A 288,358-nucleotide genomic window follows, 5' to 3' on the forward strand; every position below is an offset into this window, starting at 1 on the left:
GATGCAAAGATGCACATTTAAAAGCATTTTCAGAAAAACAGAGTCCCGCTCGAGCGCAAGTTTTCCCCGCTCGAGCGGTCATGCAACAAAGGTACACGCTCGAGCGTAAACTTTCCCGCTCGAGCGTACTGTAAAAGTACTGGATGGGTGAAATCTCCGCTCGACGCCCGCTCGAGCTTGAGACATGACTCCGCTCGAGCGCCCAGTCCTCCGCTCGAGCGGACTGTAAAACAGTGCAGAGAGATGCTGGATGCTCGGATTCCACGCTCGAGCGCCCAGTACTCCGCTCGAGCGGGAGTGCAAAATCTGGAAAACCCAGATTGCACCTCCAAGCTCGAACTCAAGTTCAAATGCATCAAAACCAATCCTCTTGGGCCCATTTTCTGGAAAACATTTATAAACACATAGAATAACATGGTTCAAAGCTCAATTTGAGAAATCAAAGCCCAAGGGTGTTTAATTCAACTCCAATTTCAAACCAATTTCAAGAACCATATGAACATGCAAACATGCATGAATTCAAATCATTTAATTTGATGCTCTAGGGAGCCAATTGATCCAAAAACAAGTTGAAAACATGGACCATTACAAAATTATGAACATGCATGTGAGGAATTATGAACTACAACCTCAAAACTTCAATATGTGTACATCCATACAACAATTAAGCTTCAATTCAACAACAATGAACCAATTCATGACTTAGTTCTACCATGAAGCATGAATTATGCAAGAACAACTCAAGGACACCATTAAGATGATGAATGTTCTACCTTAGGTGTATTCAAGGTTTAGGAGCTCAAATTAGTAATCAACCTTCAATTCTTCAAGCAATTCTAGCCAATTCACCATGAAACAAGTTGAACTCAACTCTTCTAGCTCCTCTCTCTCTCTAAGGTCGGCAAGAACAAGAAGAAGGCTGAGGACAATGTTTTTAGCTCAAGTATAGTGAGCTCAAGGTGTAGAGGTAGTGGCCCACTCAAGGGCAAAACGGTAATTAAGTCCAACTCTTTAATTAGCTTGTTTTAATCCAATTTAATCATACCTAATCAGTTTTCAGGTAATTACACCATAAACCCACATTGACTATGACGATCATAAAACATTAATCCATTCCCAGTTCGGCCGCCGATAAGGCCTTCAATTAGCAGTTTAAACATTAAAATACGAACAGATCAAATAATTAATCGAACAGATAGAATGCAATTCAAACAGATGTATTCATTCAATTCAGTTTCAGTTTTGGTCAGGCAGTTTAGTACTTTTAATCAGTCCAATTATCAGTCATAATCAATTCAGTTTAACGGTGATCGATGGTTATCGGTAATCAATCAGTCATTAATCGGTAAACAGTATGAGGGTTGTTACAGAATCAGATTCCGGTTCTTCTAAGTCTGAGTCTAGTATTCCTAGGGGTGATAAACCAGATGTCAAGGTCTTGTCCAGGTCCTCTTTTTCTTTTTCTTTTGAGTCAGTTGTAACCGAAGAGTTGGATGAGCTGGACTTTATGAATGAGAATGACGCTGCTGATTCTAAGTATTTCTCTGTGCCACTTGTTTATTACATTGATCAAGATTTTCAGAATTTTAATGAAAACGATAAGGAAGAAATTCCTTTGGTTTTGAAAATTTTGATTAATCGAGAGGATGAGAGGTTTGCAAAACCCCTTGTTGATGAAATTATTGCTTTTAATGTGGGTACTAAGAAGGATCCGTATCTGGTCCAGATCGGGTCCAAGTTGTTTTCGGAGGAGCGTGAATGCTTAGTCGCTTTATTAAAAGAGTTCAAAGACGTTTTCATGTGGTCCTACGAAGACATGTCTGGAATCGATCCTGAGATTGTACAGCATCGGATCCCTCTTGACCTCGAGGCCCAACCCGTCAAGCAAAAATTGCGAAGAATCTGTCCAGATTGGGCTTTAAAAATTAAGAAGGAGGTTACCAAACAGATTGAAGTAGGGTTCTTGCTTGTGTCTAAGTATCTAACGTGGTTGGCCAACATTATTCCAGTCCCAAAGAAGGATGACAGAATCAGAGTCAGTGTCGACTTCAGGGATCTGAATAAGGCTAGTCCGAATGGTGATTTTCCCCTACCACATATTGATGAATTAGTGGATTTCACTGTGGGTCATGCGTTACTCTTCTTCATGGATGGATTCTCCGGGTATAACCAAATTCTGATGGCACCCGAGGACAGAGAGAAAATTGCATTTACTACGCCATGGGGTGTCTACTGCTATCGAGTGATGCCGTTTGGGCTGAAGAATATCGAGGCTACATATCAAAGGGTTACAACCACAATCCTGCATGATATGGTCCATAAAGAGGTTGAGGTGTACGTGGACGACATGATTGTCAAGTCTAAAGAAAGAGAGGGCCACTATACTGCCTTGGAAAAATTCTTTCAACGGATCAGAGAATATAGACTAAGGTTGAATCTACAGAAGTGTACTTTCGATGTGATAGTGGGAAAAATACTGGGCTTCTTGATCACACAGAGGGGCATCGAAGTAGATCCTTCCAAAACCAAGGCCACCCTAGAAATGCCCCCACTGAGGACTGAAAAGGAGATGCGAGGCTTTCTAGGTAAAATACAATTCATAAGATGGTTTATTTCCAAGTTAACCTTGACTTATGAACCACTATTTGATCTCCTAAAGAAAGAAAAGAAATTTCAATGGGATGATCGATGTCAATTCGTTTTCGAGCAGATTAAGCAGTACCTTCAGAATCCGCCCGTGTTGTCGCCACCAGAGCCGGGGAAGCCTTTGATTTTGTATCTGTCAGTCATAGACACCACAATAGGATGCATGCTTGCTCAGGAATCTGAGGATAGGATGGAGAAAGCCATCTACTATTTAAGCAAGAAAATGCTGGATTATGAGACCCACTACACTTCTTCGGAGAAAGCTTGCCTAGCCTTGGTATGGGCTACTAGGAAGTTGAGACTGTCAAGACCCAAACCCGCCCCTACAGGTTTAGCACCGTAATCGGCCAGTAATCCTTGGCTTACCGAAGGCCTCTTAACATAATGACATATAGTTAGGGGCTGTGGAAGCAAATATACAAAATATACGAAGTCCATTGAGTTGTGAAGATATACATAGAACTGAAAATCTTAATTTATATACATACAAGTGACATCATAGGTACAGTATTTACACGTCACTATCAAGTACATACAAAAAGGGAAACTATTCATAAAACAAAAGAAACGGTCTTACACATCCATATTGACACAGCCACAAAACATGACTTGATCTGGAACCTCCTCGTGAGGCGCAAAAGGTGGCTGACCAACACAAAATACCCCAAGCATCATCTTAAGCCTGATCACGAGCCTGCTCACCTACATACATAATAAATAACCAGTGAGCGAAGGCCCAGTGAATACTAACAAAGTAAAGGGGTAAATGAATGATGTCCCATAACTGTGGCTGAAACTGAAATTCACATTCGTATTCTCATTCTAAGCATATATAGAATTCAAAGTTCATGCTTAGTCTTGCATAGTACATCCATTAGCACTGACTGATCACGCACAGAATGTCTTAAATCATACTTGTCAGTTCTATATAAGAACCTCCGGCCGAGTAAGAATAACTTGTCAGTCCCATAAAGGAACCTCTGGGCTGGGAACTTATAAACTTGTCAGTTCCACTTAGGAACCTCCAGCCAGGTATGGATAGCTTGTCAATCCCATAAGGAACCTCCGGTACTGGGAACTTGCATATACTTGAAACATGGCATTACTTGAATCATAGCATAATGTCATAAGTGCTTGTTAGACTTGGACAATCATTTATAGCATAAAACATAGAACAGTTCTTAATCCGTGAGCAGAAAATAATTTACTTGAACATAGCTTTACTAAGTTATTACTCACGGATAATAGATGCTCCAAGTAAACAAACTGAGCAGCCAATTCAGCTTCCTTGAGGCGCGTGACCTAAACAGCACGGCAGATACATACATTGAAACACACGTTTGGATTATACTTAACTTATTTCATTTGTTCTTAGTGTGTTTCTACCCCTTTATCCTCATTACAGTGTCTTATCATGGCCTAGGAATGCCTAGGATGGAATGAGGATACAAAAATGCACTTGAAATCATTTTTCAAAACTTGTTGAAAACAGGGTCCACGCTCGAGCGTGGCTTTCTTCGCTCGAGCGGACATGCAAGCAGTGAGGGTTTGCTTGAGCGTGATTTCTACACTCGAGCAGACTATAAAATTAGAAAAAGTACTGGTTTCTTGCTTTTCACGCTCGACAGACGCTTGATTCCCGCTCGAGCGTGAGGCTCAGACCGTTGCTCGAGCGTGACTTCTGCCACTCGAGCGTGCTACAAAACACAAGGACTCCTGAGGGCTTGCATTTCACACTCGAGCGTGCTTCAAGTCGCTCGAGTGGAAGTACACGCACTCTGAGTGGTCGCTTGAGCATGAACTCATACGCTCGAGCGTAGATGCAAATTCTGGAATTTCCAGATTGATCTTCAAGCTCAAAACTCAAACTTTAAAGCACCAAACTCAATTTTTCTGGGCCAAAACTTGGAGAAATACTTAGAAACTCATAAAACATCTTGAATTAAGGATCATTTCAAGAAATCAAGGCCCAAAAACATGTCAATTGTACACAATTCCAACTTAAACTTTATGGATGTCCCAAAAACATGACATGCATGAAATAATTAAGCTTCAAATCTCCAAATCATGATCAAATGAAATTAAAGGATGTAAAACATGATGAATTCTCAAAATATAGGTGAGATGAACACATGCATGAAAGAATTCTTTGAAATCATGCTCAATTTGTGAAGAAAAGAACATGCATGCATGGTATGGCTCAATTCTCCTCAATTCTAGTGCAATTCCCTCATGAATTCCCCTAATTCACTTGAAGTCTTGTAGAGTCTAACTCAATTACACAATTAAGAGTTTGATTCCGTACTAGAGACTTGAATTCACAAGAGTTGAAGTTGAAACTCTCAAATCTTCTTCAAATGTCAACAATTCCTAGCAATTCCTTAGTTTGAGTTCAATTTTTCTTTCCTCTCACTCTCTCCCTCATGTTTGGTGCTTGAAGGTGGGGAAGTAAGAGTGTCAAAAACATGTAATAAGGTGTAGAAGTGGTCTTGCATAAGCCCACTTAGTGGCATTTAAGTAATTGACTTAACCTAAGTTAAGTAGCATTAATTATTCTAATTTAATCGTTCCAAATCAAATTTTAATTAAACTTACCATAAAATCCTATAAATCCTAATCAACATATAAATCAAGTCAATTTCTGAATCGGATGCCGATAAGGCCTTTAATTCGCAAATCGAAACTAAAACATGAACAGATCTTTCTACGTCAAACAGATATAAACACAAAATGATGCAATGCACATATAATTAGCTCAGGATTTCTTCTTAATTACTTATTTGGCATACTTAAACATGAATTAGCGTTAATCATGGGTCGAGGTTGTTACAGAGATACTACTTGTTAGCTCACTCTGTAATTCTAGTTTCGAGATTAGATCCCATCAAATATTTCTTTGAGAAACCAGTGCTTACAGGTATACTAGCCAGTTGGTTGCTTCTCCTCTCCAAATTTGATTTTATGTATGTTACCCGCAAGTCGGTCAAGGGGAGAGTTGTAGCAGAGTTCCTAGAAGATAACCTAGTAGAAGGAGATAAAGCAGTGAAATACCTGTTCCCAGATGAAGCTATTATGTAAGTCGAGGAGAAGACTTGGACAATGTACTTTGACAGAGTATCCAATCAGTATGGTTATGGGATAGGCGTGTTGCTGATAGGACTCCCATATACCTTTGGCCTTCAAGCTTCGATTCAAGGTATCCAATAACGAAGCAGAATATGAAGCGTGTATCGTCGGTTTGGAAGCTACCCTAGAACTAGGGGAAAAAAGGTTGGACATTATCGGGGACTCGAACCTAGTTGTTTCTCAAGCAAATGGAGACTGGAAGGTCAAAGAAGAAAAGACAAAGATTTATCACCAGACCTTGGATATTCTGATTCCTAGGTTTGAAAAGCTGACTTTCACACACTTACTGAGAGAGAATAATAGGTTCGCTGATGCCTTATCAACTCTATCTTCTATGATAGACATCCTGCTTGGAGTTCGGATGCGTTCAATCATCATTGAGCAAAGGTATACGCTGACCTACAAGACTATTGCCGCAATAAATGAAGCGCAAGATTAAAACCCTTGATACTACGATATCTGGAACTTCTTCGAAAATGAGATTTATCCACCAGGGGCAAATGCCAAGGACAAAAGGGCAATACGGCGGATAGCCATTTAATTTATCATCTGCAGAGGTAAATTATATAAGAGAGGTCATCTGGGAATGCACAAATTGTGTGTCGAAGAAGATGAGTCAAAGCGCCTAATGGGGAGGCCATTCATGGAGGAGAGTGCGGAGCGCACATGAACGAAGTAATGTTGGCCCGAAAGATTCTCAAGTAAGGTTACTACTGGTCCACTATGGAGGAGGATTATATTGGTTTTGTTCGGCGATGTTACAAATGCCAAATTCATGCTAATCACATGAACATCCCACTGTCAAAAACATCCCACTGTCAAAACTGTATAACATGGCTTCACCATGGCCTTTTTCAGTCTGGGGAATCGACATCATCGGCCCAGTCACACCAAAAGGGTCAAATAGGCATGAATATATTTTGGTGGCAATTGACTACTTTACAAAGTGGGTGGAAGCTCAGTCCTACACAGTGTTGAAAGCAGCACATGTGGCTAAATTCATTAAAAACAACATCATTTGTCGATATGGAGTCCCAAACGAGATCATTTCAGATAATGACTTCTACTTCAAGAAATAAGTGATCGACTTGTTGGAGAAATATAATGTGGCTTTCCATAAGTCATCTATATATAGGCCTCAAATCAATGGAGCCATTGAGGCCGCCAACAAGAACATCAAGCATATTCTACAGAAGATGGTTGAGACCTACAGAGACTGGCCACATAAATTACCATTTACACTCTCGGGCTACAAAACTTCAATCCGGACGTCTACAGGGGCAACTCCTTATTCTCTTGTCTATGGGATAAAAGTTGTTCTGCCAATTGAAATAGAAGTCCCGTCGTTGCGAGTCATGGCTGAGTGTCAGATAGCAGAGGTGGACTGCCAACAGAGTAGGTTTGAGAAACTGATGTTATTTGATGGGAGAAGGCTGAAAGCATTGTACCATGTTTAGGGTTATCAACGCAGGATTGCCAGGGCTTTTAACAAGAAGGTTAAGTCTTGGAATCTCAAAGAGGGAGATATAGTGCTAAAAGACAACCGAGTTCCCATCCATGACCCTAGGGGCAAGTTCAGACCCAATTAGACTGGTCCTTACATCATCAAAACTATCTAGTTGGGTGGGGCTGTTATTCTCATGGACTTGGATGGCCTAGAATTTTCCTATCCGATCAACATGGAAAAGTTGAAGAAATATTATCCTTGAGAGGCTCGCTAGGCCGAAAACCCGAAAGGGCGACCTAGGCAAAAGTTAGAGCACAAAAAATTAGAAATAAAGAAAAATTGAGCTCGCAAGGTTGAAAACCCTAAAGGGCGACTTTGGCAAAAGTTAGAGTGCAAAAGGAGAGAGTTAATACTTGAGTGAACTTGAACCGAACTACGTAAAGCCTGATTCCCATCTTTGGGATACGTAGGCAGCTTCACCCTAAAGTTCGGTCGTAAACATCTCCAAATCAACTGTTCTGTCCATGTGTCTGATTAGGTCATCTTTGTCTGTTCTTTACCTGAGAGTTTAGTTATGATCTTCACTCTGAGAGAAGAGTTGGTTACAGTACAGAGCAGTGGCGTTCAAATAAGGGGCAATTTGTGACATTTTGATTTGGGGTTGTACATCTTGAGGATAGATTCCGTGTGTGTCAAGTGGTGATCCTTTTTTAAAGTGGTTTTGGAAAGTTTTAATAAAAGTTGATTTTGTTCAAATTTTGCCTTTTACAACTTCGACCAATTTTGGACTAAAAGGGAAAAAAATTCAGTGCTTATAACTCTAATTTCATTGATTTTAATACAAAGTTCTCAATATCTCTCGATACAAAACAAATTTGTTTTTATTACATTCAAAAAACTTGAAAAAAAAGATCAAAGCAATAAATTAAAGGCATAGACGAGTCAGGTGCTCTTCCGTCCCCCGCTCATGCTTATGGAAGCGTTTGATGCCAAAGTGGGCCTGGTTTGTGCCTTATCCTCAAGCCAAGCCAAACACTCACCAGAAAGGGCGCAACTGAAATTAGGGGTAGGGGCCAGAAGCTCTCTTGTCCTGCAAGTAATGAGGTACTTAGCTAAATGTGAGCCTCGAATGGGGAATGAAATTGAGTACTCTACCCCCTCCTCTAGGCAGGTTTGATCATGCCCAAACTGACGCCTGAACCTGAATAGGAAGTATAACACAGTGAGTTAGGCTGATCAACTGAATACCGGACTGCTGAGCCATGTTGTAGCTCATCTCGATCAAATTAAGCCAAGGGCAGCGCGAAGCTATGTTAGCAGCAGACCTGTTGCACATCCATTTGCACCACTATCACTCACTCGGGAAATCCACTAGTTGGTGGTGGAAGAAATAGCCACAAGCTGAGTATTTAGGACAAGAGTCCACACCCTTCAGCTTATCCATAAGCCACACATGGGAAGGGATGAAAGAAAAGAGAGATTAAAGAATAGAAAGATGTATGTTGAGAGAAAAGTAAAAAAAGGGCTTTGAGAGAAAAACAAAGCATGAGTGCCAAACGATGTGAAAAACACATATGAGAAAGGGTGGGAAACATTACCTAAAGAAGTAGTGGACTTCCTGCGAATCTGGTAGTCTCTCGTCGATGGAAGGCGTCTACGCTCATCAAAGTCTCGACCAGCACCAAGCCAATGTAATTCTTACCTTCTTTCAGGCCTTACGGCACTTTAATCAATCGAATGCTAGACTTGCCAAAACTAGGGGCAAGAAGGAAATGAGCTAACATACATAAGCAAAGCGCATATTGTCGAAAACCCGCCAAAGGCAGTCGTCGCGGTCGCCAACGTCGGAAATTTGATTAATCAAACTAGGAATGTCCAGTTTTCCATTGTGGACCAAAGATCGAGCCTTGTGCAAAGTGAGCCCACACATTTGTCCCAAAGCTTGGGCGTGGCCAAAATGAGGCTGAGGCATGATTTCCTCATCGCGCTAGGATTCCATTAGTGCTTGAAATTCTTCAATTGTCGGGCACATTTCTTGTCCCCCGAAGTTAAAGACGTGTGTAATCGAGTTCTAGCATCTAGCCGCGGCATGAAGAACGAAAAACAAAGTGGAGTTCGACTCAACAGAAAAAAGTGCATTTATGCCAAAACCCTAAAAAGCCACATTTTTCCAGCTGTCCAAAGTCACAATCTAATCTGCGAGGTTTTGGGCAAGAAATGGCTCTATTTGTGGCAAAAAACAACAGCTAAAATGAGTTCTGGAGAAGAAATGACGAAGGTGAAGTTTTTGTAGAAGATAAGGCATTAAGTGGAAGCTAGTTGTCAACAATCTGGAGGTTCTGTACATTGGTGCCCGACTGGCCACTGTTGATGGCCAGTAGGCCACTTTTATGGCCGGTAAGCCACTGTTGGTGGCCGGCAAAGTTCATGCATGGCCGGTAGCCTTTCTCATCCGGCCAGCAGCCTCCCTTGTTGGCCTACTATCCACTTGTGTGTTGGAAAGTGTGGGCAGCTTGTTTTGTCTTGTTTTTTGGTGTTTTAGGTGGTCTTGTTTTGAGTCTTTTGTCCTTTTGTTTTAGTCTTTGTTTGTATTTGTATTTGAATTATTGTTATTTTATGTATCGAGATCGTGGTTGTTTTGTTTATTGAGTTGTATATTGCATTTTGTATTTTGGTTGTTAGTCGGTTCATTGCCTGATTAAGTATTTTGCTTTAATCAAGTGCTCTTGGCCAAGTCAATTCCATGTCAATTTCATGCAAGTGTGTTGCTCGTAATGCAAAAATAATAGCAACACTCTTTATAAAACTGCACGGTTTTATTCCGATCATGGCTTTTTACAAAAGAGGAGTACAAGTTTTAAAAAAACAGGTAAAACTAGGCTGAAGTTACATGTGTTGAACTGCACAAACAATAAGAAACTAAACAAAAATACAAGTAAATTAGAGCCAGTCATCTCAGGCTCGAGAGGCCCTCTTCGTCCTCTTCTTGGGTGGGGACTCAGCGTTGTCTCCATCAGCGCTGCTGTCTGAATCAAATGCCGAGCTAGAACCGGAATCATCGTCGCTCTCTGCCTCAGAGCTTGACTCAACATCACATCCGCTCTCAGATCTCGAGCCACCATCATCTCCACTCTCGGAGCACTCAGACTGTGGACTCACTGCCTCCCCGGAGTCACTGGTCTTAACATCATCATCACTTAACGCTAGCTCCAAGGGGCTCCTCCGGCCTCGACCATGACACTCCTCTCAGCTATGTACTGGGGCCCGTCTCTCCCTTCTCTCTGTTGCTGGAGAAGGTGGTGATGGTGCAAGTACAGTCGCCGTTACTGGTGCTCTCGGTACAGTTGGAACCTAAAAAGATGCAGTATGGGCATATCAGATATAATGTATGGTTGCACATGTAGTATGATGAAAGTGTTGGAATGCAATGAGCCAGATACAGTATAAGTATAGTACAGTGTGTCAGTGCAACATATTAGTGTAATGTAACAAGGGGCAAAATGCATACCGTGATATGAGTATCAGTGCTTAAATGAGAATGATGTGCACAATAGTGTGGAAAATACTGAAATACGAGCAGAAAATAAAAGGGAATACCTGGATGCCGTGAAGACTGAGTAGTGCCTCCCTCCTCAGTATCATGCCCTCGAACGAAGCCAGTAGCTCGAGCAGTCCCTCAGTGTACTCTGGGGGTGCCTGCAAATGCATTGGGAATGTTCAGTATCCGGAAGGAACAAATATCAGAAAGAAAATGGAAAGCTAGAGAAAATGTGATATATACCGGAGGTGCGTCGCGAGCTCTAACGTATCTATGCCCGGTCTTCGCTGGCTCGATCGGAATCTGGTAGGTCATCCCGATCAGCCTCCAGCATGTCAGCATGGTTGGGATGTCTGGCCAACCGGTAACCTATCCAGCGGGAGGAGCCCCTACAGTCTTAGCTCTTGCCCCTCAAGTCCTACCTGCCATGGGGGCACCTACAGCTCTGCCTACACGAGCACCTATCAAGGAAGGCATGAGATGTGTCTGGATAAATGTCGAGTAATCTCCCTCATCGCGGAAGTAGTCAGCGTCCAAGCCCACATTGAACAGGATCATCTCCTAGAAAGAGAGGCTCTCTATAGCCCTCATAGATACTGGAGGCGGCATGGGAACTACTGGCTCAAGCAAACCTATAGTCTGGCGCACGAACTGCTCGCTCAGAAACCAGACTCGGCAAACTAGGCCCTCTAGCAAAATTCAGAATAGAGATGTGGCCTAAGCCCCGGCGTACTGGTCCCTTACCCCAATTGGCATCGTCGATTAAGGCTATCAGGTGATCTACAAACAGGGAATATACAGATTGTTAGTCTTTGTCAGTTGTTGATAAAGAAAAAATACCTGTGAATTTTGGGTTACCTCCTCTGCAGTCACTGTGTCAAAGTACCAGCGGAAGAATGAGAAGGTCTCCCGGGTCTTATGCAGGCATATGTCATCATATCGATGAGAATACAGCACAACGGGAGAAATCTCCTTCGCCGGCTCCGAAGCAAGGGTCAGAAAATACGCATATACCCAGAGCTGCAAGGAAAAGGCAACAGTGAGTATACAGTGTATAGATACAGAAAATGCGGAATACAAAATGCAGAATACAAAAAGCAGAATGTATAGTACAGTGTACAAAAAGTACAGATACAAAGAATACAGAGTGCAGAATGCAGAAATAAAGTGTATAGATACAAAGACTACAGAATGTGCGATGCAGAAAGCACAGTTTATAGATGTAAAGAATGCAGTATATAGTGTACAGAAAGTGCAAAGTGGAAAGCACAGAAATAGAAGATGGAAAATGTAAAGAATACCTTCCAGGCTCGCCAATAGTCTCCAACCCTGTCTCTCCTCCTGCGGGATGTCGAGCTCATGTAGCCATATGGTGTGGCGAGGCCAACTCCTCTCTAGTCATAGAGCCGAACCTGAGGTAGGGACACCAGGGCGTTCAGTAGATACAGTCCTACGATGTTCCACCTGTTTGCAAACAAGGTGGTACCGAGGAGGAACATCAAAAAGCCCAGGGCACAATGCTCAGTCTCTTCTAGGGTCTGTGGCTCTCTCCTATGGAAGTGCTCTGTGAACTAACTGTATCGGACCATGGTCGGTCTGAAGAGAGGGGACGTGCTCCCAGCAAGTGTAGCCAGGTGGCCTCCTACTTGCCCATATCCATGTCATAAGGGATTGGATCACCTCCTACTCCTACGTCTGTGAGCATGGAGAAGTCATAGGGAGTCATCGTCATCTCTCCAGTAGTGGAGAAGTGGAAGGAGTTGGTGGTATCCCACCACCGCTCCACCAGTACACCAAGAAGTGGTTGGCTCGCGATGTGGTGTGATAGCCCAGTGCAGAACAGTCCGAAGCCAGCCTCATCAATGATGTCTCGTACGCCAACATGGAGCTCCAGATACCAGTCCCTCGCTGTCGTGGCTCCGTAGCCCCTAATGGAGCAAGAGTCCTCCTGTGATCAGAACAGTGATATACAGTGATATGAGAACAAACAAATGAAAGGCAGTGTGAGAAATACAGTGCAAGAGTGTGATTAAGGTAGAAAATGCAGCAAGAGGCAAGAAATGCAGTGTAACCATATAGTTGAAGCAAGGAACACAGTTAAAGCAAGAAATGCAATGTAAAGTGAAGAAAGCATGAGAATACAGTGTGTACCTCGGTGGCGCCATGAGACAAATGGAAGTCTGGCTCCCACAGCAAGAGGTCCTCCGGCGCGTGTTGCACGAACTCTTTGAAATGCCTAATACCCCCGGGTGGCAGTACATGTGTCTGGGGACGGTATGTCGCCGGATCGAAGGGGCGTACTCCTAGCGGTAATATCTCGGGCTCAAGCTCAAGAGCGAAATCTCGAGGAGAGCTTTGTCATGGGATAGATCGTTTGCCATCTGAAAAAAAGAAGAGAAAGTGGTTGAAAATGAAGAAAAATGGAGAAAAAATGGCAAACTAAGAAGAAGTCAACCCTAGAAGAGAGAGAATAGAAGGAAAAGTCAAAGCCCGGGAAAAGGCACAAAATCCGAGAGAAACTCGAGGGGAACAAGCCTCAAGTGGTGAAACTCCAAGAAAAAACACCAAAATCAAATTTCATTCGGTTTAAAACGGAGGAAACAAAGAGGGTTTAGCGACTAAACTTCACGTGGGGCATTGGAAAACGCGTAGAAAGTCCGGATCTAGAGAGAAAAAGCACCAAAAGAAAGAGAAAATGAGGAATTTCGGATATGTAGTTGTGTGGAAATCAGGCCCCAAGCCCTATACTTAAAGATCCGTGGTAACATGTCCAAAAAGCCCTCAATCTGCCATGGGTGGCCAGCAATAGTAATTCAAGGCTGGCAGGTGTTCGGCAACCCCCTCCAGTGGCCGGCAATTGGCTGGTGGCCCTCTTTGGTGTCCTGGTGCTATTTTGTGCCTCTGTTTCCTGAGTGGTATATGAAAGGTTCTTGATTTGGAAACTTACAACTACGTTTCGGCACGTGACTGTGTCCCCTTTGCCGCTGTGCACGAGGTATATCCTTTTGTTGTTGCAAAGTCTCTGAGAGGTCAATCAGAGGTTGCGTCAAGTATTGTTTTTTTTCTAGTTTAATCGAAATAGCATCTTTGTCATCTTTCTTTTTTCTGTTACATCGAATATGTATTTCTCATATACGTATGTTACATGCGTCCCTTGCATCTTTTTTGAATTGTGCATAGAACATGCTCATGTCACTCATGCATAGAATATGCTTTTCATTCTTGCATGGAACATGCCATTGTTTATCTCGGATCGAACATGCATTCTTACTTTATTCACTTTGTGCATCTATTGCACTCATTCACTTTATGCATCTATCGCACTCATTCACTTTGTGTATCTATTGCACCCATTCACTTTGTGTATCTATTGCACCCATTCACTTTGTGCATCCATCGCACTTGCTCACTTTGTGCATCTATCGCATAACCAGCAAACGATATTGTATGTACGGTTCATTCGGAAGAGTTCCGGATAAATTCATTTGTATCTTGGTAGGAGAACCTACACCTTCATTTTATGCATCTATCGTACTTGTTTACCTTCATGCATTTATCGCACACCATTTCCTTTTTTCTTGGGATGTGTGAAACACGGCCCCGAGTGGTTGTTTATCTCAGGACACGAGAAACGCGGCCCTGGGCAGGTTTCATCTCGGGACGTGTGAAGCACGGCCCCAAGCGGTTGGTTCTTAGGACGTGTGAAATGCGACCGTAGATGGGTTTCATCTTGGGACATATGAAACACGGTCCTAAGCGGTTGTTTATCTCAGGACGCGTGAAACGCGGCCTTGGGCGGGTTTTACCTTGGGACATGTGAAACACGGCCTCGAGCGGTTTTTTGTTCTCAGGACGCGTGAAACACGGCCCTGGGTGGGTTTCACCTTGGGACGTGCAAAGCACAGCCCCGAGCAATTGGTTCTCAGGACGCGTGAAACGCGGCCTTGGGCCGGTTTTACCAAGGGATGTGTGAAACACGGCCCCGAGCGATTTTTGTTTCTCAGGACGCGTGACGCGCGGCCCTAGACAGGTTTCATCTCGGGACATGTGAAGCGCGAGCCGAAGTGGTTTTATCTCAGGACGCGTGACGCGCGACCCTGGACGTGTTGTATCTCGGGGCGTGTGAAACGCGAGCCCGAGCAATTTTTTTTCTCTTATCTCGGGACGTGTGAAACACGGCCTCGAGCGGTTTTTCTCTTATCTCGGGATGCGTGAAACGTGAGCCTGAGTGAATTTTTCTTATCTCGAGATGCGTAAAATGCAGACCCGAGTGGTTTTTCTCTTATCTTGGGACGCATGAAATGCGACCCCAAGTGGTTTTTGTTGTTTAGTTTCTCGGGATGTGTGAAACACAACCCCGATCGATTTTCGTTGTTCCGTTTCTCAGGGTGTGTAAAACACAACCCTGAGCGGTTCTGTTCTCCCTTCTCACGCTTTGGTGTGATTGTTTGTGTTTTTTTTCACTCATTCATGTGTTTACCATGTCGAGTTCATTGCGTATCGCATCTCTTATTTCCTATTGCATCATCTCGCATGATCATGAGTTTTCAAAATAGCCGGCTTCGCGAAACGTGTTAGTCGAGTTTTCAAAGTTGTATTATACATATCATTTTGCATTTTGCCCTAGAACTACGCTGGTTTGATTCTTTGCAAAGGGATACGTAGGCAGCCTGTGGGCGTAACTTTTCTTTGTCTTGTTTGTTTGTCAAGTCTTCGGCCTTGTCAAAATGGGTCGTCTTCGTTCTTTGGCATTCACTCACGTCATTTCATGACATTCGAGTTCTGTCAAAGAGGGGCAATTGTAGACACCCAATTTTTAACCGTCCTCAAGACTTGGACGTCATCGCTTGTGCACTCGATGATTATGACTGTATGTGCTCGTTTTAATGCCCGAAGTCCTCGGTGGAATGTCCTGTCTTTGAGCCTTTATACCCTGTACATTATATTCCTTGTTTTGGACCAAAACCTTCAAGCCTGTAACCCCTGATGGCTAACTGACCACTGTTTGAAACTGCCAGCCACCAATTGTGCTTTGCCGGCCATCCAAGTGGGATAACTATTATGGTGAAATTATTTTCTGGTACCTTGTTTCGTCCCTCATTTTCAGTCTTTTTTTTTTGTTGATTGTTTTGGTATACAATGTTGTACTCCTTAGAAGAGTATCCCGAGAATTATGGGCAGTTCACTCAAATGTGTATAGATCGTTTTTTGACGTGGCAAATAGGATTGTGGGAAGAGAGGCGGCGGTCAGCTCCGGTGAAGTTTGTTCGTGGATACGAGGAGCAGAGGGAAAAAATATCAAAGCTAAGGTGTCTGAACATAAGGGTTAGCAGAGGTAAGAGAATCTGCAGAATTTGTAGGATAAAAGATTTGGAGTGTTTTATAAAAAATAGAAGAATGTATGAGCAGCCAATATCGGACTCCCCTTACATACCGCCGGTCAAGGACACCGGCAGCTAGTGGTTATAAGCGTAGTTACCGTGGTCGTGCTCATTTTAAGGCGGTGTACATTCGCAGATGGTATGTTCAGAATATTCCCCGATATATTAAGAAGACTAAGAGGGGAGTAAGGAAGTTACAACTGTACGATGAAGAATTAAGCGACGTTAAATTTGATAATAAAGGTATGACGAGATTACTTAATGGTATTGAGTTGGGTAATAAGAGATGTGACTGTCAATCAAACATGATCGTGGTTAAAGATATAAAATTAATTGGGAATGTTCAATTGGGACAAGATGCTAAAGATGAAGTTGTGGTCCACTGCATATTGTTTTTCACCATAAGTGATAATAGTCCGTCATATTCCGTCCTCACACCTGACAAGATATTTATTGGAGTTGGCGAGGGTAATCCTGAGACCTGGATTGTTGATCTTGACCAGTCCGACCGGTTTCGGATGCTAAAGAAAATGAGATTCAAGCTCGTTGGTGGCAAGGACAAAGAGTACGTTCATCACGAGATAGAAGTTGTGGATCGGTTCTTCCTAGTTGATGTTTGGACAAACTACAAAGATATGCTGTTGGGAAATGTTGGAAGTATTCAGAAAGGTGCCATATATTTAGTGGTTGCTACTGTTAGTGGAAAAGAATGCAAAATTACGTTAAGGAGTCAAATGTACTTTAAGACTGTTTGGAATTATAATTTATGTATTTTTATTTGTAATGTTCAGGTTTTGAATGGAGGTAGACGATATAATAACTGGTGTTGTTGAAGGTGTTTCAGTAAGTGATTTCAGTTGTATTGAACTTGCGTTGCCTAATTTATTTTCTCAGTTGAGGTTAAGATACAAATAAAAGAGTATTAAAGTTGATAAAATATTGATAAAATATTCCCCCTTTGCGCACCCAATGCCAGTGGGTTGGTCAAAGTAAATGTGTATGATCAGAGGTTAGATGGTAATGACAGTCTGCAGGCGTGGTTCTTTTCCCTGTGGATTGTCAATGCGAGTTAGTCTATTATGGGAATGGTTATTGTTCAATTAACGACAAACAAGTGCCATGGATGGTGAAGTATCGACTTGAAAATTTGAATATTAAAAGGGGGATTACGTTTTGTAAAATGAAAGGGTATCTCAAGTATTCTACAAGTGACATGCCAGAAGATTCACAAATGAAGGCCCCCTCTACTAATCCTTATACTCAAACACCTTATCTTTGATATTTTTTCCCTCTGCTTCTCGTACACACGAACAAACTTCGCCAGAGCTGACCGCCGCCTCTCTTCCCACAGTCCTATTTATCACGTCAAAAAACGATCTACACACATTTGAGTGAACTGCCCGTAATTCTCGGGATACTCTTTTAAGGAGTGTAACATTGTATACCAAAACAATTAACAACAAAAAAAATTTGAAAATGAAGTACGAAACAAGTCACCAGAACAGTAGCCCATCCGCTCAATCTTCCTTTACCTCAAAGGACCCTTAAGAACAGGAAAAATCGCCTGGGCCAGAAGTCTCGGATGACATAATTACTTCTCTGGCAGAATAAGCTTCAAAGAGGGACGTTAAGGAAAGGGAATGATGGATTGAGGGTGGAGAGTTGAAGGGAGGAGGGGTCACAAGTAGGTGGCTTGAGAAGGGAGATGACATTGGAGTAGAGGATAATAAGAGAAGATAGTGGGAAGTGGAGCTCGTAGTTGTAGAGGATGGTAGGGAAAGGGTTAGAGAATGAATTGAAGGAGTAATTGGTTGTTGGTGGCGATTGTTGAATTTGTAGGGAAGAAAAAGAAAAGAAATGATGAGAATGAAAGGAAGAGAAAATGAGCAAAATTGTCCTAAAAATTGAAGATTCAATATATTTGTAATTATTTTTCATGTTCCTATTAACGTTGTGATTATAAAAAAATATCAAATGATTTATAAATTTTTTACCATAAATTCCATTTCAAATTATTATTTTTTGGGAGGTTTTGGTGAGTTTTTCTCTGTTTCTTATTCATGTCTCTTAAACTCTCATTCTAGGATCTCTCTTACACCCTTCCAACGATTGTCTTTCCAATGTATATAACATATGCTAAAATTCCGTTCCAACTGTTTTCCACATATATCTTTGGGTCCAACTATTATTAGATGTGTTGAATTGTCACGTGTTGATTATATCGAGCAATTTGATTATAATTGCCAACATATTTTTTTTGTGACACTTCAGAAAAATATCGAGTTATGGTTGTAAATTTTGGAATGTTGGATTTTCTGAAAAGTGAAATTGGACTTTCGAGCATTATGTTCAATTGGAACACCAAAATGAGAAAATTGGATTTTAAAAGAAGTTCAAAAACCTTGAAATGGTTTTAAAACAAGTAAACCTTGAAATATTTTTGGAAATTGGTAAACTTTGAAATGATTTTGAATTAAGTATTGGAGATAGGTTCGAGATTGGTGTATAGTGAGCAAGTTTGGTTGGATTCATTTATTGAAAAAAGTTCAAAAAATCATGAAATTTAAGTAGCATATATCTGGTAGCCCAAGAAGTGGAACTTTTTGGTTCGTATGAGAGCCATTAGTTTAACTCACAACCCAAGAGTCATTAAAATTAATAATGATTCATGTGTTATAAATAGAGCTTTGGGTTCATTTTTATGTAGAGTGAACAATGAAATAAAAGTTGATAAATATGTGAGTTGTAGCCTTGAATTGGCTTGAGATGGAAAATTGCATTAAAAAAATGTTTTCATTATATGTATTTGTATCCCATCATGATCACATGTCACGCATTTAGTTGTGTATCCCTAAATACTATATGCTCACCTTATTGAATCTTGTATGCATGCATGGATCCAAATTCGTGATGAAGTTTGAGGATATTTTGTTGTGGTTATGTGTTGAGGACATTGAAGCCCATGTTTTTGTTGTAAGGCCATGAGGCAATGTACTTATTTTGAAGGCCAAATAATGGCATAACTAGTTGATTCTATGTAATGAAATTCATATGTAAATTCATTTTGATACAATGATTGGAATTGGAACTATGATTACGAGTCAAATAAGAAACAATGAAAATGATAGGATTGCTTGCTAAATTTTTTTGAGCATGGTTGAGTTGGTTATGGGTCGGTGTGATTCCTTTGAGGCATTTTGGACAAGGAGAAGACTGATCAACTACTTGGGGTTGATTACTATTTGAGACCGCTCGAGCAACTCTTGAGTAGTCATCAAGTGCTCAAACTCTCAATTTTTTCTTGTTTAAGCAGAAATCCTTTGAGTTTACTTTCAAAGCTTAAGTAGTCTTTTATTCGCCGAAGTGTTTATTTCTATTTTATATATATGTTTGTTTGCTTATGTTTGGATTGAGTGATTTGGAAAGAAAAAAATAAAATAAAATGAAGAGATATATATTTTTCTTACTTTTTTAAACAATAGTGAAGAGAAACTGAGAGAAACTCATTTCTCTTATAACCCTCATTTTCAATCTTTTCAGAAATAGAGAGATTGGAAGAGAAAAGAAACCATATTTTCATAATACCAATTTTGTCCCTGTAAAAATAAAAGAAATAAAATGATTGAAAATATAAAAAGGTTATTTTGGTAATATAACAAAAAATAATTTCTTTTTCTTTCTCTTATGAAATCTAACCAAATAAGAAGAAGAAAAATCATAATCATTTCTTTTCTTTTATTTCTTACTTATCCAAACAAGAAAAAGAGAAATCATAATCATTTCTCTTTTTTTTCTTCTTATAACTTAAGTAATTTTTTTTTTTTTTTTTTTTTTTTTTTTTTTTTTTTCAGTCCTAAATTCCTAAACATAGTGAGTTCTTCTTCACGACTCAAGCAGTTGGCTTCCTTTGAGGTACCACGTTGACTTTTCTTCCATTTGACCTAGATCAATCTCTTTAAAGACTACCTAATGCTTTCTTAACTCATTTAGCTTTTAACCCATCCCATTTCTTTTAACCCCATTCATGATCTGGAGTTACAGGATTTGGGCATGTAACGCTACAAATATTTGAAAACATTAATTAGAAATCAATAATCTGAAAATCCTAATTTTAAAGCCCTAATTTGAAGCTATAATTTGAAACTGCTATTTAAAAAAGGGTGAGGGGTGCCTGCTGTATAGCAGGCACTGCTGTGCCATTTCAACCCATGATTTTTCTTTCTTTCTTTTTTTTAATATAATTTTTCTTTTGTTTTTTTTTTTATTGGTGTGTGTTGCATGCACAGCACATCCTGCTGTGCTTAAGCACAGCAGGCACCCCTTGTCCATTTAAAAAACCCTAATTTTGTTTGTTGTTAGACTATTCGTTATTAGTCAATATCCCAATTTAATTTTTTTTGTTAGATTGATTATGTTGTTTATAACTAGTTAATTTTACTCGATGATTTTGATTTTACTTGATTATTGATTTTGATTGTTTCATTTTGATTTGTTAGATTGTTACTTCCCTTACTTGGGTAAATAAGTCAGTCTTATCTGATGAAATGAAACTCCAAGGGGTAATTCTATTTTCACACACTAAATTCTTTCATGGCACACACTTAATGAATACTTTCTCAGAACACACATCAAAAATAAAAATTAGTGTGTTTGGTTTGAGTTTTCTGGATTAAGTTTTTTGAAAACTGAGTTTTTTGGTTTTCGTGTTTTTTTGTTTTTAGTGAATATTTTTAAAATTTTAAACATTTTTTTTATTTTTTTAGATGCACCTTCCTTAAATGTATCTAAAAAGTAAAAAATTTGTGAAAAAAATATTTTAAAATATTAATAAATACATAGAAATACAAAAAATATACTGAATTCTAGTATTTTTTTTTTTGTATTTTTGATATTTAGTGAATTTTTAAAAGATTTTTTTTATAATTTTTTTACTTTATAGATGTATTTTGTTAGGTGTGTCTAAAAAGTAAAAAAAATTACTTAAAATATTAAAAAAATTCAGTAAAAATAAAAAAATATTGAAAATAAGAAAGTAAAATTTTCTGAAAAGTGTTTTTGGAAAATTGGAACCAAGCAAGCTGATTCATTCTCAGTACATATCTCTTCATTCCAACAATGAGCTTATCTTTTATTTCAAAATCCTAATTTATTTTTCATCCACCTATTCTTCTTCTTTCGAAAAATTTGGAATGTCTTCATCCATCACCACTCTTAGCCCATCCCCGCTTTTGCCTAAACCACCCTAATATACCCTTGCTACCCACTATTTCCTCAAAACCCTAACCTCTACAACCTTCTCCGCCATGATCTCAACCTCTACAAATCTTTTTGTTGCTGTGAACCCAACATTTACAAGCCCTAGATCCGTTCGAAGGTTGATATCCAACCAAACCCTATATGTTCGGATGTGTATTGGGAAAATAAAAAAAGATAAAGATTTGTCATAAATGATAATTTAATTAAAGGATAAAAATGTGATTTTGAAAAAATTCATCAAGTATGTGCTCTGAGGGGATTAGTGTGTGGAAATATAATGACTCAATACCAAGTCCTGTATATTTTTTTAATACACCAATAAATCTTAAAATATTTATTTTGCCCTAATATTTTTGAAAATATTAATAGATAAATAAACACAATTTATAGACAAATAAATTTGATCAATAAGATTGGGCGTAAGTCCCTTCCTTATCCCCAAGTTTCAAAATTTTTAGATTTAAATCATTTGAAGACTTGGGTCCAAAGAAATGTGTTTGTCACTGGAAAATAGGTCCAAATCTAGAGGCCCAACTCGAATTTATCGAATTGAATCGAACCGCCCGAATTCATTGGTTCAGTGCTCTCGGTCCACAGAAGTATAGAAAACTGAACCGGTCGGTTCGTTAAAAAAACCGGTTCCACCTACCCCGACCGTACCGACCCATTCATCCCCTTGCCTCCACCGTTTCTAGGTCTCGAGCAGCTGCTCTCTCTCTCTTCTCTCTCATTTATGTGGTTTTTGATAGTTTTGTGAGAGAGAGAGAGAGGATTGTGGATCGTCAGACGAAGAAAAACGCAGAAGCAAAGATGGCGGCCCCTGAAGCTCCTCTTTGCTACGTCGGAGTCGCCAGAAAGTCCGCCGCTTTTCGCCTCATGAAGCAAATGGTTAGTATCAAAGATTCAATCTTCAGCTTTATGCATGTATGTATATTGCTAGGGTTTTTTTTCTTTTTTTTTTTGAGTTGATTCAGCTTAATTCTCAATCTGTGTATAATATATATAGATACATACATGTAATTGATGTAGGGGTGGGAAGAAGGCGAAGGGCTTGGGAAAGACAATCAAGGGATCAAAGGGCACGTCAGGGTCAAGAACAAACAGGACACTGCAGGTTCTCATTTTTTTTTTCTTTTTATTTATATTTATCAAATTTATGCTCTGTTTGGTTGCCTGGAACAGATGAGAAAGTCTGAAGAAGAAAAAAAATCTGAATAAAAACTGGTAATAAGGTTGAATTTCTTGGAAGAAATCAGAACAGCCTAAAACACAGATTCAAAATTTGGTGTTTGTTTTGTTTTGTTCTACTATTTTTTGTAGAAACCAAATTGTGTGTGTGCGTGTGTGTGGTTTTTTTTTAAATCAATTTTTTGATGGTATATGTTAATTTATGGTGGTGCACAATTTTTCAAAATTACAATAGGCATTGGTGTGGATGAGGCCAAAAAGAATTGGGCATTCGATACAACGCAGTTTGACAACATCCTTAAGAGATTGAAAGTGGTAATTGTCACATTTCTCCGTCTTATAAGAACACGTAGGCTTTGAAGACATCATTTCTAGGCTTCTCAATCTCTCACTCATTCTCTATATGTTTTTGCAGCAATCAACAGAAATCAATGATGAAGGTACAACTTGATGAAAGTAAATTTATATTACACTCAATAGCATAATAGAGTTTGATGAGGATCATATTTACATGCATCTCACAGCTGTTCAAAAGGATGACGGTCAAGAGGATGACACTGACATAGGCACACAATCTAATGTATCTAAAGACAGTAAGGAGGATACAGTTGTGAAGGCTACTCGGCCCCAAGGAAGGTCAAATATAGTTTCCCCTTTTTTTGTTCTTCTATATATCATAAGTTCATTATCAAATTTTTATCAATTCTAGATCTGTTTTGAGAGTTCTTTGTTTCCTCCCTAAATAATCACCAGGTACAAGAAAAGGGAGAGAGGGAAATTTGTTCGGACATATTCTTCTAAGGATCTTGAAGGAATACTTGTGAGTTGCCATCCTCAACATTTTTTTCCGTACAAATTTAGGCCTTCATGTTTCTTGTATAGAGTTGTTTGAAGTTGGTTCTTTGAAGTAGTAGTTATTTTGTGGTGGCTCACATTTTCAGTGGTGATTTTATAATTTGGGTCACTATCTTGTCTGAAAGTGCCAAGTTGTTTTTGAAGATGGACCTTGGAGTTTTTCTTTCTGTTTTTATTTTCTAAATTTGTTTTTGAACAGTTTTCAAATTGTTGATCTCTTTTCTTTTCGTTTTTGGACGTAATTTTTAATGGATTTGGTGCCCAATGTTGTAATCTTATCTAGAAAATCATAGTTAGATTGATTGCTTGAGATGTTATGAGACAGTTCATGGAATGAAGTAATTTTTGAAGATTGTGTATTACTTCTATTATTATACTGATGCTTTAATAGTCTTAGTTTGTAATCCCATTTTTTTTGGAAATGAAATTTTTCTGGAGTTGTGGATATGAAGTTACCGTGGTAAATTTTTTGATGATGAAGACAAAATGAGGCTTATTTGTGAATGGAATATGTTGTGTTCTGTTTAGTTGAATTATGTCACTGAGGGAAGGTTCCATCTAGTTTCTTCAATACTTAGAGCTTGCAGAAATGCAATTTGACCTAATGATCATAAGGTTTTGAGGTCTAGTAATTTGAAGAAGACATGAATTAAGGAGGGGCTCTTTATTGAAATATAAAACTCTGTAACTGAACTTACTATTGCACCCTTCTATATTTTATCATAATGCTAAGTGTTGCGGATAATGGAAAGTAGAAATTCGATGGTTTTATTTGGAGGATGTTGTTGTTGGGTGCTTGTTGACTATTGTTGGGTTATACCTCATGTGTGCATGTGTCTAAAATTAGGAGTTAAGCTTGGGGAAAATGTGACATAATAGATAAGTGCCATTGTGTGGAATCATTAATGTTGTAAGGTGCTGGAAATTTGTGTTAATGCATATAATAAGATAGTGGCATATGATAGTGGTGTTGGTGGTAGATAGTGGCATGTATAGAATATGATAGTGGTGTTGGTGGTAGATAGTGGCATGTATAGAATATGATAGTGGTGTTGGTGGTAGATAGTGGCATGTATATAATATGATAGTGGTAGATAGTGGTAATATATAATATGTAAGTGGCATATAATGGGTTATAATGATGTTTGTAATATCTCCTATATAAGGAGTGTCATTTGGTCTTGTAAAATAAGAAGTTTTGAATATAATAGAAATATATTCCTTCTTCCTCATATTTTCGGAGTTCTTCTTCCTCATATTTTCTAAGTTGGTATCAGAGTTACAAAAAACACAGTAGCCCTAAAACCGTCATAGTCATGTCGGAAGTCACGTCCGAAACCACTTCAACCCCTGCCGCTGCCATTCCGTTGAAAACATCAAACTCTCACTCTGTCCAAATCACCACCATCCGCCTAAATGGTGATAATTTTCTCCGCTGGTCACAATCTGTCCGGATGTATATCCGTGGGCAAGGAAAGATCGGTTACATCACTGGTGACAAGAAGGCTCCTGCTGTTAATGATCCGCTGTTCGACAGTTGGGACGCTGAAAACTCCATGGTTATGACATGGTTGGTCAATTCCATGGAGGAGGATATAAGCTCTAATTACATGTGCTATCCTACTGCACAAGAATTGTGGGATAATGTTAGTCAGATGTATTCTGACTTAGGAAATCAATCTCAAGTTTTCGAATTAACTTTGAAGTTGGGAGAGATTCGTCAAGGAGATGATTCCGTCACCAAATATTTTAATTCGTTGAAAAGGTTGTGGCAGGATCTTGACATCTTCAACACATACGAATGGAAATCGGTTGACGACTGCAACCACCACAAGAAAACTGTGGAAGACAGCCGTATTTACAAGTTTCTTGCCGGCCTCAACATTGAGTTCGATGAAGTGCGAGGAAGAATTATTGGCAGACCTCCTCTCCCATCCATTGGCGAAGTATTTGCCGAAGTCAGAAGGGAAGAGAGCCGAAGGAGCGTCATGCTTAAGAAAAAAGGTACTGGTGAATCAATTGAAATTTCTGCTTTAATTAGCGATGCTGCGGCCAACAAGGCTGCAAATTACCAGCGCAGGTTTGATGATAAGCCACGGGTCTGGTGTGATTTTTGCAACAAGCCTCGCCATACACGTGAAACGTGTTGGAAGATCCATGGCAAACCTGTCAACTGGAAAAGCAGCAAACAAGGAGAGAAGAATCGTGGCTTTCCTACCGCTAATGAAGCCGATTCAGGTCCCTTCAACAAAGAGCAGATTGATCAACTCTTAAAGCTGATAAAATCCAACTCCTCATCCGGTACTCCTAGTGTTTTGTTGGCACAAACAGGTAGAAATCCTAAAGCCTTCTCTTGCCTAAACTTCTCTCCGTGGATCATAGATTCCGGTGCCTCCGATCACATGACTAGTTTTTCCCATTTATTTAGTACCTATTTCCCTTGTTCCGGTCATGACAAAATCAGAATAGCCGATGGTAGTTTTTCACCTATTGCAGGAAAAGGATTTATTAAACTAACTGAGAAAATTAATCTCAATGCTGTTCTTCACGTCCCCAACTTAGCCTGTAACCTTTTGTCTGTCAGTAAACTATCTAAGGATTCTAATTGTCGTGTTACATTTTTTGAATCCCATTGTGAATTTCAGGACCAGAACTCGGGGATGATGATTGGGCGTGCTAGGATGCTTGAAGGTCTTTACTACTTTGATGAAGTACCTGTTAGTAATAAAAAAGCTCAGAGCTTTAATAGTACTAGTTCAATCTCTGTTCGAGAAAAAATAATGCTATGGCACTATAGGCTAGGACATCCTAGTTTTCTTTATCTGAAACATTTATTTCCAGAATTATTTAAAGGGATTGATTGTTCTTCTTTTCATTGTGAAAGTTGCATTTTTGCAAAATTTCATCGCTCTACTTATTTGCCAAAACCTTACCAGGCTTCCAAACCTTTTTATTTGATTCATAGTGATGTTTGGGGCCCTTCTAAAATCACTACTCTTTCTGGTAAAAGATGGTTTGTTACATTTATTGATGACCATACCCGCTTATGTTGGATTTATTTGATGAATAAAAAATCTGACGTGAAAAATTTATTCACAAATTTTTACAATATGATTGAAAACCAATTTCAAACCAAAATTGGTATTTTACATTCTGATAATGGAACAGAATATTTCAATGAGCAGTTGGGTGAGTTTTTGGAAAAAAAGGGAATTTTTCATCAATCTACATGTCGGGATACCCCTCAACAAAATGGCATTGCAGAACGAAAAAATAAACATCTACTTGAAGTAGCACGTGCTATAATGTTTTACATGCATGTTCCTAAATATTTATGGGGTGAAGCAATTTTAACAGCCTCTTATTTGATAAACAGGATGCCTACAAAGGTGTTAACATACAAAACGCCTTTCGATTGTCTCAAAACTTTTTTTCCTGACACGAGGTTGTTTTCTGATTTACCCGCCAAAGTTTTTGGATGTACTGCCTATGTTCATGTTCCTAGTCAGTTTCGTTCAAAACTTGACCTCCGTGCTATAAAATGTGTTTTTTTGGGTTATTCCTCAAACAAAAAGGGGTATAAGTGTTTCGACCCTCAAACCAAGAAATTTCATGTGAGTATGGATGTGTCATTTGTGGAAACAAAATCCTATTTCCCCAACACTTCTCTTCAGGGGGAGACAAGTGGAGTAGAAGACCGTTTTGGGGATATTTCTATCCCGCTCCCCAATGTCATTTATCCTACACAAAAACTACATCTATCTGATAATGATCACTTAGGAGAACCAAGTTCTATGGTGCCTAGTCAAGAAGATTCTTGTTTAGGGGGAGAAGTACTACAAAATGATCTAAATCCTGAGCTTCAGGTTTATACTAGGAAGCGATTTCATCTGAGGAATAATGACCCGAATGTCCATCCTAATGACCCGAATGTCCACCCGAGTTCTGGCATCGAAATTTTAGGTAATCCTATTCCTTCTATTTCCGACCTTGATGTTCCTATAGCAATTAGGAAAGGTGTCCGAAATTGCATTAAACATCCTATTGCAAATTACCTCTCCTATCAAAGACTGTCTAAAAACCATAGAGCTTTCACATCTAGGATTTCACACTTGTTTGTTCCAAGGAATATACAGGAAGCATTGGATGATCCGAATTGGAAATTAGCAGTCATGGAGGAGATGAATGCTTTAAGGAGAAGTGGTACTTGGGAGATAGTTGATCTACCCAAAGACAAGAAAACAGTTGGGTGTAAATGGGTGTTTACGATAAAATGTAACGCAGATGGAAGCGTTGAGAGATACAAGGCGAGACTGGTGGCTAAAGGCTTCACTCAAACTTATGGGATCGACTATCAGGAGACGTTTGCTCCTGTTGCTAAAATAAATTCCATCAGAGTACTGTTATCTCTTGCAGTAAATTCAGATTGGCCTCTACATCAACTTGACATTAAAAATGCATTTCTCAATGGTGATCTTGAAGAGGAGGTGTTCATGAGCCTACCGCCGGGATTTGAGCAGAGACTTGGAAGCGACAGAGTATGCAGATTGAACAAGTCATTATACGGACTCAAACAATCACCAAGAGCATGGTTTGAACGCTTTGGGAAGGCAGTTATCAGTTGTGGCTTCTCGCAGAGTCAAGCAGATCACACAATATTTTATAAACATTCAAAAAACAGTAAAATTGCAATTTTGATTGTTTATGTTGATGACATCATTTTAACTGGTAATGATGAAGCAGAGTTAGCAGCCCTCAAAGAGAAACTCGCAAAAGAATTTCACATTAAGGATCTGGGAGCCCTCAAGTATTTCCTCGGAATGGAATTTGCAAGATCCAAGGAAGGTATATTCGTTAATCAGAGAAAATATGTTCTTGATCTCCTTGGAGAAACATGTATGCTTGGTTGTAAGATGGTGGAGACTCCGATCGAGCCTAACTTGAAGTTACAAGCTGCTAAGGCTGAAGAAGTCAAAGAGAGGGAACAATATCAGCGACTTGTCGGGAAATTGATTTACTTGTCTCATACGCGGCCTGATATTGCCTTTGCAGTCAGCATGGTAAGTCAGTTCATGCACTCACCAGGGGCAGAGCACTTTGAGGCCGTTTATAAGATCTTAAGATATTTGAAAGGAACTCCAGGGAGAGGCTTACTGTTCAAGAAACATGGACATCTTCAAGTTGAAGTATACACAGATGCAGACTGGGCAGGAAGTGTTACAGACAGGAGATCAACATCCGGATACTGCTCCTTTGTAGGTGGGAACCTAGTTACATGGCGGAGTAAAAAACAGAATGTGGTAGCTAGAAGTAGTGCAGAAGCAGAGTTCAGAGCTGTTGCCCATGGAATCTGTGAAGTAATGTGGATTAAAAGAATTCTTGAAGAATTAAAGCTTTCTCACCCGACACCTATGAAGGTCTATTGTGACAACAAAGCAGCTATATCTATAGCTCATAATCCAGTTCTACATGATCGCACAAAACATATAGAAGTGGATAAACATTTCATCAAGGAGAAAATCAATGCTGGCATAATCTGTATGACCTACCTTCCAACAGGTGAACAATTAGCTGATGTGCTAACGAAGGGACTACACAAGAAGCAATTTGATAAGCTGACTAGCAAGCTGGCTATGGAAGATATCTTCAAACCAGCTTGAGGGGGAGTGCCGGAAATTTGTGTTAATGCATATAATAAGATAGTGGCATATGATAGTGGTGTTGGTGGTAGATAGTGGCATGTATAGAATATGATAGTGGTGTTGGTGGTAGATAGTGGCATGTATAGAATATGATAGTGGTGTTGGTGGTAGATAGTGGCATGTATAGAATATGATAGTGGTGTTGGTGGTAGATAGTGGCATGTATATAATATGATAGTGGTAGATAGTGGTAATATATAATATGTAAGTGGCATATAATGGGTTATAATGATGTTTGTAATATCTCCTATATAAGGAGTGTCATTTGGTCTTGTAAAATAAGAAGTTTTGAATATAATAGAAATATATTCCTTCTTCCTCATATTTTCGGAGTTCTTCTTCCTCATATTTTCTAAGTTAAGGTTTGCTAGAATTCACTTCGCAATAGGGGAAATTAGAGGTGAAAGAGATTCATCATGAGGTTCCATGTTCGTTAAAAAAGACTATTTGCTAGATAGGTGCCGTGTGTGGAAGCCTTAATAATCAGAATTTTCTATGAAGTATGTGAGAATTTGAAGTGTAAGATATTCATAGAAGAGGGTCCAAGTCATTTAAAATGGATTTTCTGATAAGATTACTACTTAAAGAGTAAGAAGACAATTAAATTCTGTTGAAATTTATTTATTGTGAGTTCCACCATTAGACATTAAATTAGTAACGGTTTAATGATTTCTTGACAAGTATTGACAGTGGGTTGAATTTTTCCATTGAACTACACAAACAATTATGAAATTATTGGATAGGTGGACTCCTGGATAAAGTTATCAAATGTCCTTCACTTCAACCAAAATGGTTTGAGGTGTTTTGTTACTGGAACAACTATCGAACTAATCATACTTTGTATAGGACCAAATTTGGCAATAATATCCATAGTGAATGTAGTGGTTTTGTATTTCCTATTTTTGAAATTTGAATTCTTGGTTGATGTGGTTGCTGTTTGAATTCTCACATATGAATTTTTAGTCCTTTAAGACCTTTACCCTTACTACAGCATTTCAAATTAGCATATTTGTTAATTCATTGAGCAAGAGAAAATGATTATGTTTGAATTCATCAAATGTTCTCTAATCTCCATACATAAGTTCATTTTGATTAACACACAATGAAATTGTAAGAATTTAATGTATAAAGAGAAATAGAGAATTGTATTATTGATTGATGTATTGTTATATTTATTACAATGATTCATGATTCCTATATATAGAAGAGGGTGAGTGTGTAGTAGGTAAGGAGTAGCTGAAGTGGAGGTGGTAGTGGTGTAGTGGGTTAGGTTTAGTGGAGTAGGTGAGGTGGTAGTAGTGTAGTGGGTTAGGTTTAGTGGAGTAGGTTTAAGTGGGTGAAGTAGGTGATAGGTTTTAACAGCCCCCCGCAAACTCAAGGGGGATAGGAACTAGCCAACTTGAGTTTGGAGAGAGTAACAAAAACAAGAAAATAGACGAATACATAAAAGAAAAGAGGATAGGAGACACTGTATGGTCGTGTCAGACCGATGGTGAAGACACTGTATGGTGGTGTTATAACGTTGTAGAGGACACTGGTTGGTTGTGTCAGACCGAGGTAGAAGACAGTTTATGGGGTCATGTCGGACCGTTGTAGCAGACAATGTTGTGATAGTTGTTGTGACAGTTTACGGAGTCTTGCTGGACCCTTGTAGAAACTAACCGAAATCAATGTCGGGACAGTTTACAGAGTCTTGTCGGACCCTTAAAAAGTCGCACCCTCAAAAGGTGTGCCCAATCTTTCAAAAGGCGTGCCCAATCCATAAAAAGGCGTGCCAGATATGATGGCGAGGCACGTGAGTGCCTTGGCTGGCGCGCCCGTTTGTCGTCTGGCGTCAAGTGGCGCGCGATACGCGTGGCTGCCTCGGCTATTTAACCAAGACGGAGGCTGAGGCTGAGGCTGAGGCAGAAGCTGAGACAGAAAAATTGAGAGAAACCTCTGAAAAATTCTTCCTTTGCTGAGAGAGACTCTGTAATACGCTGTAACACTCTGTTGCCCAGAAAATGGCTTCGTCTTCCCGTGGGCTGCTCACTCTCTTTCCCGACCTCAATGAGTCAACAAGAGAGATAACTGGTGCGGTGGCACTGGAACCTCAACCAAGCACCCCGGAGTTTGCTCCGTTGAACTTTTCTATGCGGTCTGTGGAGCAAAGAATGGCAGTGCAAATTGATATTGAGGCCAATCAGTATACTCTGAAGTCATGTGTGGAAACCATGACTGCGGTCACAAACTTGTCGCACCGGCTGCAGAGCAGGACAAATGAGGTGCAACAGTTAAACTCCCAGCTGACTCTGCTCCAATGCATGTATAAGGATGCGCGAGCAGAGATAAGTGTGCTAAAGACAGAAAACAAGGAGCTGAAGCGGAAGGCCACCGTGATGTTCCGATTTGGAGGTCCACCATATGCTGTAGTGGAGGAGCAGGGAGGAGGAAACTTGCTTGGTGGTTTGGGAAATACGGAGGCAGCACCGGCAAGGGCCGCCCAGGACGGAGGCAAGAAGAAAAGACCGGCGGAATAGGCGAAGAAGTGAGGTCGGTTGATGGCCGGCTGCAGAAAAGAAAACAAAGCTGTTGGTGTTTTTTTTTTTTTTGTGTAAAATTGTGATCGGGGTGGATCCCTGAGATGAATAAAATATGGTTTGGTGTGCAAAGCTATATGGTATGAATGGAATTAGAAAAAGATTAAAAATAATGTGAAAGAAAATTAAAGAAAAAAGAATAAAAATATATTTGAAATCAAAAATGAAAGATGGGGGAAATAAGGAAAATGGTTTGGAGAAAATAAAGAAAAATAATGGAGTTGGAAATCAAACGGAGGAGAGATGATAATTTTTTTTTTTTTTAATATAATATAATAAAAAGAGATATATATATATATAATAAAGAAAGTGGGGAACAAGAGTAATGAAAAGAGGGGGACAAAAGTTGGTGTGGTGTGATGATAAATAAATAAGAAAAGAAGAGAAGCACGTGGCCCAACTTTTAACATAAAAGAAAGAAAAGAAAGAAAAGATGGTGTGGATGGATGTCTCTTAAAATAGGTGTGTGTATGGCCCTCTCCCTCCCTAACCCGAGAGAGAGAGAGAGTGAGGTGGCAGTTTTTTTTTTTTTTTTTTTCGAGAAAATAAATAAAAATAATAGATTTTGAAATTAAACGGAGAAGAGAGAGGGGACAAGCCCATGTGATAAAGTGGCTGTTGGGGACTCCAGAAATAATATATTTGCAACTTTGTTCCAGGCATGCTTTCTTGGATAAAGGGTTTTACAGTCTGAATTTACACAAAAAAGTCCAATCTCTACCATGGCTGATTTCTGATTTCTGTGGGTCAGTGGCTCCAATGAGCTTCCTGCCATATTTTATCACTCCTTCGCCTTCCCAGACCATTGCAATGACAGAGGAAGTTGCACAGGCCATTAAAGAAAGGTCTTTCCTTGATATCATGATAATGCTTTTGGGCAAAAGCCTTTGAAGGAACCACTATTTTAATCGCCACAAGCTTAAAACCTTTTCGTTCAAAACGCGATATGATTTCTGCAATCAGCCCTCTCTGAACACCATCGGGCTTGATAGCAATGAAAGTGCGCTCCATCTCTGCAGCATGCCTCCTGCTCCTGAAGCATGTAGGCTACAGCAGGAAGGGCAAGCGCCCCAGACATCCATCCTCGGGACGTATTTCCAGAATCGGTCCTCCCGTATGAAGCTAAATAAGGCACCTTTCCTCTTAATAAAACTGTCGCAGCACTAGCTACAGCTCGACTTTCAGAAAAGACATGAGAGGTCTGCTTAGACGCAGAGAGTAGAGACCTGGCAGCTCGAGAAGCAGATCTGCATACCTGAGAGCTCATCGTTGCAGACATGGTGTTCGACGAATTGTCCCAGAGGGATTTTGGGTTTGCTTCGGCGAGGTGGTGAAGAAGAGTGAAGGTATGTGTAGAAAATTCTAGCAGACTAGGTTGAGGTCCGGCGGACGGCCAAGGTGAGGTTGCCGCCCGCCGGTGAAGCGAAAAATACAAAGTTCTTAACCTTGCTCTGATACCATGTAAGAATTTAATGTATAAAGAGAAATAGAGAATTGTATTATTGATTGATGTATTGTTATATTTATTACAATGATTCATGATTCCTATATATAGAAGAGGGTGAGTGTGTAGTAGGTAAGGAGTATGTGAAGTGGAGGTGGTAGTGGTGTAGTGGGTTAGGTTTATTACAATGATTCATGATTCCTATATATAGAAGAGGGTGAGTGTGTAGTAGGTAAGGAGTAGGTGAAGTGGAGGTGGTAGTGGTGTAGTGGGTTAGGTTTAGTGGAGTAGGTGAGGTGGTAGTGGTGTAGTGGGTTAGGTTTAGTGGAGTAGGTTTAAGTGGGTGAAGTAGGTGATAGGTTTTAACAGAAATAGAAGAATTGTTCAGTGTTTTGGCCCCGTTTGCTTTCAGAGGTAGAATGGAGGGGATTGATAGTGAGGGGATTAAGTAAAATTGTGTTTGTTTTGATGATAAGTTTTAGTGTAGGAATTATTAAATTATTTTTATATAAAATAATAAACAAATAAAAAAATATAAAAAATTAAACATTAATGTTTTAAAAAAAATTCCCAATATATAGAAAATAAAAAAAAATAAAAAAATTCTAATCCCCTCACTATTTTTCTAATACCACCTCCACCTCTTCCATCCTAATCTCTCTTCCAACCTCCATCTTAATCCCCTCTTCCATCCTAATCCTTTTCCCAACTCTACAAACAAACACAACGCTAAATAACCCCACCTCCATCATAATCCCCTCTCATCCATTACACCCCAAAACAAACGGGATATTTGTACCTTTCTAGTGAGTAAATGGAAGTTCCTATGGCGTTCATTTGCATGAGGTCAACATTTCTACATCCAAGTTCATTTTTTTTTTTTTATAATTTTTAAATTTTTTTATTTATTATTATTATTATTATTATTTGTAGTCTCAAAGGATATAACAATGTTGGTTTTGTAAAGATATCCTATTATTTGATTATTTATTTATTTTTATATTAAAGAGCAGAACCTTATCTTTTTTGGTTATTGGAATTTGGACGAAGTTGATCCATCTTTGAACCAATGTCTGGACTTTGCAGAGGCTTTTGATGTATAGTTGATTTAGATATTTTGCTTTCTTTCGTAGTGTATATGTGTGGCATCCCCTTGGTGGATGGCGCAGCCCTTGACTAGTTAGATGCCGTTATCAGATCTGGAAGCCTAGGGTGAAACCCATGGGTTCAAAGACTTTTTGGTCTCACAAATGTCATTGGTAGATTATTATTATTATTATTTGGTTAGATTTAATTACATAAATATGTGACGTGGTTTCCGAATAATATTATGCTAGTTTCCTAATTTAATTAGGGTTATTAGCCTATAAATAGAAGGCTTCTCCTTGTAATATTCAGCTTTTGGTTTAATAATATTGAAAGTGATTTTAGGGTTATGGCTGCTTGTGAGATCTTCTCCCTCTTTCTCTACTGTTTGCTACATCACTTGGTGCCTCTTTTTGTGAAATATTTACTAATTGAAAAAATCTGATAATGTCATGTTAGTATGGGTAAATTAGGTAAATGGATGGGTCTAGGTTAAGATGAATGTAGGAATATAATCTTAATGTTTGTTTTGCAAAGATCTTGGGAAGATTGTTTTGGAGACTTAAAAAATTGGTGCAATTAATGCCATGAACCTTTATTGTATTGTTACAAAATGATTGTTCATCTAAAAGTGAAAAAAAAAAGAAAAAAGTTTTCATTTAGTTTTTTTAAAGCAAACTCAGCTGTATCTGTATTTGTAATTCTTAATTATTGAATTGTAGTTTCGTTTACAAGTTTATAATTGGCTTATACGACCTCTTGCAATGCAACCATAAATCCCATTATATGCTTATTTATGGGTGCTATAATTGACACATTCTTGTAGAATTATTATTCAGGCAAGTTCGGGTGATAGATTGAAGGGTTTTTTTTTTTTTTCCCCCCCTCTACTTTGATTGTTCACTGCTTAGTTTCTCTTGGCATTACAACTGTAGGTCAAAAAAGTCGAGGAATGCCCACAGACAAACTATAATGAGGACAGTGTATTGGAGTTGGTGGAAGAATCTGCAAATCACGTTTTTGATGTTGAAGGTAACTTCTGGAATACAACTAGATGGAAGGCACTATTCTTAAAATGAAATCACGGGTGGGATTTTTTTACTCTGTTTCATGTTGGAAGGAAGAACTTGCAAATCATGTTTTTGATGTTGAAGGTAACTTCTGGACATAGTTGTCAAATAGAGAATCATATCACGAATTGAGAATCGTTAAGATTTAATACAAACTATAAAAAATGATGTTGAAGAATCGGTATATATGAAAAAAAGAAGAGAGGGAATAAATTGATTTCAGAACATGTTATAAAATAGTTTTTATATATGGACATAATTACACCGTCTAATTGGGAAGACATTGTTTTCATAGCAAGAGATGTGAGTCCAAATTTCACCAACCATAAAATTATTAAAAAACAATAGTATAATCTCCTTGAACATTTAAAAAATATACCTAGGAACCCTATATAGAGTGAAATCTTTTATTTTAAAACCTAAAATATTTTAAAAGATGTGTATGCAATTGTTCAAAACAAGTTAAACAAAAGAAAGTTATGAAACTATTGGGTCTGACTAATATGACCGATGTAATATTAAACCATATTTATTTAACTAATATGACAATAGATAATTCATAGGTACAAGATCTATGAACTTGTCTATTTTGGAGTAAAATAAAAGAATAGCTTTAGTATGCATTTCAAAGGATTAGGAAAAGCCAGGATATTATAACCTTAAACATACATTTTGGGTTTGACTGGATCCAATTGGATCCTATTAAAGACCCTCTAATCACCAAAATACTAACAAATCATGCATAGGTGGTGATATTTTTTATACCAAACACTCTTAGGAGTTGTATTATGTCATTTTCAGTAGAAGAGGGGTGAAATATGTTGGGCATCATATTTTCAAGAATTTCATAAATCATTAAAACGTAAATCGAATCATGAATCGTTCACCTAAAATAGATTCACCCATAGATTCCTATATATGCATGGATCACAAATCAATTCGTGAATGATGAGATTCTAACAACAGAACTTCAGAATGCAACTAGATGGAAGGCAGTACTTTTCTTCTCAAAATGAAATCATGGGTGAGATTTTTTACTATGTTTTCTGTTGGATGACATCTATATATATGTTCTTGCTAAAGCTTGCTCAAGTCTTCAACTTTATGCTACTGCTGATATCAATGCCGGTTTGCAATGTTATATGTATCTTTTTGTCCCTTCCTCTATTTTCTTTTTTCTTTTTTTTAGTGTTCTTTCTATGCTTTGCACTTGGGCATTTTTCTTTTGTTTGGCATTTGAAAGCTAGAAATCCATTAAAAACAACACTTATTGTAATATGTGAAGTATTTGCACTTATTATCATTTGATGGAGCAAAGGATAGTACTCGAATCATGTTTTATCCTGCATACTTTTTTGGTATCCAGATTTTATGGGAAAGAGTGAAAGATAATTTTTCTTTCTTACTTCTTTTTATTTTTTTTGTAAAGATAAGCAAAAATATTTTAATCAAAAAGGTTCCACACTGCCCAATCTCATATACGAAACATAGAAATGAATATAAAAGAGAATAGAATGACCTTTATATCACTCATGACTCTGCAGTTCACAAAATCCAAAAAAATAAAAATAAAAAAGAATCAAAAGATGTATTTCATGCCATCTATACCCAACTAGGCAAGAGATATAAAAATTTTCTGCGCTATATGCACTTAAAGTCGACTCTGTCAAACACATCATCAGATTTCTTTCTCCCCACAAGCATGTCAGTTGTAAGGAGGCTCATTCTCGTGGTCAGCCACGCGAAGGCAGGCACCTTTGAAGATGCTTTCGTCTTTCAAACTCTTCCATGAGAACGCCATTTCATTCTCCCCTATAAGTTGCTTGCAATATGATTTAACCTCAAATATCCTGGATTTAGAGGCAGCCCCATCCTTTCACACCTGTGCATAATTTGATCTTCCCCTCCCCTTCTTCCCCATTCTCCACTCTGTAGAAGACCTAAAATGTTCAATCAATGTCCCAGTCACAAATAGGACTCCTAAAATCATGTTCCATGTCAATGAGTTCTCCGTTCCTTACAAAGAATGTACAACCATTTCAAGCTTGTTATCAAGTGACCTTAGGGCACTTCTTAACAGGACCCTTCAATTTATTTATTTTATTGTTCATAAAGGTGTTATTCTCAGGCCCAGTATGAAATGAGCAAACTGCATTCGTTCTTGTGATGTTTTATGTTAAAAATACAAAGTTGATACCTTTCTTGAACAGCTTTATGTCAACTATGATTTGGTTTTAGTGTTTCTGAAGGTAGAAGAAACCTTTGGTGTTCTGTTTTTATAGTGCTCCTTGCTATGCATATCTATTCTCTTTATCATACCCGACCACAGTACCTATTCATCACAACTTGATTTTCACAGCGATTGCACGTGATGTTGCCATCTCTAGTTGCTACGTGGAGATCATGTATGTATATATTGTTTTTTCAATGAACACCTACCTGATCAATGTGGCAGGAAATGAAAGCAAAGATGTTTCACCAAACTGGTGGGGCTATAAATCTGGGTTTGTGTCAGGAGGTTATCTTGGAGCCGAATCCAGGAGAAAGAAATCCCTCCCAACTGAAAATGGTCAAAATTCTTGGAACAGGGTTGCTTTTCATGAAGAAGATCAAGAAAATCTTTACAAACTCGTCCAAGTATGTATCCTTATTGTTTATTTACTGTTTGTGAACTATTCTGGTGCTTTTTTAAATTCTTCTTCTCCCTATTTTGTTGTTCGTCAAATGATCACCCACATTATTATTTATCATCCATAAGAAAATTTTTGGAAGTCTGTAATGAAATAAATTAAAATACACATAATAAGGTTTGCCCTATTTCAAGACAACATATTGATGCAAGTCTTTATCTACAGGATAAAGCGACATCTGGAAAACAAGGACTTGGCATAAAGGACCGGCCAAGGAAAATAGCTGGTTGCCACTATCAGGGGAAAAAGACATCATTTGATGACAGTGCTGATGAGGGTTCTGCTGATTCTTCAAAGAAACAAAAATATGGTGACATTTCAGAGATGGAAAACAAAGATGAATCAAAGGTTAAGCTAAAAAAGCTGTGTAGGAAGCTTCTTCGTCAGGTGCGTCTTCTTGAGTTGCGCATTTATTTGCAATAATATTCTTGCCACTGATATTGACATTTTGTTACAGGTACCTGGTGAGTCATTAAAGCTTAAACAGCTCAAAGTTCTCATTGATGAACACTTCTCTGTTTTTTCCAATTTCTCCTCCAAAAGAGATGCGCTCGCATTCTTGAAAAGAAAGGTATGATCATGGTTACTGTGGTGCAATTTTTGGGCTTATGCCAAATGGTTTTGGTCACTGTTTTGTGGTTTTTATTTCATGAATATTCAGCTTTGTTGATTTCTTTTTCCTATTCTAGTCAGTCATGACTTGTTTTGTTTGTTTTTGCAGCTAGAAGGCAGTGACAAGTTTTCTGTGGAGGGAAAGAGAGTTTGTCTTTCATCAAAGAGAGGCAATTAGGTTTTTTGCTAGGATTTTTAGATGCCTGTAACAGTCTGTACATTGCAGCTGAGACTAGTTAAATTCGGCTTTTATTTATTTTTAATTGGGTTTCTTGAAGAGGTTAGAAGCATTCATTTCACTTCTGATTCATTTGGTTCAGCCAAGTTTTGAATCTGGTGCAGTTAAGCGGGACAAAATAAATTAATGGGTATGGAATATAGTGTTGTTTGGATGTGGGGATTGTATTGCTGGTGGCTGTACTTGTGATAGGTCTTTTTCATTACAGTAATATATGTGATGGGATGAATGGGTCATTAGGTCTCTTAAGACATGTTTAAGAAGTGCTTTTTCAATGTTGTGTTTGGATTATATTATGTTTTGATTTATGGATTTGAAATGAAAGGATTTGACTTTTTATTTATTCTAGGCGAATAGATCAAATTTATAGTCGATAGTTTGGATGTAGATTTCAAAATTGAGGCCTTGTTTGGCATAAATTAAAAAATCAAAAAGTCACTATCCTATTTAAGTCACATCATCTTATTTAAATTACATCATCTCTCTATCACATCATTTCAAACCTAATTTATATTTTATAAAAAATCAAAAAGTACATTTATTTAGGACATTTCAAACCATTTCTGAATTTGAGAGTTGTTTTAATGGTTTTAAAATAACAATGTAAAAATATCCACCCGCATTCTTCCTGTGGATACTCTTAGCACACAAGCCAAAGCACTCAAAGCCGCAACACAAGCACCCTGTTCTAACAGTGGCAGATCTAACAAGATTTGATGAGTGAAATCAGCTGATGGAATAAAAGTGCAGTCTTTTCAATTCTATAACACTCTTGTCACCTTCATTCTTTTGTTGAGGGTCTGGCATTTAGATTTTAAGTGGGCGAAAGAGTTAAATTACATGCTCTTCTCCTATATTGTAAAGGAGCTTGGAGATTTTTGCATGGCTGATTAGCAAGCATCACATCTGCATTTGAATTTTTTTAATACTATAGGACAATGTCGAAGTCATTTTTGGTTCAGTTAAAGAATTATCTATAGGAAAATGATAAAATTAAATATTAGGGTCCATTTATTATTTTTATTTTTACTTTTTGATGATTTAAAAATGTAAGATTACTACAGGAGTGTAAAGAACTGCTTAATATGAGATGCTAGAGACACTGACTAGTGAATATAACTAGAAGTTGGCATATATTTTTCTTCCCACAACCAGGCTCACATAATATTGGTCACAAGGTAATTTTATTTCCTTTATTTTATTTTTTTTCCCTATATGTAATTCGCTTGTACAATTTTCTTTGCTAAATACTTCCCTAAGAAGTCGTATCCATGGAAGTAGAGTGCTTCAATCTCTGCTCTCTTACCACTCTGCACCATCACAGCCAACTCTTCCTTGTAATTGTCCTACCAAACACACAATGCAATTAGATTTAATTATTAGTTTACAGGTAAAATGAAAGTAAGGCATTAAACCTTCTATCTTGCGCTCCCCTTTAGTGAGAATCTCGTGCACTGAGTTGCACTTTTTCATTTGAATTTAAGGTTTTCAGAGACGCAATAGGTTTCTTTGGTGCTTGGCCAATTTACCTGTAAAATTTCTGAGGATGCCAAGCTTTTGGCTATTTGAACGTCCTTTGGTTTCAATGGCATGAAAGATTGTTCAGGTATGAGTCCTAGATCATCTCTTCGCAGTCCCAGCCACTTGACATTGCAAGCTAGATATGGCAACAAAAAACATAAAAAGGTATTGAATAGATTTCATTCTCACTAAAAGAAGAAAAGGAAATAAGGGTAGAATTCTTTATCATGGTGGAAGAAAGCACCATATCTGTATGCCTCAAGCCCCATTCCTATGCTTCCAAACTTGAAGGTGCACAGTATAGCTAACCCTGCTGGGTTCCTTGAAAAATTCCGTAGTGTAAAAAAGAAAAGAAAAAAAACGAATGTGATACAGTAAATCTATTCTGGAGACAATGTGAAGGCCATCCATACCAGTCAACCAGGCCGAATATAGGCAAATCAGGAAAAGTTTTGCTTATTCGATGAAGGAGAAACCTGTTTGTAATTCAGAACTTGGGTTATGGTCATGGTCATAATTATCTCATGCAAATGAAGGACTATGAAGGACCAAAAAGTTGAAGGGAAAGATGCAAGATGCTTTGAGTGAGCATCAGAGCAAAAGTTTTGAGGTGTGAACAACTTAGAAGTTACCTTGTGGCAATATCTGGGTATCCTTTGGCAGTGATGAGAATGCTTGGAATTTGATTATAAACACAGTCCTCAGCTAGCCGCTGGAATATGGCATGCTGAACAAATCCAATGTTTTCCCACACATTTTACATCAATACTGGCAAAACTTTCTTAAGTTTTTCACGGGGAATTCGAAGAAGCAGATTACCTTCTCTACCACAATAATGTAACGTGCATCAGTCTTCATGACCAATTTCTCTAACAAATTCAGGTCACCAGAAATAGCATAACCAGAAGTTCCACAAGCAGAACAGTCCACAACCTCTTGGTTTGGTTCCTGTTTCATAATATGGAAGTAGAGTAGTTAGTGCATGGAAGATCAATTGAGTGCAATTGATGTCTAATTTCAGGAACATGAGAGCATCTACGAATGTCTGAGCATACACAACAGGATTCTGGTTCAGTGAAGTGAAACTTTAAAACTCATGAATCATTTGGCTTGACCAAAAGTAGAAAGCAGAAGCTAGTGAGACAGAACATCATCAAATTGAAAACCACTTCTGATTTTATGGAGCTAGCATGATTACAGAAGACTAACCAATCTAGTCATTATCATTGACGCCAATTCCTTGTCTATTTTGATTCAGATTGAGAAATGCAGATTGATTTGATTAAGAGTACAAAGTCCTAAGATTAATAATGTAGGTGTATCATATACTGATCCACTCAATTTCTCATACTCGTCCGTATCATCTCCATTTGCATTCAGATAGAGCTAAGAATATAAAGATGGTATACCTGCAGCAACAGGCGGCCAGCAATGGCTCCTCTACTAGATGCCAAGATTCCAAGACTGTAACGACTGCAACGAAGCAATGCCACCACATCTGTTAGGATATCATAGAGTTAATTATCATAGATTAGGCGCTTCAAAGATTAGACATCTCACTATCTTGGTATGATGTAAATGTCTAAGAAACAAAGGGAGTATGCTGTATGTAACCTTGGATTGTCCTGTTGACCTGTAATTGGGAAGTGAAATAGTCTGGTGAATCACAAAGCAATTTGTAGAATAGCTCTCTCTGAGTCAGTCTCTTTTCCTGAACCAGAACCTGGTAGCACATCTCCATCACCTTCCAAACTGTATTGTGGAAGAGACAAATAGAAGAAGAGTGAGGGATTAGAGAAGATGCTACATACATGCATGCATATAGGCCCATTTTGTTATACCAATTGAATATTCTCATTTATAATAAGAGAAATGCTACAATGTGCACCCATAAAAAGGTGCACATTGCAAGAAAATTTTACGATTTTTGTGGTGAAAGTTATGAATGTCGAAGTTATAGTGTAAATCCTTGAAGTTAATAATCGTAAAGTTATGTTTTTTGTGATAGAAGTTATATTTTTATGACGAGGAAAAGGCTATACTTTTTGTATAAGATGCATACCATGGTAGCCTTTCCCCAATAATAATTAACAAAATTTCTGTGAACCTTAAAAAATGTATAAATAAATAAACAAACAAACAAACTCCCAATTTTAGATTAGGAAACTGTGTTTTGAAGATATATATATATTTTTTTCTTTTCTATTTATTTGCAAAGAAAGTAAGTTTACATATTTTTGAGGTGTTCATATTTAGAAAAAATCACATCTAATTTTACATATTTTTGAGGTGTTCATATTTAGAAAAAATCACATCTAACAACTTAATTTGCGAATCAGTCAATTTAAGCAGCTCAATCCACAACTGTATCTGTTGCAAATTTTTAACAAAGATAAGAAATGAGAAAGGGGAAATGCTCCGGTGTTCAATGCAACCCTTCCACAAAATAAGGTAAGTTTTCACGAATTTACATATACAAATTCATGTAAGTTGGTGGAAATTTATGGCTTACGTGAATTTGTGTTCAACTTATGTAATTTTGTAATAAGATTGTATACGGTGTGCATTACACACCGGAGAATTTTCCATGACAAAGAGATGATGATGATGATCGTACTATTACCTCTGATGAAGGCTTGAGCAGTGTTAACTCTCATCAAAGACCTCGTGCAAAACGAGTGAGAGAGAAAAATCCACGAAACATCAGTCAACAAACCCCTACTCACTCTGCTATTACTCCATCTTCTATCGATCTGTATGTAACACTCTCAAAATTCCCCAAATTCATCTACTTGTTAAAATCAACAATGACTCGAGGCTAAACACATGCACATATATACACAATTCGAGTAGAGATTTGAAACAAAATTTGCAAACCAGAGAGAGATCAGAAATTGCCGGAGTGGGAGAGTTCAAGATCTTGAGGAAGTTGAGGACGGCTACTTCGATTCTTGCTCGGACCTCAACAGAAGAAATTCAATTTCAAGCATTGATACTCACATATAATATATATATATATATATAGGTGTGTTTACCTGAGGAGGAGGAAGAATATCGGCATAGCAGAGGTGCTGATCTGAGAAGAACATCAATGAGGATTTGCTCAGATCTTCCATAATTGTTTAGTTTGTTTTTGTTTGCTGTTACTGTGTGCAGTTCAGAAAGCACTCAACTGACTCATTACTAGTCATTGGCGCCCCCACCAAATTATTTGAACTTCCAGGAGATGATTATCTGTTTAGTTTGATTTTTTAAAAATTATTTTTAGATAATTTATTTTTATAATTTTTTTTAATATTTTCATAAATTTTTTTGTACTTTTTAGATGTACTTAATCAAGATATATTTAAAACAAATGAAAATTTGAATAAAAATCTCTGTGCATTTTTATTTAAATTTTTGTTTATTTTTAGTGAATTTTTTTTTTATATATATTTTTTGTATTTTAGTTTGAATTTTTTTTTTTTTAGATGCATCTAATCTTGATATAGCTAAAAAATAAAATAAATAAAAAATTAGTGAAACATCTTTTTCTAATTTTGTGTAGTAGGAGATGTCCAAAATCTTTATTTTTATTAGTAAGGTCCTTCAATAAAATTTCTCTATGATCATACCAGAGAAACTTCTCTATGTAGGGGCCGAAATTTCTTTGAATAGAATTTTCTTCGTGAAAATATTAAAGGGCCTTAATTACTATGAAAATATTGTATTTTCTTTATCTTAAAAAATTTTAATATCAAGGATTTTAAAAGAAAAATTCCAAAACAAAAATGGCTAAAATATGGGGGGGCGGGGAAATAGTAAAAACAAACGAAAACTCATTTAAAAATAATTTCTGAAAAATTATATTAAACAAGGATAAATTACAAACACATTCCTTGAGATTTACTTAAATTACAAATTATCTCCCGTGGTTTTAGAAATTACATTATCTCTCCTAAGGTTTCTAATTTCATAACAAATAGGTTCTTTTATTAATAAATCATCAAGTTAATTAACAATTTTTAATAATGTTAAAATTTTATTTCAATTAATAATTCAGATAATTTTATTATTGTATAGGTGAACGGTTAGAAATTTCAATTTTTTAATTAATTCTGTTAAATAAAAAATTCTAATAGGGAGGTATTTGTAATTTTTCAAACCACAAAGAATAATTTATATTTTAAACAAATCTCAAGAAGTGTATTTATAATTTACCCATTAAACAAAGTCTTGTTTATTTTTTTAGCTCCATAAAAAAGGGACAGGATTGCCTTGTGTACTTTATATAATTATAGAGTTTTACTTTTTTAGTAGATCTAATATGTAAAATGTCAAATAAATTACAAGAATTTAGCCACGTTATTATCTTAAGTTTGTTATTAAAAAATTGATTAACGAGTTCGATTTTTGAAATATATCTGTCATTATTTAAAAAATAAGTACAATCTAATAATATCATTATGATTATTCAATCATAATGATATGATTGAACAACAGCCGTTAGAATTATTGTGACAAGTTTCTAAGTGGGTTCATCAAGACCCACAGCACAACAGTAATGATACGTATTTCGAAATTTTCAAATTCGAATTTATTTCGAATCTAAAATGATATCGTTTTAAATAGTAATTTCGTTTTATGAGAGAGTTATTTAATGAAAATTATCTTATTGGTAAAAGAATTTTAATATATCCTACTGATAAGAGAATTCAAAACGATGTTATTTTTGATAATCGAAATATTCGGAGAAGAAAGATTCGGAAAACAAAACATTTTCCTACAACACAATCCAACTGACAAGCTAGCACAATCCAATTGACAAGCTAGCTGAAGAAAATTTGCATCCCACAAAGAGGGGGGGGGGGCTAAGAACTAGTAATAATCCTTCTTCAATGGTTTTTTTTTTTTTTTTTTTTGAACAATTACTATTCAGTGTATGTTTTTAAAGATAATTTTAAATTAATGGTAAAGTTTATGTATATTAATAATTAAACTCATAATGTTTGCCATGAATTTGTATCTATTTTGCAAAATAATCAGTGTGTTGTAATTTCTTTCTTTCATTCTTTCTTCATTTTTAAATGTCATGTTAAAAGCCTTTATATGCTAGAAGCAACATAATAAGAGTTTCTTAAGATTGTTTTAGGCATGGTTTATTTTTTGACTTTTTTTATTTATTTATTATGAAAAGATGTGTAAAAAAATAAAAATGTAATGTTACAAAAATATGCCAATAAGTAATTTAGAGTGTCTCCAAAAGAGACCTTGGACAAACTTGTAATTATAGAGAGATTATAGAAATTTAGCCTTGGTTTAGTTTTTGACTTGAGACTAAATAAGAACATAAGGACAAAAAAAAATTACAAAATTACAAAATGACAAAACACTTAACTTTTGATGCAAAATTACTAAATTGACCCATATATAAACAAAAAGTCAAAAAAGTATCATTTCAAGTGAAGGGCAATTTTGTCATTCCAATGTAAAAAAGTCAAAAAAGCTAAACAAGAAAACCAAACGAACAAAAAAATCACAGGCTAAAAAAGTCAAAAAAACGAAAAAGCCAAGTTTGCCAATCAATATAGATTATAGATTTTCTCTCAAAACACATTGAGTTAAATTTTGAAGAATAATGTTATATGTACAAATTAATGTACTAACTAGTGTATTAACAAATGAGGTGACATAATTTTAGAGGTTTTCGGCATTTGTAATTTGTATGATAGGTAGAGTCAGTAATAATGACATAATACTAATTAATACAATAATATATATATATATATATATTAATTGATACATGTAGCACCATCGAATTTTGAATCTTATTTTATCATGTGCATGATGACAAGGATTAATGGTCCATATTTAATGAACATGAGTCTCTCATCTTTAACAACTGAATAATGTTATATGTATCAATTGGTGTGCAAATTAATATACCAATTGATGATATGGCATAATTTAAGAGATTTTTTATATTTGTAATATGATTAATAAATGAGATCGATAATAATATCATAAATATTAATACACTAATTAATATATGTAATACCATCGCTAACAACTACCGGTGAGACTCAAACTCAGACTTTTAGGTGTCGTTTGGTAACACTTACGTTTTCAGTTTTCTATTTATATTTACAAAAATTTTAAAAACTCAAATAAAAACTTGTTTGGTAAATTTTTTATTTATAAATCAATGGTCTCAGTTTATAAATTTGGCCAAAAAATGAAAACACAAAAAATGAGTTTACGTTTTGAGTTTTGAGTTTTTTTTTTTTTACCACCCAACACTAGCTACCACCCGCCACCATTTTCCACCACCGTCTTCCGCCACCACCACCCACCCCCCACCACCACCTGCCACCACCACCCACCTATCCGCCACCACCACCCACCTATCCGCTACTACCACCCACCCCTCGCCACCACCACCACCACCCACTTGCCACCCACTCGCCACCACCACCCACCTGCCACCCATCGGCCAGCACCCACCTCCCGCCACTACCATCCACCGCCGCCACCACCACTCACCACTACCATCCACCGCCCGCCACCACCACTCACCACCCTCCTGCCACTACCATCCACCACCACTCACCCGCCAGCCACCCGCCACCACCACCACCACCACCACCACCACCAGCTACCACCCACCTGCCACCACTACCACCACCGCCACCACCACCACCACCACCCACCACCCACTCGCTACCACCCACCACCCGCCACCACCTATCATCTGCCACCCACTTGCCACCACCACCCACCACCCGTCACCACCGCCACCACCACCCACTCGCTACCACCCGCCACCGTCACCTACCCGCCCACCACCACCACCCGCCACCTACCCGTCATCCGCCACCCACCTTCTACCACCACCCACCACCCGTCATCCGCCACTCACCACCCGTCACCACCACCACCACCCACTCGCTACCACCCATCACTCGCCACCGTCACCCACTCACCTACCACCACCACCTGCCACCACTTACCATTTCTCACTCTTTTTTATATTTTTAAATTTTTTTAAACATTTTGTCTAAACCAAACACGTTTGTAGTTTATGTTTTTCTAAAAATAAACAAAAACTAGTTTATAAATTTTTGTAAATATAAATTGAAAACGTAAACGTTACCAAAGAGGCCCTTAACTTCATCAAACCAAACCTTGGCCACCAGAGCACAAGTTAAAATGAATGCATAGTTACTAGACCAATAATTGTAACCAAGCAACAGAAATTGGTAGGGTAAATTATAAATATATGCTTCAACATTTGTTTAAAATATGAATTATCTTTTATGATTTTGAAAAGGAGTTGGCTCCTCTCCCGACTGTTATTAGACTGGAATGTACTGTTGGGTCATTTTGGGCCCTAATTTGGGCCTATCTTGATAATTCAAACCGTTCAATGTGTAGAGCCCATTGATTACATCATCCCTGTAAAAAATTAAGGTGATCAAATATCGATAGCCACTTAATCAGATCATATTTCTATCACAATTTATTTTGAAAATTATGCACCCCATTGACGAAAATGTGATCTAATAAAATGTCTATCGATATCCAATCAACGTGATTTTTTTAAGGGATAATGTACTCGATGAGCTTTATAGATTTAACGGTTTGGATTATAAAGATGGGCCTAGATCAAAGCCCACAACAACTGAATAGTGCCCTCCAATCTAATAATAGATTGGAGAATAGTTAATTCATTTAGAAAATTACAAATACTTCCTTGCCAGAGCTTTTTTTTATTTAACAGAATTAATTGAAAAAATAAAATTACTAACCGCTCTCTTATACTATAGCGACCCCGGTCTTTTCCCATTTGATTATTGTATCCGGACTTAGGTTCCGTAGATTCTGTTATTGTATAATTGTTATTGTCATTCTTTATTTTCTTATTTGGAGTTATAGGATGTGTTGGGCAGGTTTGTTTCAGGTTGGTTGGGTTCGGAAACCTAGTGTTGCTGTCCAGTTTTTGGGTTGGTCGCTCGAGCGAGTACTTGGTCGCTCGAGCGAGGGTTGTATTTTGTGTTTGGTGGCTCGAGCCAGATTTTCTTAGCTCGAGCGAGCGTTTGCGTCCAGTATGGACCTGTAGCATTGCATTCTTGGCTCGAGCGAGCTTTTCTTTGCTCGAGCGAGGATTTCTTGTGTCTGGTCGCTCGAGCGACCAAGTCTTCGCTCGAGCGAGCCTGTCCAGTTTAATTAGACAGCAGCGGGTTTTTAATCAGTTTTCATCCTCTTTTTAGATTCCAAACCCTAAGGTCCGACTTCTCTCTCACCCTTCTCACCTTCTCTCTTAGATTTGATCCACTTAGGGTGTGTTTCTACCCTAGATCCTTCATTAAAAAGAGTGTGTGAGTCGAGGGCTTCGTTTTAATCTGAATTGTTGGTAGTTTGGGGCACTTTGGAGTTTGGGTCTTCATCTCCATCTTCTCTTTTGGGGCTATTTCTTCGAGGTAGGGATTTCCTACTCCATTCCATAAGTTTTGTTCTAAGTTTTGGTATATTGATATGTTGGGGTTACTTTGATAATTTTGGGAAAAAAACCCTAGTTGTATTAATTAATTAATTTGTATAATTAATTTAAGGGAATTTGGGAATTTGGTTAAATTCATGAAATTGGGAAATTTATTGATTAAATGGTGTAGTTGGATAATGTAAATCACTCGCCTATTGAATTGTTGGTATATTTATTTCCAAGTCTAGAAATAACTGTTTTGGGCTATCGGTGGAGGATAGTCGTGCTTGTTGTAGACACTACATGTGGATTAGGGATAACTGAAACTAATCATTGATTAAGTCATCAATTTTGACTGCTGAATTAGTACAGACATTATGTGTTGATTCTGTGTTGTATATGTTATGTGTTTGCATACATTGTTTTGTGTGGGAGGAGATAGGGGATGTACTCCACGGTTTATGGGAAGATAGGGGATGAACCTCTAAACCGGATTTTGTTTGGGAGGAGATAGGGAATGGACTCCATTAGCATCACTTTTATGTGTGCTTATTTATACTGAAGTGTTTTATTGATACAGCACTAAAATGTGTATCAAACTGGAAGTATGAAGTGCTTTGATTTGAGCCTGAGTCTCAATTGTTTGTTGACATTGGAAGAATGTGAATATGATATATATATAGTTCACTATTGTAAGTTTGGCCAGGGTTTGAGCCATATTGATAATGTTGGAAAGTAAAACGTGTTTTAGACATTAGTGTCATGAGACTGTATAATGATGTTATTGATTATCTTGGTTAACCATCTATTAAATACTAATGCTTTATTCAATGCTTATATTTGGTTTAGTATATTTCTACTGGGCTGTGGCTCACCCTTTATGGGAACATCATTTTCAGGTCCAGGTGATAAGCTACCTCCCAGGACTTAGCTTTGAAGGATTTGGATTTTGAAGACTATCTTTAGTTGTTTGTTTTAATTTGATTAATAATCAAGCCTAGGGCTTTATTTGTATTTGAGTTAGAACTCATATTTTGTATCCAAGTGTTGGCTTGGAAAGATGTAAGCCCATAGGGCATTTAATTTGATGTTACATGTAATGTTTTTTATTTAGTAATACTCTGATGAATGAATTAATAAATTATTTTCTTTAAGTAATGCATGTTGATGATATACATATAATGGGTTTATTATGAGGGCGTTACATATACAGTGATAAGATTACTTAAATTATTAATTGAAATAAATTTTTGACATAATTAAAAATTGTTAATTAACTTGATAATTTAATAAAATAGACAATATATTATGAAATTAGAAATTTCAAAGGACATGATGTAATTTTAAAAACTAAAAATGTAAATCATATTTTAAACAAATCTTAAAAAATATAATTATAATTTATCCCATATTTAATAGTCAAAGAGTCATAAACCGGTGAGACTCGAACCCATACCCATAGTCTATCAAACCAAGCCTTGACGACTATTGTAAATCAAAGTATAAAACGCAGTAGATGAAAAATTTCATAGTCATACCTTTTAGTAGAGCCTGAAGCAGAGAATCTCGTGGGAAAATCACGTGTTTCTAGGATGTGAACAACCAACCCAGTAGTGGAGTGATACTACAAAATGAGTATCACCCACACAAGTCACAGTGCAGAAGCTGAATCGTTCTCATATGGGAGAGAGTTAGAGAGAGAGTATGGAAAAAAAGGTTATGGGTAAAAACCACATAACGTATTATCTCACAACATATCTGATGCATATTATTAAATATATATCAACCAATTTCTATCTATCCATCTATCCATATCTATTGATATGATAGATATAGATATCCTGAATGATTATCCAAATAAGTTTTGAATTCAAATTCAAACTTATATAGATAAGGTTCAAAAGGTTCAGGTTCAAAGGGTCATGCCACATGGGCGCCCAATTTCTAGCATCTCTCACTCGCACATGAGTTAGCATGACACTGCCACATCTCTATCTCAATCTCCCAAAAAATGAACAACCTCATACTAGCCAATGCACCGTGCGACTGCTGAGAACACTTGCATGTGGGAGCTCTATACTAGAAACTCAAAATGAGCCAGCATAGAGACATCAACCCAAAAAGAACAGAAATAGTGTCTCGTATACCCCAGACCCATCTAATTACACCGGTCCAATAAAACATCTCTAATCCCTAAAAAAAAAAAAAAACATGTTTGACCCTTTCAATTCTTGCAATATATTCACACTCAATCCGCCTCTCATACAGAGTGATGTGAGTTACCGGCAATGAATATACAACAGTGGTATAATACTAGATGATCTTCATTTTGCCCTTATGCCATTTAGTTTAGGATTGACCGCTTTGCCAGTGATGTCCCTTAAGACCGAATCATACATGATCGCAGGCAACATACCAAAGTAGCAGAACATCTGCCCCTTACCTTATGACATAGTCAAAAGTCACAAAATGGTACATAAATGAAAGTCATATCAATAATAACACGTAAGACTGACATGGTGAGGAAACAGGGATCCATTCTCTCACCTCATTACTCGGTCGCCAAGCACATGTAGTATGAATACATGTTACGGTGGAGTAACTCTTCCAAAAGAGTGACGTCATACTCGATAAACCGTACAGATCTTAGTCTAGTCGCTTTCTAGCGCCTAACCCGAATTCTCTATTTGCTCGCCTTCCAAGCGCCAAATAAGATCTCATATCGGGCTAATCATAACAGGCACAACATGGAAAGTAGGTACTAACATCCACGTTTGGTCCTTAACACAACCTCATCTTGGTTGTAACCAAGGCGACATACATAGTGGATAATTTAAGCCTTTCTTGGCTCTAAAAAATAAACCACTAGTCTCATCCTTGCTCCCTCCCAAGCGCCAAGGGCGATTGCTCGTGTGAGTGAGTCAATCTTGCTTGCTGACATCATCATCTGCTAATCATTATGACACAAACCATAATAGTGTCAACATCCCATCATGTAATAACAAATAAGTGATCGATTTTTAAAAAAAAATGACCACAGCTTGCGCAATTTTAGATTCCAAACATAAGCCTTATCAGCACCTCTTGCGATAAGTATATACAATGAAATCCACCATGTGCGCCTCACATGAAGTGATTCAAGATCATTACCTCTTGCGTAATAACCTCTCTAAAGATATTTTGGTGACCAATTTGCGTTCATTCTGGATGCGCCCAACTAGCGCAGATACTCCCAACTAGCGCATTGAATCTTACAAGGAGAAAATTAATATACCACTAGTAAAGCATTTTATCCACAATCTAATGAGCATGGTCAATGTCTAAACAACTCAGTTGACCATTTACCAAAGATAACACTTATTGTGCCGAATACGCCCACATAGCGTGCTTCAGGCTCCCACAACAAAAAAGATCAAGGAATATAGGTCATCTGTTTCTCCCAAAGACAATCTAAGGATTCACTCAATAGCTAAGGCTCTGGCTTTTATCGATAGATAAGTCAATGGGTTTGCAATTTTGCATCTAGAATCGTTCTAGGATATTCCTTATGTAAGCCATCGAAAACAAAATAGGAATTCTCACAAAACAATCCCTAAGGATCGTACATCCGAGCATATAAATTACATCACACATGTCCATCATATCTAAAACAGAGGATTGCCCACCCTAGGTGGCGACAACCCTATAAATTCCTGGCTCATAATGACTAAGTAAGGAAAAACTTCTTTTGGACTATTGATCATGCCTCAGTGGTCTCCATCGATCATAGTTGGCCTATCATGGCTTGACGAAATCTAAGAACCACTATTTGGATAACTGTTTTAGGCTGTAAAAGATTTATTGGAACTAGCAACCTTTTTGTTCTCCTAACTTTTCACCATAAAAGCAGAAGGTAAATCCCTACGGATCTACTTATCCAATTCTCTAACGAGAAAGTTGGGTCACAATGTCCACAAATCAATGTTCCGAACTTATGTCAATCATAGCCTAAGTCAAAATAACCTCACTCCCCAGGAGGAAGCTTTCTCATGGTCTACACTTTCCCTAATGGTGCGACTTTTCGGTATCTAGCGAGCCTTATGCCTCAACAATGACTATTCAAATTACGCATAACTTTAAAATAGTTTCGCGTCATAATGGAAAGTCAAGCAAATTATAGAAATGGTTAATCCTCAAAGACTTTGTCTTAAACTGCGCAACATTGATCCACTTTCTAAAAACAGGGAACTAGAGCCTTTGGCATTATCCTAGGCTCTTTATCATCTTGCGGAGCAATCATGAATGTTTCCTTCTCAATCACCCAGTGATAACGTGAAAAATTTTCACATTTACTATCACGCAACTAAGAATGTAGAGTATTCTTCTCTAATGGAGTAATCCATTAGTAGGCACATCGCTCCCATTGTCCCTAGGATATTAGAAATTTCTTTCCATTCTCAACTAGGCTACATAAAAGCGCTATGCTTAGAATTCTCTATCTTATAGAGTTCCAAAACTCTATTCATGTTACCTTTACTAAGAAAACTTTATGTGACTTAGTTACACTACCATAAAGCTGTTTACCTATATGCACATGACCCGGAGGGTTTACATGACCGCATACAATAATGCGCCACACGACCCTATGTGTTTATAAGACAGTATACAATAATGCGCTATAGAACCGTAGGTCTTAACTTCGCAACCTTATGAGAAGTAAAATAAAGATAAGCTGCTTAACGGTTATAGATCGCCCATAGATGGCTCTCCGCTAACCCATTACTCAAATGGAGTGTAAAATCTGATATGGAGGGCACTTAGTTAGGGATATAGGCAACAAACTAGTGCAATTCCCAATTGGGAAACATTTTGCGCCATTATCCACCTAACATTAATAATATTTAATTCATTATCTCTACTACACCATTGTGTTGTTGAGTACTAAGAATAATCAACTTTCTAAGCATCCATTTCTCTTCACAGAGCTTTCTAAAAAAAAAAAAACTCAAATAGATACTCGCCACCTTAGTCAAAACTAAAAGCACAAAAGCTCTTATCTAATTGATCTCGACCTCATATGTGCAATGTCAAAAATCATCTCAAAACTTTTGACTTATGGGAGATCAAATAGTCTTGACTCAGATGCGTATCGTAATCTATAAATGTGACGACATTGAGGCTTAGCTATCATACCCTTACACATATCTAGTCACAAATATCATAGTGGACTAAATGCGCCAAAATAAATGACCTTCTACGGCTTTCCTACTTACTTGTGCGCACCCATTGCGAACAAAGTTACACATTCACATGAGAGCAGGATGTCATAAGCGAGTGGGCCCGAGAAGGCCTACTCAAACCATCGTGTCATCATCTCATTAGTGTGATTAAGTATAATAAGCCACCGGTTCATGACCAATGTCATAAACTTATTCCAATCGTCTTAATGTGTGACTTCTCGAAGACAAGTTTTAAAGGTTTAAGCCAAACTAGGTAATGACTCACGACTAATTCATATTCACTAGATCATAAAAGGATGTCATGGAGATATCAAGTGCGCCTAAGTTGCAAATTTAACTAGTAAGTGCTAATCCCCTGCATCTTCAAGTCAATTTTATTCTCCACACACTTTACTGCATCTAGTTGAAAGATGACGATACTTATTTTGCCATTTCTATTTCTCGCTTCATAGTTATTTGCAATTAATTCTACTATCCACAAGAAGGAGAGAATAAGCTATCAATCTATGATAGCTCCTGAAGTAACTTAAGCGCGAATTAGGCTAAAGAGTCTTATTCAACACAATGCTCTCACAAGCAATGCGTCAAATTTTTAGAGTCATAACAACCTTGTCGGCCTTGAACTTTTCATTACTATGCTGCAACGTTTGCACTTAGTGATAAACGTTATTCAAAAAAAAAAAAAAGCGTTGGCCTAGATAAGGAATCATACAAAGAAGCACCTCAACATGTCTCACACTCAAGTGTGGAAACAGTAAGTGTCTAGACTTAGACAAGTTGGTAATGCTAATAGATTTTGCAGCCACTTGGCGCTAATCTTTTCACTTAGTGTTAATAGATTTTGCTGCTACTAAGCACTAATCTTTCAACTTCAAGTGATACTTCAATGCACACTATTATAGTGCGTGAAATTTTGCTCCATCCACTCCCAATAATTGGGCAGAGAGCAAAACACTGCTCATACTGGCTACTTGTCTTACACATAATGACTAATTTATTTAAGCTCGCATTTCTTGGATGATGTGACTCTTGAATGTTACTTCATCCAATGATGTAACATTATTTACAAGTCAAATTACAAAGTCAATCCGCGCAGCTCAATAGTCAAGATCATATACAGATCTATTGAGAGCTTACTAATTTCATAATTCCAAAACTCGCCAACCACAATTACGTAGCGTGTCGCTAACCATAGCGCACACATTAGTTTTTATTGTGCTAAACAAGGCAACAAAACCACGACGACTTTGAGTCATGTGTTCCTTACTATGACTCAATTAAGGTCTGACCTAAAGTCTCCAAGAATTTTGCTTATCTAAAAAATAGGATTACATTGTTCACATTTGAACATCTCTACTAAGTCTAGGTCAACCAAATTAACTTCCATAAGCGAAGTCAATTTAGAGAGAAATTCGCATTGGGATTAATTTAATTAGCATAATATAATTTTGCCACAAAAATCTAAATTAAATAGTGACAATATTACACAAGTCGCAAGATTGAAAATCCGCTATGCTCGTAATCATCTCTTACGCCACATGTGACAATTATCCATAATTTAATTTAATTTATGCGCAAAATATTGATTTTCGGGAGTTAATCTACAAAGATTTCTCTCAACCGAATAACCTCCCACTGACTATGGCATGTCTAAAATCATGATAAAAAATTCTAATTCCATACAATAACATCATAATGTAGATTCGCAACCAACTCATGCTATGTCACAATTAATAATGAAATTTAAACAAATAACAATTAATCATGCTATTCTAATTACAACATATTAGAAACTCTAGGAAAAAATACAAAATGTTGTATTTAATATTCAAATTATGCCATAACAGAAAGTATATCACTTCTGAAATTTTCTGGTATTTTCTGAAATTTTAAATAACTAATAAACACACATAAAATTAGAAATAAATATTCCAGAATCTGGTAAAATGACATAACCATACCAGTAAATAGTAAACCACAACAGTAGTTTACAATAAAAAATTCAGCCCCAGAAACTTAATCAGGCAACACCGGATGCATTTTAAAGCAGAAATAATGAATTATTGTTTCAGAAAAAATATTTTTTATTTTCATAAAATTTTTTAAATTTTACATAAGATATAAAATTTAATTCTAAGTCTAACGGTACCAACCACGCTTAAAACAAAGCTATAACGAATTAATTATGACCATTTAACGCGATTCAGAATTTAAAACAAAACAAACAGCGCCTTAGTACCAGCAGCCAAGCCAGCCAAGCCGCGAAGGAAAAACGGCGTGGCTCATATGACGGCGCAGCACGCGGTGCATGGCGCGCTTGTGGCTGCGCACGTAGTGCAGCTCAAAGCGGCGCGGTTTAACGCGCGCGTGTGGAAGGGCGCGGACAGTGCACGCATGGCAGCGCGTGGTAAGCGCGCCTGGAACGTGGCCGCCACTGACGATGTCATCAGGCGCGTGCGGTTCACGCACCGCCTTCCAAGGTGTTTTCTGGTTCGATTTTGGTACTGTCGGACTCCATTTTTCAAAATAAAAATATTTATAGCATTAAAAATGACGTTTAATAAACATAAAAATGAGGTATTTTTTACACTCTCAAATCTAATGAGAGTGGAAGTGCAGAAACCATGCACTTCATCTTCTTCCTTCATTAATTTTCATGCATCTAATGTGTATATATTTATATAAAATTATACACCTATTTTAATGTATAAAAATAAGCACGAAAATACTTATATTGGCTCTGTTATCAATGTAAATCAAAGTATAAAGCGCAGCGGATGAAAAATTTCATAGTCATACCTTTTAGTAGAGCCTGAAGCAAAGAATCTCGTGGGTAAATCACGTACTTTTAGGATGTGAACAACCAACCCAGCAGTGGAGTGATACTACAAAATGAATATCACCCACACAAGTCACAGTGCAGAAGCTGGATCGTTCTCATATGGGAGAGAGTTAGAGAGAGAGTATGGGAAAAAAGGTTATGGGTAAAAACCACATAACGTATCTGACATACGTATCTCACAACATATCAGATGCATATTATTAAATATATATCAACCAATATCTATCTATCCATCTATCCATATCTATTGATATGATAGATATAGATATTCTGAATGATTATCCAAATAAGTTTTGAATTCAAATTCAAATTTGCATGAATAAGGTTCAAAAGGTTCAAGTTCAAAAGGTTCAAAGGGTCATGCCACATAGGCGTCCAATTTCTAACAACTACAATACAAATAAGCCATGATTAGGCAATAGCTGTGACCTTTTATATTAGGATAATGATGCAATACACACTTTTTAAAAAGGGGGAAAATCATACAATAGTTTCAGAATATTACAAGATTATACTCTTTTATTAATTATTATTTATTATGTCATTTTATGTTCATTAATCATTCAATATAAATAATTAATACTCCATTTTTTTTACCAATCATACTATCATGAAATATCACATGCTTGTATTCTCAAACTACTGAATAGTCACCAGAAAAAGATATGTATCTTCTTAAAAAGTGATGCATTATATGTAAATTATAACACTTTGTGGTGTTCATAACCAAATTACTTCCAATAACTTAACAGATCATAATAGGACACTTTTGAGGTATAACAAAATATCTCTTTGATTATAATTAAAATTAAAATCACAATAAGTCATAACTAAATTATAACCAACAATTATAACCAAATATGAGATATAACTAAATCAAAATAGCAACCACACAATATGTCATAACTAGTCATAATCAAATCACAATCAATATAATAATATGTTATAATTAAGGAAAATGTTTGAGGGCTATAATTTTTGTGGCCACAATGGCTCAAAACTGCCAAAACGACGTCGTTTTAGCAGTTTTGAGCTATTGTGGCCACAAAAATTGTAGCCCTCTAGCATTGTTGTATAATTAAATACTACAAAAGTCATAACTGTAGATGTATGATACATATATTTTTCGAGGCATGTATTATAGAATTTTTCTATATATATAAAAGTTCTTTAATATAATCGGGATAGGGATGAGAAAAACGGAACGAGAAAAGTAGATACCATTTTCTTGTTGGGGGTAGGGCACACGAACCGAGGCGATGAATGAGGTAGCGAGGCAGAGCAAAATTGCTATCCCCGCTAAGACCATCTCCAACGGTTCATCAAAGTTGACATCAAATTTAAAATTTGGTGAAAAAGTTACTGTTTGATGCTCCAACGGTTGCACCAAATCGATATCAAAATGAGATTTCACCAAACAATTCATCAAACTGAGGACAGAATACTGATTTCATCAAAACACTGTCTTATGACCGTTGGGGGAGACCAACCGGTCAACCAGCCGGTTGCCCGGCCGGTTTACCAACCGGTCGACCACCAAAAGGTTCAAACAGTTCCAAGAAAAGGTTCAAACAGTAAAAAAAAAAAAAAAAAAAATTTTGCCTTACCGGTCGACCAGCCGGTCAACCACTAAAAGGTTCAAAAAGTTCATAAAAAAAAAAAAATTCCGCCTAACCGGTCGACCAACCGGTCAACCGGCCGGTCGACCAACCGGTTGTCCTGGCGCAAATTTGATGAAAGTTCACCGTTGGAGCGAGTGATATCAGATTTGGTAAAATGGGTCATTTTTTACTCAGATTTGATAAAAAAGAAATGCACCGTTGAAGATGCTCTAAATTCGTCTAGAATGACATAGGGGTGTTTTGAAAAGTTAGTTAAAAATTAAATTTTTGATTTTATTTTTGTGTGTAAAAAATATAAGAGGTGATGTAATAAAAAATGAGTTAAAAAATAAAATCTGGCTTTTAATAAACTTACCAAATGAGCCCATAATAAGGGCATTGTGATAAACAAAACTTGATATATAACCTATTATGTTATTATGAGTCATAAGAAAGATCTTTGTAATGTGGTATATTAGTATACTTTTTATCTTTTTTAGGTTAAATTATCTCTCTATTTTTTTGCACATCGTTTCATAAAAAGTCAAAAAGTACATTTATTTAAATCATCTCAAACCAGTCGAAATGATAAAAAGATATTTCCAAATAGAGGTGATCGTGGATAGGGGTAGGGTCGGGTGGTATTCCATCTGCCATTTGTCTAAAATTAGGCAGATTGAAAAAAATAATCCGCATCCATCCACCGATTTGGTAGATGCGGATTAAACAGGACGTGCAAATTAACAGACGGATGCGATTGGTTTCACAGTTTACACATTACAAATTTTGAATTTTTTTTCGAATTATAATTCATTACTTTTACAATCTCCAATAACCAATAATTTGAAACAATATGTATTATTTCTCTATAATAGGCCGTGGCACCACATGCATATTTTTAAAGTATAATTTTCTATTTTCATAAAAATATATATTTTATTATTCTTACTCTATATTATCACTTGTTATCAATTCTTTTTTTATTTTTGTTTTGTATTTCATCTACGAGCGAATCATATTTACGAGAGTATGAGAAAAGTGATTCACCATCTGAATCGTATTAGCAGATTTTGAAATATTTTATCTGTATTTGTCCACCAAAAAACATGCATCCATTCAAAATCAATCAATTTAGATTGAATCGGTTATATTGAGCGAATTAGACTAATTCATGATCACTCCTACTTCAAAAAAAAAAAAAAATGTAACACTTTAAATTGCATCTAATTATTTCAAATCCGATTGTTTGTGACCATCTAAAAAAAAATCCAATTGTTTACCTTTAACACACTAACTGCAATATTGTAAAATAAAAAAAATTAAAAAGAAGATAATGAGAGCAGGGTCAAACCATAAGGCCTCGTTTGACAAGTAACTATTTTAATTTAAAAGTCAAAAAGTTACTAAATAATTCAAAAAGTCTATAACTTATACAAAAAAGTCAAATATTCTATTTTCTCTCTATTTTTTGCACATCTTTTTATAAAAAGTTAAAAAATTATTCCAAACATATTAATTTTTTTATTTTATATTTTAACCAAAAAATTAAAAAATTACTAAAATAATCTCTTCTCAAACAAGGCCTTAGAGTTGCCCTTAGCAACCACCACCAGTACCGGAATCCGGAAAACAGCCCCCAAATACGGAAAAGACGAAAAATGTAACCAAAATTATTTTGGGAGAATAACAGTACAGTTATGATAATAAAAAAAAATTATAAAATAATAAAAAAATATAACATTTTAATTATTAAAGTGTATAAAGTTTTTCACTTATTTGTAAATTTTTTATCTGTTACATTGTACTATTAGTTCCACAATTATTTTTACGGATAAATTACAAATACACTTTGTGAGGTTTGATTAAAATATAAATTATCTTATGTGATTCTAGAAATTACATTTCACTCCCTGAGATTTCTAATTTCATAACAAATCGCTCCATCATCAAGTCAATTAACAGTTTTTAATAATATTAAAAATATGTTTCAATTAATAATTTAGATAATTTTATTCACATAGAGGAGAACAATTATAAATTTTACTTTTTTTAGTTAATTCTGTTAAATAAAAAATTTTAATAAGAAAATATTTGTAATTTTTTAAACTATAGAGATCAATCTATAATTTAGGAAAATCTTAAAAAGTGTATTCATAATCTATCCTATTTTTACTTTTATGTCATTCAAATATTATTTTCTCCCATAACCAAAATCACATAAATCATAACTGAAACACCACTTTTCTTTTCTAGCCAATTGAATAGTGTAATGGGGCAAGAGCACGAAGGTAATGGTTTAATGGAGATTAAAAAAATAATAATTTGTTTGGTATAACTTATATGAGATGTTTATAGTGATTTAATTTTTTTTTTCTTTTTAGTCTTAAATTGTTTGGTATAACTTACAATCTATTAAGTAAAAATAGTATTAACAAAGTTAATATATATATATATATATATTTTAGTTTTTACCATCTAATTATTAATTTTTAATTAATAAAAAGGTGCACCAAACAAATTAAAAGAAAAGTATACATAATTAGGGTATGGTAGTGACCATATCTGTACTATATTATATTATATAAAGTGAATAGATTTTTTAATGTCTTGAACCCTTATTCTCTCTCTCTCTCTTTATGTGAAATGTTAATTTCTCTATTCAAAAATAAAAAATTAATTAAATAAAGAAGAGAGTGAAATTTCAACATAAGATCCTAGAATCAATTAAAAACGTTTTTAATACTTAAGTAATATATAATATATAATTAATATTTTATTTTATTTTTATTTATTTAAATTACACAGGGCAATCACTAGTCTATATATACTTATATATGTATATGGTGATGATATTTAATAAACAGTTTTATTGTTTAATAAAAAATTTAGTTTACGTGATTTTTGATATCCGATTAATTTGATTTTTTATAGATATGATATACATGACAAATTTTAAAATGTGAACTGTTCGAATCATTAAAATTAGACCTAAAAGTCGACCCAATTGGCCATCACGTAAGAAATTAAGTAGGAGAGAAGGAGGGATCCTTGCTCCTTCCAAAAGTCCATTCCCTATGTAGCTAGGTAGTAGTAGCTAGGCCTAGTTCCCTATATATTTGTTCACAAGATGCCATGTTCTTCTTCATCATTTTTCAATGGTCGTGATTTCCAGCATTTTCATGGGTATTGCTATGTTTCTATTTTCAAACTGTAAAATCACTGGAAATGGGGCTAACCCCACATGTGCAACTTGCAAGCATGGTTGTCAAAAACAATCACGTTAACAAATTTATATTTTAATTTTAAAACATAAAATAAAATGTAACCACTTATAGCACCAAAAAACGAAACAGGAGGAATACCAAAGGTTAGTATACAGGCAAGTTTGAAACCATAATCTCATACATCATCAATGCAGTGCCAGTGATATATAAAACAGACATGAAATGTGAAATATAGTAATTCATTCAAATAATTTTTACAGTGGTCATGTTTATATATCAATTTTAGTTATCATCTGATGTGTTATCAATATATTGATAACAGACTTGAATGGTATGAGTGGTGAGACATATTATTTATTTATTTATTGATAAAATAATAAAATATGCAGATAGATTACTTCACCTACTTACTTAAAGAGTATTGTCTCTTAATCCCACACAGCGATGTGTAATACACCTCGCAACACCTATGTTGCGACGAAGTTATGGTCCCATCACAAGCTTTGAGTGTTGAAGGGTAAGTTTAACCCCATCAAACATCTATAATAACTCAAAACCAAACATTAAATGAGAAAATCTGAATACTTATTCACTAAACCAACCACTCAATGGTTGGGAGACCTATTCAACATTTATAATTATGATATGATAAATCCAATTTAATTTAACACTACTTTTAACTGAATATATTGATTACGCATCAAACAGTATTTAAAATTCAACGTGTAAATTTAGAGACAGTAACATTTTTTTATAAATTGGAATCGGGTATTTATTGTTGGATCCAAATTGCCAATGAATTTTGCTAAAAGGACACACCGACTCAACCAAAACTCTGTTCTTTTTTCTTGGTTCAAAAAAGCCTATTGTCTGGTTCAAAAAAAAAAAAAAAAAGCCTTTTGTCAACAAATGAGAAGCGAGTTCATTCAATCCATAGTTTATTGAATGCGTGTAACGTGTTGGCTTTTCCCATTTTGTCCACTTTTGACATTTTCACACTAGTCAACTCAATCCAATGGAAAATGCAAATCTGGTTCTACTCAGGGAGGCTGCTAGCTAGAGGATCTCTCAACCCATCTGTTCTCTCTCTCTCTCTCTCTCTCTCTCTCTCTAATATATAAACGAGCTTGCCTTGCAGTTAATTGATCACAAAGCTCCTTTTCCATGTCTTCTCTTCCTGTCCAAATCTCTAACCCTCTGCTTGACAATCATTTCTCAATGAGTGAGTACTTCACCGGGATCGCTGACTGGGATTCGCAAGCTGTAGCTAGAAGTTGCACCAATGCCTTTTCTACTTCTACCTTCATGAACAATAACCCACAAACATACTTGGCTCCTATGACTATACAACAAGATCATGACTTTCTTTTGAATACTTTTCCTGATTTGTTTGAAACACCAACAGTTTTAGATGAATTAGATCAACTTTTCTACCCCATGTTCAATCCCCTGGCCCAACAAACCATCCTCTCATCATCATCCTCATCCGTTTCTTTTTCCAAAGGAGAGACAGAGCAAGAAAAGGAGGCTTTCACTCGGTCTCCTCGTGTTGTTGCCGCTGCTACCACTGCTCATCACGAGGTTAAATATAAAAGGAGGTTAGCTGGTTCAAAGGGCTTCCTGTTTTTTGAAGTATTTGCAGTACTAACTATATAAGTTCGCTAAAATTTATACTTTTAGTGACAATTTTTACTTGTTTGTTATCAGGAAGAATCAGCACAAAAGAGTGGTACTCCAAGTTACAGAAGGTGTTTCCTCTGATACGTGGGCTTGGCGTAAATATGGTCAGAAACCCATCAAGGGATCTCCCTATCCAAGGTTCATCTCTCTCTCTCTCTCTCACACACACACACACACACATATAATGTTACATATCATTTTTTTAAAATATAATTATTAAGAAAATAATGAATGCGATGCTAAAGTTCTTCTGTCTTCTGATTTTTATTTTTTTTCATCTTTTGTCTCAATACACATTCTCAATCATTGAAACAATTTAAAGATGTGAGAATCTCAAACATGATTCAATAATTGATTAGTGTCCTTTGACACTAAGAAAAAAGAATTTTAGACGGAGGATCCAATTCCTGAATGCGGATTGTCACGAGTTTCAATGATAAAAAAATCCAATGATATGTATGTTGGTTCAGTCACTCATAAATGGTTGGTGAAAGAGCAGGAGCTATTACAGATGCAGCAGCTCAAAGGGATGTCTAGCAAGGAAGCAAGTCGAACGGAGCCTCTCGGATCCAGAAATGTTTGTAATAACCTACACTGCTGAGCACTGCCACGACCACCCAACTCGCAGGAATTCCCTTGCAGGCACTACCCGCCACAAGTTCTCTACCTCTACCCCTAAAATCTCCTCAACCACCGCTGCTGCCAATCACAACACGCCATCTCCACCGAGCCCTTCATTGGCATTGGCAACCATGGAAGAAGAGTTGTCACGACAAAGGATCCTCAAGAAAGAGAACAGAGAAGAAGAAGAAGAAGAAGATGAGCACAACGGACTTGACATATATGATATGATATTGAATGATGACTTTCTCATGGGCTTTGATGAACTGGATAGACTGACCTTTGGTCTACAAGAAGCCTACAATGGTAATTTGTGAGAGTAGTGTCCCATCCCATGACCTTTCCTAGCATTGCTGACTGAATGACAGAGTTTTTACTCACCCAAAAAATGAGAGATAGTTTCACCAGTAATTATTTAGTATATTCGGACATTTGATACGGTTATTTATTGATATATCTACAGATACTGTCCAATATTTAACCGTATCACTGATAAATCAATACTATCATTTACATGACCTGAAAACTGTTTGTTTTGTATTGTTATCTTGATAGTGTATACACAGTGCCTTTTAATGTATGAATAATTATAATTATTAATTGTTGATTAGCAACTCCAACCACACTCTCTACTTTTCACTAGCTAAAATACAAAAAAAGTACATTCTTTATTTTACCATATTACTTTAACTATTGTGTTCTCCAATCGCGCTCTTTATTTTAGCTAATCATTTAAACTAACTTAATTAATTTTTAAAATAAAAAAATACTAATTGTTGATATTTTACTAATATAAATTTGCAATAATAATAAATTTGCCCATACGTTTAAAACCTGTAGAATGAGGAGAAAAAAAATACCAAATACAAAATAAGTTATTCCGTAATTCATCAAATAGAATTGAAAGAACATATAAAATTGCTACATACACACACACATATATATATATATATATATAAAATATATAAAATCCCAAATCCAAGACATAAATATACAAAAATCTAAAATATATACATACATAATTGTTTGGAGAGCTTCTGGGCTCTTCAATTGTAGCCACCAAAAAAATAGAATGAAAAAGTAACTAGCCCATTGAAGCTCAAAATTAGACTTATATTGACTAAAATACCTAACAAGCCTTGTTTAACTATCCCTTTGGAGATACTCTTAGACTGAGCTCAGATTATATATTGAATGTCAAGGAACTGATTTTTCAAACATTAAAGAGAGGATATGATTAGATCACTAGGATTTTCATGAGAAAGATGGTTCATTTTATCTTATCTTTTGCAGTATTATTGGTGCAATAATACAATCAGCTTGGGATTTTAGGAAACTTTAATATGCTAATGACCTCAACCCACTACGTTTTCCGTATTTATTTTATTTTATTTTATTTTTGGATATTTGGTACAAATAAAAATCAATAGAAAATATTTTTTTATAGTTTATGGAAAACAAACTTATTTGAGCAAAAAAATGTTTTCTATTTTTAAAATATGAAAACGTTTTCTGGATTCAATGGGCACATCTGGATTGTGCTTATGTGCAAGTCTTTTAAGCAGAAGACGACTCTCTACATCCTAGCTGCTGCATGCACAATTGCATTCAGCACAGAAGCATTACAAATACACAACCCGAAAACCAAAAACTCACATGTCATCAAAATATACAATCCAAAATCCAAAAGCAAGATTGTCTATATCCATATATTAACAGGTCATTATAAGATCCAAGGTATTAATTATAGCAATTCAAATCCAAAAAAAAAAAAACCCCCATAGCAATTCAAATCCCAAAAAAAAAAAAAAAAAAACCCCATAGCAATTCAAATCCCAAAAGAACAATCCCCATAAAACCAATTATGCGATAAACTTAAAACTATAATCACTAACTGCCCTATGAAAACAATCTACATGAACTTTACGGCTGACCATGGAGTACAAAATTGGTCACACCATACCATATACAGCCCCATCCACGTCCCTTCCTGTTTACATTAGTGCATCCCCGAAGACTGCTCAGGTACAACACCTGAGCTTCCCGCCATACTGGGTTGATCTGTTGGATGATTCACCACTTGAGGAGGAGCATAGGCATTCCTGCTATTTTGCATGAGCACTTGCAGTGGGGTTGGCATGCCAGGTGGGGGCGAGGTCATACTCAGTGGTGGCCTAATAGCAGCTTGAACAGGTTGGGTTGGCTGAATAATGAACTGGTTAAGAGCATCAGAATAAGCTCGCCCCGACAGACTTCCACGCATTCGGCCTGTGGGCCGCCAGTTCTGCTCTGAAGGCAAATCTGCCAAACCATCAGTCCTTGTGGCTGGTTGTTGCAACGTTGCTCCTGTATTTCCTCTCTGATCTCCAACCGATGCTCTAAACCCATCAGCATTTGTAGGGAATGATGACGATGCTCTGGTTGTTGGAATGTGAACTGGCACCGATGGTGGCTGTCTTGCCACCTGGGCTGCTCGCAGAGCAGAAGCCATAAGCCGTTGGCTACTTCCAGGTAGTGATGTCTGACCAACCCCACTTTGATTCCGAACAAAATGAGAAGATGTCTGAGCAGGGGACCGAATCAGGCTTGGAGACTGACTCATGTGCTGGGGGACCCTAAGGTTCAAAGGTTGCTGCTGGCGTGCACTGGCGAGTTGACTTGGAGCTGCAAGGCCAACTATCTGTTGAGCTGGTTGACTTGAAATGAATGAACGATTTTGATGATCCCAGTTCTGCAACGAAAATTTTGGGTAACAAGAAATGACAACATTAAAAGCCTACCAAAGTATGCAGAACAAGAAACCGTTTAGTATAGACAACCAAGTCCAAGCGCAATATAATTGGACAAATATGAATCCCAATATCCTTTTTTATCCCTCCTGGGATTTTCCAATGACAAACCCTTGGCGAAAAAAGTCAAAAAACAACTCAACTTTTTCACTCGCCTTGAAAAAAAAAAAAAAAAAAAAACACTTTCTTTAGCAACTTCTCAAAAGCATTAGTCTTTTAGCTTCTCAAAAAGCCACTAGAAAAGCTAATGTCAAACTCACTCAAAGACGGAGTTTAGGTGACAATGAAAGTGAACCTAACCTGTGCTGTTGATTGCTGCTGCTGCAATGAAGAGGAGGTTATCTGAGATACATGAAGTGGATTCAAATGTGATCTAGAAAATTGCTGTTGCCTTTCCAATGTACTGGAGACTGTATTGAAGCCATCTGAAATAGATGGCAGGACAGAAGTCTGAGAAGCAAGGGAAGGCCCTTGGGGAATTAAGTTGTTAAAACTATTTCTTGATCTTTGTTGCGGACCTGATGTCAAAGTCTGAGCTGGAAGGGCCTGGACTGCAATTGGTGTTCTGTTTATATGTCTTGGTATAGATGGGGCCCTCCCATATTCATTGCTGACAATAGAATTCCCAAATTGTGATTGTTGTAACTGCATATTACTGGGACCAGAAATTTGACTTTGTGGTACAGAGGTTGCAACAAGAGCAGACCCATGAAAAGCCTCAGGTTCTCGATTAAGAGCAGGAGAAACAGCATCAGTTAACACAGGAGACAGCATATAATTGGAGGGAGAAGATACAGAAAAACCACCAACCATTTGGGCATCTGATCCACCACTTGATGTCCCAGTTCCATATGTGGGCAAGAAAATGCCTGACCAAAAGTCATCCTCTATGTGAGCAGCATTTTGGTCGCTTGTATTGGTCATACTTTGGGGAATAGATTGGCTTTGGAGATTACCAAGAACAGGTTTTTTGTCTTGAGTTACACATGTACGCTCCACATCCATCTCATCATACCCCTCAGTGAGGTCCAAGATATCTGGAGGAGCATTTGAGGAGCTACTAGCTTTCTGCTGAACCAACCCATCTTGCTGGCAATTGGACATCTTATCATGTGGCTGGTCTTTATTGTCATTGCTTTCCTCAACAGCCTTCCATGATCCATCTGCTGAGATAATCACATCAGCAACATTTTCACCAACCTCTTTCAAGACCTGTAATAAGTAGCAATAGGTTTTAACAAAGCAAATAAGTAAAATAATCCATGCAAAAAAGCAAACAGAAAGCGACTTGCCTTAACCATATTTTGATCGACACGGATGTCAACGTAGCAGACACACTGGTTACAATGCGGGCAGCGCCATGATGGCCTTCTTGAGTTTATGTCCACAAAGTTGTCAAAATCAAAACACTAAAACCAAAAGATTGAAATTGAAACTAAAGAATTAGAAGGGAGAGCAATTTAAAATGAGAAGAGCATTAGCTGTGCAGAAAGAAAATAAATATATATATATATATATGTAGGTATCTAGAGGGCAGGAAAAGCAGCACTGCTTTTGGGTTCTTTCAAGAAAAATGCATAGATTTTTAAGGGATTTTTTCCCGACTTTGAGCAGGCTAATATTAAATCAAATTACTGAAAATTGAAAAATTAATGCATGTCATACAGAAAACTCTGCATATGTTACTATTCCTCCCCATTTTTTAGGAAATGAAAATTAAACCGAAATAATTATCTGACAGCAAGGATATAGTGCTACTGGCAGCAAGGCAGCAAAGTAATAATGCACACAGAGACATGGCCAATCATCATATAAGATGAACCTCAGAGAAATTATTGGGCAACAAATCATACCAACTGCAGATCCAAGGGTTCACAATATTGCATTAATGTGACAACAGAGGCACAACCCTTAATGGCCACTTCCCTGAGCACAGATGGGACTCAGCAACTAATCGAACAGACAATACAGAATGAACATGCTTATTTGTACCATATCAGAGCACTTTTAATTCTAACGTACTTCTGTGCAGGGCATAGCATAAGCTATAAACTCAATGATCCTAGTATCTGTGAAACAAATCACAATTTTCTATGTTGGTTGATAGCACAGAGCACTCACCTGAAGATGTTTGCACGAATGTCCTTTGACAGGGGTCTTAATACGCCTGAAACTGTTTGAGATGGAAAATAAATAAACAAATAAATAATAATAATCAAGAGAATATTAACATGGTTCAATTTTGTAACAGGATAAATGAAATAATTATTTGATTATAATTATGTATCAAGTTATTCATTGGGATAAAAATGATAAAGCAAACTGGGAAAAAATTCAACATCTTGCATAGAAAATGCCAACAGTTGACTCCACAACCAATCATCAATATTTCCTAGACCCATAAAAGGAAAAAAAAGAAGTGCCTACATTGTTTTTGAGGTTGTCATATATGGCAATTACCATTTCATTCATGTGTTTCAAACTATTCCATGAAATCTGGAACCCTATGAATAAGTAGTACGGGGATTACATACACCAAATTCCTTTGATTTCAAATAATTGTATAGGAATGTATGTAGCAAAGGTCATTTCTTAGTTGCAACAAGCCCAGAGATAGCTCCGTTATCTCTAGCCTAAGAAGCACGGGCACGGGCATGCCGAAACCAAAATTTTCAAAAATGTAGAACAAGATATGTGGGGGATACACAAAATATATATTTTCATATATGTACTATATGGCACATATAAATATAAATAATTCCAAAAAATATATATATCTAAACGAGAAGAATAGCAATAAATTTACTTTGTTTTTCATTTATCATTTGATTATAAGCTATTTTATTCAAGCTTATAATGTGTTTCATGTGTGTCAATGTAATACACACATGTTTTCCAAATGTTTGAAGCGTGTTCTAGTCTAGAATTTTTTTTATAAATAGGACATGTTTGGACGTTTGTCCGACTAGTGTTGGGAGTTGTCCAAAAGTGTCTTGTCATGTCATGTCAGTATCCAACCTGGAGTCCAACACGACACGACACACCACCTCCTTAGAAGAGTCCATGCTCTTTAGCCTCTAGCCTACTGCTGCCTACCTATTCTATCACTACAGTGACCAAGTCAGCTGAGGTTGACAATGTAATCAACCCACCCAGATAACTGGCTCAGCATCCACAATGAAACATCAATTGATTTACTCATGACTAGGTTTTCTCTCTCTTAGAACTGTGGAAGAAAGGCTCTTTGACTTGGACTGGGTAATGGCTGCGTCAAAATATTGTCACTGAAATCAGATCCGACCTAATTGGAGGACTCAAAGAGCAGTTAAATATTTGGATGAAGAAGTAGATTGATGTTGCTAATTGGTATTGTAAAATAACGAAGAAAAACATAATAGGTGACACAATCTGATGGGGCCAAATCAAAAAAGAGATTTCATTAGATAACTCCCAAATTGGGATACAAGAGCTCTCAAGCTAATATCAACATATCCTAAGCTGAATACTAGCGGGGCCTAACCACCTATTTATAGAATAAAAGACACAACTCTGATAGTACTAAAACATAAAAACCGTACTAATTCTAACTACATCACAATCTTGTTGAAGTATATCAACTAGCGTGTTAACAAAGGAGATTTCTCAGTGACAAGCGGGCCTCCAAGAACTTCCACTCGGAGAGATTTGCAGGATAAAAATAGCACTCAAGGAAGCAATCAAACTGATGTTTCCAAATGAAGTATGTTAGACAACCAAGCTAATAGGAAGTGCCCAACAATTTATATCAATATCTCGCATCCTCCTCGATGAGATGTAGAGAAATATACTACACCAACAAACTAAGCTGAATATGGTGTGCACAAATGCACACAAAAGGGCAGATTAACAAACATAATGGGAGAATAAAATATGACAATACTTGAACTCGTGACTTCCAAAAACCAAAGCTCTAAAACTGTGTCAGACAACCAATTGCCCCAATAACTTAAGTTATTAGGGTAATGAACCAACAATGTACTATCAAACTCTCACAGAGAAGACAGATTGAAAAGGATAGAAAAGACCATGTAGATCATATTATAAAAGGGAGGATATTTGCAATTTGATCATAAGAGATACTTCAAAGATTTAAAAGCTTCTAGATAAAAGCCAATCAAAGAGAGAAGAAAACATAACAAAACTACATTGTTAAGTAATCAAGCTGTGTGGTGGAGGGGTCATGTGTGTAAATTCAAAATCACATTGTTTAATCAGTCTTGGGACACGCGTGCACACACACACACAAGAGGGCTGTGTTATATAAAATAGGTCAAATTTCTGTTTACTCCCTTGTGGTTTGGTCCAGTGTTGATGACCCCCTTGTCATTTGAAAATAACCACACAACCCCCATATGGTTTGTGGACCACAATGCACATCTAACTCTGTTAACAGCAGTTACAAAAAGTATATAAGACCCCCACACATATATACACTGCACTTCCTCTTCATCTTCTCCACCGAAAGTCCACCAACCACACTCTACCAGAAACCACTAACCACCCTGCCACCTCTCCCTGCCTCTTTTCACCTCCCCCAACAGCTTCCGATAGCCATTCCCATCCACCTCGCTTGTAACAAAGATTAAAAAAAAAAAAAAAAAGAAAACGAAAACAAGTCCTGCTCATCCACGGCATGTTATTGCAACTATTGCTATTATGTTGCTACTATCATACAATATAAATGTGCTTATAAATATCTTCACCAAATTGAGACCAATGACCCCAAGGGAAAGAAAGATCGGGGTGGTAAACAAGTTAACTACCATCATGAAGTGCTTCAATTTGATGAGTAATGTAGGTGTGCTGAGTCATGGCATTGTGGGTGTGCTGGATCAGTGGCCATTGTTGGTTGTAAGAGTGTGTTGGACAAAGTATGTGTATGTGTTATGCATAATATGTGCGCGCGTGTGTGTATTTTTGGGTGAGATTGAAAGGGTTAGTTGTAGAGGATGTTGTGTTGGTTGTTATGAGTTTGAGCGGCATGATGCCTGAAGAATGTTGGAGGTGGGAATGGTGGTTGCCGTGAGTTTGTATGGTGTAGTGAAAATGGGGGAAGCTGGGTTACAGGTAAAGGAGGTAGGAGGAACAAGATGATGGTAGTTTGTAATTTTGAAGGTTTATGAGGGTATTTCAGTTTCAAAAACATGGTTCAGTCACAACAGAGGTGTGTGAAGTACACCTCCGGTTAATTTAGACAGAAACTCTAACAGTGCATTTTAGTCCATAAACCACATAGGAGTTATGTGGTAATTTCGAGATGACAAGGGTGTCATCCGCACATGACCTGAACTTAATAATGACATAGCAATATGCTAAAGTGGCGTTACAAAAAACTGCATGTAAGATTAATACAACTAGGGAGGGGAAGTAAGGAGCAATTTACAGTCAACCTCGGAAGATAAATGAACAGCAAAGTTTGTCGGCAACACATATAATGGCATACCTTATTGGACAATTTAGTGAAATTCGTGATGGCCCTTCAATAATCTCAGAATCTAATATGACAAAGAGAGAAAAAAACAACAGTTATTCAACGCATCACAAAGATATATAATCATCAAAAAACCAAAACAAAATCACTTGGCATAATTTATTTTTTTGTCTCATTCCTTTCCATGAGCATACCTGAATCCAGTGCAGCAACAGCAGGCTGAACACAATCTTGTAGGACAGGACGATCAAGGTTTGAAATCACGACCATATAGGCAACCACTATGATATAGTTTCCTTTACAAAGACAATAGACTGGGTCAGAGGGCAGATGAATTGCAAGCAACAAAAACAAGAAAGTAAGAGAAAACCTATGTTCAAGCATACCACTAAACTGACCCACAACTTGAAGAAGATTTGTTCCATATTTAAGCATATGCATCACGACAGTTGGAAGCTGTGGACCAGTGTCCTAATGGGGGTGGGGGAAAACACAAAATGTTTGTTACAATTTGCATTCATTGTGCATAATGTTGTCACATAAAATAACTTCCCCAAAACTAAACAAGCACAAACCATGAACACATTAGTCCTTTTATCCACTCCTTTTCCATTTAACAGAAAGCTACAGAAGTTAAACAACAAAAAGCTGGTCAGAATGAAAATGTAATAATTCAACTTAGCCAAAAACAAGGGAGAAAAAAGGTCATACTTCACTTGTGGGGGTGTTGTGATACATGAAGATGTCTCAATATTATCTGTTTGAGCCACAAATAACCGCTGCAGGAAAAACAAAGGCAAACTAACTAAGCAAGCAACCCACTGAGTGCTTTCAATAAATATTTTTTACCATTTAATAGATAGGAAAAATAACAAGATGAGGAATCAAAAAAATTGAATCAGAAAACACTGATATATCCCTGTCACTTCCCAGAGGGCTCCACAGCCTACTGATCCCCTTACCACCCACAATGGACGGGTATTATGGTCTCAATCCATCTGATCATACCGATTATTTGCACAACAGTGTTCATGACAATGCCATTGGAAAAATAAATAAACAAACAAAAACTGAGAAATTATTGATAGCCCTGATTGCTTGTAAAAAAACAAATATTGCTCCAATCTACAGATTGCTTCTTGGAACATAAGCAAGACTTATGACATATATATTAAATTAATTACATTAATACATCGAGTACGAAGAAAAGCTACAAATCAGGTGAAAAAGAAAACTGAACTTGGATAATTATGTTTAACAAAAATGGTCCCATGAATTAAGCTAGGCAATAAAAAGTGGTGTGGAAGGAAAGCTGGAAAGTGATCCTAAAAGTCAAATGGAGTGGACTTTCAAGGAAAGGTACATAATATTAATTAAGAAGTAGCTTAAGAAGAGAATATTTATAACTTCTTGAAAGATAGAGCCACTGTTTGGTGCAGAAGTAAAAGTTCAAACTGTCAAGCATGTCAGCCATTTCACATGATTTAAGCTAGTTCCACATCCATTATAACCCTCAGCCCTTCCAATACCTCAAATATATGGGACGACAGCTACATGATGTCCTTATTTTAAATAATTTCAAGAAAGTAGTAGCATGCATTTCAGCAACACAAGTTTGGTGGGTTTGTCACATAGCAGAATGTTTCCCAATTAAATTAGGTCGAGCAAAGAGGATTATAAATATAGGAACCTTGGTAAAACATTTCCACTGAAATCAAATATATCTCATAAATCACAAAGACTTTGCCTGAGCATATAGAACTTTATTTGTGTTATCCAAAATGGTTTAAACAATACTTACTACTTTATCTTCTGCAGAAGGTTTTGCATTCTTCAAAATATGGAAATCATATGCAAATGTCCCATAGCCAGGCTACAATATAGAACAGAATTATTACCAACTTCTGTTCTTCAAAATAAATGAATAATTAGGTATGAGAGGAAAAGGAAAAACAACCTTAACTTCAAGAAAAGCAAGTATCTGGCCCATTTTCATTCTTGGATAGAATCTGCGCGCAGAGAGACAATTCTAAGCATATAATTCAGTAATGAATGTAATTAATCATTGGCCAACGATTTAACATCTGTCCATGTGGAAATATTCTTAAAGCATATTGTGTAAAAGAAAACACAATAAGCTACAAAACCAGGTTTAATTAGACGCCTAGTTGTAAACTCGATCACTTCGAACCTAAGATGCACGGACACGTGACACGATACGGATACGACACGGACACGCCGACACATTAATTTTCAAAAAATGCAGGACACGACACATGGGGGACACGCATGAAATATATAATTTGATATATTTATTATATATTATATACATAAATATATCATTCAAAGATAATAAAAAATACAATATGACACTAATTCCTATAAATTTATATGGGTTTTGTTTTATAATTGTATCTTAAGTTGTTTTGTTCAAATTTATAATTAGTTTCACATGTGTTTAATCGATAGACATGTGTGTTTAAGTGATTTACACTTGTGTCATCCGAGTGTCCAAAGAGTGTCTGGATTTTAAAAAAAAAAATTTAAAAATAGAACACGTTTTGAAGAGTGTCGGACACGTGTCCTAAGAGTGTCCAAAGACTGTCGGTGTCCGACACGGACATGACACGGATACGTCACCTTCTTAGAAGTGTCCGTGCTTTCGAACCATTTTAATCACACTGCCTGATAAACAGTCACCGAACTGACCAAGAAAAATGCCAAAATAAACATAATAATTGCTCACTCACTAACAAAGGCTATCATAAAATGTTATTTGTAAAAAGTAAAAAAATAAAATAAAATGCAACAAATTTATCCCCTCCCTTAGTTCACATAAGTTGGTCTCTGTACAATGTGTTAAAATTTACCATCACCTACCACCAATTTACCATCACCTACCACCACCTACTCCTCACCTACTCCTCACCTACTACACTCACCCTCTCCTATATAATGAGCCACTCACCATTTGTAATAAAGAACAAAATATCAATATAAATCAATCAATAATACAATTCTCTATTTCTCTTTATACATTAAATTTCTACATGGTATCAGAGCAAGGTTAAGCACTTAGTATTTTTCGTTTCACCGGCGGGCGGCAACCTCGCCTTGGCCGCCCGCCGGACCTCAACCTATTCCGCTTTTCTACACATACCTTCCCATCACTGCCTAAATCCTCTCTCTTGAGGCCAATGTGAATTCCTCTTCTTCATAATCTGCACTAACTGTGGCATCTTTTCCTGGGGCAAACTCTGCAACCCAACACTCAATCTATGCTTCTCCTCCATGCTCATTTGCCTCTTGTTAGGATCATTCGCCTTCGGCTTGGTTTGGGCTTCGCCACAGTCTTGAGCTTCACTGCAGCTTTCAGCTTCACGGCAGCCTTCGGTTTCACAGCAGCTTTTGGCTTCGCAGCTGGCTTGGCCTTTGCCGCTGGCTTGGGCTTCACAGCGGCTTTAGTTTTTGGCGCAGCAGCTTTTGTCTTAGCCGGAGCCTTCTTTTCCTTTTTCGCTTTTACAGCCTTCGGCTTTGCAGCAGCCTTCGGCTTTGCTTCCCTCTGGTGGCTCCCCAGGTTCCACCTGAGCTGCATGATTCATTTATAGCTGCAATTGATAAGGGAAGTATTAGAACAATGCCCAATAGAAGTATGCCAGCTGCTCCTTACCCTACTCCTAGAGCACTATTAATAGGTGATGCTTTCAACATGCGTCATCCTTTAACTGGTGGAGGAATGACTGGAGCCCTGTATAAGGTGTTTTGTGCATCTCCTGATCAAGCAAGGAAGGAAATGCGTGAAGCATGTTTTGATTATTTGAGCCTTGGAGGTGTGTGTTCAACAGGACCAGTGGCTTTACTCTCTGGTCTAAATCCTAGCCCATTGAGCTTGATACTCCATTTCTTTGCTATAGCCATATATGGTGTTGGCCGTCTCTTGCTACCATTTCCTTCCCCTAAGCGCCTGTGGATAGCAGCTAGATTATTTTTGGGTGCATCGGCTATCATTTTTCCCCTCTTTCTCTCACATGGGCTTGTCCCCTCTCTCTCCTCCGTTTGATTTCAAAATCCATTATTTTTATTTATTTTCTCCAAACCACTTTCCTTATTTCCCCCATCTTTCATTTTGATTTCAAATATATTTTTATTATTTCTTTCTTTATTTTTCTTTCACATTATTTTTTAATCTTTTTCAAATTCCATTCATACCATATAACTTTGCACACCAAACCATCTTTTATTCATCTCAGGGATCAACCCCGATCACAATTTTAACAAAAAAAAAAAAAAAAAAAAAAAAAAAAAAAAACAAACCACAACACCACAAGATTTGTTTTCTTTTCTGCAGACGGCCACCCACCGACCTCACTTTTTCGCCTATTCCGCCGGTCTTTTCTTCTTGCCTCCGTCCTGGGCGGCCCTTGACGGTGTTGCCTCCGTGTTTCCCACTCCACTGGGCACGATCACTCCACCCTGCTCCTCCACTACAACATATGGCGGACCTCCAAATCGGAACATCACGGTGGCCTTCCGCTTCAGCTCCTTATTTTCCGCCTTTAGCACACTTATCTCTGCTCGCGCATCCTTATACATGCGTTGGAGCAGAGCCAGCTGGGCGTTTAACTGATGTACCTCATTTGCCCTACTCTGCAGCCGGTTCGACAAGTTTGTAACCGCAGTCATGGTTTCCACACATGACTTTAATGTATACTGATTGGCTTCAATATCCGTTTGCACTGCCATTTTTTGCTCCACCGACCGCATCGGAAAGTTCAATGGAGCAAAACCAGGGGTGTTTGGTTGAGGTTCACGGGCCTCCGCACCAGTTATCTCTCTTGTTGACTCGTTGAGGTCGGGAAAGAGAGTGAGTAGACCACGGGAAGAAGAGGCCATGTTTTTTGGGTTGCTGAGTGTTTCAGCGAAATAGCAATTTCAGACTGATAATGTTCGGAAGGGGAGTGTTTCAAGATTTGCAGCTCTTAGAGGCAATCTCTCAGAAAATGAAGAGTTTTTCAAAAGTTTTTCCCAGGTTTTTTTGTCTTCGCTTCTGCCTCAAGCACAGCCTCCGCATTGGTTTATATCGACACTGACGACGCGGCCGACACGCCACTCTGTCGCTCACGTGCCTCGCCGCGTCTCCGGCTCACCTTTTGATGGCTCGACGCTTTCTGTCGGGCACGCCTTTTGATGAAGTGAGCGCGCCTTTTGAGGGCGCGACTTTTGAGGGCTCACTATATATATCCATATATATATATATTTGGGCAGCCTATATACACCATCATACAGTGTATTTTTAAGGGTCCGACAAGACTCTGTAAACTGTCCCGACATTGATTCCGGTTAGCTCCTTTATGGGTCCGACAAGACTTTGTAAACTGTCCCGACATTGATTCCGGTTAGCTCCTTCATGGGTCCGACAAGACTCTGTAAACTGTCCCGACATTGATTTCGGTTCGTTTCTACAAGGGTCCAGCAAGACTCCGTAAACTGTCACAACCACTCTTATAACATTGTCTGCTACAACGGTCCGACATGACCCCATAAACTGTCTTCTACATCGGTCTGACACAACCATCCAGTGTCCTCTACAACGTTATGACACCACCATACAGTGTCTTCACCAATGGTCTGACACGACCATACAGTGTCTCCTATCCTCTTTTATTTTTATGTATTTTCTTGTTTTGTTACTCTCTCCAAACTCAAGTTGGTTAGTTTCTATCCTCCTTGAGTTTGCGGGGGGCTGTTAAAATTTACCATCACCTACCACCAATTTACCATCACCTACCACCACCTACTCCTCACCTACTCCTCACCTACTACACTCACCCTCTCCTATATAATGAGCCACTCACCATTTGTAATAAAGAACAAAATATCAATATAAATCAATCAATAATACAATTCTCTATTTCTCTTTATACATTAAATTTCTACACAATGCATAACAACATAATACAAAAACTCGATCTGACAATTGGTCAACTTTTGACCACTATGGAAAATAATATATTATAGAAGAGACACAGAACTCAAACAAGACGAGTGTCATTGAACACTAAGTTTGCTTATATCAACATAAATAGGCTATGCAGGTCAGAAGCTTGGTTTTTTTAGATTGGGTAGGTATATGATTTTGTATGTCTGCACAATACCCTTGGCCTTTCCAATAATATGGCCTCAACTACAAATTTTTCTCATCAATTTTGGGGGAAAAAGAGGCCTGCCATCACACAGGTTGCACCCCTGGTCCAAAAGGGGTGAAGTGGAATAAGAGATTCACATTACTAGGCCTATCATGCTGGTGTTTGGAACATTGGAAGACAAATACTCATATTTCATGAACATGACATGGTTAAATATTGCATCCTTGCAACTAGAAAAAGGTGAACTAGTCAGGAGATGCAGCATACATCTTGTCTTCCACCGACCTAGCTCATACAATGGATAAAAATAACCAAAGAAAGATAATTGATCCCCTATAATAGCAGTCAACTTTGGTACATATAGAGCCTTGAGCAAGACTCCGCCTATAATTGGCTTTTAAAAAACTAGGAAGATTAAGAAGAAATGTCTGATTGAAACAACCAAGCCAATGAGAGACTTTTCCAACCATCAATGTAGGTAGACTGTAATAAAACATGTAAATCCATAAACACTATGATACACACAGTATTGCATGGAAAAATTGAACTAAAAGAAAATTAGTATTCTATTAATCTCATATTAGTTAAACTAAAATAAAAGATATATGTACAACAGAATATAACTTACACCCAAAGAGGAAGGGGATGGGAGGCAGAGGACAAAAAAGTTTCTACCTTGACATAATTGTTGAGATAGTTTGGAGATAATTGTTCGCTTCAGTGTTCATATCTCTTACACTGCAGAAGCTGCTCCCTATCTAAATATGCAGAAAGAAAACTTATAAGATATAAGTAGGAAAAGAATTGCACAAAAAGGTCAAGCAGACTCAATAGACTGCAAAACCTCATCTGCAAGAGTAAGAAGTTCTTCGGAATCCTTGTCGGCAAACCATCCATTCTTACAAGCATTCTGCCAAATAAAAGACTAGGTAAGTACGTAACTATGGGAGATATAGAATGAAAGAGAGATTTAAAGGGCATAAACTCAATAAAACACATGCACAAACTAATGAAATCAGGATATCAAAACTTTCAAGTTAAATAAATAGATAGATAAATAAAAACAAAAAATTGAGGAGAGGTCTCCATGCATGCTATACATAGCATGACAAGTTCGGACTTCAGACCTGCCCCTAAGCATCAATAGTGGCATTGAACAGGAGATGTTGCCATGATCAGCATCCAAAACATGTCCTAATTTATTGTATATAATTAACAACTAATTAATTCATAATCTTCAAAGGGAGGAAAAAAAAAACACTAAATTTAAAGCCCTTTTCTTCTCTATATATCAAATGCCACTAAAGAAAACACTTATTGTTTGGGCAATGCATGCTCGAGCAAGGCAGGCGACGATTCAACAATGCAGAGAGAGATCCTGAGAGCTTCACCCAAAGTACACTTGAGTGGGCCATAAAATTTCAAAATCATTACACGACCTGGTCTGGAAAATATAAATAGGGTATTTATTTGCTTTTCAATTTGATACACACAAAAAACACACAGATTTATAATTTAGCCCTAGCCTCCCTAGAGCCCTTGAATCCGTAGAAAGAAGGCTTTGCCTGCATATTTTTTGAGAAGAATATTGTGTTGATGGACATTGATTTGTGAAATCTTCTTAACTGTTTTGATAAAAAACCACATATACACTTCATCACTCATTGCGCATTGGTTATTCCTACCATATGACCAATTAAGATGGAGCCACTAGTGGAGATCTAGACAAAAGAAGACTACCAGCGAAGTCAGAGTCACTTGCAACTTGCCAGTGGGGTTTGAGCTAGCAAGCTTGAAGGTGAAGATGGCAAGGCTAACGCATTCAGAGTTGGGTCATAAGTTGTTACTTTGGATCTTTATATTAAATTCTTGATCTAGTGGATTTTGAAGGGCAGAAATCATTCTGATTGTTCACCCCATGGGATGGATTATTATTCCCATGAGTTTTCCACATCAATCATTGTGTCTCTTATTCTTGATTTATTTATTACTGTGATTTTGTGTGGGGGAAATCTGCTAGGTTTCAAGAAAAATAATTGAATTGATTAATCCACGGTTTGAAATTTTCAATTAGCACTTAGTTCACAAGCCGAGTTCAGCACAAACGTACCTGCCTCAGCCTTCTCATTTGGTAACAGAGCTTCTTGGCCTGTTTGGTGTAAAACCTGAATAGATCCTGCTAACCATGTTTATGGAGACAGATATGCCTAGAGAAGGTGACTTTATATTTGTTGGAAAGTTCACATAAGAGCCCCTTATTGAAGTCTATTAATGCTCATGTTTGGTTATCTGTTGAAAATGGATAAAGACCAATAGTGTCAAACCTTAGTGGTGAACAAAAACCAAAAACTGCTACTGAACGGGATAAAACTAACATTAATAATTCTAATTGGAAGGAATTGAATGCAACTTTTGTGCCATCACACGTTGTGAGTTTAGAAGGAACTCTAATTGTTAAATTGCTCATGAAGCTTGGGACATTCTTAAGGTTACTATTGAATATAGGAATTAGAGTATACAGAATCTTTTTATTTTTAGTATTATGTATATAATTTGTGATTGTGTCAATCACCGATTTAGTGCCTTGTTTATATCATTTCCTAAATTATATCATGAATCCATTATATATACATGGCCTCTACCTTATTCATTGGTAAGCCAAATCATTCTTTTCATCCTTTTTGGTATCAGAGCCAAAGTGCAAAAACCCTAGTCCTTTGCCCAGCCACTGTCGACACCTCTATTGCATTGCCCAACCATTGTTTCATCTTCTTCCTTCCTCCTTGAGTGCCGACAGCCCCCTTCCAACCTTCTACTTCACCCGACAACCCCACCTAGCCAACCTAGACCCCTCGAAACCACCTATCCATCCCTCTACACCCCTCAGCAAGCTGTCCCCTAGTGCTGCCGAAGGTCTTGTTGGCTGCCGACCAGGGTGTTTTCCGGCCATAGATGTTTCGGCAGCTCTTCTAGGGCAATTCAGTCCCTATTTTTCCCTTTCTAGGGTGTGGTGCTGATGTGTTAAGCACTTTTTTGGCCTTTTTTTTATTTAGTGGACTATCAGATTTGTTCAATAGCATTTATTTGGAAGCCGTTGAGTTTTTCCCGATTTCTCGTATTTTTCTGGATTGTGTGGCTATGATTTTGTGTTTTCCAGCCCTTATTAATCCACCATGACTAACTCATCCCTTCTTGTTGCTTTCGAAATGCCCACCAAACCTGTCCCAGTAACTTATGATTTTTCTCTTTCCCATTACACTCCTGTTCATCGCATTACGAGTGTGGTGTTGAATGGGAAAAGTTTTGCTGCTTAAGGCCGCTCCCTTAAACTCTATTTAGGGGGAACGGAAAAGGCCCATTGGCTCTCATCTTCTATTCAACTTGCAGCGACTGATCCTACACATGCCCAGTAGGATCTAAATAATTGCACTATTCTAGGATGGATGTTCAACTCCAAGGAGGACCATATTTACCACGTGTTTTTATTGCGACACGATTTCAAATCTTTGGCGTTGTTTGTCTCAGATGTATGTCCATGCTCATAATGATGCTTACATCTTTGGGCTCTATCAGGACATTGTTAGTGCCTCCCAGTCTGCTTTAGGTCTCTTTGTGTCAGAGTTCTTTGGATACCTTCAGGCCTGTTAGGAGGCATTGGCTCAATATGAACCCTCAACTGAGTTACCAGTAGACTCCGCTGCTCTTGTGTCCAGCCGCCTTGTCCGCCAGCACACTTCCTGGTTTCTGCTGGATTTAAACTCTAAATTTGAATCTCTTCGAACTCAGATTTTATACACATCGCTCATGCCATCCCTCTATGAGGCCTTCGCCACCATTGATAGTGATGAGCATCGTCGGCATTTGGTTCAATCCACCACTACTCCAGTGACTCTTGTCTTATATAACCAGATGGCCCTTGCCACAAACTCTGGTTCTCGGGGTTCTACTAGTTCAGTTACCTGTCATCATTGTGGGGCTCCTAGTCATATCAAGGGTCGCTACTTCAAATTTCATCCTGAGTTAAGGCAACGATCTTCTCGCCCTCGTGGTTCTAGCACACCTCACACTACTGCTTTAGTGGAAGCCTCTCATGCTTCTAGGTCTCCGAGTATTCCTCTTTTACAGCAGTTACAGACTCAGATTGGCCAGTTTCAGACTCCGCTTGGGACTTTGACCACTAGTTCTTCTGGCCCATCATCCTCCACTAATGCTACTCTCATTACAAGTACTTCTACTTCTTTTCATGTTCGGTTTGCTGTTTACTCATGGGTTTTGAATTCTGGGACTAATGATCATATGACGGGTGAGTTTTCCCTTCTTTCATCTCCAGTCCTACTACAATAGACCAATCTGTTCGTCTTGCTGATGGGTCTTTATCCTCAGTTCATTATAAGGGTCAAGTGTCTTTATCTCCTGATATTACTCTATTTTCTGTTTTGTATATTCCTAATTTCGTATATAACGTACTATCCGTTAGTCGGCTTGCCAAGTCCTTCAATTGTGCTGTTATTTTCTTACCTTCTTCGTGTCTGTTACAGGACCTGAGTTCGAAGAGAATTTTTGGCAGGGGATATGAGTGCGATGGACTTTACTACTTTGGGGATCCATCGGACCAACCTCCTTCTACTTCAACTAGTTTTCAAGCGTCTGTTTTGCCTACTTCTACATCTTGTGTTTTTAATGTTTAAGCTTTAGAATTGTGATATGCGCATATGAGTCATGTCAATTTTCAATACTTATGTCAACTTTTTCCTTTATTAAATAAAGCTTGCAAAGATTCTAAGTTTCATTGTGTGGCTTGCGAATTATCTAAACATACTCGTACCGGTTACATACCTCATATGACTCGTGCTCCTAGTGCTTTTGACCTTATACATTCCAATATTTGGAGTCCATCTCTTATTCTTGCTTTTTCTGGCCATAGATATTATGTCACTTTTATTGATGACCACATTAGATGCACTTGGATATATTTGCTTCGTCGCAAGTCTAATGTGTTTCCTATTTTTGTTCAGTTTTTGCAAATGGTTAAGACTCAATTTCGTACAATTGTTAGGAATATCCATTCTAATAATGGTGGAGAATATATTTCCAATGCTTTTCGTTTTCATCTTAATCAGATTGGTATTCTTCAACAATTTACGTGTCCACGGACTCCTGAGCAAAATAGTGTTGTTGAATGTAAAAACCGTCATATTATGTTTGTTATAAGGTGTCTCCTTCGTGGTATGAGTGTCCCTAAGTCCTATTGGCATATGGTTGTCCTCACCGCTGTCTATCTTATTAATAGGACCCCTAGTCGTGCGTTGCAGGGTCTTACCCCGTTTCATATTCTTATGCCCCACACTACTCTATTTCTTCTCCTACCCCGTGTTTGTGGGTGTACCTATTTTGTTCAGGATCGAGTCTCGCTCATACAAAGTTAGATGAAACGTCTATTCGTTGTGTCTTTTTGGGGTATTCTTCTATGTCAAAAGGGTATAGGTGTTTTGATCCTGTATTTCGTCACTTCCACCACACTTTGGATGTTACAAATTTGTGAGGATCCCCTATTTTTTGGTACTAACCCTCCTTTGTAGGCTTTCCTATTCCTATTTTGGACGAGGTTACGGATGAGGTTGTCCCCCCTTCTCATTCTTCACCTTCACCTCCTTCACACGCCCCTCCCCCAATTGCAAGTATACTCTCGTCGCCCTCGCTCTCAGTTCCCCCCTGCCGCCTCTTCGGTCTTTAGGTCAAGTACTTCTTCTCCTTTACATATATTCCCTCCACCTCCTCGTCATAATCCCCCTCGGGATTGACATCCTCCAAATCGTAGGAGTTATTTGAGTAGTACTAATCATCCCATTTTCCAGTATCTTTCATTTGATAGGGTCTCCCCTATCTATCGCTCTTTTCTTAGCAAGCTTGAATCAGAGGCCGTTCCTCATTTTGTGTTAGAGGCCATTTAGAATCCAAAACAGGTGGAGGCTATGCAGGCTAAGATAACAACTTTAGAATAAAATCATACTTGGGGTCTGGTTCCTTTACCTTTTGGCGAGAGTACTGTGGGTTGCAAATGGGTATTCACTATTAAGTATCTAGTCGATGACTCCATTGACCGTTACAAAGCCTGCTTGGTGGCCAAGGGCTTCACCTAAGTTCCTAGCAAGAATTTTGGAGTCATTTTTGCACTTGTTGCCAAGCTTACCTCGGTTCATCTTCTCATCTCTCTTGCAGCATCCCATTATTAGCCTCTTCATCAGCTTGATGTCAAGAATGTCTTTCTTCATAGGGATCTTCTTGAGATGATTTATATGACACCTCCTCCTAGTTTTCGGGCTAAGGGGGAGTATTCGGAAAAAGTGTGTCGATTGCGTAAGTCTTTATATCACTTAAAACCTATGAAGCACAGATATTTTAAATAAGGTGACGTATATGTATCGTATTCGTATTGGATACCGATACTCCTTGGATACTCGCAAATATGTATCGGATACTTATTAAAAGTATCATATACTTCTTAATTATTTTTTCATTAATTTTGGAGTATCGGATACTTAATTTTGAAGTATCGAATACTCCAAATCATGTTTACTTGTTTTATGAAATTAGAATTATAGCATTTCTTGCATAGTAATATAATATAATATAATTGTAAGGGTAAATATAAGAATATTTTCCTAATACTTTGTTAAGTTTTTCGACAAAAAGAGCATAGTGAGTTAAATAATAGAATTTGTCAAATTGATGTATCCTAATTATTTCATGCATGTCCCCTATAACTACATAAAAAGTAAGAATTAAAAAGAGAATATAGCAATCGTAAAATTAAATATCAATAAATAAATAAGCAAGTAAACTTGAATATAATATTTTTCACTAGTGTAAAAGGAAAACGCATAGTGACAAGTTGTGAATTGTTCTATTATTGTAATATAAACATATCAAACTTGATATTGAAATAAAATATTTGCAAGACCTATTAAAAATTTAAAAAGTAAACAAGCTACTAGCTTAAATTAATACATAATTCTTAAAGGTTAATATTTTGCATTATAAAATTACATTGTGATTATGCGTAACTTACTATTAATAATTTAAAAAAAAATATTTTTCACAAACTTATTTTAACCGCACCGGTATCCTATTTTTTTAGGTTTTGTCGTATCGCTGTATCCGTATCCGTATCGTGTCGTATCCATATTTCGTATCCGTATCTATGCTTCCTAACTTGAAATAGTCTCCACGAGTTTGGTTTGGTCGTTTCAGTTCTGTCATCATCTCTATGGGGTTTGTTCAGTGCCACTCAGACCATACTTGCTTCTTCCGTCGTAATTCAGGCAGTCCGTGTATAGTCTTGTTGATTTATGTGGATGATATTATTCTCACAGGTGATGATTCTGTAGGCATTGATCAAGTAAAAAGGGATTTGAGATACACCTTTGATATTAAGGATTTGGAGAGTCAAGTATTTTCTTGGAATTGAGGTAGCTCGCTTACGGCAAGGAATTTCCTTATCTCAGAGAAAGTACACTCTTGACCTATTGGTATGTTAGGATGTAAACATGCTTTTACTCATATGGATCCTAATGTCAAGCTCACATCAGAGTCAAGCAAGTTGCTAGACTTGCCAGAATCCAACATGTCCATGACGTGTCCCATAGGGTAGGGGTTTTGCAATAGGGTATGGTTTCTGTCTCCAACGTGTACATAAAGTGTCCAAGAGTGTCTGACTGCAAAAAAAAAAAAAAAAAAAAAAGGGAACACGTTAGGTAAAGTGTCCGACGACACGTGTCCACCACATGTCTAACGCGTGTCCGTATCTGACACAAGGTCTACATTTTGAGAAGAATAAGGCTACAACTAGTAAACCTAAGCCTGGTTTTGTCAAAGGCACATGTCAAAACTTCTTCATCTCCTCCTCCTCCTAGTGTAGTGCAAAAACCCATTCCTACTTTGCTTGTTAGTCAGACACACTCAAGCTTCTACTCCTCCTTTTAGAGTAATGGAAAACCCATTCCCATTAGCTTCTTGGTCAGCTAAACACGAAGACATTAATATTCTAGCCCTAACCTTCTAAGAGCCCTAACCTACTTCAAGCCCTTGATACCTATGAGACATTGCCTACATATCTTCATAGAAAAATCTTGGTTCGATGAACTTTAATTTCTGCAAACCTTCTCTGAGTGTTTTGATAAAAATTACATGCACTTTAACAACTCACAGGCCATTGATTATTCAAGTCATCTAGCCAATTGCTATTTGTGTTGCGAAGGATATTCTAGATAACAGAGGCTGACAACAAAGTTAGTGCCGTTTGCGAATGGAGTTCAAGCTTACGGGCTTGGAGGTGCAGATGTCATGGCCAACACATCTACACTTGGATTGTAGATCGTCTACTTGTATTAAACTCTTGAGCTAGTAGATTTAACAGTAGGAGTGCATGTGATTTTTCAACCCATGGGGATTGTTGTTCCCAAGCATTGTTGTCAAATTGCAAATGGAATCATGAATTGTTTTGCTAAAATAGTGGGCATACACAGCATATGTTCCCAAGACTTTTCCACATATATCGTTGTGTCTCTTAAATCAAACCAAACCTAAGCCTTAAATCCCATCAAATGGAGTCGGCTACATGAATCCTTCTTCTCCATTCAACTCTATCCAAGGCCATATCGTTAGTCAAATTAAGGAGATTCATATCTCTATTTACTGCACTAACCCACTTCAATCTAGGTATGCCCTTCCCCTAACACTTCCATCTACCGTCACTGTATTGCATCTCTTCACTACTGCCTCTGTTGGTCTCTATTGTATATGACCAAACCATTTCAATCTATTCTCACTCAACTTATCTTCTATCAGTACTACTCCTACCCATTCTCGAATATACTCATTCCTAATTCTGTCTTTTCTAATATTACCATACATTCACCTTAGCATCCTCATCTCAACAACACTCATCTTATCTACATGTTGTTTCTTAGTTGCCCAACATTCCGTCCCATACAACATTATTGGTCTAATAGCCGTTCTATAGAACTTTCCCTTTAGTCTAGTGGGTACTCGTTTAATTAATGTATTACTGCAATTTTGTGCGAATGGAATATGCATGATTGATATAATGGGTTGAAAAATTGAATTGATTAATTCATGTCTTGGTAATTTTTTTCTTTAATTAGTTTTAAGAGTTGCATATTCACCCCATCTATGCACAAACATGTCCGCGTTGGTTTTTCATAGTTATTTCTCCATTTTTTAAGTAATGCGTCACACTTGCCCAATAACTAGTATGTCTAAAAAAAGAACGGAAGCAGCATAATTCTTGCCAGCAAATTAACCTGCAACCAAACTGACATCACCGTGGCATAAAAAACAAAAGCAAAAGCATGAACCATCAAACAACAATTTTAAAAATAATATTTACAAGCAGTAGATAAATTCACTTCATTGGAAACAACGGTGATGGGAAAAGGCAGTACACTGCAAATACCTTCACAGATATCATCAGCACCATAATAGCTGCCTGTAGTAAGGAATCATTTTTGCGTTGACATACCTGCAAACCATATTGCGGTATAATGATTGGGAGCTCCAGATAACATCTCCATTAAAAAGTGAACATATTGATCTAGATTGTGAACAAAATCCTATGAAGTAATGCACAGAATACATAATAACAGAGGTATGAACATTTCAGACAGAAGTATAGAACTATGTATTAAGAAAAGGAGTCCTCATTCGAGAATAGATGGCATATAATGCATAAAAAGGAATGCAGGGCCCAAAGCACTTTTGCAGAGAGACAATACACTGTAGCAACAGAAATCTACAAAGCAATGGAGTGAAAATTGAAGACACAGATAACCAAAAGCAACAACTCGTACAACACTGAATGCACTATCTAGAAGAACAAGAAAACTGATAACACTGCAGGTAGATTACACCAATAGGGACAAAAGGGAACATTGCTGCTGCTGGATCACTTTGTGATTGTAAAAGAGAGATTTTCAAGACTATTACAATGCCAGGTATGCTCTATCATACCAATGTTGGCAGTTATGAAACATCAGACTCAACAAATGGCTTCCATCAAAATCAGGATGTTAAGATGAACAGGTAAAAATTAAGAAAATAACAGAAAATGAGTGCATTCATAAGTTTAAGATGCCACACATTGAAGACAAAGGAAACTGTCTAACATAGAGTGGTCATGTGCAACTATGACTTAAATGTGGCTAAGAAGAAGTGAGTAGCTTCAAGTTTTAAGGGTGCCCAAAAAATAAAGGAGGTGAAAAATGTAGAATGTGCATCAAGGCTATGTGGATAAAATTATTAAAATGATTTACAAAAGATCAACCAAAATACAGCTGATTAAAGGAAAGAAATTCATGTGTTGCAATCCTAGTAACTTGGGGTACAAATAAATATGCTCAAAGAGTAAATAAGCATTTCGAAGATTAACAAAAAGTAAACAATAATAAGGGTTGCAATCAAAGAAGGGGAAAAGTGTGCACACAATCATGTTCACCACATTGGCTTTCCCCTCTATGTATCAACAAATGGCCAAAAGGAAAATACAAGGATCAGAAAATATTTCAGTGATTCCCCTGTCCTAACACAAACTGATGGGGGTACCATGACAGCTAAGAAGATGTGTAAGAGCTAAGTCAATAGTTTGTGCCCATAACTTCTTCCTTAGAAATTCATCCATCTAGCGAACTAAAAGGCATGGACACTTCTACGAAGGTGACGTGTCCGTGTCGGATCCCAACACTCCTCGGACAGTGTCGGGCACATGTCCAATACTATTTTTTGTCCATAATTAAAAAATAAAAATCATAATATTGGACATGTGTCCAACACTCATTTTGCGACGTTCTGTTACTTCTTAGCCATGTCTATCACTAAAATATAAACACAAGACCAACAGCATTTGGTAACGTTTACATTTTTAGTTTATGTTTACAAAAATTTTGTAAACTGATTTTTGTTTATTTTTAGAAAAACATAAACTACAAACGCGTTTGGTTTGAACAAAATGTTTGAAAATTTTAAAAATATAAACTAAAAAATATGTTCGTTTAGGCCTAAAATATTTATATTTATTTTTTTATTATTTATGACAATGGGATCATACACATTGTAATTGAAAAAATTATTTGAAAAAACTAATAATTGAAAAAAAAAATTGTTAGTCATATTTTTAAATTTCTGTTCAAAAATCAACGTAAACTCATTTTTTGAGTTTACACTTTTTTCTCAAATTTACAAACTGAGACAACTATTTATAAACCAAAAAAATTATCAAACAAGTTTTTATGACAGTTTTTAAAATTTTTGTAAATATAAAGTGAAAACTGAAAATGAAATCGTTACCAAACAGGCACATTTGCTAAACAAATGATTTTCAAAGCTTGAGAATTTGACATAAATATCTTAGGCTAAGTTTGGGAACCGCCTAAAATAGTCAAAAAGTCCCTACCTAAAAGTCACCTCTTCTCTCTACTTTTCTGCACGTGTTTTCATAAAAAATCAAAAAGTAAACTAAAATAGCTAGTTCCCAAAACAACCCTTATACTCTTAAAAATGTATAATTATGAAGAATAATTCTATAAAAGTTTCACAAAGACTTGAATAAAAATTGAAAAAGATACATAAATTCTAGCAGAGGACTTAGGAGGATGAGGGAAATATTACAATTATATATGTTTGCTACAGTTTTTCAAATGTCCCACCATCATTAGTGGCTAATAACTATATGCCTAGTTGATCGAACCAAGTATCAAGTAAGTTTTACTTTGTTTAATAAGTGAATAATCCATCCCTAACTTATCCAAACGCCATTTCCATGGTGTTCAGATGTCATTAATTTAGACATCCTATGCACCGCAGGTGTTTGACACAATAGTAAAAAAGTAAAAATAGAGAAGAGGAGGAGGACAACTTGGGCAAGAAATGTACTTTGTTACGTGACCATGTTATTTAGTGTCCAAAAATGTATAGATTAGTATAAAGTAATTTGATTTTGTATAGATTATGCACATATATAACTATAAAAATAAAAAATAAAAAATTAATCCTATCCGTGCCCTTTTTCGAATTTGAAGAGTCAACATGTACATGTCGTGTTGTATCCGTGTCTCGTGTCCGTGCCTATGCTTCATAGCTAGCTACCAATGCAAAGTGAAGAACAGAACTTTCTGGTCAAATGAACTTCAGAACTTGCAACCTAGATTTGTCATTCCACAAAAAGTTATTTATGCCTAGTAGCAATACTAGAGAAGAGTAATAAAATTTCGTCTCTTTTCCATCAAAACGGCCAAAATATTTCCATTTCCCAAGAAACCGAAATGAAACATGTGGGAAATACCAAAATTTCATTGTTTCCATTGAAACAGACTGAAACAATGAGTTGTTTTGACAACTATCAAGAATATTTAGCTATGCTCATATCTATTTGCCTCTTTTTGTCAAGCAAAATGTGACAATAAAGAAAAGTATTGAATTTATTTGAATATTAAACTACATAGGAGAAGAGGAGAGATAGGGAGGAGATGATAAAACAAAAATGGTTCAGTCAGTATAGGTGTGTTTGGTTTGTGTTTTGTGATAAATTTTTTTAAAAAAATTTGAGAAGAGAGTTTAGAAATTTTTTTTGTTTGTTTGGTTTTGTATTTTGAAAATAGTTTTGAAATTTGGGAGTTTGGGATGATTTGATATTTTGTTGTACTTAAGTAGATGTGTGTGAGAGAAAAAGTGATTGAGAGAAGGAGAGATGAGAGAGAAAACGTGATTGATTGATGTATAATAGAGAGAGAAGTAATTTTGGAATTTTTTTGAGAAAATTTGTAACCAAACATGTTTTTAGAAATTTTCTTCCAAAAATATGTTTCAAAACACAAACCAAACACACCCATATTTTTCATCATTACTACTACTGGAATTTCACATTTTTAAATGTGTCTCTTACAATGACAAACTTCTTCCCCAACTAGCACTATGTTTGGATATTTAGGGGAGAGAGGAAAAAAAAGAAAAAAAAAAGAAAAGAAAAAGGAATGATTTGTTAAGTTAGGAGACAAAAGAAAATAAAAGAAATGATAGTGATTTCTCTCCCTCTTGTTTGGTTAAGTTGAAAAGAAAAGAAAAGATAGTGATTTCTCTCCAATCTTCCAATCTTGTTTGGATAGATTACATAAAAGAAAAGAAAATTAAACTCATATAGGTTATTTTACCAAAATAACCTTTCATGTTTTTATTTCTTTTGTAGGTAGATGGCAATTTTGGTAATATACAAAATTAATGAACTTTCCATTTCTTTTCTCTCCCAATCTCTCCAACTTTGGAGAGAATCAAAAGGTGACTTCTGAGAGATATATTTCTCTCCATTTCTTTCCTGTTTAATAATCCAAACAAGTGATTAAGAATAAGAGAATTTGAATTTTTTTCTTTTCTCTCCAAATCACTCAGGTGTAAGGGCCTATTTCGTGCAGCTTAAGTTGATAAAAGTTGATAATCACAAAGCATAAAAGCACCCATCCCCGAACTTCCACATAATCATTTTTTTAAAACTAATTTAAGCTATTTTTGTCTAATAAGTTGTAAACAGAAGCAAAGGCACCAAGGGATGGGGTGCACAACCTGAATACAAAGGACGACCTACGTCCTCTATCCATAAAAGACGAACCTATTCCAAAACCTCTACAAAATTGAAAAATAGGACCAACAATGGATTAACTAGGACGCACGGATGCGGGTATAGATGCTGGTATGAGCATGTCAATACCAAAAAAAACCGAAAAAAGGTATGATACAAGCACAGCTGGGAACGTCCATAAGAAAATATATTTTCTAATTTGTAAATAATACATAATATATAACAATTAAAAATCAAATGCAAAAAAATAAATAAATTAATTAATTAAATTAAATTAATTTGTAATGGTTAAAAAAATAACCCTTATTATTTTTTATAATTGTAAAAAAATACCATACATTTTTAAAATTTATAAAAACATACACAATATATATTTCAGCGTCCTTATATTTAAAACAAATACATGAATAGCCCAACGAACCCACAACAGTACTCATTCCATACCTGAAATGCACCCATCCCCCCATCCCCGTACCCATGCTGTAACAAATATTTTTGAGTACCAGATATGTACTTTGTGTACCTAGTACGTGTGCAGCCAGACCAATATGTGTACCCTTACCGAGTAAGTACCTAGTACTCGTCTGGCAATATTTTCAAAGTACCCATGTTTGATAGCAGATTAACCATCCTGGAATACCAACCATATAAACTAGACAAAAAGGGTCTTATATTTCCCAAAACCAGCATCCCAATGCCAACTATGCAGCACTATTTTCATTATACGCGCCCATTAAAGCAAATTCATACAAGTTTAACTCAGTTAACACTTCAATCTGCACTGCAAATTCAGAGAAAGAATTTAACAAAAAGACCCCACTGCTGTTAGCAATTACCGCATAGGTAGGAAGGAGCTCCTCTAGAATTGCAATGCCTACAGAAAACTCAATTATACAGTGAGTAGCAGAGATGGCTGTAAATTTGAATACACAATCCTCCACCAAACAGGATTCACTTTAAGAAAAAGCAAAAAGCAACACAACTAGACTTGTTGACACCAATTTGTCCACTTATCATGATAACAATCTTATAAATTTGTAGCCACAAAAAGAAACAAAACAAACTTGAGTTATCAATACAGTCCACCCAAGCATAGTTATAACATGTTTGCTTGTAAATGGGAACATTCAACGCAATGAGACAAGATCCTTAGGATAAACAAGTCGCATTTGCCAACATCTAAATCCCATCACAAGTAGCCCCACTATGGACAAGTGACTTCCAGAATCCTGCCATATCCGCATCCAAACAGGAACAGATCCCATTATCTGGTACCCATTCGTTTTAGAACTGTTATCTAGATCATAATATGTGGAAGGTTTCTAACCACATGATTTTCAAAAAAAGGATGTAACTCAAAATTTATTTAAGTTAATGACGTTAAAGTTGATACAGATTGTGACCCAGAGTGATAACTAGTGCTATATGTTCCCAGTTTCGAGTCACAAGAATCAGCCTTTCCACCACAAAAAAAAAAAAAGGGTGGGGAAGGTTGCTTACCTACTACTCTCGCAGACCCTTCTTTAACAACGAGCCTTGTACATTGGATATGACTTCTAATGATGTTAAAGTTGAACCAATAATGAGACCTTTTCCAAAACTGAAGGGAACAATGGTTTGCAGGACAACAGCTAGATTTTGCAGTTGCCATGGACAACTGCTATATACTCTTGGCACATTTCATGATGAGGAGCTTCTTTTTTCCTTTCCTTTTTTTGCCTCAATTAGAGCAAAGAAATTAAAAGAAATCTAACGAAATGGAAAAGGCTGAAGAAAAAAAGTCACAAGAAGCATCCATTTAAGCAACCTATCTCTTCTTTATCATAGTTTTGCTACAATGAATCACAGATGAGATACTTCAAGTGCCACTCTTCAAGAAAGAAAGAAAGAAAAAATATATTTTTTTTTTTTGGTCATCCTCTTGCCAAATAATTAACAAATTTCATATGCAAAAGCCAGAAAACACATTAAATCTCTTAAAGAAAAACCCTAACCCTTTGAGGAAACTAAATGAACTCTGTAAAATTTATTTTCAAGGTGACAGGATGTTTCCCGAACAATACAATATATCCAAACATGTTTGTTAATATAGAAAGGGAGCATAAACCAAACAAAATTAAGCAAGCTCCAACAAATCACAAGAAGATCAAATATCAAAATATTCCAACTAAAAACGGCAAAAATAATAAAGGATGCTAAGATATAAAATAAGATTAATATGAAGTATTTGGGGCACAACTTGAGGGCCATGACAGCAGGTTACTTGAAGTCAATTGATTCTAATAACATTTACCACTGCATTAGCAAATCACATTACCAAAGTTAGCAGTGTTATGTTGGGGGGAGAAAAAAAAAATTAAGATAACAAATTTTACATTTTTAACCCAAAAGGACATACTAACACATAAGTTATGCAAAACTAATAAAACGATTCATCATAGATTTGCCCGTCAAACTAAGACAAGAATCTTGCAATCAGACAAGCTTACATGCACTAGTAATGGCGGAAAGCTGTTTCAGGGTAGATGCATAATGCAAATATTTAAATGCAAAAAAATAAAAATAAATAAATAAATAAATAAAAGGAGCCTATTTTTCCATAATTTTATTACATAATGTAGACAAAACACCGTAGCCAAATCATAACCTTTTATAGGAGAGTGATGCAACTAGAAGCTAAAAAGAATCCAAGATTAGTATACACAACATATGTCACAGCTCACCAGTCTTAACAACATAGGTAAATCTTGAGCTCTGCTTGGAACCTCATTGTTTGTAACAGCATAGTCAATACCTCTGCATTTGTCAAAGTACATCTAGTCAACTAAAGAGAATATGAATACAAAAAAAAAATACAATCAGTTCAATTTATGGCCCTATAGGATCAGAAACATGGGATAAGGTAACACGTACAAGAACAAAGAACTAGTCAAAATGAGACAACCACCTCGCAATAAGATAATACAAGGCACAAGTACAACGACAAAAGAAACTAATCTAAAAGCAGATCAAAACAATCAATGATGACAAACCAGGTATTAAAACAAATGAGCCCAACCACCAGAAGAAGCAGGAAATAGGAGAATGCACATTCCTTCTGTGTTGAAATGAAGATTTAACAGGTCACACCATACTCTGGGGAATTACACTAATCAAATATGCCCAGAGATTCTAAAATGATTTTAGATAACTAAAGGGCCTCTTCTACAGTAAAAACATAACAAAACAAAACAAAAAATGACACAAAACCTTGTTGTTCTCAAAGTCAAGTTTTCATGGAATTCATCTCTTCTTGCACTAGCGTATAAATAGTAGACACTCCATGTAACTTATCCAAGTAGTAAGGACTTAATAAAAAAAAAAATATTAGGCTCTGTTTGGAACGATTTTAGAAATATAATTCTACCCACATATTCTAACTTCATGTTTGGTTCCTACTCTCAAATTGTATTTCCACAATCAAGAGAAAACTCTGTAGAAAACTCCTCTCTTAGGTGCGATTTTCAAAAAACAAAAAAATTCAAATTTGGCCTAACCGGTCGTCCGGCTGGTTGACCGGAACAGTGCAAATTTTTTTTTTTTTTTTTTTTGCAATTGACATATGTTAATTTTTATATATTTGAAAAAAATATTTTTCGAATTTTTAAATTTTTTTATGTGCTTTAATAGAATTTTGAGTTGTATGTTTGGTTATGAGTTGTAAGTTTTTGTATCAAATATCATATGTCACATTAAAAAGTCCCCACTCAATTCAAAACGCTTTTCAAAACTATTTCACCAAACAAATTTTCCACACTCAAATCATAATTCCAAAACTCAGAAACTCAAAATACAACTCATACTCTCAAATCATATTTACAAAACTCTACCAAACGCAATCTTAATTTTTTTTTTTTTTTAGATTGGCACCGGGGTGTCCAGATCAAAGTCGGACTAATCCCTAGGAATGCACAGGCGCTCAGCAAAGAGTTTTCTGCAAGTGCACCACGGTACGGTTAATTCAAGGGTTTTCCCCCAGTTCGATGGCCCCAAGGAATTGTTAGCACCTAACATGTTTTGATCTCTAAACCTTGGAGGGAGCACACCCCCAAGACCCAAAGCCTTGCCACTAGGCCAACCCCATGGGGTTAAAGAAAACTTTTTATCAACAACATATAAAATTTATTAAAAAAATGAAGAGAAAAATATACAAAATGCTTAAGGGAAGACAAGAAGTCCTCCAAAGGAAGAAAATTTTAAAAAAATATAAAAAAAAACTAAAAAAAAAAAACAAAGAAACAACCCTCCAATCTCTAGAAATTAAAAATAAAAGCACATCTTTGAAAAGAGATGCAATTGAGACCCAAACAAATGACAGATAACAAATCTTCTCCCTTAAATCTTCAACATCTTCAATCTTATCATCAAAACATTATCGCACTCCGAATAACCCAAAGCAAGGCACAAATCATACTATTCCCAAGGTTTTAAGTAACAGTGGTGGCTACCGCAACGGTAAGAGTAGCGTTGATGTTGTTGCGGAGTGTAACGAACCAGCCATGAAGTTTTTAGTTCTTCACGCATCTTAAAAATGAAAAAAACCATAATGTCAAAGCAACAAGACAATGTAAAAATAAATGATCAATACATTCTGAGCTCCTTACATATTAATATATTATACACCATTGTGGATGCAAGTAGCAATTAGATCTCTTTTAAAACATTTCATTGGCAGTGAGCTTCCTATGAGCCAAAGACCATAAGTAGATTTTAACTCTTAGGGGCACACATGCATTTCATATCATCAAATGAGAGGGAAAAAAAGAAACATTAAAATCATCAATAATCATATCAAAGTAAGACTTACAAAGAAAACACTGCTGATGAATTAATAAACGATGATCTACAATCCACAGAATCAAGATTCAAATAGGTTCCCTAAAGAAGTCAAATCATTTATGTCACAATCATTAAGATTCCGAAATAAATTAAAATTCCAAGAGGTCAGAGTCACATCAGAAAACGCCATAGAAGTTCCAGAAACATTGTGGGATCAAGAAAGACGATACAAATGAGGGAATATGCACTCAAAACCAAATTCTCTCCCATTCCCTACCTTAAATCAGATGGACCAAGAAAACAAATGAATACTATGAGAAATGAATTTCCACATTAATCAAGAATTCCACCTAGTAACCACATGATAATCCCACCCATTAGCTTGAACTCCATGTTTACTTTTAATGATTGCATGCCATAAAGTGATGCAGGACAGCACTGTGAGAACTGCAACGCTGAATTTCTATGGGTTTTTATTGTGGTTTCAAGCTGAAAGGTAATGGAAAATTTAGGGCTTCTACTAGTGTATGAATGAATTAGGGTCAAGGCTTAATGTAACAAGAAGGAAGACTAATCTTTGGGGCTGTTCTGGGTACTGTGAAAATGTTTTGGCTGTTAAAGTGCTGAAATTTAAGAAAGAAAGAAGAAGAAAAAAAAGTCTACACATCACACCTAGAATTAGAGTTGCATCCCACAAACCCAAGAGAGGCTTCAAAGCTCTAAAAAGTTTATGAAATATCAACTCTATTGAATTAAAAGTATTACATGACTTTATATAGATTTTAGAGTCTGACTTAACTAACTAGGACTTCAAAATAGAAAATTACTAAACTTTTGTCTTTCAAAACCTATCTAAGACCAAATAAAACCAAAAATTAAATTAATTTAATAACTTGACTTACAAGACAAGACAACTCATAGGTGACCCACACAACCTATATCAAAATTTATCACCAAAACCATTTACCTAACAATGCATTATTCTTTGAAACAATATTTCCTAAGGCAAGATCCCCTGATGTAGGATGAGTAAGGACAGTAGCAACAGTGTGCTTTTGGGGCTGACTTTAATTTGGTTTTATGGCTGAAATTGCAATGATAATCGTATAGGGGTTTAAAGGGTTTGTTTAGGGTAATAAAGGGGTAAGAGTTTGAGTATAAAGAGATGAATTGTGGCACTGTTTTAGGGGTTGTTATTAGGCTGTGAGCATTCGTGAACAGTATTTGGGCTGTGAAAGTGCTGAAATTTAAGAAAAGAAAAAAAGATAGTTCTAAGAATCACTCCTAGAGGCCTTAGGCATCACACCTACGGTAAGGTTGCATCACACAAACGCAAAAGAGGCTTCAAAGCTCTGAAAATTTTATAAAATATCAACTCTATTATATTATAAGCATTACATAGCTTTATATAAAACTAAGAGACATCCTAAACTAACTAAAATAAAAATAAAAAAAAAGAAAGGAAACTACTAAAACTACTTTGAATTTCAAAATCAATTTAAGACCAAATAAGAAACATAAATAAAATCAATTAAATAAACTTCACCCACAAGACAACCTATGGGTGACTCCTACAGCCCATTTCAGCAAATATAAAAATTACCAAAATACCCCTACCCTAAAAATCCTAGAAAACATAAAAATAATCATAAAATAAGATTTTAATAATATTAGAAACATAATTATATGAGATTCCTATCAGTTTCTCTTTGAAATCATGCTAATGTCCAAATATCATCGCTTTTTTGAATTTAGCCTTCCTTTAACTTTTTATATTCTGCATCGTCCCCTTTCCACTTGGGGAGACAAACCACTTCCCAATTAATCAAATGGTTTTTCTTCCCCTCATCCAAACCTTCCCATAGAAAAATCATTCATCATCTTTTCAATTTTATTGGCCAACAACCCCACCAGAATTTTGAACAAAGATAAATAGTAAGTAGGTTCATTGGTACATAGGATAAGACCAATTGGACTCAAGTGTATCTACCCCTTTTAGAAATCAAGGCCATTTTCCACCCATCTAATCTTTTCCAATCTTTTCAATTACTGGATCTCAAAAACTAATACTCCTGCAATTACTTCCTAAAGAAAGACCAAAATAATTCAATGGTAGACATTCAATGGCACAATCTAAAATCCTAACAATCTGGCTCAATCTCTTATGTTCGCAATTGACTCCCTCCACAACACTCTTATTCAAATTTACCTTGAGACAAGAAACCATTTCACAAATTCTCAATATAGAAAGCAAATTAACCAATTTATCCTCACCACCAGACGAGAAGAAGATTGTATCATCTGCATACTATAAATGAGAAACGAAAATATTATCCCTCCCAATTATAACATTGAGAAAAACACAAAACCACAACATCTTACACAATCAAGACCCATTCATGCTCCAATAAGTAATTCCAAATTTATTATTGAATTCACTAACATGCCAACAATTTGCAACTCCATCAAGAAATTTTTTACGCATCATTCACATTTACAATCTATCAAATAAGTTAACCAAGTCATAACATCTTAACAAATATTTGGTTAAATTCAAATTCCAAACCTAAATAAGGGGTAACAGAGAAACCACTTCAATCATGATTCTATACAAAAAAAATATACAAATGTAAAGTTTGATCTAGAACCTGGCAAGGTGAAGGCATCGATTGCAAAAAACAGGGGCATCGATTTCTCGTGCAACAAGAACATACACAGCTAATCGATAAATGATGGCAATAATTGGATCTACATCTAAAAAAATATAACCTTGGCCTACACCTACCAATGATGTCCTCTCTCTCTCTCTGTGTGTTTGATCTAGAACCTGGCAAGGTGAAGGCATCAATTGTAAAATACAGGGACATCGATTTCTCGGGCAACAAGAACATGCATAGCTAATCGATAAATGATGGCAGTAATTGGATCTACATCTAAAAAAAACATGACCTTGGCCTACACCTACCAATGATGTCCTCTCTCTCTCTCTCTCTGTTTGATCTAGAACCTGGCAAGGTGAAGGCATCGATTGCAAAAAAAGGGGCATCGATTTCTCGCGCAACAAGAACATGCATAGCTAATCAATAAATGATGGCAGTAATTGGATCTACATCTAAAAAAATATGACCTTGGCCTACACCTACCAATGATGTCCTCTCTCTCTCTCTCTCTCTCTCTCTCTCTCTCTCTCTCTCTCTCTCTCTCTCTCTCTATATATATATATATATAAACACAAGTGTGCGGACCACAAGATTTTCAGATTTTGATCTTAAATTTCAAAAATTGATAACTTTTTCAGTTTTCTTTCTCCTTCAATTTCATACACACCGTCTAGTTTCATAATAAACAATCCCACTGAACAACACAACTATACCTAAAATATAGACTCAACCCATCATCAAAGATGTTCAAAGCTAATCAAATATATATATATTTAAAAATGGAATAAATGTAGAGATTTGTGTATGAATATATGAGGAATTGAAGAAGGAAGACCTGGCAAGGGACAGGCATAGGTTGAAGAACTCCATGGTATCGTTTTTGGAGGGATTGCGAACGTGCAAAGCTAGGCGCTCAGCTACGGTGGCGATGCGAAACGAGTTCACGAACGACGGAGTCAGCGCAGAGCCTGCGGCAATATCAATTCCGGTCGCCGCCGCCGTATAAGTTAACGCCGTTCCGGCCATTCATACACGCTCCCCTTTTTCTCTCTCTCTCTCTCCCTCTGTCACTCTGGAATGCACATTTTAGAAGTCCGAAAACAGGAGAAGTTATTGGCTGGTGTTGGGCACGGTCCTGTGGTGTATGGTGTATTGTGATTGGTGAAAATAACAGGAGTTATGAATTTATATTAGATGATTTGGTATAAGATATGATTACTTGGTGTAAAGATTAATCGATAATTTTTCAAAAAAGTGAGTTTTTAGGGGAAAATAAAATTGTAAGCGTCCAACTTGTCTCATGTTTGAATCAAGATTCGACTATCTAATTTGATTTATGAGTTTATTTTTAGGCTCTATTTTGATAAATATAATTGTTTAATATGTGTAACTCGTCGAGTATTATATCTTTGTAAAAAATTATATTGATCGGATATCGATAGTTATTTGATTGGAACAAATTTTGTCACCATCTATTTATTTTATGCAAATCTAATTTGATCAAATAGTATCAATATCCGATCAACATGATTTTTCATAGGGATATAATATTTGACGAGTTCTACACATTTAGCCGTTTGAATTATTAAAACGGAATCCAAAAATGGGTCCATTGGCTGGACTAGACGGTCCAGCCTTGATCTCAAACATGAGAGAAGCTAGACCCAAATTGTAAATTATATTTTTAAGGAAAATGCTATGAATCCTAAATAATCTATCAAATTTTCTACTAAACCTCTCATGTGGGTGTGTATGGGTCCCATTGATAGATTATTTGGGGTTCACAACCTGACTCTATTTTTAATCTTTTTAAAAATCTAAAGAGTTGTGTTTGAATAAACTATTTAAATTTTTATTTTTTATAAAAAGATGCGTAAAAAAATAGAGAGATAATATAGTTTAAATAAGACGAAAAAACAATAAGCATGCTAAAATAGATTTTTCCCAAACAATCCTTAAATTTCACTTTTAACTCAATTTTAGAATTATTTTAAGGAGTAACTATTTTAATTGGTTGTAAATTTTAATGAAAAGACGTGCAAAAATAAGTGTACTTTTTGACCTTTTTTGTATTATGTGTAGAAAAAGTAGAGAGAAGATGTTGATTGATGTGACCCAAAAAAAATAAAAAGATTAAATAAGTGCACTTTTTTTGTTAGCCAAACTTGGCCTTAACGAGAAGAGTAAACATTAAAAATTTTATTAAATATTTAATTAAATGTCTTATATAGGTGTAAGATTAACATGATTTTAAAACCCATTCTCATGTAAAATATTTGGTCAAATATTTTGTAAAAATTTTGAGATCTATAACATTTTTCTTTTTATAATGACTTTTTAATTTTTAATTAAAATAACATATATTCAAAACACTCCTTAATTCATATTTTCCATTCAGTTTTTTATTAATTATTTTTCTGTATAAATGTCTCAAAATCATACTAATTTTAATTTTTAACTTGAACAAAATGATTAAACTATAAAGGTTAAATTGTTCAATTTAGAATAATAGACACCAAAATAAGATTGGGTCAAACTATAAGAATTAAACTTGTAATTAGGGTTATAAACGAACAGAGTCAAGCCAAATATTAAGTTGTTTAAACTTGACTTAAGAATTTGACGATGTTAGTTTATTTACATAAAAAGTCAATTTCGGACAAGTTTTAATAAGTTAAACACATATCAAGCTTTAGTGGTTTGATTTTCATAATGTATATTATCGAGTTAAGTAATTGGTTGTTTAAACTTAATTTGAAAACTTAACAAACTTTTAAAAAATGTTCAAACTTGAATTATTTATTAATAAAATTAATCTTAAACGAGCTTTTAACAAATTGAATTTGAATAGGTTAATTCATTTAATAACTCTACTCTATATATAATTTATCAACATAAAATTACTAATAACTTGAGGGATCTCAGACTTCTATGGGAAAGAAGAGGGGGTTTTGATACATAACTTGAAGAAATAAGGGGAGCCCTGCAAAATTGCTTACATGTGAATAAAAAGAAAACTATAGAGGTGAAAGAAAAAATTGGTAAACCGATTGAACCGACCGAACTAGACTGAACATGTCGGTTTTGGTTTGTTTTTATTATTATTTCGGTCTGTTCAATTATTTTGAAACAAAAAATCAAAATTTGGTTCGGTTTTCAGTAATCATAATTTGAAAATCGTAATCACCAAACCGCATTGATATAGAGATTGTTTGGGATGTTCTAAATAAATGTATTTTTTTACTTTTTATGAAAAGATGTGTAGAAAAATAAAGAGAATATATTGATTGATGTGACCTAAAAAAGATAAAAAATATGGACTTATTTAGGGCTGGTTTGACAAGTCATCTATCTTTTTTAAAGATAAAAAGTAAAGAGAAGATGTTGATTGATGTGAGCCAAATTTTTAGACTATTTTTTATTTTTCTTTTCGTGCAGGTCATCTATCTAACTCAATTCCAATAATCAAACACACTTTCACATTGCCCAATGTTTCACATTGCTCAAAATAAAAAAATAAAAAAACTTTCTCCCCCTATCTAATTATCACACTGTTCAAGAATGAATCTCATGGTCTTGGATGTTTCTGAGAGTGATTGCAACTCTACAAAACAAAAGGTGATGATTGAGACCCCCTCCAATCACCACTCCCACCACCCTACACACACGTGGCGTGTGGTGATTGGAGGAGAAGGAAAAAAAGGAAAAAAAGAAAAAGAAAAAGGGACCAATCATGGGAAGAGGGGGTCAAGGGGTGAGTAAAAAAAGGGGTCCAAGTCATTATTCCAAAACAAATGCTCTGTCTCTTCTCTCTTTCTCTCTATCTTTTTGTGTGTGTTCATCAATGGAAGGTTTATATGCTTCGTCTTCTTCCTACGAAATATTTTGTGGGTCTTCCATCTTCCATCTTCATCGTCTTCATGTAAAGGTTGGATCTCTCTCTCTCTCTCTCTCAAAACCCTCTTATCGTCTTCCATCTTTCATCTTCTATCTTCATCTTCTTCATGTGTTCACCAATGGTCTTTCACCTTCAAGCAAAGATTTTGATGAAGATCGAAGAACTGATATACACCGACCGAACCACATCGCCCCAACGTAAAACCACTTGGTGTGGTTCTTACTAGTAATTTGGTCTATTCAGTGCAGATCCATGGAAAACTGAAGCATGTGGTTCGGCGCAAAAATATCTTAAAACCAGACCGCACCGCATCGATTTCACCCCTAGAAAATTGCTTGTGTGGCTATTGATTGAAATGTGTTCAAAAACATAAATGACAGACTGTAAGAGGGGCTAATTTGAGCCCACTAAATTATTTAGGCCCAATAGCCCAAGATTAGTGGGCCCGAATTTATTGCAAGTCCAAGAATCGGTGGGCCCAGATTTATCGCCATCAAACGGATTGAATCGCTGTAAGCCTCGAAAGGGTTCGGATCCACGAACCTAGAGACTTACTCAGGCCCGGAACTCGAAAGGGTATTAAGCAAGCCTAGAGATCCGAGGCACTCGGACTCGAAAGGGTTCGGATCCACGAACCTAGAGGTCCGAAATACTTGGCTTCGAACGGATTCAGACGCAATCTAGAAGTCGCTCCGTTAATGAGTCCCAGAACACTTGCGGGCTCGGAGCTTTCCGGGATCTACGCACCAGAACCATGGGCGTAATGGAGTTCGAACAAAGGACCCGATCCCGAGGACGGTGAGTGGAGACAAATTCACTCTTCGGTTAAACTAGCCTATACCCGGGTCGAGGTGGCACGATCCCGGGGGGTCCATGAGACTCGGCAATATTTTGCGGCAGGACGTCCTCTGGGACTACCCCTGACCCTTTGGGATGATTGGGGATCATTGGTTAGGTGTGGCTAAGAAGAAGGGTTCGCCGAGGGAGTGATCTCCTCTTCGGGGTTTTCTCATCCTCGGAGAAGTCACCTCCTCGGAGAGGTCACCTCCTCGGACAAGGTGGTTAGAGAGAATATCCCCCATGTGCCTTGCACATGGGCTCCATCCTACATCATGAGGTGCCTATAAATAGCACCCACCCATAGCTTTACAAGGGATGGATTTTGGAGATTTTTAACTCTTGGGAAAGAACTAATTTCCCTTCTCCATTATCAACCTTGAGAGTGAAAGTGGGAGATCAATGGGAGAGCCTTGCCATTATTCTATTCTCTAGCCATTTTGCCTTCTTCTTCACCCAATCTCTTATCTCCATCATCTCCTTTGTTGTTGTGTTCCTAAGTTGAGATTATTGAAGAATCTAAGCCTCTCATCATATTCTAGAGAATTCGATCTTCGAATTTTTCAACTCCTTTCTTGAACCCTCTCCTACATTTTGGCGACTCTGCTGGGGAGGCGGATTGGTTAATGGTCTCAACAAGATCTGGAATCCACACAACTCCAACAAGAATGGCGGGAGAAGATGAAGTTCACCAACAAGGATCCTCTAATGGTGGTGATGACAGAACCATGACTCCAGATCAACCACTTTTGCTTGAAGCCATTCAAGGACTTCAGAATACTCAGCAAGAGATTCTTACCACTCTTCAGAATCTCACTCACACCATGTTGGTGATGAGTTCTAACTTTGCACCGGCGCCAAACGGGAATCAAACTGGTGGTGGAGTTATTCTCGCCGGAGCGCAAAATCAAATCCAAGGAGAAGTAGGCCCCTGTAGGAGAGGGTTCAAGAAAGGAGTTAGAAAATTCGAAAATCGAATTCTCTAGAATATGATGAGAGGCTTAGATTCTTCAATAATCTCAACTTAGGAACACAACAACAAAGGAGATGATGGAGATAAGAGATTGGGTGAAGAAGAAGGCAAAATGGCTAGAGAATAGAATAATGGCAAGGCTCTCCCATTGATCTCCCACTTTCACTCTCAAGGTTGATAATGGAGAAGGGAAATTAGTTCTTTCCCAAGAGTTCAAAAATCTCCAAAATCCATCCCTTGTAAAGCTATGGGTGGGTGCTATTTATAGGCACCTCATGATGTAGGATGGAGCCCATGTGCAAGGCACATGGGGGATATTCTCTCTAACCACCTTGTCCGAGGAGGTGACCTCTCCGAGGAGGTGACTTCTCCGAGGAGGTGACTTCTCCGAGGATGAGAAAACCCCGAAGAGGAGATCACTCCCTCGGCGAACCCTTCTTCTTAGCCACACCTAACCAATGATCCCCAATCATCCCAGAGGGTCAGGGGTAGTCCCAGAGGACGTCCTACCGCAAAATATTGCCGAGTCTCATGGACCCCCCGGGGTCGTGCCACCTCGACCCGGGTATAGGCTAGTTTAACCGAAGAGTGAATTTGTCTCCACTCACCGTCCTCGGGATCGGGTCCTTTGTTCGAACTCCATTACGCCCATGGTTCTGGTGCGTAGATCCCGGAAAGCTCCGAGCCCGCAAGTGTTCTGGGACTCATTAACGGAGCGACTTCTAGATTGCGTCTGAATCCGTTCGAAGCCAAGTACTTCGGATCTCTAGATTCGTGGGTCCGAATCCTTTCGAGTCCGAGTGCCTCGGATCTCTAGGCTTGCTTAATACCCTTTCGAGTCCGGGCCCGAGTAAGTCTCTAGGTTCATGGATCCGAACCCTTTCGAGGCTTAGAGCCATTCAGCCCGTTTGACGGCGATAAATCCAAGCCTACCAATCTTGGACTTGCGATAAATTCGGACCCACTAATCTTGGGCTATTGGGCCTAAATAATTTAGTGGGCTTAAATTAGCTCCTCTTACATTTGCCCCTTGCGTGTGCGAGAAATTGTAATTTTCTCGGACATGCATACTGTCATTTCTTCGACCCTGCTTCGCGTCACGTTTACCAAAAAAAAAAAAAATATGTTGTCACGACAGAGTCTATGGATAAAGTTGATGACGCACTTCAATTTACAGAAAAAATTGACAAGCAAAAATTTTATTTTTTTGTACTTTTTTTTTTTTTTTTTTTTTTTTTTTTTTTTTTTTTTTTTTTTTACGAGATAACGGCTACAAACATTTTTTTTTCTTTCTCAAATATTTGAAACCACTAAAATCAATCAGGTTCTTTATTTATATATACATATATATGGAAGCTAAAGACAAAATCCACCATTCTTATCCTTTTTTTGCAAATGTGAGCTCACTTTTTTGAAATGTGCTCAGCAAAATAAATAAATAAATAAATAAATAAAATAAATAAATGAAATTTATTTTGTGGAGTCCAATCATCCAAACCCACTTTTGCTTCTCCCTCTAAAAAAGTGAAACCCACCGTTCTTTCTTTAAATTTAAAACTCGTATTTGAGAGGACATTCCATCATACCCCTTTTTTTATTCTATTCAAAGATAAGGATAGCAACCCTAATCAATAGCCACTCACCTTTTCTATAGCTCATTTCTTTTATTTGTTGCACAGAGGCGCCTCTCTCTCTAGATCGAGAGACCAACCCAGCTCTTCTTCAATCGGCGCTCCGTAGCTACCAAACCAAAGGCCACCGTGACCAGCTTGCACACTGGCCATCGTCGCATCCCCAAGCACCATCACCATCTTTGTCCGCCTTGCTCCGGTCTAAGCCGCTGCCACTGACCACCATCACTCCGACGTCATCATTTTCCGACCTCGCCAAAACAGCGTCGCTGTTGGTTTGGCTGCACATCGTTCGCGTCGTGGCCCTGCCTTGCTTCCACAGTGCTTACTCTACCCATTTCTTTTATTTCTTCTACACTACTTCGGGTCTGTAAACTAATTTCTGCTGAAAACGTCTTCTCCTTCCTATATTTTCGAATCTGTGGGTAAGCTTTTATGAAGACTCATTTCTGTACTTCACAAAACACATTTATGAACTTCTTGCAATGGATCTTCAAATGCTAATCTTCTTTTGTGAGTTTGGAATTTCTGATTGTTGCTCATTTTTTTTTTTTTTTTTTTTTTTTTTTTTGCGCAGCCGCCACAGGCACAGACCCAACTCCTTTCTTCCTCTCCAAGAAGGCTTCATTCTGGACTGCTTTCAGTAGGCATTTCGAATATATATATATAAATATATATGGCTTATGATGTATATATATATTATATATTTTATCTTATTATATATATATATATATATATTTTTTTTTTTTTTTAGCTTCGAATCTGCTGGTGCTTGTTTTAGATTGAATCTGCTGGTGCTCCATTTTTTTTTTTTTTTTTTTCACTTTGCTGCTTGACAAACTTTGGGCAAATATATATATATATATATATATATACTGATTATCATATATATATATTTTTTTGTTTAGAGCTCGGATTAACCACATTAGCCTTGGCTTGTGCACAATCAATCGCTGCTTCCGGCTTCAGTTTATCCGACGTCGACCACGCACGTTCGCCCTCTCAACGCAACGTGTGTGGTCTTGCCCAACCTAGCTCCACATCGCTGCTTCCGGCTTCAGCTTATCCGATGTTGACCACGCACGTTCGCCCTCTCAACGCAACGTGTGTGGTCTTGCCCAAGCCTAGCCCAGTCTTGTTGATTACAGTCTGTAAAGCCTCTCTGATTTCAGCTTAAATTTCCAGTATCGGCTTCGGACTTCACCTCTCTAACTGCCCAAATTTGTAAGTATGACATTCGACCCCCTCTTCCGAATATAAATATATTTAAATATATATAAATATATTTTTGTGGCAATGTAGAGGGCTCAAGCAATCTGATGAAAATAAAAATAAAATAAATAAATAAAAACTGAATCTGAATATGGACTCAATTTTTGTGGCAATCCCAATGATATTTTTTTTTAGCTCAAACACCGTGATTTTGGCCATATGGAAACATGCACTAGCACTTGAAACCTTATTGAGGTGCTTGGCTTGAACATAATTTGTTGAACTTTATCACCGAGGAAAGGCCGAATATAACTTGTTGACTAGTATTTGAGCTCCATTTTTGACATGGAGAGGGAAAACCCTGGACTTATGAATATGGACTTTGGAAAGGACATTCTTGTAATTTGCATAATGATCCATTGAATCTTGCTACTGATAAGCAATGTAATATACTTCGGATCTCGGGCCTGAAATTTACTATTGAACTTCACTCTGTCCAAATTTTGAACCCCGTATAAATTGGACCTTTAATATAGAACATAGTGACTTTAAGAAATTGACCCAATGGAACTTCATCATGAAGCGACCTATGACATTGCACCTCTTATTGATGATAGAAGACGAAAATCTATATGTTGATGATGCACCCATTGGTATTAAAATTTGTTGAGCTTGAAGAATATCCAAGAAAATGAATTGTTGATGACGTCCGAAGTTGAATTTGTTGATAAACCCATCATGTTGCATGTAACAATATTCTGAATTTTAATACGGTCAACTCTTTAATATTTATACAGGTTATTTCAGCCATATGTCTTCTCGAAAGAAACCCGTTGTCCCGGGGTCATCGGAACCGGCTCTCATGAAAGAGAGGGATGTACCTCCGGTATCTGAGTGGAGGAAATCTCCTTATTTTGGTCGGAAGGACCCCTTCTGGCGGGCGGCTACCTCTACCACTTCTCTTCTATCTCCGAAGGGGGCTCCATTATGTCTCACTGAGGACACTAACTCTGGCCAGGAGGCCCTCATTTCTCCTTCCTCGGTGCTACGCTTTCGGATTGAGCGGGGGGACTTTCCATACTGTTATCCTCAGTTCAAGGCCTTCTCAAACCCTCCTTTCGGTTGGCAAGAGTGGGTCGATGATGTCCTCTCGGACAAGAGCCTCTGTCAACGGCTTCAGGAGGCTCGGCTATTGATCCCGGTGAAAATATCTAGATCTCTATCCATCCGTCGCAACAATGCTAGCCTGGAAGCCATGGCTCTTCGGTGGAGCACCGAGACACACACCTTTATACTTGGCCAGCACGAGATGGGGCCCACCCTTGAGGATGTGTTCATGTTGCTGCGTCTGGAAGTGACCGGCCCTGATGCCTTCGACCCTGAGCAGACACCCCCCGAAGATGATTCTTTGATCCAATCTCTGAAGCTAAATCTTCAAACTTGTGGTCGGTGGAGTTCTGTTTTTGATGGTTCAGCGAGGAGGACTAGTCGAGTAAGGACGGACCGTGCCTCCTATACTGCATGGATCCGTCACTTCTTCAAGGATCTTCAGCCCTTGGCCAGAGATGCTGACCCTGACTCTCGGGAGTATGAAGCCGGTCCGATGTATGGCTCCAGGCTCTATTTCTTGGGATTTCTGGCTTGCTTCCTTTCATTCTTCATTCTTCCGAGCACACCTCCGGATTCTCTCAATCCTTTCGTCTTCCCCTTGGCAGTCCGGCTCTTTAGAGGAGATCGGATCCCTTTAGCTCCCCTATTTCTTGGGAATCTCTACTATCGGCTGGATCTACTACATCGAGACATGGTTCGCTCCGTGGGTCGATATGAGCCTGTCTCCTTTATTCACAGCCAGTTCCTGCTATGTTTCTTCTTCGAGAGGTTCCCAAAATTTGCCCCTGCTCCGACTGTATTTGAGGCGGAAGTTCTTCGGGAGATAGTGGATAAAGATGGCATCCCCGTGCTCAATACTGATGGGTCTCGGACATTTGAGAAAGCGAAGTCTTGCCAGCCGTTGATTACACGGTGGTCACGTACCATTTCCACCTTATCCTTGAATACTCTGGTGGATGATCCCCGACGCTTTGTGGCACAGCCGTATGTATGCCCACCTGTGGGTGTGGCCACACCGCTTATCTATCATGGTTCCTCCCGCTCGGTGTCCTTTCCTTTGCCGAAGAACATCCCTGCACCCTTTGTTGATATGCTGATTATGATCCGTCCGAGTTCATTACCGGTGTGGCATGAGGAAGGCGTTGATAGTGCCGTTTATAGGCCTGACCGTGTAGCATGTCAATTCGGGTTTGATCAATGTGCCCCGGGGCCAGCACCTCATTTATTATCATTTTCAGAGAGCTACGGGCGCTTCAGTCGCCGGCTTATACACACCGTGCTTCCCATATCCGGCTCTTTGACGATGCCAGGCTTGAGCCGAGTAGGGGGTTTCACCCCCTCTTTCAGGCGGTATTGGCAGAAGAATATCGATGCGTTTATTGCATTTGTCCAGAGCAGACCGACCGTATGTTTGCCTCCGCCGATTTATAAGAAGGATTCTTCTCTTCGGCTACCCGAGAGCCGAAAATCTGACCACATGTACGAGGGTTTCTTCACTTCATCTGCTTCAACTGACCCTTCTGCTCGGGCATCTGCTTCTAGCTTGGCAATTACTTCTCCAGAGCCAGTCCCTTTGAATAAGGCCTCTGGTCCTCGGACGACCCGCCTTAAGAAGATGGCTCACAAGAGGACTTCTGATGCCAGTCCTTCCGCTCCTCGCCTTTCCAAAAGGCTTCGTGAGGTACCCGAAATTCTTGATTTGAAGCTACTTTCCTTCTTGCGACTATACCTTCTAAAATGAAAACTTTTATTTGCCCATGTTATGTAGGATCCTGCGGTTGTTGACGTTCTCGGTACCGTGGCTCCTGGCCATGCTGCCTCCCCCAGGCCGGACTCAGACTTGGACGACACCCTCCCTTTGTCTGCAAGACTTGTGAAGATGTGCACCCCTCGTATAGCAGTTATAGATGACGATGATGATGAGGCTGAGTCCTCCGATCATTTTTGTGACCTTATTCCACGCACGCGTCGTCATCGCCCTACCGTAGCTGAGGAGGAGCACTACCTTGGTGACGAGTTTGTTGGGGCTCACCGTTCCGATGTTGAGATTGCTGGAGGGACTGATGCCACAGAAATTGATGTCGCGGGCCATGCTTCTAGAGGCGATGTAGAGATGAGGTGCGCCTCTGGGAATGGTGTGGAGGTGGATGTGCTAGAGATCTCTGAGACTCGCTCTGGCACTTATGGTGATTCTCATCCTCCGGCCCTCCTTCCTTCTTCAGGGATGACTACTACTGTTCAGGCTTCATCAGACATTGAGATCGATCAGGTGGTCTCTACACGACCAAGTGACTTTGTTGATGCTAGGAGTCCTTCAGTTGCCCCTGCTTTGCATATTGATTCTCCCTCTGGTAATCTTTCTTTCTGAAGTTTGTCATTTACTTATATCTGTGAGAAATCTTTACTTAAATGACTTTCCTGTTCCCTACCTCTAATAAGGCCTTCTTATCTTTTCTTCAGTGTTAGCTGCTAACGGGGTCTTGCCTTCACCTACCTCAGACTCTGCTCCAGTGTTAGCTGCTACCGGGGTCCTGCCTTCACCTGCCTCGGACTCTGCTCCAGTGTTAGCTGCTACCGGGGTCCTGCCTTCACCGGCCTCGGACTCTGCTCCAGTGTTAGCTGCTACCGGGGTCCTGCCTTCACCTGCCTCGGACTCTGCTCCAGTGTTAGCTGCTACCGGGGTCCCGTCTTCACCTGCCCCGGACTCTACTCCGACTCTCTTTGTAACTCCTCACGGTTCTCCTTCTCAAGGGGGAACACCTGCCTTTGAGACGACTGCTAGAGGTTCTTCATCGCCAGTGCCTTCAAATATTTTGGATTTGAATCTCAGTGATTTCCACATTGATAGTGATGCTTTTGGTCTTTCCCCTTATCGTTCGGCATTCTCAGGCTCGGGACCTCTGCCGGGAGTTACCCCTCCGGGTGGTTCATCTAACCCGATAGACATTGGGGAGATTCCTGAGACTAGCAGCTTTCCGGCCCCAATTCCTCCTTCAGCTTCTGGCAAAGTATCATTTCTCCATTATTGGGTAGCTCCTGAGTTTGCTTCAGTTCTACAGCTTGTGCATTCAAGTTACCCGGAGACCTTTGCTTCATTTGCTTGCCAGTGTCCACTCATTCAGACTGCTCTTCTCGAGTCTTTTGCCACTATCTTATATAGCTTGGACACGCAACGGTTGTGTGACCTTAATGGAAAAGTAGTCGAGACGGCGTATCAGGGGATCTCTGACATGGAGCGTCACCAAGTGGACTTATCATGGCTTCGGAAGCGCCTGGATATAGCTTCGAACGCCAGTCATCGGCTGGAACTTATGTCTGTGCTTGCCTCTTATCGCACCTCTATAGATGAGACAAAGGTAACTCTTCGTGAACTTGAGTCGGGTTATGCTCGGGCCTTGGAGACTTTAGAGGCACACTCTACTGTTTGTCCTCCAGATGTAGATGTGACGGGCAGCTTCTTCGAAGGTGTCTTTAGGAAAGATTGAGTTTTTTTTTTTTTTTATCATTACTTTCTTGCCCCTTTCGATAAAAATGTTTTATCTAGGACAATGCAATGTAATGACAAAATTTTTGTTGTTTGGATATTTTCGCATTGTTTTCTCATTCTACTTGATAAAATATTTATTTCGAATGATAGAACAATCATATGCACATGTTTATAAAAGCTGAAATATTCTCATTAGTTCTTCAACTTTCTTGACAAAAGCATAATAGATTCACTGTAAGTGATGGGATAAAACATACACCATAGAGAAAACCAGCTTCTTCATAACGCAAGGGAAATACAAACTTTAGACAAAGTAAGAAAGTGAAAATGAATTTCAACATAGATGAGTCCAACTATGGGTAGTAATGCTTGATAAACTTTGCATTGAGCGGGCCAGTTCGGAAGCCGTCTTCAACCCTTACAAGTTTGTAGTACCCGCTTGAGCTTGCCTGAACCACCTTGTAGGGCCCTTCCCATTTTGGAGAAAACTTGGGTAAAGGCTGTCCTCGCATGATTGGGTCTACAATCTTCCATACTAGATCACCTTCTTCAAACTTCCTTGGTACCACAGTCTGGTTATAGGCTCGGGCGATGGACTCATGATACCTTTCCATGACTTTTGCAGCTCTGTCATGCTTTTCCTCTAATGCTTCCAATCTGGTGGTTCGAGGCTCCAATACCATTCCCGAGGCGAGAGCCATTCGAGCAGATGGCGTTTCCAACTCTATAGGTAACACTGCCTCGGACCCATACACAAGGGAGTAAGGAGTTGCTTGAGTTGGCTTTCTCTTCGAAGTGCGATACGCCCATAGGGCTACTATCAACTGTTCGGACCAAGTCCCCCCAAACTCATCCATCATCTTGCTCAGAATCCTTATCAGTGTCTTGTTTGTGGCTTCCGCCTGCCCGTTCCCTTTTGGATAGTATGGTGTGGATTTGTGATGCTTCACTTGGTAAGTCTCTAGGAGGCTCTTCACATCTTTGTTTATGAAGGGAGTGCCGTTATCCGAGAGGATGGTGTTTGGTACTCCAAATCGGCAAATGATATTCTCCTTGATGAAGTTCGCAACTGCAGGCCCCGTAGCGTTCTTCAGAGGAATTGCTTCGACCCACTTTGTACTCAATTCTGTGGCTGCGAGAATCCACTTGTACCCCTTAGAAGATGTGGAGATGGGCCCTATCAGATCAAAAGCCCAGGTATGGAACGGCCATGGCGTTCGGATACTATGCAGGTCTACAGCTGGAGCATGGATCAAATTTCCGTGTTTCTGACAAGTCTGGCACCTCTTCACGTGATGGGATGCATCTGACTCCATGGTCGGCCAGTAATACCCAAGGTGTATAAGTTGCTCGAACAGCCGAGCCCCTCCTTGATGTTCAATCTCGTGGGCTCTTCCGAGGACTAGATCTGACTCCTCCTTGGAGAGACATCTCAGGGGAGTGCCCTCAATACTTCTTCTATACAGCTTGTCCTGGTCAAGAAAGTACCGCCTCGCTCTCCTCTTGAGGTGTGCAATGTCCCTCGGGCTCTCAGGTAGTGTTCCCTCTTTGAGATAGTCAATGTAGACTTGCCTCCAGTCAGGGGTATCAATTTCAAAGCAACTCTCATCCTCCCGGATGTATGACTGACACTTGGGGCATTCCTTCTGTAATTGATTCGAGTCCTTCTCCATCTCGGGCCAATAATAACCTTGTCTTTGGATTCTTCTATACAGACTGATATCCCCATCCTCGCAAGACTTTTCATGGATCTGTTGTAGTCGGAAGCTTGCTTCTTGTTGGCCAATACACCGGGCTAGGAATCCGGTACCTCCTCGGAAGTAAAGTTCACCTTGAATAATTGTGAATTGGGCAAGCTTGGCCATAGTCAGTTTTCCAACTTTGCTTCTGAGTTGCTCGAGGACTTCTCCTCTCCAGTCCTCCGGAAGGCCTTTGTCTTCGGGTATTATTGAAGGTTCTGTTCTCTTCTTGATAACAATTGTTGCCTCTTCCTCTGGAATGTCAACTCTTGCCCCTAATGTTGCGAGGGCATCTGAAAACTTGTTGTCGGAGCGAGGCACATGCTCTATTTCGACCTTCTGAAATTTGTCAAGAAGCCTTTGGACTGTTGTTCGATATGTGGCCAAGGCAGGCTCCTTTAAGACGAACTGTCCTGAAACTTGCTTCACTATCAGCTTTGAGTCCCCCCGGATCTGAATCTTCTTAATACTGTGCTTCTCAGCTGCTATCAAGCCTAAAATAAGAGCCTCATACTCGGCTTCGTTATTCGAACAATGGAAATCCAGTTTATAAGACAAATATAACTTTTCCCCACTTTTGCTTGTAAGGACTATCCCGGTTCCTCCCTTCCCTCCGGCTGCTGCTCCGTCAAAGCTCAATGTCCAGAAGCTTTCCTCGGAAGCCATAGCTGCGTGCACCTCTCCTCTTAATTCTTCATTCACTGGTTCATAGTCACCACTTGGAAATTGGGCAAGGAGATCAGCTAAGGCTTGACTTTTGATCGCCTTGGGGGCTACACATGTGATCTCGAATTCACCCAATGCTAACAACCATCTTGCCACCTTCCCGGTTAGAGCAGGCTTGCTGAGGAGGTATCGGATTGGATCGCTTCTAGTAACAATCTGAATCTGATGTGCTAGGAAGTAATGTCTGAGCTTTTGGGCAGTGAATACCAAAGCTAAACAATGTCTCTCTACTGGAGTATATCGGACTTCTGCTCCTCGAATCTTCCGACTGATGTAATACACCGGGCGTTCTACTCCATCTACATCTTGGACCAATAATGCCCCTATGGACTTGGGGGTTGAAGTTAGGTACAACATTAGAGGCACCCCGGGCTGCGGGGCTATCATGGTCTGAGGCGAGGTCAAGGCCGCCTTGATTCTCTCAAAGGCCTTTTGGTGCTCTTGGTTCCACTCGAACTTGGCATCTCCTTTTAACAAAGAGCCGAAAGGCGCAGAGATCTCTGCCAGTGCTGGGATAAACCTCCGAATATAAGACACCTTCCCGAGGAACTTCTTTAACTCCTTCTGAGAATGCGGGGGAGGCATTGCTCTGATAGATTTGACCTTGTCTTCATCTGCCTCGATACCATGCCTATGTACAAGAAACCCGAGGAACTTCCCGGCCGTCACCCCGAAAGCACATTTGAGAGGATTCATCCTCATTTTGAATTTCTGGCACCTCTTGAATACCTTCTCAAGGTCTCGGAGATGGTCTTCTTCTTTCTTGGATTTCACCACTAGATCATCAACATAATCTTCCACCTCATGATGGATCATGTCATGAAAGATTGCAGTCATAGCCCTTTGGTAAGTTGCACCGGCATTCTTGAGTCCGAAAGGCATGACTGTATAGAAGAAGTTTCCGAGAGGTGTTCTAAAAGCAGTCTTTTCTGCGTCCTCTTCAGCCATCTTAATCTGATTGTATCCACTGAATCCATCCATGAATGAGAACATCTGGTGTCCCGAGGTAGTATCCACGAGGGTGTCGATGTGAGGAAGAGGGAATTCATCCTTCGGGCAAGATTTGTTCAAATCTCGAAAGTCTACACATACTCTGATTTGGCCATTCTTCTTCTTTACTGGCACGATGTTTGCTAACCACGTGGGGTACTGTATTGGCCGGATGAAACCAGCCTGTTGAAGTTTTTCAATCTCCTCCTTAATCTTCTCTTCGAGATCTGGATGATATTTTCGAGCAGCTTGCTTAATTGGCTTGGAGTTTGGGAATACATCAAGATAGTGGGAGACTAGGTCAGGATCTAGTCCGGGCATTTCCTTATATGACCAAGCAAACACATCTGAGTATCGGCTTATCAACTTTAACAACTGTTCCCGCTTCTCTGGGCTAAGGCTCGAACTTACGAATACCGGCCTCGGTGCATCTTGTCCATCACTCAGATCTATTTCAATAAGTTGTTCGGGCTGAGGCTTCGGCCCATCTTGCATACATTCTGGAGCCACTTCAGGCTTTATTACTATATCATTGTCAGGAGGCTCTTCTTTTGACTCGGAGTCGGTGACTGAAGAAACCGACTCCCCGCACCTTCATAAATAGTACACCATCTTGCCTCCTTCTCGAACTTTCATCACCTTTCGAGGAATAGGCAGACTTTCTGTTCTAGACATTGCCCGCTTACTTGACTCTGCCATCGGCTCCTTGTCATCTTTGATATCCTCCCAACGAGGAATTTTGACCCCTCGAGGCTTAGAGGTGGTGGGAACTTCTTCGACAGCCAGTTCGGTGAAGTAGATGGCATCAGAATAATGAGCTTCATGGATCTCGAAAGGCCTTTCTGTAGCCTGAATTGTCACCGTCTTCTTTCCCCATTTAGCCTTAACACACTGATGATAACTCGATGGTACAGCCCCATATCTATGCATCCAGGTCCTCCCTAGAATGATGTGATAATTTGCCTCAGAATCGATAATATGGAACTTGGTGGCCGAGCGAATCTCTCCAACAGCTAAATCAACTGTTACGCATCCGATAGTAACTCTCCTTTCTCCACCAAAGCCAGTGATGACTATCGGCTGCTTCACAATGCGTTCTTCAGAGATTCCGGCCTTTTCTAGAGTAGCGCGAGTCATAATGTTGATAGAGGCTCCACTATCTAGAAAGGCCCTTTTGAACTCAACCCCGTTAATAAAAGCAGTCACATAAAGCGGGCGATTGTGTGAAAAAGGATACTTTCGATCAACCTCGGAGAAAGTAATGGCACTAGATTGCTCTTTTGCCTTCCTCGGGATAGATCCCTCAGTCGACATGCATTCCTCATGGTGTGCCTCGGCTATATTAATGATAGACCTGGTGATTTCTGTTCTTGCCACCTTGGAAAGTCCAAGCTGGTCAAAGAACTGCTTGAACTTTACACAGTCTTGCAAGGTTTTGGCATAGTGATCCGGATCTTTTTCCACTCTTGGAGGCTCGTAGTTAATCATCTCCTCGGTCTCCTCAAAATAAGATGCCACATAAACATGGTGTCCTCCTCTTCCATAGTATTCTTCTCCTCCTTCTGGATCAAAGGGATCTTCGCCATGAGTCATAAATGTTCTGCCCTCTGGATCGAGAGCACTTCCATAGTAAACTTGCTCACCCTCTGGCTCGAGGATGTCGTCCAGATAACAGTCATCGTCATCGAGATTAGCGATAGCCTCGATCATTGGGCCTTCATAAGCTATCATAGCAACATTCTTGCCCTTGTCTCGGTGTTGAGGATATGGTTGTTCTCGGATGTCTTGAGTCCCTCGCTTTTTGAACCTCAATTCGTCTGCCTCGACTTTATCTCTGAAGATTTTCCTGAGAGTCCAACACTTCTCTGTCGGATGTTTCAATGTACGATGGTAGACACAAAATTCAGGGCTCTCACGGTCCTTTTTTGATGGCATTTCTTCAACATAAGGCAATTTTAGCTCTCCGTCAGCCACCCATTCCTTAACTAGAGCTTTCACTTCCTCGATTCCACATGGATAAGAAACATTCCCCTTTTCACCATTATATTGCTTTCTTTTCTGGCCTCTATGACCTCCTCCTTGTGAATTTCGGGTATCCGGGGCAGAGGCGGCAGCAACGATAGGTCCACGAGATGACTTGAAACTAGTCTTGTAACTGGCTTTAAATCCGGACTCCTGAGCCTGAGGAATGCTAATGTTCCGAGCTGCTTCTATTAATGCCGAGAAGGTGGGTAGCTTGTGGTTAACTAGAAACATTTTGTACCTGCTCAATGCCCCTTCTAGACAAATTTGAACCAGATAACTCTCCTCAACTGCTTCATGACAATCCACGGCCTTGTCCTGAAACCTTTTGACGTAGTCAAGGATGTCTTCACTTTCTTGTTGCTTCTCTTTACACAATGTAAGTGTGGTCACCTTCTCCGCCACTTGAAAGAACTTGGAGTGGAATTTGTTAACCATTTCCTCCCAACTTCGGACAGAGTTTGGGGCCAAATTAACATACCAACTATATGCTCGGTCGGTGAGGGACTTAGAGAATTCTCTCAGTCGGAGGACGTGGTTTGAACCATGAATACCTAGAGTCTCGATGAATCGCACAACATGTTCTCGGGCATTTCCTTGTTTGCCGTCGAACTTGATGAACTTCGGCACTGTATACCCCTCAGGGTATGGATAGCTCAGCATCTCAATGGGGTAAGGCGGCTTGACGTCTGGATCAGGCAAAGAGGGTAAGGTCCTCTTGCCCCGTTCGAGATCGAACATGGCTTGCACATCGGCGAGAGTGAGAAACTGTTGAGGGAGAGAGTTTGATGGTGGTATTCCCGGGACTTGGCTTATGAACCCGAAGACTGAGCTAGGGGCGTCTTGGCCATTCTGGTGCTGCGAATTCATCATTGGTGAGGACATTTGACGATACTGGCCATCAGCGCCTATAGACAAGCCAGTTGGTGATGGGATATTGAATTGAGGCCCATAGAGTCCACCGCACGGCGCCGCTATACCGGGTTGTGCTTGCAGATTTGTTGTCGGCACCAAAGGAGGCCCGCTTGGTGCTTGGGTAACATTCACTGGTGGCGTAACAAGATTAGGTACGGGCAGAGCTCCCTTTTGCGCCATCACGCTCCTTATGTTTTCCTGGACACCAACAGTCGCCGGAGCACCATTCATTACACTAGAAACTCCCCTAGTCACCATTGGATCTTGGCTTGGCACGCCATGGAGCCCGGGCATGGGCAAACTGCCGCCGCCTACTGTGGTTTGAGCATGTGTTACTGTAGCCGTGTTGCCATGAGCCATAGGCTGATTGGGGCTGTAAGAGGGGCTAATTTGAGCCCACTAAATTATTTAGGCCCAATAGCCCAAGATTAGTGGGCCCGAATTTATTGCAAGTCCAAGAATCGGTGGGCCCAGATTTATCGCCATCAAACGGATTGAATCGCTGTAAGCCTCGAAAGGGTTCGGATCCACGAACCTAGAGACTTACTCAGGCCCGGAACTCGAAAGGGTATTAAGCAAGCCTAGAGATCCGAGGCACTCGGACTCGAAAGGGTTCGGATCCACGAACCTAGAGGTCCGAAATACTTGGCTTCGAACGGATTCAGACGCAATCTAGAAGTCGCTCCGTTAATGAGTCCCAGAACACTTGCGGGCTCGGAGCTTTCCGGGATCTACGCACCAGAACCATGGGCGTAATGGAGTTCGAACAAAGGACCCGATCCCGAGGACGGTGAGTGGAGACAAATTCACTCTTCGGTTAAACTAGCCTATACCCGGGTCGAGGTGGCACGATCCCGGGGGGTCCATGAGACTCGGCAATATTTTGCGGCAGGACGTCCTCTGGGACTACCCCTGACCCTTTGGGATGATTGGGGATCATTGGTTAGGTGTGGCTAAGAAGAAGGGTTCGCCGAGGGAGTGATCTCCTCTTCGGGGTTTTCTCATCCTCGGAGAAGTCACCTCCTCGGAGAGGTCACCTCCTCGGACAAGGTGGTTAGAGAGAATATCCCCCATGTGCCTTGCACATGGGCTCCATCCTACATCATGAGGTGCCTATAAATAGCACCCACCCATAGCTTTACAAGGGATGGATTTTGGAGATTTTTAACTCTTGGGAAAGAACTAATTTCCCTTCTCCATTATCAACCTTGAGAGTGAAAGTGGGAGATCAATGGGAGAGCCTTGCCATTATTCTATTCTCTAGCCATTTTGCCTTCTTCTTCACCCAATCTCTTATCTCCATCATCTCCTTTGTTGTTGTGTTCCTAAGTTGAGATTATTGAAGAATCTAAGCCTCTCATCATATTCTAGAGAATTCGATCTTCGAATTTTTCAACTCCTTTCTTGAACCCTCTCCTACATTTTGGCGACTCTGCTGGGGAGGCGGATTGGTTAATGGTCTCAACAAGATCTGGAATCCACACAACTCCAACAAGAATGGCGGGAGAAGATGAAGTTCACCAACAAGGATCCTCTAATGGTGGTGATGACAGAACCATGACTCCAGATCAACCACTTTTGCTTGAAGCCATTCAAGGACTTCAGAATACTCAGCAAGAGATTCTTACCACTCTTCAGAATCTCACTCACACCATGTTGGTGATGAGTTCTAACTTTGCACCGGCGCCAAACGGGAATCAAACTGGTGGTGGAGTTATTCTCGCCGGAGCGCAAAATCAAATCCAAGGAGAAGTAGGCCCCTGTAGGAGAGGGTTCAAGAAAGGAGTTAGAAAATTCGAAAATCGAATTCTCTAGAATATGATGAGAGGCTTAGATTCTTCAATAATCTCAACTTAGGAACACAACAACAAAGGAGATGATGGAGATAAGAGATTGGGTGAAGAAGAAGGCAAAATGGCTAGAGAATAGAATAATGGCAAGGCTCTCCCATTGATCTCCCACTTTCACTCTCAAGGTTGATAATGGAGAAGGGAAATTAGTTCTTTCCCAAGAGTTCAAAAATCTCCAAAATCCATCCCTTGTAAAGCTATGGGTGGGTGCTATTTATAGGCACCTCATGATGTAGGATGGAGCCCATGTGCAAGGCACATGGGGGATATTCTCTCTAACCACCTTGTCCGAGGAGGTGACCTCTCCGAGGAGGTGACTTCTCCGAGGAGGTGACTTCTCCGAGGATGAGAAAACCCCGAAGAGGAGATCACTCCCTCGGCGAACCCTTCTTCTTAGCCACACCTAACCAATGATCCCCAATCATCCCAGAGGGTCAGGGGTAGTCCCAGAGGACGTCCTACCGCAAAATATTGCCGAGTCTCATGGACCCCCCGGGGTCGTGCCACCTCGACCCGGGTATAGGCTAGTTTAACCGAAGAGTGAATTTGTCTCCACTCACCGTCCTCGGGATCGGGTCCTTTGTTCGAACTCCATTACGCCCATGGTTCTGGTGCGTAGATCCCGGAAAGCTCCGAGCCCGCAAGTGTTCTGGGACTCATTAACGGAGCGACTTCTAGATTGCGTCTGAATCCGTTCGAAGCCAAGTACTTCGGATCTCTAGATTCGTGGGTCCGAATCCTTTCGAGTCCGAGTGCCTCGGATCTCTAGGCTTGCTTAATACCCTTTCGAGTCCGGGCCCGAGTAAGTCTCTAGGTTCATGGATCCGAACCCTTTCGAGGCTTAGAGCCATTCAGCCCGTTTGACGGCGATAAATCCAAGCCTACCAATCTTGGACTTGCGATAAATTCGGACCCACTAATCTTGGGCTATTGGGCCTAAATAATTTAGTGGGCTTAAATTAGCTCCTCTTACATTTGCCCCTTGCGTGTGCGAGAAATTGTAATTTTCTCGGACATGCATACTGTCATTTCTTCGACCCTGCTTCGCGTCACGTTTACCAAAAAAAAAAAAAATATGTTGTCACGACAGAGTCTATGGATAAAGTTGATGACGCACTTCAATTTACAGAAAAAATTGACAAGCAAAAATTTTATTTTTTTGTACTTTTTTTTTTTTTTTTTTTTTTTTTTTTTTTTTTTTTTTTTTTTTTTACGAGATAACGGCTACAAACATTTTTTTTTCTTTCTCAAATATTTGAAACCACTAAAATCAATCAGGTTCTTTATTTATATATACATATATATGGAAGCTAAAGACAAAATCCACCATTCTTATCCTTTTTTTGCAAATGTGAGCTCACTTTTTTGAAATGTGCTCAGCAAAATAAATAAATAAATAAATAAATAAAATAAATAAATGAAATTTATTTTGTGGAGTCCAATCATCCAAACCCACTTTTGCTTCTCCCTCTAAAAAAGTGAAACCCACCGTTCTTTCTTTAAATTTAAAACTCGTATTTGAGAGGACATTCCATCATACCCCTTTTTTTATTCTATTCAAAGATAAGGATAGCAACCCTAATCAATAGCCACTCACCTTTTCTATAGCTCATTTCTTTTATTTGTTGCACAGAGGCGCCTCTCTCTCTAGATCGAGAGACCAACCCAGCTCTTCTTCAATCGGCGCTCCGTAGCTACCAAACCAAAGGCCACCGTGACCAGCTTGCACACTGGCCATCGTCGCATCCCCAAGCACCATCACCATCTTTGTCCGCCTTGCTCCGGTCTAAGCCGCTGCCACTGACCACCATCACTCCGACGTCATCATTTTCCGACCTCGCCAAAACAGCGTCGCTGTTGGTTTGGCTGCACATCGTTCGCGTCGTGGCCCTGCCTTGCTTCCACAGTGCTTACTCTACCCATTTCTTTTATTTCTTCTACACTACTTCGGGTCTGTAAACTAATTTCTGCTGAAAACGTCTTCTCCTTCCTATATTTTCGAATCTGTGGGTAAGCTTTTATGAAGACTCATTTCTGTACTTCACAAAACACATTTATGAACTTCTTGCAATGGATCTTCAAATGCTAATCTTCTTTTGTGAGTTTGGAATTTCTGATTGTTGCTCATTTTTTTTTTTTTTTTTTTTTTTTTTTTGCGCAGCCGCCACAGGCACAGACCCAACTCCTTTCTTCCTCTCCAAGAAGGCTTCATTCTGGACTGCTTTCAGTAGGCATTTCGAATATATATATATAAATATATATGGCTTATGATGTATATATATATTATATATTTTATCTTATTATATATATATATATATATATTTTTTTTTTTTTTTAGCTTCGAATCTGCTGGTGCTTGTTTTAGATTGAATCTGCTGGTGCTCCATTTTTTTTTTTTTTTTTTTCACTTTGCTGCTTGACAAACTTTGGGCAAATATATATATATATATATATATATACTGATTATCATATATATATATTTTTTTGTTTAGAGCTCGGATTAACCACATTAGCCTTGGCTTGTGCACAATCAATCGCTGCTTCCGGCTTCAGTTTATCCGACGTCGACCACGCACGTTCGCCCTCTCAACGCAACGTGTGTGGTCTTGCCCAACCTAGCTCCACATCGCTGCTTCCGGCTTCAGCTTATCCGATGTTGACCACGCACGTTCGCCCTCTCAACGCAACGTGTGTGGTCTTGCCCAAGCCTAGCCCAGTCTTGTTGATTACAGTCTGTAAAGCCTCTCTGATTTCAGCTTAAATTTCCAGTATCGGCTTCGGACTTCACCTCTCTAACTGCCCAAATTTGTAAGTATGACATTCGACCCCCTCTTCCGAATATAAATATATTTAAATATATATAAATATATTTTTGTGGCAATGTAGAGGGCTCAAGCAATCTGATGAAAATAAAAATAAAATAAATAAATAAAAACTGAATCTGAATATGGACTCAATTTTTGTGGCAATCCCAATGATATTTTTTTTTAGCTCAAACACCGTGATTTTGGCCATATGGAAACATGCACTAGCACTTGAAACCTTATTGAGGTGCTTGGCTTGAACATAATTTGTTGAACTTTATCACCGAGGAAAGGCCGAATATAACTTGTTGACTAGTATTTGAGCTCCATTTTTGACATGGAGAGGGAAAACCCTGGACTTATGAATATGGACTTTGGAAAGGACATTCTTGTAATTTGCATAATGATCCATTGAATCTTGCTACTGATAAGCAATGTAATATACTTCGGATCTCGGGCCTGAAATTTACTATTGAACTTCACTCTGTCCAAATTTTGAACCCCGTATAAATTGGACCTTTAATATAGAACATAGTGACTTTAAGAAATTGACCCAATGGAACTTCATCATGAAGCGACCTATGACATTGCACCTCTTATTGATGATAGAAGACGAAAATCTATATGTTGATGATGCACCCATTGGTATTAAAATTTGTTGAGCTTGAAGAATATCCAAGAAAATGAATTGTTGATGACGTCCGAAGTTGAATTTGTTGATAAACCCATCATGTTGCATGTAACAATATTCTGAATTTTAATACGGTCAACTCTTTAATATTTATACAGGTTATTTCAGCCATATGTCTTCTCGAAAGAAACCCGTTGTCCCGGGGTCATCGGAACCGGCTCTCATGAAAGAGAGGGATGTACCTCCGGTATCTGAGTGGAGGAAATCTCCTTATTTTGGTCGGAAGGACCCCTTCTGGCGGGCGGCTACCTCTACCACTTCTCTTCTATCTCCGAAGGGGGCTCCATTATGTCTCACTGAGGACACTAACTCTGGCCAGGAGGCCCTCATTTCTCCTTCCTCGGTGCTACGCTTTCGGATTGAGCGGGGGGACTTTCCATACTGTTATCCTCAGTTCAAGGCCTTCTCAAACCCTCCTTTCGGTTGGCAAGAGTGGGTCGATGATGTCCTCTCGGACAAGAGCCTCTGTCAACGGCTTCAGGAGGCTCGGCTATTGATCCCGGTGAAAATATCTAGATCTCTATCCATCCGTCGCAACAATGCTAGCCTGGAAGCCATGGCTCTTCGGTGGAGCACCGAGACACACACCTTTATACTTGGCCAGCACGAGATGGGGCCCACCCTTGAGGATGTGTTCATGTTGCTGCGTCTGGAAGTGACCGGCCCTGATGCCTTCGACCCTGAGCAGACACCCCCCGAAGATGATTCTTTGATCCAATCTCTGAAGCTAAATCTTCAAACTTGTGGTCGGTGGAGTTCTGTTTTTGATGGTTCAGCGAGGAGGACTAGTCGAGTAAGGACGGACCGTGCCTCCTATACTGCATGGATCCGTCACTTCTTCAAGGATCTTCAGCCCTTGGCCAGAGATGCTGACCCTGACTCTCGGGAGTATGAAGCCGGTCCGATGTATGGCTCCAGGCTCTATTTCTTGGGATTTCTGGCTTGCTTCCTTTCATTCTTCATTCTTCCGAGCACACCTCCGGATTCTCTCAATCCTTTCGTCTTCCCCTTGGCAGTCCGGCTCTTTAGAGGAGATCGGATCCCTTTAGCTCCCCTATTTCTTGGGAATCTCTACTATCGACTGGATCTACTACATCGAGACATGGTTCGCTCCGTGGGTCGATATGAGCCTGTCTCCTTTATTCACAGCCAGTTCCTGCTATGTTTCTTCTTCGAGAGGTTCCCAAAATTTGCCCCTGCTCCGACTGTATTTGAGGCGGAAGTTCTTCGGGAGATAGTGGATAAAGATGGCATCCCCGTGCTCAATACTGATGGGTCTCGGACATTTGAGAAAGCGAAGTCTTGCCAGCCGTTGATTACACGGTGGTCACGTACCATTTCCACCTTATCCTTGAATACTCTGGTGGATGATCCCCGACGCTTTGTGGCACAGCCGTATGTATGCCCACCTGTGGGTGTGGCCACACCGCTTATCTATCATGGTTCCTCCCGCTCGGTGTCCTTTCCTTTGCCGAAGAACATCCCTGCACCCTTTGTTGATATGCTGATTATGATCCGTCCGAGTTCATTACCGGTGTGGCATGAGGAAGGCGTTGATAGTGCCGTTTATAGGCCTGACCGTGTAGCATGTCAATTCGGGTTTGATCAATGTGCCCCGGGGCCAGCACCTCATTTATTATCATTTTCAGAGAGCTACGGGCGCTTCAGTCGCCGGCTTATACACACCGTGCTTCCCATATCCGGCTCTTTGACGATGCCAGGCTTGAGCCGAGTAGGGGGTTTCACCCCCTCTTTCAGGCGGTATTGGCAGAAGAATATCGATGCGTTTATTGCATTTGTCCAGAGCAGACCGACCGTATGTTTGCCTCCGCCGATTTATAAGAAGGATTCTTCTCTTCGGCTACCCGAGAGCCGAAAATCTGACCACATGTACGAGGGTTTCTTCACTTCATCTGCTTCAACTGACCCTTCTGCTCGGGCATCTGCTTCTAGCTTGGCAATTACTTCTCCAGAGCCAGTCCCTTTGAATAAGGCCTCTGGTCCTCGGACGACCCGCCTTAAGAAGATGGCTCACAAGAGGACTTCTGATGCCAGTCCTTCCGCTCCTCGCCTTTCCAAAAGGCTTCGTGAGGTACCCGAAATTCTTGATTTGAAGCTACTTTCCTTCTTGCGACTATACCTTCTAAAATGAAAACTTTTATTTGCCCATGTTATGTAGGATCCTGCGGTTGTTGACGTTCTCGGTACCGTGGCTCCTGGCCATGCTGCCTCCCCCAGGCCGGACTCAGACTTGGACGACACCCTCCCTTTGTCTGCAAGACTTGTGAAGATGTGCACCCCTCGTATAGCAGTTATAGATGACGATGATGATGAGGCTGAGTCCTCCGATCATTTTTGTGACCTTATTCCACGCACGCGTCGTCATCGCCCTACCGTAGCTGAGGAGGAGCACTACCTTGGTGACGAGTTTGTTGGGGCTCACCGTTCCGATGTTGAGATTGCTGGAGGGACTGATGCCACAGAAATTGATGTCGCGGGCCATGCTTCTAGAGGCGATGTAGAGATGAGGTGCGCCTCTGGGAATGGTGTGGAGGTGGATGTGCTAGAGATCTCTGAGACTCGCTCTGGCACTTATGGTGATTCTCATCCTCCGGCCCTCCTTCCTTCTTCAGGGATGACTACTACTGTTCAGGCTTCATCAGACATTGAGATCGATCAGGTGGTCTCTACACGACCAAGTGACTTTGTTGATGCTAGGAGTCCTTCAGTTGCCCCTGCTTTGCATATTGATTCTCCCTCTGGTAATCTTTCTTTCTGAAGTTTGTCATTTACTTATATCTGTGAGAAATCTTTACTTAAATGACTTTCCTGTTCCCTACCTCTAATAAGGCCTTCTTATCTTTTCTTCAGTGTTAGCTGCTAACGGGGTCTTGCCTTCACCTACCTCAGACTCTGCTCCAGTGTTAGCTGCTACCGGGGTCCTGCCTTCACCTGCCTCGGACTCTGCTCCAGTGTTAGCTGCTACCGGGGTCCTGCCTTCACCGGCCTCGGACTCTGCTCCAGTGTTAGCTGCTACCGGGGTCCTGCCTTCACCTGCCTCGGACTCTGCTCCAGTGTTAGCTGCTACCGGGGTCCCGTCTTCACCTGCCCCGGACTCTACTCCGACTCTCTTTGTAACTCCTCACGGTTCTCCTTCTCAAGGGGGAACACCTGCCTTTGAGACGACTGCTAGAGGTTCTTCATCGCCAGTGCCTTCAAATATTTTGGATTTGAATCTCAGTGATTTCCACATTGATAGTGATGCTTTTGGTCTTTCCCCTTATCGTTCGGCATTCTCAGGCTCGGGACCTCTGCCGGGAGTTACCCCTCCGGGTGGTTCATCTAACCCGATAGACATTGGGGAGATTCCTGAGACTAGCAGCTTTCCGGCCCCAATTCCTCCTTCAGCTTCTGGCAAAGTATCATTTCTCCATTATTGGGTAGCTCCTGAGTTTGCTTCAGTTCTACAGCTTGTGCATTCAAGTTACCCGGAGACCTTTGCTTCATTTGCTTGCCAGTGTCCACTCATTCAGACTGCTCTTCTCGAGTCTTTTGCCACTATCTTATATAGCTTGGACACGCAACGGTTGTGTGACCTTAATGGAAAAGTAGTCGAGACGGCGTATCAGGGGATCTCTGACATGGAGCGTCACCAAGTGGACTTATCATGGCTTCGGAAGCGCCTGGATATAGCTTCGAACGCCAGTCATCGGCTGGAACTTATGTCTGTGCTTGCCTCTTATCGCACCTCTATAGATGAGACAAAGGTAACTCTTCGTGAACTTGAGTCGGGTTATGCTCGGGCCTTGGAGACTTTAGAGGCACACTCTACTGTTTGTCCTCCAGATGTAGATGTGACGGGCAGCTTCTTCGAAGGTGTCTTTAGGAAAGATTGAGTTTTTTTTTTTTTTTATCATTACTTTCTTGCCCCTTTCGATAAAAATGTTTTATCTAGGACAATGCAATGTAATGACAAAATTTTTGTTGTTTGGATATTTTCGCATTGTTTTCTCATTCTACTTGATAAAATATTTATTTCGAATGATAGAACAATCATATGCACATGTTTATAAAAGCTGAAATATTCTCATTAGTTCTTCAACTTTCTTGACAAAAGCATAATAGATTCACTGTAAGTGATGGGATAAAACATACACCATAGAGAAAACCAGCTTCTTCATAACGCAAGGGAAATACAAACTTTAGACAAAGTAAGAAAGTGAAAATGAATTTCAACATAGATGAGTCCAACTATGGGTAGTAATGCTTGATAAACTTTGCATTGAGCGGGCCAGTTCGGAAGCCGTCTTCAACCCTTACAAGTTTGTAGTACCCGCTTGAGCTTGCCTGAACCACCTTGTAGGGCCCTTCCCATTTTGGAGAAAACTTGGGTAAAGGCTGTCCTCGCATGATTGGGTCTACAATCTTCCATACTAGATCACCTTCTTCAAACTTCCTTGGTACCACAGTCTGGTTATAGGCTCGGGCGATGGACTCATGATACCTTTCCATGACTTTTGCAGCTCTGTCATGCTTTTCCTCTAATGCTTCCAATCTGGTGGTTCGAGGCTCCAATACCATTCCCGAGGCGAGAGCCATTCGAGCAGATGGCGTTTCCAACTCTATAGGTAACACTGCCTCGGACCCATACACAAGGGAGTAAGGAGTTGCTTGAGTTGGCTTTCTCTTCGAAGTGCGATACGCCCATAGGGCTACTATCAACTGTTCGGACCAAGTCCCCCCAAACTCATCCATCATCTTGCTCAGAATCCTTATCAGTGTCTTGTTTGTGGCTTCCGCCTGCCCGTTCCCTTTTGGATAGTATGGTGTGGATTTGTGATGCTTCACTTGGTAAGTCTCTAGGAGGCTCTTCACATCTTTGTTTATGAAGGGAGTGCCGTTATCCGAGAGGATGGTGTTTGGTACTCCAAATCGGCAAATGATATTCTCCTTGATGAAGTTCGCAACTGCAGGCCCCGTAGCGTTCTTCAGAGGAATTGCTTCGACCCACTTTGTACTCAATTCTGTGGCTGCGAGAATCCACTTGTACCCCTTAGAAGATGTGGAGATGGGCCCTATCAGATCAAAAGCCCAGGTATGGAACGGCCATGGCGTTCGGATACTATGCAGGTCTACAGCTGGAGCATGGATCAAATTTCCGTGTTTCTGACAAGTCTGGCACCTCTTCACGTGATGGGATGCATCTGACTCCATGGTCGGCCAGTAATACCCAAGGTGTATAAGTTGCTCGAACAGCCGAGCCCCTCCTTGATGTTCAATCTCGTGGGCTCTTCCGAGGACTAGATCTGACTCCTCCTTGGAGAGACATCTCAGGGGAGTGCCCTCAATACTTCTTCTATACAGCTTGTCCTGGTCAAGAAAGTACCGCCTCGCTCTCCTCTTGAGGTGTGCAATGTCCCTCGGGCTCTCAGGTAGTGTTCCCTCTTTGAGATAGTCAATGTAGACTTGCCTCCAGTCAGGGGTATCAATTTCAAAGCAACTCTCATCCTCCCGGATGTATGACTGACACTTGGGGCATTCCTTCTGTAATTGATTCGAGTCCTTCTCCATCTCGGGCCAATAATAACCTTGTCTTTGGATTCTTCTATACAGACTGATATCCCCATCCTCGCAAGACTTTTCATGGATCTGTTGTAGTCGGAAGCTTGCTTCTTGTTGGCCAATACACCGGGCTAGGAATCCGGTACCTCCTCGGAAGTAAAGTTCACCTTGAATAATTGTGAATTGGGCAAGCTTGGCCATAGTCAGTTTTCCAACTTTGCTTCTGAGTTGCTCGAGGACTTCTCCTCTCCAGTCCTCCGGAAGGCCTTTGTCTTCGGGTATTATTGAAGGTTCTGTTCTCTTCTTGATAACAATTGTTGCCTCTTCCTCTGGAATGTCAACTCTTGCCCCTAATGTTGCGAGGGCATCTGAAAACTTGTTGTCGGAGCGAGGCACATGCTCTATTTCGACCTTCTGAAATTTGTCAAGAAGCCTTTGGACTGTTGTTCGATATGTGGCCAAGGCAGGCTCCTTTAAGACGAACTGTCCTGAAACTTGCTTCACTATCAGCTTTGAGTCCCCCCGGATCTGAATCTTCTTAATACTGTGCTTCTCAGCTGCTATCAAGCCTAAAATAAGAGCCTCATACTCGGCTTCGTTATTCGAACAATGGAAATCCAGTTTATAAGACAAATATAACTTTTCCCCACTTTTGCTTGTAAGGACTATCCCGGTTCCTCCCTTCCCTCCGGCTGCTGCTCCGTCAAAGCTCAATGTCCAGAAGCTTTCCTCGGAAGCCATAGCTGCGTGCACCTCTCCTCTTAATTCTTCATTCACTGGTTCATAGTCACCACTTGGAAATTGGGCAAGGAGATCAGCTAAGGCTTGACTTTTGATCGCCTTGGGGGCTACACATGTGATCTCGAATTCACCCAATGCTAACAACCATCTTGCCACCTTCCCGGTTAGAGCAGGCTTGCTGAGGAGGTATCGGATTGGATCGCTTCTAGTAACAATCTGAATCTGATGTGCTAGGAAGTAATGTCTGAGCTTTTGGGCAGTGAATACCAAAGCTAAACAATGTCTCTCTACTGGAGTATATCGGACTTCTGCTCCTCGAATCTTCCGACTGATGTAATACACCGGGCGTTCTACTCCATCTACATCTTGGACCAATAATGCCCCTATGGACTTGGGGGTTGAAGTTAGGTACAACATTAGAGGCACCCCGGGCTGCGGGGCTATCATGGTCTGAGGCGAGGTCAAGGCCGCCTTGATTCTCTCAAAGGCCTTTTGGTGCTCTTGGTTCCACTCGAACTTGGCATCTCCTTTTAACAAAGAGCCGAAAGGCGCAGAGATCTCTGCCAGTGCTGGGATAAACCTCCGAATATAAGACACCTTCCCGAGGAACTTCTTTAACTCCTTCTGAGAATGCGGGGGAGGCATTGCTCTGATAGATTTGACCTTGTCTTCATCTGCCTCGATACCATGCCTATGTACAAGAAACCCGAGGAACTTCCCGGCCGTCACCCCGAAAGCACATTTGAGAGGATTCATCCTCATTTTGAATTTCTGGTACCTCTTGAATACCTTCTCAAGGTCTCGGAGATGGTCTTCTTCTTTCTTGGATTTCACCACTAGATCATCAACATAATCTTCCACCTCATGATGGATCATGTCATGAAAGATTGCAGTCATAGCCCTTTGGTAAGTTGCACCGGCATTCTTGAGTCCGAAAGGCATGACTGTATAGAAGAAGTTTCCGAGAGGTGTTCTAAAAGCAGTCTTTTCTGCGTCCTCTTCAGCCATCTTAATCTGATTGTATCCACTGAATCCATCCATGAATGAGAACATCTGGTGTCCCGAGGTAGTATCCACGAGGGTGTCGATGTGAGGAAGAGGGAATTCATCCTTCGGGCAAGATTTGTTCAAATCTCGAAAGTCTACACATACTCTGATTTGGCCATTCTTCTTCTTTACTGGCACGATGTTTGCTAACCACGTGGGGTACTGTATTGGCCGGATGAAACCAGCCTGTTGAAGTTTTTCAATCTCCTCCTTAATCTTCTCTTCGAGATCTGGATGATATTTTCGAGCAGCTTGCTTAATTGGCTTGGAGTTTGGGAATACATCAAGATAGTGGGAGACTAGGTCAGGATCTAGTCCGGGCATTTCCTTATATGACCAAGCAAACACATCTGAGTATCGGCTTATCAACTTTAACAACTGTTCCCGCTTCTCTGGGCTAAGGCTCGAACTTACGAATACCGGCCTCGGTGCATCTTGTCCATCACTCAGATCTATTTCAATAAGTTGTTCGGGCTGAGGCTTCGGCCCATCTTGCATACATTCTGGAGCCACTTCAGGCTTTATTACTATATCATTGTCAGGAGGCTCTTCTTTTGACTCGGAGTCGGTGACTGAAGAAACCGACTCCCCGCACCTTCATAAATAGTACACCATCTTGCCTCCTTCTCGAACTTTCATCACCTTTCGAGGAATAGGCAGACTTTCTGTTCTAGACATTGCCCGCTTACTTGACTCTGCCATCGGCTCCTTGTCATCTTTGATATCCTCCCAACGAGGAATTTTGACCCCTCGAGGCTTAGAGGTGGTGGGAACTTCTTCGACAGCCAGTTCGGTGAAGTAGATGGCATCAGAATAATGAGCTTCATGGATCTCGAAAGGCCTTTCTGTAGCCTGAATTGTCACCGTCTTCTTTCCCCATTTAGCCTTAACACACTGATGATAACTCGATGGTACAGCCCCATATCTATGCATCCAGGTCCTCCCTAGAATGATGTGATAATTTGCCTCAGAATCGATAATATGGAACTTGGTGGCCGAGCGAATCTCTCCAACAGCTAAATCAACTGTTACGCATCCGATAGTAACTCTCCTTTCTCCACCAAAGCCAGTGATGACTATCGGCTGCTTCACAATGCGTTCTTCAGAGATTCCGGCCTTTTCTAGAGTAGCGCGAGTCATAATGTTGATAGAGGCTCCACTATCTAGAAAGGCCCTTTTGAACTCAACCCCGTTAATAAAAGCAGTCACATAAAGCGGGCGATTGTGTGAAAAAGGATACTTTCGATCAACCTCGGAGAAAGTAATGGCACTAGATTGCTCTTTTGCCTTCCTCGGGATAGATCCCTCAGTCGACATGCATTCCTCATGGTGTGCCTCGGCTATATTAATGATAGACCTGGTGATTTCTGTTCTTGCCACCTTGGAAAGTCCAAGCTGGTCAAAGAACTGCTTGAACTTTACACAGTCTTGCAAGGTTTTGGCATAGTGATCCGGATCTTTTTCCACTCTTGGAGGCTCGTAGTTAATCATCTCCTCGGTCTCCTCAAAATAAGATGCCACATAAACATGGTGTCCTCCTCTTCCATAGTATTCTTCTCCTCCTTCTGGATCAAAGGGATCTTCGCCATGAGTCATAAATGTTCTGCCCTCTGGATCGAGAGCACTTCCATAGTAAACTTGCTCACCCTCTGGCTCGAGGATGTCGTCCAGATAACAGTCATCGTCATCGAGATTAGCGATAGCCTCGATCATTGGGCCTTCATAAGCTATCATAGCAACATTCTTGCCCTTGTCTCGGTGTTGAGGATATGGTTGTTCTCGGATGTCTTGAGTCCCTCGCTTTTTGAACCTCAATTCGTCTGCCTCGACTTTATCTCTGAAGATTTTCCTGAGAGTCCAACACTTCTCTGTCGGATGTTTCAATGTACGATGGTAGACACAAAATTCAGGGCTCTCACGGTCCTTTTTTGATGGCATTTCTTCAACATAAGGCAATTTTAGCTCTCCGTCAGCCACCCATTCCTTAACTAGAGCTTTCACTTCCTCGATTCCACATGGATAAGAAACATTCCCCTTTTCACCATTATATTGCTTTCTTTTCTGGCCTCTATGACCTCCTCCTTGTGAATTTCGGGTATCCGGGGCAGAGGCGGCAGCAACGATAGGTCCACGAGATGACTTGAAACTAGTCTTGTAACTGGCTTTAAATCCGGACTCCTGAGCCTGAGGAATGCTAATGTTCCGAGCTGCTTCTATTAATGCCGAGAAGGTGGGTAGCTTGTGGTTAACTAGAAACATTTTGTACCTGCTCAATGCCCCTTCTAGACAAATTTGAACCAGATAACTCTCCTCAACTGCTTCATGACAATCCACGGCCTTGTCCTGAAACCTTTTGACGTAGTCAAGGATGTCTTCACTTTCTTGTTGCTTCTCTTTACACAATGTAAGTGTGGTCACCTTCTCCGCCACTTGAAAGAACTTGGAGTGGAATTTGTTAACCATTTCCTCCCAACTTCGGACAGAGTTTGGGGCCAAATTAACATACCAACTATATGCTCGGTCGGTGAGGGACTTAGAGAATTCTCTCAGTCGGAGGACGTGGTTTGAACCATGAATACCTAGAGTCTCGATGAATCGCACAACATGTTCTCGGGCATTTCCTTGTTTGCCGTCGAACTTGATGAACTTCGGCACTGTATACCCCTCAGGGTATGGATAGCTCAGCATCTCAATGGGGTAAGGCGGCTTGACGTCTGGATCAGGCAAAGAGGGTAAGGTCCTCTTGCCCCGTTCGAGATCGAACATGGCTTGCACATCGGCGAGAGTGAGAAACTGTTGAGGGAGAGAGTTTGATGGTGGTATTCCCGGGACTTGGCTTATGAACCCGAAGACTGAGCTAGGGGCGTCTTGGCCATTCTGGTGCTGCGAATTCATCATTGGTGAGGACATTTGACGATACTGGCCATCAGCGCCTATAGACAAGCCAGTTGGTGATGGGATATTGAATTGAGGCCCATAGAGTCCACCGCACGGCGCCGCTATACCGGGTTGTGCTTGCAGATTTGTTGTCGGCACCAAAGGAGGCCCGCTTGGTGCTTGGGTAACATTCACTGGTGGCGTAACAAGATTAGGTACGGGCAGAGCTCCCTTTTGCGCCATCACGCTCCTTATGTTTTCCTGGACACCAACAGTCGCCGGAGCACCATTCATTACACTAGAAACTCCCCTAGTCACCATTGGATCTTGGCTTGGCACGCCATGGAGCCCGGGCATGGGCAAACTGCCGCCGCCTACTGTGGTTTGAGCATGTGTTACTGTAGCCGTGTTGCCATGAGCCATAGGCTGATTGGGGCTGTAAGAGGGGCTAATTTGAGCCCACTAAATTATTTAGGCCCAATAGCCCAAGATTAGTGGGCCCGAATTTATTGCAAGTCCAAGAATCGGTGGGCCCAGATTTATCGCCATCAAACGGATTGAATCGCTGTAAGCCTCGAAAGGGTTCGGATCCACGAACCTAGAGACTTACTCAGGCCCGGAACTCGAAAGGGTATTAAGCAAGCCTAGAGATCCGAGGCACTCGGACTCGAAAGGGTTCGGATCCACGAACCTAGAGGTCCGAAATACTTGGCTTCGAACGGATTCAGACGCAATCTAGAAGTCGCTCCGTTAATGAGTCCCAGAACACTTGCGGGCTCGGAGCTTTCCGGGATCTACGCACCAGAACCATGGGCGTAATGGAGTTCGAACAAAGGACCCGATCCCGAGGACGGTGAGTGGAGACAAATTCACTCTTCGGTTAAACTAGCCTATACCCGGGTCGAGGTGGCACGATCCCGGGGGGTCCATGAGACTCGGCAATATTTTGCGGCAGGACGTCCTCTGGGACTACCCCTGACCCTTTGGGATGATTGGGGATCATTGGTTAGGTGTGGCTAAGAAGAAGGGTTCGCCGAGGGAGTGATCTCCTCTTCGGGGTTTTCTCATCCTCGGAGAAGTCACCTCCTCGGAGAGGTCACCTCCTCGGACAAGGTGGTTAGAGAGAATATCCCCCATGTGCCTTGCACATGGGCTCCATCCTACATCATGAGGTGCCTATAAATAGCACCCACCCATAGCTTTACAAGGGATGGATTTTGGAGATTTTTAACTCTTGGGAAAGAACTAATTTCCCTTCTCCATTATCAACCTTGAGAGTGAAAGTGGGAGATCAATGGGAGAGCCTTGCCATTATTCTATTCTCTAGCCATTTTGCCTTCTTCTTCACCCAATCTCTTATCTCCATCATCTCCTTTGTTGTTGTGTTCCTAAGTTGAGATTATTGAAGAATCTAAGCCTCTCATCATATTCTAGAGAATTCGATCTTCGAATTTTTCAACTCCTTTCTTGAACCCTCTCCTACACAGACCAAACCCATTCGGCCCAATCTGAAAATTGGCAAAATAGACAGTTTTGCAACACTAGCAAGTTAGTTGCAGATGTAAGTTTATGAAATTTCTGGTTGACCAGTTGGTTACCAGGTTTGTGAAAAATTCACTTGCTTGACCTGGACCGACACTCTCTCTCATAAAATCAATTTTTTTTTTTCCATACAATATTATATCTTATTTTTTTCCATGTATAATATTATATCTTATTTTTATCATCACGTCTCTACACTCTCTCTCATAAAATCAAGAATTAATTACGTCAATATAAAAAATTTGCTTGAATTTTATTTGTATTATATATGTCTCTATACTCTCTGTCATAAATCATGTAGACCCCTAACTTTTATAAAATTCTATTAAAGACCCTAACTTTTAAGCTTTTATAATAAAGTCTTAAGTTCCTCTTTTACTTGCAAACTAAACCCCAGTTTTCAGTTTCGCTGTATTCTCCTAATTATTTGCCTTTCATTTCAAAGCATTATTATATTTTCCATCTCTATTTTAATTAATTTTATATTTGAAATGAGTATTTAAATTAATAAATTTAATCCATACCCTCTTACTTCATTATTTTTGCATTTTAACCCTAATTTTAATACTTTCATATACATATTTGTGCATCCTGTTATTATATCATTTGTTCACAAGTGTCTAAAATATTTAAGGATATATTTGTTATAAAAATAAATAAATAAATAAAGTGAAAATTCACTTGGTCAAAGAGAATGATGGCAAGCCACCCTTGGAGTAATTTGTGCTTTACTTTCGGAGCACAAATCATGAATTCAAAGAAAAAGTAAGTCAAGAACCCTAATTCATAGAGATTTGTCTAGTACCAACTCATCAATCTAGTTCCATTCCAATCAAATAAAGGTTATATTATAAGTAAAACCATATTTAAACCTCTTAATCAATTTCCATTCCATTTCATTCCAACCAAATACAAATCTATTCCATTCAATTCCAACCATGAGTAATAAAGACATTCCACTTTTTGCCTGTTAATAGAACTATCCCTCAAGCTTATTTTTCACACTACAAACACACCACCACAGACCAAGGTTTTGAGAGGAAAGAGGAAGAGTAATAATGGGCCTAGCAGGAGAAAAGAGAAAAAGGGAGGAGACCTTGCTCAAAGTCCTAACAACACCTAGCAAAGAAATAAGCCACACAACACCTTATTCTTTTGTTTTCCTCTTCTAAATCCATATATTCATGTGGATAAATTGTGGATTTTGTGTGCTCATATAAATGTGATTGAGTGTTGATGATTGTCTTTGCTTGGTTTCAACTCATGTTATGGTAATTCATCAAATCTACTCTCTTTAGTACCCTTTCTTCAAAACATTTCTTCAAATCTGAAAATCTAAGTTTATGGGATGTTACTTTGCACATTTAATGTATGAGAAGTATAGAAATGCTCAGAGTTACCATTTTTCCTCTAACCCCTTTTATTTTAAAGATATGAGCACAAACAACCGGTAACTACAGCCATCTTTCAAAAATTCTAAAAAAATGCGGAAAAATCCTCTTAAGTCTATTTTTAGTCAAAAACTTCCTTTAAGTACATTAGCTTTCAAATAACAATTTTTTTTAATGAAAATGAATGAGTAGTTTGAGAAAAAGAAAAAAAAACGCCGATTTTTGTAACAGTCAACGAATTTGGACAGTTCTGTAGTATTTTCTTAATATCTAAAAATCTAGAAAGGTTATCCTACTTTTGTAAATTGATTTTGAAACTAGAAAAAGTTCTCCACAATCCTTATAAAGGCCAATCTTCGGAACCATTAAAAGTGCCCCTTTTATAAGTATTTTGAAATCAAATCAAAGCTGGAAATGTATTGAAATTGATATTTTTATGTTGTTAGTTGATTTCATGTTGCTCTTATTAAATGAACAAGCCTTGTTATATCATCTATGCATATTTGTGCTTGTATTTCTTGGATTTTATATCATCATATGCTTATGCTTGTATAATGGTTGTTGTTTTCACTAGCTTGATCTAACCAAAGCATAATACACCTAATTTAACAGGAAAATTAATAAGGGTAGTATTTGCGTTTCAGTCATGGTAATGAGTTTTATGAGTTAGAATATGTTGATTTCAAGTATTAAATGGTGGGATGCGTTCCCTATGAAGAGATGAAGTCTTGATCTAACCAAAGCTTGATCTATGCATATTTGTGCTTGTATTTCTTGGATTTTATATCATCATATATGCTTATGCTTGTATAATGGTTGTTATTTTCAATAGCTTGATCTAACCAAAGCATAATACACCTAATTTAACGGGAAAATTAATAAGGGTAGTATTTGGGTTTCAGTCATGGTAATGTTTTATGAGTTAGAATATGTTGATTTCAAGTATTAAATGGTGGAATGCGTTCCCTATTAAGAGATAAAGCCTTGCGCAAGTGGCATGTTTCGGAACCTTGAATGGATCAATTGTATTCAAATCCTAGGTTGTCATTAATATTTCGTGTTATAAGGTTGAAAAGGTTCTGGGTGTTGACCTGTGTTTAACCGTCTTTTTTGAGATCCTCGGTTGGCACTACGCGGTAAATAACCATTGTAGGTATCTGTGATAAGGTCTGCAAACCAACAAAAGAGGGGGTACCCAATAATCCGAGTTCAATTCTTGATGTTGGGAGAATAAAATATTTATGGAGGATTTTTAATTTACTAATAACATTGTAATCCATTTTATTTCTAAACTTGACATCGTAGCTTGTTGTTTATCTTAATTATGATTGTGTATTGGATTGTGAAAAATGGACGAGATATGTGTCAGTTTACTAGGCATTCCAAACTCATGACATTTCATGTTAGATATGAAAAAGTACTATATATCCAAAAGACAGTATATTTGAGACCTCTGAAGACGTATGGCTTCCTTAAAAGAATTAAAAGACTTGTTTTGGGTACAAGCCTATTTTGTAATTTCATTTGGATTGTAATATTGTTGAAACTCCTTGTTTTGTGACTAAGGCTTGACAATGTAATTATCAAATATTTTTGCTTGTCAACTTATGTTTTTCTTGTGTTAATCCTTGAAAAAATCTATCAAAATGGTAATTCTACTATCTAAGGAGATTGAACTTTGAAATAATGCTATTTTGACTCCTTCGATATTTTTTGAAATTCTTACTTGATTATTAACCAAAAAACTCATAAATGACATTTCATTAACCTTTTACCTAGAGTAAAATTCGGAGCGTTGCAAATCAAGATTTGATTATATGAATAGCAAAGAAAAGTCTACATCCATCTTATCTATGTCATTATGGCTTTACATACTCTCAAAAAATCAAGGTTTGATTATGTGAATATCAAAGAAAAAGTCTGCTTGCATCTTTATCTATAGAGTTTTGTTACAAATACGGATATAGTATATAGAATCAGTCCACGACTAATTTTGTACACCATTTCTGTGCACTTAGTTTTTATTTATTTATTTATTTTATTTTTATCTATACTATTATGGCTTTACATTCTCTCCCACAAAATCAAGATCTGATTATGTTAAATTTGATTAGCTTGGGAACCACTTAAAATATATAGTCAAAAATTCAAAAAGTTATTACTAAAAAAATCAACTATTCTCTTTATTTTATTACACATCTTTTTATAAAAAATAAAAAAATAATTAAAATAGTTAGTTCTCAGAACAATTCTTAAATCCCACCAAAGTTTACTATTTCTGGTTTATAATTAGAAATTTTAATACTATGAAACAATTTATACAGATTACAAAAACTAAAGTATGCTAAGAATTATATAATTACAAAGTTAAATTACCTCAAGAATCACAATTTATATATTTAGAAAAAATAAGAAATTAAAAAATTTAAAACTTCATACTCATTTAGATTAGCTCCCAAATGAGAGAGAAAGCGTTCGATTGATCTAATAAGAAACTTACTTGTACTGAAATGACAAGTTATCATTAGTGTGATAAAATCAAAATATAACTTTTTAAGCTCTACCAAGTCAAGAATAATTTTGACAAAGTTATACTGTCATTAAAAAAAACAAAATAACACTCAATTAATATATATTAATATGTGTTTAGAAGGAAAAAAATTGAGTGGATACCTAATCTTTGGCATAATACATAAAGTGATGGCCATAACCTCAAGATTATTAGGTCAAATCTTTAACCTTTGAACTAATGATCACCCTTATACTATCATTGAACATTAAAATTGCTCCAAGCTATTTAAACCTATTTTAGCGTTTGCTTGAACACCATTGCTGAAATCCTGTGTGTGATGTCTCAATTTAATTTTGATTGATATAAATTGTAAGATGTATCACATTTATGCTGATTTTTAAGAGAAAACTAATAATTAAATATGAATGATGTGGAACATTATTACCAAAGGAAAAATTGCAAATAAGTGATATTTTTATAAAATATTTACCAATTAATGAAAAAAACTTATAAATTTAATTATTAAAATTGATAAAATTTTCCACTTATTTATAAATATTTTTGAAATTTTGCATCGAAGTGCAATTTCCCCATTGCCGTACGTCCAATAACTTTTCAAAATTTTGTTATTACATATCATGTCAATCTATGATAAAATTTTTGGGAAAATGCTCCGATGTGCACTCTTAAGGAAAGCATACAAAATATATAATTTTATCATAAAATTTTATTATATCAATTACAAAATGTGTAATATCGTCATAAAGTGATGTAACAAAAGATATCGTAATCAAGTTACAATTTTTTTGCAACATCAATCACAAAATTTTTGACATTTTATTATGCCAATTTATAATAAAGTTACGCATTTAATAATTGATGTTATGAAACTTTATAGTAAAATACATTTTTGTGGTGGGATATATGGCATACAATAAGATTTCCCTAAAAGCTTTATAAAAATTTAGGATAAATTACAAATACATATCTTGAAATTTGCTTAAAATACAATTTGTTCTTGTTATTTTGGAAATTACATATTATCACTTGAAATTTATAATTTCATAACAAATACATATTTCATTAATAAATTATCAAGTCAATTAACAGTTTTTAATGAAGTCAAAATTTTATTTCAATTAATAATTCAAGTAATTTAATCATTGCATAGGAGAGGAATTAAAAATTTTATTTTTTCAATTAGTTTTGCTAAATAAAAAATTCAGACAAAAGAATATTTTTAATTTTCTAAACCACAAAGAACAATTTATATTTTAAACAAACTTTACATATTGTAGTTGTAATTTACCCTAAAATTTGTTAGAAAATGCTATTGACCCCAAACTTTCTACTAAATAAATGACTAAATGTCTGACATTGGTGTGGGGTTTACAAAATTACAGATCTCATATTCATGTGAGACATTTGGTCATTTGTTTGATAGAAGATTTAGTATCCCTAGCATTACTCTAGTCCGTTATTTGATTGAGCTCCGACTTCAAGTTTGGCTGGCCCAATCAATTAACAACAAATAAATAGATGAGTTAAGCCCAATATGTTCATATCAAAGTCAATCCATTTTTCAAGTTGGCTGGAGAAGTTTGTGTTCTGGTTGGAATTTGGATCTATTTCATTTATGGCTCTAGCTTCGAACTTGATATAAAAGACGAGTAAAAATTCAATTTATTACACCATCATTTATACTCGGTGTTATTAATTGTTATTAATTAATAATAAACTGAACAAAGATAGTAAATCTTATATACATAGTCAGATATACATATTTATATTATAATTTATTATTGAAAAATGAATGATATTATATACCGAAAATCACATAACATTATTATTGTTTTAAATGTTTTTCTTTTTATTAAAAGACATTGTAAAATGGAACGGTGACAAGTGATATCGATCCAATCTTGTGGTGCTAATATGAATAATTTGAAATAAACTCTTCACAGGAACAAAGAAAAAAAGAAAAAAGAAAAAAAGAAAATATGTAGCCTATGTACTATTTCTACCAAATGCGAAACTTTGTACACTTGATTTTCCTAGGGGTGAGCATGGTTCGGATTGGACCGGATTGGGATAAAACCAGGACCAATCCGTTATCTACGGTTCCTGAAAAATTGGAACCAATCCAATCCGTTTAAATCATGGAACCAATCCGAACCAATCCATTTAAATACGGATTGGATCGGTTTAGGACCACGGATTCACATAATTAAATAACAAAAAAATATATATAACACTTTAATTTCATAAAAACATAAACATAGCGTTATATTAGTTCCACAATAGCAACATCTATTTCTATAATAGCGACATACTGTGCTAGAATTTAAACAACCATAAGAAAACTGGTTTCACCATAAGTATTTAGACCATTACAAATTAAAACTAAAAACTAACAAACAAAAGTAATAAAAGAAGATATTAAACGGTTTTAAGTTTGAGTTTAGATTTTATATAGAATAAGAGAAGATACTATGGGGGAGGATATATAATAAAAATATATACTATTTGTATATGGTCCGGATCGGTTCCAATCCGGAACCGTGGGGTTGAATCCGGAACCAATCCGTGTACTACGGATTTTTAATTTTTCAATCCGGAACCGAACCACGGATTCAAAAAACCAATCCAAACCTATCGGATTGGACTGGACTGGATCGGATTACGGATTTCACGGATTCCTTGCTCAGCCCTAGATTTTCCTATTATTATAGCTTGCTTGTTTTGAGTTTTCAGAAACACTTTTCAGAAAATTCTACATTTTTATTTTCCGTGTTTTTTTGTTTTTACTGAATTTTTTTAATATTTTAAACAATTTTTTTACTTTTTAGACACACCTAACATAAATATACCTAAAAAGTAAAAAAATTATAAAAAAAATCTTTTAAAAATTCACTAAATACCAAAAATACAAAAAAAAATACAAGAATTCAGTATATTTTTTATATTTTTATGTATTTATTATTTTTTTAAAATATTTTTTTACAAATTTTTTACTTTTTAGATACATCTAACTAAGATGCATCTAAAAAAGTAAAAGAAATTGTTTAAAATTTAAAAAATATTCACTAAAAACAAAAAAATATGAAAACAAAAAAACTCAGTTTTTAAAAAATTTAATCCAAAAAACTCAAACCAAACACACTTAAACATAAAAGCATCATTTTCTCGTGTATTTATTAATGTGGCCTTAATTATTTAAAAAGTGAGTTCAATTTAAGATGCATAGTATTTAATAATTGAAAAAAAATATTCAAGATAATTTTGTATAAAAAGGAATCGTCAGTTATAATGTTGAAAAAATTTCAAAAAAATATTCATAATGTTAGAGATTGCATCATTTCAGTCAATTGCCACACAAGCAATTTTCTTTTTATTCATACGTAAATAAGAAATTTTGCAGGACTCGTGTTATTTCTTCAAGTTATGAAACAGAATCTCCTCTTCTTTTCCATAATGCTGTGTTTGGTTAGGAGATTTGAGCAAGAATTTGAAAAGGAAAATGAAAAAGGTAGGTGAAATATAAATAAAACATGTCTATATTTCACCTAATTTCACACACCTTTTTTTTTCCTTTTCAAATTCTTCTCAAAATCTCTCAACCAAACACAATATAAAAGTCCCAAAGCTCCCAAATTATCAGTAATTTTATTTTGATAAATTATACGTAGAGTAGAGTTGTTAAATGAATCAAGCTATTCAAATAGCTCGTTTAAGTTTAACTTATTACATAAATGAAAGTACAGCTCAAAAGAAAAAGATGGCCATTGGCCAAATAGCCTGTCTCCTCACTGACCTCAAAACCCAGTAAAAAAGAACACATAGAACTTGAGGTCAAAAGCAGCCACAAAATCTCCACCCAGACTTTCAAGGAAACACCCATTTGTTGATCTTTCTTCCTTCATTTCTCATCTCCTCCTTCTTCTCTCACCATTGACAAACCACTATATATAAGTATTGCCATGGTGTTAAAATACTACAACTCAACCCAACTCAACCATCTAACAAAAACCCACAACACAGATAAACAAAATTATCACTTCCCTCTCTCACAATCTTCACTTTCAGGCAGCAAACCCAGCATTTCAAGGCACAAAATCAAATGGGTTTCAATTCAAACAACAATCAGAACTTGTTGTCTAAGATAGCAACAAACAACGGGCATGGGGAAAACTCTCCCTATTTTGATGGTTGGAAGGCGTACGATAGCAATCCATACCATCCTACCCAGAACCCAACTGGGGTTATTCAGATGGGTCTTGCAGAAAACGAGGTAACAGAAAAATCAATGGGTGACCCAGAATAATTCAAGGTGCGATCAATTGTTCTATGCACACGTCTGTGAATCTTTTTTTCTGTGCACCTAGTATTTTTTTTTTTCTTTTTTGATAACTCAGATATTCTCAACCCCTCTGATTTAAAGAAAGTCAGGACTAATCCTGAGGGGTATGTAGCCGGTGGGAAGCCGGATACCCTTTTGCAAACTACTACAGGCACTCACCTAGTAGGAAATCGAACCTGGGCCGTGCGCCCTACCCACACAACCCAAGCAACGCTCTAACCATTGGGTCAACCTGCCCCACCTTCTGTGCACGCAGTATTATTGATATTATATTCGATATTCACAATAATCCGGAAAAATTAAGAGGAAATGAGGAGTTAAAATGATGTATTACCCTGCATAATATGGTGTCGGTACCAAGAATGCTTCACCAGGATCAGCTAAACAGAAGGCCAACATTTCATGAGCTCCAGTAGCTCCACCGCTCATGACAATGCGATCTAGGTCAAATGTCACTCTATCTCCTCTCACTTTTCCCATAAACTTGGCCACACCCTGTTCATGATTAACCATCCGTCATATTCACAAGGTAGAACACAATTCAATTATTGAGTAATATCATTAGAGAGAGAGAGAGAGAGAAAGAGAAGGTTTTGATGATTTTAGTACCTTTCTGAACTCTGGCAAGCCATGATAATCCTGATAAATAGCAATGCCTTTGAATTCATTTGCCCCTTCAGCAGTGAAAATAGAGGCTTTGGGGTTATTCACAACCCATTCTTTAATCAAATCAAAGCAAAGCTGCAAAAACCCATAAAGCAGACAGCTTTAATCAAATGTTCCAAGATAATATTATAATAACTTTGTCAATTTCATATGATGTTGCAATCTCTGTTACCTCGTTTTCTGCAAGACCCATCTGAACAACCCCAGTTGGGTTCTGGGTAGGATGGTATGGATTGCTATCGTACGCCTTCCAACCATCAAAATAGGGAGAGCTTTCACCATGCCCATTGTTTGTTGCTATCTTAGACAACAAGTTCTGATTGTTGTTTGAATTGAAACCCATTTGATTTTGTGCCTTGAAATGCTGGATTTGCTGCCTGAAAGTGAAGATTGTGAGAGAGGGAAGTGATAATTTTGTTTATCTGTGTTGTGGGTTTTTGTTAGATGGTTGAGTTGTAGTATTTTAACACCATGGCAATACTTATATATAGTGGTTTGTCAATGGTGAGAGAAGAAGGAGGGGTGAGAGAAGGAGGAGGAGATGAGAAATGAAGGAAGAAAGATCAACAAATGGGTGTTTCCTTGAAAGTCTGGGTGGAGATTTTGTGGCTGCTTTTGAGGCATCAAGATCTCCTCCTTGAGTTTCTCTTTGATTTCATACTTGCTGGGTTATTGAGCCTACTTTTAGGTTCAATTTCGATGATCCGAATAGTTGACATTTTAAGATTTGTTGAATATATTATATCTGTAAAAAATTAAGTTGATCGGATATCAGAAAATATATGTTCGAAAAACTGTTTATTAAATTTAAAAAAAAAATAGTTTTTAGTTCGATGATCCAAACACATGCTTTCTGATATTCGATCAACTCGATTTTTTACAGATATGATATACTCAATAAATCTTAAAATATGAACAATTCGAATTCTCAAAATTAAGTCTAAAAATGGGCTCAATAGCGTAACAAGTAAAAAAATCAAGCAGAAAACTCAAAGGCGGGAATCTTGATTCGCTTTTCACCTCAAGTTTTACGTATTCTTTTTTACTGGGTTTTTAGGATAGTGAGGAGCCAGGCTATTTGGCCAATGGCCATCTTTTTTCTTTTGAGCTATACAATGAACCAAATTAGGTAATAATTAATCAATTTTTATTAATAAAATAATTTTTTTAAAATTTGAAGGGAAGAAAATGATAAAATTATAATTTTTATATTCATAAGGGTAAAAATGATAATTACAAAGTAAAAAGTTATTTTATAACTTATTTACCAAATACTATTCTACTGCTTAAATCTACAATCTTACAGTTACACCAAATAGGTTACCAGTTTATGCTCACAGCTAATAAGTTATAATTTGTTAAATTATAATTTCTAATCACTTTCTTACAACTCTACCAAATAGGGCCTAAATCAAGTTTGAACACTTTTTAAAATTTATTAAGTTTTAAATCAAGTTTGAATAACCTACTATTTAACCTGATAAAATACATTATAAAAATTAAACTACTAAAACGTAATACGTGTTCAACTCAAATAATTAATAAAAATTTGAATGGAAAACATCAAATTAGATTAAATTATAGAGGTTAAAAATATAATTTACAATTTTATTTTTCTCTAAAAAACAGGTTTTGACTTCTGAAAGGTGCATTCTAAATTAAGCGAGCGAGGTAGAGTGAGACAGAGAGAAGGAGGAGTGAGAGGAAGAGTGTACAAATAGCCAGAATATGTACTGAGCTAGTTTAGTTATTTGGGCTCCTCTTTTTTCTTTTATGCTCTCTTTTGGAAATATTAATTTGTTGCCGTAAAAGAGACACGGATTAGTGTCTTTTTTTTTTTTTCCAAAGGAAATACAGAAACAATGAAGAGAAATACAACAAAATAAGGAGAATAGAGAATTACTCCCTTTCATATCTAACCCCTATCATATCAGCAATGAGGAGGGTCCTAAAACTGACAGGGGGATCCTCAAGGATTACAACATGGTCTTCTTGTTCTACCCCTAAGTTGGCTAGCTTGTCAGCACACTGGTTCCCTTATCTGAGTATGTGAGTTAGGGAGCTCTTACACCTAGTCAAGAGGAATTTAGCATCTTCAATCAAAACTTTATAAGGAAAGTTGGTGTTGGCTCCATGAAGAATATGATTGATAGCCAGTTTTGAATCACTTTCCATCTCAACTTCCATGATGCCTTTTTGAAAAAGGATTGTCAAGCCTCTGTAGATTGCCCACAGCTCAGCTTCCAAACTGGTGCAGTTCCCTAATTTGCCATAATAGCCCCAAACCCATTGGCCAGTTTCATCTCTTAGCAATCCTCCATAGCCAGACTGTACAGGGTCGCCTTTGGAGCATCCATCTGTGTTAAGCTTGAGTTTACCTGCAAAGGGGAAGCACCAACCAATTAATTTGGATTGGTTATAACAAGGGTGGAGGGGAAACTGAAAAGCCTCCTGGATTTCAGTAGCATAATCCAGAATTCTTTTATGACTCTCATGAATGGATATGGTAACATTGTCAAAAACCATTCTATTTCTATCCTTCCAAATCTGCCAAAGAATAATGGTGAAAACAATATTCCATTTTATGTTTGAAAACATTTTTCCTTTTAGTTTCAGATTGGAAGTTATCCATTCATTGAGGGGAGTAGTAGTTCCCTCCACTCACCAGTGTTCATCTTGGAAATTAATCCAAACTTCCTTGGCTTTAGTACACCCTCTCAAGAGGTGATTCATGTCTTCACTGGAAGTATCACACCTGGGGCATAAATCATTAGTGTCAATATTTCTAATACATCTCATTTGGTTAGTCAGAAGTCTGCTGTGAAGAACAAGCCAAAGGAAGCTTCTTAGTTTTTGAGGGTCTTTGATTTTCCAGATCCAACTCCAATCAGTACCAGGCTCACCTGATTGGGTGATAAGATTGTAGGCAGCTGCAGTGGAGAATTGTCCATTACAAGAACCATTCCACTGTGGAGTATCAGTATAGGTAACATATCTGGGCCTGTAAATTTGCAAAATTTCCTCCCTGTCCTGGGGGTGTATCTAGTTTTCCATAGCTCTAGGATCCTAATTTCCCTCATCATCTAGAATATTGCTAACAGTGGCTTGTTCATCCATGTGGTGATTGTTAGGACAGATTAAGGAGTGGTTTCCACACCACCAATCTCTCCAAAGTGAAACTTTTCCCCATTCCCTATAGTCCATTTGACACCTTTTCTAAGGGTGTCCTTTTGATTCACAATGTTTCTCCAAACATGAGATGCTTTCCTTGTGCCAGTCCAACCTTGGAAGGTGTTTTTAGTAAGATATTTACCTTGAAGCACCTTACACCAGAGTTTATCGTTATCATTAATGATTGTCCAACCAAGTTTAGTAAGCAAGGCAGCATTCTGGTGTCGAGCTTTTCTGATTCCCAAACCCCCCGCTTTCTTACTTCTACAAACCATATCCTAGTTGACTAAATGAACCTTTTTCCTATTCTCAGTATCTCCCTACAGAAAATTTCTATTGATTTTATCCATCTCATCACAAAGAGATCTGGGAAGTTCCATGGTTTGCATGTTATAGCTAGGCAACGCTGAAATGGCATATTTCACAAGGGTAGTTCTAGCTACAAGAGAGAGACGCTTGGCTTTCCAACCTAATAGCTTGTTTTTAAGCTTTTTAATAAGTTCATTGAAAGTATTCTTGGAAATTGTGTTATGAAGAAGAAGGGGTCCCAAGTATTTACCAAGGTTAGATGTGAGAGGAATGCCACACTGGGTACTAAGAGCCAAAGCAGTCCTCCTAGTGATGTTGGGAGAGATGAATTTTTGGATTTTTGCAGGTTGACTCTAAGGCCAGAGATACTACTGAAATCATCAAGAATGTTCATAATGGTAGCATAGTTTTCCTGATTAGCCGTAGCAAAGAGAATCAGGTCATCAACAAAAAATAGGTGGGATAAGGAGGGGCTATTTTTAGAGGCCTTAATTCCTTTCCAACCTTCCTCTCTCACTTAATGCTAATCATGTTAGACAATCGCTCCATGCATAGGACAACTATGTAGGGGGACAAGGGGTCTTCTTGTCTTAGCCCCCTCCCATTAGTGATACCCTCAAGCATTTCTCTATTCCAGAGAACATAAGATCTTTCATTAGTAATACAATTCATGATCAATTTAATCCAATCCATGTTAAGGCCAAATTCAATAAGGTTTTCATAAACAAATTTCCAAGAAAGTCTATTATAAGTTTTTTCTAGATCAATTTTGAAAATTATGCCATATGTTTTCCCTTTCCTATGCCTAAGAGTATGGATAATTTCCTCGGTGATGATGATGTTATTAGTTGTACTGCGACTAGGGATGAAACTACTTTGATTAGAGCTAATGATATTATCCAAAAGAGGCCTGATTCTATTGACAACTAATTTAGTGATGATCTTGCAAGTAACATTACAAAGACTAATAGGGCAGAATTGTGTGATACTAGTGGGATTATTAACTTTAGGAATAAGAACAATAAGGGTTTCGTTGATCTCTTTGGGAATTTGTTGGTTGGAAAAACAAGTTCTTACAAAGTCACAGATAGATTTGCCTACAATTGTTCAATATTTAGGATAAAAGACAGCTTGAATCTCATCCTTCCCTGGGGCTTTATAAGCCCCAATGGCCTTAGTAGCTCTCCATATTTCAAAGTTGGTGAGGGGTTTTAGCAAACCATCGTTGTCCTTCTTGGTGAATTTATTCTTGGTAATGTTACTCTAGTTGGCCAAATGGGTAGTGTTTACCCAATTAAAAAGGTCCTGGAAGTAGTGAACAATGATCTGTTTAATACCTTAAGTATTGGAAATCCAACTACCCTCCTCATTTTTTAGGACATTTATCTTGAGCTTCCTCCTTTTGGTGATGGTGGATATGTGGAAGAACCTAGTATTTCTATCCCCCAAAGTAATATGTTTGCTTCTAGATTTTTGGAACCAGTGGACCTCTGTGAGAACCCGAATATAAAAAAAAATTAAGTAAATAATTAAATAATAATAATAATAATTTTACAATTTCAAATATTTTGATGGTAAATCCTAAAGTGCAAATTAAATATTTGGGGGATCTTTAATTAATTTTTAAACTATAAATAATTTTTTATGGAAGTCCACAATTTTTAAGACTATTGATAATAATCTTAATGATAATAACAATGATAACAATAATAATAAACTAGTTAGTAAGGGGTCATTTTGAAAATTTATTATAGGTGGATAAAATCCTAATGGTGAGATATCAATCCTTTTCTTAACTACCCTAGTAGCAGCCGTGAGTTATAGAGAAACGGGAGAGGGAAAGAGACAGCTTGTTTCAGTTTTGTGGTGTCTTTAGCAAGGTAATCTTCCTCACTATGTTCCTTTTTGTTCTTATTCTCTTTATTTAATTCCTTGTGCCGTTGTGAGGGTTGTGTGGCTGGTTTGTTTTGGGATTATTCTATATAGATATACCTGCATACATACTTATACTAATGTAACAATAGAGTTAATTGGGTAGTGAAATATATCACATGTGTATCTCGGTTGGTTTGTGCGTAAGAGTGGTCATCTGTGGCAAAGAAATTGTTGGGTATGCAGGTGTGTGTTTTATTATTTCTTTATATTTAATTGGTGGTTTGGTTATGCTGTGAAGGAGTTAAAGAGAGAGGTATTAGTATTTAATAATGGATTTTCTTGTGTAAATGGGTTGCTGGGAAGTTTTGGGTTGCAATGGTGGATGGAAATTCTTGATCCTAAAAACATAAACTTTAAATTTTGAGGAATCATATCAAACGGAGGAATTTTGAATTGAAATTTTTACAGTAGATCAATTACATATTGAATTGCATATTTGATTTTTTTTCATAATTTTTGGGAGTCGAAATCCATATAAATTGAGGTATTCAAATCTGTCTAGGAAACCAGTCCGAAACAGTAAATTCGGGAGTGTTGTTCTCTTTGGGTATAAATCCAAAAATTATCAAATTAGTGTCATTAGAACCGGTTACGAGTCTAGTTTCGTACGTTTTTGGCCTTGCATTGATTGATCGTGTATATTAAGAGAACCGTCAATTTCTTTAAAGTGCTGCAGAAAACAACCTGTTTGGATATAATAAATTGTAGATAATTATTTTGATAAGAAAATCAAGTGAAACCAATTGGGTTTGAAACTTAGGATATATTAGTTGATATCTGGAGGTTTTTGGAATTTTTCGAATAGCGTGGAGTGGGTTTTGTAATTTTCAAAGTTAGCGAATAGATTGGGAAAATTTGTTTAAAACTCTGTTTTATCTCAAAGTCACATTTAATTAAGTTTCAGCCGGAACCCATGTCTTGGGTGATTTTAAACCTTGAAGAACATGAGCTTAGATAATATTTAAGAGTAACGGTGAGTTGGGTTGAGCCGTGTTAGTGCGCTTTAGTTTGGGGTTACTTAGTTCGTATTCTTTAGTATTTTTAAATTAGTTGTGATGTGTAGTTTTTATACTTGGTTCAGGGTACTAGTTGGACTTTTACACTCTATTCGAGGATTATATTATTTCGGTTTCAGGTGAGTAGTTTCATGCTACGTATTTTTATAAATGTTCCCCTACCCTGAACTGTTGGAAAATTAAATTGTTGTTTCAAGACTAAACTATTTTGATAAATTATTATATTATCAATTGAATCAAATTATTTTTGAAACATGTGTGAACTGGGCATACTGTAAACTATTTGTTTTGGTCTCATGTTTATAATGATGAACTACCATGTTTTGTGAAACTGATGTGTATTGATTATTGGGACCATGTGTGTATTTAGTCCAGGGAAATTATTCCACTATGTGTGGTGACTCTGGCCACTAGGGAACAGATCTGGGTTAGGCCGTGATGACTCTAGTGCTCAACGATTGTAAGGAAAAGACCTTTAAAAACAACTAGGTGACCTTCAATCGGATCGTCTTTGAGAAAAGGCCCAGGTGCCACCCTGAGGATGACTCTTAGTTCGGTATTGGATCCAACGGGGCTTATAGCCTTGAGAATTGTGTGGCGGATTATTTATTTTTATTGGTACCCAAAAAATTATTGGTGTTCATGTTATAATCTGTTTTAAGTGGAAAATGTTGTTTATCATGTTCTTGCGAGACATGCGTATTTTAAGTGTTGAACTGTAGAACTTTCTTTTTGAAACAGATTGTATTTACCAAACTGTATGCCAATCTAGTTTCTGTGATATATATTTTATTTTGGAATTGAACCCTGTTTTCAAAATTGTATTTACCATCCATGTTGCTACTCACTGAGCTATCAGCTGACTTAGTTGTTTACCAATTCCAGGTGTTAGAAGGACTTAGAGTGGACTCATGGCGTAGCAGGGACTCAATTGCATGGACCTCTAGGGCATTTATTTAATTTGTTTTAGGTTGCTTTGTCAAGTTTGTGCATATTTATATTTATTCTTATCGAAGTTCATTTAGGATTATTTTTGATATGTAGGTTGTTTATATCCCATAAGTTTGGATGGTTTTTTTATTACGGTTGATTTTGCCGTTTATAATTGTGACATGTCTGGATTGAGTTTTGGTTATTTATTATTGGACTATTGTTCAATTGTTCAATGTGATTGGATTCGTGTTTAGGCTTACGTGTGCCTTGGGCTAAGTCCCTGTGGGCCACGGCCAGTCACGTCTGGATTTGGGGTGTGACAACCTCTTCCTGAAACAAAGTATAGTTATATTGACTGACCAGGTCTCTTTCAAGGTGATGAAGATTATGGTTAAAGTTCACGGCTTGGGATCTCTGAACGCCCTCAATTCTAGCTAAGAGTCTCCTTTTTCTTTTAAAGATGTTACCAAAAACTTCATGATTCTAGATTTTAACTTTTTGAGTGAATTCATTCATGGAGTCAATAAGATTGTGGTTCATAGTAGTCCAAGCAAATTCGATAATATCAGGAAGGCTAGGATAAGACATCCAAGCAGCCTCAAATCTAAAAGGCCTAAGTGGAGGGGTTAAAGAGTGCATACCTTGCGTGTACAGCACAAGGGGAGAATGATCTGAATATGTTTTGGGAAGAACTCTGACAGTAGCTTCAGGAAACATAGCTCTCCAGTCTGAATTTCACATGGTTCGATCTAGTCTCTCCATTGTGTTGGCCATGCCTTGCCTATTATTAGTCCATATCATACTGGGTCCAGAACTGCCCAAGTCGATAAGATTGCATTTATCAATCCTATCCAAAAATTTCTGAGATTTGGTAGTAATGTGTCTTGTAGAGAAGCTTCTTCGTTCGCCGAGGTTTCCATAATCGTTAAAGTCTCCTGTAACAAGCCAGGGTTTATCCATACTTTCTGCAGTTTCCTCCAAATTATCCCACAGGATGTTCCTCTGAGTGGGGTTGGGATTGGCATAGACAACAGCTAAAACCCATTATTCATAATCTGCTTTGTGAACAGTAGCATGTATAAATTGAGAATTAATTTGGGAGGCTCTAACATTTACACGGTTAGAATCCCAAATCAGCTAGATGCCTCCCGCTCTTCCCACTGGATCTACAATCGTCGAGGATGTGAATCCTATGCTGTTGAAGAAATTACCAATTCTACTAAAGGTGACCTTCGTCTCTAGGAGCACCAGAATCTCAGGTTTGTGGGTATTAATGATCTCCACCAAGTTTCTCTTAAAATTTTTATTACCGGCTCCGCGACAATTCCAAAACAATAGATTGATAGAATCCATAGAAAGAAAATGAGAGAGGGAACTGAGTTCAAGATCCATAAGTATACTACGGATTCGGTGATGGTCGTCCTCCACCGATCTCATTGAAGCCATCTGGATCGAATGATGTTTAGCTCCTACTATGTTGGCCCAGCTTGGCTCGATTCTCAGCTGTATCCATTCTATCCACCATATGAAGGCGATGAGGTGAAGTGCTTCTTTCTCTGGTTCGAGCAACAAACTCACCAGATGGTTCTGTTTCAGATGCTCTGCCACTGTTATCTTCGAATCCTCTGCTATCTCCATTTGCAATACCTGGATTTGGAGGTTCTCCTTCCTTAGCTAAGGTAGCTTTAGGTAAAGTGGGAAAGAAAGATGAGGGAAGAACTCTAACTCCCTAGACAGAGGTTGTAGGGGCTTTACTCATGATTATCTCCGCAGACTGAGCATCGAGTTTCAATGCCCTGACCTCTTCTGATTGCTTCTGGCAGGGGCCATCCTCAGAAGGACAGATAGGATTACGATCTTGTGCAGCACCCTTTGGATTTGGACTCACATCTCTAGGGAGAGAGACTGAGCTTGCCCCTTTGGATACCTCATGAATACCATTGTTTCTAGGCTCTGAGGGCTTATCCTGTGTGTGCCCCACAATGGCTTTACCTTTTGGGTCATTGCTCTAGAGATTGGCATCTGTAATTGTTGGATTCATTTGGGCCTTTTCCTGGCCTATTCTATACATTTTCCGACCTCTTGGATGATCCCCATTTTCCTTTTGGGTTTGCTCTAGGTATTTAAATCTATTGGGCCTAGGGGCAACATTTAGGTTCCCTGTTTTCTTGATGTGGACCGGCCTACAATTTTTCTTGGTAAAAAGCACCCAAGGCCCATACTTTTCATCTTGGTTTAGACCGGATTGTTGAGGGTGATCGATTTCTTTGTCAGTAACCGTTGAAGGACTGGCTTCGCTGGAAACGGCTAGTTGCTTTGGTTCCAGTCCAGGTTTGGGCTGCTTGAATCAATAACTCTCTTTCCAATGGTCTACCCTGCCACAGAAAAAACAAAATGCATGTAAGGATTCGTATTCTATGGTATAGTATTTACCTTCCAAGAAAAATATGGGACATAATGGTTTCCTTAGGTCCAGTTCCACGCAGACGTAAGCAAATTTACCCCTAGTAGCCATTGCGGTTGTCATATCTAGTTTGAGGGGTTTTCCAATTGTTTTTGCTATAGCAAACAAGACTTTGTTTTGGTAATACTCAATCAGAAGCTTCGGAAACCTCACCCAGACAGTGGTTATGGTTTCAAAAGCTTCTGAAGCTTTAAAGTTTGGTTCCCATTTGTGGACCGTGAGGTAGTGGTCCATTATCACCCATGGGCTCCCTATATATACTTTCGTGTAGTCCTCCTGCATAGTGAAATTAAAGAGGTAAAAATTACTGCCCAAGTCAATCGCATTAAATTTCCCTTGTAGCCCCCAGATGTTTTTGACTCTGGTCCATAACATTCTGTACCTAATTGTTTTCCCTAACAGTTGGATGATTAAAGCTTTTTCCCATGGCTTCCTGATTTTCTGGAGTAATTTTTGGGGTAAGAGGACTTTGGGTGTCCCCAAGGAATCTACTACTTCTCTGTCTTCCATAGATACTTCTTGTGGACTATCATGTTCCTCATCAGAGGATAGGATGTCCATTCTACTGTCGAAAAGGTAGTCCATGTGCTTTGGCTTAGCCAATGCTTCTTTGAACAATCGTATGGGAGGGATCTCTGTTTTTTCTGGTACCCCTTGGGTCGCTGAACTGGGTTCTACTACGGCGGCCATAGTTTCATCCATGTCCTCTCTTACAAGAAGACTAGAGCTTTTGATCTTCTTAGTACTTCGGATCAGAGGGTCTTCTTCCTCTGTGGAGAGTAGCAAGTTGTTGTGCAGATGGTCATCTTTTGCCATTCTTGAACCGATTATGAAGAAAGACTTTCAATATTCTCCTGATTAGTGTCTTTGTGATGAGTTGTTGCGCATGGAGTTCCATAAAATCTAAGACGCATAGATATATGATTCGATATGAATATGAGACACGGATATATAAATTTGTAAATTTAAAAAAAAAAAAAAAAGGATATTATACATTGAGATGCATGCAAAAAATATATATAATTTTATATATTTATTATGTTATTTTTTAAAATATTTAAAAAATAATTTATGTTGCATATTTAATTTTATCAAATTTATCAGCATTATGTATCTTATTTTAGTAAAAAATTAAAAATTTTAATTATTTTTGAAAAAAATAGTCCTCAAAGTGCCTTTAATGTGTCCTCAGCGTGTTCCTAGTGTTGAACAATCTTCACTGTATTATGAATAAATTATGTTTGTGTACTTAATAACAAACAGAAGAAATAAAGAAAATGAGAGAAATTGTTTGATTACAAAAATCAAACCAGAATATAAAATAAATAAATAAAAACAGATTTTTATTTTGTTACAAAAACAAAATCAAAATCTGAAATAGAAAAAATAATAAAATAGAAAGTAAATTAATTTCTAACCTTATGTATTTATTGAACAAAATTCTGATCAAGCCCAGTGTTTAATACTGTGTCCTTAAGACAGATTCGTCCTCTCCACGGTGCTTTCAGATTATGGACATCTATCTCTTAGGATAAAATGATCAACTACGAATAATTGCAGCACTACAAATTATTCGCACAACGAACACACTTTGTGTATATACTCTTTCTCACTGGAAAATTAAATGCAGCAAAATGTAGAGAGTAATTACAGAGGGAAGAATGAATTTTCTGAATGACAAAACTTAATAGAGAGTCTGTCTATTTATAGAAGAAAATGTGGCTGTTTGGTTTAAATTAAACAAGTGCAAACCTGCTGGAACAGGTATTAAACTTGTTCAGTTTGAATGAACAGGTAAGGAACCTGTTGGGTTTAAATTTCAAATAGATATGAATCTATTTGGTTTAAATTCAAACAAATATTCATCTGTTTGGGTGGGGAAAAAAACGGAGCCAATTTTGAAATTAATTTCTGAAATTTAAATTCCAAAAAATTAGAATTTAATTTTAGAAAAATAAAATTCAAATGTTTTTGGCTCAAAAAATAATTAGTTTGGCCTGGACAAGCCCAACCCAATCTCACATCCACGTCCAGCCCGCCCGATTGGCAACGCGCGTGAGTTTATTTTTGGGTCTAATAATGGGCCTAGCTCACTTTGCCCATAATCTACCATTTTACAAAACTTGGGTACTCCTTGGGGCTCTTCCCAAGTTACAAACCCAAACTTTATAAACCCACCAAAGTTTGCCTACCAAACCAATGTGGGACAAGCTTTAAACCAAACCTTAAGAAATTTCCACCAAAAACTCCATTTCTATGGAGCTCACTTTGACTTCAATTTCCTATTCACCCGATAATGGTTTTGAACAACCAAATATACTACGTGAATCACGACGCAGCATAGAACGTGTTACCACTTAGACTCGCCAACTTTGGCGTATGGGTCCCACTTAATAAATAGACCACAAAGTTGAGAAAAAATCTATTTTTTCAAAACTTCCAAAATCCATTTCTAACACCTAGTGTGCCCTTAACTTGTTGAACTCTTTCCAGTGTATTCAACTCATGTTAAACACTCATCCGTAACCTCCAGAGAGGTGTCCGTATTTCATAAAATAAAATATCTCTAGAGAGGTGTCCGTATTTCATAACATAAAATTTTGAGAGTAAAAAGAAGAATTCATTATTTACGAATTAGAAACCTCAATTTTTACTGGATCGTGAATAGAGTAATCGGTAATAAGCCATTAATTATGCTTTATTGTGCAAAATGGTGGCTTACTAAAAAATGAATGGGGAACTTACTGATAAGTCCCATGTACCAAGTTCAAGATCCAGCTAATCCCAAAACAAAACACTTGCACCAATTAGTCCAATACATTTTTAATTGTTACCAAAAAATCCTTTTTTTTTTTTAATTTACAGACACTGTTCACATCTTACTACCGTCGGACTTCCATTTAACGGTCGCCGAAGACTCATCGGAATGTCTAGAATATTGCCGGAAAAAAAAAAATTAAAAAACATGTTATGAAACTGTAAAATTTTACAGTTCTAAAGAATGTTATAAAACTGCAAAATTTTATAGTTTTAAACCATGATTCATTCCAGCACCAAAAAAAATTTTTGAAACTGTAAAATTTTATAGTTTTCACCGCTTGTAACTAAAACTCGAAAACTACTTGTTCAGAATTCGAAAATTTTCTCTATTAGAACAGAAAAACAGAAGTGTATAGCAGAGAAAAAAAAAAGAGATCGAAGGAGAAAGGCGGATGTAGAGAGAGGATTATACTCCGACAACTATTTTTTGTTTAGATCTAGCCAAATCTGATGTAGATCTACTCAGATTTGAGTAGATCTACATCAGATCTAAGTAGATCCACTCATCTTCTTCGTCGGAAATATATATCTTCGCCGTCGGTGAGAGTGAAATCACGAGTTGATTTCGATGGTTGGCGGTTATCAGTGAACCCCGATCAATGGAGAAAGACATGAACACTTGCACCATCGTCTATGATGAAGACGATGAGAGAAAAATGTAGAAAAAAAGAGAAAGAAGAAAACGTAAAAAGGGAGGAAAAAACCAGAGAGATGGAGGAAAGGACTTTTGGGTGTACCCAAAAAGTTATGGGATTAAATGGTATCTACATGTTCCACATGAGACCTGTGGGTAATTTCCCCAAAATGAATTGATTTTTCTTCTTGCTGCACCTCTAACATTTTGAAGGAGGAGGGGGTATTAGCCAATCAATAAATTTTGAATGAATGATACCTCGCCATCATTCATTAAATTCAATACAACGACATTTTTGTTGAGTGCACACCAATGAATTCATCTTCTTTTAAAATCACAATAATGTCTATTTCTGTACAAGAAAATTCTACATGCCTGTAGAATGGAAAAAGACAAATTATAACGGTAGTCTTTTTATTTTGATTCTTATGTCATTTTAGTTTTTATAATTTTACTTGACTCAATTTTAACTTTGAATTAATGATTTTGTCTCAATTCGGCCCAATTGATTATAATGCTTAATTTTTTTATATAAAAAATACGTATATACGTGTCATGTGGCATATTTTAAGGACAAATTTATAAATTTACTCAATTCAGTGAGTTAATCACAATCAATTTAATGATATTTTTTCTTAAAAAAATACTAATAATATTATCAATTGGATCAAATGGATACAAAATCTAAAATTAATGGTCAAAATTAAGTCAATTAAAAATATAGAGACCAAAATGATATAAGAAGTAAAATATAAAAATTACCAATATAATTTGCTCGAGGAAAAATTAGAAAAGTGATTTCTCACTAAAATACTTTAGATACGAGGAAAAATTAGAAAAGTGATTTCTCACTAAAACATTTTAGATGTGAAAACCTTGTGCTCCCAAAATGTCCACATATATATAGTATTTGAGGGATTCTATTTACACCGAAAAAACATTAGGTACTCCCAATTTTAAATATATTTTATTTAATTATTTAAAATTTTATTTTACTCTCATTACACCCTCTTATTTTTTTCAAATTACCCTCAAGGTAAACCCAAATAATAAAAAATAAACAAACTAAAAAACTTAATTTATTTCAAAAACTTTTTAATACAAAAAATAAATCAAATTTATAAGCACATAAACATTATAAATACAGAAAAAAAATCAAATTTTTACATAAATATTATAAAACTTTTCAACACAGGAAAAAATCTTTTACATTATAAATTATCCACAAGAATACTCGTGGAAAAGTAAAAACCGAACTTATAAGCACATAAACATCATTCACTAACAAGAAAGAGTAGTTCTCAAATAATGTACTATTTAAATGACAAAATAAAAACAGCTGCAATAATATATTATTGTTAGTCTAACAATTGGGTCCTTTAATTTTTGTCAAAAAAATGATATGGAAAATAATTGATGATGCTCTACAAAAATTGTGAAACTCCTTTATATGAATACTTACCTCTTTTTTAATGGGTTGCTTCAAAAAATTATTTTGATTATTACTATCATTCATTATTTGATTTTGTTCAAACTTTTTCCTGGGGTTTAGGGTTTCAAAATAATAATAATAAAAAAATAATGTTGATAATAATGGTAAGTTTTGGTAGGATGGATTGGAGTTTTGGATGAAGGGAGGAAGAAGAAGAAAAAGAAATAACTTTCATCTCTTAAGGAAGAAAATACAGAGATTTGAATAAGAATAACTGATTAGGGTATACCATGAGAAAAAAAAAATTTATTTTAGAGTTTAATATGTGTTTTCCTTATTAGTAAATTTATATTAAGATATAATAGGAATTTAAATTTATGAATTTAAATTAGGCGTACTAAGATATATTTTGGATTTAAATATAATCCCCCATAGTATTTGTGCACACACTTGTGTGTATATATATATATATACAGAGAGAGAGAGAGAGAGAGAGAGAGAGAGAGAGAGAGAGAGAGAGACAGAGAGAGAGAGAGAGCGAGCACGCAAACCGCTAAACATCAAGAACTTCAACTCTGGTTGTGGTAGTGCACATTGGTAGGTGTGGTGACATATTTTTGTGGATGACAACACGTGGCCAAGGTGGCACCGAAGTGCCAGCCGAGGTGCCACGTGACTAGGTTATGACGTCGGGGTGATCTCGGCTAGGCTGAGGTTACCTGGGAAGATACCAGAATCTGAGATGAACAGATAAGCTATAAGAGTTCTAGAATAGGGGAGGACCTCAGCCTGGATAAGGATAAAACTCTTAGGGAGTTTATCTTTATCTATTGGAGAGTAAAGGATGAGCATTGAACCAGAGTCCGAGAGAAGTTAGGCTTCTACAGGGATCAGGTTTGTGCTTGCTATAAAAGCAGGGCACCATCGTGGGTCTAAGGTACGTTTTTTGGTATCCTAGTTAGTGAGTTAAGCACTGTTTGCTATCTTTGATAGATAATTGAGTACTGACTTGATCGTTAGAGTCCTCCCGGGTGGACGAACTACCACTGGAGTCTTATCTTTCTGTGACAGGTTGTTCGGGCGCAATCTATTCTGCCAGTGTTCTCCAGCTGAGTACCTGTTTGGTAGTGTGGTCAGAAATCAGCACCCACAATTTGGCGCCGTCTGTGGGAATCGAAGGAGAATAGATGGCCAACAATGGATAGAAAGAGAAGATTGGGGACGACATCCTTACTAGAAGTGGTAAACACATTAACCCTAACGAAGAGGAGGATAATTGCAACGAAGAACCCTGAGATAAGAATCCCGGAGAGAAAAGCATCGAAACATGAGAAGAGAAACGGCTCGCCGAAGCGAGGCCGAGGTAATACTGGATACAACAAGCAAGAGACAGGACTGAGGGCTACACAGGCAGTCACTACCGTATTCCGAATTCCGGTTTACAAAGTCTCCGAAAGAATCCGGAATCAGCCCTATTATAGAGCACTAGAGAAAATTCCTGGCGAATTTATGGGGAGAAGTTTGGGGACACTCTGTGCCTACCACAATGAGGATGGGCATCTGACTCAAGGGTACAGAGCCTTAAAAGCATATCTGGAAGACCTGGTAAGACAAGGTCATTTAAGGGACCTAGTAGATGAGGCCAGCACAAAAGAAGAACAAACGAGACTGCCTCAGGCACCAGGAGCGCCACCTCCACCGGCACCACAACCGCAGGCAGGCGGACCTCGAGTGATCAATGTGATTCACTTGAAGGTCAATAAGAACGAGATACGTGGGAAAACTCAGAAGGTGAAACAGTTATAGCATGCGTATTAGGTCTGGAAGAAGAGACCTAGGCAGACGAGTGCTAGGGACCAATGGTGTCTTTTACTAAAGACGACCTAGAGATGGTGCAACATCCACACAACGATGCCTTGGTAATATCCCTCAAGGTTAGAGAGTGCCAGATAAAGCGCATTCTAATCGACCAGGGCAGCTCTTGTGACATCATGTATGTCAGATGTTACAAGGAGCTTGGCCTTCACCAAGATGACATGGAGCAGTCCAATGGTCCAATGGTTGGGTTCAATGGAATGCCGACATGGCTCATCGGAGCAATAAGTTTGGAGGTACAGGCTGGCACCAAGAAGGTAAACACATAATTCACAATAATTAACACCCCCTCTCCTTACAATATTATCCTAGGAAGGCCATGGCTGCATTCAATAGGGGTTGTTCCCTTAACACTGCACCAGCTGTTGCGGTTCCCAATAGAGCATGGAATTGAGGAGGTCAGAGGGGATCAGGTGCAGGCAAAGAATTGCTCCATGACAGCAATGAAATCCACTTGTAGCGTGTGAGAAGCACAATCAACAGAAATCGAGGACGAGTACATGGAGGTCCTGGATGACGTCGGCAAAGAACCAGCCGACAAAAGTGAGGAAGCCCTAAAAAAGATCCTTGTCCAGCAAGGGAATGAAGAGCGATTCTTCCTTCTTGGCTCAGGCTTGGTTGTGGAAAAGAAAAAGGAGTTAGAGGCGTTCTTGAGAGCAAACATTGAGGTGTTTGCCTGGACACCATACGAGATGCCTGACATTGACCCCGAGGTCACTTGCCATAGACTGAATGTGGACATGATGGCCAAACCTGTCATCTAGCGAGCAAAGAGGCCTACGTTGATGCATGTTGAGGCAGTAGAAGAGGAAGTGGATAAACTTCTGGAGACCAGAGCCATTCGAGAGATAAACTACTCAACATGGTTATCAAACATAGTTGTTGTGAAGAAGAAGAATGGGAAGTGGAGGGTCTACGTGGACTTCACCAACCTGAACAAGGCTTGCCCCAAAGACAGTTTCCTACTCCTCAAGATTGACCAATTGGTGGATGCCACTTCAAGGCATGGAAGGATGAGCTTCCTGGACACTTACAGGGGATACCATCAGATAACTATGTACCCCCCCAATGAGGAGAAGACAGCATTGATCACCCCAAAAGGGCTGTATTGCTACAAAGTGATGTCTTTCGAGTTGAAAAATACAAGAGCAACTTACCAGAAATTGGTGACTAAGATGTTCAGACATCTAATAGGCAAAACAGTGGAGGTATACATTGATGACATGGTTGTGAAGACCAAAGAGCCTGAGGATCATCTGGTTGACCTTAAAGTAGTATTTGATATCCTAAAGACATTTCGGCTCCAACTCAATGCGCCAAAATGCATATTTGGAGTTGGGTCAGGAAAGTTCCTAGGATACCTGGTTACCAGAAAGGGCATTAAGGCGAGCCCAGATCAGATCAAGGTCATCTTGGACTTGAAGAGCTCAACATCGGCAAAACAAGTGCAGATGTTGACTGGAAGGATTGCAGCCCTGAATAGGTTCATAAGTAGAAGTTCTGACAAATGCAAACCTTTTTTTAGTTTAGTGAAGAAGGTCACAGATTTTTTATGGACAGAAGAGTGCGAAGTCACATTGGCCGACTTAAAGAAATATCTGACCACAGCTCCAGTGCTCTCAAATCCAGTACCTGGAGAGGAGCTGTTCTTATACATGGCCGTTTCAGAGCATGCCAACGAGTGTAGTGGTAGTTAGAGAAGAAAAGGGAGAATAAAGGGCAATTTACTATGTGAATAAAACTCTAGCAAATGCAGAGACCAGATACTTACCCTTAGAAAAACTGACACTGGCCTTAGTAATGGCTTCCAAGAAACTGAATCATTACTTTCAAGCCCACAAGATTGTGGAATTAACTGAGCATCCTTTGAAGTCCCTGTTGCAGCAAGGAGATCTGACAGGTAGGATAGCCAGATGGGCAGTGGTATTGGGCCAATATGACCTGGAAATCAGATCCAGAACAGCAATCAAAGGCCAGGTATTGGTCGACTTCATGGCCGAGTTCACACCTGGCGCCATCCCACATCAGGCTTCGTTGAGTCGTGGTTTAGGATGTCCAGGTGAATAGGAAGAAACCCAGCTGGGGATAGAAAAACAGGAGAAAGAAGAGAAACTCAGGCCCTGCGATATTTACATTGGCGACTCTTTCCACCTGTTTGTTGATAGGAGTTCAAATCGTCAGGAAGTGGGGACATGAGTAGTGCTAGTATCGCCAGATGGACGGATGCTAGAACAATTTATTCATTTGGGGTTTAAAGTTTCAAACAACAAAGCAGAATATGAAGCACTAATCGCAAGATTAAAGTTGGCAGCTGTAAACGCGCCCGCGTGGGGCCCTCGCTACAGTTCGGACTCGATTTGTGTTGCGGTTCTTAATTTGAACCAAAGAGTCCAAATCTGGCAAATCGTTTTGAGAAATAGATTTTTAGAAAAAGGAGTGCCAAACATGGACTGCTTTGCCAGATACAGAGTCGCCACCTAAATATTTTAAAATGGGGAAATTTAGGAAACCCTGACTCGGTGCCAAAGGCCACGTGTCCGTCATCACCAAAGTTGCCTCGACTCGGGAGCCTGGGTACGATTGGGGAAGGTCAGCTATGAGCACCCCCTCTCGCCTGGTCCGAAGACCGGCCTTTACTAACCGTGATATCCGATTTTGAAAACGTTATGTGTTCTTATCCCGATTATTAGCCTAGAATTACTACGTTATGCGCACAACAAACAAGTATAGACTAGATTGCCTAATTTGGAAATAAGCATTGCATATCCGTTTGTCTTGAAAAACACTTTGGAATTTGCTACTCGCAAGTAGGCTAAAATACGGATTTCAACGAGTTTTTCCAACTCAGACAATCCAACCTTCACCCACAGGCATTCAAACAGTTTATCACATAAGCATCTAGCCACATGGTAAACATGCTGTTATGATGGCATTCACACGCATGTGATATGCTAAAACATGAAAATACTTACATCGTACTCCATGCCAAAACAATAAACTCGTTAGTAAACAATGCATGATCCAAGTCCATGTTTGAATGTCTAATGCAACACATATAGGATGCAATTAGAGTAGGCTTGGCTAACCTAAACATGGTATGTGGAATGCAATCAGTTGATGCACGTATTCAATTTGGAATTGAAATACAAATGCAGTTAGCATGATGTACCGAGCCCGGTGCATGCAAGAAAAATGTATGGATGCACGCATGCATAGCATAAGGTATGCTAATTTAAATATGCCCTAGTCTACCATTATAAGCAGGTAAATAAAAGGGAAGAAAGAAGTGGGGATTGGAAGACATGCACACACTCACCCACACTTATTACAAATTTACCCTTGCTCGGAGGGACCGAAAGAATAGTACAAATAATTAACCTACAAGCTAATTAATTATTACAAATCACCTAATTAGTTAACAAATTAATTAAGCTAGGAAAGAAAAACAGATAAGCCGCCTCGGGAAAAGAGCCCAATGCGATGCATGCTCGGTCCTGCTCGGAAGTACACTGCCACACATGAGCTGCCTCTGTTTTCCCTGCTATACTCCTCTGAAGACTGTCAAAGTCTCAGAGTTGCTTCCCTGGACACTGGGAGACACCACCGGCTGAGTAGAATATCCACCGGCAGTGGTATATGGTCACCGGCCGTGAATGAATCCATCGGCCATCACTGGGTTGCCGGTCGGTACTGAACAATGCCGGTCGGCAGAGAATGCCTGCAGAACCTGCAATCGACAGCAGCAGAGGACAAGGCAGAGTATGGCAATGCAATTCAAACAATGTGTGCACCAATCATGTCCCTTATCATGCTGGTGACTCAAAGGGATACGCTTCTTGGTTCTCGGACCATCAACCGCGCATTTCCATGCGTGATGGCCCAAGGGGCCAAGTGTGCACATTTTGATGTCAAATGCAATGCAAACCAACAAACCAATGGGACTCAACCTCTATCACAAGCACTTCAAGAGGCCAAGCATGCATGCAAATGGGATACAATCCTAGGCATGTGAGCTAAGGATGCAACATGGCAATGCAATGCCTTCATGCAATTATGCGAGGTAAACATGCAAGCAAACAAAGGGTGGACCTAAGCATGGTTTAGGCAGCCCTCACTAAGCCCAAAAACAGTGGCCAAAGTGCCCAAAATGAAGGACTAATGGCATGCAAGCATGCATGTATACAAGGACCAATACTCAAGCACAAAAGGGCGACTCTCAAGCACACTTGAAAGAGGCATAACATGGACTAATGGCATGCAAGGTAAGCATTGAAAATCATGTTACAAAAGGTGCTAAGCCAATTTAAACAAGACAAACATTAGCATGCAAACAAAGCCAAAATCCAAGACAAGCCAAGAGGCTTAAACCAAGTCCAAATCAACCAAGCCTCACAAGGCTAAGAGGACTTAAAATAGATCTAAGGTAGGCCTAAACAACACCCAAGGGACACCTAGATGGCATCTAAGTGGCTCAAATTCAAAGGCATGCACATTGACCAAAACATGGAGCATGCAAGATAAGCTTTCAAAGCTTCAAAGAGGCATCCAAGGCAAGCATACGAGCGTGTTAAAGGGACTGAAATAACATGGCAAATGGTCCCAAATTACTAAATTAAGGCAAGGATGCATGCTACACATTCACACACTTAAGGCTAACAAACCAAAAATGCAAAAGGGCTATACAATGCATGCCATGGTCGATCCAAACAACTATGGACAGACCTTAAACATGGCAAAATAAGCATGAAAGCTTCACAAAACTAGACCTAAAACATGCTAGGACAAAGGCTCACAACCTAAGGCATGTTAAGGCCTAAACATGGCATTACAAGGTAGGTATGCTAAGCATGCATGGTGTACCAAAACCAATTAAAAACAGAAGCATATTATGACATAATAAGCACAAAAAACAGCCAAGGCATGGTCAACAAGAAGCTTAGCTAGGTGGTCCCTCAAGAGGCAAAAAATGGTCCATTTCAAGGACACCAAGGAGAAGGGGTGGTCCTCTCCTTCTTGGGACCTCAAGGCACCATCCTCACCTCTGAAATCCCTCAAGATTTCAGTGGTGAGGAGGCCCAAACACCAAGGTCTCGGAGCTTACACAAAATAGCACAAAATGAAGCCTTACAAGGCTTAGGAGGGGTCAAACAACCTCAAACCACAAAACACTCTAAACAAACTATTTAGAGGGCCTAAAAATAGAACTTTTTTGTATTATACACTAAGATCAAAAATAGTTCTAAGATAGGCAAAAATAGTATGCAAAAATGGGGAATAAAGGGACAACTTCTTACCCTTGAAGACCCTCTTCACAAATGAAGCTCCAGCAGCTTCTTTGAGCTCAAAACAGCCCAAGAACCTCAAGAACAACCTCTGGTCCTTCAAGAAACCAAGGAAAGGTGTAACACTATGTGTTTGTGTGCAATAGTAAGACACAAACACACTTATACACACACAAAGGCCAAATGAGAGAGAGGTATAGAGATAGAATATGTATAAAATCCTAAACCTAAAACCAGAGCTCTCACACAACTTTTCTCTCTAAAATGTCTAACCTAGAGCCAAGAGGGGAGGGCTCCTCTCATAGAGGAGCCAATCTTGCAAAGCTTACAAGGTAAGCTAACAAGAAGTCCATCCCTCCATACACGTGTATGGAGGGGAACAAAATGCCATACAACTGTATTAAAATATCTGCAAAAGCAGATGAACAGTAGTCGGCTGCTCAAAATTGCCATTTTGTCAAAATGGAGTGCCGACCGGCAACAAAGAATGCCGACCGGCAATATATATTGTCGATGGCATCAAAACACCAGCCGGTGGCCTCTGGCCATGGCCGGTGATGTGTGGGGATGCCTCACAAGGCATTCTCTGCCCCTCCAAGGCAAAACACAAGTGTTTGGTATAAAACCAGACACTAAACAAGCGAGTTCGGAGATCTCGAGGCAAGGCGCGTAGCCGAGACCTCCGGGAACTCCAAACAAACACAAACATGGATGATCACCGGGTGTTCAAACGGTGACGTCCAAGTCTTGAGGAAGGTCAAAAATGGGGTGTCTACAACAGCAACAATGGAAGCCGATGAGGTGGTGGTCTTCTGTGACTCCCAGCTTATCGTCAACCAGGCAACAGGCGAATACGCAACCCGAGATGAAAGAATGATGGCCTATGTAAAGGAGGTTGTCAGACTGGTAGCCTTATTCCAAGATTACCGACTATAGCAAGTTAGCTGAGATGACAACAGCCATGCTGATGCCTTGGCTAACCTGGCCAGTGCAATAAAATCAAGAGAGGCAAGGACAATAATGGTTGACTATTTGTCAGGCTCAAGTGTAGAACCATTGAACACAGAGTATGAAGCAATGTGTGTGGAAATGGGACCAAGTTGGATGGATGCGATAGTAGTATTCCTTAGAGATGGGAAACTACCAGATGATCACAAAGAAGAACACAAGACCAGACTGAAGTCGGCGAGGTTTAGTTTGACAGCAGAAGGACATCTCTATAGAAGGTCATTTATTGGCCCCCTTTTGAGATGTGTGCATCCTTCACAAGTTGAAGACTTTCTGTATGAAATACACGAAAGAGTATGCGGAAGCCACGCAGGGGGCAGGTCACTTGCTCATAGAGCCATTACTCAGGAGTACTGGTGGCCCTATATGCAAAAAGATGCTGAAACTTATGTCGGAAAGTGTGAGAAGTGTCAAAGGTTTGCACCTTTGATACATCAACCAAAAGCAGATCTAAATCCAGTATCCAGCCCTTGGCCATTTGCCCAGTGGGGCATGGATCTTGTTGGATAACTACTTCAAGCGACTGGACAAAGGAAGTTCCTGCTGGTGGTAACAGATTACTTCACCTAGTGGGTAGAAACTGAACCCTTTACAAAGATTCGGGACATTGATGTAAAGAACTTCATATGGAAGAACATCATCACCAGGTTTGGGATCCCAAGGGTAATAATAGCAGACAATGGTACACAGTTTGACAGTAAGCTAATTAAGAGCTTCTGTGCAAAGTACAAGATCAAGAACTACTGCTCCACTCCAAGCTTCTCTCAAAGCAATGGTCAAGCAAAAGCATCCAACAAAACTATCTTGGATGGGATTAAGAAGAGGCTGGAAGCAGCAAAGGGAAAATGGGTGGAAGAGTTACCTAATGTACTTTGGGCATATCGGACTACGCCGAGAAGATCAACTGGGGAATCCTCATTTGCCATGGCTTATGGCACAGAGATAGTAATTCCATTAGAAGTCGGCATCCCAGGGATCAGAACCCAGGGAGTAAAGAATGAGACTAATGAGGCATTTTTGGCCTGAGATCTGGACTTATTGGAAGAAAGAAGGGAGAAAGCAGCAATTCGGCTGGGGGCATACCAGTAGCAGCTTGCTAGGGCTTATAATAAAAAGGTCAACCTACAAGAGTTTCAAGTTGGAGACCTCGTCCTAAAAAAGGTTGTCGGCAACAAGAAGGATCCCAGAGAGAAAAAGCCTGGCCCAAATTGGGAGGGACCTTATAGAATCATCTTGGTCGCCAGTAATGGGGCATACAGGCTTGAAGACAGCGAAGGCAAAGAGTTGCCAAGACCATGGAATACTTGCAACTTGAAGTTTTTCTATCATTAGATTTTTCATTTTTTTTAATTTTTTTTTTGTTATTAGTCGAAGTAATAATAAAATTTTAGCTCGATTTTTAATTTCAAACTTGTGTAATACAACTGACTAGTTCCTTGGCGATGTTTCTAAATAAAACATGACGAGTAACTTAGACTTATTATATGAGAGGGTTGAATTATGCTTGCATATAATAGAGTTGAACTAAGTTGGCGATGTTTCTAAATGAAACATGACGAGTAACTTAGACTTATTATATGGCAGAGTTGAATTATACTTGCATATAATAGAGTTGAACTAAGTTGGCGATGTTTCTAAATGAAACATGACGAGTAACTTAGACTTATTATATGGCAAAGTTGAATTATACTTGCATATAATAGAGTTGAACTAAGTTGGCGATGTTTCTAAATGAAACATGATGAATAACTTAGACTTATTATATGGTAGAGTTAAATTATACTTGCATATAATAGAGTTGAACTAAATTGGTGATGTTTATAAGTGAAACGTGACGAATAACTTAGACTCATTATATGACAGAGCTGTATTATACTTGCATATAATGGAGTTGAACTAAGTTGAATTAACCTGGACTTGCCATATCAGCAAAGTCAAACTCAGATTGGAACTAAGTGCATTTGAGTAAGATTAACAAAGAAACCAAGGTTGAGAACCTCGGCTAGTCTCTGTTTGAAACTAACTTCGGCAACAAGATCATAGCCACTTGCTTAATGAGAACCTAAGTGAAACTTAAGTTCACATTAGGGGGTAGAGAGCTAGAGCATAATGAATAAAAAGTGCTTAACACTTGTTGAAATTTTCAGGAAAAAATTTACAATTTGAAAGATAAGCCGAGGTAATATTGCAGGAAGTACATACGCACTTGCCGAGATGACCAGGTTGCCCAACTTGGGAATGATAGAACACAATAAGTGAGATTGAAGTGGCAAGGTCAAAAAAACAATACTTGTAAAAATATTTTATAATATTTTTAAGTGTTAGGCCAAAGCCGAAGTAAACAATCACAAGATATATCCGAGGTACTTTACCCCGAGAAGATTGCACAGTTAAGGTGTACTTTGAAGACATGCAAAGATATTCTAAGTATGGAAGCAGTAAAACATACAAACGTGCAAACACTTGAAAGAAGAAATTATACTTGCATTCAAAAGACAAAAGGCACTTCGGCCTGCAAAAGGATTATTTGTTCAGATTACAAAAAGTGGCACGTCGGCCAAATATGAAAACTAAAACATTGTTCAAAATGTAAAAAGTACTAAGTACAGAAAAAAAGCTTATAGTCAAACTACTCGGCATCGGTGATAAGCTGTGTTTCGGCCTCAGAAGACAACTGGGAAATCTTCTCAAGCAGCCTTCTTAGCCTCGAGCTCGGCATCAATTTCTTGTAGAGTTTAATCGAGGCTCTTCTCAGCGATGGGCACCTCGGGCATAGTCTTCTTGGAGAAGGTACTTTTTGAGACTTCGTCCTCTTCATCCTGAGTCAAGTCCAGGACTTGCTCATTCAGAGTTGGGGACTTGGCCCTAACAGAACCTTCAGCATCGGCTGCCACCTCGGCCTTTTCGTCTTCGTCTTCCTCCCCATCTTCTTCCTCTCCTTCTGTCCCCCCAGCCTTAGCCTCAGATTGGCTTGAAACGGGAGGGAATGGCACCGCAAGTCAGCCTCCATCTCTGAGGGGAGAGTCTTCAGGGATAGCCTGCTCTGTCAGAACAGCCATCCAACCAAAGGTGTAACCCTTGTTGCATGCCTGTCTGATTTGCTTCTTGTTTTCTTCACGGATGTCGACTGCCCCCTCGGCATAAGCTTTCTCACACATCTCTTTGATTTCGGCAGCCTTTGTGGACAGTGCGGTCTGAAGCTCGGTCTAGGCCTAGGTCTCTTTTTCTTTGGCCTTTTTTGCCTCGGTCTGTGTGACCTCGGCAACGTTCTCCGTAGCCTCGGCACTGTCCTCGACCACCTCCTGGGCCAGCTCAGGAGCCCTAGTTTTATCCAGAAGACCTCGGATGCGATCCTCGGCTTTGTTGAGAGAGGTGAGGAGCTTGGCTACTTCCTTGGTTTTCTGGGTAAGCTCTTTTTTAAATGCATCAGTCTTGACTGCCAGGGAGTGACCTTGTTGGATAGCCTGCAGGAATGCAAAAAAGATTAATTGAGTATGGAAACCAGAGTTAAAACTTAGATAAAAAGTTGCTAGTGTTTGAACTTACCAAAACGCAATGCTGCATCATCATTGCGTAATTCTAATACTCCGATAGCTCGGCCATATGATTGATGTCTACTGGGAGCAGAATGACAGTAAAGATAGCAGCACCAACTACTAAGTCATCAAGTGCACTGTCCCCAACAAGAAGTGGTCGATCTCCAACCATAATGGATGGATTCCAAGGAGCATCTGCACGGAAACTGGAAGGGTTAAAAGAGCCACTAGTCCTCGGCTTTTTTGATTGTGATGGGTTAGATGCCTCGGCCTTGGCTGGCCTCTTGTCAGCTGAAGGAGTACTCCTCTCAGCATTAGCCAACTTGGAAATCAACAAAGTGTCCTCAGAGTCAATCTGAGTCACTATTGCCTTAGCTTTGGCTTTCTTGACCCTCTTTGGCTTGGCCTTTGGTTGGGATTGTGATAGTGAAGATTAGACTGTGACAACACCAGGGATGTCAGCGAAAAGGTCTTCGACGACAGCCTTGTTGCGTTCCATCTCGTTGGCAGTAGAGGTGACTGTGACTTTTGTATCGAAATAGATTGCTGGAAGTGCAGTGGGTGGGTTGGCTGGATCGTAAGCAGATGCCTTAGTAATTTGGCGTTTTCGGCTACGAGTTCTGCCTGCAAGAGCGAAGAGTGGAGCTCGACGTCGGTGTTGATACTGGGCTGGAGGAATCAGTTGGGGAGCAGATATTGACGGTTGCTCCGCTGGGTCAGAGGTTGATGCTTGGTCAGGCCTTGGCGATGAAGTAGTGGGGGGAGTTGTTGCTGAAGGTGGAGACTTGCTTTTCTTAGGGACGTCAAGCAAGGTGGATTTGTAGGTCGGGATGTAGTTGAGTAGCAAAAGGGTCTTGCGTTGATTAACAGGCAAGCCCAGCAGCTTCTTGAAGTCTTTACCGGGAAAGAAAGTCTTGCGAAAGTATTTGGATGGCTGAGGAAGAACTACAAGTAAAAAACAGATATTAGAACATATAAAAGGAACAAAGTAATGAAGACTTAAAAATAGGTAAAGTGATACTTGGTTCTTACCATTACCCTCTTTAAAGACTGATCAGCTCAAAGGGTAGAGGTGGAGGTTATCATTAGGTGGGAACTCCTAGTTCCCCGTCACAATGAAATAATCATCTCCAGCACCTTTGTTGGAGTTCAAGAGGTCGACTATGAGTTTGTATTCGGTGGATCTCGGCTTGAGGTAATAGATGTAGCCTTTTTTCTGATTTCAGGCCACACATAGTATAACAGTATTGGATATCGGCTAGGGTTACCCTAGTATTTTCTTGGCTAGCTAAAGCAATGATACCATTAATAACTCTATAGGAGTTAATGGCCAATTGCATAGGGTTGAGCTTGTAGTAGTGAAGGACTTCTCGGAAAAGGATGTTTAGTGGGAACCTAAGTCCGCAATCTATAGAAGCGACTACTGGGAAGGGCATAAAGTTGTCGTTGGGCATGATGGAGTCCTTCTCCCTAGCCAACCTAAGATGGACGTCGGCAGGGATGGAGAACTCTTGTTTAAAGTATTCAAGCTTCTCTGGGGTGTCCACCCTCCACCTAAACATATCCATGATGTTGGCTAACGGGGGAAGGTGCAAGGTTTTAGAAAAGAGTGATTTGTGTGGGCTTAAAGGACCTCGGCTGAATCTTAGAGAGCACTGGAATGAAGGTTTCTGAGGATCTAAGGGAATTTGGTTCGGTTTTCCGAAGGGATAGGGTTCTAAATCAAATCCCAAGCCTAGGCCTACAGAAACAAGAAATGAAGGCAAGAATCTGGAAATAAAGCAAGAAAAACAAAAAAAAAAAAAAAACAAAAATGGTGATTCAGACTCAAGAAAATCAATAGAAATTCAAGAACATCGTACGGAGTGTGTGCAGATGTGCATAGCCAAGAACAGTGGCCAAATAACAAGTATGTATGTGTGTGCATATACTGTTAGAATTTACCATCACCTACCACCAATTTACCATCACCTACCACCACCTACTCCTCACCTACTACACTCACCCTCTCCTATATAATGAGCCACTCACCATTTGTAACATACAACATCAACACATCTATCAATAACATCAATATATACACAATTTCTCTCTTTCTCTATACATTAATTCTTACATGGTATCAGAGCTTTGTTAAGAACCTCGTATTTTTGCTTCACCGGCGGGCGGCAGCCTCGCCTTGGTCGCCCGCCGGACCTCTCATCTTCCAACTAATACAACCCCACAACACACAAGCTTCCTCTCTCTCTCTGCGCAAGTCTTCACCACTTCGTGCGGAGTCTTCATCGTCTGTATCGGTACTCGAATCCCTTTGGCCGAAGAAGCCCCACCATCACAGACCCAATCGGGTTCGGATCCTGATCCGTTACAGTACTGGTGCTACCACTGCGACAAACGGGTCTCCATCGAAACCCTTCCCGACGTGGTCTGTCACGAGTACAAGAACGGCTTCGTCGAGTCCATCGCCGCCGCGAACCCCTCCCCTCCGCCGTCCCGAACCTCCGATCTCGTCGACGAACCTTACTTCGGCTCCCGGTTCCTGTTGATAGCTCCAGCTTCAGGAACATACTGTTCTTTTGCTTATACACTCACTGATCTCTCTCCCTCCGGTTTACATCTCTCTCTCTGGTGAATGGGGTGAGTGGTGTTCATGTGGGTAGAAGATACAGATTGTTTTTGATATACAATTCAACACAGAGGGTACATGAGGATGAACATCACAAAACTGTCTTCTACAAAGGGTCCGACAAGACTCTGTAAACTGTCCCGACATTGATTCCGGTTAGCTCCTTTATGGGTCCGACAAGACTCTGTAAACTGTCCCGACATTGATTCCGGTTAGCTCCTTCAAGGGTCCGACAAGACTCTGTAAACTGTCCCGACATTGATTCCGGTTAGTTTCTACAAGGGTCCAGCAAGACTCTGTAAACTGTCACAACAACTGTCACAACATTGTCTGCTACAACGGTCCGACATGACCCCATAAACTGTCTTCTCCATCGGTCTGACACCGCCATCCAGTGTCCTCTACAACGTTATGACACCACCATTCAGTGTCTTCACCAATGGTCTGACACGACCATACAGTGTCTCCTATCCTTTTTTATTTTTATGTATTTTCTTGTTTTGTTCCTCTCTTCAAACTCAAGTTGGTTAGTTTCTATCCTCCTTGAGTTTGCGGGGGGCTGTTAGAATTTACCATCACCTACCACCAATTTACCATCACCTACCACCACCTACTCCTCACCTACTACACTCACCCTCTCCTATATAATGAGCCACTCACCATTTGTAACATACAACATCAACACATCTATCAATAACATCAATATATACACAATTTCTCTCTTTCTCTATACATTAATTCTTACATATACCCAGGAAAAGGTTGGGCAAAAGCAAAATCATGAAACAAACGTGCTCGATACACGAATAATGGGATTCAACACACAAGCAAATATTCAAGAACAGGTTCGCAATGACAACAATTGAATACAATAAAATTTTGAAATAAATTAAAGACTGAAAAGGGGGAAGAACAGAGACTCACCGAAGAAGATGGCACCGATATGAAACTCGTCGGAGTCAGACGGCGTGAGTAGTCAAAGCCAGATAACGAAATGCTCGCCGGAAGAGATGGTTGGAGCAAGTTATAGAAGCTTCAAAGTACAAAAATGAAGGATTTGAGAGAGAGGTTTTTTAGAAAGAAGAAGCTTGAGAGAAATCAGAAAGTGTGAAGTGAAAAGACGAAGAGAGAGGGAAGTGTTTTTGTTAAAACACGAAAAGACGGAAAAATTACATTGAATATGCTTTGGACGACGTGCCTGTGAGGCGGCCGCGCAGAAGCAACGCGACTTGATGGCTCGTGTCAGGTACGGTTCAATGAGAAATAGACGCGTGGCAGAAACGGTTGAGAAATCGTGCGTGACAGCCCATGCGCAGATAGAACTCTTGGAGTTCTTGATTTAATAAAGCAAGAGCCTCGACTAGAAGGACGATCTTGGTTAAAGAACATTAAAAACTTGGTTCTTGGTTTTTGGGCATTGGTAAAACAGACTACAAGTCTTATGAAGTCGATGTATTATGACCTCGGTAATGAAGATAGTGTAAGTCTTAGCCGACATACGATATGGACAAATGATTTAGGTTCCATCACCTCAAGATGTCGAGGTAATAAAACCTAAGGGGCAGTTGTGGGAACATATTTTTGTGGATAACAACACGTGGCCAAGGTGGCACCGAAGTGCCAGTCGAGGTGCCACATGACTAAGTCATGGCACTGGGGTGATCTCGGCTAGGCCGAGGTTATCTGCGAAGATACCAGAATCCGAGATGAACGGATAAATGTAACAAGCCCGCAGGGGGGCCTCGCTACAGCTCGGACTCGACTTGTAGTCACGGTTCTAAGTCTGAACCAAAGAGTCCAAATCCGGCAAATCGTTTTGAGAAAAACAGATTTTTGAAAGAAGTGCCAAACATGGACTGCTTTGCCAGATACAGAGTCGCCACCTAAATATTTTATTTTGGGAAATTTAGGAAACCCTGACTCGTTGCCAAAGGCCACGTGTTCGTCATCACCAAAGTTGCCTCGGCTCGGGAACTTGGGTACGATTGGGGAAGGTCACTTCGTGAGCACCCCCGCTCGCCCGGTCATAGACCGGCCTCTACTAACCATGATACCTATTTTTGAAAACATTGTATGTTCTTATTCCGGTTATTAGCCTAGGTTACTACATGATGCGCACAGCATACAAGTATAGACTGGATCGCCTGAATTGGAACAAAACATTTCATGTTCGCTTTTTTTGAAAATGGTTTGCTACCCGCAGGTAGGCTTAAAACATTTGATGATTTATTCCAATTTAAGTAACCCAACCTTCACCCACAGGCATTCAGGCAGATATATCACATAAGCGTATAGCCTCATGGTAAGCATGCTATCATGGCAGTCACTCACACGCATGCAAGGATGCTAAAGCATAAAACCTACCGAGTACTCCAAGCCAAAATAGAAACTTCATTAGAAATCATGCATGATCCTAATTATATAGAAATGCCTAATGCAACACATGCAAAATGCAACTATAGCAGGCTCGGCTATTCTAAACATGGCATATAAAATGCTACAACTATCATGTATTCAATTTGGAATTGAAAGTACAATGCAGTTAGTATGATGCGCCGAGCCCGGTGCATGCAATACAGTTGAATGATGCAAACATGCTGTCATACTGTATGCTAATTGAAACATGCCCTAATCTAACCATCAAAAGCGGATAAATAAAAGGGAGAAAGACGTGGGGTTGGAAGACATACAACACACACACGCACACTTATTACAGTTGTGCCCTCGCGCAGAGGGTCCGAATAAATAATACAGTCCCAAATAAAAGAATATTACAGTCTAAATATTACAGTCCAAATATTACAAATTCCTAATTAATTAATGAATTAACTAAGAAAGCAAGTAAAACTGGCGTGCAAGCCCGGGGTTGCCTTGCTTCTGATGAATGATGCACGTCTGGGCTGCCTTGCGCGGAAATCCACCGGGATGCCCCAATCAGCCTCTGTTTAGCAGTTTATTCTTGGAAAGGGCGTCGAGCCCCGGAAGACTGCTGATTCCTGATTTTGCTGCAACGGAGAGCAGGAAAGGGGCATAGCAGTGTATTTTCACGAATATATGCATGCCTCGATCCTCGTGTCACCAATCACGCATACCGAGGCATGATGGCCGAGGAGTCGAATTGCACAACTCAATATAGAATGAATGCACATGAAAACACAACAAGACCTAACTCCATCATGGATGATCCGGAGTGTTGGTGACTGGGGAATTGAGACATGTTCCGTCACTCGGAGTACGAAACGTACCTCGTTTCCCGTGCCCGGGCTAACTCCTAGCCCGGACACGATGCAATATGCATGACATGCATGAAATGCAACTAAGATACAATCCTAACATACACAATGCTGTGAAAATGAGATGCCTCGAAATGCGTGCACACGGGCACGCAAACTGAGAAAATGACAGAATGCGATCTAAGATACAACCTAGTATGCACTACGCTGTGAAAATGAGATGCCTCGAAATGCGTGCACACGGGCACGCAAATTGAGAAAATGATAGAATGCGATCTAAGATACAACCTAGTATGCACTATGCTGTGAAAATGAGATGCCTCGAAATGCGTGCACACGGGCACGCAAACCGAGAAAATGGCATACGCAATGCAATGGCATGGAAATGGCATAGAAGATGCAATATGGACTTACACTAACATGAGAGAGCCTCAGCCACTCTCACATAAGAGGCCGATGGATGAAAATGAAGTGCCTCGAAATGCGTGCACACGGGCACGTAAACCGAGGTAATGGCATATGCAATGCAATGGCATGGAAATGGCATAGAAGATGTAACATGGACTTACACTAACATGAGAGAGCCTCAGCCACACTCACATAAGAGGCCGATGGATGAAAATGAAGTGCCTCGAAATGCGTGCACACTGGTACGCAAACCGAGGCGATGGTATACGCAATGCAATGGCATGGAAATGGCATAGAAGATGTAACATGGACTTACACTAACATGAGAGAGCCTCAGCCACACTCACATAAGAGGCCGATGGATGAAAATAAAGTGCCTCGAAATACGTGCACACTGGCACGCAAACCGAGGCGATGGTATATGCAATGCAATGGCATGGAAATGGCATAGACGATGTAACATGGACTTACACTAACATGAGAGAGCCTCAGCCACACTCACATAAGAGGCCGGTGGATGAAAATGAAGTGCCTCGAAATGCGTGCACACGGGCACGCAAACCGAGGTAATGGCATATGCAATGCAAATGACATGAAAACGGCATAGAAGATGTAACATGGACTTACACTAACTTGAGAGAGCCTCAGCCACACTCACATAAGAGGCCGATGGATAAAAATGAAGTGCCTCGAAATGCGTGCACACTGGCACGTAAACCGAGGCGATGGTATATGCAATGCAAATGACATGAAAACATGATATGGGCTTATACCAACATGAGAGAGCCTCAGCCACACTCACATAGGATGCCGGTGGATGAAAATGAAGTGCCTCGAAATGCGTGCACACGGGCACGCAAACCGAGGCGATGGTATATGCAATGCAAATGTGGCAAAAATGGTATGCAAGCATGCTAATGAGTTTTCAGCAATGAAATATGGGGGAAAACAGCCCCGAAATGAGGCGAAAACACACCCGATGCGCGGAATAGTCCCGAAACGCGAATTTTGGCACCCGAAATGGCCTATAGCTATACCAAACATGCACAATATGGACATGGAATGTAAATACAGAAGCAAGGCAGCCCCAAAATTAGCATTTTACCAGTACAAAACATGGCCAAACAGCAAACCAAGATAGGGCAAAACTAGCATGCAAGAAATGGCCCTAAACATGAGATTAAAAAGAAACTCATAGCTGCTGGCCCCAAACAGGTTAGGGTCCTTCAACAATGTTGAAGAGGGACCCAAAATAGGACTATTTACAGTTTATGGCAGCCCCAAAAACAGTATACAAATATATTAGAAATGCAATGCAAAAATGGGGCTCAAAAGTGGCTATAACATGAGGTATGCAAAATATTCGCCAAACAGCCAAATACCCTTGATGAAACATGTTAAGAAGGTCAAAATAAGACTATCTCTAGGCCTGTAAAATGGCCAAAAACAAAATCATGATAGGCTAACAAAACATGCAAGAATGGGGAGCAAAAGAGAGATATAACATGAAGTGGCATATGGAGGTCCCAAACCATGAAATGCCCTAAATGAAACATGAAGAATGGACCAAAATAAGACTATTTTCAGAACTGTAAAATGGCCAAAAACGAAAGCATGGTAGGCTGCCAAAGCATGCAAAAATGGGACCAAAAAAGGAGTATAAAGGCAAGTATAGCATGGAGGTCTCAAACAGTGTTGAGCCCTTCTTCAATGTTGAATAGGGGCTCAAAATAAGCCTATTATCAGTTTACAACATGCTCCAAAATAAATCACACACAAGCTAAAAATATCATGCAAGAAAATGACATTTTGGAGGGATAATGAAGCAAGTGCAAGATGGAGGGCTCAAACAGAGTTGAGCCCTTAATGAGACATGAAACTGAGCTCAAAAGAAGGCCACTTTCAGTTATGGCCGGAGCTCAAAGCAAAAAGCATAGATGGCTAAGAAATATTGCAAAGAAAAGCTCAAAGAGAGGGAAATGGTAACTCACCCTTGGAGACAAGTCTTTTGTTGTTTCTTGGACCAATTTGCAGCACCTTTAGCCTTTGAGAAGCTCCCCTTGTTGCTGGAAATGAAGTGGTGGTGGTAGAGCTTGGTGGTGATGAAGAAAACAAGGTGTAGGACTTAAGGATTTTTAGGAAAATGAGGAAGATGGAAGGAGATATGTGTATTGAGGCTTGAAGACAATTTTTTCCAACCCCAAAATGTGATATTGGCTGCTGGTTATAAGGACCAAAAAAGGGGTGTAAAGGTGGGGGAAAAGGAGGCCAACTTTCCCCCACAAAATATCTCCCGGATATTGATATTTTCTGGGGGATAAAGCTATACAGCTGTAAAGTGAACAGTGTGGGGATCTCGGCCGGCCAGTTATTTTGGTTGCAGGTGGCCGGCCGGCCACACCCCCTAGCCGGCCGGCTAGGGGTCAAAAGGGTCAAGCAGATTTAGTGGCCGGCCACCACATGATGGTGTCCTCCCATGTGTGTACATCACAAATATGTGGTTCAAAGTTCAAGAATGTGACCCCAAGGTGTTCAACATTAGCCCGAAAGGAGGGGTTCAAAAGGGTCAGGTAGAATTACTGGCCGGCCACCAACTTTTAGGATCCTCCCAAGTGTGTACATCACAAATATGTGGTTCAAAGTTCAAGAAAGTGGCCCCAAGGTGTTCAACATTAGCCCGGAAGGAGGGGTTCAAAAGGGTCAGGTGGAATTACTGGCCGGCCACCAACTTTTAGGATCCTCCCAAGTGTGTACATCACAAATATGTGGTTCAAAGTTCAAGAAAGTGGCCCCAAGGTGTTCAACATTAGCCTGGAAGTGTGAAAAACGGGCGCCGGAGGGCGTCGGAGGATGTATAACTGGTTGCTGCAACAATTACTGGCCTCCCACCCTTCAGTGACCTCCTCGGTGATAAAACAGAGGTACCTGCCAAAAATGAACGAAAACCGTTGCAAAACGAATGTTCGGGGGCCAAAACGCGCAGTTCGAGGTCCCGAAAATGGGCTGTTAAGCACCGAAAGTGGCATTCGGCCACGAAGTGGGTTTCTCAGACCCCAGTGTCCCTCAAAAGGGAGAAAATAGGAAGTATGCCAAAAATCAGAACAAACGGAGATGGTTAGGCGGTCCCGAACCGAGGCACACGACCAACGATTCCGAAAAACCGGAAACTGGACTCCAAAATGGGCAAAATGGCCTGCGGCCACAAAATGTAGCCTACGGACATTGAGAGATGGTCTACGGAACCTCTCCCTCCCCTCAGGAAAAGAAACAAAGAAAACTGAGCCTGGTTCGCAAACCGAGGCAAAGCACAAAAGAGGGTTCGGAAGTCCGGAAGCAGGGCTCACGGCCGCGACTCTGAAACTTCTGAACGAGCACAATATGCAACATCACCAAGCGCTCAATCAGTGACGTCTGAGTCTTAAGGTCGGTCAAAAATGGGGTGTCTACAATAAACTATAAGAGTCCTAGAATGGGAGAGGACCTCAGCCTGGATAAGGATAAAGCTCTTAGGGAGTTTATCTTTATCTATTGGAGAGTCAAGGATGGGCATGGAGCCAGAGTCCGAGAGAAGCTAGGCTTCTACAGGGATCATGTTAGTGCTTGCTATAAAAGCAGGGCACCCTCGTGGGTCTAAGGTACGTTTTTTTGGTATCTTGGCTAGTGAGTTAAGCACTGTATGCTATCTTTGAGAGATAATTGAGTACTGACTCGATTGTCGGAGTCCCCCCAGGTAGACGAACCACCGCCGGAGTCTTATCTTTCTGTGACAGGTTGTTCAGGCGCAATCTATTCTGCTGGTGTTCTCCAGCTGAGTACCTGTTTGGCAGTGTGGTCAGAAATCAGCACCCACAGTAGGTGTAGGCCAAGGTCATATTTTTTAGATGCAGATCCAATTACTACCTTCATTTATCAATTAGCTGTGCATGTTCTCATTGTGCAAAAAATTGATGCCCTTTTTTTTGCAATCAAGTCTTCACCTTGCCAGGTTCTAGATCAAACTTTACATATGTGTATATTTCTTTGTATATATAGAACTTGAGCAAACCGCTAATCATTAAGAACTTTAGCTCTGGTTGTGGTAATGGACACTGGTAAGCATGGGCCAAGGTCATATTTTTTAATGCAAATCCAATTACTACCATCATTTCTTGATTAGTAGTGCATGTTCTCGTTGTGCAAAAAATTGATTTCCCATTTTTTTTGCAATCAATTCCTTCACCTTACCAAGTTCCAGATCAAACTTTATATATGTGTATATATATAATTTTGTATAGAATAATGATTGAAGTGATCTCTCTTTCACCCCTTATTTAGGTTTGGAATTTGAATTTAACCAAATATTTGTTCAAATGTTATGACTTGGTTAACTTAGTTGATAGATTGAAAACATGAATGGTGCGTAAAAAATTTCTTGATGGAATTGCAAATTGTTAGCATGTTAGTGAATTCAATAATAAATTTAGAGTTACTTATTGGAGCCTAAATAGGTCTTGATTGTGTAAGATGTTGTGGTTTTGGTTCTTCCCAATGTTGTAATTGGGAGGGATAATATTTTTATTTCTTATGATACAATCTTCTTCTCGTCTAGTGGTGATGATAAATTGGTTAATTTGCTTTCTATATTGAGAATTTTTGGAATGGTTTCTTGTCTCAAGGTAAATTTGAATAAGAGTGTTGTGGAGGGAGTCAATTGCAAACATACGAGATTGAACTAGATTGCTAGGATTTTAGATTGTGCCATTGAATGTTTACCAATGAAGTATTTTGGTCTTTCTTTTAGGAAGTAATCGTAAGAGTGTTAGTTTTTGAGATCCAGTAATTGAAAAGATTAGATGGGTGGGAAATGGCTAATTTCTGAAAGGGGTAGATACATTTGAGTGTTGGTGTAAATGGTCTCCGGGATGACGATTTTGATGATATCACTTCAAAAGAAAGTTTGAATTACACTTCGAGTCATGTTATGAATGTCGCTCTCTTAAAGACAGCATTTGCCCTCACCAGATGGTGTGCATTGGGTTAATAACAAATCCACTTTCAGAATATAACGAAGCTGATTTATAGATCTTCTGTTGGTGTTTGCACAAACGAAGACGGATCAGAATACCTTGAAATTAATTAAAAACTAGAAAATTAGGGTCTGATATTCTATTTCTGTAGTTAAATAGAATATCAAAAAACCAAAAGCCCTTGATTTAAAAATTGAAAGAGAAAGAGAGAAAGAAATGAATTTCAGACTTGATCTTCTAAAATTCTATTGCTTGAGAATGTTGAAATGAATTGAATGGCCTGATCACAGGTCTATTTATAGGCTTGGATGCATTTGATCGGAAGGATCATGATCCTTGATCAGATTTGATTGTTAGACCAAGTTCTGATGGTGTGGATCTTGTCCTAGCCAAATGGGTACCATGATGAGACACACTCGATCGCGAGCGGATACACGATCACCCACATGGATGGTCAACGATCACAATCTTACTAATAGCGAACAAATACACAACCATTCCAATGTGTATCCATTCTGATGTGGCGATATTTCATTGCCACATGTGCGTTCTAAATCTGCCACTTCATTGCCACCAAACTTTCCGGAGCAAATAGAAAAATGCCCTTATAGCGTCGATGCTAAGTGCACTGTCAAATGCCACAACACATCCCATGCCACGCGCGCACGTGTGGTGCACCATCCTTGCAATGTGTGAACATATACTCTAGCACCTTTCCTACATTTCCTTATTCTAAAGAATATTCCATGTGGGTGCTTATTAAGCCATCTATTTTCTTTTATCTTTTCGATGTGGGACAGGCCACCAAGCAAAAGAGCTTTCTAAGGAAACAAAGAAAGTTTTGAAAAACAATTAAAAAGCAAACCCATTTTACTTAAAAAAATTGCCAACAATGAGTCCAATCAGTCTAATCTTATGTACTAATGTACCTACTTACTATTTGTTTTTGTTCAAAGGTCTGGTAGAGTTGGCCAATAAAATTGAAAAGATGATGAGGGATTTTTTATGCGAAGGTTTTGATGAGGGAAATAAATATCATTTGATTAATTGGGAATCGGTCTGTCTCCCCAAGTATAGAGGGGATGATGTAGAATATAAGAAATTTAAGGAAGGCTAAATTCAAAAAAGTGATAATATTTGGATATTTGCATGATTTCAAAGAGAAACTGGCGCAACAAAAAGTCTTCAAAAAAGGCACCGGAGGCCTCAGACTCATCTGGAGTTGGAGAATATAATTAAAAAAAAAACTTTCTCAACAGGAATGCATGAAGAAAACTGCTTTCCTTAATGTCTATTCGCTTTCAAGTGAATTGAACTCTTGGACTGTTTGAAAGGTAAACTTGTTCATGTGACACCCCGAACGTTTAATTAAATATCACATAAATATTTAGAATATTATATAATTATGGTTGCATGTGATGATACCATAAATATATAAATCTAATTTGGCATTAGGTTATCAAATATAGGATTAATTAGAAGTTATTTGGGGGCAAATTAACACATTCACAGAATTACAATACCAGTTAGGTCAAATTAAAGTTAAAAATAGTAAATAAATAATAATATGGAATAATAATGGTAATCTGTAAAGTAAAGTAAAATAAAATAAAATAATTAATTTTACGATGCTAAATGATAAGATATAATTTAATTTATATTAGGAACATTAAAACACTTAACACCCAAACAAATAAATAAATGAAAAAAAAAAAGAAGAAAATTTTGGCCCAGCAATGCTTTGTAGATTTTGGCCCAAGAAAAGAAAAAAAAAAGGGGCCCAAGTATGTATATTCATTAAGAAGATAATACTTATCTATAAAGATTTAAATCTCATGCTGAATCTTCAATTAAGAGCTCAAATCTTCTAGCATCATGATGCCTCCATAGAGAGAGGCTACGTGTCATTCATTTCTGTGCTCGGTTAGCAGTATATAAAGGGACTAGGGTGTTGTGATTCAGAGAACAAAAAAAAAAAAGAAAGAAAAAAAAGAAGGGAAGAGTGGGAAACTGAGAGAAATACATAAGTTGAGAGTAAGGAAAGGAAGTTCTGATAGTAAAGTAAGGCTAAGGATTACATGTAAGGTGAGTTATATTATACCTTACTTTATCATTATATGTTTTACGAATGTTTTGAATTACCATAGCTTATTTTATACAAGTTATATTTATTAAGTTATATAAATAAAAGTTATGTTTATAAATATTTCAGTTACGTGGGTTACTTTCTAAACTCTATTTACTTAAAAAGAAACCCATGGATATGTTTGTTTAAATTTTAGTATATATTTGACTATAACCTTGTAAACAATTATGTTTTGTAAGTATCACCACGGGAGTCCCACGCCTTGGGGGACTTAAATAACCACTGGCCTTTATTTGACCACTTTGTGGTTCTCTGTTTGTCATGGATCCATTGACCTCTATTCTGACTATCACTTCTGCGACCTCTATTCTGTTCTATTTTATACCGTGGCTATGATTATTTATTTACATGATTTCTGTATTCTGCCACTTTAAATAAATTGTCATTTTCAATTAAATTATGCAAATATTTTTAGCCTAACTAATTATCCATGGTTATTTTGTATTCCCTACACTCTTGGCATAATATTTCTCACTCTGCTGTGTGCTTATAGCTGTTACCCTTTCAAGTGACGAGATGTAAAGGAAACCCATAACCCCACAAAATGGAACGTGCACATGGACTGATGTTGAATCACTATTTTATCTTTCTTTCTTTTTTTTTTTTTATATATTTTTGCTTCATTTTGTTTCTATTCGGGCTGGTCACTGAATAATAAAATAATGAAAGCCCTATAAATGTATTTCCTCTTTCTTAAATAGTAAAATGAAGTAAAATTTCTGTTTAATTATTTTTATTTCCACTTGCGCATCTTAATTTGCTACGAATAAGAATAAGTTAGTAAGTTGCGATTCCAACCCTAAGTCCCTGGGGTTGAGTTGTGACAAAGGTGATATCAGAGCAACGGTTCAAAAAAAAAAAAAATTTTTTTTTAATAAAACTATATAGCTAAGAAAATATAATAAAATAAAAATAAAATAAAATAGAATAATAATGGCTATTTACCTGCACCGTTAGTCTTTCTTGTATAAAATCTCACGTTTATTCTGGTGCTGTAGGGATGTCAGAGATTTACCTGGATGATGCTTTTTGGAATGACCTCCAGGCCATCAATTTAGATGAAATCTTAGCTGAACACCCTGCCCCCGCCCCCGCCCCCGCCCCCGCCTCACCTGAGGGTTGGGAGAGATTCTGAGGAAATAGTCAGGGGATTGCACCCAGGCCTTGGCCGGTTGATGGGTCGGCCAATTTATATCCAGGTTGACCCTACCGACGTCCGACACTTATTATGGAGGCACAGCCTTGTCCATACACTCAGACGTTTTCTCGGACCATCTCGCGTCCTTGGCATCGCCTCAGGTCACGACCGCCCGCATTATATTATAGGCCCTCTACCCCCAGAGTTTGCAGCTATGAGGGGTAACGTGTACCCCGAAGATTATATTGTCACCACAGTCCCTAACCCACTGGAGATCATTAATATTCAAAATGTTGACTTTGATAATGACCTGTCATATGTTGAGACACCTGGCTGGATTGTCGACCGAGCATTTGTGGGTGATGTACGGTCTATCCCTATTTTTACGGTCCAGGTAGCATGGATGTGTTTTGGTGTAGTCCAGTTGGGGTGGGAGTTTGAGCTTTTTATGCAGCACTATTTCCCTTAGTTTTTCGTCCCATCTGACCCACCACTCTAGATATGGGTAGTAGGAAATCTTTTGTATGCTAATCCTGATGTGTTCTAATCCCTTTTTGTTGACTTTTGTTTTTGTTTACCGCAGGGATGGGACACTAACATATTCTGACTAATGTAATATGAAGTATAAAAAAATAAAAATGTGTAATGTTGGCAGTTCATATAAATATAAATTGTGCTACATATATACATATATATATATGCTGCGTTGAGAATATAATGCCTTGTTTATTACTTGTAGAATGGCTAATAATGGTAATGGAAGTGAGTCATCAGTTAGTGGCACTGAATCGATGGAAAGAGTAATGGAAAGAGCGGTTACTAGCTTTTTGCAAGCCTTGCAAACTAACATCAACAATGGGATGCCAGAACGACGAGAAGGGCCGGTTACCATAAAACAGTTCCAAGATCTGAAACCCACCACATTTACCGGCGGCTCAGGCCCAATGGTAGCAGACGCTTTGGTTAAAGACATAGAAAAGATTTTTCGTGCCCTACCCTGCACCGAGAGACAAAAGGTAACTTTCGCCACTTTCACTTTCAAAGACAATGCACAAGAATGGTGGCTTCTCACTCTGGCCAAAGAAGAAATTACGACTTGGGCGAGATTCTTGGAAGTATTCTATGAAAAATGCTTTCCAGATTCATTGCGGGAACAGAAGGCATCCAAATTCATACATCTTAAGTAAGGAACCATGACGGTGGCCGAATACGAGAGCAAGTTCACACAACTCGCTCGGTTTGCAACACACGTCATCCCACTGAAACTCGAAAAGCAAGAAAATTTGAAGCAGGATTAGATGCTGGAATTAAAGACAGGCTTGAAGTCTTGAAATTGCCAACCTATGCAGAAGTGGTGAACCGGGCGTACATAGCAGAAAAGGGAATTAAAGCCTCACGTTCCGGAGAACCAAGCTTCAAGAAGCGATTCTGGGAAAGGGATAACAGAAGACCCGGTGTTGCACCTCATAAAAAGGTGAGCATGGGTACAACCAGCTCAGGCCACCAAGGTCCGACCAACCCCCGAGGTGGCACTATTCCAACTTGCCCCAGTTGTGGGAGGGCTCATTGAGGACAATGCCATCGGGACACGGGATTTGGCTTAGTCAGGAGAACCGCGGGACCGGGAGGAGAAAAGAAGGATCAAAACCGCCATGGTCGGGCTTTTGCCTTGGTACCTGGAAAACCGGAAGTTATCGAAAATGTTGTGTTAGGTACACTTTCTGTCTGTGGTCTTTTAGCTCATGTCCTTATTGACTCTGGGTCAACTCATTCTTTTGTTGCACCACACTTTGCTGCCAAGTTGATATCAACACCCGAATCATTAGGATATACATTGTCTGTGTCTTTTCCTTCTAGTAAGTCTACCTGTAGTACTGATGTGTACAAATCCTGTGCTATATTCCTAAAAGGCAAAACCTTATATGTAGATTTGATTCCCCTCCGCATTGGAAACTTTGATGTAATCTTAGGTATGGATTGGCTGGCTGCCAACCACGCCTCTATCAATTGTAAAGCTAAAAAGGTCTCCCTTAAGCTACCAAACCAAACCGAACTTGTCTTTGATGGGACTGAAGTTTCTAACCCTTCCTGTATTATATCCTCCATGGCGGCCCAACGACTTCTAAGAAAGGGTTGTGGTAGTTATATTTGTTATGTGATTGATACACAAAAAGAGGCCCCTACCGTTGATACAATTCCTGTAGTTCGAGAATTCCCGAATGTCTTCCTTAAAGATCTACCCGGTATTCCAGTTGATCGGGAGATCGAATTCACCATTAAAACCCAGCCTGGCACGCAACCTATATCAAAAGCTCCTTATCGCATGTCGATGACAGAATTGAAAGAGCTAAAGACTCAACTCCAGGAACTCTTGGACAAAGGTTTCATTCAGCCTAGTACCTCACCCTGGGGAGCTCCAGTATTGTTCGTGAAGAAAAAGAATGGCACAATGAGATTATGTATCGATTACAAGGAACTGAATAAGGTTACCATCAAGAATCGATATCCTCTGCCGCGAATCGATAACTTGTTCGATCAACTTCAAGGCGCACAAGTATTTTCCAAAATTGACTTATGTTCTGGCTACCATCAGCTAAAAGTTAAAACAGAAAGCATTGAAGAGACGGCCTTCAGAACCCATTACGGGCACTACGAATTTCTCGTCATGCCTTTTGGTGTCACAAATGCCCCAGCAGCCTTCATGGACCTCATGAACAGAGTGTTCAAACCCTATCTTGATGAGTTCGTCATTGTCTTCATTGACGACATCCTCATATACTCTAAGTCATCAGAAGCCCATGAGCAGCACTTGCGAATGGTTCTACAAACACTACGTGATCATAAACTCTACGCTAAGTTGAAGAAATGCGAATTCTGGATCACTAGTGTACACTTTCTCAGTCACATCATTAACAAAGATGGCATCTCGATTGATCCCCAAAAAGTTACAGCAATCGTGGACTGGCCGTGACCTACTAATGTGTCGGAAATCTGAAGTTTCTTTGGTCTAGCTGGCTATTATCAACGCTTTGTGCAAGATTTCTCAAAAATAGCATCGCCCTTGACCCAGCTAACTCAGAAGAACACACCCTTTGAATGGACTGATAAACAGGAACGTTGCTTTCAAGAATTAAAAGGCCGACTTGGGTCAGCCCCTATACTAGCACTCCCTACCGAAGCAGATGGGTTCGTAATCTATAGTGATGCCTCATATAATGGTTTGGGTTGCGTTCTCATGCAAGAGGGAAAAGTCATTGCTTATGCATCACGACAATTGAAGACTCACGTGAAGAACTACCTGACTCACGATTTGGAATTGGCTGCGGTGATCTTTGCTCTCAAAATCTGGCGTCATTATCTCTACGGTACAACCTGCAAGATTTATACTGACCATAAGAGTCTAAAATACCTATTCACACAGAAGGAACTGAATATGAGGCAACGACGATGGTTGGAATTTATGAAAGACTACGATATAGAGATTCATCACCATCCGGGCAAAGCTAACGTGGTGGCAGACGCATTGAGCCAAAAGACGATGAGAAGTTTGGCATGTACTCTCATTTTCCGCAAGATCAATGGGTTGCTCGCCAATGTAACCATGGAGCCTATATTGTTTGGAGAAATAAAAGCACGCCAATGGGAAGATAAACTCTTGATGAAAAGGTATGAGGAACAAGGAAACAAGCCTGATCCTGATTTCATTATAAGCAATGGGATACTGAAATTTCGGAATCGAATTTGCATACCCGACATCCCAGAACTCAAGAAGAAGATACTGGAGGAAGCTCATAACTCGAGATTTGCAGTCCATCCTGGCAACGCAAAGATGTATCATGATCTGAAGAAACACTACTGGTGGACTGAAATGAAAAGAGATATAGTAAGCCATGTTTCCAAATATCTGCATTGTCAGCGTGTTAAAGCAGAACATCAGAGACCTGTAGGGCTGCTGCAACCACTCACTATTCCTGAATGGAAATGGGAACACATTACTATGGACTTCGAGGTCGGGCTACCACAAACTTTTTCAAAGAATGATGCAATATGGGTTATAGTAGACCGATTGACAAAGTCAGCACATTTTCTACCAATCAAAATCATGTACCCTCTGAATAAGTTTGCCGCTTTATATATCAAGGAGATTATTCGGTTACATGGTATCCCAATATCAATCGTGTCTGACCGAGACCCTCGTTTCGTGTCTCACTTCTGGGATAAATTGCAAGAAGCTTTGGGAACTACACTAAAGTTCAGCACGGCCTATCATCCACAAATTGATGGGCAATCCGAAAGAACAATCCAGACATTGGAAGACATGTTACGTGTATGCGTGTTGGACCTCAAAGGTAACTGGGATGAGCACCTACCTTTGGTGGAATTTGCCTATAACAACAGCTATCAAGCAAGCATTGGAATGGCGCCGTACGAAACTCGGTACAGAAGGAGATGTCGATCACCTCTATGCTGGACGGAGGTCGGGGACAGGAAATTGTTAGGCCCCGAAATCGTACAAGTCACCAGTGAGAAAATCCAACTCATCCAACAGCGGATTCGCACTGCTCAGAGCCGCCAGAAAAGTTATACAGATACTCGGAGACGAGACTTGGAATTTCAAGTAGGAGATCATGTGTTTCTCAAAATCTCACCAACAAGAGGAGTGATCCGATTCGGACAGTGCGGAAAGCTAAACCCATGTTACATCGGGCCATTCGAGATACTGGAAAGAATTGGTCCTGTAGCCTATCGCCTTGCACTACCTCCTGAGCTAACTAATATCCACAACGTGTTTCATGTTTCAATGCTCCGACGGTATCTCCGAGATCCAGAACATATCATCGACTATGAGAACTTGAAAGTTCGAGAAGATCTCTCTTACGAAGAACAACCTGTGCAGATTCTCGATCGTCGTAATCAAGTTCTCCGAAATAAGACCATACCATTAGTAAAGGTCTTATGGCGAAATCATCGCATCGAAGAAGCTACGTGGGAAACAGAAAGTCAAATGCGAGCCAAATACCCACACCTCTTCGAAAGTTAAGGTACGTCAAGTTTGGGAACAAACTTCTAATTAGAAGGGGAGAAATGTGACACCCCGAACGTTTAATTAAGTATCACATAAATATTTAAAATATTATATAATTATGGTTGCATGTGATGATAGGGTATTAAATAAATAAATATATATATAAATCTAATTTGGCATTAGGTTATCAAATATAGGAATAATTAGAAATTATTTGGGGGCAAATTAACACATTCACGGAATTACAATACTAGTTGGGTCAAATTAAAGTTAAAAATAGTAAATAAATAATAATATGGAATAATAATGGTAATCTGTAAAGTAAAGTAAAATAAAATAAAATAATTAATTTTACGATGCTAAATGATAAGATATAATTTAATTTATATTAGGAACATTGAAACACTTAACACCCAAACAAATAAATAAATTAAAAAAAAAAAAAATTTTGGCCCAGTAATGCTTTGTAGATTTTGGCCCAAGAAAAGAAAAAAAAAAAAAAAGGGGCCCAAGTATGTATATTCATTAAGAAGATAATACTTATCTATAAAGATTTAAATCTCATACTAAATTTTCAATTAAGAGCTCAAAGCTTCTAGCATCATGATGCCTCCATAGAGAGAGGCTACGTGTCATATATTTCTGTGCTCGGTTAGAAGTATATAAAGGGACTAGGGTGTTGTGATTCAGAGAACAAAAAAAAAAACGAAAGAAAAAAAAGAAGGGAAGAGTGGGAAACCGAGAGAAATACATAAGTTGAGAGTAAAGAAAGGAAGTTCTGATAGTAAAGTAAAGCTAAGGATTACATTTAAGGTAAGTTATATTATACTTTACTTTATCATTATATGTTTTACGAATGTTTTGAGTTATCATAACTTATTTTATACAAATTATATTTATTAAGTTATATAAATAAAAGTTATGTTTATAAATATTTCAATTACATGCAGGGACGGACCTATGCATGGACCAACAGGTGCCACGGCCCCCTGCTTAAATTAAAAAAAAGAAGAAGAGATTATATTATATATTATTTTTTAACCTAATATTAATAATATAGAATTGTGTAGGAAATATGCCCCTCTTTTGTCATTGTCAACTAGTATGGGCCTCACCTATTCATTAGATTGGCCATTCCTTTTTCTTGGCCTCTTCTTTCCCCAAAAAAAAAAAAAAAAATTGAATATAAAATATAATTAAAAATTCACTTCTTTTTATTCATATATTAAATATAATTTTTTATAGATTCTTTGCCTGTGTACATTAAAAAGGAAATTGCGGAAAATTTTATTACAGAGTCAATCATTAAACACTTTCGAGATATGAAAAAATGTCGAGTTCCACTTTAATAGATGATTGAGTTGATTTGTATAAAGAATTATTTAATACATGACTTTACTTTTATTCATATATTAAATTCACTAAATATACCTATATATATAAAAAAAAAACACTAAATATATGATTGTTTTATTTTTTACGTACTAATTTAATATCAAATTTTAATTTATTTTTTGAATTCAAAAAAAATAATAGTTTATATTAATTCATATAAAAAACTTATTCATGTCTTGGCCCCTCCATAATTGAATTCTTGGTTCCGTCCCTGGTTACGTGGGTTACTTTCTAAACTCTATTTATTTAAAAGGAAATTCATGGATATGTTTGTTTAAATTTTAGTATATATTTGACTATAACCTTATAAACAATTATGTTTTGTAAGTATCACCACGGGAGTCCTACGCCTTGGGGGACTTAAATAACCACTGGCCTCTGTTTGACCACTTTGTGGTCCTCTGTTTGTCATAGATCCATTGACCTCTGTTCTGACTGTCACTTCTGTGACCTCTATTCTGTTCTGTTTTATACCGTGGTTATGATTATTTATTTACATGATTTCTTTATTCTGCCACTTTAAATAAATTGTCATTTTCAATTAAATTTTGCAAATATTTTTAGCCTAACTAATTATCCATGATTATTTTGTATTCCCTACACTCTTGGCATAATATTTCTCACTCTGCTGTGTGCTTATAGCTGTTAGCCTTTCAGGTGACGAAATGTAAAGAAAACCCATAACCCCACAAAATGGAACGTGCACATGGACTGATGTTGAATCACTATTTTATCTTTCTTTTTTTTTTTTTATATTTTTGCTCCCTTTTGTTTCTATTTGGCGCTGGTCACTGAATAATAAAATAATGAAAGCCCTAGAAATGTATTTCCTCTTTCTTAAATAGTAAAATGAAGTAAAATTTCTGTTTAATTATTTTTATTTCCACTTGCGCATCTTAATTTGCTACGAATAAAAATAAGTTTGTAAGTTGCGATTCCAACCCTAAGCCCCTAGGGTTGGGTCGTGACAGTTCAAGGCATTTTTCACTCATTTATGGGACGAGTGGCAAAGATAAGTGGCAAAGATAAATTAGATGTGGACCGGAATCACGACCAGATTCTGAACTCCCTCACAAATTTTAAAACTTATATAATTATATTTCTGATATTATTAGAATCTTATTTTATGATTATTATTAGAGTCTTATATAATTATTATTTTAACATAAATTATTGTCATGATATTACTAATCTAGTTGTGTACAAACAAACACTCTTTATCTTATATCTCAAATATAATACCACTACATTAATAATTTCCTTACTCAACCCAACTGTTTTCATAATCCTATCCAACCTAATCCACCAAACAAACAAGGCCTGGGTGTAGTTTGTGCACTTCTGAGCTTATTTTGGTGATCTGAATTGTTTAATTTATAAAAAGGGGACTTACGTATAGGTCATAATAGGTGAATTTATTGTTCAATAGGTCCTATGATAATTGATGACATTTTTTTATCAAACACTATTAAAAAAGGTCACTAATTGTTAATTTTCGGAGACAATTTGAAAATTTTGTCACAAAAAATGTCTCTAATTAGAAGTTTTAGCGACAGTTCAAAAAATCGTTATGAAAAAGTGTCACTAGTTTTTAACTTTCAATGACAATTTGAAAAATTCATCATAGAAAAATGTCACTAATTATAAGTTTTAGAGATAATTTATAACATTTGTGAGAAAAAAAAAAAGTCATTAATTGTCAATTTTCAGCGATATATGCAAAAAATTATTACAAAAAATTATTTTTAGTGACGATTTTACTAAGAGTTATTTTCAATAGGACTTGATGGAAATTAAATCCAACTATTGGGACCTATTGGTAGTTTACTGGTAGAGGAGATTACAAGTGATTCTATTTGCACCCAAAAAAATCTTTCAGTATACATAATTTCTCAGTAATCCCTATTAAATTATTTAGGGTTATAATTTACTCTTAATACACCCTATAATTTTTCACAAATTATCCTTCAAGATAAAATTATAATTTGTGATACACCTAAATAAAAAATTAAATCAATTTAAAAAAGACTCTCTCCCTTTCTTTTCAGCCACGGTACGTCCATACTCTCATCATTGACAAATATTGAAGAAGAAGAAGAAGAAGAAGAAGAAAAAGAAGAATGACATTATTTTATACCCATAAGTAGGTAAATTTATCATTTTTTTTCCTCGTTAATTACATTTTTCGTTATTTGGGATATAGTGGTTGTAGGCTTTTCAGAACCACAATTGTTGATTTCAATTTCTGATATTCATTGAAGTTGTTCGGCCTTGGTATGCGAAACATATTGCCTTTGTTCGGCCTACAAAGTGAAACAAATCGCTTATGTTCAAGACTACAACGCCGAACATGAGCATTTTGTTCAACTTTGAGAGGCCGAACAATGTTGACGTAAAACAAACAGAATATGTGTTTTTACGTATAAAAAAAAAACACAGATATCAAGAATTATAGTTTGATATTTATGTGAATACTTACCTACTATTTGATGGATTGTTTCAAATAATACTGTTGATTATTATTCTCATCCATTGTTTGATTTGTTTAAACTTTCTTCTATTTGTAAATAGTAACACAATATGTAACAATAATGTTGATGACAATGGTGAGTTTTGGTGGGGAGGATTGGAGTTTGGAGTGAGAAATGAGATAAAGAAAAAATAATTGGAACTTAGGGTGGAATATGAAGAGACTTGAATATGAAAAATACGTATAAGTGAGTAGAGTGTACCATGAAAAAAAAATAATATTTTATTTTAGAGTTTAATGTATATTATCATTATTAATAAATTTACATTAGGATAAAATAGGAACTAAAATTTCAAAATTTTACTTGGACATATTAAACTACTATATGAGTGCAGATAAGTTGATTAAACTTCCATAGCGACATGATTGGTTTCTGTTTGTAAATCATACTTAGTTGTCTATTTTGTTACACAGATTTGTGATCCAATCAATAGCTGTTGATATTCAATCGACTTGAATTTTTGCATGAATGATCTGCACGATAGATTTTATAATTTGCATAGTCCAAATTATCAAAATGTACTTCAAATGAGCCCACAACTACGGGACTAGAGGTAAGCCAGCTCGTTTAAAATATAAGATTGTATTTGGTGGAGTTTTGGAAACATAATTTCACCTATTAGTTTGAGTGCTGTGTTTGGTTAGTGATTTTAAAAATTGACTCCACTCCCATTTTTGAAAACATGTCTACCCGGTCATGCTCTCAGATGTCCGGCCGTTCGGCCGGTTGACCGGAACAGTATTTTTTTTTTTTGCACCTGTTATTTTTATATTTTAAATAAAAAATATTTTTGAAATATTTTTTAAATCTTTTGTGAGCTTTGAATAGAATTTTGGGTTGTGTGTTTGGTTATGAGTTGTAAGTTTTTTAATCAAATATCATATGTCACATCAAAAATTTCAAACTCGATTTAAAATTCTTTTCAAAATTCATAACTAAATAATTTTTCTATACTTAAATCATAATTCCAAAATTCACAAACTCAAAATACAACTTTATTCTCAAATCATAATTCTAAAACTCTACCAAACACTACTTAAGGCTCTGTTTGGTACAACTCTGAAACGTTAGTTCCAGGGCTTATTTTGCACATGATGTTTGTTTATGAGTTTCAAAAATTAATTTCACTCACTTTTGAAAACTCTGTCCAATGTGGGAAAATTTGGGCTAACCAGTCGTCCCACTGGACATTCGGCCGGTTGACCGGAATAGTTTTTTTTTTTTTTGCAATTAACACATGTTAATTTTTATATATTCAACAAAAAATATCTTCTGAATTTTTTAATTTTTTTTTATGAGATTTGAATAGAATTTTGAGTTGTGTGTTTGGTTATGAGTTGTAAGTTTTTGTATCAAATACCATATGTTACATCAAAAATTTCCCACCCAATTCAAAAATTTTTCACCAAACAAATTTTTCATACTCAAATCATAATTTCAAAACTCACAAACTCAAAATACAACTCCTATTCTCAAATCATATCTAGCAAGCTTTACCAAACGCTACCTAAGTTTTTCATTATACTAATTATTTAATTTCACAATAATAAGAATGAAAAATAAATAACTCAAACAAGCCTTTGCTTAGCTTTAACAAACACCAAAACATGATGCTACAAATGGATGATTTGATAAAAGTTAAAATATTTATTGTTAAATACCAAAACAAGAATGGGGATGTAGCTCAGATGGTAGAGCGCTCGCTTAGCATGCGAGAGGTACGGGGATCGATACCCCGCATCTCCATCTTTCCATTTTGAAAATCTTTGTTTGCAATTTTTTTTTTTTTTTTTTTAAACGCACCTTTTGGCATTTGAGCTTTCTTGTGTTCTCCTCTCCTAAACTTCTGCTAACAAAGTTGTTTCACCTCAATTTACAGCTCAAAAACAGTCACAGATATATATATACATCAACAAACATAGTAAATATCAAATTTAAAAATAAATAAATTAAAAATTAAGAAAACATTTGATCAAGTAGCAAAACAATAGCCATGGCAAAGCTGGGATTGAATCCTGGCTGTACAATCAAAAGAAAAACCTCCAACCCAAAAGATACACCACCGTTCATTCCTTCCTTCCTCTTGATCTCAGCTACCACCTTCCTCGACTCATCTAACACCCTGCACGACCGATTCGCATACGATCCTTCGATCATGTACGCATATCTCTTATCGGATGGCCCATGATACACGCGTGCAAGTACACTTACATTAGATTGTAAGATGTTAATGTGTTTCCTCACACAGCAGATTGGTTTCTTTGATGAGACATCACCAACTTCACCTTCATAGACATGCCAGTTATCTACTAGTCTAAGCCCCTGTTGATAATCAAAGACAACTATTTAGCATCAGGGTTTTTAATAACGGTCATGTATATATGATTTTGATTGATTCATATTATTTAAAACCATGAATAGTATTTAACATTGAAATTAAAGAGAGATTATGATATGATTACCGTGCTGCGACACATGGTGAGGATGGGCTTCCCTGATCCGTCCATTAGGATGACTTCCACCGGATGTCCGGTGTAATTGTCAACCCTAAAGGCATAGTTACCATTAGAGTCGATCACTGTAAAACCTTTACAGCTAAAAACTAGTGATTTTCTCCAAACTGTTAGTGATGTCCAAGCATCATCATCGGTCTTGAAATCTTGTTGTTGATGGTGGTTTTCATGGGCTGTTGTTTTTCTTGATATAGATTTCAAGGAGACAATCATGTTTCTCTTTTTTTCTCTCTCTTTAACCTTTTTGTGTGTAAAGAAAGTAAATATGAGAAAGAAGATATTTATAGTTGAAAAGGTGGTGACAACTATGCCTATGTCTATGTGTTATTTTTATAACAAAAAGATAGAAGAGTTGATATTTGTTAAAGTTAAAATCTCAACTTTTTATAGACAAAATTGATGTATTGTGGGATCAATTTGTATTTATCTCAGTAATTTGAATCATTTATTTTATATGACAAATTAAAAAGAATATGTATGAAAAAATTGGATTAATTATACATAAGTAATTATATGATTAAATCTCACACACACACATATATATATATATATATATATTAATAAATAGACAGTCTATTTTTAAAAAATATGTATGCCATATAAATAACAATGATCTAATAATATGACAATCGATATTAGATTAACCTAATTTTTTGTACAAATAATTTTTTCAATTAGTTGTATGAAATGAACAATTTAAATTACCGAAGTGCATCCAAATTATTTATATAATGGGTCAATTGCACCGTGAACTTGAGAGGTTTAATTTTAGCAAATCCTAGACAGGGATCCAAATTTGTGTCTAGGAGTTTATCCAAACATTGATTTTATGGTCCAAACTCACCTCTTGTTTGATGGAACTTACATGTAAAATCATCTCAACCACACACTAATTTTTCTGAACAATTTTCTTGGACAAATTTTGAGACCAGCATAATTGTTTTACAAGAATCATTCACTACAATGACATAATAGCCTTCTAATAAAACTCATATTGACTTTTATTTATAAAGTGATAATAAGTCCATAATTCAAAACATTATTTTGTATAATTTTTTAGCATATATATTGTTATATATATATATAACTTGATGTGATAATGATATTTTTAAAATTGCGAATCATTTTGATGAGTTTATAATTTGAAGTGAATGAATGCAAATCTATCACATTATTTTGTGTTAATTTGTTATATATATATTTTTAATTTATATATCATTAATTAACAACAACATACTTATAGAGTGATATTACATTCCTCTAATATATTCAGAACTCTCAAACATTTTTTATATTTATAATAAGCTTGATGTATAAAACACCCAGTCCAATAACAGGAGTATTAATTTGTCCATATTATATTATTAAGGTGATACACATACACTTGGGCCCACTAGATGACTTATTGTACGTGACAATTAAAACAATAGTGGCTAAAAGTTTGATTTTCGTGCTTGTCGAAATTCTAAAATAGACAACCTTACCAACCTGGATATGCCTTTTCTTCTATGCACATTTTTCATGATTTTATTAACATAATCAGGGGCGGAGGCACGTGAGGCCCAGAGGGGTCACGTGCCCCCTCAACTTTTGAAAAATTATTTTTTTATCTCTAATAAAAATGTATATTTCAATTTAATTCAAGTAATATCTTGAAATTTTTATATCACAAATTTCTTTACTTTTTTTTATTAAAAAAAATGTTTAATTTATCACTTTAAATGTTTAATTATGCTATATTATAAATGTTTTATTAAAAAAATTTAAATTATAAAATTTACTTTAAATCATTTAAAGTGAAATTTAAAGTAAATGTTTTATTAAAAAATTTAAATTATAAAATTTAATTTAATCCAAGTAATATCACTTTAAAAAAATGTTTAATTTATCACTGATATTTTGTGACTATTTTATATCACCTCTTATACAACACATAATTATTACATAATTAATGACAACTAATAATATATTGCCATGTAATTCAATTATTCAAAACGGTGAAAAAAACAAGTAATATATAATAGCTTATGTATATTATTTATTCATCTTTTTCTCATTTCTTTATCTATCCTCACTATATCTAGTGTGTGCATCTTAATATAATTTTGTTTTCGTATTTTATGAGAGTATATGTAATTATTTTTTAAACCGTAATGATCGTCATATATAAAATAAATTAATAACAATAAAGATAATGATTAGTTAACTTGACCTTATATTTAAATATAACTTTTGCGTCGCACTAATTTTTAGTCCTATCATCAAATAAAAATTAAGTTAAATTATGATTTTTGTTAAGATTTTAATTCAAATGTGCCCTTCTGAGCCAAAATCGTGACTCCGCCACTGAACATAATCATTAAGTAATCTAAAATTTCATATTGTATAATAATATATATTCACATGTATGTGTGACATCTGTGAAGGCAACACGTGTGCCAGAACTGTTCATATTCGATGGTCTAGGAGATTGTAATTTTCAATTTTCTTCTACTAGATTTTTGTTTGAAATGAGAGTTAGATACTTAGGTTGGTGTTCTTATTGGGAAAATATTCAATGAAAATGAATACAGAATATAGTCTTAGATTTGTGTTAGGAATTAAATTGTACAGTGAAAATTAAATGTGTATATTAAAGTTCATGTGTACAATGAATTTAGATTATATATTAATTTTTTATATAATTTTCTAAATAAAATTTTTAAGTTTATAATATTACGTACCAGAGAAAAAGAGACGAAAAAAAGAACCTTGACTATGCAATGGAGGGTAAAATCCAAAAAAGAGAAGATGTAGTTAAGTCCGTCACAGTTTAATAGCTAAAGACAATAAACCGGAGTCTATGGGTGACCCATTTATTTGAACATGGGTAAATCTATCTATCGATATATATATATATATATATATTTTAAGTAATTGGAAATTTCGATATGATATATGACATACTTCAAAAAATATATATATATATATATTGTGGGGATATATTTTCTAAGTATCGACACGTGGCATGGTGACGCCGACGTGTCGGTCGAGGTGCCACGTGTTGTGGTAGTTGTGCCGAGGTTATCTTAGCGAGACCGAGGTTATCTCCGAAGATATCGGAATCCGAGATAAGCGGATAAGGGACAAGAGTCCTAGAATGAAGAGGGAACTCAACTTGGATATGGACAAGAGTCTTACATTGGGAGAAGACTTCAGTTTGGGTAAAGATAAGACTCTTAGAGAGTTTATCCTAATCCCACTGGGAGTCCCAGATTAGCAGTAATCCTAAGTCCATTAGGGCCAGGCTCCTATTGGGACTAGGATTGTATTGACTATAAAAGAGAGGCACCCCTATGGGTCTAAGGTATGCTTTTGATACTCAAGCTTGTGAGTTTAGTACTTTATTTATCTTTGAGAGATATACTGACTTGATCGTCGGAGTGCCCCCGGGTGGTCGAAACCATCGCGGGATTCTTGTATTTCTGTTGCAGGTTAGTCAGGTGCCATCTATTCTGCCAGTGCTCTCCAACTGGTTACTAAGCGGGTAGTGTGGTCGGAAAATCACCCACACAATTTGGCGCCGTCTGTGGGAAACTTAGAAGAATAGATGGCCAGTGACGGACAGAGGGAAAACATTGGGGGCGACACTCCTGCTAGGAGTGGCAGACCAATTGATCTTGATGTTGAAGGAGACAACCACAGTACAGAAAATCATGACTAGGGCCAAGGAGAGAAAGACGTCGGCCAGGAGGGCGGTACTTCGAAGCGAACAGACCAAAGCAAGTATTATAACGAAGATAACCTTCAGGTATGGAGGGATAGGTGCCTACGGAGAGATGAGGAAGTAAAAGACTTGGCAAACAAGTTGGCAGACCTATAGTCAGTGGTCAACTTCATGATGCAAAACAATGTTATGCAGCCACCATACTCGTTGCAAGATACGCTGATGCCAGCGATTAATACCTAGAAGGGAGGAAGGAAAGTAATCCCCGAAGCCCCTCAGCACACCAGGAGTGGAAGGCACTCTTACCGACCTTCTAGGGAAGTCGGACGAGAGGAGCCGAGGCAAGAAGAGTCCCGAAGGACACATCGCATGAAGGATCCAGGGCCCAAAGAACATCGGCATGTTCAAGGGCAAGCACTCTGCTTTGACACAACCCCTGGAGAAAGATCGAAACGGGCCCACCACGAGGCCGAAAGTAGTGTGCCAAAAAGATTGAAGTCCAGAGATAGCCGAGCTCCAGGTAGGAGTAAGGAAGACTTGAGGGATTACCTCAAAAGGAGGCAGCAGAATGTTGAAGCCGAGGTGACTTTTCCAGTTAAGCCGAGAACACCGTTCTCGGTGGAACTGGACAAATTTGAAGCACCAAAGAGATTCAGTATGCCGAGGTTCCAAATTTATGATGGTAAGTCAGATCCCAACTTTCATGTTGGACTATACCTGAACTCAATCGCATTATACAATGGGAACGAGTCGTTGCTCTGCAAAGTATTTCCCTCATCCTTTGGGGAAATTGCATCCGATTGGTTCCATAAACTACCGAAGGGAAGCGTAAAGACATGGGAAGGCCTGGCCGAGATGTTTGTGGCCAGGTTTGTAACGAACAAACTACAGCCCTTGAGGGTCAACGCCCTGATGGCTTTAAGAATCACCAAGGAAGAAGGCCTTAGGGCCTACGCGAAGAGGTACTACGAGGTATTCAATCGAATACCTGAATGCAACCAAGAAGTGGCGGTCGTGTTTTTCAAGAACGGCCTGAAAGATGACTGCCCACTACGGAAGTCTTTGGCAAAAACATTGTCGAAAAGCATGGAGGAACTCATGGTGAGAATCGAGAAGTATGCCAGAGCCGAGGAAGATACGTCAGGAAACAAAGAGATGAAGCAGGAGAAGGGAAACGGCTCGCCGAAGCGAGGCCGAGGTAACAACGGGCCGACCAAACAAGAAACAGAATTGAAGGGTAAACAGGCAGTAACGACAGTGTTCCGAATCCCTATCCATAAAGTCCTGGATCAAATACGAAATCAACCCTATTTTAGGGCACCGGCAAGAGCACCAGGGGAATTTATGGGAAGAAACGTTGGTAGGCGCTGTGCTTACCACAATGAAGAAGGACACCCAACTCAGGGTTGCAGAGCCTTAAAAGCACACTTAGAAGACCTAGTAAGGCAAGACCATCTGAGGGACCTTGTTGATGAAGCCAGGACAAGAGAAGAACAGGCAAGATTGCCTCAAGCACCTGCAGCTCCGCCTCCCCCAGCACAACAACCACAAGCAGGAGGACCACGGGTGGTTAATGTCATCCACTCAAACGTGAATGAAAACAACATTCAGGGAGAAACCCAAAGAGTAAAACACCTGCAGCACGTGAACCAGGTCGGATACAAAAGACCTCGGCCTGAAAAATGCCAAGGACCGATGATAACTTTCACTGAAGCGGACCTAGAGATGGTCCAGCATCCGCATAATGATGCCTTGGTAGTATCCTTCCAGGTTGGGGAGTGCCAAGTAAAACGCATCCTAACAGATCAAAGCAGCTCATGTGACATCATGTACGTCAGATGTTACAAGGAGTTGGGCCTTCATCCTGACGACCTGGAACAATCAAGCAACCCTATGGTCGGCTTCAATGGAATGCCGACATGGCCACTAGGCGCAGCAAGCGTGGAAGTACAAGCTGGTACTAAGAAGATCAAGACAGAATTTATGGTGATTGACACACCCTCACCATATAACATCATCTTGAGAAGACCATGGTTGCATGCAATGGGGGCAGTTCCCTCAACATTGCATCAACTACTACGGTTCCCAATAGAGCATGGGATAGAAGAAGTCAGAGGAGATCAACTGCAGGCAAAAAATTGCTCCATGGCAGCAATGAAGTCTACTTGCAGCATTCGAGAGCCAAAAGAGGCAGAGATTGAAGACGAGGACATGGAGGTCCTAGATGATGTCGGCAAGGAGCCAACCGAAAAGAGTGAAGAGACACTAAAGAAAATCCGTGTCCAAGAGGGCGACGAAGAACGCTTCTTTCTTCTCGGCTCAGGCTTAGCCGAAGAAGAGGAAAGAGAACTGGAAGATTTTTTGAGAGCTAACATTGAGGTGTTCACCTGGACACCTTACGAAATGCCTGGCATTGACCCCGAGGTCACTTGTCACAGATTGAATGTCGACAGGTCGGCAAAACCTGTGATTCAACGAGCCAGAAGACCGACGTTGATGCACGTCGAAGCAGTAGAAAAAGAAGTAGACAAACTTCTGGAGGCCAGGGCCATCCGAGAAGTTCACTACCCGACATGGCTGTCCAACACAGTAGTAGTAAAGAAGAAGAACGGCAAATGGAGGGACTGTGTAGACTTTACCAACCTCAACAAAGCTTGTGTAACAACCCTCGCTACTGTTTACCGATAAACCACTGATTACCGTTAAACTGAACTGATTATGACTGATAAGTGAACTGAATAAACTACTGAACTGACTGACTGAAATTGGAATTGAATTGACTAAGTATATCTGTTTGACCGTATGTCTATCTGTTGACTGTTGAATTATCTGTTCGTGTCTTTGTGTTTGAACTGCTAATTGAAGACCTTATCGGCGGCCGAACCAGACATCGATTAGTGTTTTATGATCATCGTAATTTATGTGATTTTATAGCATATTTATCTGAAAAATGATTAGGTATGATTAAATTAGATTAAAATGAGGTAAATTACATAGTTGGTCTTATTTACCATTTTGCCACTTAATTGGCCCACTACTTGAACCTTTTTGATCTTCTCATACACTTGAACAAAACATTTCTTCCCCCATTTCTTGCACACAACCGACCATAGAGAGAGTGAGAGTGAGAATTGAGTTCACTTGTAGATTTGCTTGGAAATTGAAGGAATTGAAGTATAGATTTCATAATTGAGCTTCCTTGCCTATAATTCAAGACTTAGGTAAGAGAATTTAACCTTCTAGTAATGTGTTTGAACTTGTTCATGCTTAGTTCTTGAGCCTCTAGTGATTTGAGCCTTGAATTGGTCCATGTATGTTGAATTGGAGCCTAGTTCATGCATGCATGCCTTTATTTTGAAGTTTTGAAGTTGTCTTTCATAAAATTGTACATGCATGCTCATATTTTTACAAGAGACCATGAACTCATCATGTTTTTGAAAGATTTGGCTCACTAGAGCATGAAATTGAAGCTTTGAATTGGTTTGAATTCATGCATGTCATGTTTGAAATATTGTTCATGAAAATTGGTTTCGAATTGGTTTATTTGAAACACCCTTGGGCTTTGATTTTGCAAATTGAGCTTTGCATCATGTTAAAGTATGAGTTTTGATGTGTTTTCTGGAAAATTGGCCCAAGAGGATCGAATTTATGGTTTGAAAACTTGGTTTTGAGCTTGAGGTTCAAATCTGGAATTTCCAGAATATGGACTCACGCTCGAGCGGGGTGATTGGCGCTCGAGCGTGGAAATCGTGCTTCCAGTATTTTTGTTCTGTTTTGAATTACGCTCGAGCGGAAAAAGTGACGCTTGAGCGGGAAACTGTGTCTCGTGCTCGAGCGGGTGTCGAGTGCCCAATCGAGCGGGATTTTCACCTATCCAGCACTTTTGACTGTTTTGCAGAACGCTCGAGCGGGTAAGCCTACGCTCGAGCGGAAACCTTTGTCTGCATGTCCGCTCGAGCGGAGTAACATATGCTCGAGCGTGACCCTGTTTTCTGACAATTCTGAAAATGCTTTTAAAGTGCATCTTTACATCCTCATCTCATTCTAGGCATCCTTAGCTAGTTCAAGACATCTTAAGGAGGATATAGATGTAGGAACACACCGAGGCATTAGGGATTAAGCTGTTATCTTTCCCAACTATGTAGCTTAGCGTGTGTTCAATCTGTTAACTGTGTAGGGTTGGCGACTGGGGAGACGCGCTCTAGCTTTACTGTAGCCCAGAACTCTGTGAATAACGATTGTGTAAAGATATGTTCAAAAATGATTATTTTCTGAACAACTGAACTGTACTGTTTCTGAATTGAATACTGTTACTTGAATGAATGTATGTCCTGTATATTGAACTGTATTGTGGCATCATTGGCACCTACTGTTTACTGTTACTGTTACAGAGATCTCTGTCAGTTCCCTTGTTGGAACCACTACTGTTTACTGACTGATGGCCATCATTACTGTTTGGTCTTTTAAGACCTACTGTTTACTGTACTGTTATGCTAATGGATGTACCACATATGACTGTACTGACTGAACGACTGGAATACTGAATTAATGAACTGTTTTCATTACTGTAAGGATATTCATTCTTAACCCCTTTACGCATTGTGTTAGTCACTGGGCTTTAGCTCACTGCTCATATATATATGTAGGTGTACAGGCACTAGACCGCGGCTAGAAGCGTCGAGATAGACTCTAGTTTTGTCAAGCCAACCTACGTGCCTCACTGCGAGGTTCCGAACCTGCCATGCTTTGGCTTAGGGGTCTTTTTATTCTCCCCTTCTGTACTGTTTTGAGAACTGAATAGAATGTACTGTACTGTACTGTTAACAGGGATTGGATCCCTGATCGGAAAGATTGTATATTCGTACATCCTGTTTTGTCTGACTGTATATCTTTGAATGAAAAGTCTTTTTGCATACATTGTCACAGCTCATTGGGCATTGTTTATTTACTGTATTGGCTTCCGCTAGCCCTTGTACTCTGTATTACTGTATTACTGTTAAGCAGGCCTTCGGTAATCTCGGATTACTGGCCGGTTACGATGCTAAACCCATAGGGGCGGGTTTGGGTCGTGACAGAGTGGTATCAGAGCGATACTTACCACGAGTTATACCGCACACACGTGTCCAAATGAGCTATAGGATATCCTAGAAAAGTGATTAGGGCATTACATAAGCATGATAAGTGTGTGATATGACTGACTGACTATATGCTAAAGTATGAACCTGTGTAAACAATGACTGCCTATATTGATAATTGTTACAACTGCTTATAGTGAAATGGATAATGCAAACACTGCAACCGAATCCTCATCCTCTGAGGCCAGAATGGCCATACTGGAACAGATGTTGGAACTGATAACTGAAAGATTAGACCAGCAACAGAATCAACAGCCCCTACCTCCTCCTCCGGCTGTACCGGAACAGAATACTAACGTTAATGATGAGGAAATAATAGCTCTCACCCACAAGTTCAGCAAAATGAAACCGCCATCCTTTCAGGGAGGTCTTGAATCGTTAAAGGCTGAAGCATGGGTTCTTGAGACTGAAAAACTATTTGAGGTGTTTTCGTGCTCTGAAGCACACAAAGTACTGTTGGCTACCTTTACTCTACAAGAAGAAGCTAGAAGGTGGTGGATGCTTATCCGTAATGAAAATACTGTTATGACTTGGGCTCAATTCAAAGAAGCCTTCTTCGAGAAGTATTTCCCTCAGTGTGTTAGGGATAAAAAGGTGACTGAATTTGAATAGCTGAGACAAGGCACCATGTCGGTGGCTGAATATGAGACAAAATTTACTGAACTTGCCCGTTATGCACCACATATGGTGGACACTGACTACAAGAAGGCCAGAAAGTTTGAAGGCGGCCTTAATGTTGCAATACTGGATAGAATTAATGTTTTGAAATTACCGAATTATGTGAATGTCCTTGACCGAGCTTTGATGGCTGAGTCGAACATCGAAGCACTGAAAACTGAAACACCAGCGTTTGAATGGCGTGGTAAGAGACAGGGTTTCAAGTTTAAGAAAGGCAAGCATAACCCAGTGAATAAGAAACAGAATACGGGGTCAACGATTACTTCCAGTCAAGGAAACCGCTCAATACCGCTCTGTTCTGAATGTGGTAAAAATCACAAGGGAGTTTGTTACAAAATATCTGGAGCTTGCTATAGGTGTGGCAAGATAGGTCACATGGTTAAAGACTGCCCCTCTGCTCCACAGGCCAGTAGTAAAGCTGCACCAAGCGTGGCGGCATCAACTGTTGCACCAAAACTGAACCCCAGAGCTACCGGGAAAGAGCCCATGAGGCAGGGCCGAGTGTTTGCCCTAGTACCGGGAGACGTGCAGAATACCGAGACCGTTGTGTCAGGTATTCTCTCTATTTGCACCCAAAATGCTTATGTACTGATTGATTCGGGGTCTACGCATTCATATGTGTCGCATGCTTTTTCGCGAAAATTGAATAGACCCTTAGAACCTATGAACTATCTGTTAGCTGTATCATCACCCGTTGGGGGATCTATGACCTGTGCATATATGTACCCTGTTTGTGAAATTATTGTTGGTGATGCACATTTGTTTATTGACTTACTGCCTCTGAACATTGATCATTTTGATGTAATACTGGGAATTGGCTGCTTAACGAAATACCATGCCACCATAGACTGTGTAACGAAACAAGTAGTTTTCCGTCCACCGGGTTTACCCGAATTTGTGTTTAATGGGGTTGGAGTAGTACTTCCTCCATATTTGATTTCATCTGTGAAAGCTATAAAAATGATTAGAAAGGAGTGTAAGGGATATCTGTGTTCTGTGTTGACTGTCTCTACTGATGATAATGCTAACGTGAACAGTATTCCTGTAGTCAGAGAGTTTCCAGATGTTTTCCCAGGTAATCTGCCAGGGGATTTGACCGACAGAGAGATCGAATTCACCGTTGATGTGATTCCGGGAACGCAGCCAGTATCTAAAGCTCCTTACCGAATGGCTCCAACTGAACTGAAGGAATTTAAAGTGCAATTGCAGGAACTGTTAGATAAGAAGTTCATTAGACCTAGCACTTCGCCTTGGGGTGCTCCTGTTTTATTTATGAAGAAGAAAGACGGCTCACTGAGACTGTGCATTGATTACCGTGAACTGAATAAGGTAACTGTGAAAAATAAATACCCATTGCCACGTATTGATGACTTATTTGATCAGTTACAGGGTGCTCAAGTGTTTTCTAAGATCGATCTCAGATCCGGATACCATCAGTTGAAAGTTAAACCAGAAGACATTGATAAAACTGCTTTTCGAACGACGTATAGACATTACGAATTTTTAGTTATGCCTTTTGGAGTTACCAATGCACCTGCTGCATTTATGGACCTAATGAATAGAATCTTTAAACCGTATCTTGATGACTTTATTATTGTATTCATTGATGACATACTGATTTACTCCAAAAGTATAGAAGAACATGAACATCATCTGAGACTTGTCCTACAGACCCTAAGAGAACAGAAACTTTATGCTAAACTGTCTAAATGCGAATTCTGGCTTGATCATGTTATGTTTTTGGGGCATGTTATTAGCAAAGATGGAATTTCTGTTGATCCACAGAAAATTGAAGCTGTAGTGAACTGGCCTAGACCGACAAATGTGACAGAAGTCCGAGGCTTTTTGGGACTAGCCGGGTATTACAGAAGATTTGTCAAAGACTTCTCCAAAATTGCCTTACCATTAACTTAACTGACACAGAAGGGAATATCATTCGACTGGACTGACCAAAGGGAATCAGCTTTCCAAGAGTTGAAGACTCGACTCGTGACTGCACCAATTCTTGCCTTACCTTCAGGTACGGATGGTTACACCATATTTAGTGATGCTTCTCATAAGGGTTTGGGGTGTGTTTTAATGCAGAACGAGAGAGTAATTGCCTATGCTTCCCGACAACTGAGACCGCATGAAAGAACTACCCGACCCATGATCTGGAACTTGCTGCAGTAGTATTTGCACTAAAAATCTAGCGTCACTACCTTTATGGGGCAACATGTGAAGTATATACCGACCATAAGAGTTTGAAATATTTCTTCACACAGAAAGAACTGAACATGAGACAGCGGAGATGGCTAGAACTGATTAAAGACTATGACCTACAGATCTTGTACCATCCGGGAAAAGCCAACACCGTTGCCGATGTATTGAGTCGGAAATCGACTGCAAATTTAGCCTGTTTGCTTACCGGGCAGAAAGAATTGCTTTGTGACCTTGAAAAATCTGAAATTGAAATTGTTGTACGAGAACAAGGTGGAACCTTAGCTGGTATTTCTGCTCAACCGGCACTGATTGAAGAGATTAAGAGAAACAGCAATTGGATGACTTCTTGAAGAAGATCATCGAAGAGAGGGAAACTAAACCAAGACCGGGTTTCAAATTTGAAAATAATGTACTGAGGATTCAAGAAAGACTGTGTGTACCGAATGATACTGAACTGAAAAGAAGAGTTCTGCAAGAGGGCCACAATTCAAAATTTTCTGTCCATCCAGGGAACACGAAAATGTATCAAGATCTGAAACTGAATTTCTGGTGGCCGGGAATAAAGAAAGAAATTGCCAATTTTGTGTCAAAATGTCTTCATTGCCAACAAGTCAAAACCGAACATCAACGACCCGCAGGCTTATTGCAGCCCTTACCAATACCGGAGTGGAAATGGGAACATATTACCATGGATTTTATCGTTGGATTACCTCGCTCTAGTAAAGATATGGACTCAATTTGGGTTATTGTTGATAGACTGACTAAATCTGCTCACTTCTTACCTGTTAAGACAATTTATAATGTGGACAAGTTGGCTATACTCTATATTGATGAAATTGTTAGACTGTACGGAGTGCCTGTGTCCATTGTTTCTGACAGGGATTCGAAGTTTACGTCGAGATTTTGGCAAAGCTTACAGACTGCATTGGGTACCGAATTGAAATTGAGTAGTGCTTATCATCCTCAGACCGATGGCCAGTCAGAAAGAACCATCCAGACTCTGGAGGATTTACTGAGAATGTGTGTCTTTGATTTTCAGGGAAACTGGGAAAGCCATTTGCCATTGGCTGAATTCGCCTACAATAACAGCTACCATTCGAGTATTGGTATGGCGCCTTTCGAGGCACTGTATGGCAGAAAATGTAGATCTCCGATTTGCTGGGCAGAAGTTGGAGATGGGCCTTTGCTTGGGCCCGAGATTGTTTATGAAACAACTGAGAAAGTGAAACTGATACAACAGAGACTGAAAACCGCTCAGAGCAGATAGAAAAGTTATGCTGATGTTAGAAGACGAGACAGAGAGTATGAAGTGGGTGATCACATTTTTGTGAAAGTGACACCGATGAAAGGCCAGACTCGTTTTGGAGTCAAAGGCAAGTTAGCGCCGAGATATGTCGGACCGTACGAGATTGTCGAGAAAATCAATCCGGTGGCGTATCAAGTTGCGCTTCCTCCTGAAATGGAGCATATGCACAACGTCTTCCACATTTCTATGTTGAGGGACTACCTCCGGGATCCTTTCCATGTAATAGAGCCAACTCGTGTAGTGCTGAGTGACGACTACACTTTTGAGGAACGACCTATTCAGATTGTAAACCGACGGATCAAAAAATTGAGAAACAAAGAGATCCCATTGGTGAAAGTCAACTGGCAAAACCATGGTGGCGTGTATGCCACTTGGGAAAGGGAAGATGACATGGCTAAAAGATACCCTGAACTGTTTCCACTGAATCCTGTTTTCTTCCAGAATGAAGGTAACTCGAGTTTAGAGGACTAAACTCTTTTTAAGGAGGGGAGACTGTAACAACTCTCGCTACTGTTTACCGATAAACTACTGATTACCGTTAAACTGAACTGATTATGACTGATAAGTGAACTGAATAAACTACTGAACTGACTGACTGAAATTGGAATTGAATTGACTAAGTATATCTGTTTGACCGTATGTCTATCTGTTGACTGTTGAATTATCTGTTCGTGTCTTTGTGTTTGAACTGCTAATTGAAGGCCTTATCGGCGGCCGAACTGGACATCGATTAATGTTTTATGATCATCGTAATTTATGTGATTTTATAGCATATTTATCTGAAAACTGGTTAGGTATGATTAAATTAGATTAAAATGAGTTAAATTGCATAGTTGGTCTTATTTACCATTTTGCCACTTAATTAGCCCACTACTTGAACCTTTTTGATCTTCTCATACACTTGAACAAAACATTTCTTCCCCCATTTCTTGCACACAACCGACCATAGAGAGAGTGAGAGTGAGAATTGAGTTCACTTGTAGATTTGCTTGGAAATTGAAGGAATTGAAGTATAGATTTCATAATTGAGCTTCCTTGCCTATAATTCAAGGCTTAGGTAAGAGAATTTAACCTTCTAGTAATGTATTTGAACTTGTTCATGCTTAGTTCTTGAGCCTCTAGTAATTTGAGCCTTGAATTGGTCCATGTATGTTGAATTGGAGCCTAGTTCATGCATTCATGCCTTTATTTTAAAGTTTTGAAGTTGTCTTTCATAAAAATTGTACATGCATGCTCATATTTTTACAAGAGACCATGAACTCATCATGTTTTTGAAAGATTTGGCTCGCTAGAGCATGAAATTGAAGCTTTGAATTGGTTTGAATTCATGCATGTCATGTTTGAAATATTGTTCATGAAAATTGGTTTCGAATTGGTTTATTTGAAACACCCTTGGGCTTTGATTTTGCAAATTGAGCTTTGCATCATGTTAAAGTATGAGTTTTGATGTGTTTTCTGGAAAATTGGCCCAAGAGGATCGAATTTATGGTTTGAAAACTTGGTTTTGAGCTTGAGGTTCAAATCTGGAATTTCCAGAATATGGACTCACGCTCGAGCGGGGTGACTGGCGCTCGAGCGTGGAAATCATGCTCCCAGTATTTTTGTTCTGTTTTGAATTATGCTCGAGCGGGAAACTGTGTCTCGTGCTCGAGCGGGTGTCGAGCGCCCAATCGAGCGGGATTTTCACCTATCCAGCACTTTTGACTGTTTTGCAGAACGCTCGAGCGGGTAAGCCTACGCTCGAGCGGAAACCTTTGTCTGCATGTCCGCTCGAGCGGAGTAACATACGCTCGAGCGTGACCCCTATTTTCTGACAATTCTGAAAATACTTTTAAAGTGCATCTTTACATCCTCATCTCATTCTAGGCATCCTTAGGCCTAGTTCAAGACATCTTAAGGAGGATATAGATGTAGGAACACACCGAGGCATTAGGGATTAAGCTGTTATCTTTCCCAACTGTGTAGCTTAGCGTGTGTTCAATCTGTTAACTGTGTAGGGTTGGCGACTGGGGAGACGCGCTCTAGCTTTACTGTAGCCCAGAACTCTGTGAGTAACGATTGTGTAAAGATATGTTCAAAAATGATTATTTTCTGAACAACTGAACTGTACTATTTCTGAATTGAATACTGTTACTTGAATGAATGTATGTCCTGTATATTGAACTGTATTGTGGCATCCTTGGCACCTACTGTTTATTGTTACTGTTACAGAGATCTCTGTCAGTTCCCTTGTTGGAACCACTACTGTTTACTGACTGATGGCCATCATTACTGTTCGGTCTTTTAAGACCTACTGTTTACTGTACTGTTATGCTAATGGATGTACCACATATGACTGTACTGACTGAACGACTGAAATACTGAATCAATGAACTGTTTTCATTACTGTAAGGACATTCATTCTTAACCCCTTTACGCATTGTGTTATTCACTGGGATTTAGCTCACTGCTCATATATATATGTAGGTGTACAGGCACCAGACCGCGGCTAGAAGCATCGAGATAGACTCCAGTTTTGTCAAGCCAACCTACGTGCCTCACTGCGAGGTTCCGAACCTGCCATGCTTTGGCTTAGGGGTCTTTTTATTCTCCCCTTCTGTACTGTTTTGAGAACTGAATAGAATGTACTGTACTGTACTGTTAACAGGGATTGGATCCCTGATCGGAAAGATTGTATATTCGTACATACTATTTTGTCTGACTGTATATCTTTGAATGAAAAGTCTTTTTGCATACAGACTGTCACAGCTTATTGGGCATTGTTTATTTACTGTATTGGCTTCCGCCAGCCCCTGTACTCTGTATTACTGTATTACTGTTAAGCAGGCCTTCGGTAATCTCGGATTACTGGCCGGTGACGGTGCTAAACCCTTAGGGGTGGGTTTGGGTCGTGACAGCCTGCCCCAAAGACAGCTTTCCTCTGCCCATGATTGACCAGCTAGTAGATGCAACTTCAGGGCATGAAAGGATGAGTTTTTTGGATGCATACAGGGGGTACCACCAGATTGCCATGTACCCTCCAGACGAGGAGAAGACTGTGTTCATCACCCCTAAAGGCCTGTACTGTTACAAGGTAATGCCTTTTGGGTTGAAAAACGCAGGAGCAACTTACCAAAGGTTAGTAACAAAGATGTTCAAGCACCTGATTGGCAAAACGATAGAAGTCTACATCGATGACATGGTCGTGAAGACCAAAGAATCTAAGGGTCATCTTGCCGACCTAAAAGAGGTCTTTGATATACTCAAAACATATCGGCTCCGACTCAACGCATCAAAGTACGCATTTGGAGTTGGATCAGGTAAGTTTTTAGGGTATCTGGTAACAAGAAAGGGCATTGAGGCGAGCCCAGACCAAATCAAGGCCATCCTAGAGCTACAGAGCCCGACATCAGCAAAACAGGTTCAGATGCTTACTGGAAGGGCTGCAGCCCTAAACAGATTCATCAGCAGAAGCTCAGATAAGTGTAGACCCTTTTTCAACTTGGTGAAAAGAGCCACAGACTTTCTGTGGATAGAACAATGCGAAGCCGCTCTGACCGACCTGAAGAAGTACTTGACCACAACTCCGGTTCTTTCCAATCCAGAACCAGGGGAAGAACTGTTTTTATACTTGGCAGTTTCAGAACACGCAGTCAGTGCAGTACTAATCCGAGAAGAAAAAGGGGAGCAAAAAGCTGTCTATTATGTAAGTAAAACCTTGGCCGATGCAGAAACAAGGTATCTACCACTGAAGAAATTAATGCTAGCCTTAGTAATGGCTTCAAAGAAGTTGAACCATTACTTTTAGGCGCACAAGATTGTGGTCCTAACAGAGCACCCACTGAAGTCCTTGTTGCAACAAGGAGACTTAACAGGAAGGATAGCAAGATGGGCAGTATCCCTGGGCCAGTATGACCTGGAGTTCAGGCCGAGAATAGCAATTAAAGGCCAAGTTTTGGCCGACTTCGTGGCAGAATTCACACCCGAAACCATTGAACATCGGGCTCCGTTGATCCAGGATGAGCACTGTCCCAGCAAGCAAGGAGAATCCCAGCCTAGGGTGAAAGAGCAAAGAAAGGAAAAACTCAGACCCTGCAGCATCTACATCGGCGATTCATTCAGACTGTTCGTCGATGGAAGTTCGAACCGACAAAGAGCGGGGGCAGGAGTACTACTGATATCTCCAGATGGAGAAATAATAGAACAGTCCATCCGTTTGGGGTGCAAGGCCTCAAACAATGAAGCGGAATACGAAGCATTAATTGCAGGGCTAAAACTAGTAGCAGCAGCAGAAGCAGATGAGGTAATAGTTTTTTGTAGGGGTGCAACTCGGGCGGGTTCGGTCGGGTTGGGGGTCTGCCCAAGCCCGACCCGAATTGTATTTGGCACTGCCCAAGCCCGCCCAAGCCCGACCATGAACCCGAACATTGTTGCCCAAGCCCGGCCCAAGCTTTGTATTTTGAACTCGGGTTGCCCGAATTGCCCGAATTGCCCGAGTTCAGAAACCTGTAGGTAGATCTAAGGGTAGACATAAAAGATAATCTAATGGTAGAAAACTAACCAAAAAAAAATAAAAAATAAAAATTAAGACTAACTCTTTTACTTAATAGAAGACTAACCAAAAAAGAAATAAATAAATAAAAATTAAGACTAACTCTTTTACTTAATTTATATATATTATATAATTTATATAATATATTAAATTGAATTCGGGTTCGGGTTGCTCGGGTTGGCCATTGGTTCTGCCCAAGCCTGACCCGAATTGCAATTCGGGCATCAAAAATCTGCCCAAGCCCGTCCAGATTACAAGATATAGTTGCCCAAGCCCTAAAAAAACTCGGGCTGGGCTCGGGTTGCTCGGGTTGAGCCCGCCCGAGTTGCACCCCTAGTTTTTTGTGATTCACAACTTATCGTTAACCAGTCCACAGGTGAATTTGAAGCCAGGGACGAAAGGATGTCGGCATATGCAAAAGAGGTCATCAGATTGGCAACCCTATTTCAAAACTGTCGACTACTCCAAGTTAGCCGAGATGACAACACCCACGCCGACGCGTTGGCTAACCTGGCAAGTTCAATGTAGACTGGAAAAATAAGGACAATTATGATCGACTATATGTCGGGCCCGAGCATAGAACCAGATAGCACAGAACAGGAAGCAATGTGTGTGGACATGTGGCCAAGCTGGATGGATGCAATTGTTGCATTCCTGAAAGAAGGAAAGCTGCCAGAAGATCATAAGGAGGCACACAAAGTCAGATTGAAATCGACAAGATTTTGTTTAACAGCAGATGGACACCTCTACAGAAGGTCCTTCACTGGACCCCTTTTAAGGTGCGTACACCCTTTGCAGGTTGAAGATTTCCTATATGAAATTCATGAAGGAATTTGTGGAAGCCACGCTAGGGGCAGATCATTAGCCCATAGGGCCATTACCCAGGGGTATTGGTAGCCCTACATGCAAAAGGATGCTGAAGCCTACGTGAAGAAGTGTGAACAATGCCAAAGGTTTACACCTTTGATACATCAGCCAGCTACTGACCTGAACCCAGTATCCAGCCCTTGGCCGTTTGCCCAATGGGGCATGGGCCTTGTTGGGCAACTTCCCCAGGCAACTGGGCAGAGAAAATACTTGCTGGTAGCAACAGATTTCTTTACGAAGTGGATAGAGGCAGAACCTCTTGCCAAAATCCGAGATGTGGACGTCAAGAACTTTATATGGAGAAACATCATTACCAGATTTGGGATTCCAAGAGCAATAGTTGCCGACAACGGAACATAGTTTGACAGCAAACTCATCAAGAACTTTTGTGCGAAATTCAAGATCAAGAATTACTTTTCAACACCAAGTTTTCCCCAAAGCAATAGGCAAGCAGAAGCATCCAACAAAGTAATTTTGGATGGAATAAAGAAGAGGCTGCAGGCAGCAAAAGGAAAGTGGGTAGACGAGTTGCCCAACGTACTTTAAGCATATCGGACTACGCCGAGAAGATCAACAGGGGAATCCCCCTTTGCCATGGCTTATGGCACAGAAGCAGTCATCCCATTAGAGATCGACATCCTAGGGATCAGAACCCAGAGAGTAGAGAATGGCACCAATGACGTAATCTTAACTCGAGATCTGGATCTTTTAGAAGAACGAAGAGAGAAAGCTGCAATTCAGCTCGCAGTATACCAGCAATAGCTTGCTAGAGCTTACAACAAGAAGGTCAATCCAAGAGATTTTCAAGTCGGCGACCTAATCTTGAGAAAAGCCGTCAGCAACAAGAAAGATCCCAGAGAGGGCAAGCTTGGCCCAAACTGGGAAGGACCCTACAGAATTACTTCAGTATTAGGTAATGGAGCTTATCGGCTTGAAGATAACGAGGGCAAAGCACTGCCAAGACCTTGGAACACTTGTAATTTGAAATTCTTCTATCATTAGATGTGCAGCATTTTTGGCCGATGTCATCAATAAAATCTTTTCCCTTTTTCTTTAAAACACATACGATTGATAACGTTACATATTGGTGTTTTTGGAGAAATGAATAATGAGAACCCAAGTAGAACTCAGGTTCACATTGGGGGCAGAGAGAAGACAGAGATTATTCTCTAATTCACTTGTTGAAATTTGTAGCAATTTACAAGTTGAAGTTAAGCCGAGATTATTCCTTAATTCACTTGTTGAAATTTGTAGCAATTTACAAGATAATGTTAAGCCGACATGTGATCATCTGTTGAAATTTGCAGCAATTTACAAGTTGAGGTAAAAACTAAGTATATTATTTAAATACTTGTTGAAATTTGTAGCAATTTACAAGTAGATCATTGTTATAACTTGAGAAAAATTTACAGTATATGTTAACACTTGTTGAAATTTGTAGCAATTTACAAGTAGGTTAGACCGAGATCACTGTTTAAATACTTGTTGAAACTTGAGAAAAAATTTGCAAAGTTAACATTGAATAGTATATGTTTTACACTTGTTGAAACTTATGAAAAGTTTGTAGGTCAGTATCTTGCCGAAGTAAAACTTGTAGTTATTAAACCCGAGATATGTGACCCCGAGAAGATTTCACAAAGGTGGCAAGATATGAAAGGCATACAAAATATTCTAAGTATAGAACCATGCAGAAGCAAATCAAGAGAAATTAAAAGATTGAAGCATCCATAGAAAAACAGTTGCAGTTGTATACAAAAGAAGGCACTACGGCCTACCAGAAGTAAATTGTTTCGAAGTAACAAAGAAAGACACATCGGCCATGAGAGGAAGCTTACATTGTCCAGAAAACAAAACAAAGTACAAGGGTGCAAAAGAAAAAACATGAAAGTTAAGACTTCTCAACATCAGCATCTGGCTGGATCTGAACTTCAGAGGTCTCCTGAAGAGATACCTCGGCTTCCTTATCTGCTGCAATTTCGGCATCAATCTCGGCAAGAGTTTCGTCAATACTCTTGTTGACCTGAGGAACATCGGACGAACCCTGCTCCGGGGTAACTTCCTTGGCAACTGCATCACCATCTTTATCTTGAGTCAGGTCCAAGACCTGCTCATTCAGAGAAGGAGACTTAGCCCTAACAGCCTCCCTGGGTTTCCTTACCAAAATTTCAGCCTCATCCTCGTCCTCACCTCCATCTTCATCCTCAGATTCAGAAGCATCCTCAGGTTGACTTGGAGGTGGAGGTGGTGGGAAGGGAAGAGGGATAGCATCGGCATTGCGGAAGGGTGAATCAGCAGGAAGATCAAGTTTCTTTATCAGGGACATCCAACCAAGGGAGAAGCCCCTGTTGAATGCCTGCCTGACCTGAAGCTTGTATTCTTCAGTAACATCAGCCATACCCTGGGCGTATGTCTTTTCATCAGCCTCTTTGATTTCAACATCCTTGGTGGCCAGGGCCTCCTACAGTTCCTTTTCGGCTTGGGCCTTTCTGTCCTCAGCCTCTATCTTCTTGGCTTCAGCAACCTTCCTTATGGCCTCGGCTGATTAAGCTTTTTCCTCGGCTATCTGTTGGGCCTTAGTTGCAGCCTCGGCCTGGTCTTCCAGCTTCTTCATTTTTAGTTGAAGACCTTTGTTGGTCTTCTGCAAGGCAGAAAACTCCTTCTTCATCTCGGTCATTCTTTCCCGATTCTTAAAAGATTGCTTTGAAAACGAATGGGCATGCTGGATGGCCTGAAGGAAAATAGAAGTGTTGGAAAATATTTGAAGTATAAAACAGAAAGAAAGTCAAAAGTTCAAAGCAGGAGCACTTACTTGAATGGAGTGCTGGAGCATTAAAGCGTAGTTCTCATACTCACTATACTCAGCATTCCGCTCCAAGTCCCCTGGAAGGAGAAGAGCGGTGCTAAGGGTGACGCCGACATTAATGTCATCGGCGCTTTCACTAGACATGATTGGCCTGTTCTCCAAAGTAATCTTTGGGGACCAGAGGACGTCGGGTTTTTTGGACCCCGAAGCCGTTGCAGAAGACGACCTCGTTTTCTTTGACTTTGAAGATTCTGCTGGCTGTGTTTCAGTCGACCTGTTTGTAGAAACAGTCTTCTCACTCCCAGCCAATTGTGAAATTGGCAGAGCATCTTCATTTTCAACTATAGTGGCTTTGGCCTTTGGCTGAGCCTTTTTGGTTCTTTTTGGCTTTGGTGAGGGCATGGATTGGGTTGGTTTAGCATCAGCATCAACTGGGAGGTCGGCTAGGAGATCTTGGGCAACAGGCTTCGGGCGACCCATCTTAGCAGTCTTGACAAGTCGACGCCGACGTCTTCTTTCTGGTATTGGGATTAAATATGGGGCTGAAGTAGATGGCAGATCTGCTGGGTCAGAGGTGGATCCTTGGTCTACTCGTGATGTGGAAGCTGTGGGAAGAGTTGTGGAAGCAGTAGCAAGAAAGACTCTTCTTCTTCTTCTTCGGGACGTCAGGCAGAGTGGATTTGTACGTAGGAATAAAGTTCAGAAGAAGAGGTGCTTTCCTTTTGTGGACAGGCAAGTCCAGGAGCTTTTTCAGGTCCTTGCTAAGAATGTAAGATTGGCGAAAGTCTTTCGCTGGCTTGCGAACGTCTGCAAGAAGAAACAGACATTAGAAATAGATAAAATATTGAAGACTTGAAAAGAAACAACTAAGTAAATAACACTGGGCTCTTACCCTTACCCTCTTTAACCGTTCGAGGAAGAGGGTATAGATGGACATCTTCGTCTGGGGCAAATTCCCAATTTCCAGAGACAATGAAGTAATCATCTCCAGCCCCCTTGTTGGAGTCTGGGAGGTCGGCTACGATTTTGAATTCAGTACACCTCGGCTTGAGGTAGTAGACGTAACCTTTTTCCTTCAGGCTAAGGGGGCACATGGTGTAACAATACTGTATGTCGACTAGGGTGATTCTAACGTTTTCTTGTCTGGCTAAGGCGATAATACCAAAAATCACTCGATAAGAGTTTATGGCAAGTTGCATAGGGTTCAACTTATAATAATGCAGAATCTCGCGAAAGAGAATGTTAAGTGGAAGCCGAAGTCCACACTCAGTAAAGGCTACAATAGGGAGAGGCATGGTGTTTTTGGTAGGCATGTTGGAGTCATCATCCCCAGCCAGTTTCAGGTGGACATCGGCAGGGACTGAGAACTCCTGCCTAAAGTACTCAAGTTTGGTCGGGGTATTAACCCTATGTCTCCGCATACCCATAACGTCTGCCTAAAGACAGAAGGCTAGGTTTCAGAAAGAAGGTGCTTTTAAGGGGTTATCGGGACCTCGGCAAAACCCTAGGTATATACTGGTAAGGATTGTTTCAGTTTTCCCTAAAAATTGAAGGTTCTATAGACAAAACCCAAACCTAAATCTATGAAGGCAAAAATTAAAGGCAGAAATCTGGAAAACAAGAAACAGAGAACGACGTTTCAGAGTCAAAGAACAGAGGTATGGTTCTCAGAAGCGAAAGAAATACAGAAGTAAAAGGTCAAGAACAGTGGCAAGAAAAGTGTTGAAACAGTGCAAGTGTTCAAAATATGAGTGAAATCATGGAATAGACGCATCCAGATGAATAGTTCAGCAAATCAAAGGTTTGAACAGAGCAATAATGACAGTAAGTAAACGAAAGCACATAGAAGAAATTGGGAGTGAGAGGAACAGAGGCTTACCAGAATAAATGAAACCGGAATGAAAGTCGCTGAGATAAGGCAACGGTTACAGACACGACGGAACGACAAAACCCTCGCTGAAATGGAAGAATGAAGACGGTTGCAGAGCTTGAAGCTAGAGTAATGGTGGATTTGAGAAAAGTTTAAGAGAGAGAGAGAGAAAAAATCGAGTGCAAAAGTAAAGAAGTAAGGAGGGAAAGAAAAGTTTTATTAAAAAAAAAAAAAAAAAACTTGAAGCGGCGGCAAAACACGGCATTTATTGCGCCTGGAGGAACGCGTGCGTCAGACAGCGTAGACGGATGAAAGACGGCTTACAAGCGCGTCACAGACACGGGCAAATAAAGATAGAACACGTAAGGGGAACGGTTGAGAAGAGATGCATGACAGCTCATGCGCGTGGGGGAATTTGTTTGAGTTCTTGTTCTCCGAAGAGAACACGTCGGCCTGAAATGAATGATCTCGACTAAACAGTTTTTGAGCCAAATATGCAGAAAGAAATATCAATATAGGTTCCATCACCTCAGGATACCGAGGTAATAGAACCTAGGAGGCAGTTGTGGGGATATATTTTCTAAGTACCGACACGTGGCATGGTGACGCCGACGTGTCGGCCGAGGTGCCACGTGTTGTGGTAGTTGTGCCGAGGTTATCTCCGAAGATATCGGAATCCGAGATAAGCGGATAAGGGACAAGAGTCCTAGAATGAAGAGGGAACTCAACTTGGATATGGGCAAGAGTCCTAGATTGGGAGAAGACTTCAGTTTGGGTAAAGATAAGACTCTTAGAGAGTTTATCCTAATCCCACTGGGAGTCCCAGATTAACAGTAATCCTAAGTCCATTAGGGCCAGGCTCCTATTGGGACTAGGATTGTATTGACTATAAAAGAGAGGCACCCCCATGGGTCTAAGGTATGCTTTTGATACTCAAACTTGTGAGTTTAGTACTTGATTTATCTTTGAGAGATATACTGACTTGATCGTCGGAGTGCCCCCGGGTGGTCGAAACCACCGCGGGATTCTTGTATTTTTGTTGCAGGTCAGTTAGGTGCCATCTATTCTGCCAGTGCTCTCCAACTGGTTACTAAGCGAGCAGTGTGATCGGAAAATCACCCACACATATATATTATTTTATTTGTGCAAGTAAATGCCAATACTTATTTTATTTCTGCAAGTGAATGCCAAATCATCAAAAGTATTAGCCATTAAAGTAATTTATTTTTTTTAAAATATATTGACTAATAACTAAATTATATATATTTTTTTGATTTTTGATTTTAAGTTAAGAATTAAATTTGCTTTGGGTGATATGAGAGAAATTTAACTTATGAATTCTATAAAACTGGAAAATTACTTGATATTAAATTCTTTTTTTTATTTTAAACTTTATACAACACTAATTTACAAATAAAATTTATATTTATGAGGGACAATAATATCATTTTATTTTATTTTTACATTCAATGAAATTTTATCCTATGCATAGCACAAGTTATATGCTAGTAGTGATAATATGTTTGTAATTTATCATGAATTTTGTTGAGAAATTTAAAAATTACACATTTTGCATGAAAATAAATATAATATAAAATATACAATCATTTTAAGTTTGCTTAAGACACACGTTAACAAAAAAAAATCATTTATTATTTTTACGTTACCAAATCATTCAAGCTTCTTCATTCAATACTAATTGATTTGGGGTTAGATATTTTTAAAATTCTAACATGATATAATACCTAAACTCTTTAATCGGCGAAAGTCACTTGTTAATTATTAGATTAACATTTTGGAGGAGTTGAATTACTAATCTCACTCTTGCAAACACCTAAGTGATGCACCCATGCTATTAGGCCACAAAGCCATCACCTTTCGTCTCTTGTCTCTTGTCTCTCGTCTCTTTATCATTTTTGCATGCAACTAGCCGCATGTGCAGTAATTTTAACATGGTATTATAGTCAAAATTTTGGAGTTAAGTCTTTACCGCTCATTTCTTTGGGCTCTCATTTGTCTACCACCTTTGCATACGATCGGACCGTATGTGTAAAGGAGTGTTAGACTTATTCATAGTTTAAAAAATATTATTTCATTTATTCTAATAATAATATTCTATGCAAGAAATGTCACATCACTACAACAAATTATAGTTTTGACGATCAAATTTTTAATCGCCAAAAGTCATTTTTTAGTCGCAAAAACATTTTGGTGACTAAACTTTTTGGTCGCCTGCTTTGTTGCTAGATGATTGTCAGGAAAGGTATTGGCGACTAATTTTATTTTTAGTCGCCGAAAGTCGCCAATTGGCAACTAAAAATTTAGTCGCCCAAAGTTTTCAATAAATATGCCTTTTTTGTTTTACCAACTAAAATATTTAGTCGCTAAAAACTGTTGATTTCTTTTTGGCTACCAATTATTTAGTCGCTAAAAGTGTGGTACTCTTTTTTGACTACCAATTTTTTAGTCGCTAAAATCCTAGTGCTCTTTTTTAGCTACTAATTTTTTAGTCGCCAAAAACATTCATTTTTTTTTTGGCTACTAATTGTTTAGTCGCCAATAAGTTTCATTTTTTTTTTGGCTACTTAAATGTTTAGCTCCCAAAAGCTCTATTTATTAATTTTTTTTAAATGCACAAATTGAATATTTTTCATTAATTTCTAAATTATATGCATTCCATTATCAATGCAACATTAACCTGTATATATGCATAATAATACATCTATCAATTATAATCTAAATCCATTATCAATAATACCCATTTCATTATCAACTATCTAAAAACTTTAACTCCTTCAAATGCTCCATATACTTTAATTCCCTCAATATATATGCGATTGTATGCGTGATTATGTGTTTGATGTGAAACTCCATGTTTTGATGTGTGAATTATACGTTTATAAATTTGTATTTGTTGGTTATGAGAAAACTCGTTGAGATTGTGACCGTTGGATTGAAAATTTAAAGCCTTAGAGGCGCAATAAATCAAAATTGACTTTACAGTTATGATTAGCATAAATTTTAGGACATTATATGAAGTTTTGTAAAAATTTGATTCGTAACGAATTAATTAGCTTATTTGGTTAAAACTCCTAGAGTTAACACTTTGAAACTGAAATTAACGACTTTAATAAGTACAGAAATCGAAATTGAGTACATGAATATACTAATGGAATTTTTAGAACCCTTTAGGGAGATTTAATTGAAAATTGATTCAGTCTGATTCGTTAAGGCGTGTTTGGCAAGCATTTTTAGCCATATATATATATATATATATATGTATGTGTGTGTGTGTGTGTGTGTGTGTAATAAAAGCCCCTTTTGAGCTCATCTTCTCTCATTTGGTGAGTGGAAAAAATCTAGAGAGTCACCCAAGAGAGAGAAAGAAGAGAAGAGAAAAGAGAGAAGAAGAAGAGAGCATAAATTAAAACTTGAAGACTTGAGAAATTGCAAGGGGAAATCGAGAATATAGCTCAAAGTAAGTAAAAATCCACTAGACTTCTCTTAATCTTTCTTCAATTGGTTAGAATCAAGTCTTAAGATGAAGCTTTTACCCCCATTAAAGTTAGGGTTTATGAGTAATGATCTTGAGTGAATATATTTCATAAAATTGAACATGTACTCTTTGGATTTGGTTAATTAAAGGGTTGATTCTTATGTTTTGAGTAATCGTGACTTAGATTTTGAGCAATTGCCTTTTTGTTTATCTTGGTCTTTACATTTTTGTATGTTTTGAACCTATATATGTATATATGTTTGTATATGCCATGAAATGATGAAGAAAATGAAGAAAGTATGGAAATTAGAGCCCTATGTGTTAACTTAAAGGGCAAATTACAAACACCCCCTCGGGGTTTGGTGAAAATACAGATTTCCCCATGAGGTTTGAGAAATTACATCCCGCCCCCTAAAGTTTATATTTTCATAACAAATTGCCCCTTTAGGTTTTTATTTTCATACAGATTTCCCCATAATTTCTCTTAATTTGTTATGAAAATTTGACCCTCAGGAGGCAATTTGTAATTTCTCAAACCTCAGGGGGGAATCTATATTTTTACCAAACCTTGAGGGTGGTGTTTGTAATTTTCCCTAACTTAAAGGAAGTTGGATCTAATTGAACTTGAATCTATGTTTTGTTATGCTCATATGTTATGTTTTTGGAGTGGAATTGCTTGAATTTGTTGGATTTTTGGACTGCTCAAACAGAGCCTAGGATCGCACGTGTGAGGCCCATGGCCGTACGTTCAGGAGCCACAGCCGCACGCACGGAAAATAGGGGAGATAGATTGGGGCATTCTGCAATAAAAGCACGTGCGGCACACTTTTCCGCACGTGCGGTGGGGGACTTCCGTACATGCGGCTAATGGAGGGAATTTTTGTTAACTTCTGCTACTCTATCTAACCTTCTGAAACTGTTAATGTGTCTATTTGATCCCTCTAAAATACTTGAAAGTGAATAGGAAGTAAACGAATCAAACAAATAATTAAGGAAAGAATGCATTATTTATCCGTTTGGGTATGTGTGCTATGTGTAGGTCACTTGCGGAAAGAGACCATTGCTCGCCTAAACCATTGTGAGTAATAATATTGTAACGATTTATATATTCATTTCTGTATTCCTGTTTATGAGTTATGTACCTTGATTGTACTTGGCACGTTAGAGATAAATTATATTGTGGTTTATGCATTATGATTGCGAATGGCATATTTGGATAAATGGTGCTATGAGTTATGCATTTTTGTTTGTGAGTGGTATACGTTAAATAAATTTAAGTAAATGGAAATGACTGAGCAATGATACAAGTATGAGCAATGGCAGATGAAGTGGACCTAAGGTGGTTCTGTTTCCGTTATATATGAATAATGGCCCTAAGGCCAAGGGAGATGGAGACATGTCGATCTTCCATCTACCCTATTAGGCCCAGAATAGCTGTTGATATGCTGGGCCCAAGGCCGTTTTGTATTATGTTGGGCCCGAGGCCGTTTTGTATTATGTTGAGCCTGACGCCGTTTTGTATTATGCTGGGCCCGAGGCTGTTTTGTATTATGTTGGGCCTGAGGCTATTTTGTATTATGTTGGGCCCGAGGCCATTTTGTATTATGTTGGGCCCGAGACCGTTTTGTCTTATGCTTGGCCTGATGTCGTTTTATATTATGTTGGGCCCGAGACTCTTTTGTATTATGTTGGGCCCAAAGCCGTTTTGTATTACGCTTGGCTTGAGGCCGTTTTTTATTATGTTGGGCCCAAGGCTATTTTGTATTACGCTGGGCCCGAGGCTGTTTTGTATTATGCTAGGCCCGAGGCCGTTTTGTATTATGTTGGGCCCGAAGCCGTTTTGGAATATGACGAAAGGGACATGTAAACGTTAGATAAATATTCTCCAAGACATATGCCTAGTCACTCGAACCTCTTTACATTATTATTATTATTCACTGACCCTTGCTCACTTCATTTTTTTATATATGTTTATGTAGGTGATCAGCTTGGAGGACAGTCTTAGGTCAACTTCAGGAGCCCTTTTTGGTGGGTCTGTTGTGTTAAGCTCCATAATTGAAGCTTTTTGTCTGATTCTTTTGATGTCACATGTTTTGTCAAGTTTTTGGTGGCTTTTGTTAAACCCTTGAGTAAATTATAAATTTTTGGTTGCTAACTCCTTGTATATACCTATAACATGAACTTGTATGCATATATATGCATAAATTGTGTATATTTAAAATCCTGGAATATAAGCACTGCTCAATGGACGTTCTGTAATTTATTTGCTTCCGCTTTAGGTCCCGTTGTCGGATGTGTATTATTGAAATTTTGTTTTGAGGCCTAAGTACAAGCCAATTATGGACCAAACTTTTAGGGGCGGGTTTGAGTCGTGACACTTAAAGTCTGAATTGTTTTTATTAGGTAAAAATTTATACTCTAAAGCCATGAACATTTAATAGATGATAGCATTTTAGAACTTACCTTGACAATTTTGATCTTCTTCTTTTTACGAAATGGTCTATTTGTGGACATTTTAGAGTAAACCCAACTTCATACAAATACAAGGCAATTAAAATCAAAATGTTTAATCTCAGATCATGCTTTTTATACCACATTTAAAATAAACACTTGGTGTTTTCGATTATCTAGGAAAGGAAGGTTTGAAGAGGGGTTTCAAAAATGGATTTCGCAGATATGGAGGTGGAGAAAGGAAGAGTTAAGGAAACCATTTGCCCACTATATGAATGGCAATGGCTGGGTCGATTTCGAGGTAGGTTTGCGTGAAGTAGGTATGCGGATGGAAGAAGAAAAAAACCCTAGAGACCGAAATTAGGAGAACAAAGTCTGAGATACAAATATATATATATATATATAGAAAGAGAGAGGACATACCTTGGGTTGTGCTCTAATGGTGGATCGTGACTCCGAGATAAGACGATATAGGCTGTTGGTTTGTGATGGTCCTCGTGTGCGACGAGCTTCGGCATCGATGGTGCTCTTGTACCAACGACGATAGAGACAAAAGCGAGAGAGAGAATCAGCGGGCAGACGTGAATGAGAGAATTGGAGGGCAGACATGAGAGAGAAAGAGAGAGTGTCCATCCCACAATAAGAGAGACCCACGTTTTTAAGCCCTAGCTCATTATTATTTTTTTCCCCGACTAATTGTTTTTAGTCGCCAATAACTAATACATATATTTCTTTCCCCTACTAAATATTTTAGTAGCGAATTAATTTAGAAATCCTTCCAAAATTTGAAGTCCTTCCTCCAAATTTTTTAATTACAATTGCTGACTAAAATTTAGTAGCTAAAAGTTAGATAAATATTGAATAAATTATTTATAGTAGCTAAAGATCATACATTTAGAGACTATTTTTTTTTTTTTTTTTGGTCACCCAAAAGTGTATTTTCTGGTAATTTTATACAATTGGCGACTAAATATTTTGGTTGCCAATTAATTTTATAAATCCCTCCAAAATTTGAAATGTCTCCCTCCAAATATTTTAGTTCTTTGGCGACTAAAATTTCTTTATGTCACTGAAAATAAATTTTTGACAACCAAACTTTTGGTCTCCAAAGATAAAAAGTAATTTTTGTTTTTTATTTGGTGACAAAATAATTTTAGTAGCCAAAACTAACTATACAATGACTAAATTATTTTTTTATCGTTGAAAATAAATATTTGGCAGATAAAAAGTAAATTTTTGTTTTTACATTCGGTGACTAAGTAATTTTAGTAGCCAAAACTAACTGTTTGGTGACTAAAGTATTTTTTTAGTAGCAAATTGTGGCATTTTTAGCAACTAAATTTTTTTTAATCGCCAATAATCAATATATCCCGACTAAAAAAATTAGTAGCTAAACATTATACTTTTGCCGACTAATTTAATTTTTGGTCACCAATTCTACAACTTTTGGCGACTAATTTTTTTTTAATCGCCAAAAATACAATTTGTTGTAGTGCATTCTAATTTTATAATAGGTTTGATATTTAAAGTATCAAGGAAGAATGTTGTTCTATTCAAATTAGAGAAAATTAAGTTTCGAATATTGTGAATATATTGATTTAGGGAGCATCAAATACATATTTATAAGTATCTAAAGAATATATTCGATATAGATAATACAAATACACCCATAATTCTTGTTCAGAATTAAAGAAAATTAATTTTCAAATAATGTGAATATATAGATTTAGGAAGCATCAAATATATATTTGTAAGAATCTAAGAAATATTTTTGATACACTTCTATATACCACCATATTAGTAATGTGGAAGAAAAATAAAAAATAAAAATTAAGACTTAACATTTGATGAATCAAATATATGCTACAAAATCTTAAAATATAAAATCAAATAGCATGTTTCGACTTCTAAGATAAGTTCAAGTAGAACAACATGAATGCTGAACATCTACGAAGTTTCCTAATATTAGTGTTTGTTTGTGTTGAATTTATTATGGAGAATTGATGTTAAGGGATAGGAAAGAGGAAAGAGGAAAGAGGAAAAAGGAAAGAGGATAGAGGAAAAATTGCAATTTAGGAATAGCCTCTTTTTCTTTCTCTTTTTCTTTTTCTTTTTAAATTTTTTTTGAAATAATATCTCAGTCATGGTCAGTTCTGAGAAAATTGTCATTATGTCACAATGGTTGTCAGGACATTCTAGAAAATACCCTTAAAAAAATTACGATTCAATTATGGTTTAGAAATGTTCTAATCACTTTGGAAAAGTATTACGTGCTTTCTACACAAAAAAATAATAAATAAATATATAAAAAAATTAAATTAAATTAAAAAGTGCAATAAACTACCAATATGAACTTTGAATTAAATTAAATTACAAACAGTGCAAGTTTTAAAAAATAATTATATAGATCAGTAATAAACTTTATTCATATTAATAATTAATGTCATAAATTTTTTCATCAACTTGTAATAATTTTGTGAAAAGACTCCCAAGTGTCACTTCCCCAATTGTTTAGCACTAAAATGTGATACATTTTTTAATTTAATTTATTTATTTATTAGTACTAAACAAATATAAGAAAAATTACATATTATATACAATATGAAAACAAAATTACATTCGAGCAATCATATTCAATTAGCCAACTAAACTAACTCAACCTTCGTTTGGCATTCTAATCTTAGGATAAAATAGTCACAAAATGAAAAAATAGGTTAAAAGTATAAAATATCACATTCAAATCATAATCATTTCATTTTTTCTTACAAAAGTCAAAAAAAATTAAAAAACTCATCTCAAACGAGATTTTTTAATTCATGCTAAAATAACCAAAAAGTAAAAAAAGTAAAAAAATCAACTCACAAACCCTCAATTGTTTTAATATTTTTTCATAGACATGTAGATCATGGCAATCATAACGGTGATGCAACTCCCAAACAATTTTATTAGTAAAATTTCCAATTTTCCATCTCATCTCTCTATTATTAACATTAGAGTAATGTTAGGTTTTATAAAAGAAATATCATGAAAATTTCTCCGGTCTTAAATTGTACATACAGTAAAACACCATAAACTAATTAAAAAATAAAAAAATTCATAAATTTTTTATGATATTTATTTTTTTTATAAAATTTAGTATTATTCTTAACGTTAATCCTTTCTTCACATTTGGTCAGATTAGTAATTCGAAATGTAGTATTTCTAGTAAGACTCAACCATTAATTTGGAGAAGGAATGGTTAAAATGTAGGGATAAGACATTTCTTGTCAAGGATGGAATGAACTTAACGCGGCTAGAGAGGGAATTCTAATTACACAAAATATAGAATTATATATATATATATATATATATTTTTATATTGTATCTGGTTCTGTATCTGTTTCGGTGATTAATTTCTACTTACATAGAAATATTGTTAATTTTTTTTCATTCTTTAAAATTTCTAAAATTGTTTTATTGTATTATTATAATAGTTTTAGTTAAAATATTTTCGGTTTGTTCTCTAATTTTTTTTTTAATGAAAATTTAATATTTGCCCTCGTAAAGTCTTAGTTGTATTGTAAGCCTTGACGATACAAAATATGGCAATTACTTGCATCTTAAAATTTTGCTTTAAAGATTATTACGTAGTTTTAGTTGAAAAATTAGCAGTTAATCCGTACAATGTACGTATTATTTTTAAAAAAATATATTTGATGGTACAATATGTGTTATAAAAGATTAGTTTAAATTTAAAATTAAAATTAAAATTAAAATATGATTTTAATTATTTATTTTGATAATATTGACGCTATCATTATATAAAATTATTATTTCAATACTTATATATATTAGCTTTAGTTAAATTATTTATGTATTTTGATAATTTTAGTTCTATCATATTATAAAAGTATAATTATCATATAATAATTTTGTATGATATATATTAAATTATAAAATAGTAAAACAAATACTCATTTTGATATTAAAAATAATAGTTAAATTAGAAGAAGAATTAGTAACATAAAATTAAAAGTAATTCTAACTATTTAATTTTCTTTCATATTAATTTGGAAAATAAAAATATGTAAAAAATAGAAATTATATAAAATTTATTTAAAAAATTAGATATAAATATGTTGTAGTCGGATTATCATATAATGATTTTATATGATAGATATATGTTAAATTATAAGATTATAAAATAAACATTCTTAATTAAATTAAAATATCAACTATATAAAAGAAATTAAAAAACGACTAGTCAAGAAAGAATCACATAACAACATCTAAACTCAAAAAGAAAAAATAATGAAAACATCCAAACGATAAATACATCTCAATATGTGAAGTGATTAATTATCTGTAATATGATGTCAAAATATATAAAAAAAACTTGTTGTTCAACAATTGAAAAAATAATTCAAGCAGTAAATCCAAACTTTAAAGGTTCCTCTAAAGTATCATTGTTGTGCAAGTTTTTCTTCCTGTGAGTTGTGATTATATAAAATAATATAGAAAATGAAGTATAATTTTATATAGAATCACTATAAAATTTAAATGACAAATCCATAATATAGAATTAGTATTGGATATAGAATAATGCATGGAAAAATAAGAAGAAAAAAAAATATTAAAAAAATCCTAACACCTATGAAAGAATTAAGGATAAAATGTGAAATGTAAAATTGGTATTGAGTTTGTCGATTATCTCAATTTACTATAAAAAAATTTAGAAAAAAAATATTTGTCAAATATAGTCTATATAAAATAGGTAAAGTTAATATAATTTAAATTATATTTGAATTTGTGTAGAACTCTATTGGCATGTTTGATTGGGTGAATTAGAGTATGAGATTAGGATTATTAATCCATATGGGCCCAATTATCCTATATTTGTTTTAACATTTTGGTTTAGGATTATTAATCCAATGGACAATTAATCCAACAAATTTGTAGGATTATTAGTAATGAGGTAGAGGTGGGATTATTAATCTAATGGATATTAATCCAATTGGATAATGAATACTACATTAATTTAATAGAATTATTAATACTTCACTATTAATTTTGTGAATCAAACATGACCTATATGTAATTAAGAGAATATATACTGACGCGACTCTCTTCAAAACAAGTAAACCCGTATAATATGTCACCTAAGCATTAAAAAAAACACTTATGATTAATTTGCCTTATAATCTTGCATCAGTTTCATCTGATTTTCTCAAAAGTTATATTCAGCCCGTTTAATTTGGGCTTTTAGGATTCACTTTTTAAAATATTAAAATTTTCATTTTTCATGTTTTTTATTTTCATTAAATTTTTTTAATAGTCTAAGCAATTTTTTTATTTTTTAAATATACCTAACATAAATATAATTAAAAAATATAATATTTGTAAATATCAAAAATATAAAAAAATACGAGAATTCAATATATTTTTTGTATTTTTATGTATTTATTGATTTTTTTAAATATTTTATTTTCTAAATACATCTAACGTGCATTTTAAAAAGTAAAAAAAATTATTTAAAATTTAAAAAATATTCATTAAAAACACAAAAAAAAAATATAAAAAATTTAAAAATTAATTTTCAAAAAAATTAAATGTAAAAAATTGAAACAAACACGCTGATTTGTTTTCGAATGAATTATTCTGACAGAATTGACTTAATTTCCCAATCAACAGGAGGGCAAGCTTGATGTGCCATGGCTGCCTGGTATTCACAAACGTATTCTCTTCAAACACGTCTCCCTCTCTCTCTCTCTCTCTCTCTCTCTCTCTCTCTCTCTCTCTCTCTCATGGAATAAATCATTTGAATCTTTTTGTTTTGGAGCATAACTAAGTCCACATTTGGTAAATATTTTGAAATTAAAAAAATATAAAAAGATAGAATATGTCATACAAGTTAATAAGATCAAATATCACATTCAAATTATAATTATTATATTTTTTTTTACAAAAGTAAAAAAAAATTTAAAAACAAAAATCAAACTAAAAAAGTCTCAACACAAAAACATTGACTACCGTAGGCAATACCAAATGCAACTTAAGTTATCTTCTTTTTTTTTTCCTTCCATTTTTTAATCTTTAATGTTTATTTTATTTTTTATAATTATGTTAATTTTTTTTTTCCAATGTATGATGAATCTAACAAGTAAATTTTTTTTTTAAATTCTATAAAAAAAATTTAAAAAGCCAAAATAAAAAAATAAGAAAAAGGTTCACTAAATTAATGAAACATCCATTTTCAACTTTGAATAGTAGAAGAAATCTAATATATTTTTTCTTATTAATTAAGGCCACTCAGTAATATTATTAAAAAAATTTCTTTGCCAAGAGGTGAAATTTATTTGTGAAAAAATAAATTTCTTTATGAAGAATTGAAAATTCTTGTCTTTGTGAAAAGGTGAGATACCCCAATTACTATGGCCTCATTTGACAAGTTGACTATTTTAGTAAGTTATTTTAATTTTTGTCTGTTTTAGGCCTCTTTTAGGAAGATAGTAGAAAGCCACTTTTGGCTTTTAACTTATTTTGAGTCACATTACCTCTTTACATTTTACACTTTTTTTAAAAAAAGATAAAAAAAATAAAAAAGCTAGCTTTTAACTAACTTCTCAAAAAAAAAAAAAAAATTATGCGTAGGAAGATGGTTGATTTTTTTTGTAGTTAGATATAATTTTTGTGAGAGAAAAAGTGAAATAATTATGGATTTGATGTGACATTTTATCTTATTGACTATTTTATTATATTTTGTCTTTTTATGGATTTTAGCAACAACAAAAAAAAAAGAAGCTAAAAACTCACTTGCCAAACAGGGTCTATGAAAATATGACATGTCATTTATCTTATAAAATCATAATATGAGAGATCTTGAACCAAAAATTCTTAATTTTTTTTTTTAAATTTTCAGTGCGTCTCGTCGAGCTGAATCTAGAAGGTTGGTTGTTTGAATTTTTTTTTATAAAAAAGTTCAATTCGAAAATAAGCCCCTATAAAACCAAATTAACAAACTCCAAATGCCCCACTAAATCAATTTCATATAATGTTAACTTTAAAATCCAAACTTGAGAGAATTTGAGAGTATCGTAGAACCCAGTTTAATCCATTTGTTTTGCAAGGCCATCCATAATATCATTTATGAAAAAAATTAGGACAATCTCATAATTGTAATTTTATCATTTTATCATGTTTGTCTCCGAAAAATAAGCAAGAAGTATGTTTCGAAAATAGATCTTTACGATTATTGGATTAACTTAATTTTTTATGAATGATTTACATAGAGAATCATACAAAATAAACCATTTGAATAATCGAAATAAGACTCGTAATGAGTTCCACAACCTCCTCAAGTTCATCTAAGTCCATACGGATATAAAGGATTATTGTACTATTACTCGTTTAGGTAATTGAATCCAATTATCAGTGACAATCTAAATTTTCTTAAAATCTCGGATTAAATATTAAAATCAAGCTCCATAATATTGGGCTTTTCAAAAGTTGAGCCTTTAGCAACAACTATTAAATTTTTTTTTATGAGTTTTAAGAAACAAATTTATTAACCTAATAATTGAATCACACCTATCAATTATGCATGAAATAGTTAGGCACATGAGCCAATTTGTTACCAAAATTTCAAGGCCATCCTTAAAAGAGTCACAAAAGGCCACCTACCCTTATCATGGAAATGTGAGGGTCAAATTTTGGATGGCTTATTGAATATGATTTGCCCAAAAAAGGATAGACGTTGATTTTGAGTGACTTGTACAAGTTTGTATAAATTAGTTTCATGGTGGGGGCCACCTTGACTCGTGGACGATGTTAAGGGTCGGCAAAGGGGACCATGATCCTCCAATTCACTTTTCTACTTGTATTTTAAGATATGCATATCTACACGAGTGTGGTTCAAATTTATAATTATAACTTATAGATATATGATTACAATTTAGTGTAATTGAAGATAGTAATAGAAGAAGGGTAAGCTACAAAATGAAATCACATGGCATAAAAAGAAAAAAAAGAATTTTTTTTTTCAGAATATCAAGTCCAATCTTTACTTGATAAGTATTAATAAATTACTAACATAGCTTTATTGATTTTTCTTATTAATTAATTAGGATATCACTGATGCCATACATGGGATTAAACAATGATTGATAAATTTAATTTTAAATTAATTAAAAATAATTGAAAGGAACAAAAAAACAAATAATGTTAAGTAAGTTTTAACTTTTTTATAAAAAAAAAAAGGGTTTGAAATTAGATTTTTAAGTGAATTTTTGGCTTTTTTTAAAGAGATTTAAAAAAAAAGAAAAAAAAGAGAGTTAATGTATTTAGGAATGAGTTTTTTAATTGTTTGGAAAAATATAAATATTTTTATTTGTTGTACGGGAAAGAAATAAAACTTCTCGTATAATCCTGTTGATCAAGTCCACGTTCCTCCAAACGTTGTTACTTTACTCCCTGAAAACACAAACGTGAGCTAACCGGTGCTGGAAACCCCTCCGATGCCTAAGTCAGCAAAATAGACAAGTAGACAAAAGTTCTGTGTATTCAGGAATCAAAGTTGTGTTACCTCTCCATAGGTGATGTTGGTGAACTTTTATAGGTTTCATATGGCATAATCCAAGTAGGACTCTTACTCCTCCATGTAGAGTCCTCCTAGGATTCATACTCCTGAAAGATAATGCTTATCCTTCAACACCCCCCTCACTGTTTAAACCAAGTGAGATGGTTTTACCATGGTCGGACTCCAATGTGGCCGAGGTACGCATGGCTATGCTTAGCCGTAGAACAGACTGAACTATCCTTAGTTTGGTTCGTCCTTTTACTGCCCTTACCTTAGTTCCTTCTGTACAAACCGTGGTAGGTCTAAACCGAGCTAACTTTTAGCAAGGTTTAGACCGAGCTAACCATACTGCGCCATAACCAGTATAAGTTTTAGTATGGTGACCGAGTTAACCTCCTTGGGACTGGAGTAACTTTACACCTCTTTTGGGCCGGAGTAACTTTACATTTCTCTTGGGCCGGAGTAACTTCATGGCCTTTTTACTCAGCCCTTCGCACTGTGGCTCATAATGGCCCATTACCCAACTCGGCCCAATTTTCATATAAATTACCCTCTCAATTACCCCTTAATTCCATTTGCGTAGCATGATAGGGATTACCTGTCCCCAACCGAGCTAAAAAAATTTCGTCCTTTTTAACCGAACTAATCCCCTTTAGTCTTTCTAGCCGAGCTAAAAACTCTTAAGTTCTCCAGCCGAACTAAATTCCATACCAGGCTCAGCTTGTCTGGTCAAAACGTCCCTTCAATCACAGCAACTGAATCGATTCTCATTTCAATGACACGTGGCACGCTCTGATTGGCTAAAGGCAGCTGTCACGCCGCCCTCGTACCTCGCGTAATTTGAACAGTTCCCGCCTTTGTCCCTTTGTATAAAAAAAACTCTTCATTTTGGATCAAAGCACTGCACTTATTCACTTCCTCTTCTCTCCCTCTCGTTCCTGAGCTGCTGAACTTGCTGAGTTCTACGATCTGTTTTTGAAGAAGCTTCATGGTTGTGCAGCCGTCTCTCTCATCTTTTCTTGTCCGGGTAAGCTTACTCAAACCTACCTTGTTTTGTCGTATTTGCTTTCACAATACATGTATTTTGTGTGTTTTTTCAAAACATATTCCCTTCTTTTGTGTAATAAAACTTCTGGCTTGTCACGAATAAACTGAAAAATACAGATTTTGATCCAAAATCATAATATAACCGAACTAAAAAGTCGTTTGTAGTTGATGTTAGTCTAGCCGGACTAACCAACCGAGCTAACTTGCTATATTTGTAGTTCTAACAAGTCAAGCCTTGAAAACATTAACTACGCCCGAGCTGAATCTAGGGGCTAAACCAGCCTTCCAAGTTCAGACCGAACTAAGAAAGCTGCCCCTTGAGGCTCAACCGGGCTAACAAATCCTTGCGCAAACCGAGATAATAAATCCCCTTGAACACACCGAACTATTGAGTACCTTACCTAAACCGGGATAACAAAGCACTTCACACAAACCGAGCTAAGACACGTAGTGTTTCACACAGCCGGGCTAGGACTTGATGTATTTTTGCCTTTATTTCTCTTTAGCACGGTCCAATGGTCTGTGCTTATGTAACAATCCTCGTCACTGTTTACTGATTAACCACTGATTACCGTTAAACTGAACTGATTATGACTGATAAGTGAACTGAATAAACTATTGAACTGACCGACTGAAATTGAAACTGAATTGACTGAGTATACCTGTTTAATTGTAATTCTATCTGTTTGGTTATTTGATTATCTATTCGTGCTTTTATGTTTAAATTGCAAATTGAAGGCCTTATCGGCGGCCGAATCCGAAATTGATTGATGATTTGTGATCCTTAGAATTAATGTGATTTTATGGTATATTTATCTGAAAACTGATTCGGTATGATTAAATTAGGTTAATTATTGAGAAGTTACATAGTTTGACTTAACTACAACTTTGCCATTTGAGTGGGCCACTACACCAAACCTTGTCTAAGGCTTAGTCTTGCATTACAAACATTTACTAAGCCATTATTCTTGAGTGTATAGCCGACTAGAGAGGGAGAATAGGGAGTTAGAGTGAATTCATCTTGAATTGCTTGGAATCTTGAAGAAATTGTGAGAGATTTGCCTTCTTGAGCCTCCATACCTCTAATTCAAGACTTAGGTAAGGAATTCCAACCTCTCCTTGTTGTATTTAAGCTTGTTCATGCGTGGTTCTTGAGCCTTTAGTGATTTAAGTCAAGTTTTGGTCTCATGATGTTGAATTGGAGCCTAGTTCATGCATGCATGCCTTTACTTTGAAGTTTTGAAGTTGTCCTTCATGAAATTGTACATGCATGCTCATATTTTTACAATAGACCATATTTTCACATTGTCTTTGAAAGAATTGGCTCATTAGAGCATGAGCAGTTTGGTGCCTGCACATCTACATATATATATGAATAGTGAGCTAAAGCCCAGTGAATAACACAATGCGTAAAGAGGTTAAGAATGAATGTCCTTACAGTAAAAAAACAGTTCATTAAATTAGTATTTCAGTCGTTCAGTCGATACAGTCATATGTGGTACATCCATTAGCATAACAGTACAGTAAACAGTAGGTCTTAAAAAGACCGAGCAGTAAATGATAGCCATCAGTCAGTAACAGTAGTGGTTCCAACGAGGGAACCGACAGAGATCTCTATAGCAGTAACAGTAAACAGTAGTTGCTAAGGATACCACAATACAGTTCAGAATATAGGACATACATTCATTCAATTAACAGTATCAGTTCAGAAAGCAGTACGGTTCAATTGTTCAGAAGATAATCATTTTGAACATATCTTTATACAGTTGTTACTCACAGAGTTCTGGGCTACAGTAAGCTAGAGCGCGTCCTCAGTCGCCAACCCTACACAGTTACAGATTGAACACACACTAAGCTACACAGTTGGGAAGGATAATAACTTAATCCCTAATTGCCTCGGTGTGTTCTACATCTATATCCTCATTAGGATGCCTTAAACTAGGCCTAAGAATGCCTAGGATGAGATGAGGATGCAAAGATGCACTTGAAAAAGCATTTCTAGACTTTTCAGAAAATAGGGGTCACGCTCGAGCGTAGATTAATCCGCTCGAGCGGACATGCAGACAAAGGTTTCTGCTCGAGCGTAGACTTACCCGCTCGAGCGTTCTGCAAAACAGTTAAAAGTGCTGGATAGGCGAGAATCACGCTCGATTGGGCGCTCGACACCTGCTCGAGCATAAGACACAATGCCCCGCTTGAGCGTTAATTATTCCGCTCGAGTGGAATTCAAAACAGAACAAAATGCTAGGAGCACGATTTCCACGCTCGAGCGCCAGTTACCCCGCTCGAGCGTGAGTCCAAATTCTGGAAATTCCAAATTTGAACCTCAAGCTCAAAACCAAGTTTTAAACCATAAATTTTGATCCTCTTGGGTCAATTTTCCAGAAAACACATCAAAACTCATACTTTAACATGATTCAAAACTCAATTTGTAAAATCGAAGCCCAAGGGTGTTTCAAATAAATCCAATTCAAACCAATTTCCATGAATATGAAGAACATGCAACCATGCATGAATTTAAACCATTTCAAGCTTCAATTTCATGCTCTAATGAGTCAATTCTTTCAAAGACAAGGTGAAAACATGGTCTATTGTAAAAATATGAGCATGCATGTACAATTTCATGAAGGACAACTTCAAAACTTCAAAGTAAAGGCATGCATGCATGAACTAGGCTCCAATTCAACATCATGAGACCAAAACTTGACTTAAATCACTAAAGGCTCAAGAACATGAACAAGCTTAAATACAACAAGGAGAGGTTGGAATTCCTTACCTAAGTCTTGAATTAGAGGTATGGAGGCTCAAGAAGGCAAATCTCTCACAATTTCTTCAAGATTCCAAGCAATTCAAGATGAGTTCACTCTAACTCCCTATTCTCCCTCTCTAGCCGGCTATACACTTAAGAATAATGGCTGAGCAAATGTTTGTAATGCAAGACTAAGCCTTAGACAAGGTTCGGTGTAGTGGCCCACTCAAATGGCAAAGTTGTAGTTAAGTCAAACTATGTAACTTCTCAATAATTAACCTAATTTAATCATACCGAATCAGTTTTCAGATAAATATACCATAAAATCACATTAATTCTAAGGATCACAAATCATCAATCAATTTCGGATTCGGCCGCCGATAAGGCCTTCAATTTGCAATTTAAACATAAAAGCACGAACAGATAATCAAATAACCGAACAGATAGAATTACAATTAAACAGGTATACTCAGTCAATTCAGTTTCAATTTCAGTCGGTCAGTTCAGTAGTTTATTTAGTTCACTTATCAGTCATAATCAGTTCAGTTTAACGGTAATCAGTGGTTAATCAGTAAACAGTGACGAAGGTTGTTACAGTTTCCCCTCCTTAAAAAGAGTTTAGTCCTCTAAACTCGAGTTACCTTCATTCTGGAAGAAAACAGGGTTCAGTGGAAACAGTTCAGGATATCTTTTAGCTATGTCATCTTCCCTTTCCCAAGTGGCATACACGCCACCATGGTTTTGCCAGTCGACTTTCACTAGCGGGATCTCTTTATTTCTCAACTTCTTGATCCGTCTGTTTACAATCTGTATGGGTCGTTCCTCGTAAGTGTAGTCATCACTCAGCACTACACGAGTAGGCTCTATCACATGAAAGGGATCCCGGAGGTAGTCCCTCAACATAGATATGTGGAAGACGTTGTGCATATGCTCCATTTCAGGAGGAAGCGCAACTTGATACGCCACCGGATTGATTTTCTCGATAATCTCGTACGGTCCGACATATCTCGGCGCTAACTTGCCTTTGACTCCAAAACGAGTCTGGCCTTTCATCAGTGTCACTTTCACAAAAATGTGATCACCCACTTCATACTCTCTGTCTCGTCTTCTAACATCAACATAACTCTTCTGTCTGCTCTGCGCAGTTTTCAGTCTCTGTTGTACTAGTTTCACTTTCTCAGTTGTTTCATAAACAATCTCGGGCCCAAGCAAAGGCCCATCTCCAACTTCTGCCCAGCAAATCGGAGATCTACATTTTCTGCCATACAATGCCTCGAAAGGCGCCATACCAATACTTGAATGGTAGCTGTTGTTGTAGGCAAATTTAGCCAATGGCAAATGGCTTTCCCAGTTTCCCTGAAAATCAAGGACACACATTCTCAGTAAATCCTCCAGAGTCTGGATGGTTCTTTCTGAATGGCCATCGGTCTGAGGATGATAAGCACTACTCAGTCTCAATTCAGTACCCAATGCAGTCTGTAAGCTTTGCCAAAAATCTCGACGTAAACTTCGAATCCCTGTCAGAAACAATGGACACAGGTACTCCATGTAGTCTAACAATTTCATCAATATAGAGTATAGCCAATTTGTCCACATTATAAATTGTCTTAACAGGTAATAAGTGAGCAGATTTAGTCAGTCTATCAACAATAACCCAAATTGAGTCCATACCTTTACTAGAGCGAGGTAATCCAACGATAAAGTCCATGGTAATATGTTCCCATTTCCACTCCAGTATCGGTAAGGGCTGCAATAAGCCTGCGGGTCGTTGATGTTCAGCTTTGACTTGTTGGCAATGAAGACATTTTGATACAAAATCGGCAATTTCTTTCTTCATTCCCGGCTACCAGAAATTCAGTTTTAGATCTTGATACATTTTCGTATTCCCTGGATGGATAGAAAATTTTGAATTGTGGCCCTCTTGTAGAACTCTTCTTTTTAATTCAGAATCATTTGGTACGCACAGTCTTTCTTGAAATTTCAGTACATTACTTTCAAATTTGAAACCCGGTCTTGGTTTGGATTCCCTTTCTTCGATGATCTTCTTCAAGGAGTCATCCAATTGTTGTTTCTCTTTAATCTCTTCAATCAGTGCCGGTTGAGCAGAAATAACAGCTAAGGTTCCACCTTGTTCTCGTACAACAATTTCAATTTCAGATGTTTCAAGGTCACAAAGCAACTCTTTCTGCCCGGTAAGCAAACAGGCTAAACTTCTAGTCGATTTCCGACTCAGTGTATCGGCAACGATGTTGGCTTTTTCCGGATGGTACAAAATCTGTAGGTCATAGTCTTTAATCAGTTCTAGCCATCTCCGCTGTCTCATGTTCAGTCTTTCTGTGTGAAGAAATATTTCAGACTCTTATGGTCAGTATATGCTTCACATGTCGCCCCATAAAGATAGTGACGCCAGATTTTTAGTGCAAATACTACTGCAGCAAGTTCCAGATCATGGGTCGGGTAGTTCTTTTCATGCGGTCTCAGTTGTCGGGAAGCATAGGCAATTACTCTCCCATTCTGCATTATAACACACCCCAAACCCTTATGAGAAACATCACTAAATATGGTATAACTGTCCGTACCTGAAGATAAGGTAAGAACTGGTGCAGTCACGAGTCGAGTCTTCAACTCTTGGAAAGCTGATTCCCTTTGGTCAGTCCAGTCAAATGACATCCCCTTCTGTGTCAGTTGAGTTAATGGTAAGGCAATTTTGGAGAAGTCTTTGACAAATCTTCTGTAATACCCGGCTAGTCCCAAAAAGCTTCGAACTTCTGTCACATTTGTTGGTCTAGACCAGTTCACTACAGCTTCAATTTTCTGCGGATCAATAGAAATTCCATCTTTGCTAACAACATGCCCCAAAAACATAACATGATCAAGCCAAAATTCACATTTAGACAATTTAGCATAAAGTTTCTGTTCTCTTAGGGTCTATAGGGCAAGTCTCAGATGATGTTCATGTTCTTCTATACTTTTGGAGTAAATCAGTATGTCATCAATGAATATAACAATAAAGTCATCAAGGTACGGTCTAGAGATTCTGTTCATGAGGTCCATGAATGCAGCAGGTGCATTGGTAACTCCAAAAGGCATAACTAAAAATTTGTACCTCGTTCGAAAAACAGTTTTATCAATGTTTTCTGGTTTAACTTTCAACTGATGGTATCCGGATCTGAGATCGATCTTAGAAAACACTTGAGCACCCAGTAACTAATCAAATAAGTCATCAATACGTGGCAATGGGTATTTATTTTTCACAGTTACCTTGTTCAGTTCACGGTAGTCAATGCACAGTCTTAGTGAGCCGTCTTTCTTCTTCACAAATAAAACATGAGCACCCCAAGGTGAAGTGCTAGGTCTGATGAACTTCTTATCTAACAGTTCCTGCAATTGCACTTTCAATTCCTTCAGTTCAGTTGGAGCCATTCGGTAAGGAGCTTTAGATACTGGCTGCGTTCCCGGAATCACATCAACGGTGAATTCAATCTCTCTGTCAGTCAAATCCCCTGGCAGATTATCTGGGAAAACATCTGGAAATTCTCTGACTATAGGAATACTGTTCACGTTAGCATCATCATCAGTAGATACAGTCAATACAGAACACAGATATCCCTTACACCCCTTTCTAATCAATTTAACAGCTTTCACAGATGAAATCAAATACGGAGGAGGTACTATTCCGACCCCATTAAACACAAATTCGGGTAAACCCGGTGGACGGAAAACTACTTGTTTCGTTACACAGTCTATGGTAGCATGGTATTTTGTTAACCAGTCAATTCCCAATATTACATCAAAATGATCAATGTTCAGAGGCAGTAAGTCAATAAACAAATGTGCATCACCAACAATAATTTCACAAGCAGGGTACATATATGCACAGGTCATAGATTCCCTAATGGGTGATGATACAGTTAACAGATAATTCATGGGTTCTAATGATCTATTCAGTTTTCGCGAAAAAGCATGCGACACATATGAGTGCGTAGACCCCGAATCAATCAGTACATAAGCATTTTGGGTGCAAATAGAGAGAATACCTGACACAACGGTCTCGGTATTCTGCACGTCTCCCGGTACTAGGGCAAACACTCGGCCCTGCCTCATGGGCTCTTTCCCGGTAGCTTTGGGGTTCGGTTTTGGTGCAACAATTGAGGTTGCCACGCTTGGTGTAGCTTTACTACTGGCCTGTGGAGCAGAGGGGAAGTCTTTAACCATGTGGCCCACCTTGCCACACCTGTAACAAGCTCCAGATATTTTGTAACAAACCCCTTTGTGCTTCTTGCCACACTCAGAACAGGGTGGTATGAAACCACTTCCCTAGCTAGGGCTAGTTGTTGACCCCGTATTATGTTTCTTGTTCACTGGGTTATGTTTGCCTTTCTTGAATTTGAAACCCTGCATTTTCCCACGCCATTCAGACGCTGGTGTTTCAGTTTTCAGTGCCTCGATGTTCGATTCAGCCATCAAGGCTCGGTCAAGAACGTTTACATAGTTTGGTAGCTTCAGAACATTAATTCTGTTGAGAATTGCAACATTAAGGCCACCTTCGAACTTCCTGGCCTTCTTGTACTCGGTGTCTACCATGTGTGGTGCATATCTAGCAAGTTCGGTGAATTTTGTTTCATATTCAGCAACAGACATTGTGCCCTGTCTCAGCTGTTCAAACTCAGTTACTTTTCTATCCCTGACACACTGAGGGAAATACTTTTCAAAGAAGGCTCCTTTAAATTGAGCCCAAGTCATAACTGTATTTTCATTACAGATAAGCATCCACCACATTCTAGCTTCTTCTTGCAGAGTAAAGGTGGCCAATAGCACTTTATGTGCTTTAGAGCACGGAAAAACCTCAAATAATTTTTTAGTCTCAAGAACCCATGCTTCAGCCTTTAATGGTTCAAGGCCTCCCTGAAAGGATGGCGGTTTCATTTTGCTGAACTTGTGGGTGAGAGCAATTATGTCCCCATCATTAACGTTAGTATTCTGTTCCGGTACAGTCGGAGGAGGAGGTGAGGGCTGTTGATTCTGTTGCTGGTCTAATCTTTCAGTTATCAGTTCCATCATCCGTTCTAGTCTGGACATTCTGGCCTCAGAGGATGAGGATTCAGTTGCAGTGTTTGCATTATCCATTTCACTATAAGCAGTTGTAACAATTATCAATATAGGCAGTCATTGTTTACACAGGTTCATACTTTAACATATATTCAGTCAGTCATATCATACACTTATCATGCTCATGTAATGCCCTAATCACTTTTCTAGGACATCCTATAGCTCATTTGGACACGTGTGTGCGGTATAACTCGTGGTAAGTATCGCTCTGATACCACTCTGTCACGACCCAAACCCGCCCCTATGGGTTTAGTACCGTAATCGGCCAGTAATCCGAGATTACCGAAGGCCTGCTTAATAGTAATATAGTAATACAGAGTACAAGGGCTGGCGGAAGCCAATACAGTAAATAAACAATGTCCAATGAGCTGTGACAGTCTGTATGCCAAAAAGACTTTTTATTCAAATATATACAGTCAGACAAAACAGTATGTACATATATACGATCATTCAGTTCAGGAACCTAATCCTTATCAAACAGTACAGTAACAGTTTATACAGTCGAACAGGACAGATACAGAGACAGACGGGGAATTTAAAAACACCTCTAAGCCGTAGCTTGACAGGCTCGAAACCTCGCAGTGAGGCACAACAGTTGGCTTGACAAAACTGGAGTTTACCCCGACGCTTCTAGCTGCGGTCTGGTGCCTGCACACCTACATATATATATATGAACAGTGAGCTAAAGCCTAGTAAATAACATAATGCGTAAAGAGGTTAAGAATGAATGTCCTTACAGTAATGAAAACAGTTCATTAAATCAGTATTTCAGTCGTTCAGTCGATACAGTCATATGTGGTACATCCATTAGCATAACAGTACAGTAAACAGTAGGTCTTAAAAAGACCGAGCAGTAAATGATGGCCATCAGTCAGTAACAGTAGTAGTTCCAACGAGGGAACCGACAGAGATCTCTGTAGCAGTAACAGTAAACAGTAGTTGCTAAGGATGCCACAATACAGTTCAGAATATAGGACATACATTCATTCAATTAACAGTATCAGTTCAGAAAGCAGTACGGTTCAATTGTTCAGAAGATAATCATTTTGAACATATCTTTACACAGTTGTTACTCACAGAGTTCTGGGCTACAGTAAGCTAGAGCACGTCCCCAGTCGCCAACCCTACACAGTTACAGATTGAACACACACTAAGCTACACAGTTGGGAAGGATAATAACTTAATCCCTAATTGCCTCGGTGTGTTCTACATCTATATCCTCATTAGGATGCCTTAAACTAGGCCTAAGAATGCCTAGGATGAGATGAGGATGCAAAGATGCACTTGAAAAAGTATTTCCAGACTTTTCAGAAAATAGGGGTCACGCTCAAGCGTAGGTTAATCCGCTCGAGCAGACATGCAGACAAAGGTTTCCGCTCGAGCGTAGACTTACCCGCTCGAGCATTCTGCAAAACAGTTAAAAGTGCTGGATAGGCAAAAATCACGCTTGATTGGGTGCTCGACACCCGCTCGAGCATGAGACACAATGCCCCGCTCGAGCGTCAATTATTCCGCTCGAGCGGAATTCACAATAGAACAAAATGCTGGGAGCACGATTTCCACACTCAAGCGCCAGTCACCCCGCTCGAGCGTGAGTCCAAATTCTGGAAATTCCAGATTTGAACCTCAAGCTCAAAACCAAGTTTTAAACCATAAATTTCGATCCTCTTGGGCCAATTTTCCAGAAAACACATCAAAACTCATACTTTAACATGATTCAAAACTCAATTTGTAAAATCGAAGCCCAAGGGTGTTTCAAATAAATCCAATTCAAACCAATTTCCATCAATATGAAGAACATGCAACCATGCATGAATTTAAACCATTTCAAGCTTCAATTTCCAGTTTTTTCAAGCCAACCGTTGTGCCTCACTGCGAGGTTCCAAGCCTGTCAAGCTACGGCTTAGGGGTGTTTTTAAATTCCCCATCTGTCTCTGTATCTGTCCTGTTCGACTCTATAAACTGTTACTGTACTGTTTGATAGGGATTAGGTCCCTGAACTGAATGATCGTATGTATGTACATACTGTTTTGTCTGACTGTATATATTTGAATGAAAAGTCTTTTTGGCATACAGACTGTCACAGCTCATTGGACATTGTTTATTTACTGTATTGGCTTCCGCCAGTCCCTGTACTCCGTATTACTATTAAGCAGGCCTTCGGTAATCTCGAATTACTGGCCAGTTACGGTGCTAAACCCATAGGGGCGGGTTTGGGTCGTGACAGCTTAACACCTTTGTTCTCTCTTTTTTTCACTTTTGTAGACTTAGGTTGCCCAGGCACTCCTTTGAGCGCTCAACCGAGCTACTCAGCACAAATCTTCGACCGATCTAACACTTGTCTTTAATTTATTTATAATTTAAGACATGAATGGGTAAGTATAGATTCTTAGTAGAGACACCTGGTGGTTTGGCCGAATTCCGAAGGGAGTACAATATCCCTGACGATGTCCACCTCACTTTAGCCAAGCAAGATATTACTCCATGGGGGAACCAAGGTTTTGTACCCTTCACCCTTCTGTCTATAGTAGAAACCGGACTAAGATTTCCTGTTCAACCCTTGCTTTGTGAATTCCTTAGGCAAACCAGAATTTGCCCAACCCAGCTTTCCACAAACTCATACCGCATAATAAATGGTATAGCCGAACTAAACCGCCGTGCTGGCATTAACCTCGGTCTAGCCGAGATCTTCCATCAGTACTCCATAGGCTCGAAAGAAGATGGCTGGGTTTATTATCTTAGAATACGTCGCCGCCGAGAGAAAATAATAAAGGACACACCGGATAAAGACTTGAACGACAACGACTTCTTCTGGGTATCTGGGAATTTTGAAGATCACCAAGCCCAGATCCCTGGCCGTAATATAAATTGGAAGAAAGGAACCCTCAGTATAATTACTTCGGTTTCTTTGACTGCTTCTCTTTTATTTCGGTTTTCTATTTCTAAACCGAGCTAACAGTTGTCTTCTTTATGCAGACTCAGCCCACCTCAAATCATTATACAGTTACCCCAACCTAGACACACTTCGCGCCGCACTACGATACCCTGAAAGAAGTTGGGCCAAGCTTCTGGATTTTGAGCCGACATACCGATATAGCAGCTGACGCAAAGCCAGAGTAATAGACTTTTTGCTAGAGGACGCCCCTGAACCGGACCCCACTTTGCCCCAGATCAATCTTGTCCGTTTGACTGCCGAACAAGAGATGGTCAAAAGGAACAGAGTAAGGGCCCTTCTTACCGAAACAAACAGAGCCGAGGTACCACCACCGAACCAAATTCAGGAAACTGTGGTGGCCCTCCCATCTCAACAACCCTCTTCATCACGCCCCAGCAAGCGCGCCCAGACTACCCAAACCGAGCAACGCCTTGCTGATGAAGATAAAACCATTCTTTCACTAAGCCCTCCACCAAGTCCGCAACCGAAGTGTGGCGTCTGAGCTAGCTCCTCCAAATGGTCTCCCAAAATCATATTTCAAAACCGAGCTATTCAGGACACTGACTCGGTGGTCGTTGGAAAGGATCACATGATGGCATTCAACCTTGCCAGGAGTGTTTGCCTCCCAGCAGACATGGAGCATCACAAAAATCTATCCGAACTAAAAGCCATTCGTTCGGCCACGAAATCCATGGTGCTTGTAAGTAGTTTTTTCTGTTGATCTTTCTAATTTGCACAATTTTCATCTCGGTTTTATAACAAGTCTTTCCTTTTTTTTTTTTTTTTTTTTTTTTTTTTTTTTTTTTTTTTTTTTTTTGCAGGCCATGCAAAAGAGCCACATCGCCCATAAACGTGTGCTGGAGCTTCGTAAAACAGCAAGGCAAGCCATGGACGAAGTTGAAGAAAAGACCACCGAGCTAAGAGAATCCAAACAGAAGATAGCCGAGCTAGAGGCCGAGGTAGCTCGTCTAACCGGACTAGTTACCTCGGCTAATGCTGATAAACAGAAGGCACTGACCGTGATGGAAGATAAGTGCCTTCGCGAGCTAGTCAAGCTCGAAGGAAAGAAAAATGCAGAGATTGCCAAGCTATCGAAGAAGGTGAATGATGCAAATGTTGAAGGCTTCAAGGAGGGGGAGGCCCTCTACATGCGACAATGTGAGGTTGCTAAAGATCTTTTCTTTAAATACGGTTGGAGGGCAGCCGTGGTGTAGCTCGGACTGAACCTGAGACCGAAGTCTACAATCCTCCTCAGTACTTCATACCGAGCTCACTGGCGGAGTACGCTGCATCCGTCCAACAACAGTTTCTTGAGGGTTCAGATAATGATGAAGACACCAAGACCAATAATACCCCGGTCGTCAATGATCAGGCCAACGATCAATCAGCTCGGTTGGAGCCAACGGTTGAAGACCTGACGGCTGAAACCGTGCTTCCAATAGACACCGAGCTATCAACCGCGACCGATCTACCGCCCGAAACCGGTCTTCGTGTTGATATTGATGCTGATCTTGATGATCTGTTCAACTGATTCTGTACTTACTTTTCTTATTTGCTTGTTTTCAGTATTTTCTTCTTTTCTTTTGGTCTTGTAACCGGGCTGAGGCCCCTCCTTTGTATTTTTCTTTGAATTTGATCAATGAAAATCATCTTTTGTATTCGACACTTATTCCGGTTTTGATTTGTATGCTTGCACTTGTAATGAGTTTTTCGATGAATTCTTTTGCTCCAACTGTTATCTTGGTTTACTTTCCTGTTTGTGCTTGCTTTCTAACTGCAACTTGAACGAAACATAATATTTTTCAGTCGAAATAATTTATTCCGGTCTTAGCTGAGCAGTCTGACTGACCTTACTAGCCAACCACTCTTTTGCCGATATACTCACTTCGGCTGAAAAGTACCAAGAGTGGTTTAATTCAGTCATCCTCTAAGTTGGTTTTGTCCAGCCAACCACTCTTTAGCCGATGTCCTTACTTCGGCTAAAGAGTACTAGGAGTTGGTTTAATCCAGCCAACCACTCTTTAGCTGATGTCCTTTTCTTCGGCTAAAGAGTACAAGAGTTGGTTTAGTCCAGCCAACCACTCTTTAGCCGATGTCCTTACTTCGGCTAAAGAGTACTAGGAGTTGGTTTAATCCAGCTAACCACTCTTTAGCCGATGTCCTTTTCTTCGACTAAAGAGTACAAGAGTTGGTTTAGTCCAGCCAACCACTCTTTAGCCGATGTCCTTACTTCGGCTAAAGAGTACTAGGAGTTGGTTTAATCCAGCCAACCACTCTTTAGCTGATGTCTTTACTTCGGCTAAAGAGTACTAGGAGTTGGTTTAATCCAACCAATCACTCTTTAGCCGATGTCTTTTTCTTCGGCTAAAGAGTACAAGAGTTGGTTTAGTCTAGCCAACCACTCTTTAGCCGATGTCTTTTTCTTCGGCTAAAGAGTACAAGAGTTGGTTTAGTCCAGCCAACCACTCTTTAGCTGATGTCCTTACTTCGGCTAAAAAGTACTAGGAGTTGGTTTAATCTAGCCAACCACTCTTTAGCCGATGTCTTTTTCTTCGGCTAAAGAGTACAAGAGTTAGTTTAGTCCAGCCAACCTCTAAATTGGTTATTCCTGCCAAGTTAGAATAAAATGTTTGGTTATTCCGACCAAACGTCCTGCAGCCTGGATCCTTATCCTGGGCTTAGGAGGAGTGTTGGTTTTTTCAGCCAACCTTTAGATTGGTTTTTCTAGCCAACCTAAAGTAAAGTGTTTGGTTTATTTCGACCAAACGTCCTGCAGCCTGGATCCTTATCCTGGGCTTAGGAGGGGTGTTGGTTTTTCCAGCCAACCTAAAGTAAAGTGTTTGGTTATTCCGACCAAACGTCCTGCAGCCTGGATCCTTATCCTGGGTTTAGGAGGGGTGTTGGTTTTTCCAGCCAACCTTGCTTTTGATGTCCCTAACTTACTAATACAATCTCTTACAAAAAACAACTATGCTGAAAAGAATCGACTTTGTTTTATTGAGAAAAAGGAAAATTACACATACTTGTAAAAAAAAAAAACTAAAAATAAAATAGTTTGAGATTGGCAGTATTCCATGGCCTAGGAATGGCTTTGCCGTTCTCATCTTCCAGGTGGTATGCCCCTTTGCCAGCTAATCCGACCACTTTGTAAGGTCCTTCACAATTAGGCCCTAACTTGCCATCTCCTGGTACAAAGGTGTTACCCATCACTCTGCGCAGCACCCAATCTTCGATCTTGAATTGCCTTGGATGCACTGTTTTGTTGTATTTCCTGGATAACTCTTGTTGGTATGAGGCAATGTGAACCAGTGCTCTTTCTCTTCTTTCTTCGGCGAGATCGAGTTCCAATGCTATGGCTTCTCCATTCAAGTCGGGATCAAAATTTTCGCTTCTAATTGTGGGAAGGCCAATTTCCAGTGGGATTACTGCTTCTATGCTGTAGGCTAAGGAGAATGGTGTTTCTCCTGTCGATCGTCGAGGTGTGGTGCGGTAAGCCCATAAAACATAAGGAAGCCCATAAAACCTTGTTTGATGCTTCTGCTTGGCCATTTGCTTGAGGATATGCTGGTGTAGAATTGTAGAATTCTATCTTGTATTCTTCACAAAAGCCTCTAAAGATTCTGCCATCAAACTGGGTGTCGTTGTCTGATATTAGGGCTTTAGGTATGCCGAATCGAGTAATGATATTCTGCCAGACGAACTTCTTCACATCTTTTTCTTTGATTGATGCCAATGCTTCTGCTTCCACCCACTTTGTGAAGTAGTCTGTTGCTGCAAGAAAGAATTTCCTGTTTCCAGGCGCTGTTGGAAGTGGTCCTACTATGTCCAAGCCCCACATTGCAAAGGGCCATGGGCTGGTCAATGGTAGGAGTTCTCTAGCCGGCTGATGTATTTGATGTGCGAACTTCTGACATTTCTCGCACTTCTTCACATACTTTTCTGAGTCAGCTTGCATGTATGGCCACCAGTATCCTTGCGAAATGGCTCTGTAAGCTAATGATCTTCCTTCATGTATTTCGAACAAGAATGCTTCGACTTTACTGGGGTGGACACACTTTAGATAAGGTCCTGAGAATGACTTTTTGTACAATGCCATAGATGGGGAGAGCCAAAATCGCTGTGACTTTGCTCTAATTTTGTTGGTTTCTTTCTTGTCTTCCGGTAAGATGCCGTCTTTTAAGAACAATATGATGGGATCCATCCATGAGGGGCCTAATTCGGCGCAACATACCTCTTCTACTTCAGCGTCTTCAATGCTTGGTCTTGGTAGGTAGTCAATTAGTAGTGGGTGAGGGATGGATGTATCTTCCATTGACGCAAAACCTGCTAGTTCGTCTGCTCTGCTGTTTTCCTCCCTACCAATTTGTTCTATCCTTACCACTTCAAATTTCTTGATCTCTGTTCTGACCAATTCTTGGTACTTGGCCATCCCGTCATCCTTTGCTTCATAGTCACCAAAAATTTGGTTTACCACCAGCTGTGAGTCGCTGCAGATCATTAGTTCGGCGGCCTTCATGTAGAATGCTGATTTGAGTCCTGCTAGAAGTGCTTCATACTCCGCTTCGTTGTTTGATGCTGGGAAGCCAAGGTTGATTGCTTGCTCGCTCCACAACCAGGCGTCTGGTGAGATGAGGACTATGCCAAGTCCTGCACCATGCCGGTTGGATGCTCCATTTACAAAGAGCTTCCACATCTCTCCAACGAACAACTTCCAGTAAGTGGAGGAGTCGGATGATGTCGTGGGATCAAGAATGTTGCTGGTGTTTTCTTCAAGGTCCATGCTTGCTGTCTGCCCCTCGCTATCTGATTGTACCAAGTTTTTATTTGTTGGTGAGTCTTGGCTTGGTGTAGCATGGTTTGCTTCTTCCTTGCTATCTTTACTCTAGTCTGTCATGGGGTCTGACTGAGTATACTGCATCAGGGGTTGCGCTATTCCGGCGTTAACTTCTGTCCCTAGTTCGGTTGTGTTAGTCAGGTCGACAGGGCAGATATGATGACTTCCTGGGGTAAATTCTGCGACAAAGTCTGCCAAAGCTTGGGCCTTTATCGTGGTTCTGGGTTAGAACTTGATGTCGAATTGTTCCAATTCTACTGCCTACTTCAAGATTCGCCCAGAAACGTTTGCTCTCTCAAACAAAGCTTTTAATGGGAAAGCTATGAGGACGACTATGGTGTGGGCATGAAAGTAGTGCAATAACTTTCTTGAGGCCATCATCAAGGCCAATGCCAGTTTTTCCAGTGGCAAGTACCTTGTTTCGGCACCCAATAATGTCTTGCTGACATAATAGATGGGCAGATGTTGGATTCCTTCCGCACGGACCAACACTGCGCTAATCGCATGCTAAGAGACCGCCAGGTACAAGAAGAGTTATTCTCCAGGTATTGGGGTGACCAGCAGTGGTGGAGAAGACATGTATTCTTTCAAGCTTTCTAGAGCGCGGTCGCATTTTTCGTCCCACTCGAACTTGGCTTTTAACGCTTGAAAAAATGGTCGTAGTCTATCCGACGATCGGCTAATGAATCGGTTGAGTGCAGCAGCCATGCCGGTGAGATGTTGTACTTCTTTTACTGAGTTAGGTCTCTCCAGATCCTGAATAGCCTTGATCTGGAAGGGGTCCGCCTTAATACCCCGATTGGTCACTAGGAAGCCTAGGAATTTGCCAGATCCTACACCGAATGCGCACTTGGATGCATTAAGGCGCAACTTGTGCTTCTTCAGAATCTGGAACATCTCACCTAGGTCCCTTAGATGGTCATTCTTATCCTTGCTCTTGACCACCATGTCGTCAATGTAAGCTTCCATTGTTTTGCCTAACAATGGTTCAAACATCTTGGTGACCATCCGTTGGAATGTTGCCCTTGCATTTTTTAGGCCAAAGGGCATGACCTTGTAGCAATACAGTCCTCTTAGAGTTGTAAAGGACGTGACCTCCTGGTCTGGTTCGTACATGGCGATCTGATGGTAACCTCTGTACGCATCAAGAAAGCTAAGTTGATTGTGCCCCGCCGTTAGGTCTACCAATTGATCTATTCGTGGTAGGGAAAAGCTGTCCTTTGGGCATGCTTTGTTGACTGTCTTGTAGTCAACGCAGACACGCCATTTGCCATTCTTTTTTGGTACCACGACTGTGTTGGAAATCCATCTGGGGTAATGTACCTCTCTGATTGCTCCTGCCTCTAGCAGGTTTCCCACTTCTTCTGCCACTATTTCGGCGTGGTGGAGTGCTGACCTGCGAGTGCGCTGAATGATTGACCTGGCGGATGGGTGGACATTGAGTTGGTGACAGATGAAGTTTGGATCGATGCCTGGCATGTCGTATGGTGTCCAGGCGAACACTTCAATGTTAGAGGTCAGGAATTCCAAGACCTCTAATCTGTCAGTGCTGGACAACGACGAACCGAGCAAAAAGAACTTATCCGGGTTCTTATCATCTATCTCTACCTTTACCAAGTCTTCCACCACTTTTTGGTTAGCTGCTTTGCTGACATCTATGAACAGTTCATTGCTCTCAGGTTCTTCCACCGAATGAACATATCCCTTGGCAGCGCGGGTGTCATTAACCGTGACGAAGCACTGTTTGGACATAATTTGGTCTCCAAAGACCTTTTCAATTACACCGACTTCGTTGGGGAACCGCATTACTTGATGGTAGGATGATGCTACAGATCGCATGGCATGCAGCCATGTTCTTCCCAAGATTATGTTGTAAGTGGAAGGGACTTTTAACACCCAAAACTCCACTTGTTTTGTCACGCTTCCTGCCCTGACTGGAAGAATGATTTTGCCGACTGGCCATTCTGGCATTGAGTTGAATCCGATCAGGGGGGATACAGCTGGTGCCAGGTTTTTGTCCTCCAATTTTAGTTGTTTGAAGGTGTCGTAGTATATTATCTCACACGAGCTACCTTGGTCTATCAGAATTCGCTTGACGTCATAGTCCTTGATGCGGATGGTGACGACCAGTGCATCGTTGTGGGGGCAATATATTCTTTCCAAGTCCTTGTCTGAAAAAGACATGACGTTCGTGGCCTCTATTCTCCCTTTTTTGATGGTAGGTTGGGCACTTAGTACCTCCCTTAAGTGCTCAGCCTTCTTAATCGATCCTCTGAGCTCGCATACACGCTCAGGTTCGAATACCCCATGTATCACATTGATCACACCTTGAGGTGGGGCATCAATTGACATTCCATTGGGTTATTGTGGTCCTGGGGGGCTGGTTGCGTCCCTCCTTCAATGTATTTATCCAAGTGACCGGCTGCCACCAACTCCTCCAAATGCTGTCTCAATGGCATACAATTTTCAGTGCGGTGCCCCTTTTCTTTGTGGAAGGTGCATCGTGACCTTTCGTCGTAGTCTTTCTGTGCTTCTCCTAGCTTAGCTGGCCATCTGACGAAAGGTTCATCATGTATTTCACTCAGAATCTGGTAGATCGGTTTCTTGAATACTGTGGTTATGGCAATACGGATTCTCAACCATCTTTTATCCTGGTCCTCTCCGTTGTCTCGCCTGCCTCGTCTGTTTTTGTTCGGGCGTTCTACCGCGTTGATCTTTACTGTGGTCTTCTTATCTAGTACTGCGGTTGTGCTAGATTTTGTTTTGGCACGGGCACCATCCTCTTCCACCCTGATGTGCTGATGCACTCTTTCCATCAAGGCTTCCATGGTGAGGGGCGGTGTCATGGTGATTGAGTCCCTTAGTCTGTTTCCAACTGGAAGGCCTCTTTTGTACTGTGCAATGGCGAGATTGGTGGGGCAGTCCCCAATCTGGTTGAATGTCTCCCAGTAGCGACTATTGTAGGATCTTAGTGTCTCCTTTTCACCCATGTCGATGGAGAGTAACTAGTCAATCTCTACCGGGGTTTTAGTGTTTGTTCTGAACCTCGTGACGAATGCCTCCGCCAATTGTGCCCAGGAGGCTATGCTGCTTTCTAGAAGTTTTTCGAACCAAGTTAAGCCTAGGTCACCAAGGCTTGATGGAAAGAGGATGCACATCAAAGCTTCGTTTCGCCGATATACCGCCATAACCTAGCAGAAGTGGCTTAGGTGTATGTAGGGGTCTGTCTTCCCCTCGTACGTGGTGAATTTGGGTTGAAGGAAACCTGAAGGAAGGGGCTCATTTTCAATTGTCGGGACGAACGGCGATGTCTGCAGCCTTGCTAATGCTTTGTCCGTTGGTTCGTAGGCAGGGCGTGGCGACGGCATTCCGACCTCGACGCTTCCATGCGTCCAAGGAGCCAACCGCTGAAGGGCAGATACCCTGCGAGGGTTACGCGCCCTAGTATCCTCCTTCATTCGTGCCTTTTCTTTCAACATGTTTCGCAAATCGGACGATCTTGGCAACTCCGTCTGCTTGGATGATGTCTGGTGCGAGCGTGAGGGTCGATAGGTACTTCCCTCAGTGTAAGACCTCAATAATCTCGTTCTCTCAGACCTGAAGCAATGAGTTCTGGAGGTTCTGGATTGAGTATCGCCTGTCCTGAGGCTTCTACTCTTTACTTGTGATGGTTTGGAATGCCTTCCACGGTTTTCTGAGCGGCGAGGAGGCGTCTTGCTTTTGCGCCCCTCTCCTGTCGTCACTCCTTTTCCCTTCATCTGGCGCTTTCATGGCCTCCATTTCCACCGCCATCTTCCTTATTAATTCATCTTGCTCCTTTACGCGGTCCTCCAAAACTTGAGGATCAATCCTCCGCCTTTGTCTGTCAGGACTTCGTGAACGAGAGTGACGGGGGCTGTTAGTCCGCCTCCTCCCCCTTATCACTACGCCAAAATTGGGCTTTAGCGGCGGTTTTTTACCGCCGTTAAAGGCTGTAAAACCGCCGTTAAAGCCTTTAACGGCAGTATTAACGACGGTTTTGTTATCGCCGTTTATGCGCGTGTCAGAAAAAGTACAACCGTCGTAAAAAGGTAAATTACCGTCGTTAAAAGTCGACCAAAAACGGCGTAACATAGGACCAAAAACGGCACCGTAAATAGATTCAAATTTTTCAAAAAATAATTCTTTCTTCTTGCACTCCCCAAGTCTTGAACCCTCAACCTCTCATCCACCCACACTAACCACTCTACCATAGCCACTCTTCATGAAATATATTTCCTAAATAAATATTTAAACATTACTTTTACTTTATTGTAGATGGTTTCGCCGGAGCACGCTGGTGTTTCGCCGGAGCACGTCAGAGTTTCGCCGGCAAAGACCGCCGTCATTAACGACGTAATGATTGGGCATTAGCGGCGGTTTTGTTACCGCCGTTAAAAGTGGGCATTAACGGCAGTTTTTTTAACGGCGGTAACAAAACCGCCGTTAATGATACCTTTAACGACGGTTTTCGTTACCGCCGTTAATAGTACCTTTAACGACGGTTTTCGTTACCGCCGTTAAAAAAACCGCTGTTAATGCCCTATTTTGACGTAGTGTGTATCCCTCCTGGGATTTTGTCTCTGTGGCTCTAAGTCCGCCATGGGAGGGATAGAAGGTAGGCCTTCGCGTCTTGCCCCCCCTTCTGGTGTTTGTCCGTCAATAGCGAACTGCGGCAAATCTTCGTTGTGCGCCATTGTTTCTAAAGAGGAAAAGCTTATCAAGAGGTTTTGTTCTTGTCTGAATTCCCACAGACGGCACCAATTGTACGGGAAAGAAATAAACCTTCTCGTATAATCCTGTTGATCAAGTCCGCGTTCCTCCAAACGTTGTCGCTTTGCTCCCTGAAAACACAAACGTGAGCTAGCCGGCGAATGTGTGCCGGAAACCCCTCCGATGCCTAAGTCAGCAAAATAGACAAGTAGACAAAAGCTCTGTGTATTCAAGAATCAAAGTTGTGTTACCTCTCCATAGGTGATGTTGGTAAGCTTTTATAGGTTCCGTGTGACACAATCCAAGTAGGACTCTTACTCCTCCATGTAGAGTCCTCCTAGGATTCATACTCCTGAAAGATAATACCTATCCTTCAACACACTCCTCACTGTTTAAACCAAGTGAGATGGTTTTACCATAGTCGGACTCCAATGTGGCCGAAGTACGCATGGCTATGCTTAGCCATAGAACAAACCGAACTATCCTTAGTTTGGTTCGTCTTTTTACTGCCCTTACCTCAGTTCCTTCTGTACAAACCGTGGTAGGTCTAAACCGAGCTAACTTTTAGCAAGGTTTAGACCGAGCTAACCATACTGCGCCATAACCGGTATAAGTTTTAGTATGGTGACCGAGTTAACCTCCTTGGGACCGGAGTAACTTTACACCTCTCTTGGGCCGGAGTAACTTTATGGCCTTTTTACTCAGCCCTTCGCACTGTGGCCCATAACGGCCCATTACCTAGCTCGGCCCAATTTTCATATAAATTACCCTCTCATTTGTTATTTAAATTTTCCGTTTTACTCTTCTAAAGGTGTAAACACCTATGCACTCACTCACAAGAATTGCTTGATCTTTTCAAACTGGTAAAAAAATTTTGAACTTTTTATTTTTTGTACATGTTAAACACATTTTAGCATTCTTTAGTTTATTAACTTTTTAATAAAAAAAATAACATCCCAAACATGGAATGAGTTACACAATTTTTATTTTATTTTATTTTATTTTTTGTTGCTATTAATGTTTTGTCCTAAGTATTATATAACAAATAGATATATAATAATTCAATTGGTAAAATTAAAACAAATGAATGTTCTCAAATTACAAAAATTATACTTTTGGTCAAGTATAATTACATTATCAACCAAATTTGTAATTATAATTCATTTTACCACAGTTGGTCAAATGATATAACAATCTCATAATTTTTTTTGTCTCTTTTCGTCTCTATCACTCATCTTCTATCTCTCTTTATTTTTAAGGCGATATGGAAAAAAAAAATTTGAAATGAAATATTTAAATTTTTATATTTATTTCAGTAAGTACATTAGGAAAAATATTATTGTATTAGTAAAATTTTGTTCATCAATTGATAGAGTATGACAAATTTAATTTGATTGTAAAATGTATGGGGATTTTTAAAATATTAAAGTGAAATTATAAAAATATTAAGGAAAAAATTATTAGGTATTATTGAATTAATGCTCTACACCAATTGTCAATTAACACATATCATGATGTCACAAAATATTAAAAGTAAAAAATAAAAAAAGAGTAATGATATACAACACATAAAATCAATATAAAAAAATTATTAATAATGATTTGATTGGATTTTAATCTATCACTTTATAATAAAGAGTCCATCGGCATAATTTTTATTATACAAAAGACAATATCACGTTATTTTAGGGTAAAAATGTGCATAAAAATTCTAATGAAATAATATTTTCCAACAAAAAAATGGTTATAAGAAAAACAAATAAATAATGGTCAGTAGAGGGTAGATGAACAAATGATACATAAATATGAAATACAAAAATAAAAAAATGGTCAAACGTAAAAAAAAAAAAATTAAAAAATTAAAAAATTAAAAAAAGTGTAGTTAAATGATGAAAGAGTCTGTTTAAAGAATATAAGAGACTAACATTCAATTGTCTCATAAAAATAGAGAAAAAAAAAATTAAATAATGAGTTGCATCATTGCATGAATGTAATATTTAGAGGATGATGAGGATGTGAATGATTTGAAAAGGGTGTAGTTTATGAAGGCTAAGATTTTGGGATAGAAGAAGAAATTGGTTAAAGAAAGAGTGTACAAGAAGGATGTTCTTCATTTTTTTTTTTTTTGGCTAAATCATGAATTGTTATTTTTTTTTTAAAATTTTAAATTATTTTTCAAACTTAGAAGTTCACAAATTTAGTATGGGAAACATCCTAATCATTTTGTTTAATTTATTTATAGGGAAACAACTAAATTAGTTATCCAAGTTAATTACAAGGAAACAAAATCAATCAAACAAAAATATTTGAATTGATTTTTAATTAATTTGTTTTAAGGAATGAAAGATTTTAGGTAGAGATTTTAAAAGATGGACAAAAAAATTGGAAGATCAACAAACCGTTTTTCTATATTTGATTTTAGAAAAATATCATTTTTTAGGCAATGATCTTAGAAGATGGGTTTGAAGATTTTTTATTTATCTATTTTTTAATTCAAAAATTATGTGATACATATGAATAATTTATTATTTTTTAAAATTAAAAAAATAAGAAATTGAGATTGAGTACGTGGACATCTTAGAGGCTTTCTTACTAAAAGTTTCTTTTAACTTATATAATATAGGATAAATTACACAGATACCCCTCCTGAGATTTCTATTTAATTCAGATTCTTACCTCATATTTGAAAAATTATACTTAATTTTTTGTTAGATTAAAATGACATATTTATTTCTTAGCCTTTATATATAAAAAATAATACAAATATTTTGTTCATGTCATTTCAAAGGAATAACAATCATCTTCTTTGATTTAACTCACACAACAAATTAATTAATTTTTATTTTTATTTTTTGTATTTTTTTATTTTTACTGAAGTTTTTTAATATGTTAAGCAATTTTTTTTATTTTTTAGATATACCTAATCTAGATATACTTAAGAAGTATAATATTTTGTGATTTTTTTTTTAAATTCTTCAAATAAAAAAAATTAATAATAATTCAATACATTATCTTATTTTGTTGTATTCATTGAATTTTTTTTAAAAAATTTTGTATAAATTTTATACTTTTTAAATATATCTAGATTAAATTAATCTAATCTAGATATAATGGTGAAAATAAAAAAAAAATTATATTCATATATAAAAATTTATACAAAAAATATCATAAAAATGTTGTGCTAGTGATATTGTTGTAAATATAAATCATGTTTATGGATGTTTTATTTTAAAGTGAAAGGTCACCATTAAGCTATATCATTATGTTTGAAAATTCTATATAAAATTTATGTTTATATATCATCACTCAATAAAAATATGTTAAGATAGAATTTAACGATGAAAAGTTGTAGAATGTAGTCATGATATAGGAAGAAGAAAGGATAAAAATAAGGGTAAGATGGTCATTTAAAAAAATTTAGGACATGATATCAACAATTCAAGAGACAATTTATAATGACATTACAAATCTTAGAGAGGGAAATGAATTTTTTAAATGTAAAGAAGGATCTGTATTAAACAGAAACATGAAGGAAATATCAATGTAATTTACACTATAATATATAGATAACACAATTATCATTTTCTAAAACATAACATTTTTTTTTTTTTGGATAAGCAAAATTTTTGGACACGGTCCCTGCCGTAACATATTCATTTGGTGAAGCTTATTCTAAATTACACATTAATAATCCTTAAGAAATTTAAAATTATTTTACACAATTTTAGAAGGATGAAGTACTAATAAATCTCAAAATATAATATTGTGAACTATTTAGTCCTTTATTTGTTTCTTATGATTCCAAAGGTCTTATTAAAGTAAAAAATTACACAAAAAAGTAGTCATTTACACATTTAGATTTAATTTTCGAAAGATAAAAGTGAGTTTTTCCATATGTAAAATTACACATTTGGGCAATCTGCATTATAGAGGTTTTACATTTTTCTCCTTCTGGAACAAATCTAACATTATGAACAAAAACATAACACTCCAATATAACATACTAAAAAACTTCTTAGTGTAAGTTTTTCAAACGTAACAATATACGACTTCAAAACAACTCATTGGCGTACTTTTTCTAAATATAACAGTCTAATGTAACACATAAAAGAATTTCATAGTATACTTTTTTAATACTCCATTCAATGAGAATGTAATCTCAAACAAAACACTCCAATATAACACACTCTAATGTAACACATACAGAAATACTAAAAAACTCCTTATTTCAAACGTAACACTCACAGTTTGAAATTATACATTTGCCTAAAGTTTACTAAGGAATTTTTGTACTCATTTTGGAATGGTTTGAAGAATCACACATCCTTTTGGAATGGTTTGACAAATTCCACATACTTTTTTTGTAACGCTCCAACTTTTATTATACGAATTCATTACTAAATCCTTTATATTATTACCAATTCAATAATATCAAACTCGTGCCAACACAACAGTAAATAAATAAAAACATTCTCTCTCAAAGTGATGATGATTTATAAATGAAATCTGATACAATATTCTTAGGCTTACACATTGGATGACAATAAATAGAAAATGATTTACCCTTATCTAATAAATGGCGTTCAGTTAACAAGTAAAAGGCCCCATGGCCATACATAATAAGAGACTTCAAGTCCTGAACAATCTTCCAACCATGTGCCTGAAAAATTTGCCAATACGTAAGATGAGTACAAAACTCAGTAGAGATTCCAAAGATCCTAACCAATCACAACATATAGTTAGATATGATCATGCATGCACCACAACATACCGCATAAGTAATGTGACAGTTGATATCTAAAAGTATACTCATGTAAATATATTTTTTTCCCTCAAAATATTCCCTTGACAGAACACCGTATGAAATCATTTTCTTTTCTTTCTAATTTCCATTTCACTTCAAACACATTTCAAAACCCTGTTTTCTTTTCTCTTAAACCTTCCACGTTGACATAAAAGAAATCAATTTAAACATTAGTTTTGAAAACACCTTGACACATACTTGTCATAACCCAACCCCACATGCCAACACACTATACGCATCTACACAACAACACCTTTACTACCTTCCTTGGCCATAGGCCCAAGGGCAAAGGACACGTACAATAAGAAACCGGGAACATATACATCCAAAAACAAATAACTGAGAGTATGAAACCGAGAACATATAAATCCAAAAATAAATAACTGAAAGTAATACATACTTCAAATTCTATTTCCATCGGCATACAACACAAATGGCAAATGATATAATCCAGATAACACATAACCTTTACCCGCCTCACCCGGAAGGGAATGACCCTAAGGTCACACTTTATTAGGCACAAACCAAAATGGAGAGGAACCTTTCTCAAGGAGCTATGCTTTACTGACCCCATATGGAGAGAAACGGACCTCCATTCACACTTTACCGGGCGTAAACTGGAAGGGAGATAAACCTCTGTCAAGGCACTACACTTTACCGACCTCACTTGGCGAGAACCGGACCCTCAATCTATAACACAACATACTAGATACACAAATAAATATACTAGTGTAATACAAACACTTAATCCCCTCAACACAACACCGACCACTAATAGTTAAATACATTAACCTATTTTTGTAAAATGTGTTCCATGCACCACTGTTTAACAATGAGTTTTCATTCTTTTCCAAAACATTTCAAAAATATAATAAAAGTTATTAATCATCAAAACTATAACTAGTTAATGGCTACCGTTCACCCAAACTATCTAACCAACGACAATCTCATAACATGAACAACATTCACAAGCATTCCAATTCCTTTCTAACAACATAATCCATGACACCAAAATGGAATTGTCTACTCACAATGTCTACTAACAACCCATAACAAACAGATAAATAAGATTAACTGCCAATAACTCACAACACATCACCCTGCATTACATAGCCTACCCTACAATGGTACTCATAGTATCTACCTAGCAATAATTAATACTATCCTCCGCCATTGGCAAATGATAGAACTCTAAGACACCAATTACCTAATCAAAAGTATAAAAATCACAACGTGAACCTCTGATGTACCAATCCATCCCATTTTTCATTTTCTTATATAAAAGAGACAATCAATTACACTCTATTTCGAACACAATTTCCCTTTTTAAAAAATTACCAACATCACTATATATTTTGAAAACAAGTTCCTTTTTCTCCAAATCCCTATCATACACAACAACCTAATTGTGGGTGTTGATTTCCAACGACACAACCAAATGGGAAACTTAGCTGGAGAGCACCGGCAGAATAGATTAAACCCAACAACCTGCACAAGAAGATGAGAATCCGGCGGTGGTTCGTCCATCCAGGGGCACTCCGACGATTAAGTCAGTAATCAATATCTCTCAAAGATAGCAAATTGTGCTTAAACTTACAAGAAAAAACTTACTTTAGATCCACGAGGATGCCTTGCTTTTATAACCGGCAGTGACCTGATCCTTTTAGAAGCCTCTCTTCAATGGACTCAGGCTCAATGCTCATTCTGGACCCTCATCTAGATAGAGATTAACTCTTCTTGAGCCTTATCTTTATCCAGACTGAGATCCTCCTCTGTTCTAGGACTCTTGCCCTTTATTTACTTATCTCAGATTCCAGTATCTCCGCAGATAATCTCAGCCTAGCCAAGATCCTCTCAGCAATATGACTAGGCCATGTAGCACCTCGGCTGACACTTCGGCATCACCTTAGCCAGTGCTGTCATTCACAAATACTTCCCCACAATTGTCCCCTAGGTTATATTACCTAAGCCACCTGAGGTGATGGAACCTAAATCGTTTGTCCACATTGCACGTCGGCTAAAAATAAAACTCCTCTTGTTGATTGAGATCCTGACTTATCGACTTCATATAACTAGAACTCAGTTGTCCATTTTACCAAGGATCAGGTATCACGAACCAAGTTTTATCTCCGAGGTTGCACCTCTAGCTAAGGTTATTGCCTCACTTAACTCAAGAATTTCAAGAGTTCTTACTCCACATGAGCTGTCACACATAGTCATTCCAATCGTTTTACCCATGTGTCCTCTTCTCATTGGTTCGTACCTGACACGTGTTGTCAGGGCTTGTCATTTCTGTCCATGCTGCCTGACACGCACGTCGTCCAAGGAAAACTTATTACGGTTTGTCATCTTTTCGTATTTTTGATAAAATTCCTTCTCTTTCTTCTTTGCCTCTTCACTTCTCATTTCTCGCAATCTCTCTTTGTTCAAACTTTCTCTCTCTAGAGTTCCCAAAACCTCCATTGCTGTGCTTTTGAGTTTTTTGCAACTATTGCATTCACCTCCTCCGGTGAGCTCGTCATCATTTGCTTTCAATCGTTCACGTGGCTTGACTTCAATGACCCTTACCCCGGCGTTCAATTCTTTGGCTTCATTCTGTAAGTCACTAAATTTCTTTTTAATTTCTAGCCATTTGTTCTTCAATATTACTTCCTTTAGGATTGTCATATGTTTTCATTATGTATCTGTTGTTGTGGAATTTGCATCTGTATTTGTAATTGTACTCTGTTTTTCTACTATTTTGAATTACTTTTCTCAATGTTAATGGTTCTTGTACACAACTTTGTGCACCGATTTTTGTTGTTTGATGTGGGCATATCGATTTTCTTGTTCTCTACCTCATTCTTGAATGTTTGACACAGATCTTGATACATTTGTATTTGTCTTTTCTTGATTCTGAATCATGCTCTCTTTCTGTTTTCTTGGTGTTTCTTCCAGATCTTTGCCTTTGAATATTTATTCATTTGCATAGAGTTCTAGGTTTGGGATTTAATTAGAAACCACACACCTAGGAAAATTGAAACAGATTTCCCCTTAGATCTTCACAAGCTTCACCGTAGTGTTTTTCTAGGGTTTAGCTGAGGTTTTTAGACCCTTTTCAACCACTTTTCCCAGAAATCCAGTACTAATTTCCTCAAGCCGACATTATGGGTATGTTTAGGTGGAGGGTAGACACCTCGACCAAAATAGAATACTTTAGGCAGGAGTTCTTTATCCCAACCGACGTTCAAATTAAGTTGGCTGGAGAAGAGGACTCTATCATGCCTGATGGAGACTCCATGCCCTTCCCCGTAGTTGCCTTCATTGAGTGTGGACTTCGATTCCCCCTAGGCACTCTTTTTTGAGAAGTCCTCCACTACTACAAACTTAACCCCATGCAACTAGCCATCAACTCATATAGGGTCATCAATAGTATAATCGAACTAGTACGCCGAGAAAACGCTAGAATCACATTTGTCGACATCTAGTTTTGTTATACCACGTGTGGCCTTAAGTCTGACAAAGGCTACATGTACTACCTGAATCCTAGATCCACTGGCTTCAAACTTATAGCTGACCTCCTAGACTCCAACAAGGGTGCTAGAGATGACTACTTGATCGTTTCGGGCAACTAGAGTTTACGCCTAATGACGATCTTTATCTCTTTCCTCTGCACCGAGCAGTGTTTAGAGAGGATTAAGGTAAGAACTGAGCCATTCCATAACTCCATATCTGTTAAGACTTGTCAATTAATCTATCTGTACTAATATTTATTTCTTGCTTTCGCAGTTCTTCCCCAACCATCAAAAGATTTCCGCTAAACTTTATTCCCTAGCAAAGACTTGAAGAGGCTACTGGGCTTGTCAATTGACAAGCGCAAAGCCCCACTGCTACTTAATTACGTACCCACTTATCATAGTCCTTTGCCTAACGTCCCCAAACGAAACAGGACTTCTCCATCCGTATCAACTCCACTTGCTACTTCTTTTCTGAGGCAAGACCAGGCCTCCTCATCTGATCCTGTTGAGCAACTCTCAACTTCTGCTTCTGCCCAACTCATTCCACTCACCCAGCGCCAACACCGACGTCGTGTTTCAAATGCCCCCACTGGTCGTACCCGAAGTCAGAAGCGTCGAGATGCACAAGCGTCGGCCAACGACCCAGCTAACCCTCCTATCACCCTTCCTATAATTCACTTAGGCACCAAGGTCACTGTTGCCATCACATCTGAAGAGATGGGCCGAAGTAAGGCTATGGTTAAAGACCTCCTGACCGCCTGCCAGGAGTGGTTTCAATTAACTCTTCTTCATCCCAGTCCCAACCTAAGCGCAAGACAAATAGGGTAAAGAAGGTTAAGGCAAAAGCCTCTACCACCCAGGTAGACTCAGAAAATACAGTGTCGATCTCCAGACTGTCTGAGATAGAGAAGAACACAATTGCCGCCGAGAAGAGGCCTGCCGAGGTCGAGCCATTCGACACCGTTCGGTTGAAGAAGCCGAGTTTTGAGGCTGCAGTGAGCCCAGGCATTTTCAAAGCCAACGAGTCCTAGGCTCTAATGATTTCGGTTGGCGATTGACTGATGATAGCTTGCAATAGTGCTATCGACAACATTGAGATTGGCGCCGCTCTCTCTATTGTTATTCTTCTGCCTACCAATCTAAATCGTATGGCCAAGATCAACGAATATGAAAACTTTGCTTTGATGATATAACATTTTGTTCTGGTAAGTTTTTAACACTTGTATTCTTTGGCTTTTCACTTTAAGTTCTTTATACTTAGATATTTTACTAACTTTGTTCGTTTCTTTTCTTCCTGGCAATGAAAACCAAGGTACTAAAGAATGAGTTGGTCAGGAAGACCCAAGATGCTACTGGCTTTCTTGCCTTCCTCAACAATGCTGAGGCAAAAATGAAGGTTCTGCTAGATCAAGCCAAGACTGTCAGACATGCACAAGACCAGGTCGAAGAAACGGTTGAGGCAGCTGAAGCTGTAGCCTCAGGGCCGAGGCCAAAGAGGCCGAAGCCAAAATTTCCAAAGCAAAGGCTGAGCTCCAAGAGGCCTTGGCGACCAAGGCAGCTAAAATCAAGTCGGCCGATAAAAAGGCCTACGCCGAAGGCCAAGCCGACATACGTGACGCCTATAAATCCCAGGTCAACCAAGCTTGCAACCGAGGATTTTATCTAGGCTCGATGGTAGCCCTCAACAAACTTTCTATCCCAATGGATGACGAGGCCGATGAGGAGAAGGTCGACGCTGAGAATGTTGATGATGAGGGGGAAGCTGTTGTTGGGGCCAAGTCCCTAACTCTAAATGATCAAGTCTTAGACTTGACTCAAGATGAGGAGGAGGATGAGGTTCCTAAAAGTGCCACTTCCAAAAAGACCACTTTTGAAGCCAAGATCCAGGCTACCGAGAAGAACCTTGATGAGACCCTTCTCGAGATCGACGTCGAGATTGAGGCTGAGAAGGCCACCCCACTGTCTGTCGAGGCTAAAACACTATCAACCGTCGAAGCAGGATAGTCTATTGAGAGTTTTCCTTATTACTTGTACTTTTCTTCTTTTAGTTGTAACTTCTTATTGTTTGAACAATTTTAAGTTTCGATTTGACCGATGTGCCTTCTTTTGTAACTGAACAAGTAGTCTTATATGCCAGGCCAAAGTGTCTTTTTGTTTGTAATTGAACAAGGTTTTTTAAATGAATGCACGCCTTCTTTTCTTCTAAGTGTTGAATGTTCTCCCCATGTGTGCTTGTTTCTTTAAGCTTTATATGTCTTTACTGTCTTGCATGTTTCCATACTTAGAATATTTTTGTACTTAGAACACCTCAGACAAGTATTACCTCAGATCCAGCCTTGGCTAGTCACCTTAGATCAACTTATCTCGGAGTTCACCTTTTATTGTGATCTTAGCCAAATGGCACTTTATAAAAATTCTTTGAATAACATTCAACAAATATTACTTCCTTACTTGTACTTGTTGTCTTTAATCAAGAATTCACCCTTCCAACTTTTCTAGGTTTGACAACCTGGTTGGTGATCTTGGGTAACAAACAATTCAAGTGTCCCTCATCTGGATACGTCGGCTGACTCCAACTTGTAAATTTTTCCAAAATTTCAACAAATGTCAAGCTTGTTCCTTATTCTTACTTCCTGCCCCCTAATGGGAACCTAAGTACCACTTATGTTCACATTAAGCATGCAACTCCAATTCTTGCCGAGGTTTGATGCAAACAAAGATTAGCCGAGGTTTTCTACCTCGGTTTCTCTATTAATCTAACTAGATCAAACTTAGTTCAACTCTGTCGTCGTGGTGAGTCTAAGTTATTTGTCATGTTTCATTCGGAAACATTGCCAACTTAGTTCAACTCTATCATATGGCAAGTATAATTCAACTCTACCATATGATAAGTCTAAGTTATTCGTTATGTTTCATTCGGAAATATCGCCAATTTAGTTCAACGCTATCATATGACAAGTACAACTCAACTCTACCATATGATAAGTCTAAGTTATTCGTCATGTTTCAATCAGAAATATCGTCATAAGACTGTTTAGTCCTATTGCACAAATTTCAATAATTTATTTATAAAGACAAAATCAAACTAGCACTTTATTAAAACTTCGGCTAATATTACATAAATCTCAAAAACAAAAACTAATGATAGAAAAACTTCAAATTACAAGTGTTCCAGGGTCGTGACAACACATTGCCATTAATGTCTTCAAGCCGATATGCCTCATTTCCAGCAACCAAGATGATTCTATAAAGCCCCTCCCAGTTTGGGCCAAGTTTTCCCTCCTTAGAATCCTTCTTGTTGTCGACAATTTTTCTTAGGACGAGGTCCCCAACCTTGAACTCTCTTGGGTTGACCTTCTTGTTGTAAGCCCTAGCAAGCTACTGCTGGTATGTCCCTTAGCCGAATTGCTGCTCTCTCACTTCTTTCTTCCAATAGATCCAGATCTCGGACAAGGAATGCCTTGTTGGTTCCGTTCGCCACTCCCTAGGTTCTAATTCTAGGAATGCTGACCTCCAACGGGATGACTGCTTCAGTTCCATATGCCATGGCAAAAGGAGATTCCCCAGTTGATCTTCTTGGCGTAGTCCAATATGCCTATAGCACATTGGGCAATTCTTCTACCCACTTTTCCTTGGTTGCTTCCAACCTCTTCTTAATTCCATCCAAAATGGATGCTTTTGCCTAATCATTACACAAAAAAAATTGGAGTAGAGTAATAGTTCTTAATCTTGTACTTTGCACAGAAGCTCTTAATCAGCTTATAGTCAAACTGAGTGCCATTGTTTGCTATAATGGCTCTCGGAATCCCAAACCTGGTTATTATGTTCTTCTAGATGAAGTTCTTTACATCAGTATCTCAAATCTTCGCAAGAGGTTTAATCTCTACCTACTTTGTAAAGTAATCTGTGGCTACTAGCAAGAACTTTCTTTGTCCAATCACCTAGGGTAGTGGTCCCACTAGGTCCATGCCTCACTAGGCAAACGGCCAAGGACTAGATACTGAGTTCAGATCTGTTGCTGGCTGATGTATTAAAGGTGCATACCTTTAACACTTCTCACACTTCCTGACATAGGTTTCAGTATCCACCAGTATCCTTGGGAGATGGCTCTATGAGCAAGTGACCCGTCCCCTACATGGCTTCCACAAACTCCTTCATGGATCTCAAATAAAAATTCCTCTACCTGAGAGGGGTGCACACTCTGAAGTAGAGGTCAAGTGAAGGACCTTCTGTATAGATGGCCTTTTGCCGTCAGACAAAACCTGGCCGACTTCAATCTAGTTTTGTGTGCCTCATTTCTGTCATTTGGCAGTCTACCCTCTTGAGGAACACAACTATGGCGTCCATCCAGCTAGGACCCATTTTCACGTATATTGCTTCATACTCCATTATCAAAGGCTGTACATTTGGGCCCAACAGATAATCCACCATTATTATCCTGGCCTCTCCTAATTTCATAGCGCTAGCTAGGTTAGCCAAGGCATCGGTATGACTATTGTCATCTCGGCTAACCTATTGTAGTTGGTAATCCTGGAATAGTGCGAGCAGCCTGACAACCTCTTTTACATAGGCTATCATTCTTTCATCTCGGGCTGTATACTCGCCCGTTGTTTGATTCACAATAAGCTGGGCGTCACAGAAGACTATCACCTCATCGGCTTCTATTGCTGCTGCTAGTTTTAGTCTAGCAATTAGTGCCTCGTATTCTGCTTTGTTGTTTGAGGCCTTGAATCCAAACAGATTGATTGCTCTATCATTCGCCTATCTGGCGATACCAAAACAACTCCTGCCCCCGCTCCTTGGAGGTTTGAATTTCTATCAATAAACAGGCAGAAGGAATCGCCGATGTAGATGTCGTAGGGTTTTGGTTGCTCTGATTTCTTCTGTTTTGCAGGCGTGGGATACTTTGGCCCCAGTTGGGTTTCTTCTGGTTTCCCTGGACATCCTAAGCTGCGGCTCACCTGTAATAACCCTGACCCCAGATTAACGTTAATTCGTGCTTAGTTAAGCCTAACAATAATTTAGGAAAGATTTGGAACTAATTTGCATATGTATTGCATTACTTTTTGTGTCTCTATCTGTTCGTTGTAGAAAGATCTATTCATATTTTAGTTTTGAATTGCGAATTGAAAGCCTTATCGGCACCCGATTTCGAAATTGACTTGATATATGTGCTAGTTAGGATTTATAGAATTTTAGGGTAGGTTTAATTAAAATTCAGTTCGGAACGATTAAATTTGATTAAATTAATGCCACTAATCGACCTTGCTAAGCACATTTTGTCTAATGGCCTAATTAGAGCCTCAGTGGCCCTTTTGAGCACAATAACACCCCCCACTCACTCCCTTCTTCATTTTACATACACTCTTGAGTCCTCTTAGACCCAAAAACGTGAGAGTAAAAGAATTGGTCCAAAATTTAGAGATTTAGCTCAAAGTCAAGGAGGTACTAAGGATTGTTAGCAATTGAAGAAGATTTGTAGAGCCTCAACCTTAATTTTGTAGATTGGAGCCTCTAGGTAAGAAACTAAACTCTCGTTTGAGTAATTGGGTTAGATTCAACAAGATCATTAGTGAACTACGTGAATTCATTTGGGAATTGTACTAGAAATGGGCCATACCATGCATGCATGTGTATTTTCTCACAAATTGAGCATGGTTTCAAAGGTTACTTTCAAGCATGTGTTCATTTCATCTATGTTTTGAGAATTCACCATGTTTCCTAACAATTTATCAAGTTTGATTATGTTTTTGAGGGTTTGAATTCAAAGAGATTCTTGCATGTTGAATTAATAGCATGTTCATAAAGTTCATGTTGATTTTTGCACAAATTGGGTTGCTCTTGGGCCATGATTTCTTGAAATGATTCTTCAAACATGTTGTTCTATGAGTTATTAACTGTTTTCCAAAGATTTGGCCTAGAAAAATGAGTTTTGGATGGTTGAAGGTCGAGTGTTGTGCTTGGAGGTCAATCTGGATTTTCCAGAAATTTGACCCACGCTCGAGTGGGGACTTTCACGCTCGAGCGTGAAGCCTGAGTACATGCACTTCCGCTCGAGCGGCGAGAGTCACGCTCGAGCGTGAAAGGCGTATACCCAGAAGTTTGTGTGTTTTGCAGTCCGCTCGAGCGGGGGAAACCACACTCGAGCAAGGGTCTGTGTCATACGCTCGAGCGAGGGTCGAGCGCCCATCGAGCATGAATTTCATGCATCCAACACTTTTTCATCAGTTTGCAGTTCGCTCGAACATGGAAGTCCACGCTCGAGCGGAGCTTCTTTATTTGCATGTCCGCTTGAGCGGGGAAAGCCACGCTCGAGCGTAGACCTTATCTTCAGCAAAATTTGAGAAATGGTTTTCAATGCATTCTTGTATCCTCATTCCATCCTAGGCATTCCTAGGCCATGTTTAAGACCCTTTAATGAGGATAAGAGATTAGAAACACACTAAGAGCCAACGAAATAAGTTTTGTACAATTAGAACGTGTGTTTCAAGTGTGTATCTGTTATGTGTTATGTAGGTCGCGTGCCGCGTCCTGTCTGACTAACCTGCTCCGTCTGTTTGTCTCAAGGCCCACTGTGAGTAATAACTCTGTAAAGTTATGTTTAACTTAAGTATTTTCTGTCTGGTATGGTATGATCTGTTTTCTGAAATGCTATCTTACAAATTATGAATGAATGTCTAATTTTCTGAAAAGTATTTGTGGCACCCTTAGTTCACATGGCCCTTCACCCGGGGGTAACAATACCGCGGCCAATCTGCACGTGGCCCTTGCCTGGGGGTAACAATACCATGGCTACTTGCGCGCAAGATATGGACCTTTATGGTCGTTGTTACCAACTATGCATGTGAGTCTTTGGACGAAATTGATCTGATAGCTAATGGGTGTACCACGTATGATCTTATGCAAAATCTGAATATGAACATGAGTGTGTATCTAAATCTATTTCTGTTTTGAAGTCTGAATATGTTTTGATTTAAATACTGGATCCTAACTTGTGCTAGACATCATTCATAAAACCCCTTTACTCTGTTATTATTCCCTGGGCTTCCGCTCACAATTTATATTACGTATGTAGGTGAGCCGGCGGATGGTCAGGGCCAGAGTTGATGGCCTTCTGTTATGTTTTTGTCGGCCAACCATTGTACCTCCCGAGGAGGTTCCGATCGAAGTCTCGTTATATGGCTATTTTTGTATTCATGCTAGTCTCTGTGGCTGTCTTGTAAAGTCAGGTCTTGAGATGTGTACTTCTATAAATACTTTGTAAATAGTGGGGACCTTTGACTGGCATGTTCATATATATATATATATATATAAATAAGTTTTGAAAGATTCTGTCCCATGTACGTTATCACAACTCATTGGACCTTGTCTATTTTGTATTATTGTTTCCGCTGCCCGTTATTATTTGCTAATCTGTTCAGATGCCTTTGGTAATCCACGAATTACTGGCCGGTTACGGTGCTAAACCTATAGGGGCGGGTTTGGGTCGTGACATCACCGGAGCTCGATGTGGAATGGCACCATGTGACAACCCTCACTACTGTTTACTGATAACACCACTGATTACTGTTAAAATGAGACTGATCATGATAAGTAATTGAACTGACTGAATTACTAAATTGATTGACTGATTGTGCTAGTTTGAATACAATTCTATCTGTTCATGTTTTATGTTTTATACTGCAAATTGAAGGCCTTATTGGCGGCCAAACCAGAAATTGATTAGCATTATGTGCTAATTAGAATTTATGGGATTTTACGGTATATTTACTTGAAATGTAATTCGGTATGATTAAATTAGATTAAATAGCATTGAAGCACAAAAGTCCAAGTATTTACCATAATGCCATGTTAGTGGACCACTTAGGCAACACATATTGAAGCCTTATTACATTCAAACAAAACATTTGTTCAGCCATTCTTGAGCCCTCAACCGACTAAAAGAGAGAGAGTGAGAGAATTGAGTTGTCCTTGAGAGTTTTAGCTTGGAATTTGAAGAATCATAAAAGAGATTGCCTACTTGAGCTTCTAGTCTTATAATTGGAGACTTAAGGTAGAGTTTATACCTTCTTGTTCATGAATTCAAGTCATTTTGTTGCATGGCATGGAAGTCTAGAGAGCAAAGACATGAATTAGCTTCATATGTTGAATTAAGAGCTTAATCCGTGCATACATGTTGCCATTCTTGAGTTTTGAAGTTAATGTTCATGAAATTCCACATGCATGTTCATATTTTTGCAATGGACCATGAATTCATCTTGTTTTTGAGGAAATTGGCTCATTAGAGCATGTAATTGAAGCTTTGATCTTGGTTAAATACTTGCATGTCACATTAAAGCTATGTTCTTGAAATTTGGTTCAAAATTGTGTTTAATTGAACTACCCTTGGGTTTTGATTTCTCAAATTGATCTTCACAACATGTTATACTATGAGTTTTAAAGTGTTTTCCAGAAAATTAGCCCAAAAGGATCGAATTTGGTATATTGAAACTTGTTTTTGAACTTGAGGTTCAAATCTGGAAATTTCAAATTTTGGACTCACGCTCGAGCAGAGTGACTGGCGCTCGAACGTGAAATTCGTGCATCCAACACTTTACACTGTTTTACAGTCCGCTCGAGCGGGGTATTGGACGCTCGAGCGAGGACTTGTGTCACACGCCCGAGCGGGTATCGAGCGCCCAATCGAGCGTGATTTTCACACATCCAGTACTTTTGGCATGTTTTACAGTCCGCTCGAGCGGGGTAACTCGCGCTCGAGCGGAGTATTTTGTTTGCCTGTACGATCGAGCGGGACCTCTGTTTTCTGAAAATTCTGAAAATGTTTTTAAAGTGCATCATTGCATTCTCATTCCATCCTAGGCATTCCTAGGCCTAGTTTAAGGCATCTTAATGAGAATATTGATGTAGAAACACACCAAGTCAAGATAGGGGTTAAGTTATTATCTTCCCAACTGTGTAGCTTAGTGTGTGTTTACTCTGTAACTGTGTAGGGTTGGCATCCGAGGACGCGTACTAGCTTATCTGTAGCCTAGAACTCTGTGAGTAACAATGTTGTAAAGATATGTTCAATAATGATTATCTTCTGAACAATTGAACTGTACTGTTTTCTGAAATGATACTGTTACTGAATGAATGATGTCCTATTTGTGAACTGTACTCGTGGCATCCATAACAATTTACTGTTACTGAACTGTTACTGCTACTGTTACAGAGATCTCTGTCGGTTCTCACGTTTGGAACCATTATTGATGGCCATCAACTGACTGTTCGGTCTGATAAGACCTACTGTACTCTTTTGCTGTTGGATGTACCACATATGACTATTATAGTTTCTGAATTTCTTTATGGCATGAATTATGAGCCACAAACTGAATGACTGATTTACTGATAAATGACTGTTTTTAATACTGAAAGGGCATTCATTCTTAACCCCTTTACGCATATGTTATTCACTGGGCTTTAGCTCACTGCTCATATATATATGTAGGTGTACAGGCACCGGACCGTTGCTAGAAGCGTCAGGGTAAACTCCAGTTTTGTCAAGCCAACCACCGTGCCTCACTGCAAGGTTTCAAGTCCTTCAAGCTAGGGCTTTTGGGGTGTTTTAGTTTCCCCCTTTTTGTATCTGTTTTGTAATTACTGTATAAACTGAATGATATCGTATTGTACTGTTATGGTAGGGATCTGGTCCCTAACCTGAATATTTGTATATGATGTATGTATGTACTCTTTTGTTCTAAATGTGTATATATACGAAAAGTCTTTTTGCATACAGGCTGTCACAGCTCATTGGACATCTTTTAATTACTGTTTTGGCTTCCGCTAGCCCCTGTACTCTGGCCTCGTTTGGCAAGAAGCTATTTTAGCCAATTAGCCAAAAAGTTACTAAATTAGCCAAAAAGCCAACAACCCATACCAAAAAGTCAAAGATTCTCTTTTCTCTCTACTTTTTGCACATCTTTTCGTAATTAACCAAAAAATCATCCCAAACATACAAGTTTTTTTTAGCTACCTTTTTAGCCAAAAAGTTACTAAATTAGCCTGTTCCCAAACGAGGCCTCTGTATTACTGTTAAGTAAGCCTTCGGTAATCTCGGATTACTAGCCGGTTACGGTGTTAAACCCATAAGGGCGGGTTTGGGTCGTGACAGAGTGGTATCAGAGCGATACTTAAATCACTAGTTATACCGCGCACACGTGTCCAAATTGGCTATAGGATGTCCTAGAAAAGTGAATAGGGCATTACATGAGCATGATAAGTGTGTGTGGCTAAGACATGAATATAACTGTTAATGTGATAATCTGTCTAAGTATGCAACTGCTTATGTTTATAATTGTTATAACTGCCTATAGTGAGATGGACAATGCAAGAAATGTTGATGAAACTGAATCCTTTGAGGCAAGAATGGCAAGGTTGGAGAGAATGGTGGAACTACTAACTGAAAGACTAGGGCAACAACAGAACCAACAGCCCCCACCTCCTCTAGTACAACCAGAGCCACCTATGAATGATGATATCATAGCTCTGACACAGAAATTTAGTAAGATGAAACCGCCATCCTTTCAGGGAGGCCTCGAACCGCTAAAAGCTGAAGCTTGGGTTCTTGAGACTGAAAAGTTATTCAAAGTTTTTCCATGTTCTAAAGCACACAAAGTGCTACTGGCCACCTTTACTTTGCAAGAAGAAGCTAGAAGCTGGTGGATGCTTATCTGTGATGTCAACACTGTTATGACTTGGGCTCAATTCAAAGAAGCCTTCTTCGAAAAGTACTTCCCTCAGTGTGTCAGGGACAGAAAGGTGACCGAGTTCGAACAACTGAAACAAGGCGCCATGTCCGTAGCAGAGTATGAAACAAAGTTCACCGAACTTGCTAGATATGCACCACACATGGTGGACACCGACAACAAGAAGGCCAGAAAGTTTGAAGGCGGCCTCAATGTAGAAATATTGGACAGAATCAATGTGCTAAAGTTACTGAAATATGTGGATGTTCTTGACCGAGCCATTATGGCCGAAGCAAATATCGAAACTTTGAAGTAGACTGAAACACCCACAACTGAGTGGCGCAGAAAGAGACGGGGTTTTAAATTCAAGAAAGGCAGAAACAATTCATCGAATAAGAAGTAGAATACCGGGTCAACAACCAGTTCCAGTCAGGGAAGTGGTTCCATACCGCCCTGTTCTGAATGTGGTAAGAAACACAAAAGGGTATGTTATAAATTATCTGGTGCTTGTTACAGGTGTGGTAAGGTGGGCCACATGGTCAAATATTGCCCTTCCACTCCTCAGGGCAATAGTAAAGCTGCACCAAGCGCAGCAGCATCAACTGCTCCACCAAAACCCAACCTCAAAGCTACTGGGAAAGAGCCTATGAGGCAAGGCCAAGTGTTCGCACTCGTACCAGGAGACGTACAAAATACTAAGACCGTCGTGTTAGGTATACTCTCAATTTATGCTCAAAATGCGTATGTTTTGATTGATTCGGGGTCTACACATTCATATGTATCACATGTTTTTTCGCGAAAATTAAATAGACCATTGGAACCCATGAATTACTTGTTAGCTGTATCTTCACCTGTTGGGGGATCTGTGACTTGTGCTTATATGTACCCTGCATGTGAAATTATTGTTGGGGATATGCATCTGTATATTGATTTACTGCCTCTGAACATTGATCATTTTGACGTGATATTGGGAATGGACTAGTTAACAAAATATCATGCTATTATAGATTGTGTGACAAAACAAGTTATTTTCCGTCCACCTGGCCTACCCGAATTTGTGTTTAACGGAAGTGGAGTGGTACCTCCCCTATATTTGATTTCATCTATGAAAGCATACAAACTGATTAGAAAGCGGTGTAAAGGGTATTTCTGTTCTGTATTGACTGTATCTGCTGATGTTAACGCTAAGGTGAACAGTATTCATATAGTCAGAGAATTTCCAGATGTATTTCCAGATGATCTACCAGGGGATTTGATTGATAGGGAGATTGAGTTTACCGTTGATATAATTCCGGGTACATAACTAGTATCTAAAGCTCCTTACCGAAGGGCTCCGACTGAACTAAAAGAATTGAAAGTGCAACTGCAAGAACTGTTAGATAAGAAGTTCATTAGGCCCAGTACTTCGCCATGGGGCGCACCTGTCTTGTTTGTGAAAAAGAAAGACGGCTCATTGAGACTTTGTATTGACTACCGTGAACTGAACAAGGTAACTGTGAAAAATAAATATCCATTGTCGTGTATTGATGACTTATTTGATCAGTTACAGGGTGCTTAAGTTTTCTCTAAGATTGATCTCAGATCCGGATATCATCAGCTGAAAGTTAAACAAGAGGACATTGACAAAACTGCTTTTCGAACAAGGTATGGACATTACGAATTCCTAGTTATGCCTTTCGGAGTTACCAATGCACCTGCTGCATTTATGGACCTTATGAACAGAATTTTTAAACCATTCCTCGATGACTTTATTGTTGTATTTATAGACGACATTCTGATTTATTCTAAAAGTAGTGAAGAACATGAACATCATCTGAGACTTGCCTTACAGACCCTAAGAGAACAGAAACTGTATGCAAAATTGAGTAAATGTGAATTTTGGCATGATCATGTTATGTTTTTGGGACATGTTATTAGTAGAGATGGCATTTCAGTTGACCCACAGAAAGTTGAAGCCGTGGTAAATTGGCCTAGACCAACAAATGTTACAGAAGTCCGAAGCTTTTTGGGGTTAGCCGGGTATTACAGAAGATTTGTCAAAGACTTCTCCAAAATTGCCTTACCACTGACACAGTTGACTCAGAAGGGGATATCATTTGACTGGACTGACCAAAGAGAATCAGCATTCCAAGAGTTAAAAATTCGACTTGTGACTGCATCGGTTCTTACCCTACCTTCAGGTACGGATAGTTTTACCATTTTTAGTGATGTTTCTCATAAGGGTTTGGGATGTGTTTTAATGCAGAATGGGAGAGTTATTGCCTATGCTTCCCGACAACTGAGACCGCATGAAAAGAACTACCCGACCCATGATTGAGAACTTGCTGCAGTAGTGTTTGCACTGAAAATTTGGCGTCACTACCTTTATGGGGCGACATGTGAGGTCTATACAGACCACAAGAGTTTGAAATACTTCTTCACACAGAAAGAATTAAATATGAGGCAGTGGAGATGGTTAGAACTGATAAAAGATTATGATCTACAGATTTTGTATCATCCAGGGAAAGCTAACACCGATGCCGATGCACTGAGTCAGAAATCGATTGGAAACTTAGTCTGTTTACTCACCGGACAAAAAGAGTTGCTTTGTGACCTTGAAAAATCTGAAATTGAGGTTGTTTTGCGAGAACAAGGTGGAACAATAGCTGCTATTTCTGCTCAACCGGCACTGATTGAAGAAATTAAAGAGAAACAGCAACAGGATGACTTCTTGAAGAAGATCATCGAAGAACGAGAATCCAAACCGAGGCCGGATTTCAAATTTGAGAATAATGTGTTGAAATTCTAGAGAAGACTGTGTGTACCAAGTGATTCTGAACTAAAAAGAAGAATTCTGCAAGAGGGCCACAATTCAAAATTGTCTATCCATCCAGGAAATACAAAAATGTATCAAGACTTGAAATTGAATTTCTGATGGCCAGGAATGAATAAAGAGATTGCTGATTTTGTGTCAAAATGTCTTGATTGTCAACAAGTTAAAGCCGAACATCAACGACCCGTAGGTTTACTGCAACCGTTACCGATATCGGAGTGGAAATGGGAACATATCACTATGGATTTTATTGTTGGGTTACCTTGCTCCATTAAAGGTATGGATTCCATTTGGGTCATTGTTGATAGACTGACTAAATCTACTCATTTCTTACCTGTCAAAACAATTTATAATGCGGACAAATTGGCTGTAATTTATATTGATGAGATTGTTAGATTGCATGAAGTGCCTATGTCCATTGTTTTTGATAGGGACTCGAAGTTTACATCGAGATTTTGGCAAAGCCTGCAAATTGCATTGGGTACTGAATTGAAACTGAGTAGTGCCTACTATCTTCAGACAGATGGTCAGTCAGAGAGAACCATCCAGACTCTGGAGGATTTACTGCGGATGTGTGTTCTTGATTTCTAGGGAAATTAGGAAAGTCATCTACCCTTAGCTGAATTTGCCTACAACAACAGCTTTCATTCAAGTATTGGTATGGCGCCTTTCGAGGCTTTATGTGGCAGGAAATATCAATCTCTGATTTGCTGGACAGAAGTTGGAGATGGGCCTTTGCTTGGGTCCGAGATTGTGTATGAAACTACAGAAAAAGTAAAACTGATCCAACAGAGACTGAAAACTGCACAGAGCCGATAGAAAAGTTATGCAGATGTCCGAAGACGAGACAAAGAATATGAAGTAGGTGATCACGTTTTTGTAAAAGTGACACCGATGAAAGGCCAGACTCGTTTTGGAGTCAAGGGTAAGCCAGCATCGAGATATGTCGGACCGTATGAGATTATTGAGAAAATCAATCCGGTGGCGTGTCAAGTAGCGCTTCCTCCTAAAATGGAGCATATGCACAACGTGTTCCATATTTCAATGTTGCGGGAATACCTTCGGGATCCCTTCCATGTGATTGAGCCTACCCGTGTAGTGCTAAGTGATGACTACACTTATGAAGAACGGCCTATACAAATTGTGAACAGACGGATCAAGAAGTTAAGGAATAAAGAGATTCCGTTAGTGAAAGTCGATTGGAAAACCATGGTGGTGTGTATGCCACTTGGGAAAGGGAAGATGATATGATGAAGAGATATCCTGAATTGTTCCCACTGAATCCTGTTTTCTTCCAGAATGAAGGTAATTCGAGTTTGGAGGACCAAACTCTTCATAAGGAGGGGAGACTGTGACAACCCTCACTACTGTTTACTAATAACACCACTGATTACTGTTAAACTGAGACTGATCATGATAAGTAATTGAACTGACTGAATTACTTAACTGATTGACTAATTGTGCTAGTTTGAATACAATTCTATCTGTTCATGTTTTATGTTTTAAACTGCAAATTGAAGGCCTTATCGGCGGCCGAACCAGAAATTGATTAGCATTATGTGCTAATTAGAATTTATGAGATTTTATGGTATATTTACTTGAAATGTGATTCAGTATGATTAAATTAGATTAAATAGCATTGAAACACAAAAGTCCAAGTATTTACCATAATGCCATGTTAGTGGACCACTTAGGCAACACATATTGAAGCCTTATTACATTCAAACAAAACATTTGTTCAGCCATTCTTGAGCCCTCAACCGACTAAAAGAGAGAGAGTGAGGGAATTGAGTTGTCCTTGAGAGTTTTAGCTTGGAATTTGAATAATCATAAAAGAGATTGCCTACTTGAGCTTCTAGTCTTATAATTGGAGACTTAAGGTAGAGTTTATACCTTCTTGTTCATGAATTCAAGTCATTTTGTTGCATGGCATGGAAGTCTAGAGAGCAAAGACATGAATTAGCTTCATATGTTGAATTAAGAGCTTAATCCATGAATGCATGTTGCCATTCTTGAGTTTTGAAGTTAATGTTCATGAAATTCCACATGCATGTTCATATTTTTGCAATGGACCATGAATTCATCTTGGTTTTGAGGAAATTGGCTCATTAGAGCATGTAATTGAAGCTTTGATCTTGGTTAAATACTTGCATGTCACATTAAAGCTATGTTCTTGAAATTTGGTTCAAAATTGTGTTTAATTGAACTACCCTTGGGTTTTGATTTCTCAAATTGATCTTCAAAACATGTTATACTATGAGTTTTAAAGTGTTTTACAGAAAATTAGCCCAAAAGGATCGAATTTGGTATATTGAAACTTGTTTTTGAGCTTGAGGTTCAAATCTGGAAATTTCAGATTTTGGACTCACGCTCAAGCGGAGTGACTGGCGCTCGAGCGTGAAATTCGTGCATCCAGCACTTTACACTGTTTTACAGTCCGCTCAAGCGGGGTATTGGACGCTCGAGCGAGGACTTGTGTCACACACTCGAGCGGGTATCGAGCGCCCAATCGAGCGTGATTTTCACACATCCAATACTTTTGGCATGTTTTACAGTCCGCTCGAGCGAGGTAACTCGAGCTTGAGCGGAGTATTTTGTTTGCCAGTACGCTCGAGCGAGACCTCTGTTTTCTAAAAATTCTGAAAATGTTTTTAAAGTGCATCCTTGCATCCTCATTCCATCCTAGGCATTCCTAGGCCTAGTTTAAGGCATCTTAATGAGAATATTGATGTAGAACCACACCGAGTCAAGATAAGGGTTAAGTTATTATCTTCCCAACTGTGTAGCTTAGTGTGTGTTCACTCTGCAACTGTGTAGGGTTGGCATCCGAGGACGCGTATTAGCTTATCTGTAACCCAGAACTCTGTGAGTAACATGTTGTAAAGATGTATTCAATAATGATTATCTTCTGAACAATTGAACCATACTGTTTTCTGAAATGATACTATTACTGAATGAATGATGTCCTATTTGTGAACTGTACTCGTGGCATCCATAGTAATTTACTATTACTGAACTGTTACTGCTACTGTTACAGAGATCTCTGTCGGTTCCCACGTTTGGAACCATTATTGATGGCCATCAACTGACTGTTCGGTTTGATAAGACCTACTGTACTCTTTTGCTATTGGATGTACCACATATGACTATTATAGTTTCTGAATTTCTTTGTGGCATGAATTATGAGCCACAAACTGAATGACTGATTTACTGATAAATGACTGTTTTTAATACTTAAAGGACATTCATTCTTAACCCCTTTACGCATATGTTATTCACTGGGCTTTAGCTCACTGCTCATATATATATGTAGGTGTACAGGCACCGGACCGTTGCTAGAAGCGTCGGGGTAAACTCCAGTTTTGTCAAGCCAACCACCGTGCCTCACTGCGAGGTTCCAAGTCCTTCAAGCTAGGGCTTTTGGGGTGTTTTAGTTTCCCCCTTTTTGTATCTGTTTTGTAATTATTGTATAGACTGAATGATATCGTACTGTGCTGTTATGGTAGGGATCTGGTCCTTAACATGAATATCTGTATATGATGTATGTATGTACTCTTTTGTTCTGAATGTGTATATATACGAAAAGTCCTTTTGCATACAGGCTATCACAGCTCATTGGACATCTTTTAATTATTGTTTTGGCTTCCGCCAGCCCCCGTACTCTGTATTACTGTATTACTATTAAGCAGGCCTTTGCTAATCTCAGATTACTGGCCGGTTACGGTGCTAAACCCATAGGGGCGGGTTTGGGTCGTGACACACCAGGGGTGAACTCGGCCATAAAGTCAGCCAGAACCTGGCCCTTGATTTCTGTTCTAGGCTTGAATTCCAAGTCATATTGGCCTAGCATCACTGCCCATCTGGTTACTCTATCTATAAGATCTTCATGCTGCAACAGGGATTTCAAGGAATACTCAGTCAGCACCACAATCTTGTGGGCTTGGAAGTAGTGATTCAACTTTTTAGAAGCCATCACTAGGGCTAGTGTTAACTTCTCTAAGGGCAGGTACTTGGTTTCTGCACTTGCAAGGATTTTATTCACATAGTATAATGCCTTTTGTTCTCCCTCCACTTCTCGGATTACCATTACACTCACTGCGTGGTCCGAAACTGCCAAGTATAGGAATAACTCTTCTCCAGGTATTGGATTTGACAGAACTAGAGCTGTTGTCAGGTACTTTTTCAAGTCGGCCAAGGCGACTTCGCACTCATTTGTCTACAAAAAATCCATGGCCTTTTTTAACAAACTAAAAAATGGTTTACACTTATCAAAACTTTGGCTAATAAACCTGTTCAGCGTTGCTGCCTTGCCGGTCAAAATCTGGACCTGTTTGGCTAACGTCGGGCTCTTTAAGTCAATGATGGCCTTGATCTGATCTAGGCTTGCCTCAATGCCCCTTTTGGTGACCAAGTATCCCAAGAACTTACTAGACCCGACTCCAAATGCACAGTTGGAGGCATTGAGCCGAAGTCGATATGTTTTTAGGATATCAAAAACCTCCTGTGAGTCTGCCAGATGATTCCCTAGTTCCTTGGTCTTCACGACCATGTTATCGATAAAGACCTCTACTATCTTACCAATCAGGTGCTTGAACATCTTGGTTACTAACCTCTGGTAGGTTGCTCCTGCATTCTTCAACTCAACAGCCATTACCCTGCAACAATAAAGTCTTTTCGGGATGATGAATGTCGTCTTCTCTTCATCTGGGGCATACATTGCTATCTGGTGGTAGCCTCTGCATGCGTCCAAGGAACTCATCTTTCCATGCCCTGAAGTGATATCTACTAATTGATCAATCTTAGGTGGTGGGAAACTATCCTTCGGGCAAGTCTTATTTAGGCTAGTGAAGTCCACACAAACCTTCCACTTGCCGTTCTTCTTTTTCACTACCACTATGTTGGACAGTCAGGTAGGGTAGTTCACCTCCCAAATAGCCTGGGCTTCCAACAACTTGTCCACTTCCTCCTTAACTGCTTCAACGTGTATTAATGTTGGTTTTCTTGCTCACTGGATAACAGGTTTAGTCGACTTGTCCACATTGAACCTATGACAAGTGACCTCGGGGTCAATGCAAAGCATCTCATAAGGCGTCTAGGCATATACTTATATGTTTGCTCACAGGAAAGTCTTTAATTCCCTTTCATCCTCCTTGACTAAGCCTGTGTCGAGAAGGAAGAAGCGTTTCTCATTACCTTTTTGGACTAGAATCTTCTTCAAAGCTTCCTCATTCTTGTCAGCTGGTTCTTTGCCGACATCATCTAGGATCTCCATGTCCTATTCTTCAATTTATACTATCTCTGCTTCTCACACATTGCAAGTGGACTTCATTGCTACCATGGAGTAATTTTTTGCCTACACTTGATGCCATCTGACCTCCTCAATCCCATGTTCGGTTAGGAATCGCAACAGCTGGTGCAATGTTAAGGGAACAACCCTTATTGCATGTAACCAGGGTCTCCCCAGGATAACATTGTAAGGAGAAGGGGTGTCAATTACGGTAAACTCTACGCTTACCTTCTTCGTGCCTACCTATACCTCTAAATTCGTGGCTCCTAGAGGCCACATCGGCATTCTGTTGAATCCAACCATCGGGCTGTTGGATTATTCCAGATCATCAGGGTGAAGACCAAGTTCCTTGTAACATCTAACATACATAATGTCACAAGAACTACCTTGATCAACCAGTTTGCGCCTCACCTGGCACTCTATAATCTTTAGCATTATCACCAAGGCATCGTTGTGTGGATGTTGCGCCATATCCAGGTCTGCCCCAGTAAAAGAGACCACCGGTCCCTGATACTCATTCGTCCTAGGTTTCTTTTGCTGAACCTAATACACATGTTGCAAGTGTCTCACTCTCTAAGTCTTCCCTCGTACATCATTCTCATTGACCTTCGAGTGAATCACATTGATCAGCCACGGTCTATCTGCTTGATGCGGTTGCGGTGGTGGAGGTGATGCTATTAGTGCCTGGGGTAGCCTTGCTTGCTCTTCCCTTGTCTTGGCTTCATTTACTAGGTCTCTTAGGTGACCCTGTTTGACTAGATCCTCTAAGTGTGTCTTCAGAGCCTTACATCCTTGAGTCAAGTGCTCATCCTCATTATGGTAAGCACAATGTTTTCCAAGGCTCCTTTCCATAAACTAGCCAAAGATCTTCTCTGACGCTCTGTAATACGGTTGGTTCCTAATTCTTTCCGGAACTTTGTACACCGGGATCCTAAATACAGTGGTGATTGCATGTGCGGCTCTCAACACTGTTTTCTACCTGTTAAAACTAGTGTTACCTCGGCTTCGCTTCGACGAGCCATTTTTCTTCTCCTACTTTGGTGCCCTTGTCCCCTACGTGTCCTCTTTTGCTCTGGCATACTTCTTGATCCATGCCATAAGCTCCTCCATACTTTTTGGTAGAGTTTTTGCTAGCAATTTTTGAAGAGGGCATTCATAATCTAGGCCGTTCTTAAAAGACACAACCGCTAGCTCCTGGTTACAAGCACGAATTCAGTTGAACACCTGATAACATCTCTTGGTGTACGTCCTGAGGCTTTCGCCTTCACTAATGTTCAAAGCCAGCAAAAAGTCTTGTCACGACCCAAACCTGCCCCTATAGGTTTAACGTCGTAACCGGCCAGTAATCCGTGATTACCGAAGGCCTGTTTAACAATAATGATAATATTACAATATAAAGGGGGCCGTCGGAAGATGATCTCTAATAATCTACATCGTCCAATGAGCTGTGGAGACCTGAATGGAAATAAACTTTCATGCACAGAGCCATATTCACAACCACTTATAATAAAAATGCAAATACAAGATAGGGACATAATCCTATCACGAAAACTGTACAATCAAAAGTCTTAGACACTCGATACACTTAGCAAAATGGGGGGGATAGTATCATCCAAAAAGCCTTGATTCGTGCAGGTTCAGAACCTCGATATGAGGCACAATGGCTAGCTTGACAAAACATGAGTTCGGGTCGGCGCCTTTAGGTTTGGTCCTATGCTTGGCCACCTACATATATATAATAAACTGTGAGCTATAGCCTAGTGAATAACAAATATGTAAAGAGTTTAAGAATGACGTCCTTCAATTTTTGAAACAATCGATTAGCATTAGAACATTTTCAATCAATATCATTTATCGAGCTATCATTCGATTTTATCAATTCGATCAGTCAATAATTATATAAGTCATACGTGGTACATCCGATAGCAACAATACACTTGGTCTTAAAAGATCGAACAATCAATTGATGGCCATCATACAATAACAATAGTTCCTAGATTTGGAAGTGACAGAGATCTCTGTAACAATAACAATATCAATAACAATAACAATCACAATACGCTATGGATGCCACGAATACAATTCAAAATAGGATCATCATTCAATCGATAAAAAGTATCATTTCAAAAAGCAATATGATTTATCGATCTGAAAATAAATACGATTGAACATATCTTTACAACATTGTTACTCACAGATAACAGGGCTGTAAGCAGGCTATTCAGCTTCCTTGAGGTGCGAAACCTACACAGTTACAGAACAAACGCATACTAAATTACACACCCAGAATTGATAACTTAGTCCTTTCTACTTGTGTTGGTGTGGTTCTACTTCATTATCCTCATTATGATGTCTTAATCATAGCCTAGGATTGCCTAAGATGGAATGAGGATGCAAAAATGTACTTAAAAATATTTTTCAAAACTTGCTGAAAACAAGGGCCTCGCTCGAGCGTAGCTTTCTTCGCTCGAGCGAACATACTGAATGTGGGTGGTCACTCGAGCGGACACTCATTCGCTCGAGCGGTCTACAAAATGTGAAAAAGTTCTGGTTGCGTGCAATCTCCGCTCGATGGTTACTCAACGGTCGCTCGAGAGTGAGACACAAGTCCTCGCTCGAGCGCAAGTCTTGTCGCTCGAGCGTGCTTCCAAACACGCAAATTTCTGAGAGCATGCAATTTACGCTCGAGCCAACCTTTTGTCGCTCGAACGGAAGTGTGAAAATAAAGGTGGTCGCTCGAGCGTGGAAGCAAAATTCTGGGTTTTCCAGATTTGCTCCCAAAGTTCAAAACATGAATTCAACACTCCAAAACTCACTCTTTTGGGCCAAAATTCTGGAAGACACTTGGAAACTCACAACACATCATGATTTAAAGATCATTTCATAAAATCAAAGCTCAAAAGCATGCCAATTGTACACAAATTCAACTTAAACTTTATGAATGTTTCAAGAATATGACATGCATGAATTCTCTTGAACTCCACCACTTCAAAACATGATCAAACTTGGAAAATTGATAGAAAACATGAAGATTTCCTATAATTAAGCTCAATCTATGACATGCAAGAGGGAATTCTTAGCAAACATGCTCCAAATGTAATGAAATGAACATGCATGCATGGATTAATCTTCCTTCCTACTTCTTTAGCTTAATTCTTACATCTTATAGCTCAATTCACTTGAATTCATAGTTGAATCAACTTAATTTCGAGACTGGAGACTTGACTTCTTACCTTAGATGTTCAATTGGGCCTTAGATGCTAAATTCTTGAGCTAGATGATCAAATCTCCAAAGTTTCTTATTTTCTCCTAGCAATTCCTCTTGTTTGAGTTCAATTCTCAAGCCTAGGACCCAAATCTTCCTACTCTCACCCTCTCTCACATTTGAGCATCTTTTAAGGAGAATAGAGGTATAGAGTTGAACTAGTGGGATCAATATAATGGTTCACTAGGTGATAGATAAACAAAGTTAATCAAATGGCATTAAATTAATCTAATTTAATCATTTCGAACCGAATTTTAATTAAACCTACCATGAAATTCTATAAATCCTAATTAACATATAAATTAAGTCAATTTCTAAATCGGTTGTCGATAAGGCTTTCAATTCACAAATCGAAATCAAAACATGAACAAATCTTTTTACATCAAACAGATAAATATGCATTTAAAGTAACACACTCATGTAATTAATTTAGAATTTCATCTTAATCATTTACTTAGCATGCTTAATCGTGAATTAGCGTTAATCATGAGTCAGGTTTGTCACAAGTCTACCTGTCACACCCCGAATTTTTAATTACTTGAAAACATTACCAATAGCCTAAAATTTAGGTCCATTTTTTTTTTTAATAAAAAAAGATCTATTACCCTTGAGTAATAGAAACATAATAGTACATGTCTCCCTCATGATAAATACAACAATAATAATAGTACATGCCAAGCTCCCACTACAGAGTTACAAATAAAAAATTACAAACATCAAAATACACGAGATTGCCCACAAGTTCTACATGAACTTTCTAATCCTTCAACTAATCAATCTGAATTCTCTTCCTGTAACAAAAAATGAAACAACAAGGGGTGAGCACAATTACTCAGTAAGAATCTCACAGTTCTAAAACAATAACTATCCTATAAATAGAAATGATCATGCATGCAGGGTGATACCATATAGTAAAGTAATGTTTTGTAATTTCAAAATATCATACGTAGAGTACCTTTTTCTCGAAATTTATTTGAATATTTAAAGAAAACCTTCGACCATTAAAATTTATCCTTTTTCATTAGAAAACCATAATCCTTCTTGAAAACAACATATTTTAGGAATCACATAATTTTATATTTATTAACCCATTCCAAAATATTCCTTATTAAATTCCCATCTTAACATTCCTCTTTTTATTCCTATTCTCCCCTTTGTCTAGTTATATTTATTATAGCTCCATACCTCACGTTCATGTTCTCGTAATACTCAAAACAACCCTCATACACTCCATTCCCACCTGTTAATCCTTTATTGCTATAACTCTTTAATGTAGAAATCCAAGAACAATTACATCACATTCACATTTGCATTATCAGTCATAACTCAATACATCACAATGACTCAATTTCTCAATTAATTACAAAGCAAAACTCTTAATCTTCCCTTATAG

General features: G+C 38.5%; 9 protein-coding genes, 1 non-coding gene and 1 pseudogene across 14 annotated transcripts; 6 read left to right on the forward strand and 5 right to left on the reverse strand.

Annotated features, from left to right (window-relative positions):
- The first annotated feature begins 21,890 nt into the window (after positions 1-21,890).
- Positions 21,891-39,201, forward strand: LOC114279316 (G-patch domain-containing protein 1). The gene is made up of 11 exons (XM_028221536.2): positions 21,891-22,282; positions 22,424-22,508; positions 22,818-22,897; positions 22,998-23,022; positions 23,107-23,218; positions 23,336-23,402; positions 35,184-35,280; positions 37,774-37,955; positions 38,174-38,395; positions 38,466-38,579; positions 38,730-39,201. The coding sequence occupies exons 1-11, from the start codon at positions 22,205-22,207 to the stop codon at positions 38,796-38,798; spliced, it is 1,131 nt and encodes a 376-aa protein (XP_028077337.2). The 5' UTR covers positions 21,891-22,204; the 3' UTR covers positions 38,799-39,201.
- On the reverse strand, positions 32,270-33,310 carry LOC114285830 (nucleoside diphosphate kinase IV, chloroplastic/mitochondrial pseudogene; annotated as a pseudogene).
- An 853-nt stretch (positions 39,202-40,054) lies between the features above and the next one.
- SPO11-2 (sporulation 11-2) lies at positions 40,055-43,567 on the reverse strand. 2 transcript variants are annotated; one of them, XM_028221534.2, is made up of 11 exons: positions 43,415-43,567; positions 43,257-43,340; positions 43,003-43,132; positions 41,994-42,131; positions 41,789-41,877; positions 41,199-41,327; positions 41,012-41,106; positions 40,793-40,855; positions 40,624-40,700; positions 40,388-40,515; positions 40,055-40,204 (listed from the first exon to the last, which is right to left on the reverse strand). In XM_028221534.2, the coding sequence occupies exons 1-11, from the start codon at positions 43,493-43,495 to the stop codon at positions 40,070-40,072; spliced, it is 1,149 nt and encodes a 382-aa protein (XP_028077335.2). In that variant the 5' UTR covers positions 43,496-43,567; the 3' UTR covers positions 40,055-40,069. The 2 variants fall into 2 exon arrangements, with proteins under 2 accessions (XP_028077335.2, XP_028077336.2); XM_028221535.2 differs by lacking the exon at positions 43,257-43,340.
- Positions 43,568-62,661: 19,094 nt separating this feature from the next.
- Positions 62,662-64,627, forward strand: LOC114279300 (WRKY transcription factor 22). Its single transcript, XM_028221517.2, has 3 exons — positions 62,662-63,324; positions 63,434-63,544; positions 63,906-64,627. Exons 1-3 carry the CDS (start codon positions 62,891-62,893, stop codon positions 64,342-64,344), a joined length of 984 nt encoding a protein of 327 aa, XP_028077318.2. The 5' UTR covers positions 62,662-62,890; the 3' UTR covers positions 64,345-64,627.
- A 1,070-nt stretch (positions 64,628-65,697) lies between these two features.
- Positions 65,698-100,724, reverse strand: LOC114279318 (RING/U-box superfamily protein). 3 transcript variants are annotated; one of them, XM_082902547.1, is made up of 17 exons: positions 100,388-100,613; positions 94,798-94,870; positions 87,908-87,973; positions 80,543-80,721; positions 79,277-79,342; positions 79,108-79,190; positions 74,244-74,295; positions 74,088-74,159; positions 72,998-73,065; positions 72,862-72,910; positions 72,673-72,757; positions 72,481-72,582; positions 72,299-72,350; positions 68,938-68,989; positions 68,109-68,225; positions 67,117-68,028; positions 65,698-66,758 (listed from the first exon to the last, which is right to left on the reverse strand). In XM_082902547.1, the coding sequence occupies exons 4-17, from the start codon at positions 80,558-80,560 to the stop codon at positions 66,027-66,029; spliced, it is 2,460 nt and encodes an 819-aa protein (XP_082758673.1). In that variant the 5' UTR covers positions 80,561-80,721; positions 87,908-87,973; positions 94,798-94,870; positions 100,388-100,613; the 3' UTR covers positions 65,698-66,026. The 3 variants fall into 3 exon arrangements, with proteins under 3 accessions (XP_082758673.1, XP_082758672.1, XP_082758671.1); XM_082902546.1 differs by lacking the exon at positions 80,543-80,721 and having other exon boundaries at positions 100,388-100,724; XM_082902545.1 differs by lacking the exons at positions 80,543-80,721; positions 100,388-100,613 and adding an exon at positions 99,541-100,055.
- A 10,000-nt stretch (positions 100,725-110,724) lies between these two features.
- Positions 110,725-112,700, forward strand: LOC145806223 (uncharacterized). Its single transcript, XM_082902548.1, has 3 exons — positions 110,725-110,894; positions 110,982-111,564; positions 111,674-112,700. Exons 1-3 carry the CDS (start codon positions 110,829-110,831, stop codon positions 112,696-112,698), a joined length of 1,674 nt encoding a protein of 557 aa, XP_082758674.1. The 5' UTR covers positions 110,725-110,828; the 3' UTR covers positions 112,699-112,700.
- A 13,698-nt stretch (positions 112,701-126,398) lies between these two features.
- LOC145806224 (uncharacterized) lies at positions 126,399-128,335 on the forward strand. The gene is made up of 3 exons (XM_082902549.1): positions 126,399-126,529; positions 126,617-127,199; positions 127,309-128,335. Exons 1-3 carry the CDS (start codon positions 126,464-126,466, stop codon positions 128,331-128,333), a joined length of 1,674 nt encoding a protein of 557 aa, XP_082758675.1. The 5' UTR covers positions 126,399-126,463; the 3' UTR covers positions 128,334-128,335.
- A 15,460-nt stretch (positions 128,336-143,795) lies between these two features.
- On the reverse strand, positions 143,796-145,753 carry LOC114279303 (1-aminocyclopropane-1-carboxylate synthase). Of its 2 annotated transcripts, none has more exons than XM_082902551.1 (4): positions 145,308-145,753; positions 145,079-145,210; positions 144,804-144,964; positions 143,796-144,710 (listed from the first exon to the last, which is right to left on the reverse strand). In XM_082902551.1, the coding sequence occupies exons 1-4, from the start codon at positions 145,476-145,478 to the stop codon at positions 144,629-144,631; spliced, it is 546 nt and encodes a 181-aa protein (XP_082758677.1). In that variant the 5' UTR covers positions 145,479-145,753; the 3' UTR covers positions 143,796-144,628. The 2 variants fall into 2 exon arrangements, with proteins under 2 accessions (XP_082758677.1, XP_082758676.1); XM_082902550.1 differs by having other exon boundaries at positions 143,796-144,713; positions 145,308-145,752.
- A 41,094-nt stretch (positions 145,754-186,847) lies between these two features.
- Positions 186,848-191,148, forward strand: LOC145805496 (uncharacterized). The gene is made up of 7 exons (XM_082900640.1): positions 186,848-187,290; positions 187,425-187,591; positions 187,847-188,077; positions 188,282-188,661; positions 189,220-189,472; positions 189,575-189,990; positions 190,657-191,148. Exons 1-7 carry the CDS (start codon positions 186,848-186,850, stop codon positions 191,146-191,148), a joined length of 2,382 nt encoding a protein of 793 aa, XP_082756766.1.
- A 5,584-nt stretch (positions 191,149-196,732) lies between these two features.
- Positions 196,733-196,805, forward strand: TRNAA-AGC (transfer RNA alanine (anticodon AGC)). The gene has a single exon. It is a non-coding gene; the product is annotated as a tRNA-Ala (tRNA).
- Positions 196,806-196,931: 126 nt separating this feature from the next.
- Positions 196,932-197,881, reverse strand: LOC114279304 (protein LURP-one-related 17). The gene is made up of 2 exons (XM_028221524.2): positions 197,522-197,881; positions 196,932-197,381 (listed from the first exon to the last, which is right to left on the reverse strand). Exons 1-2 carry the CDS (start codon positions 197,783-197,785, stop codon positions 197,016-197,018), a joined length of 630 nt encoding a protein of 209 aa, XP_028077325.2. The 5' UTR covers positions 197,786-197,881; the 3' UTR covers positions 196,932-197,015.
- Between the last annotated feature and the right edge of the window lie 90,477 nt (positions 197,882-288,358).

Source organism: Camellia sinensis, chromosome 13 (genome assembly GCF_055761805.1).
Source record: "Camellia sinensis isolate YWXY chromosome 13, ASM5576180v1, whole genome shotgun sequence".
Classification (NCBI taxonomy): Eukaryota; Viridiplantae; Streptophyta; class Magnoliopsida; order Ericales; family Theaceae; genus Camellia; species Camellia sinensis.

Excerpts from the sequence above, each read along its gene's own strand:
- LOC114279316 (XM_028221536.2), top strand. The coding sequence starts at position 22,205 with ATGGCGGCCCCTGAAGCTCCTCTTTGCTACGTCGGAGTCGCCAGAAAG. Across the intron at positions 35,281-37,773 it reads TCACGTTTTTGATGTTGAAG|GAAATGAAAGCAAAGATGTT; the intron begins GTAACTTCTGGA and ends TCAATGTGGCAG. Across the intron at positions 38,580-38,729 it reads TCGCATTCTTGAAAAGAAAG|CTAGAAGGCAGTGACAAGTT; the intron begins GTATGATCATGG and ends TTGTTTTTGCAG.
- SPO11-2 (XM_028221534.2), bottom strand. The coding sequence starts at position 43,495 with ATGGAAGATCTGAGCAAATCCTCATTGATGTTCTTCTCAGATCAGCAC. Across the intron at positions 41,107-41,198 it reads ACATTATTGTGGTAGAGAAG|CATGCCATATTCCAGCGGCT; the intron begins GTAATCTGCTTC and ends GGATTTGTTCAG. Across the intron at positions 40,516-40,623 it reads GCTTGAGGCATACAGATATG|CTTGCAATGTCAAGTGGCTG; the intron begins GTGCTTTCTTCC and ends TGCCATATCTAG.
- LOC114279300 (XM_028221517.2), top strand. The coding sequence starts at position 62,891 with ATGTCTTCTCTTCCTGTCCAAATCTCTAACCCTCTGCTTGACAATCAT. Across the intron at positions 63,325-63,433 it reads GAGGTTAAATATAAAAGGAG|GAAGAATCAGCACAAAAGAG; the intron begins GTTAGCTGGTTC and ends GTTTGTTATCAG. Across the intron at positions 63,545-63,905 it reads AAGGGATCTCCCTATCCAAG|GAGCTATTACAGATGCAGCA; the intron begins GTTCATCTCTCT and ends GTGAAAGAGCAG.
- LOC114279318 (XM_082902545.1), bottom strand. The coding sequence starts at position 99,962 with ATGTTCTTGTTGCGCGAGAAATCGATGCCCCTTTTTTTGCAATCGATG. Across the intron at positions 94,871-99,540 it reads CGATGCCTTCACCTTGCCAG|AGGTATTGACTATGCTGTTA; the intron begins GTTCTAGATCAA and ends TGACAAATGCAG. Across the intron at positions 72,758-72,861 it reads AAAGGACTAATGTGTTCATG|GACACTGGTCCACAGCTTCC; the intron begins GTTTGTGCTTGT and ends CACCCCCATTAG.
- LOC145806223 (XM_082902548.1), top strand. The coding sequence starts at position 110,829 with ATGGCTCACAAGAGGACTTCTGATGCCAGTCCTTCCGCTCCTCGCCTT. Across the intron at positions 110,895-110,981 it reads TTTCCAAAAGGCTTCGTGAG|GATCCTGCGGTTGTTGACGT; the intron begins GTACCCGAAATT and ends CATGTTATGTAG. Across the intron at positions 111,565-111,673 it reads GCATATTGATTCTCCCTCTG|TGTTAGCTGCTAACGGGGTC; the intron begins GTAATCTTTCTT and ends TCTTTTCTTCAG.
- LOC145806224 (XM_082902549.1), top strand. The coding sequence starts at position 126,464 with ATGGCTCACAAGAGGACTTCTGATGCCAGTCCTTCCGCTCCTCGCCTT. Across the intron at positions 126,530-126,616 it reads TTTCCAAAAGGCTTCGTGAG|GATCCTGCGGTTGTTGACGT; the intron begins GTACCCGAAATT and ends CATGTTATGTAG. Across the intron at positions 127,200-127,308 it reads GCATATTGATTCTCCCTCTG|TGTTAGCTGCTAACGGGGTC; the intron begins GTAATCTTTCTT and ends TCTTTTCTTCAG.
- LOC114279303 (XM_082902550.1), bottom strand. The coding sequence starts at position 145,478 with ATGGGTTTCAATTCAAACAACAATCAGAACTTGTTGTCTAAGATAGCA. Across the intron at positions 144,965-145,078 it reads GCTTGCCAGAGTTCAGAAAG|GGTGTGGCCAAGTTTATGGG; the intron begins GTACTAAAATCA and ends AATCATGAACAG. Across the intron at positions 144,714-144,803 it reads CCGACACCATATTATGCAGG|AAGGTGGGGCAGGTTGACCC; the intron begins GTAATACATCAT and ends CTGCGTGCACAG.
- LOC145805496 (XM_082900640.1), top strand. The coding sequence starts at position 186,848 with ATGGCTAATAATGGTAATGGAAGTGAGTCATCAGTTAGTGGCACTGAA. Across the intron at positions 187,592-187,846 it reads TCATAAAAAGGTGAGCATGG|CTCATGTCCTTATTGACTCT; the intron begins GTACAACCAGCT and ends GTGGTCTTTTAG. Across the intron at positions 189,473-189,574 it reads CTGGCGTCATTATCTCTACG|ACTACGATATAGAGATTCAT; the intron begins GTACAACCTGCA and ends AATTTATGAAAG.
- LOC114279304 (XM_028221524.2), bottom strand. The coding sequence starts at position 197,785 with ATGATTGTCTCCTTGAAATCTATATCAAGAAAAACAACAGCCCATGAA. Across the intron at positions 197,382-197,521 it reads TCACCATGTGTCGCAGCACG|GGGCTTAGACTAGTAGATAA; the intron begins GTAATCATATCA and ends GATTATCAACAG.